General features: G+C 35.1%; 2 long non-coding RNA genes and 1 pseudogene across 2 annotated transcripts; 2 read left to right on the top strand and 1 right to left on the bottom strand.

Annotated features, from left to right (window-relative positions):
• The first annotated feature begins 10,616 nt into the window (after positions 1-10,616).
• Positions 10,617-129,672, top strand: LOC141278226 (uncharacterized). The gene is made up of 3 exons (XR_012330575.1): positions 10,617-10,662; positions 123,153-123,234; positions 129,662-129,672. It is a non-coding gene; the product is annotated as an uncharacterized lncRNA (long non-coding RNA).
• Positions 129,673-146,821: 17,149 nt separating this feature from the next.
• On the top strand, positions 146,822-148,360 carry LOC109551736 (poly(rC)-binding protein 2 pseudogene; annotated as a pseudogene).
• Positions 148,361-276,228: 127,868 nt separating this feature from the next.
• On the bottom strand, positions 276,229-284,613 carry LOC141278227 (uncharacterized). Its single transcript, XR_012330576.1, has 3 exons — positions 284,589-284,613; positions 280,351-280,473; positions 276,229-276,286 (listed from the first exon to the last, which is right to left on the bottom strand). It is a non-coding gene; the product is annotated as an uncharacterized lncRNA (long non-coding RNA).
• Between the last annotated feature and the right edge of the window lie 3,745 nt (positions 284,614-288,358).

Here is a 288,358-nt window from a genome sequence, read left to right on the forward strand (position 1 = left end):
TAAAAGAATCAAGAATTACTTGAAGGTTTGAGGCATTAAACAATTGAAAGGATAGAACTGCAGTTTTCTAGATTGTAGAGCACATTTTGTCGGGGAAGATGAGGGTCTTGGTTTCTAACACATGAAGTTTGACAGGATAACATTGCAAGTAGGCAGTTGAATTTAAAGTTTGGTGTGTAACGTAGGTATACAAACTAAGAGTCTTCAACATAGCAAAGATATAGAATGTGATGGGATTACATGAGATCTCTAAGAAGTGTTTAAATAGAGAAGAGATTCAAGAGCAAAATCTTAGTCTTAGGCTATTCCAGTATTGAAGGGTGCAAATATAAGGAGGAATCCAGAAAGCAGACTGGGAAAGAAAAGCCAATAAGAGGAAATCCATGAGATTAGTGAGTACTAAAGCCAAGTGAAGAAAGTATTTCACAGAGGAGGGTGTAATGAAACTTCTGATTATTTTAATTGTGCTTCTGAATATTGCCTTTTAATTTTCAGTAATTTTTGCTATCCTCACTATTTTTATTCATAGCATTTTACAACCATACTTTACTTAATTATTAACTAAATAATAATTTATTAAAATACATATAATTGAGGGCCTGCTATGCATGACATGTTAACATCTACCCATTATGCTAGGAATGAAACCTTTAGAGATTTCATTATCTCTCCAAAACAGGTAAATGATTTACCTTTATAATGCATTATTATAGGTGCTTTAAGTGAGATTTAGAACCTGACTGCATAGAAAGGAAGGTGAAAAAAAGTATGAGAAAAATATATCAAAAATGAAATAATGTCTCTGAGTCTTAAAATAGTATGAGTTTTTCAAGGAAATAAGGAAGATTGGCAAGATTCCAGGTAGAACAAAGAGCATATACAGAGAATATTGGAAGCATATTCCAATGCTTCCAAAAGAAGACATATCACATTTTGGGAACATCAGGTAGCTTGACATAGCCAGGGTGCAGGGACATTACAATATAGGTAAAGCAATTGAACTAAGGTGGTAAGCATGAGCCATAAAAATCGACCTCTCATGCTTGCTAAAGGGTTTGTAAAAGACCCTGTAAGTGGTGAGAATCATTAAAGAATTTCAAGCAATTTTTTAGAAGTTTGTGTTTTAGAAAAAAATTGTATTGGTAGCATTTGGGGGGGGGGTTAAACTGGTAGTAGGTAAGATGAGTTACTAAGTTATTGTAGCAGCTCAGATGAGAATTTCTGGGGGAATTAAATACAGTCAGGGGAAGTAGGCATCTGGAGAGAGGGATGAGTGTATACTATTGATACATATAATAGGAAGCAGAATGAGCATGATTTAGTGACTTAATGGAAAGGTATAAAATAGATATATCTAGAAAATTATCAGGTCTTTATTATTAGTGAAAAGAAAACAAAGGAGGAAACAAAAAAAAACAAAGCTGGTGTGTACATGTGCATTTGTTTTGTAAATAGAGCTCTAGAAAAAAAGATGAGTTCAATATTACAAAAATCTGAGCTTGGGTCTATGGAGCATACAGAAAATAACACAAAATAGAAGTCTGAGATTAAAATGAAAAATTCTAACTGGAGGTATAGAAAGTAATATGATCAGTATATAGATGATATATGAAATATGAGAACAGAGTAGTCAAAAGAGCATATAAAGTGATATAAGAAAAAAGTCACTGATAAAATTCAGGATAAAACACCGTTTGAGGAGTGATAGAAGAATAGAAAGCTACATATACACCTGAAAACGAATAGTACAGGAGGAAGGAGAAGAACAGGGAAGGGATACTTATATTTCTAAAATTAAAAAATAATCAATACTATCAAAAATTCCTAAGAAACCAGGGCCAGAGAAATGAGAATGGGAAAAAAAAACGTCAACAGAGTTTTGAAATTAGGGAGGTGGTAATCACTTGAGAAATGGGTGATATAATTGCTTTTCATTATTGGTACTATTTGTTAATAAATATTAAATAAATTATATAGTTGCTGAGAATTGCATGGCAATTGTATGTGATTTATGAGACTCTTTCAAACCTGACAAATTTTGAAAAGTCTTAGTTACCACAGTTTGCAAGAGTTTAGACTACCAAACCTCTAGAAAGTTTTGTTACATTGGGATATCACTCAAAGGCATATTGTCTGAAAATCAAGTTGTTGCCTCAAGTGAATTCTACAGGGTACATTGCTGTTGATTTAATAGTTTGAATAATTTGGTAGTTTGGATAATTCTTATTAACTAGAGTCAACCTTATGTAAAGTTAAAGTGTTTCTAATTGTTAATGCATGTATTTTTAAATTTTTTCTTACGATAATATATGCCTAAATGTAAAAAAGCACATCTAAAACAACCTGAAACAATATGAAGTTATGTAAAGTACAAATTAATCATCTTCTATAAACTGTCTATTCTTCATCTCTTACTCTCCACTCCACTCACTGGATAACAACATGAATGAATGGTCATTTGTCCCTACAAATCTTTCTTTAAGTACATATCTATTATCACTGTGCAATTCAATTTTCTGAGATGATGAAATATTCTAATCTGTATTGTCTAGTATGAGAGGAACTAGCCATATGTGGCCATTGAGCAATTGCAATGTGGCCCACATGACATTTCAAATTTTACTTCATTTTAATTAATTTGAATTTGAATGGCTGCGTGTGGTTAGTGGCCACCAGTGATTAATTTACTGATATTTTGTGGTCTTAGTATACATCAAGTACTGTTATAAGAAATTTAGGTGTATTCATTCATGTAATTCTGACAACAGATAGACAGATAATGTTATCACCATTTTAGAGATGAGGAAACAGGTATAAGAGGTTAAGTAAGTGGTTTAATAACAGCACCGGTAAAAAAAAATTCTGTGTTGTGTATTCAGCACTTACACATACTAGTCACTGGGCTGAGTGATTGGTACTAGTCACTAGTCTACTACCAGTACTACTGATTCATACTGGTTCTAGTCAGCAGTCACAAACCCCCAGTAGGGTGTGTTATGTTACTATCCTCAGTTTTCAGGTTAAAAATCAGGCTTGGAAGAGGTTAAGTAACTTGCCTAAGGTCACAGTCAGTGAGTGGCAGGGCCCAGACAGAACAGCCTGTCTGACCTCCAAAGTTGCCTTCTTCCCTTGCTAATATTAATGCTTTCTTGACAAGAAGCAAAAGGAGAGTCAGTATTCAGCCTGGGTCAGAATAATCACGAACACATTTTCTTGGCCTGCCTTTCGTCACGCCCCTATCCCCAACAACAAGGAAAAGCACCTTAGCTTTTCTTCCGTCTGCTCTCCTTTCTCCTTCCTACAAATAAAGAGAGAAAAATTCTGCCTCTTAATAAGTTCCATAAATAGCCTTAAGATTTTAAAGAGTTTCTTCATTTACGCTAGAACAGCATAGTAGAAGAGTGAAAGGAAAGCCATTTTGAATTTAAGTGACTCCAGTCCTTGTATCTATTATTGCGGCTTTGCCTCACCTGCTTCTCCTTTATCACCACACCTGCCTTCGGCTGACTGAAGAGATTCTTTTAGAGGAAATGCTTCCACTTTGCACTGAGAAGAGAACTGTTTCATAATCTTTGTGTAAGGAAATTTGGCCATATTACTCCACTGACATTCTCAATCTTCCTGACTAAATATCGCTCTCATCGTAACTTTTGGCAGAGCTGGGAGTTACAGACTTGGTATTTTAATGTGAAGTTTTCTTCAGTAACTTAATAGATGACATTTCAAAGACTAAAAAAAAAAAAAAAAATTGCCTTCCACACTAATCTTGAATTACTAAAAATCTATAATTAGACCAATTAAAATCTAAATGCATTGCCTTAAAAACACAATATACTGTGATTAGTTGTCATAATTTTAAAATTCGCTGAGTTCAAATCATGATTTATTAGAGCTGAACTCATTTCTTGCCTGAGTTATCTTTTTTTTTTTTTGACTGATTGGCCATATTGTTATTTAGGCTCTGACAGAGCATGGAGGAATATTGTGCATGAGACATTAATCAGGAAATTATGCATTGCTTTCACAACTGGACTTTACTTTGTAATATTGTATTAGCTCTTAACATGCAAATTATTTTAGGTAATTACCTCATTTTTCAGTGGTCATTTGATGGATAGAAGTTTCATGCAGATTCCTCTGTATAATTTAAAATCTTGTGGTGATTTGTTTCCTTTTTTGTTCATAAAAAAAAAATCTCAGTTTGAATTGTCATACATCAGACTCAAGAGGCCAGTTGTAGAAAGCCCTGGTTGTAGAAACTCATTCTCCCAATTTCTTCAAACTCTAATTCAAGCTGGCAATTTGAGCAAGTGGTACAAAAAAAAATTTATAATGTTGTCAGTTCAACTAGCAAATTTGCTGCTCTTAAAAAACTTAAGCTTTAAACACTAACTGAATATCCCACATTACAAATAATGTCTGTTTTTCAGTTTTATTATTAAATATTTAGCTAATATACAAAACAGTATAGCTTCAATTCATATTGTAATATGGTAAATGAAAATAGGTATACGTGTCATAATTGTAGTTGTCAAACACATGTAATGTATTAGTAGACCTCTGATCCAAAGTTTTATTAGATATATCCATATATGTGAACTGCCCAGAATATTTAGATCATTCTTTCTGCATATTTTTCAGTCTAGCATGTCACATTATCATGAATATTTGTTGTGATCTTGTCTATTCAGAAACCTGCTGCTGTAAAATAGCTTCCCCATAAATGTCAAGTAATGTAAAATTGAATGCCTATATTTAAATAGATTTTAACAGATAATAAAACTCTTGAGATTAAAGTGGTTTCATTCAGGGAGGCAGACAATTCTTTCTACAGTGTGCAATTTATGTGTCATGTTATGTAAAATACAATTTTAAAAATACTTTTTAAAAAGCACAAATGAAAAGTATCTATTGAATAATAAAAAAAAAAGGAAGCTAGTGCTCTCATTGCAGGTCTAGTTGAAAATGTGAAATATAATGACAAAGTACAAACTTCTATTTTCTAAACATTGCTTTGACTAGCTTTGCTTCCTGCTAATTCCTATGGGGGTTATTCCAGAGATTCAAGCTATCAAAACAGAAGTTTTACTCACAACCTAACCTCTCTTTATTTAAGACAAAACAAAGGAATTAGAGAATTTTGACACACTGTTATATGAAGCCGAAGAGAAAATTGCTTTTCCATTTACAGGTATGCATTTGGCACTTTACCTCCGAACACATAGATATGTGTTCAGCTTACAGTAGGTTCACCAGGACAAAGGATGCATCTTGTCTATTGAGAGAATAGCTACTGACAGTCTTTCACTCACTAATATTAAAATGGACATGTAAAATTGGATGTCTAATAAATCGTATTTTTTAGGAGGATAATTTTTTTGACTAATAAATATTCAGCAGTCTCTAGTATGGATTGGAGGTAAGAAAGGGAGTAGTAGAAATCCCAAATAGGTTGCCAAAATAGTTTATGCATGAAGGAAAACCGATCTCACATGTAGGGGGCGATAGATTCCAAAAAATGGGCCACATGAGAGATGCTAGTGCTCCAGAGTCAAAGATGACCAAGGGCACATTTGAGGTCAATGTTGGGTTTATTGACTTGTTGCAAAGAGGGAGAATGCACACACTGGGCTGTGAATTGTCTATTAACAGGGTGTTAGAAGGGTTTTACGATAAGATTTGATCATGTGCTGGGTGATTTTGGGAAGGGTTCAAGGAGATAGAATTCTGTGATTGGGTATCCTAATACTTCTTATATAGAAAGCAAGAGATATGAAGCAATCCTAAGGCAGTAATTGGTACAGAAGCAGCAGTCATTAATGTTAGAAATGAGAGAGGGATGTTAGGGTCATTTTTATTATTTAAACAGTATTGTATTTTTTGTCTGAGTTCAGACATAATGATGGGGTTTTTTGTTTTTGTTTTGCTTTTTTTTTTTTTGTCTTTTTGATTTGTCATGGTCACTAAGTACCTTGTCTGATGTTCAACAAGAGAACAGCCTAGTTGACAGTGCCATATTAGTTCCCAGCTGTCAGGGTTCTTTTCTCTTCCTCAAACACATTACAAAGACACAACTGATGTTCAAAAAAGTGTGATTGTATATAGAGTTTGCATTCAGAGACAATAGGAATCAACCTTTTGAAAACATGTACTGTGGCTAAATTTTTATATTTTTCATCTCATTTAATCCTAATAGATTGTAGTGTCTATTGCCATTTATCAGACACAGCACCTAGCACTAGTGGGAGTCAGTAAGGTAATTTGCTATGACCTCACAGATAATAAAAGGAAAGGTTGGGATATGAACCATGATCTTTCAGATTTTAAAGTATGTAGTCTTCCTGCTTCAGCAATATAAGGAGCATATATTTCAAGTTAGAATTTGAAACAAGTGATGATGTCCTGGACAGAATTTGGGAGTGCAAGATGGGAATTGATTTGGAGAAAAAAGATTCTGAGTTTCTTTTTAAACATGTTAAGTTTGAAGCAGTAATGAAGCATCACTTATCTGTCCATTTATTCATTATCCATGGTTAACTTCATTTTTAAGTTTTTTGTTTTGAAACACAGAAAGGGACAAGTATTCAACTCAATATCATGGCAAAATTGGCACTTTGTAACCACCAATTAAGTTTAAAGACACAAGCATTACCAACCTCAAAGAATTTCCCTTCATAGCCTCTCAACTGTTACCTGCCTTCTCTCAACCAACCTTAGCTGACATTTTTATGCTAATGGTAAAAATTTCCTTGTTTTTCTTTATGTTTAACCACCTGAACTAGCATCCATATATACTATACATTTGTTTTTCCTTTATTTTTCATATTCTATATAAATGAAAACATAGAGATTATAGTCTTCTTATACTTTCTTTTGCTCAAAATTATGATTGTGAGATTCAATCGTGTTTTATTTGTGTAGCTGTGGTTTGTTGAATTTCATTGCCATGTGGTAACTTTAAATAATTTAAAACTTGCAAAATATTTTTAACAATTTTAAAATTTATTTTAACATTATTTTATTGATAGACATTTGAGTTATTTCCAGGTTTGGGCTTTTACACATTTTTGTATGTATTTCTTGATATATGCATGCAAGCATATCTGTTCAGTAGGAGTGAACTTTCTAGATCTGATTATATGTCAGTAATTAAACTTAGTAGATACCAGCCTGTTTCCAAAGTGGTTGTTCCAGTTTACACTCTTTCCACCAGTGTATGAAGGATTCCTTTGCTTCAGATATTGGTATCATTGTCTTTTAAATTTTAGTCTTTCTGGGTAGAGTAATAAAAGTTTCCATGTGTTTTAGTAATAGTAATATTTTTACTTTGCTTGGCTCTGATTGTTAATAAAGTTTAATACTTTTTGCATGGTTATTATTTGGATATTGTCTTTTGTTAATTATCTTGACAAATGAAGATATTCTTCTATATTATCATCTAGAAAACTTTTATCCTTTACATTTCAGTATTTAATTAATCTAGAATTGACTGTTGTATACAGTGGAGAGTAAGAGTTGTTCTTCCTTTCCCTTTATGATATCCAGTTGTCCCTCATATGTCACTGATGGGAATGCACAATGGTATAGTCACTTTGGCAGATAATTTGGTGGGTTCTTTCAAGACTAAACATACTCTAACCATATGGTCCAGCAATCATATTTCTTGGTGATTACTCAAATGAATTAAAAGCTTAAGCCCACACAAAAACCTGCACACAGATGTTTATATCAGCTTTATTTATGGTTACCAGAAAGTAGCAGCCACCAAAGTGTCCTTCAGCAGGTGAATGGATAAATAAAATGTGATACATCCAGAAAATGGAATATTATTCAGGATTAAAGAGAGATGACCTATCAAGCTATGGATAGACATGGAGGAAACCTCAGTGCATATTACTTAGTGAAAAGCCTGAAAAGGCTACGTACTGTATGACTTCAACTATATGGCATTCTGGAAAAGACAAATCTATGGAGGCAATAAAAAATAAGTGGTTGTTAGGGTTGGAGGAAGGGATGATTTGGTGGAACTCAGAGGATTTTAGGGTAGTGAAAATACTCTGTATGATATTATATCAATGGGTGTATTTCATTATACATTTGTCCAAATCCATGGAATATACAGCACCAACAATGAACCCTGAAGTAAACTATGGACCTTGGGTCTTGGGTGATTATGATGTATTGATGTAGTTCAGGTTTGGTTAAAAAAGAAAAGAAAAGTGTCATTCTGGTTAGTGATATTGATAATGGGGGTGGCTATCCATGTGTGGAGGGAGAGGTTATGTGGGAAATCTCTGTACCTTTTTCTCAATTTTAAGGTAAACATAAAACTGCTCTAAAAAATAAAGTGTTAAAAAATTGCTTTTAGTTTCATTGACTTTCCTGTATGGCTTTTCTGGTTTTATTGATTTCTGCACTTTATTGTTTCCTCTTGACTATTTACTTTAGTATTAGTTTTCTATTTTTATTTTTCTAATTTCATAAAATGGAAGTATAGGTAATTTATTGATTTGAAACTTCTGTTATTTTGTGATATAAGTATTAAATGCTATGAATATTTTTCTAAGGTATGCTTTGGCTGCATCCCATACATTTTGATATATTGTGATTTTATTTATCCTTTAATTTAAAATATTTTCTAATATCCTTTGTAGTTACTTTTTTGAGTCATGCATTTTTTATAAGTATGTAATATTCTGAATTGTGCAATAAGGACACGTTTATTTAATGTAGTATAAACAATAGACTGCTTGAACTACATAGAATAGGACAGTAACTATAATATTGTTAATCTGTAATGCTAATCATGGAACCAACAATTAAAGTCATTTGTGCTGAGTCACCTAAACCCTGGTGTCATAAATTGGAAAGATTGTGAAAATGATGTAAATGTTAATTTTTTAATGCATGCTACCATTCTTTGCAAAATTTAGTCTTTTAAATGCTTTTTTTTTTGCCAACTCTTCCTCACTACTTTCTTTTGTAGTGCTAACACTATACCACACTTTGATGCAAGGAGAAAAGTTTCTAATATTTCCTAAAAAGTAATATATTCTTAAATAAATGCTAAAAAATAAAATTGTGCTCTTGTTTGTGGTGACCTCTTTGCTTTATTTAAACCAGGCAAACAAAATTTAAGGAAGAAAAACTACTGGCACTAGGAAATATCATTATACATTCTTTTTGGACAGTGGTGTAACTCTGAATATTTTCCTTGAAAGAATGGGTTTCTCAGTGTGCTAATATTTCATAGATCAGTTAGATATTGGTGAACTGCAGAATTGGAGTGAGAATCTTTTATTTTTTTCCTTTCTTAATTGCTAAATGAAATTACTTGTGAGCATTTTTTATCTTTTATACGTGATCAGGATATTTACAAACTTATTGGTGGCTGTCCATTTTTAACTCCCATATAAATTCCTATAAATATCCTTGAGCTTTGTCCAGGACATGGTTAAGTTAGTTGGAAACAACTTGATCTTTTCAGATCTTGCTTTTCAGCTTTGTTAGATGAGACGAGTTACATTTATTCTAGGATTAATTCTCTTTCCTACTGAGGCAAGACGCTTCTTAGTATTCTAATCAATGTTCCTTGAATTATGAGGTTTTCCATCTTGGCTGACAAGAACAGTCACTATTCTCATTCCTGTATGAACATCAGGCATTGTTCCCTCTTAATTTTCAGATGTTTCTTTTCCTGGCTGTGGGTAATGTCTTCACAGCATGTGCTAATCACTGCTCAGTTGAGTGCTCAAAGGGGACTGTCTGTAGATCTCTAAAGTTCTGTCTCTCTGCAAGTCTCTCCTCTGTGATACTCTGCCCAGCAAACTCTAGTCACCTTGACTTCCCCAAACTCCCAGCTGTGTCTCCTGAACTCAGGGAGACCACCAGGATCTGACCGGGTTTCCTCTCCCTGTGCTATAGCTTGGTAACATCCTCCAGCTGAGGCAATCCCAAGGCTTACCACATTTGTTTCCTCTCAGGGATTGCTATCCTTTTTTGCCAAGCTGTTTTCCTAAATGCCTGAATCTTTCACTGTTTTGTTTGTTTGTTTGTTTGTGAAAATCAAACCATAAAATGTATGAAAATGCTTTGTAAACTACAAAGTTCTATGTAATCAGTACATTTTGTTGCTATATGAGAATCAGTTGAAACTTAGAGACTGATTGCTCTAGAATATCATAAATATTCCAACATTAGCATTGTATATTATATATAAAAATTATATTTAAAAATAAAGAAGCACTGGTGAATACCGTTATATGATATGGATATATAGAAAGTCAAGTTAGTCTTGACGGTAAGAGAAATTACTTTGTGCTGTAGATGATCCTCTACCACATATTTGAAACTCACTTTAGAGGCTCAGATTAATTTAGTTGGCATATCTAGATGTTTTCATTTCATGACTACCCTAATTATTATCATCAGTTTATTATTCTTTTATTTTATTCTTAGTCAAATGGAACAGCTCTTCCATTTGATATCTTCTGTTTTTTTCACTAGAAATAGATCTCTGCTGAGAAGAGGGTACAATTTGTCAGTTTTAGCTTACTTGAAGAATACTCCTTTTTACATACTGTAAATAACTATTGGATGTGTTTGTTTTTATGTTGCAGGTATACAAAGTCTGGGGTAAGACCTGCAGAAATTTCCTTTAAGGTAGGGGTACGCATATTTTTAATTTTCATTTGTTCAGAGCTATTTATACAAAGCATAATGAAGGGCTTCTTCTGAAAAATTTGACCTTATCAAAATATAAATTATAAAGAAAAAAACTCACTCACCTTGAGACAAGCTTTTCAAAGACAATTAGATATAGCCCCTCTTTAAAGCTTCTTTGGTGTCATCTTAAATCATAAATTACTAAGATTTTAAATAAGTGAAAGATTATTTCTTTCCTTCATATGCTTCATCTTCAGGCACTTGATGAGCATATGCTAATACAAAAAAATCAAAGGTTGATTTTTTAATGAAAAAAATAGTACAAATCACATGAGATACTTGCTTAATATTAGATATTCCCTAAGACTATTCCTGACAAAGCCCATGCAGACAGTAATAGGAAGGCTAGCATTCACAGAAGGGTTTGAACAGCTTTATGTTACCTATTTTGGGGCACGTAGTAAGTGAGAAATGTGAGTAGGAAGTGGAGTAAATATAACCTACCATAATTCTAAATATGGATAGACAAATTGAAAGTAAGGAGGAAGATGGTCTCAGGCAGATGTGTTTTTTATGTTTTATGCCATACATGCCCTGCCCTCCTTCAGTTTTGGATAGGTAAGGGCTAATGGGAGCATAATGGCTAATGGTGAGACATGCTGATTACATGGGACAGAAAGTTGATGTTGAATGAGAATTAATTCAGCCCATCCAAATCAGGTGGATTGTTTCTATTCAAGAGCAGAACAAATGGTTATTCTGTTTACTCAAGCAATTAATCTGTATAGGGGGTGAGACAGTGTTACTTTTTTGGCCAGGTTGACTGGATTTTTTGTAGTCCTGATAAATGATATTAAATATTAAGGTTTAGTATTTTTATAATGGCAAAATGTTTTTTATATCTGTTTTTATATGTAGCTTATTAAATGCCAAGTCAACCATGTAAAATAATCTCCCTTTAGAAACTTGAAAACAAAATCTGAAGAGCTCTCAAAGCATTCAACTAAATGTCCAAGGGCTATGATGGGAGGCTCCATGAAAAAGCATATTTAAATAGGTGCAGACTGTCTGATCAATATTGCACATGTTCGATTATAAACCATACAGCTCAATATAGCAGGTATGGCACATCTGTGCAATAATAGGTAAATTGTTAGAAATGAATAATTTTAATTGTGGCACCTCTTTATTTAAATTGGAAAACTTTTTTATTTCTTTATAATTCTCTTCAATAAGTTATTTTTTTTTCTTAAGATAGATGGGTTAAAAATACGTGACTAGGAGATGAAGATTTCAGTCTAAATTATAATTATTTCCTACCTCTGTTCTGATACATTTAGAATGATTTGTGCTTGTAAATTAGGTATTAATGAAATAAAAATGTTGTAACCATGTGGAACATCAGAATTGCAGTTGAGTGAAGAAGATTCTATAAATTCTCGAAGGATGCTCTATTGCAGCGAAAACTCTTTTGAGCTACCCACTATATGCAAAATTATGTCTTTATACACTTAACTATTAAATTTAAAGTAAGACTTAAAAATTGCCAAAGGGAAGCATTACCAAGAACTGCCTTGTAAAGATAGACATTCTCCTTTTATTACTTTGTGTTTACTTTGTTTCTGAACCAGTCAGTTGCACATTGTATAAAAGGCATAGTGTTTTATAGCCTTCAAATCCACTCCATAGGGGCCCAGACTTAGAAATGTGCAAAGTGGTCCTTGGAAGAGACTTTGAAATGTGCAAAGTGGTCCTTGGAAGGTGAGCTGGTAGCAGTGGTGGTCAGCCTTGCCTTCCTGTCATTCCTTTTAATGTCCTAATCGTAATCCCTGGCTCTTGTCATGCAATAACTTCTACTTCTGCTGACTAGAGGATATTGTGGTTATATTTTTGTTCAGCCAAATGCCCTATTCAATAAAATATATATCTAAACGAGATATATTTCCATCAAAGAGATGCATAGTGACATCATTCCAAAGAAAATTTTCCAACACAGTTTGGTACTGGTTTTATTAAATTAATATGAAATATTGGAAAGCAGAATTTGAAAGAACGTGTAGTTATAATACTTTGAAAATTGCAAGTAACTATTATAAAATTATTTTATATATCCCAAATATTTAATTTCAGTTTTGCTTTCATTATAGTAAAATCATGGAATTTGGAAATATTTTTTAATACTCCAATCTTTATTGAAGATTACTGATTAAAATAAAATGAATAAATTTGAAAAACTTAGAGTTTACATTTACAAGATAATTTATGTTACCAAAGACAATTTATTTAAAAATTATTGTTATAATCAAAATTCCAAAATAACACACTAAGATTTATTTAGATGCAATACTATATAATTTTGGATAATTAGAAATTTTGAATATTCTTTCTTGAATTTTATTCCAGGTTGTGGCTATGTGCTGCTTTTGACATAAAAAATGTTCTATTTAAGTAGATTAAGTGAAAATCAAATATTTCCAGTGATATATCAGCTAAAAGAAAATTGTTATTAATTCTTAACATGATTCATGATTTTTCTCCAGTGGAGTAAAACTTCCAAGTACATCTCATTTTCCTGCTGGACTTGTCACTGTCCTCTGTGTTCATATTTATTTTTCCCATGTGCTTTGCATTATCATTTGTTTCTGTTCTTAAGAGGACAAACACATTAATATTGTCAAAAGCAAGTCTCCAAATAGCTCTCCTGACGTTTATTTAAATGTTTCATTTTTTCAAGTTATTTCTGTACTGCTATTGAAAAATGAAAGAAGTAAAAAGGAAGAATTCACAGAGTGTAGTTATTGACTAATAAATTGAATATGGATGTGTGGACAGACTACACAAATGAAAAAAAATTAAAGGGGACACTTATGGCAATGTTTGCTTACTTGATTATTTTTTTCTTCTGATATATAGAAACTCACTTTGGTGATCTTTTTCAAGCACTTAAAGCTAAACGGTAGAATTTCAAATTATATTTTCCAACCATTAAAGTATTTTTAGAAGTGTTAATTTGCCAGGGTTTTTGTTTTTTTTCAGCTGTGTAAGACAAAGACACGGTTTGCTAATGAGATACATGTAAAACTTAATGATAGTTAGAACAAAGGATATTTAATTTTAGTGTTTCTTATTTTAAAAAGTTGCTAACAAAAATTTTATGTTACAAAATAAAAATCAGCACAAGTACTTATTTTTTGGCAACTTTGGTTCCTGCCAAACAACATAAATGCATTTATTGGCTTATTTGAGGGCTCTAAATATATAGGTCAATATTCACATTTTCTTTTACTGTAAGGTTGAATACTTATGTTTCCCCTTAAATGTTTTTTTTTTCTTTTAGAATTTGAACCTAAAATTGAGGAGCTATAGTAAAAACAGTTTATTACTTATGAGAAATACTCACCCTAAATCCTAGAAATCTCAATTCATGATTGTTTGATTTGTCAAGCCATTAAAAACAAATTTACTTCACCCCAAAGTATTTATCTTCATCATATTTTCTGAAATATATCAGAGTATGAGAGATAATAGAAGCTACAAGTTTTGAAGCATGTAGATCAGTTAATTCCCATTCATTTTCTTTCTCAATGTCAGAGTTTACTTGACACAGATTTCTTTTACCTGGGCTGTTTTTGCAAATATTACTCTATGGCTAATAAATAGATTGGAGAGATTTTTACATGTAAATAAAATCAATCATATCATTTTAGCCAAAAATGACTAAAATGCTTTTGCTTTAAAATTGTTTGCTAAAATTATATTTGAATTTAGAATCAATTCATTTACTCTTAAAATGGAAAATGATCCCAAGTGGAAAAATAACTTGAACACTCTGAACAGTGTAGTCATATCATTCACATATATGATTCTCCAAAAAATAAATTGGCTATAAAAAAAATGTAAGAGACTTTGTACAAAGATTTACTGTTTTAATTTATGCTTGTTTACCATACCTGACTTTACCAACACCCATTCATTCTTCATTCAAATTCTTACTCTTTAAGATCTTTACTGCATTTTTAAAGTTAGTTTGAACAAAATGCAAATTTTATGACTTATCTAAATGTAGCATTTCCAGAGAACCATCTAAGATTTACCTATTCAAGAAAGTTTAACAATGGTAATGTAAAGAAAAGGTTACCCTGACAAAAACAAAAAGCAAACAGAAAATACTGAAAACCACTATAGAAATACCTTATCTGGTATGCTGAGTATGCCAAGCATTATTATATGAATGTCTCTTAAAAATGTGTTTATTAGATTAATATCACTCTGAAAGTTTCTCGAAAGACATTTTTAATTAGTTGTGGCACAATGACAGAACTGATCCTCAGTCTTTTCACAAGTAAACGTTATAGTAAACTGTAATTTAAGTGGCTGATTCCAAACAAATCATACAGTATATTTCATGTCATTTTTTGGTCAATGTAACAGAAGTTTTCATTGTATATAAAATAAATTTTTGAAAAAATATGCTCCACAGTATTTAGGAAGCATTGACTTCTCTATGTGTGTTTTAGTTTTACAAAGGATAAACAACAGCTAATAGGCATTAATCAAAACAAGCAAAAGTTATGACTACTGAAGCAGAAATTAGTGAATCCTCATGATTCATACATATAGCATCTAGATATGAAAGGAAAGATAAAAAAAAGAACTGAAATAAAAGGATTTGTCTGGGCACAGCATTACCTTCTAATTCAGGATGACTGTCTATAAATTTCTTAGCTTCAAAGAGATTTTTGTATGTACGCTAGTAACTTGTAGTCTTATAAGCGAGAAATTTCTCCATAAATATAACCTAATTTTCTCTCTTTTGTCAATGTAATTAAACACTTTTTGCTTGTTTTCTCTTTCATATACTTGAGAAATTGTGTGTTTTCCGTATAGTGGAGAAACTTTTGTGGCTTTCTACTGTTCTTCTAAACTATTTAAATAAGCTTACAACATTTTCCTCTTCTATTGTTATCATTTTGGACTTTTTATCAGTTATTTATCATTACGTTTCCTCTAGGCATCTACTTATTTTTAAAATAAGCTTATTAAAGCCATATTAAAATCTTAGAAGATTCTAATGATATCCAAATTACAAACAAGTTATATTCCCAATGTGTGTTTATTAGATGGATATTTGGACCTTAGAACACATGGACTATACATTCAGCATTATAAATATTTTATTTCCCCAGGTTATATTGGAAAACACTTAAGTCATAATATACTAAAGTAGATTCCACATTTGACCTTATTTCACATTGAACTTAGATTAAAATGTTTTATTTTTTTGAAAGCACTAAATAAGATGTTTAGATTCAGTTTTTAAATGAATATTATGTAAGTAATGAAATTCTAAGATTTGTCATTTAAAAAAAGAGTTAAAATTTTATAAGATTTTAGTTAGTAACCTAGGAAAGTTAATGTGTACAATTCTGATACTTTTCACTTTATGCTGTTGCTCTATCATTGATCACTCTGGAAGGTTTTCCTACTTTAGGTCCTCCTTAAGTCACTTGAAAAACAAAATTGTGATTTCAGGCCTTCAATTTGTCTTCACATTTATGATTTCTTATCCTGGGAAGTAACTTCAACAAATGTTCTGTAGCTTCTCTTTTCAATTTTAGTCCATCAGAAATTCTCAGGAACTCACAATTTTATTCTACACCAGTACAGAAGAAGGGTCTCTTTGCAAAGACAGTTATTTTTGTTTTGTTGGAAAAGTTCCAATAATTCTTTCAGTTTGTTCATTTCCTTTATGAAAAGACTGATGTCAGACATAGTGTCCTATGGTGAAATCCAACATCTTTTTTTTTTCGTCTCTAACTTAGTGAAGTACACTGGTCAACCTCCAGAGTACTCACATGACTTAACAATTATGAGATTAGCACTGAGCCCATGTGAGAGATATTTTTAAAAGTGATAGTAATTTCATTCCTGTAATAATAAATGTTTATCAAACAAAAGAAACCATGGAATCATACCAAATAATCTTGTCATATTATTATTTTAATTGTGTAATCCACATTCTGTCTTCTCTATTTCTGATATTAGATTTGTGTTGTTATGCATTGTAGGTAAAAACAGTTTTCTTCAAACCAAAGTCAAAATAATAGCTCATTCTTCAATAAAACCTCTCTGGGCAATTAGTATTCAGTGTTTTTGTGTATTTGTAGTCACCCCCAGGTTATTTTTTCCCCTTATAATATTACTAATATTTCTAAAATAGTTTAGTTGGCAATTTTAGGTGATGGGAATTTCAGCACTTGCTAGTCTTTTTCTACATGTTACATAGCTGCTATGTACACTCTGTTTCTTCCTTTTCTCTTCTAGGCGTTAGCTTCCCCCCCTGCTCTTTGAAAATGTTCATGGTCCTTCAGCAATCTAACATCTTTTCCATGGACATGCTTTGGTTTGCCAATGCCCGTCTTCACATGCAATGTTTATTACTTTTCCTTTTTTTTTAATTTTGTGTGCATTTTTATCAGATATAGAATTTCTCTTAAAGTGATTAAAAATAAACTAAAAATAATATATAATATAAATAAATTTAATATAAAATATTAATAGAAATATATATTTAATGGTTAGATAATATAGAAATAAAATTAAACTGTCTTTAAAATACTTTTCATTTATGCAGATTTTCCAGATAAATTAGTTTATTCTTATATATTTTTTTGTTTCTTAAAATCCAGAAATTCAAATTTATGATTTATAAAATAATATCTAAGCAACAGAGTATAACTATAATTTCATATGTGGCATACACAAACTGGAATGTTGATCATAGCCACGTATTTTAGAAAGAACTTTTGAAAATCTCTTAATGACAAAAGTCTATAACTTATTTTGTTTTGAAAATGGTGCTAAATGATTATGAATTCCAGTGTTCATTAAGTAAAAAGAATATATGCTATATAAACGATGAAGAAAATAAAGTTCAGGTTTCCTACTGCTTCATTATCCTTTTCTAGTTTTTTTTCTGCTTTCCCTCAAAATTTTGGAGTAACCTAGCACTTATTTCTGGGTTTTTGTGGGGTTTTTTTTGTTGTTTGTTTGTTTTTCCTATCCAAACTGTCTCAGTAGGTGTCTCAACTAATTCCATGGCTTCTAAATACAGTCTATTGGTTACATTGCCAGACCTGACCTATCTTATAATTTTAGGATTGTCTGTCCGACTCAACATTTCTACTTGGATGTCATCTTTCTTAGTGTGTCCTGTAAGTTTTATTTGAAGAATAGAGCTGTCCATTTTGATACATTTCCATGGTTTTCATCCTGGTCCAGGTGAACACCTCTTTCTTCTGGCAATAGCCCTTTGAGTGACCTGTTTAATTCTGCCCTTGCCCCTTTACACCTTTTTTCTTGCTCTTTGCAAGAAAGTTCTTTTCTGGCTCCGCCCTTGAATCTCACCCTTCATTGGGATTGTGAAAGGAAAATCAAATCGAATGGAGTTGGTATTGCTAAGAGAGTTCTCTAAAATGGAAATGGGAGGGCATTTATGTTTGTCTCAGCCCAGATGGAATCTGAAATTTGACCACTTATTATCTTAATGCAGGCATCCAGAATATCTGCCTAATGTTCCAGAAACTCAAATTCTTAGCGGACCCTTACCCTAAAATAACCTGTGACTGCCTGTCCCTTAAGGACAAATATTTTCTTTCGTGTGTCATGGTCAGTCGTAATTCTTGCCAGACAACTTTAACAACCTTGTAGCTTTTGCCTTTATCAGCCCCTGACTCTTTCTCTTCCCCAGAAGAGTTTTTTGGTTTTACCCAAATCTTTGTCTCCCAAACTGCAATTCCTAAGACCCCAAATAAATTATTTTCTCCTTTGCAGTTTTCTGCATTTCTTGGTTGACAGGATGATGGAAGGAATAGCTAAGACAATATATGAGAAGCCACTTTCTAAAAAGTAAAATCCTCTCTAAATTTTAGGTTTTATTTTTCCTAACATGACATTTTGTACACACCCTATGTGATCCATGAATAAATTCATATTTCTCCCCAGATCTGTACCTTCTGCATACTCCTTATCAGTGATGATAATATTACCCACCCAGCTGTCAGAAGAAACCTTTGGAATCATCTGTGATACCTTGTCCAGCCTCATCCTTCATTGTAAATCTATCACCAGGTCCTGAAATGAACTTCCTTAATATATTTCAAGCCTGTCATTTCAACTGACAATCTTCTAGTCCATAATAATATTATCTTTCAGTGAACTGAACATTTAATTGACTTTACCGAATCTACCCTTTCTTCCTACCCCGTGCCCAACCTGTGGTCCATATAGCTACAGTCTTTACAAAATCTAAATTAGATGAGGTTACCCCCATGCTTAAATAATTTAATAGTTTTTTTTTTAATCTTTAATGTGCACTTAAATCACTTGGGAAGATGGATAAAAAGATTTTGATTAGTAATTATGGGTATAGTCTGAGACTCTGTATTTCTAATAAGTTGCCAGTCAATGCTAGTGTTCCATGGATGATACTTTGAGTGGTGAGGATTAGATGACGCCCAGCTATACATGGACTAAAAACTAAATACTGTCATTGGTCTATAAATTCATATATGGTAGATCTTCTTTCCTTCTTTAACAGCCTCACATCATCTCTTCCTACTTTGCTCCTCAATCCCTACTCTCTGGGTCTTCTTTCAGTCCCTTGAAGGCATGAAGCTAACTTTTGCCTCAGGGTATTTGTACACTCTCCCATCTGTTTGAAATACTACACCTCCTACCCAATACTCACCCTTTTCCAGGCACTTCCTACTCATGTTAGCTGTCTCAGTGTAAATCTCACTGCTTCAAGGAAGTTTTACTGGACTCTAAACGTGCTTTAGTACTTCTTCTTTTACTTTAAAAAAAATTACATCTATATTTCCCTCTCATAGCACATACCATGGTTACGATTAATCAATTATATTTTCTGTGTTTGAATATCTGCAGTCCCCCACAGAGGTAAATTCGTTGAAGGCAGTTTCTTTTCTCTGGTTCAAGACTCTATCCCCATGTATGTAGCACAATAGGTGCTATATTTCCTGCATCGAGCTACATAGTTGATGTTCTACAAATAATTGTTCACTCTGATTATTTATGAAGATTATCCTTTTTCTTGGTAGGAGGGTAGGTTTTATTACCAGATTTAGAATTTTGGAGCCTGGTGAAGGTCCAAATACAAAGGCTAATTGTTTTATCTGCTGTAGGATGAAGAAAGCAAAGAACTCCCTGGTAGTCCCATTCATCAGTGGAGAACACAATGATAGATGGGAGAGATGTCCACTAATTCCTATGGATAAGAGCACTTGGTCTAGTAGCAAACTAGTTACTAAATAGTGTGATGAGAGTAGACAGGATGAGAAGGGCTGGGGAAGCTAGAGTTAAAAATAAAGTTGAGAACATGTGGGAAGAATTATATCCAGCTGTGCTTGGTTGACTGCAATAAGTCGTTCGGAAAAGGAAATTGTCATAATTCAGAGGATGAAGGAGCAGAGTGAAAGCCTCTATGCATGGACTGAAGGAGTGAGGAGGAGACGTTACTGGAATTTGAGTTCAGAGTCAAACCAGGAAAGAACTGTTGCTGAATGTCAAACGAAGTCACAGTGAGGCCAGAAGAATAATAGTCTTGAGGTAGGACAGTTGTGAAAATTGAAAATGCGATGGTAGGCCAGGAATTGAGGTGCACAAGACCAGGCATCTGAGATAAAGCCCAAGGACACTGCAGGACTGCTGTTGATTGTTCTGATGACCACACCACATCTCCTTGGCAACTTCACTGTGCCTCACATGTGATCTTTCTCATGGAGGGCAGTGTAATATGGACAAAACAAGCTGAAGCAGGGAAATCTGGTATAGGAACAAAGCACCCACACTCAGGTGTTCAGAAACAGAGATGTGTATTATTTTGGAGTGCTCTATTTGCCTCAATTAACCCACTTTGCTCTTATATTAATCTCAAAGGAGAATATTGCATGGTGTGCTGGGATATATTAATACCCTAATCAATCCTTGGAAAATGTTTGAAATAAGGGAAATTGGCCATGGGGACCCTTCTTTTCTGCTTTCTGTATTTACTACCTACCTCCTAATGGTTTCCTTTCGAAGTCTACTGGATCTCTCCAGCTGCTCTAAACCAGTGCTTTTCAAAAATAAGCAAGCATCAGAATCACCTGGCAGCTTTGTTAAACTCAGATCGCTGCTCCCCGACCCCCAAATCAGAATTACTGATTTAGTTGGAATGGGTGGGGCCCAGTAATGTGCATTTCTAACAAGTTCCCACTGGATGCTGATGCTGCTGGTCCAGAGCCACCACACTTTGAGAACAATTGCCTTAAACTGTCTGTCTACCCTGGTACTTTATCCAAATTTGTCGTTCCCTGAGGCAAGAAGTTTATTAACTAAAATCACATGACTCCCCAGATCTGAGGCACATAAACTAAAATCAAAGCTATTTTAGGGCATATAAACTCAGTAAAATTTAGTCATCTGATGAAATGATGTATGCACATATGTGAATGACTAATATCTACAACAATTTCTCTGTCTTCATTAGATATTTAATTGAGTTGGGTCTCTAACAAGAAGAAACTTAGGCAGTGTCACCAAATGGAGGGGAAAGCTTCTAAATTGTGAGGAAGAACTTTCCTGAGCAGAGTGTTGATATATTTGGTAGAAACAAATTTCTTCTTCTGTTGTGGGTCCTTCCTTTACTTCAAAATCTACATGTTCTACAAATCTAAACGTTTTTCTGTTTGTTTGTTTTTCTTTTTCAAATTTTACTATTTTATTTCCAGCAATTCTAGTATAGGTGGTAGCATCGGAATTATGTGTCCAAAGGAGGGGAAGGTAGGGTGATATGCATGTGAATCCATTATAAGTTGCAAACCACCTGTTACATGTATTTTGGCCATCAAGAAAAATATTTCAATGTCAGTTAAGATTTATTTTTCTTTAATTTCCCCAATTTTGAGCATATTGCCTTGTTTGAAAGTGTCTATGAAAGAACCATTTAGTTTTGTCAAGGAACATTGTTCAGCATGGCACTTGTTTAAAAAGTAAATTAGACTCTGGAATACTGCAAAATTACTTTCTCTTATATCACATGTCATTTCAATGAAAATATAAGAGAATACTCCCATCTTCAGGGGTTATATTTTTACTCGTGTCCTATTAGGTGATTTTTAACATAATAGTAGAAGTGCTAATTATTATCTTGACCTCAAAGTGTTGTAGGTTATGGGGCATGAGAGGATGGTCATGTCCCAGGTCTCAAGTGAGTCCCTGGGGATGAGGTTCCTTGGCTTAGCGCAGGGGGGAATTCAAGAGTGAGCCAAAGTAAAGTGAAAGCAGGTTTATTTAGAGAGATACACACTCCATAGACAGGGTGTGGGCCATCTCAGAAGGGGAGAGTGGCCACAGGGCATTGGGTCCTCTCTTTGGAAAGTGAGAGCGGAGATGGGAGGAACACACTCCACAGAGTGTGGGCCACCTCAGAAGGCGAGAGTGGCCTGAGGTGTAGCAGTGGTTAGTTTTTATGGAGTGGGTAATTTCATAGGCTAACAAGTGGGTGGAATATTCTAACTGTCTTGGAGAAGGGGCGGGGATTTCCAGGAAATGGGGCATCACCCATGTTTTGGCCTTTTATGGTTAGCCTAGCAACTATTATGGCACCTGTGGTGAGTCACTTGGCTAATGTGTTACCATGAGCATATAAGGAGGCTCAAGGTCTACTGGAAGTCGAGTCTGCTGCCATCTTGGGCCTAGTAGGTTCTAACCGAATCTTGTACTATTCTGTTCTTCTTAATGGTTGTGTCATTTTTTAAATGGTTGTGCCCTGCCCCTTCCTTCCTGTCTCAAAAGGTGCAATCTTACCTCAGATTCAGTGGTAAGATTTTAGATAAAGATTTTGCATCTTTATCTTATCTAAGCCTTGGGTCAAACGGCTGAAAGCTGAAAATGAGAGCAAACTTATTTCCCTAAATCAGGGAGACAAAATTATGTCCATTGAGAGAAGATCTGGAAATACTCTCAAAAGCTCTCAGTCCTATGTGCTCATTGACTTTTTAAAAGATGCCTTGTATTTTTGAGAGAGTAAATGTGGTTTAAGAATTCAAAGCTTCTAAGTTTGCTTATTCAAAAGGTGTTTTTAAACATGTGAAACACAGTAGAGCAAACATTCATTTTTTTTCACATTTGTTTTTCTCTTTTCTTTTTCTTCTTTTATTTTTTTAAATCTGCCAGATTTGTTTTGTGTTTCTCTTCCCTTTAATCAGAGATAGAAAAGAGATTCTGTGTGTCACTTTGTAATTCTTCAGCCAAGATATCTTCAACCATATCACAATGGACAAGGTAATTTCTTACATTTCACCAGTTTAATAGCCTGACCACAGTTAGTATTTGGAAAATAGAATATTCAAATTACTGCCATAAATTCAAACTATATTTCCTCTTATATATCAGCTTTGAGAATATTTTATTGAGGAGGAAAAATTTTCCTTCTCCCCTTCTAGGTTCTTTTGATGGCCTAATAATTAAATTGACAGAAGCCAGTGTTACAGGAGAAGAACCACAGGTTAAGGGCATGTACACATGGGAGAAACCTAGGAAAACTAACTCACTAAAATGGCCAAAGCCTGTACCTTAAATATTTTTTCCAGCCAAAGACAAAAAGATGTTGGGGGTGGGGAAGTCAGTTATGGGAGATTACCAGGAAAATCACAGTAAACAAGAGTAAGGTTGTTATGCAGATTTTAAGTCCTTGTCTACTCCACTGACAAGAGTTATCTAGTCTTCATAGTCCAACTAGAGAGACACACTTACAAAAGTAGATTTTCCTTACAAATGTAAATATCTTTTACAAAGGGTAAATTTTACTTGGTTTTAAGAGCTTCTCCTGTGGCTAGTTTCTTAAAAATAATCAGCCTAAAATAAACCTTATGCCAAAGAGGATTATTTTGGGGTGGCAAATTCTACTCTCCTACAATTTCCTGAAACATATTAGAACGGAGCTTTTGAAATTAAAATTCATTGTCATTTAGTATTATCTTGATTCATATGAACAAAAATAGGAAAATTGTGTCTTTTATTCTATTTCAAGTTTACAATTTGATTACTGTGGTAATGGATTTCCTTAGCAGTTTGGTTTTGTTCATCATTACTTTGGGTGCTAATGCACAAGCCTTCTTTGCATTATTAACAGTTATTCGGTCACCTTAAAAAATCAGACCTACCACAATAAATATCATTATCTTTAAAATACTGTAGTAGACTTGAAACTGTACACGTCAGGTTGGGACTTGAACCTATGGGCTGGGACTCAAACCCAGCCCAAACCCAGATTACGACTTGAACTCACTGTCTTTTAATTGCAGTCACTAATTAGAACCACCTGGTGTCAGAACTTACTGAGGCTCAGGTTCTCTGTGTCTCAGCGCAGAAGGAATCCAGTGAGAGGCAAGGTGATAGGCAAGAAGTAGATTTATTAATATAGGACGTTTGTGAGGAGTACAAGTGGGCATGCAAAGGGGCTCTGCCCCGAGAATTAAGCAGACTACATTTTATAATCAAAGGAAAGTGGGGAAAGGGGAGAAGACCACTTTCTTCCTCTTTCTTTGAGTAGACGTCAGGCTTTCATCACTAGCTCCTCCACATCAGGCAGGAGAGTGTTTGACCCTATAAGGTCAAATTAGGACCCTCATGGCGCTTATTCAAGTCAGCAGAAGGGTGGTAACACATACTAAAATATGTTAAATCATCTCCCGTTTCAGTATAATGAGAGTCTTCTGCTTTGGAATATCACCTTTCCCTTATATTCCTGTCCTTGGTTCTAAGGATCATTGTCTTGCTGGACTTGACCAACAGGATGCAGGCCTCATTTTTTTTTTTTTTTTCCACTTAATGGCCTGGGGCTTATCTTGTGCTTTTATTGATGGCTTTACCTGCTTTGTCCCATGGTGTTCTGACAGCTTTCTTGAGTGATCATCGTAAGACCACTTATAGTGGTCTCCCAAAGTTCCCTAAGGTTCCCCCTCTATCTATAATCCCCTAGTGGGATTTTTAAAACTACCTGTGTAACTATCCTACTGTATTCCTATCAGACCCTTAGGGAATAGATAATAAATAGTAATAGTAATAAATAAGTTTGATCCTGCACACAGGAGCTTACAGTCTTGGTAGGTTGAGTTGCAGTAGAGATTTTTCAGATGCCAGAATTAAGTTCATTTAAAACCAATATAGAAAGTTTTGGGTTCCCACATTTAGAAAAAGAAACTGTTTCTCTACTTTTTGCCCCCCAAATTTTACTTTTCCAAAATGACTCCTAGGCAGTAGCTACAACTATTCCAAGTACTCCCTCAGCTACTCCAGTTGACCCTGTTTCTCTTCCTACTACTTTAGCTACTTTGCCAGGCTCAGCTTCTCTAACCAGCTCTATTGTATGTCCAAGCTACTCTGATTACCCACAGTCCAGTTGGTTTAGCTATTTCAATTAGACTGTTACCCAAAAACTGGGTTTGCCTCTTGCTGGGTGTCAAGCCTGTAGACACAACCAAGCCAAAGCAGAGGAGAAGGGAGGATTTATTATTACTTGCAGGAAGTGAGGAGAACACTGGGGATTTTCCTAAAGCAGTGTCTCCCAGAACAGGAAAATTGAGGAAGTTTTAAGCTAAGGGTACATGCGCATTCATAAAGGGGCTTGAGCAGAGGAGAATTCAGCATAGAATTGGGAAAAAGATTGACAGAGTCCAAGCTTTAGTTGAATGAAGTCATGAGGATCAACATCATCATTTCATCCTACACCTGGGTGGTGGCCTCAGTTCCTGCAGAACTCAAAGACTGTATTGGATTTTTATGTATATCCCTTGAGGAGGAACTAAGACTCCATTTTATTGCTGAACTATTGTTTCTTGATTGTTTTTCCTTTGTTCCTGCATTCACTTACTTAAAATCATTGATTACTGAGTCCTGTCCAAGGTCAAGCATTGTGGCCAGACTTAGATCACAAAATGACTTAGTCCAAAATGGATTTTCGTATGTCAAGAAAGCCAGTCCTGGTTCTCTTTCTCTGGGGAGACCCCTAATTTATCCACTTACAAGATCAGATACTAGGATTAACTAAGTTTATCCTAAAGTTAGTTTCTTATTTGTGTTTTTGAGTTCACCCTATTCAAGTCCCTAACTAAGTTATTTCTCTTCTATCAGAACTGTGGTGTTCAAAAGAGAGAAAAAAAAAAAAAAAGTAAAAGAAAAATTAAAAAATTAGCACAGGAAACTATTTCCACATGTATCTATCAAAGTAAAAAAAAAAAGTGTGAGGGAGGGGAAGAAAACTTCCTTCTGTCTTTCTAGATTATTCTGACTGGTTTAAGAATTAAATTGACAAGAGAGAAATTAACAGGAGAAAATCAAACAAAAGTTTAATAAGTTTATACATGGGAAAGACCCAGGAAAACTGAGTAACTTGCGAAAATTGCTGAAACCCTCACCTTAAATACCATCTTCAGCTAAAGATAAAAGAGGATATTGGGGGTGGTGGGTGGCTTGGGACTTCAAAGGGGAGGAAGGCGGTTGCAATGGAGGTGGAAAAACAAATGTTTGGTAAACAAATGTTTGCTGGGCCACACAGAGACAATGTGATACAGGGTGAACTCTGATCTCTAGACTCTGACAAGTATTCCCCACCACACCTAGCCCATAATCTTTGTAGATATCTCTGCTGATAATGCTCTTCTCGGACTAGGCCCTTTATCTAATTCCTTAGGCAGCTAAGAGGGAAGAAACAAGAAAAATTTCTGAGTCTTCTGTTTCTTTAAAATAATCCTTGTGCCCAAAAGACACATTTTGGGGTGGCAAAGTTTGCTTCCCTACAAAAATATAAAGTGATAACTCTCTGGTACGGAGTCTTATCCTCTTATTCTTCTTATCCTTTTGTCCCAAAAGTTAGTACCTGGTGCAGGAGCATAGAGCACAATTTGGAAATCAATGGGCTAGGACAGGGACTGGCAAACTGTGGGTCATGGTTCAAGTTTAGCCCATTGCCTGTTTGTGTACAGCCCTTGAGCTAAGAATAGTTTTTAACATTTTTAAGTGGTTGGAAAAAAAATTATGTTAAAGAATATTTCTTGACATATGAAAAGTATATTAAAATTCCAGTGTCTGTAAATGAAGATATGTACCTTGAAATATGGTCAGGCTCATTTGTTTAATGTGACTTACAACACTGGAGCTGAATAGTTACAACAGCTACCCTATTATCCACAAAGCCTAAAACATTTTCTACCTATCCCTTTATGGAAAAATTTTCCCAATTACTAATGTGAAATATGGGCTCCCACAATTGTTCACTACTAGAAATAATTTTGCACTTTGAAAAACACAGGATATACAACTATATTCAATCTCAAGTAACTAAAAAAATTGATAGAGGAATTATATATTCTAGTACATGTAAACATTAGGATATCAAAAGCTTAAGAAATATCTGTGGGAGAAAATGAGCTTAAAATTAAGAAAAAAAAGTTTTATTTTTAATTCAGAGGAGACAGTACTATTATTTAATTTATCAGCAGAGTACTTTAGTCATTTCACTGAACATCTGTATTTTGAAGACGCATCATTTCAGAAATTTTGAACCTGAGGCTCCTGATATTGACCTTCAACCAGTTTCCTCACTTTGCTGCAATAAGGGACAATAAAAGATCCCCAACTCATTTCACCTGCCAAGTCCATCTCACCTAAGCCCGACAGAACAATTATGCTGTGTGTTAATCCACATCCTCTTTGAATTACTGCATGGTTAGTTCATGAGAGAAATATGACTAAAGTGAAATATATGTTAGAAATTAATTTATCTACCAAATCTAATAAAACTCCATTGAGATAATATTTGAGATGATCTTTGAAGAATGGGAAGTGTTTTGACAGGTGGAAATGGGAATTGGAGTAATATTTTAGATGGAAGGTATAGCTTGAACAGAAACCCATTGATGGGAGGGTATGCTATGCATTTAAGAAATATTAGTATTTCCAAGTGATTAGAACAAATGGTACATATATAATTAATTAGGAAATATAGATTAGAGTTATAATGTGAATTATCTTAAGTGTAAAACTAATTTGGTAAAACAATGGAGAGCCACTCAGATTTTTAAGAAGTAGAGGGTATGATCAGACCCGTGCTTTTGAATTGCAGTCTCTAAAGTGTTATGTGTATAACAAGGGCTTGGAAATCACAATCCATTGGGATATTAAAAATATATATGAGAACTTATGTTTGTTTTTAATCTACAATATTAAAATAATGAGCTTGGTAATACTTAATATATAGGTTGATCTGGCACTGGAATTTGGTCTCAGTGTCATGTGGTCCCATGTCATACTTGGTCAGTAAATCATCCTTAGGGAAGTATGACGATTCCAAACCAGCAGGGATGGCAGTGCACCCCTCATTCCTTCTAGCTTTCAATTCTGTTACTTCCTGTTACTTATTGACATTTATGTCTACCTGGTAAGTGGATTCATGAATTTTATTATCCAGTTTTAACTAAGCTTAATTTTGCAAAATGGATGAATATTTTACAAAATAGTTGAAGATCATTCTAGTAAGGCAGGCACAGCAATCAACAAGAAATGGCAGTGATGCCACAAATTTAATTATCAACTGTTGGTCACCAACATAATGAGGTCAAACAATTATGACCTAAACTTTATAGAGTTGACCAGAATCAAATTATTAGGAGGACAATTTGGTGTATACATAAATACCCACTATTATAAGTGATGTAATTAGTAACCATGCTTAGAAGCCAATTAAAAATATTATTTTATCTTTATCTCACCCTTCAAACATATGTTATGTTGTTTCATCATGTGAAAAACGTATTAGTAGAGTAGTTCAAGACACAATGTTATAAATAAATACTCATATATATATATATATATATACCCATATATATATATATATATATATATATATATATATATATATATATAGACAATTGTTCTCAAAGGTGTTTTACGGGTAGCTGTGAGTAATGAAAAATATTTTAATGTAGTAAAGTAGAGATGATACATCGTCAAAAAGTGATCTAAAATGAAGAGAGCAGTTGGTAGTTTCACCTTTCCTGGTATGAACTGGGATTGTGGCAATTATGAAAGGAAAGGAAGTGCCATTTGCTGGAGATATTAGGGGATGACATAGACGAGATGGAGATTGGAGAGTACAGTGAAGCTTAAAGCATGAGTGTCTCACGCTTTGTTATGATTACAGTGATATCAAGTAGGGAAGAGAAGCTGAATGTAGGAGCACAGTGAAGTTTCTTTTTGTCTTTATAACAGAGAATTATTCAAAAATTAGTTTCCTTGTTTTCACTAATGAATTACTTGAATAGAATCCGGCAGTCTAAGTGATCCCTGTGAAGTGAAAGCTAACAGAAGAAATTAATTGACCTATATTTTCAGTAATGATATCTACATGAAGCATAGACAGAACAGATGTTTTCTGTTTTAAGTGGTGGGTGTCTTTTTTTCCCTCACTTGTCATGTTGTAATAAGCATTGATTTAGCAAATGTTTAATTTTGAGAAACATAACACACACTTTTGGAGGTTGTCACTTCATGTTGCTTAATATTACAAGACTTCCACTCTGAACTGAATTTGAAAACTTGAAAGTTCTGAAAGTTAGAATAGCTCCAAAAGTAATTTCTCCATATACTCATATGTTTTTTAAATTAATATGTAGCTGAATCAATTGCTGTATCATATTTTACATAACTGGAATAGTTTAAAGCTTAAACACAAAGTTTAACTATGAAGTTTTATTTATTTCTGTTAGTTGTGTATACTTTGCATGTTTAGGTTGCTGCTTCACGTGCATGCACATAACATTGTTTTCATGTATGACTGTATGAGCTCCGTTACAGTATTTTGTTTTATAAGTTCTATTTCACAAATGTCTAAACAAGATGGAGAAGTGCCTTTATCAGTAAGAAAGAAGTGATAATAATTATGTGACAATGATATAGAACATAAGTATTATTTTCATATGCTACTGATTGAAATCACTGGACACTCATTGATCTTTCAGTTCTTTTCCATACCTGAGTCCTTTAGAGCCTGTGAATATAGTAATTGATGTTGATTTCTTATTTGCTTTACTTCCAAAGAAGCTTAGAATCAAATATGTGACCCCTTTCTATTAACTGAAAAGTATTGGTGGCATGTGTACTTCTGTACTCAGCCCTATGCTTTCCTGAATATATTTAATCTTTGTTTTTTTTAACCTGAATATATTTGCTATATTTATTATTGTAAGCCATCTAAAACCAATTCTTCAAGTATTTTTATATAAATATATAAATGTACTAATACATTCAAATATACCAAATTATATAAATGATTGCTAGAATACATTTTACTTATTGTATAATTTTGCCAATTATACTGTGGCAAATACTGACCTTTTATAGAAAATACACACACAATGGATATAATCTACATTTAAAGATTAAAAAACATCATGGGGGTATAAATTCAAGATGGCAGAATAAAAGACCATGGAACTTACCTCATCCCACAAATCCATCAGAAATATATCACAAATGGAACAATTCCCACAGAACACCTACTGAACACTAGCAGAAGGCCTCAAACACCTGAAAGGACAAGAAAGATTTCCACATAACCGGCTAGGACAAAAAAAAAAAAAAAAAAAGAAGGAGGATGCAGGGATGAGACCTGCACCCCTGGGAGGGAGCTGAAAAAGAGGAATGTTCCTGCACCCTGAGAAGATCCCTTCACTGGCAGGGAGATCAGCCAGGGAGCTTCAGAGGCTCAAAGGAGGGCACAACAGCAGGTTTGCGGTAGGTGGGACAGAGAGACACCTGCAAAGACAGTCCTTGCCACTGCCCTGTGTGCCCCAACTTAAGACACATGTCCTCTCGTATGGGCAGGGGCTGGGTGCTGAAAGTTGGGATTTAGAGGACAGACCTAGGGAGAGGACTGCTTTTCGCTGCATGGAGACAACTTGAATGGTCTGGAGTGTGGAGGCCCCACTCAATATCCAGTGCAGGCTCTGGTCAGCACAACATCAGTCACACCTCCTGTCAAGGGGATAACTAACAGCCAGCATACACTGAGGAAAGAGGTGGCAGGCATACACACTAAAAACAGCCCTCACGCCAAAAAATATTAAATCCACGCAGGCAACACAGGGACACTCCCACATAAAGCCCTCCAAGACCACAGTACGTAATTGTTTCTCCTAAACTCATAGAGCAAGAGGACTATAAGTAAAATGAAGAAGCAGAGGAAACACTCCTAATTAAAAGATAAAGAGAATTCCCCTGAAAGAACAAACAATGAAAAAGATCTCTTCAGTCTAATAGACACTGAGTTCAAAAAGGAGATGGAATTAAGGAATTAAGAAGGAGTATTGATAGAAATGCAGATTACTGTAAAAATAAATTAGAAACTATAATGAGGAGCAAAGAAAAATTTAAAAAATCACTCAGTGAGATGAAAGCTGAGCTTAAGGCAATGACTAGCAGAATGGACAATGCAGAAGGACAAATAAGTGATCTGGAAGATAGAATAACGGAAATCACCCAATCAGAACAGCAGACAGAAGGTCAAATGAAAGCAATATGAGACCTATGGGATAATGTAAAGTGTGCCAATCTATGCATAACAGGGATCCCAGAAGTTGAAGAACGAGAAAAGGAGATTGAAAATATATTTGAAGCAATTATGGCTGAAAACTTCCTAAACCTAAAGAAGGAAACAGATATCCAGGTATAGGAAGCACAGAGGGTCCCAAACAAGATAGACCCAAACAGACCTACACCAAGACATATTATAATAAAAATGGCAAGTTAAAGAGAAGATTCTAAAGACAGCAAGAGAAAAACAGAGTTAATTAAAAGGGAACTCCCATAAGGCTATCAGCTGATTTCTCTACAGAAATGTTGCAGGCCAGAAGGGGGTGACAAAATATATTCAAAACCCTGAAAGGGAAAAACCTGCACCCTAGGATACTCTACCTAACAAAATTAAAATTTAGAAGAGAAGGAGAGATAAAGAATTTTTCAGACAAGCAAATACTAAAAGAATACAGCAAAACTAAACCTAGACTAAATGAAATATTGAAATGTCTTCTCTAAATAGAAAAGAAGTAAGAATCTACAGGGAAGAGAAAATCACAGTTGGAAAGTAAATCACTTAAATAAGCCAGTGCACAGATTAAAAAAAAAAAAAATTTAAAAAAATGTCCGTGAAAGTGATGATAACTACAATGAACAGCAAAAGGATGAACATGAAAATGTAAAAGAGCCCATCAAAATCATGATATATGGGGGAAGAGAGTGAAAAGTTGTAGTTTTTTTTTCTAGAATGTGTTTGAGCCTATATGACTATCAGTCTAAGGTAAGTAGATTTAGGAAAAGGTTAACATACTTGAAAAATAGGGTAACCACAAATCAGAAACATACAGTAGAGTCACAAAAAACAAAAAAAAAAAGAGAGAACATAAGCATGATACCAAAAAAAATCATCAAAACACAAAAGGAAAAAGAAAAAGAAAGGGGGCAAAAAAGAAATATAAAATCAATGGGAAAACAAGGTTTAAAATGGCAATAAATCCATATCTACCAACAATTATCTTAAATGTCAATGGATTAAATGCTCCAATCAAGACACAGTGAGACAGATTGAATAAAAAAATATTAAAAAATTAAAAAACAAAAAAAACAATATTCTACAATATGCTGCCTACAAGAGAACCAATTTAGGGCAAAGGACACATATAGATTCAAAGTGAGGGAATGGAAAAAGATATTTCATGAAAATGGAAATGATAAGAAGGCAGGGGTTGCAAGACTCATATCAGACAAAATAGACTTTAAAACAAATGCTATAAAGAAAGATAAAGAGGACACTATATAATGATAAAATGATCAGTACAAGGAGAGGACATTACACTCATTAACATATATACACCAGTATAGGAGCACCCAAATACATAAAACAAGTACTAACAGACATAAAGGGAGAAATTAATGGGGATACAATAATAGTAGGAGCCTTTAACACTCCACTCACATCAATGGACAGATCTTTGAGACAGAAAATCAATAAGGCAACAGAGATCCTAAATGATATAATAGAACAGTTAGACTCAATTAACATTTTCAGGACATTACATCCAAAAAGAAGCAGAATACACATTCTTTTCAAGTGAACATGGAACGTTCTCCAGGATTGACCACATACTAGGGCAAAAAACAAGCCTCAACAAATTTAAAGAGAATAGAAATTATTTCAAGTATCTTTTCTGACTACAACAGCATGAAACTAGAAATCAACTACAGAAAAAGAAATGAGAAAAAAAAAAATCACTTGGAGACAAACAACATGCTACTAAAAAACTAATGGGTAAACAATGAAATCAAAGGAGAAATTAAAAATACCTTGAGGCAAATTACAATGAAAACACAACCATGCAGAATCTATGGGATGCAGCAAAAGCAGTTCTTAGAGGGAAGTTCATAGTGATATAGGACTTCTTTAAGGAAAAAGAAAAATCTCAAACAATCTAACCCACCACCTAAAATAATTAGGAAAAGAAGAAGAAACAAAACCTAGAGTCAGTAAAGGAAGGAGGTAATAAAGATCAGAGAGGAAATAAATAAAATAGAGATTTTTAAAAAACAATAAAAAAACATCAATAAAACCAAGAGTTGGTGATTTGAAAGGGTAAACAAAATTGACAAACCTCTGACCAGGGTCACCAAGAAGAAAAGAGAGAGGACCTAAATAAACAAAATAAGAAATGAAAGAGGAGAAATCACAACTGATACTGCAGAAATACACACACACAAAAATAAGAGAATACTATGAACATTTTTTATGCCAAAAAATTCAACAACTTAGAAGAAACGGACAACTTTCTAAAAACAGACAGCTGATCAAAACTGAATCAAGAAGAAATAGGTAACATGAACAGACCGATCACCAGAAGTGAAATAGAATCTGTAAAACAAAACAAAACAAAAACAAAGAATTCCCTACAAACAAAAGTCCAGGGCCATATGGCTTCACAGGCAAATTCTACAAAACATACAAGGAAGAACTTAGACTGATCCTTCTCAAACTCTTCCAAAAGATTGATGAGGAAGGAATACTCCCAAAGACAGTCAGTGAAGCCACCATCACCCTGATACCAAAACCAGACAAAGACACTACCAAAAAGGAAAATTACAGGCCAGTATCTTTGATGACTGTACATGCAAAAATTCTCAACAAAATATTAGCAAACTGAATCCAACAACACATAAAAAAGATCATACACCATGACCAAGTTGGATTCATCCCTGGGTCACAAGGATGGTTCAGCATATTCAGATCAGTCAGTGTGATACAGCTCATCCACAAAAGAAAAGACAAAAACCACATGATCATCTCAATAGATGCAGAAAAAGCATTCAATAAAATCCAACATTCATTCATGATAAAAACTCCTACCAAAATGGGTATAGAGGGAACATCTCTCAACATAATAAAAGCTACTTATGGCAAACCACAGCCAGTATAATATTCAACAGTGAAAAGCTGAAAGCCTTCCCACTAAAATCTGGAATAAGACAAGGATGCCCACTCTCACCACTTCTCTTCAACATAGTATTGGAAGTCCTAGCCACAGCAATCAGACAAGAAAAAGAAATAAAACGTTTTCAGATTGGTAGGGAAGAGGTAAAATTGTCATTATATGCAGATGACATGATACTGTATGTAGAAAACTCTGAAGACTCCACACAAAAGGTACTAGAACTGATAAATGAATTCAGCAAGGTAGCAGGATACAAGATTAACATACAGAAATCGGTTCCATTTATTTATACTAACAATGAAATATCAGAAAGGCAATGCAAACAAACAATCCCTTTTAAAATCACAGCAAAAATAAAATAAAATACTTAGTAATAAACCTCACCAAAGAGTTAAAAGACATATGCTGAGAACTACAAAACACTAATAAAGGAAATTGAAGATGAATCAAAGAAATGGAAAGATATCCTATGCTCTTGGATTAGAAGAATTAATATTGTTAAAATGGCCATACTATCCAAAACAATCTACAGATTTAATGAGATCTCTATCAAATTACCCATAACATTTTTCACAGAACTAGAACAAATAATTCTAAAATTTATATGGAATCATAAAAGACACAGAATTGACAAAGCAATTCTGAAGAAATTCTGAAGAAAAAGAACAAAGTAGGAGGCATAACCCTCCCAGACTTCAGACAATACTACAAACCTACAATAATCAAAACAGCATGGTATTGGCACAAAAACAGACATATGGATCAATGGAATAGAATAGAAAGTCCAGAAGTAAACCCACACACCTATGGACAGTTACTCTCTGACAAAGGAGGCAAAAATATACAATGGGGAAAAGACAGACACTCTAGCAAGTTGTGTTGGGAAAGTTGGACAGCCTCATTTAATCAGTGAAGTTAGAACACTTCCTCAAACCATATACAAAAATAAACTCAAAATGTGTTAAAAACTTAAATATAAGACCTGACACCATAAAACTCCTAGAAGAGATCATAAGCAAAACATTCTCTGACATAAATCGTACCAATGTTTTCTTTGGTCAGGCTTCCAAGGCAATAGAAATAAAAGCGAAAATAAACAAATGGGACCTAATCAAACGTACAAGCTTCTGTACAGCAAAGGAAACCATAAACAAAATGAAAAGACAGCCTACAGACTGGGAGAAAATATTTGCAAATGATGCAACCAACAAGGGTTTCATTTCCAAAATATGCAAACAGCTCATGCAACTCAATAACAACAACAGCAAAACAACCCAATAGAAAAATGGGCATAAGACCTAAACAGACATTTCTCCAAAGAAGATACGCATATGGCCAATAGGCACATGAAAAGATGCTCATCGTTGCTAATTATTAGAAAAATGCAAATCACACCAATCAGAATAGCTATCATTAAAAAAGTCTACAAATAATAAATGTTGGAGAGGGTGTAGAGAAAAGGGAATCCTCTTACACTGTTGGTGGGAAATTGGTGCAGCCATTATGGCAAACAGTATAGAGATTCCTCAAAAAACTAAAAATAGAGTTACCATATGATCTAGCAATCCCATTCCTGGGCATATACCCAGATAAAACCATAATTTGAAAAGATACATGCACTCCTATGTTGATAGCAGCACTGTTTACAATAGCTAACACATGGAAACGACCTAAATGTCCTTTGACAGACAAATGAATAAAGAATGTGTGTATATATATATATATATACACACACACACACACACATATATACACACAATGGAATATTACTCAGCCATCAAAAAGAATGAAATAATGCCATTTGCAGCAACAGAGATGGACCTAGAGATTATCATACTAAGCAAAGTAACTCAGAAAGAGAAGGACAAACACTATATGGTATCACTTATATGTGGAATCTAAAATACAACACAAATTAACATATCTACAAAACGGAAACAGACTCACATAGAGAAAACACACTTGTGTTGTCATGGGGGGTGGGAGAGGGAAGGATTGGGAGCTTGGGATTAGCAGATGCAAACTTTTATATATAGGATGGATAAGCAACAGGTCCTACTGTATAGCACAGGGAACTATATTCAATATCCTGTGGTAAACCAGAATGGAAAAGAATATGAAGAAGAATATACATTTTAAAATAAAATGCTAAGATCCACTGTGTATCAGGATTCACCTTTATTGAGATATTTGCCCTACAATTTACTTCACTTTACCTTACAAATAGAACTTGAAAAGATGTAAGATGTGAAAAATAGGAGAATGAAAACAGGTTACTGAGTTAAATTACATTTAAGGGAAAGAAGTCTACCCTCTTCTCTCAACCTCTGTATTGGAAAACATTTACTTAATAAGTTTTTTATAAGAAATTATAGAAACCACTCATTTTTAATTATGAAATATTTAAAATAAAGTGGCTTGTTTTCTTTAAGAATTTGAAAGTTAAATGAAAATCAGTATTTTAGATCTGCAATAAAATACATATTTTATTCTTTACCTAATACACACAGTTTTAAAATCCTACCTCATATGTTTTTAAATCTCTTAGTTCATTTATTTTAGCTCATTTATCTTTTAGTTGAGTGTTATTCTTAACATATTATAGTTGGGGCATTTATATACTGAATTTCTTTATGCTTGCCCTGTGTAGTTTACAATCTAAACATTGCATCAATTGATTATCTCTAATGAGGGAGATAACCACTCCATTTATGAACTTAAGGTGACATAATTTAAATTGAACAATAATTTGACAGTGGTATAGATACCAAAGCATATTATGTATTAATCACATGGATGAGCATGTTTTCAAGCGAGGGAGTTACAGATACATACCACAAATGCCAGGCAAGGTTTATTGGGAGAAACCTACAAACAGAGAAATAGAGTGCATGCATCATGTTAACTCAAATTATTTAGTCCAGGCATAGATGGCCAGTGTGCCTGTAGAGAGGGGCCTTGCCCAGGTGATGTTTAACTTATGGATTGGGGCAATGGAAGCCCTTTGGTTAGAAAAGAGACCTTATTAGGAGACAACCTCTGGAACCCAGTGGCTGGCATCAGCCTGTTCTTTTGAGATAATTCAGACCTCCTTTGCCAGTTCTTTGTTTAGACACCAAGAGTGGAAAGGAAATGAACCTGTTCTCTAATCAGTGCACATGAAGATTCTTCATGGTATTCCAGTACCACCTTTTCCTCTTCAAGTGTAGAGACTATTCATGTTCTAGACTGTCAGATATGTCATTTCTGAGTAATTTTATATCTCTCACTGAGAGGAAAAGGTGGTAAACCTGTTATTACTCCCAATGCTATGATTCTTCAGAAACCCTTTGTATTCAAACAGTATAAAAACATTATAAATCTTCTTACCTCTGAAGTTACCTAATATAATTTATATTATTAAGGTTAAATCATTCCTCATGACACTGAATCGTCCATTAGGCTGCTCATGAATATTGGCTTCTAATGGCTCTCTCAAAGGCTATAATTGTGTTTTGTTGATGATGAACGAAAATGCAGGTCTCCCCTAGATTATATAGGAAACTGCGAATGATGTTTTTTCCTCCTCATGTTAGATTTGCCATTTAGAATTTTATAACGTAAATATAAAACAACACACCTTTCAACTATGTCTTCTCTTGGGCATTTCAGGCTATAATCACTGCACTGGAGTGTTGCTGACACCCCTACCTTCCACACCACTACTGCCAGGGAGGGTTGGAAAGGGGCCTGTGGGCAGAGTGAGAAAAGCTATTCCATTCACACAAGGAATGTTTGTCCTTTGTCCAACATGTCTGAAGATCAAATTAAGAGAGTACAACTTCATATAAGACAGAGTCAAAAGAAAACATTGATTGTAAGAGTCCATTGGGCTGTGGAACGATGGTCTTAAAAGTTTTAGAAGGAGATAGGGCTACACACTCTTAGAAGACCACCTGTCATGTTGTGTAAGTTCTACAGTGGTGTTGATGTCGCTGGCAAAGTGTGAATAAAATAAAACCTACTGCCGCCCCACTGTCACTGGGGACTATAGCTCAGAGGTAGCACTCTTGGGAATATGGACAGGTAATAGACAACACATGCTCAAGCTCACAGGTCAGTGATTAAACCATTGATAGCCAAGAGAGCTGATCTCATCCAGTATGACATGGGTTAAGATCACCCCAAATCAGTATGTCAGCAGCATTCCGGTGGCCCAAATTCTCATGATTCTGTAAAATAAACATTTTGTTGATCAGTGGAAGTGATCCACTTACCAGGCTGCCCTCCTGTAGTCAGCCAAGGGGCCCTGAGATGACCCCATAGACTTGAGTTCTGGATGTTCTCAGGATATCTGGTTGAACTCACATGGGTAGGATGAAGAAAGTGCCCCAAAGTGGACTGATAGAGTACAGGTCTAAGGTCAAGTTCTCAGAACCCTGCCCACCCCCAAACCTGCCTGGATGATGCTTCTGGCCCTAGGCAATCCAAAGCATGAGAGGAGGACTTCAACCAAGGAAAGCACTCTAAGCACAGGAGTCTCTCAGAGCACTGGCACCCACATCTCCTCTAATGCTAAGGAAGGATATTGTACTGTTCTCTCTGTGGAAGTTGAGAAACCCCATATAAAACATTTTCAGATATCAAAGTTTGGAGAATTCCCCCAAAAGTGGTCATGCACCCACTGTGAAGCCATGCCAATAAACAAAGCATTTTCCTACACATGGAGCAATCAACCTTTTATATAGTTTCTCACTGTTCAATGTGAATAAACCATCAATAATCAAAGGTATTTGAGGAAACTTCCTATTTGAAAAAAAGCAGGAAAAACTAATTCAAATAATTTGAAGGAAACAAATAATATAGGGAAACTGAATACTTCAAAGTTGCTATATTGAGTTTACTCAGAAAAACACACACCAAAACTGTTGCATAAAAACAAATAGAATATAAAAAAATATAAACACACAGCAAAACTGTTGCATAAAAACAAATAGAAAAAAAATATAAACAAATATATAAAAAAGAATACTTGTATGGGAGAGCCCATACAAGTAAAAATAATAGCATACACATAATAAAATGAATAAAAAGAAGGAAAAATGGGTAAATTTCTCAAAAAATAGAACTCCAAAGACAAAAAGATAACCAAATAAAAGAGAGCAAAAGGGGGAAAATGCTATGAAATGAAAAGTTTAACAAAGAGAGCCAATGTCCAGTTGAAAGGAATTCCTATTAGGAAACAGAATGAAGTAAATTAGCAATAATAATAACATACAATTTGTCACTTCCGAAGGACATGAATTTCCAAATCGAATTGAAAAAGACGTCAAAGCATATTACTAGGAAATATCAGAAGAAAAGGAATAAAGAAAAGCTCTTTAAAACTTTCTAGCTTGTAAACAAGCCAAAAGTAAAAATTAAAAAAAAATATATTGAAAGGATTGGCTCTCAGAGTAGTAACAGTCCTACTTCCAGCAATGCTGGCTTAAGTTTTTGAAGAACAAGACTTCTATCCAGAGCAATGAGAAAAGCTGTGCATGCACACACACACACACATCTATTTGATGACATTAGGATAACATCAAAGCAACCTCAGATTTCCATTAGAACCCTAAAGAGCTAAGTGCCATGAGAAAGAGCAAACAGGAAATAAATTAGTCCTCAAAAAGAGTAAAAGCCAGCTCTGTTATAGTTTTAAGACAAGACAAATAAAGTCTGCCCCTACAATAACAAAGCAAAATTAAATCTTTCCTTGAGAAAGATATCCAGAGCCTCAAATTACCTCTATAGTTTTTTATACACAATGGCCATATTCAGTGAAAAATTATCATTCATGTCAGAAGACAATGAAAAAATAAGCAAAAATCGAGAGGAAAAAAAAAGAAATGGCAATAGTAATAGGACCACAGGTGTTGCATGTATTGAAGTTCTCAGACGTTGGGTTTAAAGTAACTATTATTCACATTTTCAAGAAAAATGGCTGACAGGAATCCACAAAAAGAAAAAAAATCAAATTGAAATTTTATACATAAAAATATAGCTGAAATTAAGAACTTAATAAAATGGGAGATTAAACTTGCAGAAGAGATAACTAGTGAATTAGAATAATGATTTTGAAGCAAAGAAAGGAAAATGTCAACAGGACGCAGTGAAAATTTCTAGCATGCATATAATTGTAGTCCTAGAAAGAGAACAGAGAGAATGGTACCAATGCAATACTTGATGCTTTACTGAATTTGATAAGAATTTTGCAGAAGGTTGAAGATGAGAGGTGTGATCATGATGCTATTTAAAGGAACTAGCAAAAGAACAACTGTGGAGAAGGCCTAGAAACAACCATTCCAGATCATTGCGGGAAGCCAACCAGTTTCATGGTCAATGATTCTGAGAAAAATGAAGAGTGACGTCAACTCTTACATTGTACCTAATGTGTACCTAATGTGTCTGTATTGACAGTACATTTTTTTCCAGAAATTCTGGAAAAAATGTAACTACATTCCATTTGCATTTTCTACCTGTTCCATTTCTTTGGCAAATAGTGATTAATGTAAAGTAATTTAAAATAAAAGTTTAAGCAAAATCACAATAACATAAAAACACTTGAAGTAATTAAATTGTTTCCTTTATTGCAAATTTTATTTTAAACCTTCCCAATTACCATCTTCATTGACAACATAATCAGGACTTAATGCTGAGTTGCTGTTAATTTTTAATGCTTCTTATGTTGTTTAATGCAGTGTATAATTTGGCAGTGAATCTTTTAGTAGAACTAAGCTTTGACATCCTCTGCCATCATTCATATAAAACTAATGTTTTTAATCAATTAACACCCCTCTACCTCCCACCTCTACCTGCATTTCATCATAGAATGTATATAGCAATGTAGATTGTTTAATTATTTAATATTTATAAATGGGATTTCACTTTTAGAAAAGATAGTAAAATTTTCTCCCAGGATTTTAAAAAAAACACATAGTTATAAAATATTATAGCTGGAGCTAATTTGACTTCTCAACAAATTTTCAGCTGTAGACATTTTCTGTTAATCAAATGGCATCTAACTGCTCTAGGTGAAGCCAAATATTTAGAATAAGAGTCTGTTCTTTTAGAAAAAAGTATATCATTGTGAAGTTATAGGTCACTTAAATCCTCAGAAGAGTTTTTACCAACGCGGTGCTTGGGCACCAGCTTTCCTGTGAATTTCTCCTTGAGTTAAGGATGCATTTCCTAAGGCTTAGTGTATTAAGACCAGCTAATGTTTTCAAATGGGTACATAGCTCCCATTCCCTTGGGAATATATGGGTGCCTGTCTAGTCAGGATTTCAAATACTGATAGAGAATCATAATTAGAGTATAACTACAGTTTCATGAATATTCAGTCACTCCATGAAAAGAATGAACTTGAGCCATAGATCAATTACATGAAAGTTGATAAGCTCCTTTAGCAAATAAGATATTTTCAGGGAACAAATTCAGGTGCGAGGGAAATGTCATTTTCTTTCATTTTTATCCTTATAATTCAAATTAATCATTCTGTGTGATACCAGAAAATTTAATGTAGTCCATTTTTTTCTCAGTTGTTTTATGTTTAAACTCCATCATAGCCTGTTCTCATTTTTTCTGTTCTCATCTTCTCTTCCATGAGATGGCATTTCAAACCCAAGATGGGTGGGGTTGTAGTGTTCCCATGACTTGCACAATGCTATGGCCTGAAGGAAGGTCCCAGCACCACTTTTTCATCCCCCATGATGTAACTCACCCACTAGGTCTTTGTCTTGTCTGATTATGAAAGGATGATATCTGCTGTCAAGGAGTCCACGTCCCCAGTTGGTCACTAGCTCTGCTGTCCACTCTAGCATTGGAGGATCAATCTCCTTGCCCCAATCTAAGATCTGTTTGGGATAACGCAACCTTCCATGCTGTTCAAAACCACACAGGAAAAAAAAAAAGCTGCTCACTGCAACAGACTGTGTTTACATGTAGGTTATGAAAGACTCTCTTGGGTTCTTTAGATGGCAGTTCTTTTTTCTTTTTTTATTGGAGTATAGTTGATTTAAGTGTTTTCAGAGTATAGTTGATTTGCAATGTTGTGTTAGTTTCAGATGTACAGCAAAGTGAATCAATTATACATATACATATATCTACTATTTTTTTGTTTGTGTTTTAGATTATTTTCCCATGTAGGACATTACAGAGTATTGAATAGAGTTCCCTGTGCTCTATGGCAAGTTCTTATTAGTTATTATTTTATACATAGTGGTGTGTATGTGTCAGTCCCAGTCTCCCAAGTTATCCTTCCCCTCTTTATCCCCTGGTAACCATAAGTTTGTTTTATACATCTGTGACTCTACTTCTGTTTTGTAAATAAGTTCATTTGTACCCTTTTTTTTTCTTAGATTCCACATACAGTATAAGCGATATATTTGTTTTTCTGCGTCTGACTTACTTCACTCAGTATGACAATCTTTGGTCCATCCATGTTGCTGCAAATGGCATTATTTTGTTCCTTTTTATGGCTGAGTAATATTCCATTGTATATATGGACCATATCTTTTTTATCCTTTCCTTTTTTGACGGACATTTAGGTTGCTTCCATGTCCTTTTTTCTCATATCCTGAATGCATGGGGGACTCTGTGGGTTGTGTGCCCCACAAGAGGTGAAGCATGACTCATCTCTACTCTTAAATTCTCAAAACTATCAGGGCATTGTATCCTACTCCCCAGCTAACTCTACGTGTCCTACAGGATACAAAACTTCTGAGCATAACCCTTTTATGCTCTACTCCAACTCAACTCCCTCTCCAGCTTATAGGAGTTTGTTTAGGTGAAAGATGACAGTGTCAAGCAGGGTAAAGGGAAAACAAAGAAACAAAGAAAACCCCACAAGTCTGCTAATGTCTCTCCATTTTACAAAGCCACAGTTTGGAAGTTATGCTCAGGATTAATATCTTAGGAATGTGTTAAAAGGTGATTGAGTGTTTCGATTAGAAATTGCCCCGTGGACCATATCATGTATTATTTAGGCCCTAGTCTCTCCAGACTCTGTTTAACCAACATTCACACAGTCCACAAAGTCTTCCTTCCCATCTAACCAATCCTGTTGTCTCGTAACTGTTTACTTTCACTGTCCCCTAAACTTGCATTACCTGTGTTCCCTTTTTAGAGTGCAAGCATAGCGCTTTGTATATAGAAATCTGTTAATATGTGTCTGTATTATTGTATAAATGAATATTGTACAAGAGTCTGTTGAATATATTGTAAGTGGAATGTTGTTTATTTAAATTTTTATTATTTAAAATTCAGGTTGCAAAGTTTAAAAACAATTAGCTTTAGGGTGTTTCAGGTGAAGAACTTGTTCAGAGTCCTTTTGGCAGAAGTACAAGGTGTAAAGGGTGGTTTGGAGTTGAGAGGCAAGAATAGAAACACAGGTAAAACTGAGATGATGATGGTTCATAGGTCAAGGTTAAGAGCGAGGGAGCAGGTTCAAGAGAGTCAAAATTTAGTTTCTAGTCAGACCTTTGGGCTTATGGAGAACACTGGCTTTATTAACTTAGTGTTATATGATGATTAAAAATATTCCAACTGCTCATTCTGAGGTCAACCAGTCATGTATACAAATCCTCATTTACCCCTTATGACTTTGTAAACTTAAGTTTTTTTAATTTTCTGGATTCCCTTTCTGTAAAATACTAATACTAAGAGGAATTACATAGTAGGATTCATAATGGAGCTCTTTAGGTACCTCCTCAGAAAGCAAATTTATCTGTATCTTTCATATTTTATTTTGTGGATTCTTTGGAGAGACCATGGAGTGAGTGAGTAATTCTCCTCCAGCTGATGATAATTTCTCCTGAGCCTACTCATCTGAAGTTCTAGCTCCAATGCAGGTTTCCTAAAGCTAATGAGAGTTAAACTCAGGGACCTATATGTGCACAAGCTCTATCCAAAGACCTGAGAAGGAACTTAGCAATATGTCTGCATGGTTGTGATTTGTTAATTTTCAGAACTAAGATATCCTTTATATTGTTTTTCATAGTGCCTCCTACCCCATGGTCCAGGACCCACATAATCTGCTTCTGCCCATGAACCAGGCTCTTTTTGTTGAGGCTACCTTAGTCTTCAAGATATCCTTCCAGGTCAGAATCTTGTGCAACCACAGGCCGACATTATTTCAAGGACCAATCCATGTACTTCAAGTGTGAAGTGACACTGCTCCACCATTTTTCTCAAAGTCTAGAGGAAGCACATAATTTTCTCTGGTCAGTACCTTCTCCTTAATCGCACTGAGTTGTATTGGGTCCATGAATCACTGGGAATGGTCTTCCTAAAGCTATTCCTCACTACTCCTCCTTTATAGTCTGAGGGTGGGGGCCAACTGAAGAGCACATAACAGATTTTTGGACACCTCCTTTGTAAGTCCTGCCTTGGACATGTAGCATATCACATCAGAAAGTGGAAGGCACTTAAGATGTTAGGGCCTCAGATGAACTGAGTGAGGACGCAAACATTTTAGCAACTGTCTTACATGTACAAAACTTGACGAAGACCTAGATGATAGTGAGAGTTCAAAAAAAAAAAAAGCAATTATCATTGTCAGAATGCCTGCCAGAACTGGCCCTGGGTGTATTAATGACTCTATACTCCTGAAATGATGTCTTAAACATTGAGACAAGTCTTTCAGGAAATTAAAGAAAAGAGGCAGGAAAAAATGAATAAACGAGCTGTCATATGCATGGTATTAATTTTTAAAAGATTAAAACAATTTATCTTTGCTTGAATAAACTGAAAATAATGTTGCAAGCAGAAACAGTCGTATTTCTAATTTTGGGGTATATAATCTACTATTTTAGATTGAGGAATTCTGTATTCCAAAGTTGATTCACAACGTAGTTTTTGAAATTTTTAAAACATTTTCTTTCTGATAAAGTTTAGATTAGCGTAATTTAACTGCACTTAACTATTGTAATTTGCATCTTCCCTCTAATAAAAATAGGGCTTCAACTGCACAGGCGCCAAATTTAATTTTCTGTTGTTTCTGTTTTAGGTAAAATGTAAAACTGTAGTATTCCTTTGTAAAAGTAATTGCATAAAGTTAAGCATATGTAAATTCACAGAAATATGACTTTTATAGAGCAAAAGAAATCGAGGCAGCCAGAAAATGAGTAGGTAAATTAGACTTAATAAGCAGTAATAATGTTTATTTCACTCCTTACCCCTTGTAGGTTAGCACAATATTCTTTAACATAAAATAAAAGATGTGGGTGGGTTGTTTACTTGCTTGGTATTTCATACTCTAAGGAGAAATATATGCAGCTAATTACTATGCTCAGAAAAGAAAGTCATTCACGTGGAAAATGAAATTTGAAAAACAATGTGCATATATTTTAGCTCTAATAGTTTAAGAAAGAACTTGCACATCATTTTTCTTAAGGTGTGAGATACAGGTTTTTGAGGGTTTATATTCTCCATAAGTTATGTTGTCTATTGTATGTGTGGATGTCTTTAAATGTTAAAAAAAAAATGCTATATTTTATTTTGCATGTTTGAGTTATAGCGCAAATTTTCTTCAGTTGTATTTTATATACATTTGCTTTTCATTTTATGATACTTAAATAGGACAGAGATAAGAGATCCAAGTAAAAGAAGTTCTGTACCAATTTTAAAAATTAAGCAAAAATAGAAATCAACCTGTAACTGAGGGTATGAATTCCTAGGGGAAATAAAGATGATGATAACCATGGTCATGATAGGAAAGACTAATAATAATAACCATGTTGCATATATTTCAAGTTTTGCCAAATTTTCTTTCCTTTAAGATACTACAACTCTTTATGAGAATCTTGCTCTGTTATTGTAATCTGGCTATGTGAGATCACAGGTAGAAGAAAGAAGAAAGAAACTTAAGTTTCTTACGGAAGAAGAAACATAAGTCAGACCTTATTAAATATACCATTCCAATTCCCTGGCTACAGATACCAGTTCAGGACACATCTACCAACAGGCCAGAATTCCCTAGTTCTTTTGAGAAGCTTCAAAAAATATTATTTATCATCTGGAAATTTGTAGCAATAAAGGCAAAATAGTCACAAGCTGCTGGAGTTCAGTGTTCCCACCATGAGAAGAAAGCTTACTTAATGAAACCAGCAAAGAGGGAATGAGAACTTGGAGATAGAGGAAGAAAGCTCGATACACCCTAATGATAGTTTGAGATCTAGATTCAGCAGAGCCTGGAGATGACTGTATTCTCTGGATTTTTAATCTATCTGAATAGATCAATTCCTTTTTGGCTTAATTGTGTTTGAGTTGAGTTTCTTACACTTGCAGTGAAAATGGTTGTCTTGATGAGGGGACACTTAATTTGGGTCTAGAATTGTGTCACGTCCTTATGGAAATTGTCACATTGAATTTCATAAGTCTTGAGTTTTTAAAGTTGGGAAAATGTAAACAAACAAAGTGATTTACTCAAAGACCCTTAACTGATCAAAGGAGGGAAAAAGTCCGATTTGTGAAAATACTCTTAACAGTCAGATGGAATGAATAAATTATCAATGAATGACAGCTTCTGTGACCTTTTATCTCTCCATTTCTATAATACTAATGTGAAACAACCATATTATATTTCTTGCATCTTGCAGCTGTCCTTTCATTTGTCTTCCTTTCTTCATTTTAGTTAATGGGAATTGTCATTATCCTTACTTTAAAATCCCTGAAGCTTTTTTTTTACTGTTCTTGTGTCTGTTCTACCTTTTTTGCCAGTTAATTAGTGGTGAAGAAGTTCTAAAAAAGTAAAATGTTTAAAAGTAGATTAGATTTGACCAAAATACTTCATACTGCTATGCAGGCTGTTTTCTAAAAATATCTGTTTCCATCAGAGTGATCATTTCATATAAATGCAAAAACTATGCCCTTTGTACTATTCTTTTTTTTTTTTTTTTTTTTTTTTTTTTTTTGCGGTACGCGGGCCTCTCACTGTTGTGGCCTCTCCTGTTGTGGAGCACAGGCTCCGGACGCACAGGCTCAGCAGCCATGGCTTACGGGCCCAGCCGCTCTGCGGCATGTGGGATCTTCCCAGTCCGGGGCACGAACCCGTGTCCCCTGCATCAGCAGGCAGACTCTCAACCACTGCGCCACCAGGGAAGCCCTGTACTATTCTTTATCTAAGTGATTGGAAGATATTTAGTTGATAAATGTTCATAAGTAATGATTAACACAATAACTTTTTAAATTTAAAGGTTTTGTTTGTATTTTTTACTCTCTATTGTGAAATACTCTCAGACTTAGAGAAAAGTTCATTTCTGGTACACACATCACTCAGCTTCTCTTAATGTCAATGTCTTACACTACTATGGGACACTTGTCAGAACTAAAAAGTTAACATTGGTACTCAGTATTAACTAATCTACAGACATTATTCAGATTCCACAATTGTTTCCCACTAATGTTCTTTTTCTCTTCCAGAATTCCACATTACATTTAGTTGTGTCATGTCTCCTTAGTTTCCTCTAATATGCAACATTTTTTCAGTCTCTCCTTGTCATTCATGATTAGAAAGAAGCTCTTTTGAAGAATATTGGCTTCTTATTTTGTATAATGTCTCACAGTTTGGGTTGGTTTCATGTTTTCTAATGATTAGATTGAGGTTATGCATTTTTGGCAAGAGAAACATATAAGCAATGTGCCTCTCTCAGGGCATCAGGTCAGGACATACATGTTGTCGACTGTCGTATCTCAGGTGAAATTAACCTGATAACTTGGTTATAGTGAAGCCTGCTGGATCTTCCCACATATTATTATCTCAACTGATGAGAAAAGTAGTTGAAAAAATTAGTCCCTTTGTCAGTGATAAATATCTCGGGAGAGATAATTTGAGAAAATACTAATTTTGTTTCTCTTCAAACTCAGTGCTACTTTCTCAAAGTCCTTTTGACTTTTCTTGTTTACTGGCCAGAATTCCCTAGTTCAGCTTGTTCATATCTATGAAAATGTCTGCTGGGATTCTGATTGAGATTTAATTGAATCTGTAGATCTATTTGTGGAAAAATGACTTCTTAACAATATTAAGTTTTCCAGTGCATGAACAGAGTATATATATCTCCATTTATTAAGAATTTCTTGAATTTATTTCATCAGTGCATTTTAGTTTTTAGCACAAAAATCCTGTACATATTTTTAAATTATACCTAAATATTTTATTGTTTTTGTGACGCCATTATAAATGGTACTTTTTTATTTCAAATTTTAATTGCTCACTGCTAGTTTATATAAACATAATTGATTTTTCTACACTGACCTTGTCCAGTACTTTTGCTAACACTCAATTATTAGTTCTAAAAGTTTTTTTTGTCAATTCCTTAGCATTTTCTCGGTAGACAATCATGGTTTATGAATGATGCAATTTAAATTCTTGTTTTCTAATCTTTATGTCTTTTTTTTGTTGCTTTATTGAACTGCCTAGGACTTCTAGGACATGTTGAATAGGAGTTGTGAGAGATGATCTCCTTGCCCTGTTTTTGAACTTAGGGGAAAATCATTCAGTAGTTCATCATTAAGTATCACATTATCTCTGGGGTTATTTATTTATTTATTTATTATTTTTATATGCCCATTAGAGGGTTAAGTAAATTCCTCTTTATTTGAAGTTTGCTGACAGTTTATATCATGAATGGATATTACAAATTTTCAAGTACTTTTCTGCATCAATTGAGATAATCATATGTGTTTTCTTCATTACTATAAAAATATGTCAGTTTACCTTAATTCATTTTCATATGTTGAGTCAGCCTTATATTCGTGGGTTAAATCCCACCTGGTATAGCTCATATTATTCTTTTTCTATATTTCTAAATTTTATTTGCTAACATTTTGATGAGGCATTTTACGTTTGTGTTCATTTCTCCTCTCAACCCCTTCTGTTAGGTTGAGCTTCCTGCCTCCCCCAACCTACTTTGATTGCCCTAGTGTTTAAAATAAACACCTTTATTAATCAGAATGTGTCTTCAGATAACATTATACTGCTTCACATGTAGTATAATGAACTTAAAACATACTTCTATTTCCCCCGCCAATTCTTTGTGCTATGGATGTAACATCTTTTAGTTTTACATATGTTGTAAACATATATTGCTACTATCTTTGTTCTATGTAGTTAACTATTTTTTAGAGAAACAAAAAATAAAAATAAATAAACTTTATCTTTATTCCATCTGCAGCATTCTTCATTTATTTATATAGATTCAAGCTTTGCTCTGGCATATTCCTTCTGTTTGGAAAGTTCCTTTAACATTTCTTATGATTTTGGTTTTTGGCCAATGACTTATCTATTTTTGTTTGAGTTGGCCAATGACTTGTCTGTTTTTGTTTGAGAAAGCCTTTATTTCTTCTTTTTTTTTGCATCTTTGTATATAATTTTTTCATAAACATAAATTTTAGAATAGTTTTATATTTACAGAAAAATTGCAAAGAGAATAGAGAATTCCCATATATTCCCATGATTCATCTACTACAATTATTAGCATATTACATTAATATCATACATTTTTTACTATTACTGAACCATATTGATACATTTTTAACTAAAGTCCATAAATTATTCAAATTTCCTTAGTTTTTACCCAATTTCCTTCTTTCTGTTTTATGATCACCACATTACATTTAATTGTCATGTTTCCTTAGCTATCTCTTGGCTGTGACAGTTTCTCAGACTTTTCTTGTTTTCATGAATTTGACAGTTTTGAAGAATACTAGCCAGATATTTTGTAGAATGTCATTAGTTGGGATCTCTCTTATGTTTTTCTCATTATTACACTGAGATTATCGGTTTTTGAGAGTAAGGCCACAGAGGTAAATTGCCATTCGCATCGCATCATGTCAACAGTACGTACTATCAGCATGAATTCTTACTGTTGATGTTAACCTTGGTCAACAGACTGAGAAAATGTTTCTCAAGTTTCTCCACTGTAAAGTTTATCTTTTTGCCCTTTCTCTGTATTCCTCAGAAGGAAGTGTGTATGTGCAGCCATCACTTCAGTGTTTGGGAGTTATGCCACACCTCCTTGGAGGGGAAATAATATACATATGTATTTGCAATTCGGCATGAGATATTTGTCTGTTTTCCCACATTTGTATATTTATTCCAACATTAATTATAGCAGTATGGATTCAGAAATATTTATTTTATGCTTAAGTTATAACCTGATATTACTTTATTTTGTTCAAATTTTCCAGCATTGCCATTGGGAGCTCTTTCATTTGGCTCCTGTGTCCCTTTAATGTCTCCTCTTTGTTGCAGATTTTAAGCACTTCTTTATTTTGGGACTAAAAGATACTTGAGGCTCTTTTTCTATATTTCTTGCCTCATGCTAGAAACAGCCATTTCTACAAAGAGCCCTGGTTCCTTTTATCAGAAAATTGTATTAGAAACCAAAATTTGAGTGTTAGGTGTGCTCTGGGGTATCATTGCTTCTGGGCCTCTCAGCTCAGAGATTAAGGAAATATGTGTGGGTATATTAACCCGTGTATATACACATATCTATAAATCTTTCTGTATCTAACCATATGCATATATATTAAACATGAGTTTATACTGATGTCCCCAACTCTAATCCATTACCCCATGTATCATTGTAACCTATTCCCATTGCTTATGTGTAAACTCCTACTCCAACAGGGACACTCTAGCTCCCATCATCTATCATCCATTTACTTAATTGTTCAATTCCTGTGTGTGTGTGTAAACTCTATTTATTTCCAAGGTTACTTACATCAGCACCATTTTCCCCACTCCCTTCAGTGAGGTGGCTTCATACATTTGTAATAGTTATATGTTTTGGTCATATTATGCATTCAATCCTGAAATTTTCTTGTATCCTAAATGATTTTTAAAGTTTTGCATGCATCAAAGTTCAATCTATGTGCTGTAAAGTTCATTAGGTTTAGACAGGTGTTTAGAGTAATGTGTCTACCATTGCAGTATCATACAGAATAGTTTTACTGCCCTAAAAAATCCCTTCTGTTTTATCTATTTAACTGTCCCCTTCCCTGAACCACCAGCAACCACTGATCTCTTTATGATTTCTATTGTTTTCCCTTTTTCAGAATGTCATATAACTGAAATCGTTAAGTATGTAGCCTTTTTAGTCTGACTTCTTTTACTTATCAATATGCATTTAAGTTTCAACTATGTCTTTACCTGGATTAATTATCATTCCTTTTTATGTCTGCATAGTATTCAACAGCATGGATGGACCATGTATGTTTATCATTTCACTTATTGAAGGAAATTTTGATTGCTTCCAATTTTGGACAGTTATGAATAAGACTGCTATAAGCATTTGTGTGCATATTTTGGGCTGTGTGTGTGTGTGTGTGTGTGTGTGTGTATACATAAGTCTCCAAATCAGTGGGATAAATATATAGAAAAACAAATGCTCGTTGTATGGTAACACTGTGTTAAGCTTTTAAGAAACTTCTAATCTGTTTTTCAAAGTGACTGTACCATTTTGCAATCATACCAGCAATGACTGTGTTCTGCCTTCTCATCAACGATTAATATTATTAATGGATTTTAGCTATTCCAATATATGTATAATGATATTTATTTGTTGTTTTAAATTTGCAATTTCCTAAGACAAATCATGTTGAGTATCTTCTCACATGCTTATTTGCCATCTGTATATCTTTGTTGCTGAGTTGTCTATATAGATTTCTTTTTCATTTTTTTATTTGGGTTGTTTGTTTTTTTACTGTTTTTAAACTTTCTTTGTATGGTTTGGATACCAGTCCTTTATCAAATAAGTGTTTTGCAAATATTTTCTTCTAGTTTGTGCCTTTATTTCATTATATTAACAGTCTTTGGCAGAGAAGTAGTTTTTAAGTTTAAAAAAGTTCAATTAGTTTTACCAAAGTCTTTTTTTTCTAAAGTGTTTTTTTGTTTGTTTGTTTGTTTTTTCAATGGCACATGCTTTTAGTGTTATATGTAGAAACTCATCACCAAACTAAGGTCATGTAGATTTTATTTTGTGTTTTCTTCTAGAAGTTTTATAGTTTTGCATTTTATATTAAGGTCTGTGATCCATTTTGAGTTAATTTTGTTAAAGATGTGTGGACTGTGTATAGCTTCATTTTTTTTTTAAACCCACTGATCTCCACTTGTTCCAGCACCTTTTATTGAAAAGTCTATCCTTTTTCTCTTGACATCGTTTGCACTTCCATCAAAGAACAATTGACTCTATACCTGTGATTGTATTTTGGGGCTTTTTATTCTTTTCCATTGATCTAGTCTTTTTTTTTTTAATTGAAGTATAGTTGATTTATAATATTTTATTAGTTTTTGATGTGCAGCATCATGATTCAGTATCTTTTCAGATTATATTCCATTATAGGTTATTATAAGATAATGGATATAGTTTCCTGTACTATACAGTATATCCTTGTTGCTTACCTATTTTATATACAGTAGTTTATATCTGTTAATCCCATACCTCTAATTTGTCTCTCTACCCTTCTCTCTCCCTTTTAGTTAACAAGTTTGTTTTCTGTATCTGTGAGTTTTTTTCCCTTTTGTGTATACATTCATTTGTATTTTTTCTTAGATTCCACATATAGGTGATATCATACAGTATTTGTCTTTCTCTGTCTGACTTATTTCAATAAGTATAATATTCTCTATGTCCATCCACATTTCTGCAAATGGCAGTATTTCATTCTTTTTTATGGCTCAGTAATATTATAATGTTTATATATAAACCACATCTTCTTAATCCAATCATCTGTTGATGGGCACTTGTTTTGCTTCCATGCCTTGGCTGTTGTAAATAGTGCTGCTATAGACTTTGGGGTGCATGTATCTTTTCAAATTAGTGCTTTTGTTTTTTTCCAGATATATACCCAGGAGTAGAATTGCTGCATCATATGGTAGTTCTGTTTTTAGTTGTTTAAGGAACCTCCATACTGTTTTCCATATTGTCTGCACCAATTCACATTCCCACCTACAGTGTATGAGGGTCCCCTTTTCATCTATGTGTCTATTCTTTTGTCAATACCATGCTGCATTGATTACGGTAACTTTATAGTAAATCTTGAACTTGAGTAGTGTGATTCCTCCAAGTTTTTTTTTCTTATTCTGTATTGTATTGTTTATTCTGGGTGTTTGCCTTTCCATGGACACTGTAGAATCAGTTTGTTGATATGTAAAAAAATAGCTTGCTAGGAGTTTAACTGAAATTATATTGAACCTATAGATTAAGTAAGAAATAACTAACATCTTAATAACATTGAATCTTCATTCCATGGACAGGGACTATTTCTCCACTATTTAGCACTTCTTAGATTTTTTTCAATAGTGTTTTTTGTGTGTGTGTGTATATATATATATATATATATATATTTTTTTTTTTTTTGCATACAAATCCTGCACATATTTTGTTATATTTATACCTAAGTATTTTCTTTATGAGGTACTATTTTGATTAGAATTTAAAAAAAATTAAATTCCAGTTGTTCATTACTGGTATATAGGAAAAGTTAATTTTTATATATCGACTTTGTTTCCTGTGACCTTTCTATACTCCTTTTTTCTAGGTGTTTTTGTAGATTTTTTAAGACGGTCTGCATAAATATATAATCATGTCCTCTCTGAGTAAAGACAGTTTCATTTATTTCTTTCAATATGTATACACTTTGTTTCTTTTTCTTGTCTCATTGCAATAGCTAGGACTTCCAGTGCAACACGGAATAGGAGTGGTGAGAAAGGACATTTTGTTTTGTTTCCATTCTCAAGAGTGAAAGCATCTAGTCTCACACCACTAGATATGATGCTAGCTGTACGCTTTATAGCTGTTTCTTATCTAGTTGAGGAAATTCCCTTCTACTCATATTTTTTTTTTGAGTGATTTTATCACAAATAAGTGTTAAATTTTTGTGTCAATTGATCTGTTCATATGATTTTTCTTCTTTAGTCTGTTGATATGGTGCATAACTTTGATTTTAAGATGTTGAACTAATCTTGTATATCTCGGGAGTTTGATACCCCTCCTACTGAGAAGAGTGGCTCACTGTGCCTAAATTGTTTGTACAAACAATATGGTTTATGCTAAACACCTACTTTCCTTCTCGGAGTGTGGAATGTTGTCATATGCTTGGCACAGGTGCCTACATGATCAGCACTCAGTGAAAACTCTGAGCACTGTGTCTCTAATGAGCTACCCTGGTTGGTAATATTTCATACAAGTTGTTACAACTTATCACTGGCTTAAAGTGAACATGTTTGGTGTGACTCTACTGGGAGAGGACCTTTGAAAGGTTGTACCTGGTTTCCACTGGACTTCACCTTATACACCTTTTGCCTTTAATGATTGTGCTTGGTATCCTTTCAGTGTAACAAATCATAGCCATGAGTACAAATAGATGTTGAGATGTGATTTTCCCCCAGTGAATCATCAAACCTGAGAGTAGTATTGGGGACTTCAAAACATAAGTGTTTCCCTGTTTCTGTATTTCTGGAAGGAATTTTAAAAAACTGGTATTATTACTCAAATGTTTGATAAAATTCACCAAATTTTATGTGGGCCTAGTGCTTTTTTTCCTGGAATGTTGCTAATTACTGATTAAAATTTTTTAGCCGATAAAGGGATATTCATATTATCAATTTCTCTATGTTAGTTTTGGTAGTTTGTATCTTTCAAAGAATTTTCTTCTTCATTTTTAAGTATTTTTTCTCGGTATGTAATTCTAGCTTGACAGGGTTTTTTTTGTTTGTTTGTTTCCCCTTTAAGTATTTTAATGATGATTCTCCATTTCCTTTACTCTTCCCTAGTTTCTGCTATAATTCTCTTTTTCTATGCATATCTTTTTCCCCTATCTGCCTAGTAGGTTTTCGTATGCTTTTCCTTTTTGGCATTTACAATATGATATGCTTAGCCTAACAAAACAAAACAAAACAAAAGAAACAAACAAAAAACAACAAAAACCCCAATGATCTGTTTGGTGTTTTCTGAGCTTGTCTGTAGTTTAATTTTTGTCATTTATTTGGAAAATTATTGGACATTATTTTTTCAACTCTTCGTTCTGCCTCATTTCCTCGCTTTTCTTCTTCTGAGATTCCTATTAAGCATATGTTAGACTGTTTACTATTTTCTCACACCTCTTAGATGTTCTATACTTTCTTCTTCTTCTTTTAATCCTTTATTCTTTGTGATTCAGTTTTCACTGGATAATTTTCATTTACATAGCATCAAGTTCATTGATTTTTTTTTCCTTGAATGTCTTGAGCCTACTAATGAGCCATATAGTATTCTTTATCTATGTCACTATGATTTTTGTTGTTAGCTTTACCATTTGACTCATAAATTCTAAATTTACTGAAATTTGCTGAAAGTACTTTGCTGAAATCATTCATTTAATTTTGCATATTGTCCATCTTTTCCATTAGAGCCCTTAATTTGTTAATCTTAATTATTCACGTGCCCTGTGAGATTGTTCCAATATTTGTAATATATCTGAGTCTGGTTCTGTTGATTACTTTATCTCTAGCCAATGGGTTGTTTTTTACTAAGGTTATTCACATTGTACCACAGGTTTCAAACTCCTTTAGTGGTACCTTATACTGTGGTGGAGGCCAGTTTATCAGAAGGCTTTTCTCAATTTCTTTTCTCAGTTTTAGGTCTTATATTTGCACTTGCCATGCTTTTGCAGCTCTCCCAGCAACACTTCATTGTTCCTTGTTATTCATTTTTCATTAGCCTGGTTGTGGGGTTAGGGCAGTTCTCTGTTCTGATTTAGCCTTGGTCTTAGGCAGATATTGTGTCCCTGGTTCTCAGAAATGTGTCCTTTTCAATGTGCCTTACTCCCAGCTGCAGATCTAGGCCTAATGCATATTCCTGTCCCTTTTCCTAGTGGTAGAAAGACTTTTTCTATTTCCTTCTCCTAGATGCAGTGGGTTTTCACCAGTGCTCTAAGATACCTAGAGATTTGCTTTTCTCACCCCCACTCCCCAAAAAAGATGTTTGTTCCATAGAGGAGATAGGCAAGACAATATGGTTGGAGTTTTGTGCCCTACTACACTGAACAATGCTTTCTCAGGACTCTTCCTAATTATTTTTGTAAGTACACAGTGGGAACTTGGAGGAAAAAATTACAATGTATTTTTGGCTACCTGGGCTTCACACTCTCTTGTCAGCCTATACTTTGCCTTCTTTAATTTCTTCAGTATTCTAGCTGAATTCTTCTGAGCAGTTTTCTGCTGTGTCTGCTTGAGGAATACATGTTCTCATGTCCCATCTCTCCCTATAGGCACCTATCTCTGTTTAGATTTTGGAGGAATCATTTGCCTTGTGATGCCAGCTCTATGTTAGTTTGAAGAAAAAATGTAATCCTTCAGTTTGTCTAGCTTAATTTTTTTTTTTTTTTTATGTGTGAATGGGCTACACTCCTTCTAGCTCTCTGCATCTCTTAGTGGTCACCAGCATATATCACTTTTAAGAGATGAAATTCTAGGTATTCTTAGATCCACTGGAGTGGCATAATTTTGTGGTAAACAATTTCACAAATAGAATAAGAGTCATAGTCTAGGCCTCTGACACCAAATTAAGCAGAATATGACCCTACTCCCCAAGAGAGTTCTAGCTTCTTACAGTCATAGAACCCTAGGGAATCCAAAAATGTGATTTCTCATTACACTGCTTATGTAAGAGGGCCATGTTCTCACCAGATCTCTGAGTTTATTTGCCTGACAGTGTTCATATGTTATCTTACTTAATTCTCATAGAAAACATATGAAGTAGGCAACACGTAAATAGGTTTAAACTCAGTAAGAAATTTTCCCAGAGTGGCACATGTAGAAAATAGCATGGATGAAATTTGAACCAAAGCAACTTAACTTCAGAGTATATCCACTTATCACTGAACTCCTCTCCCTCTTCTGAGGAAAGGAAGTAACGTTCAAATAGTCATACACTGGTGAAAACCTGTCATTTACTTTTTGAGTCACCTGGTCACAATTCTGGAAGGTGAATGGGGGATAGTTTTGTTGGTTTTTCAAACTCAGAGAAAGATGCCCATGTGAAATTTTTGAAATCACTCTTTGTTCATCTTTGTGCTGACCCACCTAAACCAGCAATTACTGTTTGGTGTACTTAAATAGAATGTGTATGTCAATCTAAAATATACACTTAGATTCAGTTCTTAGATCTGAGCTAGCTAGTCAGTTTTTTATTGGTGAAAAACTTTTATGGTGAATAACTTTTTCATAATTAATTACAAATGTGATCCTCAATTGTGTAGAAAAATACTCTGGATAAAACTTCAAAATTTTAATGAGTAAAAGTGACTGACGTTTGACCTCTTTACATAAAATCTTAATTGAACAATAAGTAGTTATCCTAAAATAATCATGGACTCCAGTGGGAACATAGTCAATATGATAATTGCTGTATTAGGCTGATTGATTAAGGTTATGAAAAGTTATTAGTGTGAGGGTAAAGGGTCACAAATTTACCTTGTCCTTAGTTTAATTTGAGTTCTGTCAATAAAAGGGGAAATAATTGTGGTACTCATATTTTATTAAAAAAATCATTTTCGGACTTCCCTGGTGGCGCAGTGGTTGGGAGTCCGCCTGCCAATGCAGGGGATACGGGTTCGTGCCCCAGTCCGGGAAGATCCCACATGCTGCGGAGCGGCTGGGCCCGTGAGCCATGGCCGCTGAGCCTGCGCGTCCAGAGCCTGTGCTCCGCAACGGGAGAGGCCGCAGCAGTGAGAGGACCGCGTACTGCCAAAAAAAAAAAAAAAATCTTTTCTATTCCAATTAATATCTTTTCATTCTGTAAGCAGTTAATCCAAAACTAAATTATTGTCCACAACCATCATAGAGAGCATTGTTGTATAATATTTTTCAGGGATTTTTTTCCCCCTGATAAATTAGTCTATTGACATACACTACCACCAACTAAATGCAAGAACATTTAAAGACCAGGATTATTTTCATATAATTACTTATTCAAACTTAATTAAAAGTTGGTAAGGAAGGCATTGACACTAATTTATCACTTATTATATACTATAGAATGTTCTAGACATTTTACATGTATTTTACTTCACCATAATAAAATTTGATAAGATAAATTATATTATTCCCATTTTATGAAATTCTATTATCCCCATTTTGGTTTTAATGAAACCAAATTTCAAGAGAGGCTATGAAACTTGGGTAAGTTCACACAGATTTTTAAATGGCAGTAAACAGGGTCTCATCTGCTCTACTTAATATTCATTCACTAGGAAAGTCACAGTCTAGTTGAAATATATTCCAAAATTACTTTTCGAAATTATTGGTCTAATACCAAAAAACCTTTAATTTCTTCAAGGTTCAAGTAGTCATCATATGGAGCAAACTATGGTACAAAATTGTTCAGAAAATAAATGGGATTAATAATTTTTCAGATGCCTCAAGTAACAGGGTGGTTACTCTGTTATCCCTTACTCTCTCGGCAAAACTATTAGCTGTGTAAACGTGTGATGTTCATGACTGGAGGTGTTAATAAGGCCTCCTTGGAAATTTCCACCATAATTAGCAGTAATTACTCAGCAAAATAAAACCAAACCGAAGTTAAAAACAAAAAAGAGAGAGCGAGAGAGAGAAATAAAGAAAAATAATAAAAATACAAATAGAGATAGAAAAGAGCACTTCAGAAACAGGCAGACCTATTTTTAAGTTCTGTCTCCAACACTTACCAGCCATATGACCTTGAGCAACCAACTTAACCTCTGAACTCGCTTTTCTAAGTTGTCATGAGGAAATAATAATGTCTGCCTTATAAGGTTATTGGAACATTTAATTACACAAATATTCCTAGCACAACTCCAGCATCAAAGACTCAGTAGCTGTTAATTTCTTATTTTCCTTATTCTTTCCCTTTTCTTGTGTTCTTGTCTAATAATGGGCATCAGTTCTAAATTGTCCTTGGAATGTGGCCCCAGGCATAGGGCAGTGTTTTAAACCATATAGCGAAAAATAAGGTGATCCCAGGGGAAAAGCTATTTGATGTGGTAATGGTTGAAGCTGCTGATGGTGTCTTAATTTATGCTGAAGTAAAAATACAGAAATTCCTTAGGATGATGACTCTTCAAAGCTTTCAGGAAGCATTATTCTCCATAGGAGAAGAGAATTGCTTTACATTCTTCCCTTTTAATATGTCTCATTACACCTTTCAAACATATACATTTCATTAGACACTTCCATTAAAGCATCTCATTATAACTTTCAAATATGTGCATCTCATTACATCTCCTTTAAGCATCTCTACATATTCTCCATTTGTGGATTTCATTAAAGCCTTTCCCTTGTATATCTAATTACTAAATTACTTTCATGTATGTTATTATAACCTATATTTCTCATTCCATTACTTAAACATGCACATCTCATTACACCTTTCTATTTATGCATCTCATTACACTCCTAAAAAAATGTATCATATTACATCTTTCTCCTTTGAATATCGTTACATTTGTCCAATTATGCATCTCATTATGCCATTTCATTTATGCATTTTATTATACCCTTCCTTTTATCCATGTCATTATACTCCTTAGACCCAAGCATCTAAGTAAACCTCTACTGTATGCCATTTTATACACATTACGGATATTATCTTCATTTTTCCATGTGTGGTTTTTCAGGCACCCCTTAAAAATATGAATATCAATCTGAGGATGGGTGGCATTACTATTCTTAAATATGCATATCTCACTGCCTATTTAACATATTTTAGTTGTCCCTTTTATACTTCAAGCTATTATTTTTCCTTTTCTGTTGAAACCTTTTAAGAAAAAGGTGACTCATGCTGTCCTTGATCTCATCACATCCTTCAAATAGCAACATCTCCTTTATAATGACTTCCTTGCATCTCTTGTCCTAAATCTACTAGTATTCCTTTCGAATATGTGTATCTCATTGCTGTGCCTTGGATATGCACTGCTATTTACCCTTCACCAATTATGTTCCTTTTCCTTCCTTAAATTATCTCTATTTTAGGTGGTTGAGGTAGCATCTGACTATTATCCTCAGCCATAAATGGAATTTCCCCTGTTGTTTGCTCTTCTCTAGGTTATTATTTTCCTCTCTACAAATATCCTCTCTCCCTGAGGCAATAGATGCCTTTGGAATACATTAAGGAGTCAAATATAACCAAATGGTGCATGTGTTACTTTACATAAATTTTCTTTTATTATCTGAGCATTTTTGTTGTGGTACTATTTAAAAACATAAAACTGTGGAAACTTCAACGTTCACCATGCTTTAATTGTGCAGTTTTGTTAGCAATAATGAAATAAGCTGCTTTGGCACATTTATTATATGGACATTATAATCAAGATTCTACCAATGTGAAATCTTTTGTAATCTAAATAATATACCCAGGGTTCTGTAAATTTGAGTATAAACTGGGATTCTATTTTAGTTACTTGAGAACATTTATAGGTATCGACCCATTCAGTCCATTTATGCCCCTGTCACTAGAAAAAACATCAAATCAGATCTAGTAGATTAGGTTTTATGTCACAGCTCTCCCTTTTACTATGTGGGAAATTTTACTGTGTGGCAAAATTACTTAATTTTTTTTAGTCAGTTAACCAAGGCGTCAAGCTAACTCTTACATGTATAACCATAAATGTGTGTGTGTGTGTGTGTGTGTGTGTGTGTATACACACACATGTACACACATATATATATAGTCTCCTATAAAGCAAAGATATACTTTTGATCAATTCAGTTTTGAAGGTGGTTTGTGACATTTTGGATTTCTTTTCCATTCAGTCATCTTTTTTCATTCAACAAGTATTCTGAGCTCCTATTACGTTCCAGGTACTGTTCCATTGCTGGAAATAGAGCAATGAACAGACAAGATCCAGGTCTAACGGAAAATATTCTTATTAGGAAAACATAATAAATGAATGCATAAAAAGGATGAACAAAGTTTCAGATAGTGAGAAATACAGCAGAGAAAGGCGAGGAAGAAACTTGGCGTATTTAGGAATCTAGAGACAAACCACAAAGGGTAGCTGTTATCACCCCAGGGTGAAGGCGTAAGGGAAGGGGATATAGTGTCACAGGAGCCAGTGAGAGCTGGAATATGGAAGACAGATAAGAGCTGTGGTTTCTGAGGGATGAAGTCATTGCCAGAACTATAAAGCTGAAGAAGGAAGAAAGCAAGGAAAATATACCCTGAGTTCTTACTGCGTATGCTCAGTTGTGCTGGTGCCTCCCATTGCCTGAGTCCAGCTGGAAGAGAGATAGAACCCTGATGATGCTTGCTGTAACTAGAATCTTGGCTATATGGTCTTTATTAGTCTCCTAGGGCTACTGTTCCAAATTACCACAAAGTTGGTGTCTTAAGCCAACAGAAATTTTTTCTCTCATAGCTCTGGAAGATAGACATCTGAAATCAAGATGTCAGCAGGGCAATGTGTCCTTTGAAGGATCTACAGGAAAATTATTCCCTTGCCTCTTCCTGGTTTCTTGTGGCTACCTTGGCATTCCATAGCTAGTAGCTGCATCACTGCAGTCTCTGCCACCATCTTTACATGGTATTCTTCCCTTCCTGTGTATGTCTCTGTGTATCCTTTGTTCTTATAAGGACACCGAACTTTGGATTTTGGGACCACCCTAATCTAGTATGACACTATCTTAACTAATTATATCTATAAAGACCATATTTTCATATAAGGTTACATTCAGAAGTTTTAGTAGGACAAGAATTTTGGAGGGGGAAGTACTAGTTGACCAACTTCAGAGTCCATGTAGTAAATGTTCCAATATAGTTACCACACTGAAAGATGTTTTATAGAAGATTGTATTTATTTTCAGAATCCCAATTAAAGAAATTATTTACTAGGACAAAGAATTACCTAAACCTATGTGGTCAAAGGAAGTCTGTGCTGACCTATTCTTTTCAGTATAGTGATACTACTCAGGCAAGAAATGTTATACCATTGGGGCAGCAAGAGATGTTATTGCTGGTGAAGCCAGGAGACCTACATGGCCCTTTTATTATCTGTCCCTAACTTATTCTCCAATATCTCCTCATACTTTTCCCCTTCCACATGTGCCTTAGCCACAGTTGTCTGTTTTTCTCCCTTTTTAAAATAAACCCAGGATGTTCCCCTCACCTGAATATTTGCACTCTACTAGTGCTTTCTACATATTTCACCATGTCTGACTCTTTCTCAGTGTTCATAATTCATCTCAGTTGTCATCATATTAAAGTGATATTCCATGAACAGCTACATACGTAGTAAATCTACCGGCCCTATAACTTTGGCACTCTCTATCATAGTCTGCCGTTACGATGATTTTTTTTTTTTTTAGCACTTACTACTTACTACTACTTATTTACTTGATACACTACATTACCTGACTCTCTCACTGTACTATAAACTCTACAAGGGCAACAATCCCGTCTCCCTGGTTAATCAGTGAGTCCCCAGCACTGTGAATACTTTATGGTACTTTAGTAGGTAAGTGTGAACTGAGTCAATTAATTAAATGGGGGAATGATTTTCTTAAATTTATTATTTACTCCACCAGCTTAAAAAAGTCTGTGATCAAAATCTACATAATGAACAAGATAATTCTCTTTTTAAATTCTAAAATGGATGAAGAATATGCGCCAAAAGAGATAGTGGCCATATTTCACATGCCTTGCTATTACCAGGAAGTATTAAACACCACAAACACCCCCTGGAGTAGATACATTAGAGATACAACTTGGTACAGTTTAATCTTACTGCAGTTATACAGGAGCAATTTAGGTGGGGATATTTTTGTTATTATTTTATGCTATGAACAATGTTCTCAAAGTTTGTAGACTAATAAGCATGTTGTAATACTTGTATTTTAGGGAGGATGGCTTTATACAAATTATACATTTACTCAGTGAAAAGAAGCAATGCATAAAATTGCTGACTTAATGTCTTTGTCTTAGGATATATGCAATCACATATTTAAATATAACATAAATGCTTCCCTTTAGTGACTAATATTTTATTAATTGCTAATTATCAAAACAGTAAATTGAAAGTAGAAATATAAAGAAATAAGGAAACTTGGAATCATCATTTTGCCCTACTATTTTTATAATACAAATCATATAATATCAAAAAAGTCAGAACTTAGCCTGGAAATAATAATGAACTCTTTCAAAAGACTTTCCTCCAGATTAAATATAAAATAATTTGGGAACAGAAGTTGAGTGTTTTTCTATTTTTAAAAATTTCTATCTGCAGGTAAAAAAAATGCTTTCTAAATTTTCTAAAACTTTGTTTCCTCTAGGAAGACCAACGATTTCCCACAGTGGTCAAATAAATGATACATCTGAATGAGTTCATATACTGAGAAGCTTATATGAACTGTGAGGTGTAGGAATATATAGTGACTCTTGGAAGATAGACGTATTGAAGAGATCTGCATGTGGTTTTATACATAGAACATAGTCTGACACCTACTCAGGAGATGCTCGCCAAAGATTTAAGAGAAGCTTGTATATTCAAAACAGAGATATACAGCAACTTTATCTCTTCAAGGCACTTCCTAGAGAAACCACTTGCGGCATATATAGTAACTATTCCACATCCTTTTTGACATCACAAGAATTTTGATTCGGGTCCTTAGGATATACTGCTACATTTACAAATGCTATCTCCAAACTAAATTAGCCATTCGTGCACATACACCAAAACAGGATGTACACTTGTTCCCAAACTGAGGTGTGCTTTACAGCTGCATACCTTTGAGTTCTTTTCCAGTCCTGAAATAAAAGAACGTGTGCACATGTAGTTGTGCACATATGCACATAAAAACAATGTCATAATTCAGGGGAAGACATTCAGAAGATTTTAATAAGTTACCAGAGGGTAAGGGTGTTGGTGGGGTGGGTGAAATGGGTGAAGGGGGTCAACTGTATGGTGATGAAAAGTAACTAGTCTTGTGGTGATCACTTTGTAGTGTATACACATGTTGAATGCTCTACATCTAAATCTTATATAATTTTAAAAAAAGAAAAAATGTAAAAGACCTAAATATTAAAATAAAATAAAATCAGCACATTTTACATATTTATATAATGTACAATAGCATTTACTGAGCAAATTACTATGTGTTTGACACTGTGAAATGTACTACACGGCATAAAGAGTTATACAGTTATTTGCTCCATTTCACAGGTGGGAAAGCAAAAGCTTAAAGGACTTTGCATATCTGAATTCACAGAGCTAATAAATAAAGGAAATAGGTTTTAAACAAAAGCAGTCTTGACTCCAGAACACGGGTTCCTAACCCGTACTATATCCTAAGTATTATTAGCATATTATTAGCATACTATTCATTTTAGGGATCCCTAAAATAACCACTTAACCTGCAAACATCTAATAGAAATACATTTCTTTGTGTTGAGACAGTTTTCTTACAACCATGTCTTTTAAAATTCAAATAATCCTTAAAAAATTTAATGCATTGAACTTCTATTTGCTTGTAAGCACACCTAGTCATGAGAGCAGGGGCTATGTCATATTCCTTTTTAATCCCCAGTATCTAACCTAGTACAGCCCAAAGTATGAGATTCAGTGAATGGATGATGTACGTAGAGATCTTAAACAGCTATATGAGGATGCTAGGCAAATGTGAGTGTGAGTCTATGTATGTAAGTACATATGGAAAACAAAGAGAATGAATTATGATATAAAGAGTGTATAAGAAAATGAAAGAAAAGATAGTTTTCTGTTTCTTATAGGCACAAAAATGTGCATATACTCATAATTTTTTTTTAATCTAAAAGTAAAGTGAAGGATATAAATAGAAAATAATCCCTGTTGTAAAATACTTTATCACTATAAATTCAGAGTTGAGTGTATGGATTTATTAGCTATAATAAATTAGTAATAATAGGTAATAAGTAAATTATATATGATGTATTAGATCATATATGATATATTGGAAGGTGATTTGTATGATTGAAAAAAGAAAACTTAGAGCAAGATAGGAGGTTTGGAAGCATAGGAGGGAGGATCACAATTTAAATAGGCTGAGCAGTGTAGGCTTTGTGAAGAAGGTAAGATTTGAACAGAGTCTTTAAGTAGTTGAGGGTGGTATTAAAGTAGAGATCTAGGTATCTTCCTTAAACTCTCACTCTAGCCAGAGCAAACTTTAGATCAAACATCTTATTGCAGTAAGGTGTCTATCCTATTCAATAAATAGCAATAGCAGAAAGACTAGTTAGGAGTTTAGGACAATCATCCAAATGAGAGATTATGGTAGATATATTAGTTTTCTAGGGCTGCCATAATAAAGTACTACAAACTGGGAGCCTTATGACAGCAGAAATTTATCATCTCACAATTCTGGAGGCCAAAAGTATGAAATCAAAGTGTTGATAGGGCAATGGTCCCTATGAAACGTGTACAGGAAAGATCATTCCTTTGCCTTTTGCGGATTCAGGTGGATTGCCCTCAATCTTCAGTGTTCCTTGGCTTGTAGATGTATTACCCCGATCCTCCATCTTTACATGATCTTCTTCTTTCCATGTGTGTCTGTCTCTGTCTCAGCCTCCCAATTTCTTTTTGTAAAGACACCAATCATATTGTTCAGGGTCCATTCTAATGACCTCACTTTAAACTTATTACCTCTTTAAAGACTGTATTTCCAAATAAGGACATATTCTGAGGCACTGGGGGTTAAGATGTTCAATATATATTTTTGGTGGGACACATTCAACACATACAATTATAGAGATCAAATTATACATATATTTTGAAGGTAAAGCAAGTAACATTTCCTGACAGATTAAATTTGGGAATGAACAAGAATGAAGTGAATTATATCTCCAAGATTTTAGCCTGAGAAACTAAGAGTTGTTGTGATCAAGTGAGATTGGAAAGGCTGTGGGTAGAATAAATTTGGAGGAAAGATCAGTTCAAGTTTGTACATGTTGAGTTTGGAATATCTGTTACCATCCAATTGAAGGTGTAAAGTAGACAGATATATAAGTCATAAAGTGAGACAAAGTGAGAATGGGGAAGGAGATGCTAGAATTTGAAGATAATATATGATACCTTTTTTGAACCTGAGAATAACTTTGAGATTGTTAGAGTAGCTATTATTAATGTCTTCACTTTATAACCCAAGAAAGTGGATCTAGGAAGAGTTTAACCACTCATGTATGTCAAAATAATTTGAATGTGATTTTTTAAAATTGATTTTTGTTGTTATTTTTGTGTGTGTGTGATCAAGCCCTGGTTATTTTATAAGTATAAATAGTGGAACTGGGAAGGAGTGATGAGAATAGCAAGACCAGATGCAGGCCATGCTTTATCTGCTTGTGTGATGAAAGCTGACTCAACATCCTTGATCAGCCTCTTCTTATGAAGAGAAGGTATGAGGACAATCTGGGTGGAGGTGAATTATCTATGAGAGTACGGGTGGGGTAAATTGGCTCTGGGATCCTTTGGACCAGGTGAAAAAGTCCAGAAGTCTCACAGTATCATTGGCCAAGAGCACCCCAGTGTAGCTCTGTGTGTGCCTGGGACAAAGCCATCTTCGGGAGGGGGAACCATAGTGTTCTCTAGTTGCCAGGAAGGCTCCAGGTAGTCCAGAGCAACATTGTTTTTTCTGAAGCAAATGGAATCGTCTTTCCTCTATACCACATAACTCTTAAGAAAAATGCTAAAGATAGATTAAGAGTAATGACAGTAATGATACTATTAATTATGTGGATAATACTCAATACAGAATTTAAATGTAAATTATTTTTAAAACATTCAGTTGTTATGTTCTCAGATATGATGATATATTAACATAGTGATTCAAAAGCATGATCTTTCATCACTTAGGTTATTTTTAATTTATTTCAAGTGGTGTCATGAAATTCCCAGAACCAAACAAATACTTATTTTATTTGAATATTATAAAATCTTTATACTACCTCTAGGAAAGGAGACACTATTACAGAATGAAAGATAGATTGACATAATCTCCAAACATTTTAAAAAAACACTAATTTTGAAGTAAAAAAAAAAATACCTATTTTAACTGGAAGATAAAAACCTTTGGGATAAAGTTCACAGTTGCCTTCAAAATTTGAGAGCATAACTATTGAAACTCACTATTTCAAAGACCGTCACAGGAGCCAACACTGTCAGCATTTCTAACCGATGGCTCCTTAGAGTTCTGGCACACTATCTTTGGTGTAGACTGGCATCATAGTGGATTAGCTTTTCAGTTTCTTTCCAACTCTTTTTCCCTTCCACACACACAATCTGTCTGTGTCTCCTTTATTTCTATCAAGCTGGAGAAAATGAACTGAGGTTGAAGAAGAAGGAAAATTGACAGGGGATACATTCCTGACCAGCATTTGTTATATATTCTCTAACAGATAGGGAAACGTCAAAGTATGACCAGAATTTGTAATCTCTCAAGACACAAATCCCATCTTGATTTGGATGAAGTTAAAAGGAATTTAACCTTCAGAAAGTAGTACTTGGATCTAAGTTTTGAATGTCTGCCAGTCCTACTTGATTATCTTTCCAACAAAGTTCTAGAATTTCCCCATTTACTCTAATTCTTTTTTGCAAATTGCAGATAGACAAAATATAATATACATTTAATTTATTCTTAAAAAGTTTGAATGTCCTAATAGAGGCTTTCTCAACCTTAGAACAATTAACATTTGGGCAGCATAAGTGTTTGTTGTGAGAGGCTGTCCTATAATACCTTCAGTTCGTCACAACAAAGTGTTTTCAAACATCCCCAAGGTCCCCTGGGAGGCAAAATCCCTCCCAGTTTAGAATCACTCATCTAATAAAAGGGCAAACTTATGCTATACTTCTTTTTCTGTTTGCTCGTTATCTTTATCTTTCTATTGCATTTAAACTAAGGCAGCAACTATCATTTTACATTCCTCTCCTCTTATATTTCTCCACACTTTGTACTGATTGACTTTTGGAAGTTTTCTTTTTCAACATTATGCATAATTAAAGATCTAGTAAGAATTAATCTTGGGGGACCGTCAAGATGGCGGAGGAGTGAGATGTGATCACCTTCCTCCCCACAAATACAACAAAAATACATCTACATGTGGAACAATTCCTACAGAACACCTACTAAATGCTGGCAGAAGACCTCAGACTTCCCAAAAGGCAAGAAAATCCCCATGTACCTGGGTAGGGCAAAAGAAAAAATAATAAACAGAGACAAAAGAATAGGGACAGGACCAGCACCTGTGAGAGGGAGCTGTGAAGGAGAAAAGGTTTCCACACTCTAGGAAGCCCCTTCGCGGGCGGAGACTGAGGGTGGCGGAGGGGGAAGCTTTGGAGACATGGGGGAGAGCGCAGCAACAGGGGTGCAGAGGGCAAAGCGGAGAGACTCCCGCACAGAGGACTGGTGCCAACCAGCACTCACCAGCCCGAGAGGTTTGTCTGCTCACCCGCCGCAGCGGGCGGGGGCTAGGAGCTGAGGCTCGGGCTTCAGAGGTCAGATCCCAGGGAGAGGACTGGGGTTGGTGGCGTGAACACAGCCTGAAGGGGCTAGTGCGCCACAGCTAGCCGGGAGGGAGTCCGGGATAAAGTCTGGAGCTGCCGCAGAGGCAAGAGACCATTGTTTTGGGGTGAGGGAGGAAAGGGGATTCCTTCCCTGCCTGCCCACAGAAGGCAGAGCACTGCCTAAACGATCTCCAGAGACAGAAGTGAGCTGTGGCTATCATCTCGGACACCAGAAACGGGCATGAAATGCTAATGCTGCTGCTGCGGCCACCAAGAATCCTATGTACAAGCACAGGTCACTATTCACACACGCCCTGGGATCCTGTGCAGTCCGCCACTGCCAGGGTCCCATGATCCAGGGACAACTTCCCCAGGAGAATGCACGGCGCGCCACAGGCTGCTGCAATGTCACACTGGCCTCTGCCGCTGCAGGCTCACCGTACATCCGTACCCCTCCCTCCCCCCGGCCTGAGTGAGTCAGAGCCCCCTCATCAGCTGCTACTTTAACCCCATCCTGTCTAGGCAGGGAACAGACGCCCTCAGGCAACCTACGTGCAGTGGCGGGGCCAAATCCAAAGCTGAACCCCAGGAGCTGTGCAAACAAAGAAGAGAAAGGGAAATTTCTCCCAGCAACCTCAGGAGCAGCATATTAAATCTCCACAGTCAACTTCATGTCCCATGCATCTGTGGAATACCTGAATAGACAACAAATCATCCCAAAATTGAGGCGGTGAACTTTGGGAGCAACTGTAGACTTGGGGTTTGCTTTCTGCATCAAATTTGTTTCTGGTTTTATGTTTATCTTAGTTTAGTATTTAGAACTTATTATCACTGGTAGATTTGTTCATTGATTTGGTTACTCTTTTCCTTTATATATATATATTTTTTCTTTTCCTCTTTTTGTGAGTGTGTATGTATATGCTTTGTGTGATGTTGTCTGTATAACTTTGCTTTTACCATTTGTCCTAGGAGTCTGTCTGCCATTTTTTTTTTGTATAGTTTTTAGCACTTGTTATCACCGGTGGATTTATTTTTTCATTTTGTTGCTCTCTTCTTATTACTTTTTAATATTTTTTAAATTTTTTATTTTAATAACTTCATTTATTATTTTTTTTCTTTCTTTTTTTTTCTCTGTCTTGTCTTCTGAGCTGTGTGGCTGATAGGATCTTGGTGCTCCAGCTGGGTGTCAGGCCTGAGCCTCTTAGGTGTGAGAGCCAAGTTCAGGACATTGGTCCACCAGAGACCTCCCACCCCCACGTAATATCAAATGGCAAAAGGTCTCCCAGAGATCTCCTTCTCAATCCTAAGACCCAGCTCCACTCAACGACCAGCAAGCTACAGAGTTGGACACCCCATGCCAAACAACTAGCAAGACAGGAACACAACCCCTCCCATTAGCAGAGAGGCTGGCTAAAATCATACTAAGTTCACAGACACACCAAAACACACCACAGGGCGTGGCACTTCCCACCAAAAACACAAGATCCAGCCCCACCCACCAGAACACAGGCAGTCCCCTCCATCAGGAGACCTGCACAAGGCATATAACTATATGCCGATAAAATGGACAACCTGGAAGAAATGGACAAATTCTTAGAAAAGTATAATCTTCCGAGACTGAACCAGGAAGAAATAGAAAATATAAACAGACCAATAACAAGCCCTGAAATTGAGACTGTGATTAAAAATCTTCCAGCAAACAAAAGCCCAGGACTAGATGGCCTCACAGGCAAATTCTATCAAACATTTAGAGAAGAGCTAACACCTATCGTTCTCAAACCTTGCAAAATATAGCAGAGGGAGGAACACTCCCAAACTCATTCTACGAGACCACCATCACCCCGATACCAAAACCAGACAAGGATGTCACAAAGAAAGAAAACTACAGGCCAATATCACTGATGAACATAGATGCAAAAATCCTCAACAAAGTACTAGCAAGTAGAATGCAACAGCACATTAAAAGGATCATACACCATTATCAAGTGGGGTTTATCCTAGGAATGCAGGGATTCTTCAATATATACAAAACAATCAATGTGATACACCATATTAACAAACTGAAGGAGAAAAACCATATGATCATCTCAATAGATGCAGAAAAAGCTTTTGACAAAATTCAACACCATTTATGATAAAAGTCTCTGGAAAGTAAGCAAGAGGGAACCTACCACAACATAACAAAGAGCATATATGACAAATCCACAGCCAATATTGTTCTCAGTGGTGAAAAACTGAAAGCATTTCCAGTAAGATCAGAAACAAGACAAGGTGGCCCACTCTCATCACTATTATTCAACATAGTTTTGGAAGTTTTAGCAATATTAATCAGAGAAGAAAAAGAAATAAAAGGAATCCAAATTGGAAAAGAAGTAAAACTGCCACTGTTTGCCAGTGACATGTTCCATGAATAGAGAATCCTAAAGATGCTAACAAAAAACTGGAGCTAATCAATGAATTTGGTAAAGTAGCAGGATACAAAATTAAGGCACTGAAATATCTTGCATTCCTATATACTAATGATGAAAAATCTGAAAGAGAAATTAAGGAAACACTGCTGTTTACCACTGCAACAAAAAGAATAATATCCCTAGGGATAAACCTACTTAGGGAGACAAAAGATATATATGCAGAAAACTATAAGACACTGATGAAAGAAATTAAAGATGATACAACAGATGGAGAGGTATACCATGTTCTTGGATTGGAAGAATCAACATTGTGAAAATGACTCTGCTACCCAAAGCAATCTACAGATTCAGTGTAATCCCTATCAAACTACCAATGGCATTTTTCACAGAACTAAAACAAAAAATTTCACAATTTGTATGGAAATACAAAAGACACCGAATAGCCAAAGCCAACTTGAGAAAGAAAAACAGAGCTGGAGGAATTAGGCTCCCTGATTTCAGACTATAGTACAAAGCTACAGTAGTCAAGACAGTATGGTACTGGCACAAAAACAGAATATAGATCAATGGAACAGGAGAGAAAGCCCAGAGATAAACCCACACACATATGGTCACCTTATTTTTGATAAAGGAAGCAAGAATATACAATGGAAAAAAGATAGCCTCTTCAATAAGTGGTGCTGGGAAAACTGAACAGCTACATATAAAAGAATGAAATCAGAATTCTCCCTAACAGTGTACACAAAAATAAACTCAAAATGGATTAAAGACCTAAATGTAAGGCCAGACACCATCAAACTCTTAGAGGAAAACATAGGCAGAACACTCTATGACATACATCACAGCAAGATCCCTTTTGACCCACCTCCTAGAGAAATAGAAATAAAAACAAAAATAAACAAATGGGACCTAATGAAACTTAAAAGCCTTTGCACAGCAAAGGAATCCATAAACAAAATGAAAGACAACCCTCAGAATAGTAGGAAAATTTGCAAATGAAGCAACTGACAAAGGATTAATCTCCAAAATATAGAAGCAGCTCATGCAGCTCAGTATCAAAAAACAAACAACCCAATCCAAAACTGGGTGGAAGACCTAAACAGACCTTTCTCTAAAGAAGATATATAGATTGCCAACAAACACATGAAAGGCTGCTCGACATTACTAATCATTAGAGAAATGCAAATCAAAAACCACATTGTGGTATCACCTCACACCAGACAGAATGGCCATCATCAAAAATCTACAAACAAGGGGCTTCCCTGGTGGCACAACGGTTGAGAATCTGCCTGCCAATGCAGGGGACGCGGGTTCGAGCACTGGTCTGGGAGGATCCCACATGCTGCGGAGCAGCTGGGCCTGTGAGCCACAATTACTGAGCCTGCGCGTCTGGAGCCTGTGCTCTGCAACAAGAGAGGCTGCAATAGTGAGAGGCCTGCACACCGCGATGAAAAGTGGCCCCCACTTGCCACAACTGGAGAGAGCCCTCGCACAGAAATGAAGACCCAACACAGCCATAAATTAATTAATTAATTAATTTAAAATCTACAAACAGTAAATGCTGGAAATGGTATGAAGAAAAGGGAATCCTCTTGCACTGTTGTTGGGGATGTAAATGGATACAGCCATTATGGAGAACAGTATGGAGGGTCCTTAAAAAGCTAGAAATAGAGCTACCACATGACCCAGCATCCCACTACTGGGCATATACCCTGAGAAAACCATAATTCAAAAAGTGACATGTCCTACAATATTCGTTGCAGCACAGGTAACATAGCCAAGACATGGAAGCAACCTAAGTTTCCATCGGTGGATGAATGGATAAAGAAGATATGGCACATATATACAATGGAATATTTCTCAGCTATGAAAAGAAATGAAACTGAGTTATTTGTAGTGAGGTGGATGGACCTAGAGTCTGTCATGTAGAGTGAAGTAAGTCAGAAAGGGAAAAAGAAATACCATATGCTAACACATATATATGGAATCTAAAAAAAAATATTGTTCTGATGAACGTAGGGGTAGGACAGGAATAAAGACGCAGGCATAGAGAATGGACTTGAGGACATGTGGAGGGGGAAGGGAAAGCTGGGGCGAATTGATAGAGTGGCATGGACATATATCCACTACCAAATATAAAATAGGTAGCTAGTGGGAAGCAGCCGCGTAGCACAGGGAGATCAGCTCAGTGCTTTGTGACCACCTAGAGGGGTGGGATAGGGATGGTGGGAGGGAGACACAAGAGGAAGGAGATATGGGATATATGCATACGTATAGCTGATTCACTTGGTTATACAGCAGAAACTAACACACCATTGTAAAGCAATTGTAGTCCAATAAAGATGTTAAAAAAAAAAAAGAATTAGTCTTTTTGGCTTCCTTTTAACCATAATTCCCTCTGAGCTGGCTCCTTTATACTTATCAGTGCAATGATAATTGATGTCTGTAATAAACCCAAAGTCCTGTGAAATTTTCAATTGCCTTTTCAACAGCCAAAAGAAAATTATTTAATTAAATATGTTTTTAAGGTTAAGTGTATTTTATTCTTTCAGTTTCTTTACACATTGGTATTGTATACAAATGAGAACTTCGCCCATTCTTTGACCAGGGATAAGGCAGAGGTACTATTAAATCCCTTTTAGTATGACCAAATTATTTAATGACGTTAAGGTTCAAGCTTAAGTTATCCTGTAATTGGTATTTGTTATTTATTTCTTAATTTCACATACCACACTATAGAAGATATTTTTAAGCCCTAGTTCACACACACTTCTGTATTATCTTGTTTAGGAATTAGTTACAAGTAAGGAAACACAGAGCCTTTGACTTTGAAAAGATTATAAAGTAGAATTGTAGCACAGAGCTATGGTGCATACCTCGAAATGGGGCTCAGGACTTCATGTAATCTACTGGAGTTTGTAGGCCATTTCAGTTCCATGATGGATCTTTCAGAAATTCCTAAGAAACTCAATCCTGTTGATGTACTTGTCAAATAATGAGTTTTCATCATTTCAAATGCCTGCTACATCCTAAATTATAACATTTGTTCATTGAGCACAGAAAGTACTGGGAAGAGAAAAACAAACACATCATAGGGATTAAAAAGTAGGGTGTCTATATTGTTCAGGAGAAATAAAAGCAAATATTGAGGTAATAAATTTTGGGTAGATACTTAAATTTTCTTAGTAATAAATGAATCAAAATAAAGTCAAATAATTACTATTAGAAAAGTAAGTTCTGTATCAGGTTTTTATGTCTTTCCTGATAGGAATTGTGACTATTTATGACTATTTCTGGCTGATTTGTTCTGTGTGTCTGAGTATTTCTAAAATATGTATCTAACAGGATAGCAGTGGTGAAAAGATTTTGATGATGTCCTAGTTAGACTGGTAACGGGGAGACCCAGCATGTGACCTTTTGGTAGAGTACTGAATGAAATTAGCCGTACATGACAAATTCTGATGATCTGAAGTTCTGACTCTAGTGCCTCAAGCAGAGAAGTATCAGAAAGTAAATGCCCTAAGGCAAGATGGAACTTGACTTGTGCCAGGAACAACTGACCAGCATGGTTAGGGCACATAAGTGAATGAATGAGGAGATCAGTTAAAAAATGGGCAAAATATTTGAATAGGCATTTTTCTTCTATATATTTGAATTATCACTTGGTATCATATTCTTGCTCAAATATAACTTCATTCCCTCCTCCTTTCTTTGTGCTGTTAATATCATATAGATGACATCTATTAAATTTAACTATATAATTTTTTAATAATAGTTTTATAGATTTTTTTTGTAATTAAAAATCAAGAGAAAATGGAGAACAAAATATGTAACTGTAATGGATTTAAAAATTTCTCTTATAATTACATTTACTGGCACTTTTTATTTCATCAGGTGGATTTGAATTATCATCTGGAATCAATTCCATTCAGACTGAGTATTTCTTGTAAGGTAGGTCTGCTAGCAACAGATTCTCTCAGTCTTTGTTTATCTGGTTATACCATTACTTTGCCTTCATTTTTGAAAGATAGTTTGCTGGATTCTTGGTTGACAGTTATTTTTTTTGTTTTGGTTTGTTTCTCTGTCATCATTTCAAACACCATCCTGACCACTGCCTTCTTGCCTCTATTGTTTCTGATGAGAAGTCATCTGTTAATCTGAATGGGATTTTCTAGTGCATAATGACTTATTTTCTCCTGATGTTTTCATGGGTTTTTTTTTGGCCTTATCTTTCCAGCTGTTTGGCTGTGATGTGTCTAGATGTAGCTCTCTTTATGCTTATCTTTTTGGTGTTTGTTAAGGTTCTTAGGTGTGTAAAGTTTTCATTTAAGTCAGAAACTTTTTAGCAATTATTTCCTTGAACAATTTTTCTGCCCCTTTCTCCCTCTCTTCTCATTTTGGTACTATTATTATACATATGTCAGTTTGCTTAATTGTGTCCCATAGATCTCTGAGGCTCTATTCATTTTATTTCTTTTTCTTTTTGTATCTCAGATTGGAATACCTCTATTGATTTACCTTCAAATTCACTGATTCTTTTTTGTGATCGTATCTACTGTTGAGTCCCTCTCATAAATTTTTTATTTCAATTATTTTGTTTTCCACTCAAGAATGTCTATTTGCTTCTTTTTTCATAATTTCTATTTCCTTATCAATATTCTTTATTTGCTAGGTTATTATCATGCTTTCCTTTTATTCTTTAAACATAGCTTCTTTTATTGCTTTGAATATATTTATAAAACCAGATTTGAAGTATTTGTCTACTAAACCCAACACCTGGGTACCTCCAAAGACATTTTTTATTGCCCACATGTTTTCACTATATGGTTCGTACATACTTTTATGTGCATATTTCATAATTTTTGAGACATTTTACAATTGTAAAATATATAGTAATTCTGAACTGTGATCCTCATCCCCCAGAATTGGTTGTCACTGCTGCTTTATATTTGCTTGTGTAGTGACTTATTTTTATAAATTCCGTGAAGTCTCTTTTCTTTATAGTATGCAGCTTCTGATATCATCGCTCACATTTTTGTTAAAAAAAGAATACTTATGGGCTTCCCTGGTGGCGCAGTGGTTGAGAGTCCGCCTGCCAATGCAGGGGACACAGGTTCGTGCCCCGGTCCGGGAAGATCCCACATGCCGTGGAGCGGCTGGGCCCATGAGCCATGGCCACTGAGCCTGCGTGTCCGGAGCCTGTGCTCCTCAACGGGAGAGGCCGCAACAGTGAGAGGCCCGCGTACAGCAAAAAAAAAAAAAAAAAAAAAAAAAAGAATACTTAAGTCTGGATTCCTAAATCACTAGAGCTTAGTAGTCAGCCAGTGGTTGGTCAGAAATTGTGCTTAAGCCCCCTGAGGCCATAAGGCTTCCACGCACTGCCAGTGGATCTGTGTGTGTCTTGGGGGTCCTTCAGAAGTTCAGAATGTTTGCAGATCTGTTGTACATTCAGCCAGGATCTAGGGGCTCACAAATCTTCTCTTCCATTGCCCTTGTGTGGGCATAATTTTGTGTTGGTACTCAGCTTTCCAGTCCACCAGCCATGAGTGTAATCTTAGCAGGGTCGTTTTGACTATCTCTGTCTCTGGGTCTCCCTGTTAAATTTCTCTCTGGTCTGCTGTTTTGTTTATTTCTACTCCTACAGTAGGGTTGTTAGTCTTCCCTAGATAATGACCACTATGATCTCTCTTTTGGGTTTTAACAGGCTTTGTGGGGTTTTGTTTGTTTGTTTGTTTTTTCATTTTATGCTGCAAGTAAAGTCAGCCCCCTCAGACAAGGACACTTAGCTGACTATTTCACATAGCCTGCCATGCCTACCCTGGGCAGAACTTCTGCAATACAGAGTTGGAGCTTTCAAGATGATGGGAGTCATTTGTCCTCACAGGCTGCCCTGGGAATGCTGGGAGTGGAACTTGTACATTCTGAAGTTGGAAAGAGAGTACAGGAGCTGCCCTACTTGTCCAGTATAAAACTTCTGTAACACAGAGCAGGGTGGTGAGGATATGGCAGCCCTTTCTATAAATACTACAGACTCCTATATTTCTTATAGAAGTTCAATAGATTCTCTTAAATAAATGCTTCCAGTTTTTATACCTTTTTAAAAATCAATTTCCAGAGATTAAAAATGGTTGTTTTTGACAGTTTTGTCCAGTTTCTCATTTTCTATGAAGAGAGGATTTGTCAAGCTCCATACAGCCATTCTGGAACATTTTGATTTAATTTAATACAGGTAATTAATGTATGTAGAAGCAAAATGGCAGAATGGATTTGGTGATCCATAAGGTCCCTTTAAATCCTTACTTGTTTATAATTCTCTGAAGCATAATACACATGGTAGAAACAGTCTTTCACCCCTTACCTCCATGGATTAAAACTTCTTTTGCTGATCTCAATATTTCTTCCATCAAAGAAATTGACCATATACATGAATTAAATTACCTCTGAGTTAGTGATTTACTTAAGTTGACCAAAAGTTGAGTTTTATCTTGAAATTTAAATAAATATGAACATGTTAAAATGCTCACCTTCCTCTCCTGTGCCTTTACCCAGATTTTACTCTACCAAAATATTCTACATTATTTGATCATGGAATCACTGTTTCCTTTCATTCTTCCAATGAAACCAACTTCAGTCATACAAACAATTCAATTCAGATAGTAAAGAGAAAACTATCAAAATTTGTGTTTCAAAGGCCAAATGGCACCTTTAAGACATGCACCTTACAGAGGTTCAATTAAAATGGCAGCCATCAAGGAGAAAGTGCTATGGTAGAGCTCAGTTAATTTATAAAAGTTTTCTTTCTTTCTTTCTTTTTTTTTAATACTCTTTGTGGAGTACTTTTATTTTTTTTAATTTATTATTATTTTTTCTTTATTTTTGGCTGCATTGGGTCTTTTTTGCTGCACGTGGGCTTTCTCTAGTTGTGAGGGCTACTCTTGGTTGCGGTGTGCGGGTTTCTCATTGTGGTGGCTTCTCCTGTTGCAGAGCACGGGCTCTAGGCATGTGGGCTTCAGTAGTTGTTTTTTGTGGGCTCTAGAGCACAGGCTCAGTAGTTGTGGTGCAAGGGCTTAGTTGCTCTGCAGCATGTGGGGTCTTCCCGGACCATGGATCAAACCCATGTCCCCTGCATTGGCAAGCAGATTCTTAACCACTGTGCCACCAGGGAAGTCCCTATAGCAGCTTTCTTTTATATTAAACATTTTTAAATTTCTTCCCTCTTCCCTCAACCTTTAACCTCTTCTTTAATCTCAGTGTTTTCCTATTTCCTATGTATGGCATATCTAATATACCTCTTCTAGGTTTCCATTACTTCTCAGCTGTTACATGTTGCTAAGTATGATGTAATACGCAAGAAATTCTGTGATAGGACTGATTAACAAGTTTTTAAAATTAAAGGACCCACCAAACACTGGTGATTTATAATGAATTTTAAAAGGTAATCTAACATAATTCATCAGGAGGAAAATTAACAGGCAAATACTTTCTGAAATTCAGTTTATGGATAAAACTAAAATGTATGAGTTGAAAGTAATAAGGAGAGCATATTCTCTCCGATATACAACTCGGTACTTAGAGTAGTCTCAGTAATGATGATATGGCTAACCTTAAAAAAAAAAAAAAAAAAAGCCTCTCATTATTTGGCAGACAGCCAAAGGAATATTGGCATATATAAGTAGTCCCTGAAAAGTATACAAGTTGTAGGAATTAATTATCCTAAACTAGTTAATTGTTTCTTTTCACTCAGGGCATGAACCTATTTTTGATAACTGTTATTAATTAATTTCAGGGGAAAAATCCATATTAAAAGTCTCAAGAAATCTTCCTTGAATGCATTATGGTGAAAAAAGAAAAAAGGAAACACTTTCTGCCAGTATTATAAAACATTCCAAAATATTCCAAGTTGTGCCTACCTGGTTGCTGCCACAGAGTCAGAATTTGAAATATTGACTATATACAGGTCTAAAAAATATATAGCTGGAGTATTTTTTTAATGTGGTACCCAAATCCATACTATGAAAGAACTCTATGTCATTAGCAGTAGAGTTAATTTAAACCTAACATACAGTTTTCTGGAAATAATATCCATTGGGATTCACCAGAGCCTCTCTCTTAGGTTCCTGGAAGACTCTTAGCTTAATTATATTGAATCTGGATTTCTCTTTTCGTTGGCCAGTTTATGGATACTCTTCTTGCTCTACACTAACTTAATGCCAGAGTATATATTTCCTTATGTCAGTATCCTTATTACTGATTGCAGATAGTTGGCCTCTGCAGTATCTCAAGTGTAAAATCTTAGATTTGGTCTTTATTCAAGTGCATTTAAAGATGGTCTTTACAGAGCACTTAGTTTTAATTCCTTACTCTCTGTGCTAGGCTGCGGTTCCACCCTGTCTTCATGGGAGTTTCACTTGGTTGCCACACTGTATTCTCTATGACCTGTACATTCAGTGTTTTGTAGGATCTGCACTTGATTGTAAAGCTGAGGCATGTTTCTTTTTGTTTTTATTTCTATCTCCATGAATTTTTGGTAGAGCTAATAAATTCTAAATATTGTTTTAATTGCATGTAAATCATCTACTGGAGGATTTATATAGAGCTCTGTGTTTTCCTAATCGGCACCTTTGCCTGCAGAGTAAAGGATTTTAATGCCCTACGATTTCATGCCTTGATGTGTGGGCAACAGTTCCTAGAATTCAAATGTGTATCTTATTTAAATTTTATTCTGAAAAGAGAGGCCAGAATCAACTAGACAACTTATTTTGGGGGAGTCAAAGAGTCAGAAATATTCCTAATGCTGGTAAAGAATCTGTGACTTACTGAAGTACTTTGAATTTCTTCTTGAAGTATGGTAGCAGTAGGACAGAAAATTAGGTTGTTCTAAATATATTTCTAATACGTTCACTTCTTTTGCTTATTAAAACAACATGTAAACATTGTGTCCAGTATCTGGCAGAGAATTTAACCTAGAATAATATCACAAAAATAATTATGTAAATGAATACATCCTAAAACTACACTTACACAGTCAAATGACCATTTCTGTGGCAAGAGAAAAACTATAAAAGGCACATAACAGATAAACTTTAAGGAGAATTAAGGAATATTAGTGACTCCAGAAGACAGGAACTTAAGTGGGTAATACTTCACTGATCATTGAAACATGGGTCTAAAAGCAAGGGTTTGCTATAAAACTAGGGAAAGAACATATAAGACAGATTGTTTCACAGGTGTAACAAGCGGATATTCAAGACCACTTTTACATTATATTAAATATTATGTTTCTTTCAATAAGATTATATTTTCTATATTACCAAATTTGCAATTTGAAATGTTGACCAATTCCTCTTATTCATTGTGCATATTTAGTAGGACAACAAATTCTGTGTTACTCTGGTGGTTTTATTCTTATTGGTACCAGACTGAACAAAACAGGATCCCTTCAGTAGCCTTTTAAAATATTCTCCTTGACTCAACTAAACCATCGTTTCTACATGTCATGCAACTGTCCTTTAAAAGTTCTTTTCTTCTAAAAAAATTCACGAATTTAATCTTTCCAAAAACATGAATTACTTTCTAATCAAGTTTAAAATTCTCTGTCTAGTTTCAAATGATTAAAAATATCTGAGCACATGCTACGTTTTTAACTATGTCTGCCTAACAGACATTTCTACCTTCATCAGATTATTTTCTTTTCTCTTCCACAAAAAACACTCTTCTATCTCCATGAACTCTATGCTCATTTTTATCCTCGCATGAATATAAAATTTTACCTATTCAGAACCTAAAAATTCAAGTTAAATGAAAAATTTTATTTTCCATGAGAGATTTATTGACTGACCCTTTATTAATAATTCTCTTCTTTGAAAGCCTGTAGTGTTTTTAGTACATCATACAATTTAGTCCTTGACTTTGTATACTGTTTTGTATTGATTCTTTATCACCATGTTATATTACTCTTACCACTCAGTTTGGAGGGCCAGCTAAAGGAAATTTTCAATTATCAGTAGCTAGTTACCTGTCTTAAAGTTTATGGCATCATTAGTGTGGATTTGATTTGTTGAATAGCCATTAATCCTTCTATTCAGAGATTGAATTTTTAAAAGTAATTTCAGTCACTTGAGTGTCATAAGAGATCTGTCTAACCGACTTAATATTATATTTTGAGGCTACTAAGTTGCATTTGGATCCATTTCTTATCAAAATTTATTTATTGATTCTAACAAATAAAAGAGAGGGTTCTTACCTTTATTCTGTCGTTTCAAAGAAACTTGTAGTCAACTAGGAAGTCCTGAATGAAGAATTATTAAACACGGTTCCTCCCATTTTTACAATACCATCTGATTGAGGACCTTGAAAGGAAAAGTGGGGCTTAATAGGCAGGGTAATATTGTGTAAATGTGCTAATGTTATCACACTCTTTGCCATAAGAACACGTTTGATTGATGTGTATCTGCTTTTCTCCAGTGATGTATGGCTTGATCATTGTGTTGGGCAGAGTTAACTGCCAGACACTGCAACTGGAGAGTCAAGATGAGGCTGTTTATATCTAATTTCCATTTCCTTTTTCAGTATATTTTATTTGTTTTTATAGAACAGTTAACACAGTTATCAGTAATAAACTGGACTATGCTAAATATGAATTTTTTTTTTTAAAGATTACCTCTTAATGTTAGGAAGTGTTTTATTTATTTATTTATTTATTTATGGCTGTGTTGGGTCTTCGTTTCTGTGCAAGGGCTTTCTCTTGTTGCGGCAAGCACGGGCCACTCTTCATCACGGTACGTGGGCCTCTCACTGTCGCAGCCTCTCTTGTTGCAGAGCACGGGCTCCAGATGTGCAGGCTCAGTAGTTGTGGCACATGGGCCTAGTTGCTCCGCGGCATGTGGGATCTTCCCAGACCAGGGCTCAAACCCGTGTCCCCTGCATTGGCAGGCAGATTCTCAACCACTGTGCCACCAGGGGAGCCCCTAAATATGAATTTTAAACCAATTAATTCCAGAGATTCTTTTCTAATCCCCTATTTCCCCCCACACAGCCAGGAAAAAAAAAAAAAAAAAAAACAACAAGAGTGAAGGAGCTTCCTCTTTCTTAATTTATCTTTTTCATTATATGTTTAACAAGAAAAAAAAGGTTTTGCAGTGTGAGCTTAATTAAAGTAAATGGAGAGTTTAAAAGATTGAAGAATCATGTTGTTTCTTAATTGCGTTGTTGATTTAACATATAATGATTCTTTCCAATTCATCCCATATAACACCATCACCATCTATTTTGATACAAGTTCATGAAGAAAAAAAGATATCCTCCTTCACTGTTTATTTCAGAACTAAACCCATAATCTATGGGTGAAAATCACCTGTGTGCTACTCTTTAGGAATTTATTGATCTCTGGTTGTAGCCATGTGAGAAGTAATTCAATAAAACCACATTTTTTTCATTTAACTTGAGATCATCTTTAGCTTACTTCAATCTGGCTCAAAAGATAATTTAAATAAGTTATTTCATAATTAGACACTTGATTTACAGTTTTTTTCTAATAGTAAACCCTGTTTAATGGTTGAAATGTTGTAAGAATATAAGAAAGAATGGACAGTGCATAGGAAAACTATGTCTCAAGATTGAGAAGCTGTGCAAAAGAAAGAATGCAATAGAAAACAAATTTCTCAACATCATTAAGAACAGAACTGAAAAATAGTTTAATCAAAGTAGAATTTAATTAAGTGAAGTGAATATTCCAAGTAAAATTAAATTCTTCCAACTACTCTGGCATCAGCATTGACTAGCATTCCTACTTCCTATCTTTACTAAAGATATTTCTTTTTTTTTTTTTTACATGAATCTATTCTTTTCCAAATTCTTTTTCCATTTTGGTTATTACAGAGTATTGAGCAGAGTTCCCTGTGCTGTACAGTAGGTCCTTGTTGGTTATCTATTTTACATATAGCAGTGTGTGGATGTCAGTCCCAAGCAATGAACAAAGCTACATCCAGGTTAAATGCTCAGGAAAACTGTCAGAGTGAAACCCATTCTTTCAGCTCTGTTTAGGGGAAGAATCACAGTGATGTTTAAATGCAGTTTGAGTGGAAAATAAAAAGTGTTCTCGTATGAGGGAAGGGCTTAGGTGTAGGAAGGACTGAGTCTACATGCTTTAGAATGTGTTGGGCAAATAAATGTCTGTCCTTTCCCCATGTGGTATAAAAATAGCAAAATGTTCCACAAATCTACCTTGGGAAAACAAAATCAACATTACTAACAAAGAAGTCAGCATTACTAACAAAGCTTTAGAAATCATGCTGACTGACAAAATCAGATATTTATTCAATAAATATTATTGTCTGTCATCTTACATCAGGCACTGTGATGATTGGTGATTGGTGAGACCAATAAGTTAAACCAGTGATTATAGTAGATAATGTTGCTTTATATGTCTATATCTATATATCTCAAGAATACTGAAAGGAGCATGGAAGAGAATTTGGGTGAAGAGGAATCTAATCAACTTAATAAGCTAGAGTAATGCCAACTCCAAATTTAACTTTCTGTCTTAAAGTCTTTGATTTTTGCATTAAGGACCACCTTTATGCTGATAGGCACATTATTGTATTTCCATATCAATTATAATCTACATGAATTTTAGTGAAAGCATAGTAGTGGGCATATTGGTCTTGTTTTAGGGGGTTATATTGAATTATTTAAATGCTTATGAAAATTAGTAAAGATGTTATAAAAGAGAAGGTAAGATACATAATCGTATTTTTCTACTCTCTAATATTTAGTAGAAATTTATTCAAAGACTCATATACTATATAGATTTAAGATCACTCTGGGTTATAACTTGCTTTCAAAAAATAACAGTTCTTTTACAACAATCTAAATTTAAATTTTTCATAATCACAATAAGCATTCCACTAAACTAATGTTATAATCAGAGTCATTTTATAATTATTTCTGGGAAAGAGTAATTTTGAGTGGTAACTGTTTTTCATGATACTGAAAATGCAGTCAATTTTTAGAATTCAAAAGGCTCATCCACTTGGAGGATGAAGTGCTTTTAGCATAGGTTCTAAAACTGTTCATTTCCCCTCCCCCTAACACAATGATGATTTAAAATAAACTAAATTCTTCATCTAAGGCAGAACATATGCACAAAAAAATTATTGCTTCAAAAAATATGAAGTCTTAAACCTATTTCCCAAGATGTGATTTGCAGCAGTAGGACTGTTGTTTTGGAATATGAAAGGGAGATATAACTGATGGTTCTGATTAAAGATCATTTTGAATTCTCTCTTTTTTAATGGAGATGAACAAAGCACATTTTATATGGAGTTTTGTTTTGACTCAGCCTGCCATGAAGCTGTTTAAATCAAGTCTTATACCCACATTATTTCAATTGCCAAAAACATCAAAACAGCAACAAAGAAAAAGCTAACCTTGAATTTTCAGCTTGTATTTCAGCCCTTGTAAACAAGTTACCATGGAGATGATACCCAAGTGAGCTACAGGCTTGACTCAAAACAGCCACTGTGTGTGGACCATCAGCACACTATAACATGGCATTGGCGTTATTCATGATAAAACCTGCATACATCCTGTGATACTTAAAAGTTCTTTTGCAGAATGCCAGGTGCAAAAGGCAGCAAAATCAGGGAGAAACTGAAAATTATATGTTTGAATATTATACAGTTGGTGACCAATTTAAATTTTTTGAAGATAATGATTTGAGGTTGTATTTTCTGAGCCTTTTAAAGATGTAGGCCTAGAAGAAATATTGACTATAGCTTTAAATTATTTCCTTGGAGCAACTCATTTCTAGGAAGGCTAAGTTAAGTCTGACAAAAATAGCAAAATATGCCCTGTCATTATAGACCAAGATTTCTGTCTTCCATTCTTTGTGTAGGCTGCAGTTGTACAGAAACCCCTAACAAAGTAAAAAACAAACACAGATTTTAAAGGTTTATGTATTATCCTCAAAAAATTTCAAAAGATGTGCAGTTGATGTCTACCTCTTCTTTCTCTTTTTTAAAATCAAGGTATATAAAAATGTGTTATAAAAAACTTAATATCTATCAGCAGGTGAATGGCATATCCTTCTATGAAATGCAGTGGAGTAATTCAAAAAGATTCAGTGGTTCAATATATCCTGTTATGTTCCAAGATGTAATAGATGTAACTAATTTATATGTACATAAAATCATATCTAATTATAGAAAAAAATTTTATATAATTATATTCCAAAATATAATTTCGAGTGAAAAAGTAAGTTGTATCATGATACAGGCACCATTCTAATATTTAGCTAAATTTTTAAAAATTAAAAAATAAAATTGTGTATAGGTACGTGTGTATGTATATAAATGCACAGAATGGAAGACTATAAACCAAACTGATAACATTAAGGAGAAAGAAAAATATTGAAATATGAAGAAGAAAGGACTGGGTTGTGGGTCATAATAAATTATCAAAGAGGGTCTTTGGCCTTATTTATATTTTTTTTACAATTAGAATTTATTCAGATATTACAGCATAAATTAAATAATTTTTAAATTAAGCAAAAGAAATTAAAATAATTCTAAATAATTAAATGAAAATGAATGTATGAGAGCTATTTGAAAGAACCCTAATCTTCCCCATGAAATTGTTGTATTATTTAAAAAAATTTATATACGTGATTTGCCTTTAGAATGGCGTTGTTTTATTCAGTATGTATTAAGAAAAGAACAGTTCCAGTGCCTTGCCATTCAAAGTATGGCCCTCAGTTGTGAACAATAAGCATCATCTGGCCACTTATTAGAAATGCTGAGTATGTGTCCCCAACTTTAGACTGGCTGATTCAGTATCTATATTTAAAAAAAAAAAAAAAAATCCCAGTTGATTCGTTGGCATATAAAGTTTCAGAAACAACATTCTGCGAAACTGTCTGGCATGAGATTGGTCTGATACTCAATTCAAAATGGTCATTTGCTCTCCACCTCATGTCATATTTAGTCCTGAAAATGAAGTTAAATATTTTATTGATCATCTTGGAACATCTACATCAGGGACCTTCTGAAACACCACTTGTCCTTCTTTTGTAGTCTTTCCATTTAAAAAGATACATACTTTATCATACTTGTTTACTCTGGGATGCAATTGATTACAGTAACTTGAATTTGAGGTTAGAGGCACACAGAACTCTTGCTATATCTCTACCAACCAGTGATCAGTGATTGCTTATTGAGTAGAAGTGACCCTCACAGTAATTCATGTATAATGTTGTTTGTATCAGTGCAAGGCCACGGATGGTTTTTCCTGACTTGAGATTCAAATGGGCATTTAGGCAAGTTAAAGTGCTTTGAAATCAAACATCAACCAGAAACCTGGTTCACTTACCATTCTGAAAGAATTTATTAATTTCATAGATCAGAGTTTCTCCATCTCAGCACCATTGACATTTGGGGTCAGATAATTCTTTGTTGTGGAGCTGTCCTATGCATGGTAGGATGGTTAGCAGAGCATCCCTGACCTCTACGCACTAAATGTTAGTAGCACCCCGCACACACACATACTTCAGTTGTAAAAACCAAAAATGTCCCCTGGTAGACAACAATATCCCTTATTGAAAACAACGGCCATAGGTAAATGTTATTTTATCTTTTGTCATCATACTGATATCACCAGGCTTTACATGTATAACTTGGAATTGACTTCCTCATTTTAAACAAATAGAACTTGAAAAAAGGTGTAATATGTATGTGTGTGTGTGTGTGTGTGTGTGTGTGTGTGTGTGTATAAACAATGCCTTTCAAATTCTACTTACTAACTGATTTCATAGGATTCTAAAATTTAGTTGCATCTAAAATACTTCTGCCATTCATATTCACTCTTTATCTGTTTCCTTACTTTCCCACATACTCTCCCCTCTATTTTAATTTTCCCATTTACCTTTGCCCTCTCACTACATTTCCTGCTCTCCTTTCCTTTCTCTTCTTCATATGTCCTAATTTCCCTTTTGTAATAGTCATAGTAAAAAGTTACATTTAATGGATTTTTATCAATATTATGTAGGTATTATGATTTAGTCTTCTAATTGGCATTTTTAGAAATAGTAATATCTGCCTCTACTGACTAACAGAACAAAGAATGACAGCCCATCAACATTGGAGATGGCAGAAGGAGAAGCTGGTACAACTAAACTCCCCTAGAATACAATAAAATAAGCATATCTGAAAAGGATTAGAAATAATACGTTTCAGAACAATTTCAAATACTGTTTCACACTTTTGAATTAAAGATAATGGGGTGAGAAATGGAATATCTACTCAAGGAGATACCAAATTCTTCTGTTAGACTTGCCACATTTTCTTTTGCAAAATAAAGTGTATAAAGCAAGCATTTTTATAGGTTATCGGTAGCATTAATGTGAAAAGTATCTTTATTGCTAACCATTTGAGATGCAAGGGAGCTCTCTCTGCCACAGAAATTGGATGACCATGTGGGCTGACAGCTCCCTTGTGTTATAAAATAATGCAAACAATATTTTTTCACCCCAAATAAAATTGGTTAGAATTACATTTTCCCAAGTCATATGGAAATGCACTAATTTGTAACTTTCTAAAGCCAACACATTTATGCTTCAGAGATACATAATTTAGTAACAAACAGCAGCCTGAATTTTGATCAGGTTTTAAAAATGGGTACAATAGCCTTCTCAGACTTCAAATGAGCTCAGAAAACTCTCTTGGTATTCTCTCCCTCATGAAATTGTAAGGGTAACATTCCCTTGAAGTTTGTCAGCAATATGCAGTAAGAAGAAGTGAAAAGGTCTTGCATATTTGTATAATATGTAAAGGCTCCAATGATTAAAACAGCCTTCAGACTTAACAGCAAGCATTTTACTTTAAAGGTAATAATTCTCTAAGAACCTGGAGGAAAACCAGATTATTATGCTTTTCTTTTTTGGAATTGATGGCTGCATTATATAAGGTAGGTAAGGTAAAGCATGATAGCAAGCAGTTCTGATAGCAAAACATCAATGGAATTTTTTCTTCCTTATGTTTTTAAGAAGAAAATACCTGGATTCTCAGCAGTAAGAAACAAGAAGACCATCACTTAATGTGCCAGTCCTCCAACTAACAGGAAATATACACATTGATTTTAATAGCAAAGACAACATTGATAGAGAATTTTTTGTCTTCTTTCTAAATTATTTTATGGGGTACAAACAGATTAACAAGTCAGGGATCAGCTATGCCACAAGATATTATTATTAACATGATTCAAATAACCGACAGGAATAAAACAACTACTTGAGAATATTCCTCTGAGTTCTGGGCACCTGTTTTCCTCTATTAATTTTCCTTATGAACTTTGTTTATCATTTATTGCACTTAATATTGAATAATTAAAGCATATTTTGACAAAATTTATTACTTTAGTTTTTTTCTGCCAGTTAATTTTTTAAAGTTTTATAATGACTCTTCTAACTATGGGGGGGCAAAACTATAGGTCAGAAAGAGTAAATTCATACTCTATGGAACCATGTATTTTATATTTAGACTTCATAAGTCTTGGAGTTTTCTTTCCTTAAGTAATATGAAAAAGGACCAAATTGAGCAAATCCTATAAAATAATTTTTATTTTCATTATTGCTTATGAGACTTCAGCTGGATCTGGACTGTTTCATTTAATTATTAATGGGTGAAGAGTGATTGCAGGGATCCCACATGAATTGTCTTTCATCCTTCCTCCCTGATTCTCATTTCAATTGTGTAAACCTATTTAATGACAGGGTTGCAATATTGGTTAACTGTGATTTTGATTCAGTAATTGTGCAGAAAATCTTATTTGCATAGCTTTTCAAAAAGCCAGTTTGAAGTTCTGAGATGCTGACTGAAGTTGACCAGACTCCACATGGGAAAAAAATGTCCTGCATAAGGGTATGATGGTCTTCAGACCATTATCTATCCATTACCCATTTGTGTAACCAGCACACCTAAAGCAGCATATTTATTGGGAATAGGCATACTTTGCAATGACTGCCAAAGGAAAAATTGAGAACTTCTTATCATTTGACTTCAGTCATCAGACGTAAACATCATAAAATAATGTATATATTTTTCTGTGTATAGTATAGACATAAAATTACATATTTGAGGTATTCAGAATGCATATTGCATTTATGGTTGGCAAATTGGAAAGCTTTTTGAATGAGATAGTTTATTTTCACAATAAGTCTATTAATCAGGTCAGTAACAGAAACTGCCTCAAATGTGGCCTAAGCAAAAAAAAATAAAAAGAGGAGTTTTTGGTTCATCTGAAAAACTCTAAGTGTTAGCTTTGGGGTTAGCTATACCCAGATCTGCACATGTCATCAGAAATCCAACCCTCCCCACCATTCAGTGTTTTTTTATTTTGTTTTGTTTATCTTTTCATTTTGGTTGCATTCTAAGACAGAGACTTAACTCCAAGTTTGTCAACAACCAACTCAAAGCTTGAATCTGGTAGACTAAAAAACACTGCTTTCTTGGAAGTCCTGATATACGTCCTGATTGGTCCCAAATAAGCCCACATGCCAAACCATGACACTGTGAGTTGGTTCTCAAATTGTGGGGTGGTGGAAAGTGTAGTTTTGGCAATCTCTAGGGACATTTAGTTGCTAAAACAGGGGAAAGATTGCCACTAGCTTCTGGTTAGTAGAGTTCAGAGATGCTGAAAAATATCCTACAATACACAAAACAGGCCCACACCTCAAAACAAAGAATTATCCAACCCAAAATATCAGTAGTGTCAGGTTGTGAAACTGGAAGTTGCATCACTTCCTGCTGATCCACAGTGGGTTGTAGAGAAAAGTAGGAGACACTGACCCTAGAAAACTGTGCTGTAATTAGAAGAATTAAATGCTGTAAATGCTGATTAGTTGCTGTAAATGCAATTCCTGTCAACAAAAGGAAGTATTTTTTTACCTCTAAGCTATGAGTAGGAAAATGCAAAAACATGTAAGAATTGTTGAAAATTTTAAGAATGAATTTTTACCTTAAATGTAATTGGTAAAGTTGATTTTTCGTTTTTTTTTTTTTTTAAAACTCATAATTTATCCTTGCTCCTGGTTGAGTTCCTTGGTGTTAGATAAATAATTTGCATTTTGCTATGTTGACTTGAGTCAGAAATTCTGTACTATTAGCACATTAACTAGTACCCTGACTTTTATATTTTGAACCAAATAGAAAGTATTTTTGAATTACTCTGTTTATAGCTATTTTATTGTCAGCTCAGATATTTTAGCTGAAAATAATTTTATAATCAGAGGGAAAATTATGACTCAAGTGATAAAGTAATTGCCTTTTTCCTCATTTTTTCATCATGTAACTTGAGGATGGCATGCCAATTTATTTTGTTCTTATATTAATTAAATTGAAAATGTTCTTATGTTCATAAAATAACTTATTGGAATTAATAAGACATGAGAAAACTTTATAGCATTTCAGATTTATTTGTTTAAAGGGCCTTAGGTGGTTTATTTTGCAGTTGTTTTTTGACTTGAAATATTTCTAACCAAATATTTAAAAACTAATATTTTTCTTTCCTCAGGTCCACTAATAATTGTTTAAAATATTTTCTTTAAAAAAAAACAAAACACTAATGCTGAAGGTTGTTTGAAGTGTTTCTTCTGTGTGTGTGTGTGTGTGTGTGTGTGTGTGTGTGTGTGTGTGTTCCAGAAAATCATTAAGCAGTTTTATATAGCAGGAAAGGTTTGATCCCAAGAATTAGGAACAAAGCAGAGAGAACACACCCTCCAAAAGTAAATGCTGAATTACTATATGTTTTATGGTCAGATATATGCTCACATACATGTGTGCACACATCTGACCATCAGTCAGACTCTCAAGCTCACCTCCAGGAAAGTTGAAAGAGTGCATCTCACGGGAGAGGAAAATGCATTTAAAATTAGTGCAGCCATAAAATAAACTGACATAACCCAAAGCAACAAATAATGGAGGGAAAAAGAATCCGTCTGGGGCTCTGTCTCTCTTTCAGCAAAGATTTTGACTTTCTGTTTTTATTTCTTGTCAGTGATCCTGAGTGTGTTTAAAATGACATAAAATGCATTCATTATGCCCCCAGATTCCAACTGCTTCAGCCTTTCTTGTACATTTCTCAAGGAAATGAGGACTTCTGGAATAGAGAGCAAATGTAGAAGCAAAATGACAGCCCTTGTGGGATCCTTGGTAGCCTAAAAAAAAGGCTCCAAGCAATTTTCTCTATTGCATCATGCCTGAAAAGCAGCTTAATTCCTCTGTTATGATTAAAGTTGATTGACTGAATTGATCTGTGATGTATCCTGTTTCCCTAGTTTACAAAGATGCTCAGGAAGAGTGAGGAAGCTGTCTGAACAGGTTCCAAGTGCTTAATATATGCTGAGGTCCCACTTAACATTTATTATCTGTTATCGAAGGTAGGAAAAAAGCATGTAAATTATATGGATGTCTCTGATTCAAGGAAAGGGAAAGATAAATACTTATGCAGACACTCAGTGATTTTCATCAACCATTTTCTAAAACATACCCCATCTTCTTTTAGATTTATCAGTAACTTTGTAAGGAGCTTTTCCATTGCTGGGAAGTTAACCTGTTTTTACCTTACTGTCGCTTACATTAGTACAGAGATCTGAAAAACTTCAAATATGACTCTTAAGGTTGCTTAATAAATATAATTTGCATTAAAATTAAAATTTAGCACACTCAGGAACCTAGGATACTTTAAAATTTTTGTCTTCATGAGTTTTTTCCCAAAGGGATGTTAAAAAGAATATGAAGAAGAGAATCATTAGCAGATATTTCATCAAATTTTGGGTCAGTGTGAAAATGAGGCAAGGCTATAATCTTCAGTGCCTACTAGACATATACGCTTAAATACACCAACATTTTGATAAGTGCACAGTTTTTAATACGCAGGGAAAAAGTGTTAGATTAAAGCTTAACTATGAATTGGCAAATTACAGCTTAACCTACTTTAAAAAGACATCTTCGCCTTAACCAACTTAGAGATCCATTGCCAATTTTTGGACTAACTTTTTGCAATTATGATATTTTATTCATATGGAGGACTAACACAAAATAGAATTAGCAATAAACTTGTAAAGGACAAGGATGTCCTTTACAAAAATTTTCAAAATTTCTTTACTGTTAGGAAGCTCTTTAAGGAGCTGACTTTGTAGAGTCATATATCTGCATACTTGCTTTTTCTTCTTTTTACAGAACCCAACACCTTTGTTAAAAAGACATCCAAACCTCCAGATTTTAGTTTCAGTCAGTCACAGCTATTACACCTACAAACCCGATATAGGTATAATATAGTAATAATACTAATTAAAATAATTATAACAACTACAAAAAGAATATCACATCAATACAACAGCTAACAACTTTGAGCTTTTTATGTGCCAGTGTTTTAAGCCCATTATAATTGTTATCTTATTCAATCTCATAACCACCTATAAGGCCAGTATCATCAACATTTCATTTTATAGATGAGGAAAGTAAGGCACAAAGAGGTTAACTAATTTTCTAATTCTCACAGAGCTGGCTACCATTTTCTCTCTCTGTGTCAGGTTTGAATTGGAACGTTGCTTGACTTCCACAGCATGTGGGATATTATAATACTCATGCCAAAGAGACATTTTGGGGTGGCAAATTTTGTTCCCTTATACCAGGAACTTTCTGCTGTATTTTGTCGTTTCTAACTCAAGTTCGAAAGTTTCAGATTCAGAATTAAAGAATTAAATTAATCTTTAAACAAAAGAGACCACAATTTTTCTGCAACCTGCTACTGTTGCACTGTGAGAGGAAATAACAGGAAAAAAAAATAGAAAAAGCATTTAGGGTTGCCAGTTATAATATAGGACATCCTGTTAAATTTAAATTTCAAAGAAACAATTAAAAAATTTTAAATATGCCCTATGCAGTATTTTGTACATAATTACACTATAATTTTTTATGTATCTGAAATTCAAATTTAATCATCCATCTCATACGTTTAATTGTTACTTAATTGTATTTTAAATACTAACTGGCAACACTAATAGCATTACAAGTTTCCATTTCAGGGACATACATTTTCATTATCATTGATATACTCTATTTGCATTTCTTTACATCACACTTCTAGAATTGTGTTATTTAAATATGATAGGTAATAGCCTAACCCCATCTAATACATGAACTCTTCTTCCTTTCTTCCTGCCTGCCTGCCTTTATTTCTTCCTCTTTCCCAATTTTAACACATTCCTCTATTCTTCACAATACAGCTTTGCATTCCATCTAAGTTTTTTTTAGGAGTTAAACGTTCCCAATTCTCCCCCCTCCAAAAAAATGTAAAATCTATTTAATATTTTACTTTTGTTACATCTGTCTTAAGTTTCCTCAGCTTTCTTAAGTATTACACAGTATTAAAAGTCTCAGTAATTTCTTCCTTATTTTTGAAAGGGAGATTAAGGAACACTTGACTTACTCTTTTTTTTTAGGGCATAATTGGGAAGGTTTGCCCATCATGAGCAAAAGTCACTGCTTTTACCCTAGACACATGTCTATGTGTCAGTATTATACAAGCATTTTATAGATAAACCAGCTTCTTTGTCAAAAAACTGGATCAGCAAATGTTGATAGATGGTCAGATTCTGCTACTGACACCTGTGGAAGTTATCAATGATCAAGTACCATCCTATTTTCCTAAAAGCAACTTTGATATCTTTCTGAGTATGTTGTCTGAAAGTTACTACCATTTAGATGTCTGTACTCAAAATGACATTCTGTTGCTTTCCTCAAATGAGAAAGAGCTTTCAGCAAGTTGAACTTATCAGAATGAAATATCTAGGGATCATTTTGTGATGTAACTACAAGTTAAGACAGTTGATAAGAACCTATCCATTGAGACAAACCACTAAGCAGATGATCATGGACTGATTATGCCCTCACAAACATGTTAAAATAGCATGTTGGAATGCTTTTATCTATAAATAAAAGAAAATCCAGACTCAGTGGGCTTAAAAATGAGAAAATGTATATATAAGAAGAAATTGAAGACTGATTAGTTTAATAGCTCAACCATATCACCAAATATCCATATATACATAGATATATATTTTTTTGTAGGAGACAAAGCACACACTGAGCAGTTTTCCCTCCACCATGCCTTTCTCTCTCTCTTCATATATATGTATTTTGTCTCTCCCATGTACAAAATTTCAACTTTAAAGTGAGAAAATATTTTTCAGAAGAGTCCCAGCAAACACCTTTTATTTGTTATAGGTCAGAAATGCTATTGTCTTGCTTCAATCAAACATTTAAGGAAATGGATTAAGTTAACTGGTTTAGATCAATCAGGATGTGGAAGGCAATTATATCTGTGGTGATTCCTTGAGAGCAGGTACCTGGAAAAACTAACATTCTCTCATCAAGAAAAAAGGGGGGATGCAATCACAAGTTTTACAGTACAGGGTGCGTGATGATAAAGAGAACATGGTTTGTTTTCTAGAAAAACTTATTGGTAATGCTGAAACAGTCCTCAAAATTGCTTGGTCTTCAGATTGTTTACCTATAGAACACAGAAGGAAAACGCCCTCTGGCTTAACTGTAAACTGGTAGGATTCCTAACAATTTTTTTTTTTTTTTTTTTTAAGAAATGCAGAGGTGGCAGTACTTCTGTGACATTTTGCTTCTAGCAGAGTAGACTATCACATGGTCAGTGAGTTTCCCATTTATTATGCAACGTAAAGTATTCTCTGTCTCCAGAAGGTGAACTTATTGCCCAGCCAGCCCAAGGGCTTTGGACTAAATTCCACCACTCTTGTTTTGCACAAACTTAAAATCCTTACTTGGCCATTAGTCTATATCAAGAATTTTTTTTCTTCTTCTTCCCAAATCAGAGACATTTTATTAACATCAAATAGGAGCTATTGTAAATATTGCAGCTCTTAAAATATTGCAGTACTGAAGCCATTAGATACTGTTGGACTGTCAAAAGTATTTCAGTTAAAACAAATGAAACAAGTGTTGTTGGTCATTTAAAATTATTTTTAATGAAAGAATTAGAAGTGTCTTAAGATTGATTTTTGCACTTTTGCTATTTCTTCCCTGCCTCGCTGTTCTAATGGTATATAGGAGTTAAACCATTTCTATGCTCTATTTTCATTCTTTTAATGTGGTTCTTCAGTGTACACTTATCGTTAGTGAAATGTGGAATCCTGGATCCCTGTATAATTATTGTTTCTATTGTCATTATTTCCTTCTGTCTCTTGGTGGGGTGGGAGGGCTTCTAATGTGACTTTCAAGGCAGTGAATTTGAAACTCTTGTGGAATCCATATTGTAATTTAATAACTCCCTTTAATTGTATAGCACCCTTTTCTTGTTATAATATTTAAGATTTTCATATCTCAGACACAAAAGGTTTGGCTTTTTTTCTTGATCAGCTTTATTGAGATATAATTCACATACCATACAATTCACCCATTTAAATTGTAAAAGTAAATCATTTTTAGTATATTCACAGAGTTGTGTAACTATAACCACAATACATTTTAGAACATTTTTATCACCATCAAAAGTAATTCCTTAGTACCCATGAGGAGCCTTGTTCCATTTGTCTCCAGCAGCCCAAGTCCTAGGCAGCTATTATTCTACTTTCTGTCTCTACAGATTATACTAGTCTGGACACTTCATATAATGAAATCATACAAACTATGGTCTTTTGTGACTGCCTTTTTTCATGCAGCATAATGTTTTCAAGATTATTTCATGGTATAACATTTTTCAATACTTCATTCTTTTTATTGCCAAATAATATTCCATTGTATAGATAGCATTTGGCTCTTTTTAACACATGCCTTTTCAAAGTGATTTAATTATACTTGAATATCACAATGCAAATTTAAAATGAAGATTGGAAATCTTGAAATAATTTGTGCAATCTAGATTGACATCTACACACTCTACATATCCCACCTCACTGAATAAAATGAGGCTGGAAAAAGTATGCCGGAAATAGGAAACATATAGATACAACATAATGGTATTATACTTCATCTCATTGAAATTATTGTCAGCCATTTTTTATTCTATTACTTGCTAATCTACTGATATATATTTATCACAGCTATTTTTAACAGAATGTATTTCACTCTCAAGTCCCTAAAGTTCCATTCTCATAGAAAATAGTTTATCAGTGCCTTAGTCTTTTGTAGCTATCCAGGCTAATATATCCATAGGGCCATGTCCTTATAATAAATATACTTATTAAAGATATATGCTTGAGCAATGGTATCTCGGTTGTTGAAAAGAATTCTGTAGATAATCAAGTAATTAATTTTTCTTTCCACTATCATATATATGTATGTAATATATGTAGCCATCTACCATCTTCTCTTTCTCTCCAAATGTATGAATATATATATATATTCTTATATGCATATCTCTCAATAATTTACATATAATTTTAATATACCTCAATAATCTAAACATACAGAAATGACATATATATACATATATATATGCATGAGTGTGTTTGTATGACTGTATCTGAAATTATGTCAGAACACATGGTTGATTTGAAAAGTTTTTCAGCTTTTATTTCATCTTTAAGTGAAACACTAGTAACTCACTCAATATACTAAAAATATAGCGAGAGCATCCTGACCCTCTCTGCATCCTGACCCTCTCTGCATCGGCCGAGACAGAAAGCAGAAGTTAAGAGACATATGTAGTCTTTGGTAAAGTTATAGATTTTATTCTTTGGAAAATGTTTATTCTTAAATTGCAGAGTAGAATAAAGGTGGAAAGGTGTAAAAAGTACAAACTGTGAACTAATAAGGTATTTCAGAGAAGCTCTAAGTAATAGGAATAGATAGGTAGATAAGATGCATACATACATAGATAAAAAGATTAGAGCAGAGCATTGCCCAGTATTGAGGGATAAGAATCCTCAGATAATATACAATTTCAGAAATCAAGAAAAATATAAGTAAATGCATACCTAGAAGCTTTCTAGTAAAAGCTGTTCAACTGTAGTCCATACTATATTAAATGATGATGCAGAGAAAAGAAACTAAAAATACATAGTAAATATGTTTAAATATAGAAAAAGATGTGAAATGACAAAGTTGCCCAATGCTACTGTAGTAGAGCATGACAATATTTATATCAAGTTTTAGAACAGAAAAATACATATGTATTCCTTGTTAAAGTATAAAAATATGGCATCAGGATTATAAACAATAAATTATTAATAGAAGTTATTCCTGGGGAGAAATAAAGGATAATTGGATTATGGAGTAGTTCATAGAGGACTTTAACTTCATCTGTAATACTCTCATTCTTTAGAAAGCATTAGCAAATTATGAAAGTATGTGAAATCTTGGTGGTTCCGTATAGGGGTCCATCATTCTCTATCATATTCTGTGTTTAAAAATTTCATTAGGAACAAAATTCTAGAAGAAATTGTATGGAGTTTGGAGTGGTCCTTCCAAATTGTGGCTTCTTAGATCAGTTACTTAATCCTTCTGTGGTCCTGGTTCCTTACGTATAAAATGATCATACTAATTGTACGTACATGACAAGAGCACTGTGAGGGTTACTGTGTTACAACACATAGTAATAAACATTTAATAAATATTAGTCAGAATCATCCTTCATAAGAATGAAACTATTTATTATGCATGTAGCACCAGAGAAGCACAACCAACCAATCAACAAGTAGGAAGCAAGGCTTTCCCTGAAAATCATATAAGGAGTCAGATGAGTGGGGCAAGACTTACATGAACATATAGTTAAATAAAAAATGAGACGATAAACAATATTTGTCAAAGCATAACATTATATTGGGTATATTATATGCTATAGGCTGAATGTGTCTGGCCAAAATTTATATGTTAAATCCGAATCCCTAATATGAGGGTATTAGGGGTGGAGCCTTTGGGAAGTGATTAGATCATGAGGGTAGAGTCCTCATGAATGTGATTAGTGCCCTTATAATAGAGACCCAGAGAACTCCCTTGCCCCTTCTACTCTGTGAAGACACAGTGAGAGATGGCCATATGAACTGGGAAGGGGAGGCTTACTAGACATTGAACTTGCTGGCTCCTTCATCTTAGATTTCCCAGGTTCCAGAAATGTGAGTGGTATGTTTCTATTGTTAATAAGCCGTCTAGTCTATGGTATTCTGTTATAATAGCCTGAATGGATTAAGGCACTATGTGAACGAGATGGATCTCTCTTTTTTCCCTGTTTATTTAAAAACAAACCAAACAAAAACTTTTGTATTTTTCTATGGATTAAATACCTACATTCTTTTTTCTGATGACTTACAAAATGTGAAGAGAAAAGATATAGGATGCCTATCACATCTATTGTATTTATTGCATATGTCATTTAATCGTAGTTTTTTTGAATCATTGTTCTCACTCCTTGGGACTAATATTTCACAAACGTAGCTTAGAACACAAAATCCTGCAGCATTTGTTCATCATGAAAAAATGCCTACTTATGAATTCTTGTCTCAGAAGCTAATTTAATTGGTGAACTCCAACTACTATTGCTTATTTCACACTTCAGTAGGTAAAGATGCATTAATAATCGAAGTTTCAAACTGTAATTAACATTAGCTTTAGGCTCCTGACAATGAAATGATTACATTTTAATATATGGGTTGATAAACAAAGTTAATCTAACATATGAATAAACAGCAAAAATAACTTACATTTACTCTTTCTCTGCAAATTGATACATGCATTTGCATGTTATAAAACATGGGAAATAAGTGAATGTCAAAGAAAAAGTGTACAGACTGCCAATACAGCACCTGAACTTAATCAGTTCAGTGCAATACAATGGATTTGAAATATTTCAACAAAAACCTTATTTTTCTAATAAAAACTTAAAAGATATTTTTCACCTGGCTTGATTTCCTTTCACGGTTTTCTGTATTATTTAGTTACAATTTTATCTTACTTTACTCTTGTTCTTAACTGAATTGATTACTTTATAAAGCTCCCTAAATGATGAATTTGTATGCTGACATCTTAGCAGACCGTATTGTCTGAATGCATTTGCCTGGTATTAGTATATTACCTTTATGTTGAGAAAAATTGTATTCATGATATAATGTCAACTGAATGAGGAAAACAGTATTCTTGACTTCATCATTTATTGAATGATATTTTGTGGAATTTTCCATAATATTTTTAAAAATTACAGTTTTTAGAATGGTGTAAAATATAAATAACTGAGGTTGCTAATTGTGGTACTTTAACATCCTCTAACACTTCACATCTTCAGGTGCATAAGAACAGGGAAACAGCATAGCTCCTTTTCCAGGTAGGATTGATTGCTCAGACTCTAGGATGCATCAGTTGTTTTGATATGTCCAAATGTGTACACGTTATAGTTATTAAAGACTGGGATGGTCTTTGAAACAAACTCACAGAAATAGAACGAGGTAGACAAAAATATGGATTAAATACCTACTCTGATCTCAGGTGTCAGATTACAGAGCTAAGAAAAGAGGCTTTTTATTTCTCATACCAAAGTTTAGTCATTATGAGAACAAGTTCAGAGTTACCTACAGTTTTTGAAATCTGTGTTCTTTGCCGTCTGGCCATGGCTAGAATTCTATACCGAATTGAGACTTAAAGAAGAAACTAATTAGGCACATAATAGTTACCAGAAACTTGATGGGGACTTGAGCAAAGGTAATTTTATTTAATCCTAATAATTCACTTGTAAAATAAATAATACCTTATATTCCAACTAAAAAAACTAAGTTTCAGAGAAGTTAAGTGATTTGCCCCCATGACAGAGGCAGGATCCGAAGGTATTTTCTGATTTTAAATCAAGTGTTGTTTGTATGCTTAAAGAAATTACATGTGGTATATAAAGATATATATAGTACTATATGCCCAGTACTCTTCTAAATGCATTATGTGGACAGTCATATCTTTAAAATGAGAACTGCAAGGTCCAGAGAAGTTAAATTACTCACCCAGCTCTGACAGCTTGAGATCTTGAGTATTTGACTCCAGGTATATGTTGTTCTAACCACATATCCTAACCTTCTACCTGTAAAGCATTTGGAACAGGTACACATCTCACTTTTATTTAAATATATGAATATTGTTATATCTAATGTCATGATTGAGATAATAATAAGGGTCTCTCTTCCTCATCCCAAGATGACAGTAAATGTGTACTACAGCTGACTAAGATGGTTTCCTTCTTTTAGTTTTTTTTTGCATTATTCTAGTTATGTTGATTGCATAATATCAGTGTTCCAGCATTACACTCTTTCACATTTATTATTTGTTAAGTGTCAGATGGATCTCTTTTGTTAACTTTTAAGATAATCTGACCAGCTGGCATTAAGAATACATTAATTAAATTAGGAGTTACAATAAAGATATACAATATTTTTTATCCCCAGGAAAGCTTAACATTTCATTCCCTTTCTTCTATTTGTGTTCAGTAATCCCAAATGTCATGAATAATTACATGCAGTTATTTAAAAAAAAAAAACCCAGTTGAGATAGAAATTCTACCAGATGCTATTATAATCACTGTTTCTTGCAGTTTAAATTTTAGGCAATTGTTTGGAGACAAATTAAAAGAAAATAGACATTTGTTTTATTGAAGCTACTTGTTATGTGTTATATTTGTGTTCACATATGTGCCAATTGTTTTTCTTCAATCTTCATACATGGTAACTAGCAATAATTTTAAACAAAATCAATCTTGGTTGTTAGTCTTAATGACTAACGAAAAACGTATGAAATTTTTGATGAGACTGTGGCTTGAAAAATGCCATGGTCCTGTCACAGTAAAACTATTCTTTAACAGCTGAAATAATATATTAATTTCACAAACAAAACAGTCAGACTAATGCATCAAGTGACATCCCTACCTTAACCTTTCTTACCTAGGTTTTAAGATTGCCATAATGACAATGGCCAAGTGCTATTTCTCCAACCTTGCTCCAGAGATCCTTACACTTCAAACATGTAGCAGCTGGCCAAGGAGAAAAAGCATCAGGCCAGGGAGCAGCTCATCACAGAGTGCATGGCCAAGGTGCCACAGATGATTGAGAATCATCAGGCTCACCTGCAGATGGTGTTAAAAAATAAAACCTCACAGACCTCACTCCCAGAGACTCTAAATTAATAGGACCCATAATTTTCAACAAGCACCCCCTTTTCCTGATCCCAGTGTTTTTGCTAATGCAGGTAATGCATAACTCTTGCTTTGAGAAATACCACGTAGGATCGTGAGGCAAGCAGTGCCTCAGAATTACACGGGGAATAATTTGAGCATCTGCAGGCCCAAGCACATGAGTACCTTCATAGAATTCCACGTCAGATTTCTGCAGTTTATCTCTGAATGAGAACCACTGATCCACACAGCTGAAGTCACTCATGACCATCATCAGAGAGACAAACCCTTTATCCATTCCTTCCCCCTTCTCCTCTCTTTCTACTCTCTGTTTCTCTCTCTCTCTGCCTCCCTGTCTCTCTCCATCTCTTTCTCTTGTTGTTGTTTTTTCCTTTTTTTAGGATCGTCTTGTGTAACAGTGCCTCAGTGCTGCTGGTTTTTTGTTTTGTTTTATTTCTGCATGAGGTCCTGGAGAACACACTAACATTCCCATGTTTATATAAACAGTGACTGATGGTAGAATTGACAGGATTTTGATTTTGCCACTTTTGTTGTTGTTGTTCTTTTCGGATTTAGCCCAATTCTTGTAGAAGACAAGTGGCCTTTATCATCATTCATTCAGAGTATACTCAGTACAGTATTAATATTCTGGATAGTTGATACATGGAATGGATTTTTCAGGCATCAAAGATTATAACAAAATTATGAATCCAATCTCCAACTCCTACACTCCCCACTACAATACAAATGGAAATCATATTCTCATTATGATCTTTAGACTGTCATCATCAGGGCTAATTTTAATGTTAGACTATAGATGATGAATAGTTGAAATCCAATTTGAATGCATAATACTGCATTTAATTTACAGTACTACCTGTCAATAAAAAATAGACTGAGGCATATCTTCCAAAATATACATAGGGAATATTCAATTATAATTAACCTTCTTATTCTTGTTAAATCTTTGTCCTGAAATGGATTGTTTGTGCCATTTCTTATTCTTATAACAATCTGTCACTGAAAAGAATTTGAATTTTAATATAATATTCTCTGAGAAATACAATAGAGGATGTTTCTTTTAATCTCCTCAGTACTACTATTGCTTTTCTATTTCATTTCTTTTTCATAGGTTAATTATAACTAAGGTTGTAATCTTCGTGCAGGTGTAGGATACTTTGGCAGACTGTGGAAAATGATTTTCCACAAACCATATTGCGTACAATATGTGGCAAATGGGACGTTTCATTTTTTCAAACTTAATGAAAAGAAAAAGAATAATTTTAGTTCAAATGATGCAGCTGAGAGCATATGAATTCATGCTTTCCTGTGGATAACTTTATAAAACTACTTTCAAGCAGTAATTGTTATAGATAACCTAAAAAAATTAAAATAATTTATATGTTACCTCTAAACAATATAAAATTAAGAAGATAGCTTTTGCAGAAAATTAGGCACTAGATTTAGGAATGTATCTTTTATTAAGTCAATTTATTGACAGTTGAAAATGTTACTTATTTTTCTTCTCTCTCTTTTCTATCACAGTTGGTAAAATTAATGAGACTACAGCACTTTCCTAGCCTGAATATTTTAGAGATACCCACGAGTTTATCATGGCTCTTTACTCATGACGGAACAAGGGCTGAAAGAGCAGAGGCTTTGCTTACATCTTAACAGGCACTCTCTTCATAAGTACAGTGCTGGAGTTGGGTGTCAGTCAGTTCTTTGGCAGGCGGTAGGCTGGGTTTTGCAAGCAGTCAGGTTTTGCAGACACGGCATGATCGTATCCTTGCTCTGGAACTGTGTACACTTGAGCAAGCTACTAGATATTTCTGAGGCTTAGTTGTGCTGATTTCTTTCCTACTTTCAAAGTAAAGTAGGAATAGTAATACCAAGCAGAGAGAATGGTGTGAGGTTTAAATGGGATTATGGATCTAGCACCAAGGAAACACTCAAAATAGGCAGCTAATATTTTACTTCTATCGTACAAATATTTTAATTCTAATTTTGTAAAATGATTGGATTAGATCTTTTAATTGTTCTTGAAGGGAAAGAAGAAGAGAAAGAGACATTTGAAATTTTCTCCTCTTCTGATTTTTAGTGAGCTATGCATATTCTTCTTTATTTTTTAAAATCTCATTAAATCCACACAATCTAAAGAGAGAAAGTATAGCTTAAACCTGATTAAGAAGAAATATAGAATTTATTCTATATCAGGAAGTATAGAATTGACCACCAAAAATAATTGGTGCTATTTATGTATTTAAAAATAAAACGAGTTATTTAAAAAAAATCACTAAAACAGCACCTAGAACATAGTATACAACCAATCAGTGTTAGCTTGATGTGATTATTTTTAAATATAGTTTTGATAAGGTGAGTCTTTAAAATGCAAGTTTAATTCTGTTTAGGGAAAAAATATGCCTAACTATAAACAATGAGATAACTGATGATATCTGTTTTCTTCTCAAAAGGAAAGGGAGTATTATCATACTTTTTTTTTTTTTTTTGCGGTACGCGGGCCTCTCACTGTTGTGGCGTCTCCCATTGCGGAGCACAGGCTCCAGACGCGCAGGCCCAGCGGCCATGGCTCACGGGCCCAGCCGCTCCGCGGCATGTGGGGTCTTCCCGGACCGGGGCACGAACCTGTGTCCCCTGCATCGGCAGGTGGACTCTCAACCACTGCGCCACCAGGGAAGACCTATCATACTTTTATAGTTAATTGCTTTGAATGTGTACTTATTCAAAGAAGAATTTGAATGATGCAGTACTTTTATAGAAATGCATACATACATACATATATACATGACTTATGATACTCAAATGACAAAGTCTGTTAAGTAAAAATCAAAGTTTTGTAACACTTAAAAAGAGACAGAGTAGCAGAATGTGTGGTTTCAGTGTGTGATGGCCGCCAGCTGGCTTGGGTTTGCCTGCTGGCTCTGCTTCTTACAGAGGTTAACTCCCTGTGCCTTAGTTTTGTGATCTATAAAATGTGAAAAAACTACTTCTTTATGCATAGGTTTGTTATGAGTTCTTACTTGTAAAACATTTAAAGTAGCAGCTGGTACATAATGAATGCTATGTTAGTAACTATTAAATAAAAGAAATATACTCACCTTTATATTGTATTTTCCTTCAACTGAAACAAAATAATCTTTCCCCCCATGATACAAACCTGTCTCTTGTTACTCAAAGTACAAAAATCATCATTTGACTTGTTATTTCAAGAAATAACAAATCACCACTTGGGACCCTATATGTAATTTATCTTTTAATCTTCATGAAAATTCTATAAGGTATATACTCTTATCCCCATTTTACAGATGAAGAATGACTGATGGTTAGATGTTCTGTTTTAAACATTTCCTTGTAATCATGGTCAAACATGGTATCATCTTTTGCCCTGAGGCCAAGTTATTATAAGTATAGATAAATTTCTACCCCCAGATTCACAATCTTGAGGATTAAGTTCATAAAAGGGAGCTTCAATTCCATAGAAGTTAATTCACCTGATATGTCTCTATAATGGCGTGTGACTTCACCCCGCTACCTGCAACAGCTGTAATGGCCACACAGAATCTTTTTCAATGTCCTTATTCCCCTGGAACCTCAAACTACAGTTTCCACATTATACTCATATAAGAAGTGTGAAATATAAGACAGTTCAGATGTTAGATATGTATATTAAATCAATAAAAGACACACATCAATTTTCTGCCAATAACAGTCAAAGGAGATAGAAATGAAAGATGCCTTCTGTTTACTGGGATCTTTTTCAGTTACTTGTTAGGACTTGAATTTGATTCTTTTTTTTTAATCTTGGGAAGAGGTTTGAAGTTTTCCCTTTTTTATAGTGAATTTTTGTCACATATCTTAACCTTCCTTCTTCAATCAGAGTGCTTCTTTAAGGAAGCATGTGCTTTTTCGTTTTGAGTGGCTAATTTATTTATCAGTATTACCTGTAGATGACTTGTGGCAGAGACAAACTTCACATGGAAGGAAGCAGACCCTTCTGTTCCCAAGGTGATTCATATTTACTGAAGCTAACCTGTTTCTATCTATAGTCACTTTCTTAAATCTCCACCCAGCAAAAGAAGACATCCTATTTTCTTTTCACCACTTCTTCTTCCTCCTCCTCTTCTTCTTTTTTTCTTCTTCTTCTCCTTCTCCTTCTTCTCCTTCTCCTTCTTCTTTTTCTTCTTCCTCCTCCTCCTCCGCCTCCTCCTCCCCTCCCCTCCCCCTCCCCTCCCCCTCCTCCTCCTCCTCCTCCTCCCCCTCCCCTCCACTCCCCTCCCTCTCCCCTCCCCCTGCCCCTCCCCTCCTCCTCCTCCTCCTCCTCTTCTTCTTCTTCTTTTCTTTATGATTAGTAAGAATATTTCAACTTCTTCATCAGAAACAAAAACAAATATACTGACAAAATATGTTTCTTGATAAAGTAAGTTAGCAATATAGGAAAATCAAATATACATTCTACACATAGAATGCAGATTTTAGAACAATTTAAATCAGTTATTCTAAAGCTAATAAGTCAAAATATATTTTAATATTTACTACATAACATGCAATATGCATTTAAAGAATTAAAGATTGATAATAATGAAGGATGTAATAACAAATGTGAATTAAGTTTCATAACCATTGCATATTATTAACTTCATTTTCAGGAACTTAATTTTATGTGTTACTGTTGGATGAATGCAATGTTTATAAAGATTAAAATTTGGAAATAAATATTGTATATCTATTTAAACTCATTTACACATTTTATATGAAAAGCTCACTTTTTTGAGATTTATAGAATTTATCTGTAATCTGCTCTTAAAGAAGTTCCATCTTTATATTACTTTTCATGCAGTTCATCTTTGCCTGTGAACATAGGTAAAACTTTAACTTTTAAATATTCAATAATTTTAAACAAATATATCTATATCAGATAAGTTTTTAAAGGAAATTCTTTAAGTACCTTAATTATTAGAAAAATTGATTTTGTCATCTTTTCCTACAATTCAGTGGAGGTTCCAAGTGAATATTTGTTATAGAATATCCAGCATAATTTATATAGTTCTAAAACTGGGAAATCAAAAGGAAAGAATACTGAATTATTGTGTGATAATGGTGATAGGAAATTACTTCCAACACTACATAATTCAATAACTTCCTAGTCACCTCTTCAGTACTGCTTCAGGGTAAAAGTTGATCACATGCAGACCTACTAGAGAATGGACTTGAGGATACGGGGAGGGGGAAGGGTAAGCTGGGACAAAGCGAGAGAGTGGCATGTACCTATACACACTACCAAACATAAAATAGATAGCTAGTGGGAAGTAGCCGCATAGCACAGGGAGATCAGCTCAGTGCTTTGTGACCACCTAGGGAGGGTGGGAGGGAGGGAGACGCAAGAGGGAAGAGATATGGGGACATATGTACATGTATAACTGATCCACTTTGTTATAAAGCAGAAACTAACACACCATTGTAAAGCAATTATACTCCAATAAAGATGTTAAAAAAAAAAAGTTTATCACAAACAGAACCAGATTCTATATTGACAGGAATCTTTCCTATAAATCTGATCCATTAATCAGATCACTTCAATTGTAAACAATAGGACAGTTCTATTAGAGGGTTATACATGGGCTCATAATATTTTAAACCTAATATGACATTTTGTATACAAAATAGAATTTTAATTTTTAGCCCTCAACTTAACAAATCTGTCTGTCTCCCAGCCTTTTCATTGTGGAAAATTGCATCAGTATTTGCCCTTTTGCTTAGGGCAAAAATATAGATTATCCTTGATTTCTCTCACCCTCATACTATCATTATGCTCTACAGATTCTACTTTCAAAATATATGCTAGATCTGACTATCAATACTTCCCACCATATCCACAATAATGCTAAGTTCAACCCATCATCTCTTGCAGGCAATATTGCAGTAACACCCAAACTTATCTTCCTACTTTTAATCTTAACTCTTAACGTCTTTTTTTCCCCCATAGAACAGCTAGAATGAGCCTTAAAATAATGAAAACAAATCATGTTCTTCCCTACTCAAAACCTACCCTATAGATGTTTATTATAGTTACAAGGTAGACTCCTTATCATGGCTTACATTATATAACCTCTCCTAGATCTCTGGATATGTTTTACCTTACTCTTTACACTATATCCACATTTTAAGCTATTGATTTCTTTCTCATTCTTTCTCAGGCCTTCTGCATTCACAGTTCCAGCCTGCCTGTAATGTCCTTCCGCATCATCTTTGCATAGCTTACTTCAGTACCTTCAAGTCTCTGTTCAAAAAATCATCTCTAGGAAGGGACTTTCCTTGCCTATCATTTCCAAAGATATGCTGGTAAATTGGCTCTCAGACAAGAGGTGGGAGCTATGATTTATAGCCCTTGCCAATTTCCATGAGATGACTTAAAAACCTACTTGTAAAAGTTCTGAATATTTCACAGTAAACTCTCTTGAGCTAATATGAGCTACATCAGAAATAGCCAGCTCCCCTACCTCGAGTAAGTTCAGGTGAAAGCTCTTTGTTATACAGATAAAATCACCCTAACTTAAAATATATATATTTACATATGGTTGAAACACTGCTAAAAAATCTTGGTGTTCAGACTTGTGTGATATAACCCAGTTTTCATTACTTAAAGTCTATCAAGAGTTCACACTTGCTCACTTAAATCTGATGATGATTAGCTTATTATGTCCAAAAGCATCATCTCTGTAATAGTTACATAGAATCTGCTTAACAAAATAAAGGACATTTTGAAATCATTTTCTGCAAAGCCAACCCTAGTTTGACAATAAGTTTTATTGCCTTTGAATACCTTCTCCCGTAATAAAGCCAAATGGATTTTCCATTATTGCAGACTATGCACGTAATATCAGCAGGGTAAAATGGTGATTCTAAAGAGAGAGTAAATAGTCAGTGACTCAATGTCCCCATTTAAGTTAAGAAGTAAAACAATTATGTTTCCCTGTCTCCCTCCTGAGGCCAGGGAATGATCTATTTGGAATTGCTTGTAGGTAATGAAAAAAATCCTCTGAGTATCTGAGATTTCCAGCCTCGTTTCATTAAGCACCTCCTGTTTGAAAGAGTTTTTGGCAATTTACCTTCATGAATTGCCAACTTTGAGACGTGAAGAATTCTGTTCTGAAACGTGCTCTTTAGTGACATTAAAACATTCAGCTATATGTGTTCACCCTGCCTCAAAACTGTGACCTTTCCAGGGGTATTTGAAATTTGGCTAGTTTTTAATTATGCTAGGCATTTTGAAGTTGGCAAGGACATTAAACTGTTACCCAGATTCTTTTTTCCTCACTGTCCATAAACAATAAAGTTGGCACAGCATTTTATTCTCAAGACAATTATCTAACAGTGTTTCCTTAGTCCCAAATTTGCTGTTGCCTTAATAACATTATCATTAAAAGAATTTTCTGGTTGTTCTATAAATACAGAAGAGTAAATCCTCTTTTCAACTACTAATTTTGGATTGTTTAGAAAAGTGTGCTGTTGAGTGCTTTTTTTTTCATGAAAAATAACTGATTTGAGCCTCAATTTATACATTTTAGAAATGAGCATGTCCACCCTCTACCACAAATATTCTTTGACATGTTAATAGTCACATTTTGGAGCCTATAATGATTCACAGAGAAGGTCACAAGATAAATCTCTTCACATTTCTATCTGCCAAGAAGAGAGTTCTGTTTATAAGGTCTCATCATGGAAACTCAGGGTAAATCCAGCTTCAAACAGAGGATAATGTTTGCTTCACGACAGGGATTCAGAAGCTGCTACTTCCACATTTACACAAAACAAACTACAGACAAGTCAGAACTGCAGTCCAAGCAGTGACCTCTATCTGAGCCCCCATAAAACAGATAATTCACCTCTGCCCCAAGCAGACGACTGACTTTGGAGATATGTGATGCTGACTGCATGCAGATCTTCTCAGCAAATCTACTCGTAGCTATGACTTTCCTCTCTGGAAAGAGAAATGCTCAGTGGAAATTTAAACATACCCATTTTGGATTTCCTGAAAGATCAGTTTGCTTTATAGAACTATCTGCTCACATGACAGTTTTTAAATGTTGGTGCTCAAATCAAGGTTTCCTGGCTAGAGATTGAAAGCTGATATTCATACCTAGGTCTAAAGGTGTTACGGTAATTTTTTGTTTTTCCCCCTAATGAGTTGAAAACATATTTACGTGTCAAAATATTTCTAATCAATAAATACTGTTTTAATTGTATGATGTACTAGCAAAGATAACTACTTCCAAGCAGCATTTGGATAAGTCAATAGTGGAATTATGAACGAGATAATGGTTTCTGTATAAAAACTTGGCATATGACTTCTCCACATATGCATACTCCAGCCACAAAGAAATAGTTATATTTCAGCATTGTACCAATACTTCTCTTTCATAAAAAAGTTTTCATATTTACTAAGCAGTCTAAATTACTGCAATCTTTGTGCTTCTTTTGTTTATAAATTTAGAGATGCTTGGCTTTTTTAAGTAAGAAGGCTATAAAATAATTTTGAGTTATAATTTATAGATAGAAGTGAATGCCACCCAAGTTGAATGTAAAGGGAGGATTCACTAGACTGTAAATCCTTTGAGGGGAGTAACCATGTCTTTATGACACTTACGAACTGTTTTCCTCTCTGTTCTTCTGCCTACTGGGCACAGTACAAGCAAAAGGCTGTATACTCAATGAATTTTTGAGGAATGAATCGAAGGTTATGGTTTATTGTGACCTACATCTGAAATTTGATCAGCCTTGTAAGTTTGGATTCCATGTAATGGTGCTAGAAATATCCTGCCAACTTGGAAGTCAAATAAAATGAATAAGTATCAGTTGATAAAGTGGATAAATCCTTCACAGATTAAAGTGGGACTGTTACTAAAACCAGATGAGTGAACACTGAATACACATATGTATAGCAGAAGCCAACTGGAACTTGAAGTTAAATGTCTTACAACCAGCTTGGCCAATGTGGTTAAAGCAGACCATCAATCCAAAATGATCAGTGCCAGATCCAGTTAGCTTTAAGTGAATCATGCCACTCAGTAATGTGAAAAATATCTCACTGGTAAATTTAATTCTACCTAAATTTTATCTACTGCTTCATCAAATTTAAATATTATTTTAAGTAATATAAATATAATTGTGTAAATATAGTGATTATTGATATTTTCCCAGTGACGACATTCACATGGATCTTGTTAAGCTGTAGTGCATAGCTGAAATACTACAGGTCTGAATAATTTTTAGTTCACTATATGAAAGTTTGCAGCACAATCTCTGGGCCCAATATAGACATGTCTTAAGGGAAATGTCTGCCCAGAAGTGAAATATTTGATGTACTCCCTTGATAGGGCTTATGTGCTTTATGGGAAATGACTGCTTATATTTTTGAAGGGGAAAAATATGTTTAGTAGATATTTGAGGTTCAAGAAACATTGAGATTTCTTAAAAATAAGTGCACCGATATTTCTGTAAATGTGGATATATATCTAAAATATATATACATATATATAGCTACTTATTTAAAATTGAGTAGTTTAGATGACTACCTAAAATTGGAAATAAGAGCAAGGCTTACTTTGAAAAATCCAAGCTAAGGGATAATTGCAAAGTTTGTGATTATGTCTGTCAGATTTGGTCTTGAGAGATTAATATGCTCTTTTACAAAACAAAGTGAAGTGAAATATTGGAGCAATTATCAATATATAGATCAATAGTGAGGGAAAAGACAAAACTGGTGGAGGAAGTGCTATGTCAGCATTCAAGTCATCTGTAGAGCTTTTCCAAAGGATTTATATCCCTGGGCTTTTCTCCTTCAGATATGACTCAGAAAATTTTGGTTGGGCCTGAAGAGAGATATTGTTAAAAAGTGATTCTGAAAATTTCCTTCCACCTTCAACTTAAGTAACAAACTCTGATCTAAAGGATGATAATAGTAGTTAATATAATAATTAAAAAATGACAACTGATTGATGTAAACTGCTTCTGATTTTGTTTATTCAGATAATTTTTCTATAATAACATTTTCCAAACTAACTTAACATAAAATAATGTTCCAAAGGATATAAATATAACTATCTCAAAAATAAGGAGAGACATAAAGAGATAAAGTACCATATTCAAATCAGTTTTGGTAATATATAATAAACAAAATTAACTAGCTTTTTTTGGGTACTTCTCAGAACCTTTAATATGTAAATGTGTATTGTGAAATTCTCAAGCAGAAAAATAGTAAACAACATATGCTAAAACTATGTGACCAGAACATATTTTTTATCTACCCTCATCTTCATCATTATTATCTTTCAGAATAATGTAAATTGGGATAGTTTGAACATATGTTCAGCATATTTATTTAACATATATTGTCTCAGCATGTATAGTTATATCCTGGCATTCAATCTTTTGCTATCCAGAGTGTGAAAATAAGATTAATGTTTCATTCCTGTGTACTGCATAGTATTGTAAGCCTTCAAAGGTGGTTGCCTGGTGTTTGAAAAAAAGGTTCTAATGTTTGAGTGTAAAAGATAGGTGTACTTTTAGAAATCATTTCTTGATTTCAAAGAATGACCAGTCTGGAAAAAAAATAGGACAGCTAGAGGCAAGAAGCAAAGTATTTGATAACTGGAGCAGAAACAAGCAAGTAGTAAAATTATTACAAATTACGGCTCATTCTTGGAGTAGTAAAATTATTGCAAATTACGGGTCATTCTTGGAGTTAGCTTCTCCGAAGCTTGTAGCCAAATTGTGTAACCCATCTCTGGCCACAAGGTAAGACTTTTTACTAGACATTTGTTTTACCAATATACCTCAGCTTTATCTGAATAATTTCATATGTATAATTTAGATAGAGGTGCAGAATCAGAAGAGACTGAGATGGAGGTGCTTGTGAGCTAGGTGGAAAACTAGCATGAGGGGATCTGAGAAGGTGAGAGAGTAAAAAGTAGAGGAAAGTAACCATTTTCTATAAGAACATGGAGACAGAGGTCACCTGTGACTTGACTAAAATATCTCAATGCACTGGGAGAGACTGAAACCAGATTGGAACAAGAGGAAGTGGAAACTGCAAAACTGCTTTTTATTTTTTTAAGAATTCTCTTTAAATACTGCTGTGCTTAAACAGTTCAGTGATATTAATTATGTGGGGATTTTAGAGGCAGATAGGAAGGAGCCACCAAAACGCTGGGGACAACTCTTTCAGTATTCTGGTTTACTCAGAGAAATATTTTAGAAGTATAAAATGGACTTTGGGCAATATTCCATAACTCTTATTCATTAGAAATACATATATTATATATATAATATATATATAAATACTATATATATATTATATATATGTGTGTGTGTGTGCACACTAAAATATTATGCTCCCAAAATATATTTTTGACACCTTTGTTGTAACACCACTTTTATGAGAACGGTGATTCTTGTAGAAATGCAGTGAACCATGATTAAGGCAGAAGACAGTGAAGAAGAAAGATAAAGAATATTGTATGAATTGAATCAAGGTGGGCCAGGAACCCTCTGTCACTCAATTTCTTCATCTATCAAATGAGGATAATACTAGTTCCCAATTCATAGGGTTCTTATGACAAGTCTATGTGCTAATACCCATAAAGTCCTTGGATAGCTTCTGGCTTATAATAAGTGCTCAATAAATCTTAGTTACTATTAAATGCTATTAAATATTATTATTATTGGTGCTTTTCTTATAACTGTCTGATATCAGTGACAAACATGTAAACAAATATGTAAATAAATAGTTTCAGAAAAGGATAAGAATCATTAAAATATACAACTGTAAAGAGATAGAATGGTGACAGGCTACTTTAGTGAAGGTGATGTGGTCAGGAAATGATCTCAAATGATTTGTAACAGAATTATTATTTTTTTGTTGAAGTATAGTTGATTTACAATATTTTGTTAGTTTCAGGTGTACAGCAAAATGATTTGGTTATATGTATATATATGTATACATCTGTATTTTCTTTTCCACTATAGTTTATTACAAGAACTGGCTACACAGTAGGTCCTTGTTTTTATCTATTTTATATATTGTAGTTTGCATCTGTTAATCCCATACTCCCAGTTTGTCCCCTCCCCTCCCCCTTTGGTAACCATAAGTTTGTTTTCTATGTCTGTAAGTTTGTTTCTGTTTTGTAAATAAGTTTGTTTGTACTACTTTTTAGATTCCACATATAAGTGATATCATATAATATTTGTCTTTTTCTATCTGACTTACTCCACTGAGTATGATAATTTCTAGGTCCATCCATGTTGCTGCAAATGGCATTATTTTATTCTTTTTTATGCCTGAGTAATAGTCCATTGTATATAAGTACCACATCTCCTTTATCCATTCATCTGTCGATGGACACTTAGGTTGCTTCTGTGTCTTGGCTATTGTAAATAGTGCTGCTATGAACATAGGTATGCATATATCTTTTCCAATTAGAGCTTTTGTTTTTTCCGGATGTATGCCCAGGAGTAGAATTGCTGGATCATATAGTAACACTATTTTCAGTTTTTTTAAGGAACCTCCATACTGTTCTCCACAGTGGCTGAACCAGTTTACATTCCCACCAATGGTGTAAGAGGATTCCCTTTTCTCCACACACTCTCTAGCCTTTACTATTTGTAGACTTTTTGATAATGGCCGTTCTGACCAGTGTGAGGTGATACCTCATTGCAGTTTTGACTTGCATTTCTCTAATAATTCGTGATGTTGAGCATCTTTTCATGTTCCTGTTGCCTATCTCTATGTGTTCTTTAGAGGAATGTTTGTTTAGGTCTTCTGCCGATTTTTCGATTGTGTTGTTTGTTTTTTTGTTATTGAGTTGTATGTGCTGTTTGTATTTTTTAGAAATTAAACCCTTGTCGGTTGCATTATTTGCAAATATCTTCTCCAATTCTGTATGTTGTCTTTTCATTTTGTTTAAGGTTTCCTTTGCTGTGCAAAAGGTTATAAGCTTGATTAAGTCCCATTTGTTTATTTTTGCTTTTTCTATGTAGCAGACTTATTTTAATACACATGATATCAAGAATTGCCTACTGGACTAAAGTTTAAACAGACTTTAAAGTCTGGTCTAAAATTTAAACAGAATTAGAAAATAGGTGTTATTCTCAATGTGTTTACTATTTGTATATTTAAATGGTATTCTAATATGTCCTTGGATATAGTTGGTACAGATATTGAATAGTAATCTCAAGAGCAATTATAATGTTGAAGAGTTTAAAATGAATATGTTAGCTGTCCATAGAAGTGTGGAGACATCAATTTTGTTTCAATTTTATTATAATGTGGATGAAAAGGGAACAGTTAAGCCAGCTATGGGATTAAAGAGTTTAGTGCACTAGTTGTAAAGCCATGGAAGGAGCTCACCATTTTATCATACCATTAGGTACAAATGAACAAGATATTTACTATTTCATAGTCTAGCATGTTTCAGATAGACTCAGCCTAAATTTGTGTTTACTCAGTAAAAAGTTCAGTTAAATTCCTCACTTTCAGATATTTTGGGGCCAAATACACAGCAAATAATATTCATGCTTTTTAAATATTTTGAGGTTTGAATTCACTGGTTTTGTTTTCCATATTCATCACATTAATTATTTTTTAAAAATGAATATAGTTAACTTAGAGTTAGGGAGATTCATTCTGAATAGTCAATAAGTAACATATAAACCACAACCTCTTTTTAATATTTGGGAAATGTGAGCATGATAATAATGAACATACTTATCTGTAGAATAGTCTAAGAAATCTATTCTACAAAGAGCAGGATTCATAATTACTTAGAAATACAAATGTTAAGTTGGAATAAAAATGTCTCAGCAGTTTAATTTGGAAATGCGTATGTATAAGTTCTTTCTTGTTTTTATAAATAACTGACTATTTTGATGGTTTCAAGACATGGTTGCATAATAATTGCATGTCTATCATGATTGAAAGCATGAGTAAAACAAAATCTGTGCAAGAAGGGGCACACCCCAACCCCTCAGAATAATTGCACATTCTGTCATGTCTGATTGCTTAAGTAGTACAAAAAGACAAGAGCAAAAATAGACTCCACAAGTCAGTCATACTCAGAAAAATTTGAAATTAAATAACAGTAATTGAATACTATTAGAATACTCTCATATTTTTTATGGGTTAAAAAGAATTAACAATGCATATATGCTTGCTTTACTTATTAACTAGTATTATAACTGATACGTTACTAAAATTCAAAAGAGTTTCCAATCAATAAATCTTAACACTGCACTGTAAATTTTTGCTATGAAGAAATTTAAGAGATAGTCTCTAACTTCAAGGAGTTTATAGTTAATTTAAAATACAATTTTAGTCTTCAGTATTATGTGAATCCTTTTTAAATTAACAGAGTGTCACATTAGGCTAATTAAAAAGTAATTATTATGACTGAATTCTTAGAAACTATAGCAACAGGTGTTTCAGAAATGGAAGGGAAAATGTCCATACACATATGTATACGAGCATAAACTTATGTTATTGGAACACTACTGATATTTAGAGTTGAAGCCCAAAGATAAAATAGGGTATTTGGACTATGTTTAAAACATCTCTCTTCTATTTTGATGATTAGAGAAATGCAGTCATAAAGTATAATCTTGTTTTGTTTTTAAAAGCACATAGAGGAAGAAAATACTGCTAATACTGTCACCCGAATAAGTTCAGTTTTGTGAAACGACATTGATGTTTTCTAGTAAAGAAATTGCCACCCATTGTGTTCTCAGAAGCAGAAACAATATTTATTTGGCTTTAACTTTTCTTATATAAACTTGCCACATGTGAACATATTCTAACTTTATATCCCAGTAGTGGAACCTGCATGACAGAGTATTGCAAAGAGAAATGTGCAATATTAAGTGAATAAGAGCAAAATGAAAATCTCCTTCTGTGCTTTCCTTGATCCTTTGCTAAAAGAGAGTCTAGCATCTATCTCAACTATCAGTAGACTTCTGTCACTTCTGTTTTGGGATGGAGCCAATTCATAGTGTTTACCTTGACAAGATAGAGTGATGGGTCTAAAGTGTAGTAGAAGACCCAAATCATGATCTAAAAGAGTCTATAAAATATAACTAGGAAGAAAGAGAGCATTCACTTAAAACTGGAACACCCAAATATCAAGTAAGAAGTGTACCCTAAGCGCACTTGGGCCAAGAGAGAACAGGAAGCTGAGTAGAGGTCTTCACAGAAGAGCTTCTAGATATGGCTAGATTTTAGCTGCCTTTTAAAACAGGAAGCCACCTGAGTTCACATGGGATTAAGGTTCCCTAGAATCCAGGCCAAGGAAAAATTGTATTCAAACATATGGATATAGAAGTGAGGCAAGCAGTTTGCATAAAGGATAGCAAGCTAATTAGAGTTGCTGCTAAGGGGCATTGTAGAGAAGAGAAATATGAATCCAGAAACGAGAAATGTAAAGCAATTTGAAGAACTCTGAGAATATAAATAATAGTAACAATAGCAAGGGTTTAGCTCTTTGACATGTGGGAACATGTTCACATGCATTGTCTGATTTCATACACATACAAACTTCTGAGACAGAAACGTGACTACCATTTCACTTTTCAAAGAGCTCTAATGCTCCTTCCTCTTCCATGAAATGGAAATAACATGGTACCTGTCTCTCTGGACTGCTGTAAAAATTAAATGAGATTATTCATGTAAACAGCATATCAGGGTGCTTGGTATATTTCAGGTGTTCAATAAATAATTCTGATATTAAAAGGAATAAAGTAGAAGGAGTTTAAAGGTATTTTCCCAGTGGTGCATAGGTAAAAAGTAATAAGACTAAGACTGTATTAAAGCCTTTGACTCCACATTGATTTTTTTTCTTATATACTGCACTTCTATTTTTATATGAAAGATCCCAGGCTTACAAAATGAGGTTTAGTTTGGATAATATGAATTTCTCAATTTGTAAATTTTATTAAAAGAAAAGAGAACCTTCTTGCTCTTGTTTTCAAAAAACATCTCAAGTTAATCTCTATTATAAGCAAGATGCAAATCAACCCAAAGGAAAATAGCATCATCTTTGTGAATTTTGGATTATCCAGTCAATTAAGAGTCTTCTCAACCATGATGGGACCCCTCCCTCTCCATTTCTACCTGGTTGAGTCTCAGGTCTACGAGGCATATCTATTGCCATGGCAACATTGGAAAGAGGTATGAGGTACTTGGTGGTCATTGTTCAGCTGTTTCCTCTGAACTCCTTGTACCCCTATCTGATGAGCAGTCCACAGTGGTGACTGTAATCTCCAGTTAGTGATCCTGGGGATTGTGCTGGATTACAGGTTTTTTTCTCAGCTGCTGCCAAGCACCTCCTAGAGAAGCATGGGAACATCTTAATGCTCTGTTGGAGGCACAGAAAGTCTTTAAAGTATCTTCGCATAGGCGTGCTTCTACACCATCCATCACACCACTAAGTCACACCACTGTCTCTGTTCACCACTGTAAATCTTTATGCTAATTTTTTAACTGCTGAGTGAAACACGATTTCTCTCTGCGGTTATGTTCCTGAAACTGCCTGTGGTTTCTGTTTTTGCCCCATCTCACTGGCTAAGTAAGACGAGGAGTAGGTAAAGGCACACAGGGCCCCTTCTAGAGAAGCACAATGGGGTGTCTCATGCTTCTGAAATGAAGCAGAATACAGAGTCCAGAAACAAACCTATAATAAAATGCTCAATTGCTTTTTGAGAAAGATACCAAAACAATTTAATGGTGGAAAATGCAGCCTTTTCAATAAATCATGCTAAAACTAGGTATATGTATAAAACATAAATAACTTCAACCCCTATTTTACTCCATAAACAAAAATTAATTTGAGATGTATTATAGACCCAAACATAAAAGAAAATATCTTTTCTTTTGAAAACTATTTTTGAGACTGGAAAAAATTTCTTAGATGAACACAAAAAGTACTAACCATTAAAAGATGCCTAAAAATGATTTTTTTTACCAAAATTTAAAGAATTTGCTTATAAAACAATAAGACAATGAAAAGGCAATTTATATACTGATAAAAAAGCATTGGCAATGAATGTATCTGACAAAAAAGGTATTTAGAATATACAGTGAAGTTCATAACTGAATAATAAAAGGCAACAACCCAATTAAACTGAACAAAAGATTTGAAGAGACAATTAGTACAAAAAAAATGCACAAGACAAGATTCTTAACAGCCTTACTCATTGGTGAAATGCAAATTAAAATTACAGTGAGACACTGCTACATATACAACAGAATGGATAAAACTGAGGAGACTAATGCCAAATGTATCTGTGGATGTGGAGCAACTGGAATTCTCATACAGTATTGGTGTATGTGTAACAGAGAAAAAAACACTTTGGAAAACAGTTTAGAGTCAGTCCTTGGGATACTTCTGGCCTGCTGGAAACACTAACAATGAAGACTCCCACCAGGATACTGAAGTTTACTGGGAAGCATACCTCTGGGCTGCCATTGAAACGTATTGGGAGACTTCCCAACAGTATGCTGGAGAAACTCACTGGAGACTGCACACCACTGGATGTCCTGCTCAACTCCATTTGTTGGAAAGAAAGCAGCACATTAGGTGCAAGAAAGGAAGAGAAGCCCCTTCATTTTGCAGTGCCTCTTCAGTATTATCTATTAGTCTAACATTGTGCCAGATACTAAAGGAGAGATGTTTACAGGATCCAACTTCAGTTGCACAGAGTTGTGCAAAGAAGAGTAGATGTGGAGCTAAGCTAAGCAGCAATAAGTTAACTGATACATGTCGTTTTTGCCTTACCAATCTCTTCCCCTCCTGTGGTCAAACAGCATGGAAAGTTGAATCATACCTTAAAAACAATTTACTAAAAAAAAAAAAAAAAATTTACTGATTTGATTTAAGACCTCACTGTCATAGGCCAAAAAATACTCAAATCCCATGAAATACCAGCACCATTACTACTTCTAGTAATAGTAACAACAGCTACTATTTTTAATATATGCCGATCTTTGGACTAAATGCTTTATTTAATATGTAAAACAACTTTATGACCAGCTAAATTTATTAACCCCATATTAATGATTAGTAAACTTAGATGTAAAGGGCTTGAGGTCAGGGAATAAAAGAGCTGAGATTCAAATCTAGGGCTGTCCATGTACTGCGCATACACGCCCTGTAGACAACTCCCCATGAGAATCCCTCGATTGCTTTGTGAGCTTGGAGTCAAAAACATGGAACATGATGAACTAAATGTTAAATAGCATTTAATGCAGAAAGCCTAGACAGTTATTTCATCCCATGTGTAATGAATGGTCTTGTAGGAAGAGTATGGAACACAACACATCAGGTGTTACAAAGCTAAATGCCTACAGGAGCCAGGAAGTGATACTATCATAAATTGTTAGCCGTTCCTGGAGATTGGAGAGTGCATGTCCATATCTGAAAGATCAGTGGCTCCTTAGTCTTATTGAATGACCACACCAGAAAATAAAACCAAGTCATCCTGATTTTTCAGGAGAGGTGTTTTTAAAAAAGTATGTTTATATGGAATAATCTATTTTTTAAACGTTGGTGACTAACTAAAACATTTTTTTTTAAAAGACCCTATCAGATCAAATAAGTAATGGCCTGTGGTCAACCTGTTTGATGCCTCAGTCCTTTAGGCATCTCAGCATAGAAACCATCTTGTCACTGGGGCAAGAAATATTCAGAGTTCAATGTTGAAGACTTCCTGCCATCTTAATAATGCTTGGATGGTCATGACCAGTGTTTGCCTCTGTGAATCCTTTTAACTCTCTGACCTTACATAAGAGTGCCATGTTCTTTATATCTGATAATCCAACCCATCAGCATATAGAGAACTCTGGCTGGCCTGGAAACTATTCAGCCTTCTTCTAGTGAATTTGTAAAACTTCACACTGATTCATTGTATATTGCTCTTTCAGCTTAGCTAGCACCTTTTCTTATTAAAGTGTTAAAAGAAAAAAAAAAAAAAAACTAGATCAACTTCTCTATACTCATTACCTAGACTCAGAATTATCAAGAATTTATCACATTAGCTTCATGTATTATCTTTCACTTTTACTGAAACATTTTAAAATAAATTCCAAATATCATGATATTTAAACCTTATATATTTTAATATACATTTCTAAAAAGGAGTATATTTTTATAAAATTCATTGTCCCAGTGCCATTAGCCCATCTATCAAAGTTAACAATATTTCATTCATCCCATGTTCTCCTTTTTTCTCTTTGCTTCCGTGTGGTGTTATTTACTGTGTTCTCTTTCCCTTGTATTTCTTGTTAATGGATGTTAGCTCTAGAAACATGGTTGGGTTCAGTGTTTAGTAAGAATACTTCAAGGAGGTTCTGTGTGCAGTTTCGCTTTCTGACAGCAATCTTGTTGCTCTCATCTTTGTGGCACAGCAGTTCAGGGTATCCCCCAATTACCAACAACCATTTTATATTCTTACAACCCTGAGAGTGTCTTATTTGAAACTACAAGCAAACAAAGCAAATTCACAGTGGGCAGTTTGCGTTTGATGTATCCTTCCTCCTTCACTGTGCCCTTTTTTCAGTTTTCTTCTAGGACTTATTCTCATCCTCCCTTCTAAAGGTTTTTGAAAATTTTCTTTCTCCTTTCCCACATAACAGGTGCCTTAGAAGTAGATGTAACACAGAAATGCATCTAGAAAGGAATATAATTCTAAAAGACTAAGCTCCTCAAAGTAAATCAGTACCTGTCCATCTGCTTTATCTATAATTACTTATACTTTTTAAATTGCTAGTATCCAGGACAGAAATGTTGTAGAGTCCTTCCTTTTACTTTCGTCTAAATGTCGTCTATTGGAGAGAAAATGACAGGAGAAGGATCTGAGTGTTTTAACAGCTGGGTTAATATTCATATGTAGATACTAGCTGATTCTCAGTAGTCTATAGTGAGATTGAATATTGGTACCCATCAATTACTATGGAGGAGTGTTATCCTAGCTATATTAGGTTCAAGCTAAGAATTATAGTACAACTGCTTTGGAGAATTATTTTAGGCCATTATCTCAAATAGATAATTATTATAATTTTTCCTAATTGTTCTCCATTCTCCATCTTTTGATTCCTAAATTACTAATTTGAACACTATTATAAACTGTGTTTAATAAAAGACTTCCTCTCTCTCTCTGTCATGCCCCTGAGGATATCTGTTCTTTCTGCTAATCTATGTGTAAAGTCTGAGAAAGGTAAAGAAGGTGCCCAAGGGATATGAGAAAAGAGATGACACCCTGTATTAGTTTTCTAGGTCTGCCATAACAAAATACTACAGACTAGGTGGCTTAAGCAACGTAAATTTATTTTCACATTGTTCTGGATGCTGGAAGTCCAAGATCAAGGTGTTAGCATGTCAGGTTTTCCCTGAGGCCCCTCTCCTTGGTTTACAGATGGCCACCTTTCTCACTGTGCCCTCACGTGGTCATTTCACTGAGGTTTCTTTCTCTTCTTTTAAGGACACCAGTCATATTGGATTAGGACCCTATGCTTGCAACCTCATTTCATAAGTACCTTTTGTAGGCCCTATCTCCAAAATACAGTCACATTAGGGGTTAAGGCTTCAACGTATGAGTTTGGAAGAACCCAGTTCAGTTCATAGCATGCCCTGAGAGGACTTATTCTGTTCTATAACTGTTTATATAAAATAAACCATCTAAACTACGTTGGCTCTACATTTCAAGTATGCATGCCAAAGTCTGAATGTATATTTATTAGCAGACTTGGCTCTCTGCCTAATAGTTTGCAACTGAATCATATTTACATTTGATCATAGTTGACTAGGGAAATAATTCAGGTGTTTGTTCTGTTTTTTGTGTGTGTATGTGTGTGTGTGTGTGTAGTCATTTAATTATTTCTGTTTTTGATAATTCAATAAAGTGATGCTCTCTACGCTGTTACAGTCACCCTTCACAAAGAATGAGCACAACAGATATATGGATCTGTCTTTATGTCTGAAAATCCACTCTTTTATTTTTTTTAAATGACACTACTCCTGTGAAGGATAGCACTTTTTTAGCTACTTGTCTCCATGTATAAATTGTAAATCCTTTTCTTAGTGCATGTATGATGAGTTAGAAAAAGTTTTTAGTAGTTTTAGTAGTTCCTTGAGATTCAATCCAAGGGGAGTCTCAAATATAAGCAAGGTATTAAATTGGAGAAAGAAAGAAAGATTGGCAATAACAAATAAAATAGGACTGTGACTTGCATATAAAAGTCTGAATGAAAAATGAGTGAATTGGTGATTGAGTTTTACCAAAGTTAAGTCCATTCAATATGGAAGTAATATTCTTAATTGAAAAAGTGGGCTAGAAGACTCTTTTAAAATAATAGTTCTGGAGAATTTTTTTTTAATATTGTAATACAGGCTATGTATAACAAAATTTTCAGTACTGGCTGTGTAAAAATCGCTATGTTTAGGGTCAAAACTGTGTTTTTGAAAAAGTTTTTATTCTTAAAAAAAAAACAACTCTTGCTAAAGAAAGCTCATATTCATAAGTTCTGGTGATTTGTTCCTAGTCTTGCAACTTAAGACAAACTAAATCCTAAACTGTCTCCTGTCTACCACAGGCTAAGACAATTAACAACAATTTAGAGTAATGAAATTAGACACTACTCAGGATAAATGCATGTCTTTGGTTTGCATGATAAACTGTGGCTCTGTGATGAGTGTGAAAGTTTATGTGCCAGACAGAAGGAATTGTCACCTTGATTTTTTTCTTTTCTTTTTTGAAGTCTGTCCCAGACCAGTTCAACTGTTAAATTTCAATTAAACTAAATGTGGCCAGAAAAACAACACACAAAAAAGGTTGGAAATGTAAGTATATTTCTTTTATCTAGCCTGAGCTGTTGGCAAATAAACTGGCTTTTCCATACTTGGCATTTATTAATAATATTTTGAATACCATTGTGCTTTTTAAGCTGAGTGTGGTGGAATTCTCTTGTGGGATTATTAAATGAGTCGATTTGCATTCTAATGAGAACAAATGTTTGGGATTGCATTGTTAAAATGCTAAAACGGTGTGTGTATAATTATTTTGCAGCTTAGATTCGCAGAACTCATTTCCCCAAACTCCTCTTTTTAAATAACTAAAGAGTCAGAGCCTACTGACGGCTGGAGGGGAGGTGATTAGGGTAATTTAAACTGTTCACAAATGACTTTGCCACGGAATGAAAGCATTTCTTTGGCTTTGGCTGGCTCCTTTCATTATCTTTAAGCGGCCGCAGTGTTGAGTCCCATAAGAAGTCTCACCAAGCTCTCTTTCCTTGTACAGTTTCTCATTTGTATTGATTAATCATTTTGTAATTCCATTCTAGGTTGACTTGCTCATCTTTAAGGCATTTGCTGGTTTTTCTTTGCTTGTCTATCCTGTAACGGTTATGTTGTCTGTTCTAATACCTTAGCTTTATCACTGCAAGTCAAGCTTTAAAACATTAATCCCTTCACGCTTTAATTTCATATTCTATTACCAGAATGAATGCAAATACTGTTTCCTTTTTCTCCTTTTTAATCATCTTTACTACAGCTTTTGCCTATGGGCCAATAGTAAAGTAAGCTTTTATTATTTAGAGTATAACTCTTTTTAAAATAGTTTTTCAACTCTCTTTCATTAGTTTTAAATTCTGTTGACAAAATACACGTTTACCGAAAATATCTTTACCCTTAAAACTTAATTTGTTGTTGCCAATTTTTAATAAACTATACATATTGCAAATTAGCAGTCTTAAGGTTCTAATGGTAACAGTAGAAATGTTTTATTATCACATTTTTAAGTATTTTGATTATTAACCTTGACCTGAGGAGTTCATTCCGGTGACAAAATTTTTGGAACGACAATGATTTCCAAAATTTTGGAACAACACCTTACATCATGCAGTTTGAAGTTGGGAGATAAACTAAAGAGACTATAGTCTACCCTACTCTTTTTGTAGATAATGATTGAGAATCCAGAAAAGTTAAGTGATTTTCTTACAAACAAGAAATATTTTCATGCATATTTATTTTTTACAAGTAATAAAACTAAGTCCTGTTTGTAACTTTATATTGTGATGACCAATGCTTTATTAACTAAATGATACTTTATTGCATAAAGTACTTGTTTACATATATATACATATATATACACACAAGTACATTATACACACAAATTGTACATTATATACAAATATAGCTGTGTTGAAAATATTGACAGGGATAATACTTTGAAAAACACAAAAGTGTGAAAATCATTCAGTAAAACATTTTTTTATGACAGATGCTAATTAATACAATGGAAGTCGGTGGCTTCAATTAAAACAAATGTTAAAAATTGATACCATACTAATATTTTTTAAATGTCAGTTAATTAATATGCTGATGGTTATTCTTTGAGACATTAATTAAAAGCTTATGATAATTGATGTCAAGACGTTTTGTAATCTAAAAATTGGTACTTTAGTTCAAAGTCAATTTTTGATTATTTCAAGAACTTAAAAATTTTTAGAATGTGGCATGTTTTAACATAGTATAGTTACAAAGATGGGAAGGTCTACAGTCATCGATGACCCTAATTTAGCTATTGTTGGAGGCTTCCACTGAGAGTTCATTTAAGATTCATTTGTTTGCAGCATGTAACCAGAAACACAACCAGACTAATTTATACAGAACAGTGAAATATTTTTAGAGCAAATAGATGAAAAGAATAGATGTGGAACTGGCCTCAGCTATGCTAGTAGTCTATGGTCTATGTTAGTGGTCTCATTCCAAGACAACTTCTTTGGATCATACTGTTTTCTAAAGATAATCAGTAGCTTCTGGGAGGGACAGGGAATGAATGCTAGCAAGGAAGCCCCCAAATATCCACTATATGGAATTATCAGTAAATGTTTCTAGATTATAGTATACTATCCAAATTACCAGACTCTGCAGCCTCCACTTTCTCATTTTCTCTGTCTTTGTCTCTGTCTCACTATTTTTTCCACATGTGCTTTCATCATGTGATTCATAGGATGCGTGAAGGAAATGGTACCTGATAGAATGAATTTAAGTGAATGCAAATTATTCCATATTCGCTTCATCTTATTTTCATACTTAAGATACATTACAGATATATGCATCACAACAACACCTTCTCTTGTATACAGAAAAATTACAAACTTTGTTCTCTAAAACTTTGAATCCTTTAATCTTCTTGTGGATGAATTGCTCCCTCCTCCTGCCCTCCAAAGCATTAGTCTGTCATGACCTTTCATACCTGTTTTGTCTTTAGAAACAGCTTTGTAAATGTCACAAGCTTAGGATTCTTTTTAGAGGCTTTCGGTTTCAGCTCTATAACCACTGAGTAATCAAATTCAGGTTGGTTGTGGTTCATGATATTTATTGACTGCTAGTTTGGCTTTAGGACCCTAATGCCATAGGTTGAAGTGCCATATTGTCCTGTTATCAAGGAAAAGTCTATGGGTCTTGTTAGTTCTCTTTTTATCTATATATTTTAAACATTTCTACAACCTTAATAATTTTAACTTGATAATTTTTCTTCTGTTGATATGCAAGAAAACCAAAAGAAACACAAGCTATGACCAAGTTGCTCCTAGATAATATCATCCAAAGATCGGACTAAGGAATGATGAACAAAACTAGGTCTTCAGATGAAATTGTCAGGAGGAAAATATAACTAGACATTTATGAAGGCATATGAAAAACTCTTAAATTACAGAGTTCATGAGCAAAGACAAAACTGGAAATTGAAGGACTATTGATTGCAAAAATGCAGTATTATGGATGATGTTGATATTTCAGAATGGCTTAGAAAAATTATCATTCTCAAGAGCGTTAACCTAATTTTTGAAATACAATAAATTAAGATCAAACCTTTAATAGTACTGATAATCCAGGTAATTGCATAAAGTTTACAAAAAGCCTCATGGTGAGAAATTTTACTCAAGAGACAGAGCCTGTTCATACCTGGTACTAACCACAATTAGACTGGAGCAAACACTATTGGAGTTGATTAAGCAGCTCACCCATTGTATGAATGCAGTGAAATGTGTTACCCCCTCCTGTTTTGCTGGTGCTTTCTAATTGAGCAGGTGTGCTGTTTAAAGGGTGTTCATAAGTGGATTTTAGTGTGTATGTGTGTGTGTGTCTGTCTGTCTGTATGAATCCTATTTCAGATTTACCAAATGGCTCTCAATATTTTTGTTTAAAAATAAGCATAAAACAGATAAACCTTGTAGTATTTAGATGAAAATCTGTTTTTGTTACTTATACACCTGAAAAAATAGAGAAGTTTCTTTGTCTTAAAAAAAAAATTGTACCCTTATTTTTCCTTTGCTTTGGCACTTTAAAAAAAAATTGTAATTTTTCCAATGCAGTGCTAATCAATTTACCAAAATATTAAAATGAATTTAGAACTCTGACAATATTGATTTGCAATGAGTGTTAATCTTGGCAAAGCTTATTCCTTTAGCTGTAATAAGTCCAATTACTCAAAAGTATTTTATTGTGCTTTTCTCTTTTTTAAAAAAAATATCTTTGCTTCTTTCTACCCAGCATTAAAATGCTTAGGAAAACTATAAAGGTATTTAGCTAGCTTTAGGAATCTCCTACTAGTCTGTAAGACATGGAAAAATAAAGCTTCAGTGTAGACAATTAAATTAGTATACTTAAGAAAAATTAATTCCAAGTGGTTTTATAAGTTACTGGACTCAAAACTATAAATTATGAGCTGTGAGGGGATTTTAAAAGCCATTGTGAACCACTGGCATGATGTTCTACTTTAGTCAAAGGCCAAAAAAAAATTAGCTTATTGAAAGCAAAACAAAAATAGCATAACCACATATTCGTTGCATTGTTTTTGTGCTTTACAACTTAGAAAATGCTTTGACATACATTTTTAAACTGTGCTCACAAAATCCTAATCTGGCAGAAAATTTATGAATAGTTATCTTCATTTTACAGATTAAGAAATGCAGGTATAATGAGATTAAGTTACTACCTGAAATCAGATTACCATCAGTGGATCTAAGACTTGGATATATGTATATTTGTGTTACTTCTGTTATGCTGAGCTGTTTCCCAGGTCATAATGATCATGAGAGACCAGGTAATATGCATAGTAGATCTACAGAAAGTTTAGACAATACAATGAAAAGATCGGGAATTAACAAGGGATATAGTAAAAGTCTAGCATCAGATACTAGGCAAGTGATAAATGTGTATTACACACTGAATTATGCATGGTATAGGGAAATAAACAAATAAGTAAATAAGGACATAGGCTTGCCTTAAGATAATACATATATAATCGGAAAAAAAATATGCATGCACAAGAGAAAAATCATTCAAGACGATTGGGTATAACATTTTAGAGGTAGGACCTTGAAGAAGAGAAACTGATTTGTATAACATCGAGTCAGGGTATCCAACACAGTAGTCGCTAGTCACACATGGTCACTGAACACTTGAAATGTGGCTAATGCAAATTGAGATGTACTGTTAAGTGTTAAATGTAGAGAGGATTTTGAAGATTTAGTATGAAAAATTGTAAAATATTTTATTAAATCTTTATATTGATTAAAGAATAATATTTTGATGCATTGGGTTAAATAAAATATATTATTAGGGCTTCCCTGGTGGCGCAGTGGTTGAGAGTCCGCCTGCCGATGCAGGGGACACGGATTCGTGCCCCGGTCTGGGAGGATCCCACATGCCGCGGAACGGCTGGGTCCGTGAGCCATGGCCGCTGAGCCTGCGCGTCCAGAGCCTGTGCTCCGCAACGGGAGAGGCCACAACAGTGAGAGGCCCGCGTACCGCAAAAAAAAAAAAAAAAAAAAAAAAAAAAAAAAAGTATATATATATATATATATATATATATATAATTAAAATCATTTTCACCCCCTTTTCAGAGTTTTTTAACAGAGCTACTAGAAAATTTTAAATTGCATATATGGCTCATGTTTTAATATTATTGGAGTGGGACTGATATAGAGAGAAGATGAGATGAGGAGCAGATATGCAAAGAGGAGAAAGACAGTAAGAGACTTTTGGTGACACCCTCCATTGCTCTAAATCTTCAATCCAGACTACAAATTCTAAACCTTTCTTGTAAACTTTTCTTATGAAGAGGCCCAGTTTTGCATGCAAGAGAAAGGAAGGTAACTTTTCACTGTTACCTAAAGACATAGGGACGTATGATTGAGGGGTATAGGAGAGTGTAACTTTATCCCTACTCACATCTTGAATTAATTGAACTAGTAGAAAAGCTGTGGACTTCATCAGACTGTAAAATCAAAGTTTACTTAGCTTTCCCAAAGATGAGAGAACCATTCTGTAGCGTCTGGGTTAAAAATACATTCTTAAGAAATATAAAAAAACATTCTAAATACTAGATTAATCAATCCATGCAATAATATTTAGTGTATTCTTACCAATTATTTTGTGCAATGGTGAAAACAGAAATGAACCTTACATCAGTGTCATGGCAGCTGAATGAATATCTACACTAAGTAAATGAGCAGAAATTGATAATGAAATAGAGAAAGTCAGACTCACATCTATTACTGTAACATAAGGAGAAAGTAGTCAGTGTTATGAGGGCTTAATGGAGAAAGAAAGAATTTCCATCTGGGGATATGATACAACTTCATAGAGAAGATGGCATTAAAACTGATTCTTAAGGAAGGATTTAGACATAGGTATGTATAAATTTTTGAAGAGTGCATTCTGTCTATAATTAACAAAGTTAATGTTGAAGAGAAAGCTTAATAGGAATGGATAGTTGAAGTTGATTAGAGTGAAGAGATTTTACGTTAGTGTACAACATGGAAAAATAAATTGGGACATACCTTGAAAAGCCTACAATAGTGAGGCCATGAGTTTCAATGAGGAGATAATATCATATAGCAGCAAAGTTAAAATAATAATAATAGTAATATAATAATATTAGTAACAGTAATGATAATAATGGTTTATTACATGTAAAAATGAGTCAACAATGTGAACTTGTTCTGTGATTGCTAGACTAACTTAATAAAAGTGACAATAATAGCAAAATAACAACAACAAATATAAGTTAACCTGCTAATGCTTCATCTAGTTTTAGGTAATTCCAAAAGAATTACATTTATGAATGTGGCCTTTGCCAGTGGTTTCTCAGATTTCCTTCTCCATATTAATTGGTCTAATCCATGCAGAATCATTCCTACACTTTTGTACTCAGTTGAAATATTATATAACAAGTCCTGAGATCTGACTTCTTATGCAGCCACTGGGGAGCTAGATGAAACAACCTGGAAATGGAAAGGCCAGTGAGAGACAGGAGACTGAAGGAATCCAAACAGGTACATTTTCCTTTTCTTCCCTCTGTCTGCAATTTCTAGGTTCTCCCTGCAGTGAACCTTCCACTGAATTCCCACATGACAAGCAAACTCATTTGCTCTGTGACTTTTGGTTTCTCTTTGCAGGTCATGGGGAAGCAGTAGACATAACAGTAACACAATTCATGCTTCTTGCCTCACTCACCTCACTTGAGGCTTATATCTTTCAAATAAATTATCACATTTTAATTTTTGCCTGTCAGTTTTTGTTTTTGTTTTTTTAAGAAGACTCTGGCTAAGAAAGGGATATTGACAAATGTAATTAAGTCAAAAGGAGGGCAGAAACACTAACATTTTTAAAGTGTTTTTATGTTTCAGAAATTCTTTTTTGGTACTTTCACAAATTATCTCTGATAGTACTTCACGGCAACTCCATTATTTCCATGTACAGATGAGGAAATAGGGGTTCAGAAATGGAAAATGTATTACTCAAGGTTAAACAGATCGTAAGGGATACAACAAAGGCTCAGAGAGTTTGGATAAATCGCTTGCGGTCTTAGATGTGGCAGAAGAAATAAAAGCTCAGAGAGGTGAAATAACCAGTTTGATCCACACATAAGTCAATGGGGGTAGAGAAGAATTTCACAGTCTGACATGACTAACTCTATGAATTGAGATACCAACTTCTTTGTCTCACTCGTTCTCCCAGAGCAAAGAAGGAAGATGAGGAAATCTTACAAAAGATTAAAATGATTAAGATGCCTACGCAGAAGGAAAGATAACTTCAAGGGACAAAGGAATTTTAGAATATGTGAAGTGTTTTCTTCTGAAAAAGACATTTTAGACTTTGTCTATATAACTCCAATAGCAAAAGAGAGAAATAGCAGAAGAGCCCATTTTGACTCATAACAGGGACAAAACTTTCTGCAAATTGAAACTACTTAAAAATGCCAAAGGCTTGTGATTTTTCCCATCATTGATAGGGAGTGGGAGGGGTCAAACTGGGTCTGAAAAATTTTAGAAAGACCATGCTGTGGAGAAAGTGTTAGACTAAATTATCTTTATAGTAATTCTTTCTAATGCAGAGATTACATGATTTTGAAATCTTTTAGTTTGACTGATGTTTGAATGCACTGAAATTTTAAAAGCAAGACATTATAAATAGTTACTATGAATAGATACTACGACCATTTGACCCCAAATTTCAGCTAGGCAAAGATTTCCTTTTAATCATGCAAATGAATACTGGAAAATAGGCATCTCATTCACAGTGTCATGAGTTTTTAACCTTAAACTAATACAGTGCCCATATCATTGTATGACTATTTTGGAAAGCATTAATTCTTCATTTCATAAGAATAATTGTATAAAGGTCAAGGTAAGGTTTTCATGCTTGATAAAGAACGTGTTGGTGTCAACTTTAACCCAATAATTGCCCTCTGTTATCAAGAGTTATTATACATAAAACTTCAGTGACAAGTGGAACATATATCAACTTTGAGTAAGTGTTAAACATACCCAGAGAGCAAAAGTAGCTTTTGAGATATAGGTTGTACGAAAATATCTAATTATTTCAAACATGATCTTTAAAACTAGATTTTCAATCTGTTTTATTATGAAACTTAATTTATAATAATAAAGAATTCATGATTATCATTAATATCAACAAATCTTTTATATACCCCCTGAATAAATTAAAGTCTGTTCAATGATAATTATTTCACATGTCATGTAAAAACATGAAATTTTGTAAAGTTAGCTATTCTTAGAGAAGCAGAATTCTTACAAAGAGATGTCCCAAGAAGTTTACCCACTAGGAGAAAAGGAGTCTGAATTGGAAATAGCTTCTCACTACAAATAAAGAAACTGATTTGGTTGAACATTTATCATAAGCTTTGAGCAAAGAACAAATGCATTTATTTAAGTTGTGGATTTTCCTTAGCATATCTTAGGAAGCATGGCCTTCCATACTCAGAAAGAAGAATGTCTTACAGACTGCCTGATGCATATAATTTAAACTTTCAATGTAACCATCTTTCTTTGATAACTCTGGAGAAGCAATAAAGACAAGTGTAGCCTCACCTAAAGTTTGCACAGGTCTCCCCTGCTTTTTAAACCGAGTCTCATGTATATAATGAAAGGGTCAGAGTTTTTATTTTTCTCCCTCCAAAGGGGTTACACTAAATGAATTTTTTAGTGTTTCTTTTCAACCTCTCCCCTCCAAACATCTATTATTGATTAATACTTGCTCAAGCTGGAATGCTTTTCCTCAAACCTTCACTTTCAGTTAACAGTGCATCATATTCTACCACCTTCTCTCCCTTTCCCATGGATGTGATTCCCAGAATGATATCCTGGTCTTAAGGTTTCCTCCTTGAGTTTCTCAAAGTATATTGTTGCAGTAGCTGCTTTACTATCTACCTATCTATCTATCTATTATTTTGTCATAGAAAAATAATTTCAGTGGGTGGATCTTATTTTGGAATGTGTCAGACTTGCTGTGTAAGCCAGGTTATGATTGTGAGTTACTGAAGGAAGTTTCTGAGTAGTTTTTGCTCTCTCTTGGAGATTTCTCTATTTAGAGATGGTATCCCCATGAAATGTAATAGAGAAAGCTATAGGCTGATGAACTCGATTCTACAGTGAGTTATCTTGTTGTACAGTCAAATTTTATAAAATGTATATAGGCCTTCAGGTAATAAATGTTTCTATAGTGCAAGGCTTGGAATTCAGTAGGATACAGATCACAGAGAAATTCTTTCATCCTGATTTTGTCCCTAGAAATCAGTAAGTAAGACATGACCCTTCTCACGGTGACATCACAGTCTATTTGAAATAGATTTAAGATTTTATTATTCAAAGATTGTAAGAATGGATATTCTTATGTGGTTCCAGAGCACATGTTTAATATTGTAGGGGAGAATAGAAGTGAACAGAAATGGGTTTGTTGGACTAGGTGAGCTGAGCGTAATATAATACTGATAAAACTAAACTTTTGGAAACTCAGAAAATAAAATTTATTCTACTTAACTTAGGAAAGTTAGAACTTTTCCTTTTGAGTAATTGACAATATTATGAAAAAAAAAAGATGATAACTTAAAGATAAGAGTATAATACTCCCTATGGTAGATAGAATTGTGGTTTCTATGGTCTTCTCCCTTGCCCCCATCCCTACCCCTCACATTACTTCTGTGTTACCCTCTATGGCAAAAGGACTTTGCAGACCATATAAATGTTATGCATCTTAATATAGGGAGGCTGTCTTAGATTATCCAGGACAAGTCATTGTTAGCGCAAGTTCGTGTTCCCAACGCACAGTGAGGCCAAACAAACCGAAACGTTGGAGTTTGGAGCAGAGAAAGGTTTACTGCAGGGCCATGCAAGGAGATGGGTGGCTCCTGCTCTAAAAAATCCTCGAGCTCCCCAAACGGTTTCTTGAGGCAAAGCACTTTTAAAAGCCAGCTGGGGGTGGGGAGGTTGCAGGGTATGTGAACAGCTCCTGCACAATTCTTTGGCTGATGGTGAGGTAACAGGGCGGTGTCACAGGGTTCAACACTATCTCCTTAGGCTCCAGGAGGCCTGGGGTTATGTGCTCATGGTCATCAATAGTTAACATCTTCCATTTGATGGGGAGTTTTCACATCTGTAAAACAACTCAAGAAATGTGCATCAAATACTGTTATCTAGGTAGTTCAGAGAGGAGCTGAAGCAGAGAATGCAGGGGAAGGGCCTGTCCCTGGAAGGCCCCATAAGGGCCTGCTCGGTTACAGAATCACATGGACCTGTAAGAGAGTAAGAGGGAGGCAGAAGTGTCAGAATGAGAAATGAGTGTGTTGGAGAAATTTGCCATGAGGAAGAGTCAACCTGCTGTTACTGGCTTTGGAGATGGAGAAAGGAAGCCATGAGCCAGGGAATGTGGGAGGCCTCTAAAACTGGGAATGGCCCTTGGCTGACAGCCAGCAAGGAACTGGGACCTACAGCTGCATGAAACAGAATTCCACCAACAACCTAAATGAAGACGGACACGGATTCTCTCCTGGAGCCTCCAGAAAGGATCACAGCCCTGCAGACACCTTGATTTCTGCTTTTAGACTCTAAAGAGACACGCTGCTGAGCCAAACTCCTGACCTACAACAACTATGAGATAATAATGGGTGTTGTTTTAAGCTGCTAAATTTGTGATTATTTGTTAAGATAACAGTAAAAAACAAACACACTTCCCTACAGTTTTAGGCAGCCCCATCACTACTTCTATATTTAAACTCGTGTGTGTGTGTGTGTGTGTGTTAGAATTTCAGTGCACTCAGATGTTGTGGTCCCATTTCTTCAGTGTGCACCTGGGACTGGAGAAATAATTTCTCTGACTTCCTTTACAATTTATAATACAACTGGCAACTTATTCTCCTACTTAAAATTTTTTGTGAGACTATTTTAGAGATGGAAAAGAACAATAATATTATCTACTTCATGGTGGCCTGATGTCACAGTTCATGATTTTTCAAAAATTAAGCAGATGCATCTAAATTGTCAGTATTTTATTTCATAGTAGCAGAACAATAGCAAGGCACGGGACAAAAAAATGTTCCTATTTCCTTTTATCCAGACTTGCTGCTCACACATTTACTCAGTCATTATTTTGGAGGTTTGGATGTAGTGTCATGAAATTATTAGCCATGCATAAAAAGTTATAGATCTTGTTAGAATTTGCTGAGATTTTCACTATTAGCCAACCACTGTGGAAGAAAATTGTCTTAAGAATATTAGTATTGGGCTTCCCTGGTGGTGCAGTGGTTGAGAATCCGCCTGCCGATGCAGAGGCATGGGTTTGTGCCCCGGTCCGGGAAGATCCCACATGCCTCGGAGTGGCTGGGCCCGTGAGCCATGGCCGCTGAGCCTGCACGTCCTGAGCCTGTGCTCCGCAACGGAAGAGGCCACAACAGTGAGAGGCCCGCATACCGCAAAAAAAAAAAAAAAAAAAAAGAATATTAGTATTGTTAATGCAAAGTGCTGTGTCTATCTTTGCCAAAAATTTGTGTGTGTCTTTTACATAAATTTCCCACTGGAGGTCTGTAAATTTAAAAACAGCAGGAAAATCATATATGTTATGAAGCTGCACTTTGTTTAGCTCTAGTACTATGAGCCAGGAATCTCGTGATATCTTTTTTACATATTCTCAGCCTGTTTCCTGAGAATTTCTTACTACCCTAAGGAGAGAAAGGTATTTCTTTCTCATCTTTTGGGAGATTCTGGGAGTCTTTCTTAAGGTCTCGTTTTGCACGGCTTGATGCCCTTCCCACATTGATAACTCACCAAGGGCTCCAGATTTTATAATTCAGTCTGATTAGGCTGTAGTCTACCACATCATTACGTAAAATAGTGTTATAACAGTACACATTCAAGTAAAACACTAACACAATTAAGATTAAAGAACGGGTTAAGTAGAAATGGGGGAAAAACACATTTTTCCCCCGCTCTGTAAATAGCAGGTTGACTCAGACATCTTCCTCATTTAGTAAGCTACCTAAAAACAATAGGCTATAATGAGGTAAGTTGTCAGCTTCACATTACAGCATAGCTTGGGGGGGGTGTGTTCTTTCGGTAAAGGAGTGTATTTTTGTAGAAAAAAAAAAGTAAGTGTATCAGTGTATCAAGTTAAAATCTCAGTGACAAACCAGTGCTAACTAGCACATGTCTGCATGTCACCAGAGGTGGCTGTGCGTGACATTTCCTGGAGGACAGCCTATAGTTAAGTGGTATTGAAAGGCACCACAGGCATTATAGCAAATGTATAGGGGACAATGAACAACAATGGGGTAAAATCAAGCTATTTGAGCTAATGGCTGAAGCTGTGTTCAGTGTATTATACTGGTGCCATTCACTGTGGCTAAGGTTATGTCAGGGTTTTCATAATAGAGCTACTATTTTAGAGTTTTATAACCTGGCAATAAAAATTGGCTTCTGGCAAAAACTTGACATACAAGACAAGACCTCAGCAAGAAAGTGATTTTTGAGAAATCATATTTTGTTGCGGGGAGAGGGTATGGAATATGTTTTGTTGTTTTAGATGTCCATTTGAGTTTCTGAAACTCAAAATAGAGGTCAGATTGGAAAATGGCATTTTGTAAGTTATTCAGCTACAAGGAGGAATCAAATTTGCGAAAGCCTGGTCAGACAATACTTATTGTTACAGGCTTGGCTGAAAACATTTTTATCTTTCAAAATGTTCTTTCCAGACTTTTCAAAGTGGGAGTATGTGTGATGACTCACAGTCTTTTATTTTGATATATAGAAAGGCATGGTTGTGTGAAGATCAAGCAGTTAAAAGGGGTTTTATTTTCAGAAGGTAATATATTATGATACGTTGCTTGTTTTTTGAAGTTAAACTCCTTAATAACACGTAATTCATTAATCCTATTATTAGGTGTCATAGATTCATTGCATCTAAATATTGGGGAAAAATCCAACTTCCAAAAGAGCTGGAAGATATATCTCTGTTATCATTACCATTATCATCCACTATTCATTGTATCTTGAGTCTGTGCCTAGTAGTGTACTGGTGTCTTGGGTACACTGATGTAACATGCAGTATTTGACCTCATGGATCTTTGATTCACATGTTGTCATAGAGAGAGATATACACAAAGAAGGAATAAGGTAAAAGGGAATAAAGTGTACACATATATATGCTGTTGTACACTAAAAATATTAATGATAGTTTTCAGAATAGAAATTTTAAAACCTTTATTTTAAACATTTGCAGTAGGCATGGGGCTTATCGGGTTATAGAACTGAGTTGCAGAGAAGGAGAGAAGAGAAAGTTGAGAGATTTGGAAAAGGAATGATGCCAAAAGGGTAGAGGGGAGGACATTAGCAGAGCAGTGATTCCTGACTACAGAAGATGTAAATGGTGATTTTGATATTATTAATAGCTATTAATATATTGTTAACAATAAATAGTATTAATTTTATTAGTGGGCTTCCCTGGTGGTGCGCTGGTTGAGAGTCCGCCTGCCGATGCAGGGGACACGGGTTCGTGCCCCAGTCCGGGAAGATCCCACATGCCGCGGAGCGGCTGGGCCCATGAGCCATGGCCGCTGAGCCTGCGCGTCTGGAGCCTGTGCTCCGCAACGGGGGCGGGGGGGGGGGCACAACAGTGAGGGGCCCGCATACCGCAAAAAATATATATATATTATTAGTAACTATTTTTGCTGATGACCAATTTGTATTAGGCATTAAGCTGTTTCAGAAGCATGACAGGACAGCAGTTTTCTTACAAACAATATTATTTATATTTCTCCTTAGACAATGTCTGTCATGCTTCAGAGTACAGAATAGCAATAAATCTATTAAGTTAAAGGTGCATATCCATGCTTTTGAACTACCTATGAATTTTCCAAAGGAAATGAAGAAACTGGAGTGGCTTTCAGAAAGCCAGACCCCCTGACTTTTTAGTTGACTAATGGATGTTGTCATATAGTCCTCATAAAGCACATATTCTCTGTTGTATGGCAGGGTGTCATTGTCGACACCTTGGCTCAATTGGTTTAAATAATGGACATTTATTATTCCAGCTTATGTTAACATAAAATGGAAAAAATAATAAAATCTTTCAAATGCAGGATTGAAGAATTGAGATAGAACTGAAAAAAAATTAATTTGACCCCCTTTCATATTTATCCTGAGTTGTAACAGACCTGACTAAATTAGAGAAAGCCCATTTGTAAATTATTTTCATGAAAGAGACAGAATCATATCTGAGGTTATAGAATTTTTTCTCTTAGTTAATGAGAGGCATGTCTTGCCTTACTTTCAACTTTTCTACTTGTGTAAGTCTTTCAATGTGACTCTTTGTTTAACGCTGAATCTCACATCAGAGACTTGACAAGTTGAGAGGTGAGTTATCTGGAGCAAAAATATTAAGCTTGTCAGAAGCAGTCCTCCCACACAGAATTAAGATAAGATCTCAAATTCTTAAGTTCTCAAGATAATAGTTCTAAGGAGATATTTTTATCCATACCACCAATACTAAGTAGATTGTAGGAAAAATAGTTTTTCTTTCCCATGTTTGAAAGTCACTGTTTCTACAGAGATTTTGTTTTTTTTGTTGTTGTTGTTGAATTTGTCCCAAAGAGAGATATATACTGCTGAGATTCACAGTTACTGGAAAGTAGGAGGCTATGGAAAACACATATTTTTTAAAATTTTTTAACCATCACTTAGTAGTACCCAAGAAGTAAAATGATGTATATATTATAACAGGAATTGAGAGGAGCATAGGAGATTTATTTAAAATGTATTCAGTTGCACGTGGAAAGGTGCAATTCAAGAGGTAAGAAAAAACAGTGAAAGGTAATCTCCAAATGCCAGAAATGAGAAGGAAACACAAACCCATGGTGGTAAACTAGAATTAAAGCTGAAAGAGCAAGAATCAGTCACTGATTTAAAAACTGGGCTCTCAGTACCCACTTGGAAACCTGAGCAGAGAAAATAGTCAGTGTGCATAGCAAAAGCTGGAACGAGGCTTCCTGCATAAAGGCTGACGCCCTATAGGAGTTATCCTTTCTGTGAAACAAGAAGTAAAAAAATTCCAGCACTAGCAGTGGGACTGGCCACAAAAGCAAGTCACCCATCCTGGGTCTTTGGTAGTGCTGAAATGGCCTATGAGGTTTTAGTAAACCTCAAGCCTTCCAGTGTGAGCATTACAAATGAAAACTGACCATGTACTAGTAAAACCCTAGATAGCCCAACCATGGCAAAAATGAAACCACTCCAACAAAGAAGCCTCTACAATCCATGGCAAAGAAGGGAAAATGTTAGGGTGCATGGAAACCCAGTAACCATAGTGTATATTAAAAAGTATATAAAAGACTCTTAGGTGAGCAATTAATCTGTATCATAGATCCTTCTTTTCTATTCCCAGAATTCAATTTTAAAGACCAAGAGTATAAATAGGAATAATGCCAACATCAACTCTGGTTATGAGGAAAAGCTGTCATGTATGTGCTGGAGATTTTGATGAAGAACTGCCATATAAAGACAGTATAAGATTAAGTGAAATACCAACTTCTTTAAAAGTCATAAACTACCAAATATCACTAAACAAGAAATAGATAACCTGAGTAGTTCTACAACCATAAGTGTATTGAAGCTTTAGTTAAAAACATTAAGCCTGTATACACACAAATAAACAAATTAAAAAAATATATATTACAGGCCCAGATGGATTCACTGGTGCTTTCTCCCAAACATTTAAAGGAGAAATAAACACACTCTAGCAAAACTCTTCCAAAAAAATTAAAGAATAGGGTATCTTCCCTAAATCATTCTGTAAGGCTAAATTACACTGACACCAAACACAAACAAGAATATCACAGGAAAACTACAGAGAATTTATCTGTACAAGCATAGATGCAAAAATCTAAACAAAAATTTACAAAATAAATTCTAACAAAAAATGCAAAGGGTAATACATCATGACTAAATCAAATATAGCAAATGAATGCAAAGCTGGTTTAACACTGGAAAAACAATCAATGTAATTCTGAATAAAAATTAAAAAAAAAATCTATGTGATCTCTATGTGATCTTCTGAGTATATGCAGAGAAAGCATTTGAAAAAAGTCAAATATTCTTAATTAAGAAAAAACTAATAAAGATTCTCAGCATATGAGAAAGAAAAGGGAAATTATTCAACCTGAAAAAAAGATCATCTAAGAAAAACCTACAGCTAAAATCATAATAATTGAAAAACAGACAGTTTCCCTCTAAAATCAGTAGCAAGGGAAAGATGTCTGTTCTCATCACTTCTTTTCAACTTTACACATTCTATCCAGTGAAATAAAGCAACAAAGATCATTAAAGATAATAAGGCAATAGAGATCTACAAAAAATACCCATATTAGAAAAGAAGAATAAACTTTTATTGAAGATGACTTGATCATCTATGCCAGTAGATCCTACAGAATGTAGTAAAAAACTATTATCACTATTAAGTGAGTTTAATAAAGTTGTAGGATACAAGATCATTATTTAAAAAAATTAGTTGAATTTCTGTATACTAGACAAAAACAATTGGAAATTAAAATTTTAAGTAGAATTAAATATATGAAATACAGAGAGTAATAAAAATGAAGTGTAAAATCTGTACTCTTAAAACTATAAAACTGATGAAGAAATTAAAGAAAAAACTAAATAAAAAGAAAGATGCATTATAATTATGGATCAGAAGACTCACTATTATTGAGATGTCAACTCTTTCTAAATACATCTGTAGATTTACTCCAGGTCAAAATTTCCAAAGTTTTCTTTTTTTGGCAGAAATTGACAAACTGATTCTGAAATGTTTATGGAAACACAAAAGACTTTCCCAGAACATTGAAAAAGAAAAATAGTGGAGAACTTAACCTCATTTTAAGTCTCATTATAGACCTACAGTAATCAATATGGTGTACTATTGATATAAAGGTGGACAAATAGATGTTGAGAACAGAATAGATCCACACATATATGGTTAATGAATTTCAGCAGAAATACAAAGTAATTCAAGGGGAAAGAATAAGCTTTGTAATAAATGATGCTGAAAATTTATTATCCATATATAAAAAGAACAAAGAGAAACAAAAAAACTCAACTCATGCATATGCAGACTTAACTCCCAGTGGATCATATACCTGTGCATTAAGCCAAACCTAATATACACCTAAATGTGGTATACACACAAAAAATATACATACATATGTAACTCCTATCTAATAAGAAATAATGGAAATAATTGGAAAAAATTATAAACTGAAATATAAATTTTACATATATTTCAAACAAATGTTTGATAATATAAAGTTTCTATTTTTTACTTTAAGATAAAACACAATACTACCAGTAGACTAATGGACAAAGTAAATTATAAATGGCTAAGATGTCAATGAAAACAAGTTCAGTCTCTTTTCAGCAATAGTTCACTCCTAGATATTTTTAAAAAATAGGCATGTGCATAGATTTGTGAGAATGGAAGTAATCATAACGTAATGGTGGAAAGTTAGATACAAATTAAACATCTAATCTTACAAGATTGGTTAAACAAATTATAGAGCTTCTATTCTCCAATGGTCTTGGGTTACTTTTTTAATAAAAAGTAAAAGAAAAGTAGATATGGGGAATAGAAACAAAAGACTTTAGAAGTTAACAAGTGCCAGCTTATGATATTTCTTTGATTCTGTAAGCAACGGAGAATAATAGAAAGGAACAAAGAAGAAAATTGTTTTTTCATAACTCATTGTCTAATTCTATATGCGACCTTATATGCTGCATATATGTGACTCTTTTCAGGACAATAATGAGGTCTTTAAGCATTGAGGATTTCTCATATACCCACAGAAAGTTATATAGAGTCAATGGCCAGTATATACAACAATTTCCATATTAAAAAATCAAGAATTTTGAGGAAAATGACCATATATCTGCATTTTTCAGGTATTGTCCAGTCTAATATTTGAAACAATTTAAAATTGACTTACCAGAAGGGTAACTTTGAAAGAATATTATGAAACTAATGAGGCTATAATTTTTGGTTATCTTACATTGCGATGATTATAATATTTTTCTAATTAGTAAGGATTTTTTATCTATATTGGCAATTCAAAATGGATATATGATCATGAAGCATGTGGCAAGAGATGTGTAATACTGGGGTTAATTGGGTGGAAAGTTCAATGACAAAACAAAATGAAATAAAACCTGAAAGGGCATGAGACCAAACTGAAAAAGGTACAGTAGATGACATCTAGGAAAACTGTGAAATTTTTCACAACAGTAAGTTAAAAGCATTTGGATGAATGCAGAGGGTAGGAGGAGAAGGAGAGGGATATACAATATACCAGAAAAGAATCCGTCTCTCTGAGTAGAATATTCTGAGAACTTTCTAGAGAGTAATTTTCCCAAGGAAGTCAAATATTATAATCATGGACTTCCAACCAAGCATAGAATATTCTTGTGGTTTATCTCACCACATCATACGCATTAGGTTTAAAATGCACAATCTCAACAAATCAAGTCTTTCTCAGCACTCCTGTGTAGTCAGGTGACTGAAGTTAAATGTGTGGGAGATAGCAAGATGCTACAGTGTAGCATATTCATTAGTAACTTATAAGGATCTTCAGAGGAAGCAGAAAGTACTGAAGTTAATTTGCAAAAGTTATTTGTTTTATAGACAAAAATGTGGCAAATATGTGTAATTATCTTAAACATAGGAAAGGTGACTTATAAAAATTTTGAGTTATTTACACATAAAGTACAAATAAAATGATTATTCATATGTAATCTGTTCTCAAATTTTGGTTTTACTCAAAATTAGAAGTACTATGAATACTAAGGTATCACATGGTATTTAATAATATTAATAGATAGCATTCTCTACTCTTTTATAATACCTGATGTCTGTTCTTTAATTCAGCAGACATTTATTATGCAGTGATGGCATAGTCAGCATTTTATTAGGTGCTGTGGAATATGTAAATAGCAGACAATACAAGATTTGTCGTAAGTCAGGTTTCTGAGAAGCAAAGCCTAAAAGTGATTTGAGTGAGGGAGTGTTTCTTAGGAAAACCCTAGAAGCAGGGGAGTGAAACCAGATTGGGTAGGAAAGGGGAACTGAGCAAGGATGTGGTCTCAGGTAAAGTGTAGCTCTGGTCTGATCCACAGATGAAAACCATAGAACGTGCACTGTACTTTAGAATCGTTCCCTCCTGGAGGCAAAAGGGCTGGTTCTCTGTTTCCTGTATGAGAGTCAATTACTGGCTATGAGGAGGCCTTGGGAGGGCTCACCTTCCGAGTGAGGTGATTCTATCCAACCTAGGGATATTCTTCAAGGAGGAGGCAGCTGCAAGCCATGAGGAGCTGGGAGAGAGAGCACCCAGCCTGCCAGAGGGAAAAGGCATGAAGTAACTAGTGCAAGACTTTTCCTTGGCTGTTTAGTCTCTTATCACCCCGATAATCCCAACAGACATGTTTTTAAAAACCATGATATCATTTCCATGTTTCTCACCTACATTTTAATATTGCTCCGTGAACTCTAGTGGTACCTTCGACTTTCTTCACTGCATTTGTGACACTTAGGCTAATGTGATTGTTGAATGGAGTCAGGGTCGCTCAGAGTAGTTAACTTCACTAACCAAAACCTTCCAATGACCTCCCGGATCCTTGAGCATGGCCTATCGTACCCTAAAACTCTGGATCTCTAGTACTTTACTGATATTCTTTCCTGTCGCTCACTACTATGCCCAATACACCCATTCAACTCCAGTCACCTTAGCCTCTTGCTGATTTTCAAACATGTTAAACACGCTCCTGCTCAAGGTCATTGCAATTGCTGGGCACTCTACCTGGAACATTGTCCTTGTCCAGTAAGTTTACTCACTTCCTGCCTGTAGGTCCCTAATCAAATGTCATTTTGCCAGTTGGACTTTTCTGATCACACAATCTAAAATAGCTCTCCACTTAAACACATTTATCACTACCTGAAATATTATATACTTTTTGATTGGCCGATTGGTTGTCTGTCTAATCAAACTAGAATATTAAGCATATGCATGAGAGTAAGAACACTGTTCCATTCAGCACTGGTTCCCTTACACCTAGAACAACGTCAAGACCATAGCAGATACTCAGTGAATATCTGGTTAATGAATAAATAGGTGTTGAAGGAGCAAAAGAGAGAAAATACTCTGCAATTGTCACAGAAAGCCATGCTGAAATGACTTTTGTGCTGAGACTTTACAGGTAAGTACAAGATTTACAGGTAGGAAAGTAGATGAGAACTTTCCAAGCAGAGAAAGGAGCCAATGCCTCTGAAGCAACAAAGCACAAATGTCTCTGCAATTCTTTGCTCATGCTCACTACTTTGGAGAGTCCGTCAGTAATCTCAGTAGTGTTCTCCATGAGGATACCTCTCAGATCTATATTCTACTTTCTATTACAAGGCAGCTTGCTGGATATTTGCAGTTACATGGTCTTTTGTCATCTTAAAATAACACTTTCTAGATTTATTCCTGTCTTTGTGGCTAAGGTATTAAAATGATCAGAGACACCTCATTGTCGCTCGTCCTCTTGTCCTATCAGCTAATAACTTTTATTGATTTTTTTCCTTATAATATTCTTTATTCTTTTCATACCTACTGCCATATCCATATCCTAATATGTCATGCTATCGACTGGTTTGTCTGACTCTAGACTCTTCTTTTAATTCATCCTGCCCAATAGTGCAACATGAACAACTCTAAATTATACTTTCACAGCCTGTCACACAATAAACTCCTGGGATTATCTACAGTGTTTACTTCCAAAGTCATAGCCTAATAGTCAAGGCCATCCAGGACTTGGCACCGACCAACTTCCTACTTTGTCCTCTTTCTTCTTCTTTCCTTGAAATCTCAATTTTTTTCACATACACTTATCTACTCTTGTGCTTTTGCCCAGTTTCCCGTCATCCTGGAATGCTATCCCATTCCTACAGTATAAATTTAACCTATTCTTTCTTTGAAACCTGGCTCAATCTTCCCCCTACACACAAGTGCCCTGACCAGTCCATTGAAAAGGATCTTCTGTGTATTTTGAACATCTGAAAATTTCATCTCTATGATTCATTTGGAAAGTAATCATGTATTTCCATGGAATATATTTCCTTTCTTTTATAGTAAAGCATTATTTAAGTTTATTATTTTCATTTGTCATTTTGCCTTTTAATTTCCTGTTTTGCAAGAAGATTTTAAGTTCTCTTTGGGTCAGGGATTAAATCAAGGTGCAGGATGGAACCTACTGCCTAGTCTCAGCAGGCCCAGGTCATCTTGTACAATATTGTGAAATTAACCTCCCTAAATAGTTTCTACCCACCCACAGGATCATAAGATTTAACTTCAGTAAATATTTATACATGTTACCCTTTCTGACTAAAAGTTTATTTACTACTGTTTTACATATAAAATTCCCACTTAGCCTTTAAAGATTCACTCAAGGAACAGAATCATTTCAAGTAAGATGTAACTAACCTTTCTGTGTTAACCTTGTGTTAACCTCTGCTTCTACTTCTGTTGGCTCAGCACCAGGAGGTTACTTTTGTTACAGCTATGACTTTATGTATGAACAAAGATTTTGAATTGCAGGAATTAAGAACATAGGCTTCAGATTTCAACCTGGATTTAAACTTGACTCTGCCTCTTTATTGCCTTTATGACCCAAAACAATTAGATGTGATCATGTGTTGTGCTCACTTCAGTTCCTAAAAATAACTTTGTGGGTGAATGAAACCAACATGTCTTGTTTTTGTCATCCTGTAGCTTCACAAAAGCAAAGTGGATAGATCCTTTGGTGTTCTCTTTAAGTTTAAAGGGTGTATGTAACCATATAGAAACTCAGAAGGAAATGGATGGAGAGGGTGTTGCAGATTGGGATAGCTACTCTAATTCTTCAGGGAAAACACTCTCACTTTTGTTTTACATAATTTTGGTCTGCTTAATTTGCATAGCTGTTCTCTTGTCTTTCACTTGCTTATCTGATAGCAGTGTGTGGTTGTTTTCTTTGCCTTTTGAGAGCTCTGGATGATATCTTCTTTCATTACAAAACTTCCTTGACAAAAATAGTATCAAAATAGGTATTCATATTTAATGTTAGAAGAACAAAAACTGGAATAGTGTTACTCACTGGCAGTTACCTTGCACTTATACATTTATTCTCCTAGAATATGTCAACATAGATAATGTTATTACGTTTTATTTTTTTGTCATATGATTTCTTTATCTTTTGAGGAATGAACAGCCAGCTTCTGTTATCCTAGGTAATACCCGTTTCTTCTAACGGTGTACAGCTCTAAAAATATTTAACAATGCAGTAAATATTGTTAACTGAAAAAAGGAATACTTCATTCAGCAAACTTAGTTTGAAAGACTTTATTTATATTTGTTGTTTAGAACGCTTCTGCCTTTCAATAACAAAATCCCTGACTCAAAATGACAAATGACAAGGAAACAGTATTGTCACTGTAATAGGAAGGCTTCATTCATGGTGAGTGTCAGGCTTGGTTGATTTTTTTTGGCACAACAGTATGATCAACTCTACCAGTTCTTTTTATTTCTGGTCTCTGCCATCATAAACATTTGCTTCCTTCAGGACGGATGCAACATTTCCAGCCATCAAATCCAGAAGGAATAACAAAAGGAAACAAAGAGATCATTTATTCCTTCATTCTCTCCTAAGAAATAGCAAAATTGCCAGAAACCACTGACCAAACTATTTCTCCCCCCACCCCCACCCCGTGCCTCATTGGTGAGATTTTGGCCTCATAACCATTGCTGGGCCAATCAAGTTCACTCCTTGGAATGCAACGGGACAGATTTCCAAGGCCAATCTCATAGTCATGCAGTCTATGCAGTAGCACAAGAACCTGGGCTTGGAAGAGTTCCATTCTTAGTTTAGTATGCTGCTAGTATCATCTTGAAAGTCTTAATCATTTTTAAACAAGGGACCTGCGTTTTCATTTTACACTGGACCTCACAACATTATATGGCTGATTGTCCATATTCCCCTGAGGTCATTAGCTGTATGAGGCAGGGATGGCTAGTACTTGTACGTCTCCAAGAAAAGAGAATGGAGGGGCGGGGGTGCTGGGTAAACAGCCAGCAGGTTTTAACTCCACTCATTATTTGACTTTAGAATGGTTTTAGTCCAATCTAAATCACCGAGAGAAACAACAGTGAAATGACCAGTGCTACACATATTAGAAAATTAATTCTTCAGGTTAAAGAAGCCACTGAGTACAAACTAGAAATTGGTGTTGTAGTGGAGGATTTAAAGGGAAGTGATTAAGAGTTAAGGCATGACTTCTTACATTGTTGCTCCTGATATCACCCCAAAATCATAATTGACCCGATGAAACTGATTCTCCTCCATCGATGCCTACTTCCCAAACTTAACACATTACCTTCTTTGTCCTCATGCACACACAAACACACACATTAAAAATTTTCAATGCGCCCAGACCAGCAGAGGCAGCAGCCGGAGCAGCTGCAGCCTGCGCCCTCTGTTGCCCGCCCGCCCACGGCGGGAGGGGGGGGGGGCGCTCTCCTTTTCCCCTCAGTTACCTCGCGCCTGCAGTTTTTGGCTTTCACCCCCACCAGTGACCAAAGACCTGACCACTCAGAGTCCAGCTCCTCAGAACACTGCTCAACATGGACACCGGTGTGATTGAAGGTGGATTAAATGTCACTCTCACCATCCGGCTACTTATGCATGGAAAGGAAGTTGGCAGTATCATCGGGAAGAAAGGAGAATCAGTTAAGAAGATGCATGAGGAGAGTGGTGCATGTATCAACATCTCAGAAGGGAATTATCCTGAGAGGATTATCACTTTGGTTGGACCCACTAATGCCATCTTCAAAGGCTTTGCTATGGAAGAGGACATCAGCAGCTCTATGACCAATAGCACAGCTGCCAGTAGACCCCCAGTCACCCTGAGGCTGGTGGTCCCTGCTAGTCAGTGTGGCTCTCTCATTGGGAAAGGTGGTTGCAAGATCAAGGAAATACGTGAGAGTACAGGGGCTCAGGTCCAGGTGGCAGGAGATATGCTCCCCAACTCAACTGAGGGGCCATCACTATTGCTGGCATTCCGCAGTCCATCATTGAGTGTGTGAAACAGATCTGCGTGGTCATGTTGGAGACTCTCTCCCAGTCCCCCCCGAAGGGTGTGACCATCCCGTACCAGCGCAAGCCGTCCAGTTCTCCAGTCATCTTTGATGACTGCAGGTGGTCAGGACAGGTACAGCACAGGTAGCGACAGTGCGAGCTTTCCCCACACCACCCCATCCATGTGCCTCAACTCTGACCTGGAGGGACCACCTCTAGAAGCCTATACCATTCAAGGACAGTATGCCATTCCACAGCCAGATTTGACCAAGCTGCACCAGTTGGCAATGCAACAGTCTCATTTTCCCATGACGCATGGCAAGACCGCATTCAGTGCAGGTTTGGATGCATCTGCTCAGACTACTTCTCATGAACTCACCATTCCAAACAATTTGATTGGCTGCATACTCGGGTGTCAAGGCGCCAAAATCAATGAGATCCGTCAGATGTCTGGGGCACAGATCAAAATTGCGAACCCAGTGGAAGGATCTACTGATAGGCAGATTACCATCACTGGATCTGCTGCCAGCATTAGCCTGGCTCAATATCTAATCAATGTCAGGCTTTCCTCGGAGACGGGTGGCATGGGAGCAGCTAGAACAATGCAGACTCATCCATAATCCCTTTCTGCTGTTCACCACCACCCATGATCCATCTGTGTAGTTTCTGAACAGTCAGTGATTCCAGGTTTTAAATAGTTTGTAAATTTTCAGTTTCTACACACTTTATCATCCACTCGTGATTTTTTAATTAAAGCGTTTTAATTCCTTTCTTGTTCAGCTGTTAATGCTGAGATCCATATTTAGTTTTATAAGCTTCTCCCTGTTTTGTTTTTGTTTTGTTTTGTTTTTGGGGGGGGGGATTTTTGGCTCATGAAATTTTTTTGTTTGTCATGGAAATGTAAGAGTGGAATATTAATACATTTCAGTTTAGTTCTGTAATGTCAGGAATTTTTCAAAAAAATTAAAAGATGGACTGGAGCTTTTTCTTTGTGAATAGAAAAAAAAATTTTTTCAATGCCTCTTATTACAAAAGAAAAGCGGAAAATCCTTAACCAATATTACAAGGGCCAACATGATTTTGCCCTCTACATCTACATTATGTAGCACTTCTTGCTACTTCAGACTCTCAGCTCTGGCCAGCTGGGCTTTTCAATTTCTTTTGAGCTCCATGTTGTCTGCAGCTTAGGAATCTTTGTCATGCTATTTTGCCTGCTTCCACTTCCCTCCTGTCCCGTTTATCACAACAAACTTTTATTCATACTTAAGATCAAATTTGGAGTCATTTCCTCAGAAAACTTTCGCTGCACCCAATTCCAGATCCAGTTATTTTGTAATGGAGCCTATAGAATTATATTGCTTCCTTTCAAAAGTGGTATCTCAGTTCATATGCACACTTTTATCAGTATCTGCAATTTGTAGATTAATAGCAAGAACACTTAAGCCCAGGAGATCAAGGATAGCAATAAAAAGCAGTTTCATGAAGCTTTTTCAAAACTTGACTCAAATCCTCTTAGAACCACTAATGGGTAATATGCAAAGATAGAATTGTGTCACATGCCTAACTAGAGATTTTGTTTGGTGAGGATGTGAGTTAGTTAACTAAGCTTCATAATTACATTTAATTGGTATGTCTGTTATTCACTCAAACATACAGCTTTTAAGTCACTTATTTTTTTATTTGAACATATATAATTGCCTGTATTGATTTAAACAGGAAAGCAACAAGACTATTTGAATACCCTGATTCGGTGACAGATCTATATTCTTTTGTTTAAATGATTTCTAAGGTACCTTGAGGATTCTTTTAAACTCTAACCTTTAACCTGACTATTTAATTAAATGCTTTCCAGTCATTTCATTGTTTTTTGAATCTTCTTGCATTGCTTCCCAAACTTAAACACTGAAGTACTTATGAATCTGATGGGCTTGAGATGCTTCCTAATGAAGTCTGGAGGGCAGATTTTTATTCCTCTCTTGACTTTTTGTCCTTCATTAAAGACAACTTTGAATTTATATTTTCATTAGGCCTCTTTCCAAGTGTTATCAATTGGTTGGTGATCTGATTACTAATTAAAGATCTGGAGTTCAAAATAGAGCTGCAGATCTTAAAATGTAGTGTGTGTGTGAGTGTGTGTGCATATGTATCTGTATCTGTGTCTATCCATATAATATATACATAAGCACACACATTGGTGACTACATTGTTTTTTAGAACTCAATGTATCAAATGCATCCATCCATCCATTCATTCATTCATTCACTAAATAATTATTGAGTATCTGCTATGAGCCCAGGTACTCATTTAAACCAGCAGTCCCCAACCGTTTTTGGCACCAGGGACCGATTTCATGGAAGACAAGTTTTCCACGGACTGGGATGGGGATGGTTCTGGCAGTAATGCGAGCGATGGGGAGCGGCAGATGAACCTTTGCTCGCTTGCTCACTCGCCACTCATCTCCTACACAGTTTCAATCCCCTCTTTTCTTTGATGTTCTTCAGTCTTGAGGAGGAATGGGTGTGGAACAAGGAAATAAAGTTTTAGATTGAGAGGTTAATCATAAACTTGACAGAGGAACTCAGTTTTAGTTCTGTTTCTGTTTCAGTAACACTGTCATTTAATTTACATTCTAGTAATGGAGACAGATAATGACAAGAAAATAAATAAAATATGTGCTCATAACAGTATATGTATAAGTGTATAACAGATAATGTATAAGTGTGATAGTTATACAACAGAGAACGATTGAGATAAGGAAGAGAGTTGCTACTTTATGTAGGGGGTCAGGGAAAATCTATCAGAAAATGTGATATTTGAATCAGACAAAGACATTAAAGCTGTTATTATAACTATTTCCCATATGTTCAAAAGGTTGAATAAAGGCAAACACGATATAAAAAGATTCAAATTGAACTCTAGTATTAAACTACAATTTTTGAGGTGAAAAAATAATCAGATTAGGCAGCTTAGACTTTGCAGAAGGAAAGATTAGTTAACTTGAAGACATCACAGTACAAACTATCTGAAATAAAACACATCGATAAAAAAGAAATTTAAAAAATAAAAAGCAAAGTGCATCAGTAAGCTGTGGGACAACTTCGAACAGCCTAATAGATGTGTAGTTGAAGGCCCTGAATGGAGAAAGGGGAAAACTAAAAAAAAAAAAAGAAAATATGATATTTGAGCTGTGACCAAAATAATTAGAAGGAGTGAGCAAGATGACAATTTCAGGAAAAAAATTAGCTCAAAGTAAACTTAATTTAGCTTTGAGGTAGGAATTGAGTCCACCTTTATATTGGTAGAAACTTTAATTGGTTGGGAAATATTTTCTAAATCCAAAAATCTTGGGCTTGTTCTATTTTTATTTCCTGCTTTGTGACTGCATGAAAGGGCAACACCTGGCTATTACTCATGAAGTCAAGGACTCTTCATACTTCTCAGATGAAATTTTTGTCCTGCTTGCCTCTGATTGACTATGCCATCTTGTTCAAATTACTTAACTTCTTGGATGCTGTTTTAAAAATTACTTAAAAGGTTTTTTGTTTTTTTGTTTTTTAAGAGAACAATCATTCTTGTCTTGTTATCTTGCCAGAGGGTAAATTTGTAAGAAAAACTGTGTAGAGTCATATTTAAGGAGAAGATTTGGGAACTGTATTTGTAAAACTGGATTTGCTTGTGAAAGCTTAAGCAAATTCCTTAGCATTTCTGAATCTCAGTTTCTAATCTGTAAACTATGGGATAATGGAATCCACATCAGAGCTATTGTGAGAATTAAAGGAGATAATTTATGGAAAGTATCTGGCACATAGGAAGTACTCTCAGTAAATCTTAGGTATTATTACTATTAGTCAGAAAAAGTAGTGACCGTGAAAGTTCTTTGCAACTGAAAGAAACTCTATAAACAGAGGCTATAATTACGTGTTTGGTAAGTAGTCACACAGTAATTATTGGGTAGTGGCTTTAAGCATTTTGCTAAAGAATAGTCTTTATTTTTTTCTTAATTTGTGACATATTTTGAGTAGAGAATTGGGCTGTTTTAGAACAATTATAATCTACCATAATTCACCATGTTTTTCAAAATTTTCTGTCCAGAAATAGCTTTTTCACTTGAGATATTAAACATGTAATAAGTCACCATATTTGTTATCTCCAGGGAGGTAAGTATTCCTTATCCTCTTATGGAGGGATGAATGTTTTCATCTGGCACTCTAATCTTAAAGAGACAAAGAAGTATTCCCTTCCTTAAGCACTGTGTACAAGGTGAACAAAGATAAATAGCAAGGCCACAGTGAATAATTATATACTAAACGAAATGTGCAATTATTAGTGGTACTGTTTTACTTTTAGCAATTTAATTGTCTACCAGAAGACCATCCAAATATACTACATTATATTCTCTGGTTTTCTACTTCTTTGCCTACTGAAGCTTTTATAATGATTTACATTAGTAATGGCCTTTCTCCAGTTCACTTAATTTAATCATCCTCAGTTTATTCTTCCTTTGATGGAAAGCAATTAAAGAGAGTGTAGAGTTCCCCCAAATGACAGCCCTCACCTCAGTAGACCCAGGTGTATGACAGTATATACTTCTCAGCTGTGCAGTTGCTCTAGAAGTTCTGTCTATAAGGTAGGAGCCATAGATTATAGTCCTACCTTAAGGCAGGAAAACAATCTTGTCTTGCAACAATAAGAAAACTAATGCAATAACAGTAATAACAGACATTTGTCGGACACTCACTATGTGCCACATACTCTGCTAATCTATGTGGACTTCCTCACTTAATCCTGATTTCCAAACTATGAGAAAGGAATGTGTATGGTCCTTTTTATATAAATGGGGAAACAGGCCCAGAGAGCTAAGGTAACTTGCCATGACCATGTAGCCAGGGTCTCTTGGCACATATCCAAACTCAGGAGTCTAGTCTGACCTTAGAAGCTGTGTTCTTAACCACCACTGATCAGTATAAGCCAAATGATGTTATTCTCCCATGCACAACTCTCCGGAACTTTCTCTTCAGACTTCACAACTAATGGCCTCAATGTCCAAAACCCTCTTTTTCCCAGGTATTCATATATTTTACTTCCTCATTTCATTCAGGTCTGTGCTCAACATGCCATCTAAAAAAAGCAGGGCTTCCCTGGTGGCGCAGTAGTTGAGAGTCCGCCTGCTGATGCGGGGGACACGGGTTCGTGCCCCAGTCCGGGAAGATCCCATGTGCCGTGGAGCGGCTGGGTCCGTGAGCCATGGCCGCTGAGCCTGCGCGTCCGGAATCTGTGCTCCGCAATGGAAGAGGCCACGGCAGTGAGAGGCCCGCATACCGCAAAAAAAAAAAAAAAAAAAAAAAAAGCAGCCCCTGCCACTCTATCTTTTAGCCTGGCTTTTTTTTCCTTCATAGGTCTTTTCATTACTGGACACCATATATTATCTGTTTAGTTAATATTCTTTCGCTGCACCATAAGGATCTTGAAGACAGAGAACTTTTTTGTGCTAAAACACTGTAGGAGCTCAGTAAATGTTGAATGGAGAAATGTATGAATAGATATTAAATAATAAGCCGATGAGTAACAATATTAAGTACAGTGTCTGGTACAAAGAAAGCATTCAGTAGAGGTTGGTTCATTTCTTATAATAAAAAATATAGTAATAATTATCATTATAAAAAGTGATGAGATGAAATAGAGTATAAAGAAAAACACACTATTTTGAAATCCTCTGAAGAGACCTAAACAGCTGAGGTAGAGCCAATGATAGAGATAATTTTGCTAAAGAAAAGAAACAACCCCTTATTTTCCTGGAAAAGGAAGAAAAAATATTCCAAATTGAATCTATTTTTTTTTAATTATCAATAATTAACAGTCACTTCCAAATTCACATCATAAACTCTAGACACAGAAGGAAACTTAACACATATAACATGTTTTTCCCAGGAGTGGAATTTTAAAAGTTGAAGTATATCAGCCCTAGTTAAAAAATATATTACACACTTTATTTTGAAGCAAGTATACATCCATGTCATATGGTTTAGATAAGATAAAATAATATAAACTAGAATTTGGCATTATTTATATGTATTTGTTATATATTTTCTTGAACAGAGAGCAGAATTATTCTCAATATTCCTATATTCTTGAAGAACGGATTATTAAACTTACAGTAAACACAGAGAAAGGCAGCTAACTTATTGAATTACTAAAAATGATGTTCACATTCTATAGTTTATGATAACCACACTAAGTTTACTTTATGCATTACTTTTTAAGGATCTTTTGCTAAACACAATGCCAATTGGTTGTGCAGCATTCTTTTCCATAGCTCTCCTAAAGTGAACCGTGGATATTAGGTTATCACAATTCTCTAAACGATTCATATAAAACTAGTAGATTTTCTTAATCACAGAAATGTCACTTTCTATTTCCTCAGCTTAGAAATAAAGATGCATTATCTAGAGAAGTTGACTGGAATGTCTCTGACAATACTGTAAATTGTGAGAAACAATTATATAACTAACTTCTAGACTCTGGAGATGTAGTGGTAAACAATGCCAACATAGTCCTTCCAGTTGTGTAGTATTCGTTATTTATAGTAGACATGAATGGATGTGGCTGCCTGGCTGATAATTCAATGGGAACAGAGAAAGTTTCCAGTTGCCAAATTTCTGCTGTATTATTCTTAATTCTTTCATAACTGATACTTCTAGAAATGGATTCTGAGAGTCAATCCCTGTAATTTTTTATTATGTTTTTTAAAATCTGAGACTAAGAGTCCTCCCTCTGTCCTCGTTGATGGTAATAGCTAAGGCATGCGAAGCTTGTTAGCTGTTGACAGCTACATTTCCTTCTATACAGATAAAGCAAAGCCATAGTGTGAGAGAATAAAGTCAAGGTACATACAAAATGAGCAGTGAAGGCAACCCAGACTTATGGATGCCCTGTGTCCAGTTAAACTTGAAGCCCAGATGAACTCTGTATTTCTAGTGGTTTAATTATATGAGATAATCTAGTATATTTTAAATCAATATCCTTCTTTCTGCCTAAACTAATTTGAGTTATGTTTTTATCACCTACAACCAAATTAGTTGTAACTAATATTATTAGACCTACTATTTACCTGCTCACATCCAAATGCACAGTTATAAGCATCATCAATAAAGGAATTTGAAGTGAAAAGAAAGAAAACCAATTTTCCTCTGAATTTATCAAGAGAAAGCTTCTCATTTTATTCATGTTTTAAATCTTTATTGTCTAGTACATAGTAGGTATTTAAAATATTATTGCATGTGTGAATTAAATATATAAGTGGGCAAAAATTAGTGAATATTAAATACAGTGAAATTAAATGAAAACGATTATTGACATTTTGGGCATGAGAACTGAGAGAATGGTTGGAGGTAGTAGATAATATAAATATCATGTTGGAAAATATTTAGTTTGAGATGCAATAGGAAATCTAGCCCAGAAAATCTAGCCCAGAATCATTTTTCCTCTATCCCCTGTGGTTCAGTTGCATCATGAAATAATTCGTCTCTGTAATTTTATTTGTGTGATTCATTCACCTGGAATAACCCTACTTTTTCATCTCTTTTTTTTCTTTTTTCCTCAAAGTCCTATTTGTCCTTCAAGACCCTATTCAGATTCCATATCCTTCCAAACCCAATCCCAGTTCTACCCAATGGCCTGCATTTCTCCCTCATCTGGACCACTTTATATTTCAGATAGGTCTTTATGGAAGCACTTAACACAGTCTACCCTGTATTATGTTTACATATACATGTTCTATTTTCTTCAGTACGTTTTGAGTCCTTGAAAAGCAGGGATAAGTTTTTAGTTCTATTTAAAATTTCTAGACTGTTTCATACAAGGGATGTATGCCATATATGTATATGTATAGCATACAATATACTATCCTAATGGTGGCTAGAAATTTAAGACTAGAGAGTACATAAAAGCTCAGCAATGTAGGCACATTAAACACTATATTTATGTACCAGATATATTAGAATAATAGATACAATAGATAAATATGTGTGGGGATACTCAGTTTTGGAAAGTGGCCTAAGTGTCCAAACAAAATTAGTAACTATGTTGGAAGGATCAAAATTGGTAACACAGGTAATATAACTTTTAAACTATATCCATTTTTTTTAATACATTTATTTATTTTGGGCTGCATTGGGTCTTCGTTGCTGCACGCGGGCTTTCTCTAGTTGTGGTGAACGGGGGCTGCTCTTCATTGCGGTGTGCGGGCTTCTCATTGCGGTGGCTTCTCTTGTTGCGGAACATGGGCTCAGTAGTTGTGGAAGTGTGGGCTTCAGTAGTTGTGGCACGTGGGCTTCAGTAGTTGTGGCGCGCGGGCTCAGTAGCTCCGCGGCATGTGGGATCTTCCCGGACCAGGGCTCGAACCCGTGTCCACTGTATTGGCAGGTGGATTCTTAACCACTGCACCACCAGGGAAGTCCTAAACTATATCCATTTTTAAGGTATACAGAGTCAAACTTATTTTCTTCTCTGTAGCTCAGGACTTAATTCTGTACGTATATGTGCTGCTGACCAGGATCTCTGAGAAATATAAGGTTTGAAAATATCGTACATTCATGTGGTTTGCATAAATTACTTTCTAGTTTTTTGTTTTTGGCTTTTTGTTTTGTTTTTTTCCCCCAAATGGTTTATCAAGCTTGGGAGAAAATATTATGCATAATTGCTACACCTTAGATTGCAATATACTATACCAAACTAATCATAGATATTTATAGCCTGCATAAACTCTGTTTGCCCATCCATGACAAGCATTTAATAAAGCTAGTTCATCTGGAAAGGAAGTTAAATTAAATAATCCAAAATGAATGTGATGCATATTCACAAAAATGTGGTGTTTAGATTGAGCTAACAAAAAGGAAGTCAGGCCCCAGCAAAAACAAACAAGCTAGAATTCAGTCTTTCTCTCCATATGATACATAAAGCCTTCACCCTGCCTTTTGTGACCAGTCATTTTAGACATTGTACCTTGGTCCGTTTTTATTGAATCCTCTAAAATCCAATACATCTCTATTATATACTGCATAAATATAATAAAAAAATTATCCTCCAGCTGCTGTATACAAATCTAAAAGCTATATAAGACTATTCAAATGAAATTTTCAAGGTAGATTTTACTTTCCTAACATGAGGGGAAAATTAATTTAAGTGTAAATGTAAAGCTAAAGGAAAGATGGTGAAGTAAATTCTGGTATTTTCAATCTTGATGAATGATCACACTGTTGAAATCATCTATTAAAAAGAAAAGCCCTGGGACATTTAACTGAAGATCATTTTCCACCACCATGCAAACTGAAGAAGCACCTAATAGCAGCAAATAGCAATGGTAGGCAAAGCTATTTTGTCTCATGAACAGGCTATCAGACCATGATGTAGTCTACAATCTCTTATGTGCAATTCTAAAATCCAAATAGCCCTAAATATTAAAAAAAAATCATTTGGTATCAAAACCTCTCTTGATCTGATAGAAGTGATGCGTAGTCTTTTTGTGTGTGTGTGAATAGTCATACATTAAAGACATATTAACGGTGGTGTTATAGATGGTGCTTTTTTTCTAAATCAAAAACTTTTTGAATTCTGAAACACTTATGCCCCACTGACTCCAGATAAGGGATTTTAATTTATTTATTTATTTTTGGCTGCGTTGGGTCTTCGTTGCTGTGCGTGGGCTTTCTCTAGTTGCGGTGAGCCGGGGCTTCTCTTCATTGCGATGCGCGGGCTTCTCATTGCAGTGGCTTCTCCTGTTGCAGAGCACTGGCTCTAGGTGTGCAGACTCCAGTAGTTGTGGCACACAGGCTCAGTAGTTGTGGTGCATGGGCTTAGTTGCTCCATGGCATGTGGGATCTTCCCGGACCAGGGCTCAAACCTGTGTCCCCTGCATTGGCAGGTGGATTCTTAACCACTGCACCACCAGGGAAGTCCCGGAAAAGGGATTTTAGATGAAGTGAAATCAGTTTCCCCTCTCAAACCTGAAGCATCATCTCCCTCTTCACTCCAGACCACAAACAGACTTAAGTTTCTATTTGCATGTAATGATTTGAGACGAGTTTTGTTTAGGGACAGGATTTTGAGAAGGAAAAGGAATTAGACATTAAAAACATATTTTTGCCTCTTTTTCTACTCTGCTCAAATGAGATTTGACCACGTATGTTTAGAAGAGTATGAACCAGAAGTTGAAAAAATTTTTTTTCTGAGTTATTGAGAATTTGGGCCAAAGCAGATCCCTTTCATGATCCCTGTGATATAGTGAGGTATAGATCTGAGGAGAAGGCAGATATCCTCATCACTTCCGACTGGCACCATGAAAGCTGCAGTATTGGAAGCATAAGGAAACAAGACTCCTGACACGACCACTGGTGTTTATTTCATAAGATCCATGAGCAGTTTTAGCCACTGATTTGGAAGTGATTTGCCTTCAAATGACTTAAAGGCATTAGAAGTTAATAAATGAATTCTAGAGCAGACAAAGAATATCATGGGCATAAATTGGTGACTCTGACACTGAATTATGTGTCAAAGATATGTCTTTGGGGAATCCAAGAAATAAGTGAGGAACATTTTTAGGGAGCTAAGTTCTTGAAAATGCATGGAATTCAGAGCCATTCTAGTAGGGTCATAAATGTAAAAGCGGCATTGATAAGGTTAGGTAACATTTGGGTTTGGTAGTTTGGGGTTTCGTTTGTTTATTTTTACCATCAATAAGCAGCTGATAAAACTATGATATGGGCAACATGCTAAGATCACCAATGCTCCTCAAAATACCACAAAACTCTCATTATCCTTATTAGCATTATTTTCTGCATTCTTCAATTAAAATTTCCAAACCTCAACATTAATTATTTGATTGTAAAAATTGGTATCTTTGCCTCTAAAGGAACACTGGTACTTGCTTCCAAATGCATTGGACGTAACCCAGTAATGTCTTCTTGATTTGCCTATCATGCCTATATTAATTTCCATTGCCATATTTCAGGCGTTTATTAGTGCATACCTAATCTATGACAATAACGTCCTAACCGATGTCTGTATTTCCACTCTTTGATCCCTCCAACTCCTTCTTCTAATGTCCAAGTTTTGTTATTAAAGTCAGATTTAATTAGTTAACTCCATTTTTAAAACTCTCTCACTGTTTTTCTTTGGGAGGAGAAATATCTCAAATTCTCATCCTAGAGGCTGTGGTCCTCATAATCTGAATCCAATACATATCCCAACTTTATTCTTCTTAAATCTTATCTTTCACCCTATGACACTAAACAGATTACTCCCACTCACCATTACTTAGATTTGCTATTTATTCCCCAGTGCCCATTGCTGTTTCCCCTGGAGTGCATGTCCCAGTTTCTAGCCTCCCAGTAGAACAAGCCCAGACCAACCAGTTCATCCAGTTTACATGGATTTATTTTCTCTTTTAGGATTTTTATAAAATCAAAAGGAACTATCCCAACATAAATTCCCTTAAACAAAATGGTCCTTTTTTCTTCTTAGTAGGAAGGAGGTCATTTTCATTTTGTACTTATATTACAGATATCAGCAGAGATGGGTCTCAGTTTGACTATTAATCACCACTTGTTCCACTATTTTTCTTGACAAGTGCTGAATAAACTTTGATGGGTTCGGCATATGGAATGCAGTTAAATTTTGGAATGCAGTCAGGAATGGGTGTTCAGAGGCTGGGGCTCTGATGGTGAGATGTTATATGGATATGACTCTGGTGACTCCAACACTTTCTTTTTGGTCAAATTTATAACTTCTGCAGAACTGGAAGAGCATTACTCACAATGATACTGGGCCATTTATAAGTTGTGCAGTTTAAACAAGTGAATCAATTGCCTCTTCATTTGCTAGCAAGCAAGGAGGGAGTGAAGAAGTCATTTATTAAATGTATTTCAGGTAACAGTGAAGATCTGGAATTGGATGTTCTCCTGAAAACATTGCTTGTTGACAGATGGAGGTATGAGGAGCATTGGGCTAAGGGTATCAAAAACATTGTTCGTTTGTTTCTGTAAGAGGAGACATATATCCCAGATGTTTAACTTCTGGAAGATATGTCCAACACTATGTCTTGGATGTGAGGATGAGAGCCCATTTGCAGATTACAGAGGCAGTGTGTCCATGCCATTGTAGGCATTCAGAGGCACTTAGAATGACAGATGCCAAGCTCCTCTTTTGTGGGGGGGGTGTGTGTGTGTGTAGCATTTCTTTGTAAATATTAAATATTTGAAATAGGTTTTATGAATAATTTTCAATAACCTTCCCATTTATCTACTTTCTATTAAGTCTGTAAGTCACACCATGTTCTGTAGCCTTTTTCCACCAGTCATATGCCTCCTTCCTTTTTCCTTGGCAGCTTTATGTAGCTCATTATGGTATGTGTGTGGTGAGCAGGATCATGTTATTCTTCTCCCGGTTTGCCTTTCTCTTTACAAAGTTAAACTTTTACTCTTTCAGAAGTGTTGGGAAACTAGCTTCTGTTCTTATTTTTATGCTTTGCTATTCATTTCTTCCCCAGAGAAAAGAGGTAGACTTTAACTGGTGGCTTTGGGGAAGGGACAAATATGCGTAACTTATCCATTCCTGAGCTCTTGCTTACTTGACAGTTTCACTCTTCTCTTTTGTTTTCTGTGTGATAAGCAAATGTTGGTTAGAGCTAAGGGCCTGTCTTCTAGCTTAAAACCTGGGGGATCATATCTCTATCCCTGCTGTTGAGACTCCTGCAACTGGTTAATTACCTACTTTGAAAACCTATCTCAGCAAATGTGGATCCCAAGATCAAGAGGTAGGGGAAGAATTTGAATTAACTGCTCTTGCAGTCCCAAACTGTTCTCCAAATCATCTGTGCCAACAATAAAGTTAATTTTTATACTTAGATATATTATCATAGAGATCTAAAAAAGAGTGAACATTGTATGTATTTTCTAAGTTCTTTTATGTAGTTTCTAACTCCATTCAGTGTTTCTTTTTTCACATCTAAGACTGTGAATATTTTCAAAAATGAAAAAAGTAAATTATTAAAATACTTTTTACCTAAGTTTATTGGTTCAATGCCTGATTCTTTGACAGAATGTTTGGTTTATTGCTAGAAAGTACTAAACTGGTACCATTTTGAATGATTTATTATCTCCTTAAACCTTCCCCTTTTAAAATAACTTGTGATATCATATTCATTAATACATTTGTAAATGTTTAATTATATATAGTATATTATTTACATTTACTAAATCAGAGGGACACTTATTTTGAATCCACACATAGCCGTTTCAACTTCAGTAATTACCAAGACAGACATGGACATGTTTTTTGTTTTTTTTTTTTCATCTACATCTGCTTCCTCTCTTCTCCTATTATTTTGAAGTAAATCCCAGAGAGCATATTTTTTTCATCCATAAATTAGTGTGTATCTTTAAAGCGTAATTATTTTTAAAAATTAACCATAGTACCCTTCTTGTACCTCAAAGGGATAATTTTTCAAATGTTGTGAAATATTTAGTAGTATTGAAATTACCGATCCTCTCATAAATGTTATTTATCTTTTTTTATATGTTATTTACTTGGTCAGTATCCCAAAAAGGTTCACATGTCGTTTCATTGATATGTCACTTATGTTCCATTAGTCTTTAGGAATATTTCTCCCCCATCTCTCCCCAGCCCTTTTATATCTGAGGAGATTCCCATAGTTTAAATTTCGCTGATTACATTCCTATGGTAACTTTTCATATTTTCTTCTATCCTATTTTCCCTTAAATCACTCTCCAGTATGGTAACCACTAGATACATGTGGCTATTTAAAATTAATTTAAATATTCCCATAACGGTAAAAAGTTCTACTGAAGAGTGCTGATCTAGAGGATTTATCAGATTCAGCTTCGATTTTTTGACAGTATTTCTTCAGAGTGGAGCTGTGTTCTTTCACTAGGAGCAATTTAATACTTCCTCTCTGTGGTGTTAGCAGCCATCACAGATCAATGTCCAGTTCCGTCATTCATTAGGGGTTGCACAATGATTATATTCTAATTCTATCATTTCTCCAATTATGGACTGAAACTGTTATATAGAAAGAAACTCATGCATATCTACTCTATAACCAGTGATAACAGTTCATATAGAAACCGTGGAATCAATGCTTGATTTTTTTCTCTTCATTGGCTAGTTTCCAAAATCATGGATTGGTAACTAGCTTACTCCAGTTGCATATTTTTGAGGGGAGAGGGGAATATTAATATCAATTTGTGAATTTTAAAATGTTTGATGTGATTCAATTCATTGAATTTTTTATTCATATTAATGTTCCAAATGTCCACCCTGGCAACTCTTCAAGTTGGCACCTGAGCCTTTTTTTTTTTTTTTTTTTTTGGCATGATCTTACAGTTCTTCATAGCTTCTTATTTTCTGGTGTGACAAAATGTTGCAGTTTATCAAGCACATTCCAGATCTAAACGTGGGCCCAACTAATTTCTTCAAGGAACTCTGGCTATTTTTACCCAGAAGTAGTTTTGTTAGACTGTAATCTCAGTAGTAGGTGCTCATTGCTACCAGGTTTGACATGGTTTCTAGGCCTTTTCGGTGGACAGACTCAGGAATTTTTTTTTTTTTTTAAGAGAAAGTACATTATGTACTCTTTAAAGATAAAATACATAAGCCCATTCTTCCATTTCCAATTGAATTCAGGACTACAAGGATTTTATCTAACCTGTACTACCTTATATCTGTATTTCCTTTTCTCCAGGCTCAGAAACCTGGTTGGCAAAGTTGTCAATAACAGAAATTATAGAATACAGTTAGTTACTCATTTGCTTTATCCTGTGATACAACACAACAGCTTCAAAAATCCATCTTCAAAATTATGGCCAACATTATTACTACGTAAAAGGTTTTAAGTTTTTTTTTTTGTCCTTAGAGTATATAATTTAAAGGCTGCTACCGTCTACAGTCAAATTATTGTGTTTTAAAGTCACTTGGAATAATGAGCAATAGAAAAGTAGAAGATAGTGGCCATTGTTCATTGAATGCTTACTACTAGCTACATACTTCTCTGAGTGCTTTATAACACGGGTCCCCAACCCCCGGGCCGTGGACTGGTACCTGTCCGCGGCCTGTTAGGAACCGGGACACATAGCAGGAGGTGAATGGCGGGTGAGCGAGCAAAGCTTCATCTGTCACTCCCCATCACTCCCCTTACTGCCTGGACCATCCCTCACATTACCGTCTGAACTATCCCCCCACGCCTGTCCTTGGAAAAATTGTCTTCCACGAAACTGGTCCCTGGTGCCGAAACGTTGGGGCCCTCTGATTTATAAGGAATAATTCATAGTTTGGAAAATAAATCTGTGAGGTCAGTGCTATTTTAGATACGATGGAACTGAGGCAAAAATTGGTTTAATAACTTATTGAAGATTATAGGGACAGAAAATGGCTGAATAGGAGTTTGCATTCCAGGAGTCTAGCTCTAGAGCTCATGCACTTAACCACTTGATACCATCTAGGATTTATTAGAGGTGGTAGAACATGAAGCCCTGTAGAGAAGGAGAAACTATTGAATTCCTAGCAACAGTTATTTTAGATCCTGTAAGGTCCATATAAAATTTTGTTTCTGAGACTATGAGAGTTTTTTTGTTGTTTTTTTTGGTTTGCTTGTTTGTTTGTTTTTGTAATGTAAGCTATCTCCTTACAACCAGATGATCTTAGACTGAGACAAGTTAATGGAATAATTTATATTGTGATTGAGAGAGGCCTAGATTGTATCCTAATCTTGATATAGCTAGAGTACAGCTAAGCACATTTTTTTCCCAAAAGAACTCCTGTTTAAAAATGAGACTCCTGTCCTGTCTGAAGTGAGCATTACAATATTTATATCTGTTTTTGATTTTCAAAAAAACTACAAATTTTGTAAATAGGATCCAGTCCATTTTTACATATAAAGCATGATACACTAATAACTATGTAGTGGTGAATATAAGTTTTGGGGCTACATGAAAACACAATCTCTCCTCTTTTGAAAGTCAAGAAAGGTTGTGTTTATTTGCTCTTTTGGGTAAACATCTAGAATGGGATGTCTTTGCCTAATATAATACATAGCATTATAGTTTACTTTCAAAATATATAAAAGCATCTATACCAGTGATCAAGATAAATTTATTGAACTTCAGGTTGTACATTGATAATTTTAAAATCAAGGCATTTTCAAAATTAGAATATATTCTCATAGCAAGTGAAGGCAAAGGAAAGGAGAAAAGAACTAAGATATAAAAAACAGAAAACAAAACAAAAAAATCCTTAATGTTTGAAAAAAGTAGCTTCCTGAAAAAAAATCAAATACTGCATGCTTATAGTATAACAGCTATGTTCACTTGTTTTGTAGGTTACTTTATATTAAGGTAGAGGCAAGAGAAACTTTGAAGAAGAATTCAAAGAGAATACACATGTAGCAGAATGGTCTAATGGAAAGACTAGGCTCTATTATACCTCTATTTTATCTAGCATGGGAATGAAGCAAATGCTGTGTAGCTCCTCTTTCATTCCCCAGAGGCCTGTCAGAGTTGGGTTTTACTTGGTGTGATTTCTCAGCGACTGTGAGCAGTGAATTCTCCAAGGGGACATACTTATACTCATTGCAATATAGTAATCAGAGCAGGGGCTCTCTTGCTTAAAGGAAACTGGGAGATGGGGGAGGAGGGTGTCTAAAGTCAAAATCTTATAAATCAAAGGCTTAAAAACAAACAAACCAATCTTGTCAACCTACATTTCTCCTTACAGGAAGCTTTAAAAAGGTAACCCACTGTGTATTACTTTACCCAAAGGCCAAAGGAAAAGTTTACTTGTTCAAAATCCCTACAAACCGTATTTTCTTCATATAAAATTTATGAAAAAACACCTATAAAATTGCATAACTCCAAGTGGGGATAAGTCTTCTTTTGTGAAAAGGGCAAATATTCCTTTAACAAATACTTCCATTGGCATATTGTTAATGGGGTTATCACGAAGGGCTTATGTGATGATCCAAGAGACAACTAAGAAATTTGGGATGCTTGTTCTTCTCTGTCAATCTGGTTTATGTTATTTCTGAGCCAAACTGTTGACCTTTTCTTACTTCTTTTGTTAAGCTGTGGCACCAAAAGGATTGCTTATCCAAACAATTTTAGAGAACCTTTTCACTGTGAGAATAGTAAGGGGGTTAAATTTATTGAATACTGCTGCGTTTAACCTATTTAATTGGAACACATTAATTAGATCTAATTGCAAAGTTGTTTTAATTGGAAAATCAAGCATTGCACTGATATTGGTGTGCATGATTAAACAAAGTAACTGAGGTCACCAGTAGATCGTGTAAGATTCATGCCTGTGATTGATTAAGTATGAAAGTTAATCAATTTAATTTATGTGATTGATGTTGACTCTTTCCTTTTGAAATTGCCTGTTCGTATCTTATTTTATCAAGATACTCTGCATGGAATGTCAACTAAACTACAGTAGCTCTTCAATTTGTTTATTTTGGTATAGTGATGTGTTTATTTCTGATCTAAGTAATTTTAACATGGCTTTTGTGTCACTAATTAAGATTTTCAAGTTACTTGAGATAAAATTAGATTTTGTATTAAGAAAATTTAATTTTCCTGGGGAAATAATTCAAGCAACATGGGAAACTTAACCTATTAGTTCCATTAGTAGTGGAGTTGATAGTTTATTGCCTTAAAACATATGCCACATAGCTCAGGAACAAAGATGTTCCTTTTTTAATCATCTCAGTGTCAATGTGCTTTGTGTTTCCCGATGACTATGATGATAATTGTAATAATAATGAGAAGATGAAGAACATTTATATAGTACTTATTATGTGCCAGGCATTGTTTTAATTTCATTAAATATAATAACCCATTTAATAACACATTATGTAAATGCATTTCCTTCTGTGAATTTTTTTTTATCAAAGTCACAGTGGTAATATCTTCTTATATACTGGATGCTGTCTCCTGCACAGTGGCAAACATACATTGTTAAGTCATAACAAGGTAACATTATTTGCCTAGGTAACATAATTAGTAGTCACTTGATAAATTTTCATATATAACATTGCAAAAAATGAACCTATTCATGTGATTGAATCTATACCTCGAATTACTCAGGGTTCTCTAGGGAAACAGAACCAAAAGGAGATATCTATATATATCTTATCTTTCTATATCTCTATCGATCTGCCTATGTATCTATCTATCTATCTATAGAGAGAATTCTTTTAAGAATTTCTTTTAAGAATTAGCTCCTGAGATTTGGGTGGAGAGCCAGCAAGTCTGAAATTTGTAGGGCAGGCTGGCAGGCTGAACACTCGGGCAGGACATGATGCTGTAATTCTGAGTCTGAAATCGTGGGTTAGGCCACCAGGCTGGAAACTCAGGCAAGAGTTGATGCTGCAGTCTTGGAAAATTTCTTCTTCTCCAGGAAAACTTAAGTTTTGTTCTTAAGGACTTCAACTGATTAGATGAGGCCCACCCACAATATTGAGAGTAATCTACTTTACTTAAAGGCAACTGTTTCTAGATGTCGACCACATCTACAAAACACCTTTACAGAAAAACCTAGATAAGTGTTTGATTAAATAACTTGGTACTATAGCCTAGCTGAGTTGATACATAGAATTCACCATCACATACTTTGAATTTATATGAATGGTGTATAAAGATGAGCAGGAGTCTTGGGAATAAATATATAATTAAATATAGTGAAACATCAGTGTAGTATTGTTCCACAGCTAGATAACAGTACTAATAACTTGTGACAAACATTGAAGTTTGCTTCACTGAACAACTTATCTAAACTATTTTCTTCCTTTCCTTTTAATTTCCCAAACTCCCTCATAGCCTGGGGGCCATGGAAATCAGTTCTGTTGCAGAAGACATAAGTACAGGTCTGCTAAGGGAGGGATATTGTCATGTGGAAATTTTATTTTATTTTTTCTAAATAAAACAAATACTGCTGCATAGATTTTCCTCTTCCCTTTCTTCTTACCCAAGCTACAGAAATAAAGCCTACTAGAGCAGCAATGACTAGCAGCCATGAGGACAAAAGCCAACACGCTAAAGATGACCAACCTTTGAGATAGGAAGAACCAGCTTCCTGGAGGATAGTGCTGAGTTCTTACTCTAGGCTAATAGTCTCTGTCACTGGATTTCTTGTTACATAGGAAAAAAAGAAAAAAAAAAGAGAAAAAAACACTCCTCTTTAAGCTATTGCAAGATGTTTTCCTTGTAATTGTTTGTTGGTTTGCTTGGTTTTTTTTGTTTTTTGTTGGTCTCTGGACACGATCCTAACTGAAAGTTTTTCCTATTTTTATTAGTAAAGGGAGAATTAGTTTTTATCTATTGGTTATACAGAACAAACCATGACATAAAATTGAGCAGTCATCTTTCACAACCACTGTCTCTTTATCAGGAGAGACAACTCTAAAAGAATCTTGAAGCATTACAAACTTTATAAAACAAAATTAAGGGTTCCTACAAGAATATGCAACGTTGACTACAAGAGTTTATGAAATCATCTACATACTGTTCTTTTCTGAGCTGTGTTACTCTCCTTATTCCTTAGTCACTGATATTACTTAATGTCTAATGTAAAGGATAATAGGGCCTATTTTTCTATGGATTCTTGGAGGGGAACACTCTAAGAAAGGAAAAGAAGGGAGATATAGGCAAATGTAAGTGTGAGAGTTGTGTAAGAATCTTTAGAATTAATGCTATACTTTTTTACAACTGTGTATGAGATTAGCTTCTCCCCTCCCCAGGGATGAGAGGAAATGGTAGTGATACCAAAAATATAGTTTTACCTTTGTTTTGTTCTCATATAACATTTAGTATCTGGTACACATTCATGAAGAAATATATATTATTGAATATATATTAATATTATTACATATTAATACATATTATACATATTAATATGTATAATATGTATTATGCATAATAATATTAATTATATATTAATTAATATATGTATAGTATGTATTATATTAATTATATTATATATATAATTATATTATATAATTATATATTATATAATATATATTATATATTTATTATATATAATTATATGTATATAATTATATATTATATATAATATTAATTATATATTAATTAATATATGTATAATATGTATTATACATAATAATATTAATATATATATTATACATATTAATATTATACATATTAATATATGCTTGAATAAAGGACAAGCAAACTAATTAAATGTCCAACCACCAGAGATATTCATGTCAGAAGTACTTAAAGAAGAACAGACAAAAATAACAAGAGCTTAGGCTGAGAAGGAAGTTTCAAGAGGATGACTTCTGTGAAATCTTGAAGTATGTAAACAAGAGGAATATCAGTTTACTTAGTAAAACCAAGACTATAACAATAAGGGACACTTCTTGTAATTTTAAGTTAAAAATATTTTATAGGGATATCTTTTGCAGTTTAAAAATTTTAATACATGTATGTATGTGTGTTTGTATATATATATATATGTGTGTGTGTGTGTATATAGATGACGTAAAATAAGGAGTCTATTCCAAGGGTTTTAACAATCTTGAGGCATAAATACAGGCAGATCTTGGCGTTTCCATGTATTACTTTGTTTGTTTACAGTAGCTTCCTCCCTTGTTCAGAAGACCATGACTTCAGTGTCAGGCAAGTGGCATGTAAACATCCACTTCTATGTGTAGTGGAAAAGCTGCTTACAAACAGTAGTCAACACCTATAAATTTGGTAATTTTACATAAGATTTCCTATTTCTCAGTTCTCTTGAGTATTAGGGAAAACGTGACAGCACTCAATCTGCTTTCCAAGATGGCATCCAAGATGGCTGGTGACAACAAATGCATATCCTAATAGGTTAAGGCATACAATCAGAATTCATTCCAGGTCCCAGTATGCCCTATTTTCTCCCCAACAATGAGACATTTATTCAGGTATTATTAATCAAGAAACCTGAATTACTGTTTGGGTATAGAAAAATACAGAAATATATATTTATAACAATATCTTTATCTAAAAGGGAAGACAAAATACAGGCCAGAAGGGCTTCTTGGTTCAAGGAAAATGTGATAATGCATATTTCAATTAGAGATTAAAGAATATTACACGTTTAATAGTAAATTGAGGGCTTCCCTGGTGGCGCAGTGGTTGAGAGTCCGCCTGCCGATGCAGGGGACACGGGTTTGTGCCTCGGTCCGGGAAGATCCCACATGCCGTGGAGCGGAAGTAAATTGACAGTGTATCTATAACTATACTGCCCTATGTGGTAGCAACTAGCCTTTTGCAGCTATTGAACTCTTCAAATGTAGCTAGTCCAAATCAGATATGAGCTATAAGTTGAAATATACACTGAGTTTTGAATATTTAGTGAAAAAGAATTTATAACATTTCTTTAGCAACTTTTTAATTGATTATATGTTGAAATAAAATATTTTGATATAATGAATTATATAAATTGTACTATTAAAATTAATTTCATTCATTTTGTTTTTATTTTATTAATATGATTACTATAAAATTAAAAATTCTATGAATGGTTTGCAAATGCCACTTGACTTATAAAATATTATACTTTTATTGGACTGTGCTATCCAGAGGATACATCTAGCCTATCTTTCCAGCTTCACTCATTTTTGTTACCTGTCTGGCACCTATAAACATATAAGATTTTAGCCCCCTGTATAGGATTAAAATTTGCAGCATTTCTATTTCATATAAAATATTTCATATCCATATGGAAAGCAAATATTTCAGTTCTACATAAATGAGAATTTTTGAGATATTTAAAAGCACTGTAAATAAGTAAATCCAACAAACTGTTCCATTGTACTTCGTTGTCATGATTTAGAAAACTGGTTTTACTCTTATAGAGTAAGGATGTCTTTGAGATAGTATTAAACAGTTATATACTATTTATAATATAAATCAGGATATCAATTTATGTACAAGTATTTTAAGCTGTGTAGACACAGTGTTAAGATGATACATTACAGATTCACAAATCATTAAGTGCATTAGATTTCAGAAATTATGTATTTTTATAAAGGTTATTGCATTTCTGTACATTATTATATGTTATATCCAAAACAAAATCTAGAGTAGCACTCTGTAATAAAAAAACATTACTATATCTCCTGTGAAATGTATGAACAATCACAGTGAATGTGTTTAATGAAATTGATAAGTCATATCTCATTGGTTCAAGTTTAGAATTTGTGAAAAGTTAAGTTCATGTCAGGACAGGTTTTGCCACCAAATGAGATATGAAAAAAACTTTTGTTGAGTACCACAAAAGTGCCCACTGGGATTATTTGGATTCATGATGCTATAAGACTAAGAATCAAAGAATACTTATATAACTAGCAGGATTAGTACTTTAGGTACTTGAAGACTTACCTGTTAATTTTATTATTTCATTTTTTCTGTCACTCAAATAGACTTAGTTCTTCAAGGTCTTTAAATGCCATTGTCTCTGGAACTTAGAAAAGGTGGAGAGAAATAAAAGTGATAGAAGTCTGCAACTTAAACTTAAGCAACAGAAAAGCTTTTCAGTAGGAATTATCCATTTTCATATTACGGTTTTAAAATGTCAGAAATTATATCTTTTGTTTCCTAAATTTAAGAACCAAACTTTTTTTTTAATCTCCTGAAAATCATTGAGTTGTTTTATTACTTGCAGAAGTGATGCAGAAAAATAATGTTGAATTATGTGGTATCTCTTCTTTAGCGTTTAAATACTTGCTTTGCATTTCCATCCCTCTTTCCATGGTCCTAATTCAATCTTCTGGCAAAATTATTGCTTTAGCCTCTTTTAAAATACCATATCTCCATATTTTTCCCATTTGGAATCTACTAGACTCTATACTGCCTTCAGGCTATGCTTCTCAACAGACCCCTGGTTAGGCAGTTTAGATCTATGTTTTCTCATTGAATTCTTAAAACAAAATTTGGATTATAAAATGGCATTAGGTAGCTCAGATTTTAAGAAACTTGTCCAAATTCAGGAATTTGGTAAGAGTTACAGTTAGGATTATAATTGTAGCTTGAAGAAATAATTTTTGAATTTGTTTCCTCAGTGTCATTCTCTTTCAGGGGAAATCATCACAGGTTAACTAAATCATTTTCTATACCTTCTAGAGAATGCTCTAGAGAACTCTCCATGAATTCAAACATATTTCAATATAATAATTTATATAATCATGCTACAGGCTTTAAAACTACAAAGGCTATACAGGTGTTTTTTTTTGTTGTTGGTTGTGTGTTTGTTTTTAATTATCAGTACTAATAAATTAGTATCCAATTTGCATGCCTTTTTTTTTTTTCCTTGCTTAATTTATCTGGCTAGAACCCCCAGTTCAGGTTGAATGTTAAATAGAAGCCATGAAGTGGATATCTTTACCTTATTTCTTATCTGACAGGATAAACTTACAGTGTTTCAGCATTAAGTATGATGTTAGCTGTAGGTTTTCTATAGATGACCTTTATCAGGTTGAAAACATTCCTTTCTGTTCCTGGTTTGTTGAGAATTTTTATCAGGAATGAACAGTGGATTTTCTCAAAGGCTTTTTCTATATTTATTGAAATGATCATATGTTTTCCTTTTTTCAGTTTGTTAATATGGTGATTTATATTACTTTTTGAATGTTTAAACCAGCCTTGCATTCCTAGGATAAACCCCATTTGGTCATGATTTATATTCCTGTTTATATATTGCTAGACTTGCTAAAATTATGTTAAATTTTCTTTTTTGCACTTATGTTTAAGAGGAATATTGGTGCATAGTTTACTTTCTTTATATAGTTTTTATCAGATTTTGTATTGAGATAATGCTAGCCTTAAAGAATGAGTTAGGATGTATTCCCTTCCTTACAGTATTCAAGAAAAGTTTGTGTAGAAGTGGATTTTTTCCCTTTTAAATGCTTCATGGAAATCACCTGTGAAGACATTGAGACTTAGTGTTGTCTTTGTGGAAAGGTTATTAACTACAACTTGAATTTATTTAATAGATGTAGGATTATTAAGATTCTGTATTTCTACTTGAGTGAACTTTGGTAGTTTGTGTCTTTTAAAGATTTTTTTCCTTTCCATCTAAGCATGGACTTTATTGGCATAACATTTTTCATAGTACTCCTTGTTATGTTTTTAATTTCTTGTAAAATCTGTAGTAATGCCACTTCTGTCATTCCTGAGATTGCTAATTTGTGTCAGCTCACCCTTTTTTCCTGGTTGGTCTAGGGAAAGGGTGGGTAATTTTATTAATCTTCTCAAATAATCAGCTTTTGGTTTCTTTGGTTTTTTAGGTTTTCAGTATTTTACATAATCAATGTTTATTCTAAGTTGGGTTTCATTTCCTATTATTTTTCTAGTGTCTTATGGTGGATGCTGAGGTCATTGATTTGGCTTTCTTTTCTAACATAGGTGTTTAACGCTATAAAATTCCCCTAAGTTTTGCTTTGTCAACATCCAACAAAGCAAAGTTTAATAAGTTATATTTATTTTAATAAATAATAAGTTTAATTTAATAAACTTGTTTAATAAGTTATATTTTTAATAAGTTATATTTTCATTTTTATTCATTACAAAATACTACTTTTCCTTTTGAATTATTTTTTGGTTCATGGATTATTTAAGGGTGTGTTACCTACTTTCCAAATGTTTGAACTTCTTTCCAGAGATCTTTCTGTTTTTAGTTTCTAATTTCACGTCATTATGGTCAGAGAACAAACTCTGTATACCTAAAATCATTTTAAATTTAATGAGACTTGTTTTATGGCTCCATTTATGGTTATATTGGTAAATGTTTGGTGTGTACTTCAGAAGAATGTGTATTCTGCTGTTGTTGGGCAGAGTGTTCTATAATGTCAATTATAAAATGTTGGTTGATTTTGTTGTTTAAATCTTCTACAACCTTACTGATTTTTCTGTCTACCTTTTGTATCAATTGTTGGAATATGGAAATCTTTCATTCTTATTATAAATGTATCCCTGAAGTTTTTATTAGTTTATGCTCCATGTATTTTGAAACTCTGGTATTAGGGGCATAAGAACTAAGTATTGTTACATCCTCCTGATTAATCAATCATTTATCATTCTTATAAAGAACTTCTTTATATCCCTGGTAACATTACGTGATCTGAAATTGTCTTGTCGGATACTGCTATAGCAATTCCAGCTTATTTTTGATTAGTATTGGCATGGTATGTTGTTTTCTTTTCTTTTACTTTTAACGTACTTGTGTCTTTATATTTAAGGCATGTTACTTGTAGGTGCATATAGGTGGATTTTGTTTTCTTTTCCAATTTGATAGTGCTTTTTAATTGGTGATATCTAGACTATTTTTAATGTAATTATTGACATTTTTAGGTTAAAATGTATCATCATACTATTTATTTTGTTAGTACCGCTGGTTCTTTGTTCCTTTTTTCTCCTTTCAGCCTTTTATGGATTAACTCAATATTTTTTATGATTCTATTTTGTCCCCCCTTTTTAAAAGAATTCCTTAGCTATAACTCTGTTTTATTATTTTAGTACAGTAAGAATATCTTTAAACATAAGGAAAAGTTGAGTGCCTGCTCCCAGCACTTGCATTCAACATTTTACTGAAGGTCCTAGCCAGACAGTAATTCATGAAATAAAATAAATTATAAAAGAGTTATAAAGGAAGAAAGAAAACTGAAATTGTCTTCAGATGACTGCTTATCTCAAGTGCCCAAAAGAATCAATAAATAACGCAGTCCTGCAAGTGATGGCAGTTGCAGTTGTGGGTCTTACTGTTCCTCCCTTACCCTAGAGTATCTTCTCTTTTTCACCCTTTCTGCCATTCCAGCAAGCTGCAAAACCTGTGAAAAAAATGCCTCTGCACCTCTACCTCTCGCGGAGGTTAGCATCTTCAGAGGAGTCTCCTATTGCAGGAGGACCTTCAAGATGGCAGAGGCATAAGACATAGAGATCACATTCCTCTCCACAAATACATCAAAAATACATCTACATGTGGAGCAACTCCTACAAAACACCTACTGAACGCTGGCAGAAGACCTCAGACTTACCAAAAGGCAAGAAAATACACATATACCTGGCCGTGTGGCTGTCAGGGTCTTGGTGCTTTGGCCTGGTGTCAGGCCTGAGCCTCCGAGGAGGGAGAGCAGAGTTCAGGACATTGGGCCACAAGAGACCTCCCAGTCCCACATAATATCAGTCGGCGAGAGCTCTCCCAGAGATCTCCGTCTCACTGCTAAGACCCAGCTCCACCCAACGGCCAGGAAGCTCTGGTCCTGGATGCCCCATGCCAAACAAATAGCAAGACAGTAACACAACACCATCAATTAGCAGAGGCTGCCTAAAATCATAATAAGTTAACAGACATCCCACAACACACCACCAGATGTGGCCCCGCCCACCAGAAAGACAAGATCCAGCCCTACCCACCAGAACACAGGCACCAGTCCCCTGCACCAGGAACCCTACACAACCCAGTGAACCAACCTAACCCACAGGGGGCAGATACCAAAAACAATGGGAACTACAAACTTGCAGGCTGCAAAAAGGAGACCCAAAATACAGTATGTTAAACAAAATGAGAAGGCAAAGAAATATACAGCAGATGAAGGAGCAAGGCAAAAACTCACCAGACAAACAAATGAAGAGGAAATAGGCAGTCTACCTGAAAAAGAATTCAGAGTAATGATAGTAAAGATGATCCAAAATCTTGGAAATAGAATGAAGAAAATACAAGAAACTTTAACAAGGACCTAGAAGAACTAAAGAACAAACAAACAATGATGAACAACACAATAAATGAAATTGAAAATTCTCCAATAGCAGAAAAATTGAGACAGAAGAACGAATAAGTGACCTGGAAGATAAAAGTGTGGGAATAACTACTGCAGAGCAGAATAAAGAAAGAAGAATGAAAAGAATTGAGGAACGTTTCAGAGACCTCGGGGACAAAATTAAATGCACCAACATTTGAATTATAGGCATCCCAGAAGATGAAGAGAAAAAGAAAGGGACTGAAAAAATATTTGAAGAGATTATAGTTGAAAACTTCCCTAACATGGGAAAGGAAATAGTCAATCAAGTCAAGGAAGTGCAGAGAGTCCCATACAGGATAAATCCAAGAGGAAACATGCTAAGACACATATTAATCAAACTATCAAAAATTAAATACAAACAAAAAATATTAAAAGCTGCAAGGGAAAATAACAAATAACATATAAGGGAATCCTCATAAGGTTAACAGCTGATCTTTCAACACAAACTCTGCAAGCCAGAAGGGAGTGGCAGGACATATTTAAAATGATGAAAGGGAGAAACATACAACCAAGATTACTCTACCCAGGAGGATCGCATTCAGATTCGATGGAGAAATTAAAACCTTTACAGACAAGCAAAAGCTGAGAGAGTTCAGCACCACCAAACCAACAAATGCTAAAGGAGCTTCTCTAGGCAGGAAACACAAGAGAAGGAAAAGACCTCCAATAACAAACCCCAAACAATTAAGAAACTGATAATAGGAACATACATATCGATAATTACCTTAAATGCAAATGGATTAAATGCCCCATCCTAAAGACATAGACTGGCTGAATGGATACAAAAACACCACCTGTATATATGTTGTCTACAAGAGACCCACTTCAGACCTAGGGACACATACAGACTGAAAGTGAGGGGATGGAAAAAGATATTCCATGCAAAAGGAAATCAAAAGAAAACTGGAGTAGCAATTCTCATATCAAACAAAATAGGGTTTAAAATAACAGCTATTACAAGAGACACTACATAATGATCAAGGGATCAATCGAAGAAGATATAACAATTGTAAATATTTATGCACCCAACATAGGAGCACCTCAATACATAAGGCAAATGCTAATAGCCATAAAAGGGGAAATAGACAGTAAGACAATCATAGTAGGGGACTTTAACACCCCACTTTCACCAATGGACAGAGCATCCAAAATGAAAATAAATAAGGAAACACAAGCTTTAAATGACACATTAGACAAGATGGACTTAATTGATATTTATGGGACATTTCATCCAAAAACAACAGAATACACTTTCTTCTCAAGTGCTCATGGAACACTCTCCAGGATAGATCATATCTTGGGTCACAAATCAAGCCTTGGTAAATTTAAGAAAATTGAAATTGTATCGAGTATCTTTCCTGACCACAACACTATGAGACTAGATATCAATTACAGGAAAAAATAAAAATGTAAAAATTAGAAACACATGGAGGCTAAACAATACTCTACTAAATAACCAAGAGATCACTGAAGAAATCAAAGAGGAAATGAAAAAGTACCTAGAAACAAATGACAATGAAAATACAACGACCCAAAACCTATGGGATGCAGCAAAAGCAGTTCTAAGAGGGAAGTTTATAGCAATAAAATCCTACCTCAAGAAACAAGAAAAATCTCAAACAACCTAACCTTACAACTAAAGCAGTCAGAAAAAGAAGAACAGGAACAACCCCAAAGTTAGCAGAAGGGAAGAAATCATAAAGATCAGATCAGAAATCAATGAAAAAGAAATGAAGGAAACAATAATAAAGATCAGTAAAACTAAAAGCTGGTTCTTGGAGAAGACAGACAAAATTGATAAACCATTAGCCAGACTCATCAAGAAAAAAAGGGAGAAGACTCAAATCAACAGAATGAGAAATGAAAAAGGAAAACTAACAACTGACACTGAAGAAATACAAAGGATCATGAGAGATTACTGCAAGCAACTATATGCCAATAAAATGGACAACCTGGAAGAAATGGCCAAATTCTTAGAAAAGCACAGCCTTCCAAGACTGAACCAGGAAGAAATAGAAAATATAAACAGACCAATCACAAGCACTGAAATTGAGACTGTGATTAAAAATCTTCCAACAAACAAAAGCCCAGGACCAGATGGCTTCACAGGGGAATTCTATCAAACATTTAGAGAAGAGCTAAGACCTATCCTTCTCAAACTCTTCCAAAATATAGCAGAGGGAGGAACACTCCCAAACTCATTCTATGAGGCCACCATCACCCTGATACCAAAACCAGACAAAGATGTCACAAAAAAAAGAAAACTACAGTCTAATATCACTGATGAACATAGATGCAAAAATCCTCAACAAAGTACTAGCAATCAGAATCCAACAGCACATTAAAAGGATCATACACCATGATGAAATGGGGTGCTTTGTGACCACCTAGAGGGGTGGGATAGGGAGGGTGGGAGGGGGACGTAAGAGGGAGGGGATATGGGAATATATGTATACATATAGCTGATTCACTTTGCTATACAGCAGAAACTAACACAACATTGTAAAGCAATTATACTCCAATAAAAATGTAAAAAAATAAAAGTGCACTTCTGATGATTTGCATGTCTTTATTTTTCCTTTTTGAAAATTTGATAATAGATTTAGAGCTCAAAAAAGAGTGACCCAAATAATTTTTTCTCAAAATAAGAACACTTTTGGCAGGCATTGGGACAATATCAACTTAACTCCTTCACACAATACTGTTTTCACAATTCACCTCCTTGAATGTGATTACTTTTCTAGCTGCAGGTGCTGCTCTTAAATATATGATGCCTACGGTGTTGTTAGATGAGTAGCAGATCTGAAGTATGCAAAATTTGAATGAGAGGTACAGCCAGGTGCATAGAGTTTGTGAAGGCCAGATTCAATCCTGATGCAATGCAGTGTTAACTTGAAAGGATTGTTAGCCATAAAAAAGTAGCCCACTATGTACTCAGCTACATGTGAATTCAGCTGGTTAATGCAGGCTCCATTTCTTTGCTTGAGGTGAAATTCACATGAACTATAAATGCTTGATCAAGAGTATTTCTCTGACTTTGCCTGGCCAGGAAGGCCCATGGAGAGAAAAGCCCTAGGCCAGGAGCATCCTGCTGGCCAATTGTTTCCAGTCTACCACTCAGAAATGAGGAAAGAAATAGGGTATCATTAGGCTGCATGGAGAATTTAGGCTTTTTGACATTTCAGTTCCCAACCTCTCAATAATGTTGGTTATTGCTCATTCACTTCCTGCTCTAAAACAAAACAAAAAAACTTCCAACCTGGAGATAGAGATCTTCTTTTTCTGTTTTCCATTTGAAACCACTAATGTCAAGTCTCAGGAAATGCTGAAATTGGTCTGATTATTTGCAGTGCCAGGACCAAAGGCATCAGCCTCTTCTTATAAGAAGGGTTACAGTCTGGGTTGGAACTGGAACTGTAGAAGAATAATTAAGGATAGACTTAAGAAAGAGCTAGAGGGCTTCCCTGGTGGCGCAGTGGTTGACAGTCCGCCTGCCGATGCAGGGGACACGGGTTTGTGCCCCGGTCCGGGAAGATCCCACATGCCGCGGAGCGGCTGGGCCCGTGAGCCATGGCCGCTGAGCCTGCGCGTCCGGAGCCTGTGCTCCGCAACGGGAGAGGCCACAACAGTAAGAGGCCCGCGTACCGCAAAAGAAAGAAAGAGCTAGAGACCTGGATCTGGATAAGTGGAAGTAGAAGAGGATGGTGTAGTTGTACCAAGACAGAACCACCCAGTGAAACTAAAAATGGCATTTTGGAAAGACTTTAAAATTAGAGAAGTGGAGAATTTCCCTCAAGATCACATACAAAGGAGACATCACTAACTACAAAGGCTGATGGCTTTTTCTGCCTTCCTTCATAAAATGGGAGATAAAGCATAAAAGATTGCAGGTCAAGCAAAAGAGAAGGATGGTTCAGAACAAGACAAATATGGTGACAATGGTGTATTGGATGGGTAGCTTAGAATGTTTTATTCCTTCAACAAGTATTTATCAAACCACTATTTTTTGATCCAGGCACCATGAAAAGAGCTGGGGGTAGTACAATGTATAAAACCAGGCACAGTCTCAGGAATCTTCACTTCAGTAGAAAAAGAATGACACACGTAAATTTAAAATTATGTCAAAGCTGCGTTATTGCTGGAAAGGAGAGTGACGTGATGGAGATTATGATAAGGAAACCACACTAATACACAGATTGTTCTTCCTTGAGAAAGTGAGTTTTGAACTGAGATAGGAGGAGAACAATAGCAGTTTGTCAAACGAAGAAGGGTGGGTGGGGAGGAAGTAAGGTCTGGGCAGAGAAAACTGCATGCTAAAGACCCGATGTCTGGAGTGTATTTGTTGTGAGTGATTAAGAATACGGAGCCAGAGAATGAAAACGAGCGTAGAAAAATGAGGACCCCAGATCTGATTATTCAGGGTCCTGTAAGCCATGTAAAGAAAACTTGTCTCTATCTTAAGAGAAATGGAAGCCAAACTTCAGTGTGAACAAGGGACTTGCAATCAGTAAGAGCAGATGTAGGCTGAGTGGTAAGGAGGCTACTTTTAGGAATGGAGAGGAGTGATGATGATAGATTGGTCCAGGGTGCTCATGGAAAGGATTAAGAGAAGGGAAAAATATGAGATATATTTGGGGGAAGAATTCAGTATGCAGTAAGAACCAGCAAATGCAGGTAATACCCGCCATCCCCAAACAGCAACATTTGTCAGAGCCTGTTCACCGTGCTAGGGCCAGTACGTCTGCATGATGAATGCCACCCTCTGGGCCAGGTTCACAACTTTTAAGTGGTTCTTATCATGATAAGAATAAATCTTAGCATAGAAAGTGTTGGTGCAAACAGGTAATTGAAAGTACTTGAGTAAAGAAAAACGTGTGCCTGTGGGCAGGGGAGAGCAAAAGCTTTAGAAGACAATTATGATACTTCTTTCCTTAATATTTTTTTCCTTAAGTACGTATAAGTAACATTCCCTGCCCAAGCTTTATGTGATATGGAGATAGAGAATGAAGGACCATGTAGAATGGAGGGAAAAAAATGTAGAAAACTAACACATCCTAGAATCCTGCCACTCATGTTGTTTCCTCTTCTAAGAAATGCAGAATCTCAGATTGAAACTCAATTCTACTAGATCAGAATCTGCATTTTAACAGATCTCTGGGTGATTTGGATGCACTCTCAAGTTGGAGAATCGCTATTTAAAAAATATATACAATAAGCATCTCAGAGACGGGGTGGGGCACTGTGCTAGTACACATTAGTTGCAAATTGTGGCCCTTTTGCTACTCAGCCTCCTTCAGCATACAGTCACACAACATGACGTGAAGTTTATTTTTGTATGTTGTACGTATGCTCAAACATTGCATTAGCCATAGGTCTATCTAATGCTATTCAGAATTGAAATAAAAGAAAAGCACACCAACTTTTGTAAATGACAATGAATGAAAGTAAAGTCGATAGCAATGACAGATGAGAAAGAAAAGCCTAAGTCAGAGCTCACATTTAATAAAAAGCAAGTTCCACCTGAGAGTTTGAGAAAGATTGTATTGCTAACAACAAAATTAAGTCAGAAGATCAAAGTTCTTCTTGCAAGCTGTCTGCCTATGGATTTCTTACCATTTTCCCTCTTTTCTTTCAAAAACAAACTGCCTACCATTCTAGTTATCTACTGTTGCATAACAAATCACCCCAATATTTACTGGCTTAAGACAACAATGTATTATTACCTCTCATGGATCTGCAAATTGAGCAGGCTCATCTGAGTGGTTCTAGTTTCAGGTCTTTTTAGTCAAATGGAGTCTGAGTTTGGGGACATTTGAAGGCTTGATTGTGTCCTGTGTCTAAGGTTGTTCATTATGTGACCGACAGCTAGGGCCAGCTGTCCCCTGGTAGCTGAGCTGGTATGTTTATTTGAATGGCTATACATGGTTTCTCCACGTACTTGTCTTCTCATTGCAGAGAGAGACAGAGAGAGGAGAAAAGAAGAGAGGAGAGGAAGAGGAGAGGGGAAGAGAGAGGAGGGAGAGAGAGAGGAAAAGAAATATTTTTAAAGAACACTAGACAAACGAGCAGAATTTGCACAGGTAGGACAGAATATATAATCACTACAAATTAGATGCTGTTTTCACCCCTCCCTAAATATAGATTTCATTTGCATCATCATCTCATCTACTAAATGTCATTTTAAAATGTGAATTTTTAAATGTCAGCTAACAAGGAAGTTTGACTACTCAATCTCTCTTGTTATTCTGACTCCGCCAGTCTATTATTAGGGACATTTTAGCAGTTGATTGCTGATATTCCTAATTAAGTATTGCTTGGTGTAAATTGATTGAAGGGGACATAATTTTTAAAAAATCATGTGGTATAGGATCTGCTGGATAGTTATAGTTCAGTTGCATGTCCCTTTCTTGGCCAAAATGCATCAAGTAGATTTGTACAAAGATATATAAAATTGTAATATAATTGTTAAAACTCCCACTGAGCCACAAATTACATGCTCTTAAAGTCCACTACTCAGGGGTTTCATTGAAGAAATTTCTGTTTCAGACGGAAGAAGGGACAAGAAGCCTACACAAACTAGAAAACCTTTAAAATCTTTTTCACTTGATAACCCTGTAATTCTTGTGTCCCTTCTACATTTAACTTGGGTACATCATGGTGGGTTTTCTCCTCAACTCAAGCCCCTTAGATGCTTTCTGAAAGAGACTCAATTAATTGCTGCTGCCATTGTCATAATGAAATTACCTATCTTGTGAAAAACCTGACTCTAATTAATGTTGTAGCATATGCGCATTAATCTGTCTGCTCCTCCAGTTATCTAATGAGACACAAACTCACTACAAGATCTTTCTTAAAAAATAATAAACTGATTGACTTGGCATGACACCATCACCTAATTAATAAAATGGTGACAATTTTGAAATCCCTGTACTGTGATTTTCTTTAAAGAAAACTGTTTTGCAGATTTGTAAAGGGACCCAAGAAAGGATGTAAATTTAGCAGTTAACAACCTTTGACTAAAGAAACAAGGGCTTAGAATGAATCAATATTGCCAGAAAGAATTTCCCCCAAATAGTCCAAGAAACCTGGAAATGCAAGAAAATAAATCTGCATCAGAGAAAATGGTCTGTTTATAGTGACATCTAGTGGTATTCGTTTTCATGCTCGCCCATTCCTAAATGAATTCCTAAGGAAGATGACAAATACAGAAAACTTACTATTTATTTTTTTTATCAGTACAAATATGTAATGGATGCAACATGTAATTGGAGTAACAAAAATTAGTGTTTCACAAAACTTCATGAATTAGTGTCATCAGGTGATTTGAAGAAACTGGTGTGGGTAAATGGATTATGATGGGGATGATAAGCACAAGAAGGAGAGTAATGTCTGCCTTTATGTATAAATAGGTATATTTCTTGATTTTGAAACATGTGACCCGTATTTTTTTTCATATCTTTATTTCGGGTGAATGAAAGCAACCAATCAGGAGATTCATAGTGTAAATACCTTTGTGAAAAATGAATCATCTTGTGGCAAATCTATCTTAAACTAAGATTACTAAAAGGACTACATTTCCAAAGGGTTTCTGATAATTTACACAAGTACAGTTTGACTCACTGTACTAAAAATACCTGTGTGCAGGGGTTGGGCAGAGGGCAGAGTGAGATGTGGAAGCAGAATATAATCCTAAATTTTCCTGACAATTATGTTAGACCTTTTGTTTAGAACACATTTTTTAAATGTTGGAGATTAAAAGAAGAGTAAAATGTTGAAATAAAACAAACGACAGTACTTCAAAATAGTAAGCAACAGCTAATAAAAGTTGTAGGCTTGTTACAGTTTAAGGGGTTTATGAAGTTGCTAAAATTTGGTTCAGCTACTTCAGAAGAGAAGAAATTTTGACAAGCAACACTTTTTCAGAGGAAGTTTTTGCTTTGCACCAGTTCTGACACTTGTCCTTCTGGGAGAGCCCACAGAGAAATCCATCTTATGCATTACTGTTATCATACCTTCTGGATCATTTTAGGGCAGACCTTATCCATTATAGACAGATGCCTTAACTCAACACTTCATTCAACTAATATTAATGGCCACCCATGTGTCAAACTGTGAATGAGTCTGAACCAGTACAAGCTCTTAATCCTTGAAAGTCCATGTCTTCACTTCTTTACTGAAAAGCTTCCCTGGTGTGACACAATTTTTATCTCTAGCACTGTCCCATTTTCAGCAGTTTTCATCAATATTCTATGATATTAAAGTTTCAGAGTGTCCTTGAAGTTTATGTCTGTCCACTTGTACCCTCTGTACTTCAAGGCACATAGAAACTGCTTTGACCTTTGAGACCATCTTTTCTCTTCGCAAGATGAATCCCACACAGCTTGACACAGTAAGCATTACTTCAAAAGCGTACCATTCTACTTTATTCTCCCATGTGATAACCATTTTGCCTGCAAGTGTCATGGGTGAGTATTTTGAAAGACCAAATGTGACAATAATACCTCCAAGTTCTACTCAGAGCATTTTGTAAAACACCTTCTCCTTAGAATATATAATAAAGTTGACTTGACTTTTTCATGAATTAAAATTTATCATTGAGGCATAAGTTAGTTATACAGTGGCATGATTTAAATAACATTTCTTACCCACAGAAGGGAATTACGGTAAACAGATTCATAGAATTTCTAGCCTAAAAATTTGTCTGGGAGTTCTAGGGCATAGCCACAGGCAGATTTAAGAAGCTTTTTAAACATGGGAATTGAAAATGCTTCATACATGTACCTAAGGATAAGGAGAAAAAATTTTACTTTTAACATCTATCCACAGGCTTGAATTTGACTGACCAAATCTTCCTAAAGGAACATATTAAGATTCAGCAGAAATATTTAGTGATGCAACATGTCAAGGACTCAGTGTACGTTTGCAACTTTAAGAATATACAATACCTTTCCATCACCTTTTGTTTTACTATGTGCTGAAAAATGTAGCCACTGCCTGGCAAAGTGTCATCTGTCCTGGTGTAAGACAAAATATCGATGAAGTTTTGTTATTTTGACAGTGGCCAGAATCTCTGCAATATTTTGCAAAAGGCATTTTGATGGTAGCATACAGTCAATAGCCCCTAGAGGTGTATACATGTACATATTGAAATTTATCAGTGATAATTTAAAATAAGTAATGGGATATTAATCTTAACTATCATGCCACCAAATGTGTCACATATTCTTCCATTAGTGATTGTAATAAATATCACAAGTGTTTTATTGCTTTACTCAGAGAATAATCAGCCATATGTAACTCTCCTATCTCTCCTTTTTCTGTCTTACTCTGCTTTTATTTCATCTGGCTGGGTGCCTCACAACTCATAAGTTCAATCTAAACTTCAGTCAGTTGATATTCATCTTTGTAGGGCTGACCCAGCTTTCAAGTTCAGAGTGAATTCCATCTTCTGCAAGAATGAGTCTTTGGTTACTCTGGCCTGGCAACTCTCAGATCAGCTTACTTATTAGAATCACCAGGGAATGAAAAAAAAAATGTACACACACACACACACACACACACACACACACACACGTAAATGTCAGACCCCCAACTCAGATATTCTGTACTATGGCTTAATGTCCTTGTGATTTTAATTGTATAGCCATGATTGATAATTCTGGCATTTGGTTTCTGCTCCACCAGTGATTCTCATTTTTCTTTTTTTGGTGAGATGGGGAGAGAGGATGGGTGATATAAGCCAATGATACAAAATTCAAAAGATAGGAAACATATATATAAAAAAAAAAAAACCCTCCATTTACCCTAATTCTCAGCCACTCAGCTGTCTTCCCCAGAGGCAACTACTATTATATCTCATATCTCATTACATCTCACTACTATTATATCTCATATGTAGAAATAATATATTCACAAATAGACATGATTTTTCCTTCAACAACTTCTCTCTGCTTCCCCCTTTCTATACAAAAGATAAGATACTATACTGACTTATATGAATATTGCTTTTTAAAATACTTGATAGTGCATATTAAAACCTTTCTGTATCAGAACATGTAATTTTGCTTCCTTCTCTTTAACAACAGCACAATATTTCATTCTGTGAAGAGGGCATACTTCATGTAACTGGTCCCCTTTGTAATGTTTCAGTCTGTGTATTTGCCTGTTCACCACTATGTCCACATGTGTGAGAATATCTGTAGAGTAAATATTTGAAGTGGATGTGCTAAATCCAAGATATAGTACATCTCTCATTTTGATAATTAATACCAGGTCACCCTCCAGAGCGAGGATGACTTGACACTCTCACGGACAATATGCAAGTCCTTTTTTTCTCTCTTGCCAACACAGCATATTAGCAACATTTTAATAACTATCAATGTTGACAGGTGAAAAAAAAAGTATTACATTGTGGTACTAAATGTCCATCTTTCCTGTGGGTTGAGGTTGAATACCTTTTCTTATGCTTAAGAGCCATTTGTATTTCATCTTTTGTGTACTGTTTGCTCCTGTCCTTTACGCACTTCCCTATTGGGTTGTTAGTTTTAACCTATTGGTTTCAAAGTTTATTTTATATATTAACAAAATCATTCTTTCATCTTGAGTTCCATATGGTGTTTTTTCCATATGTAGAAATTTTTTTATTCTTCTATGAGATAATTTCTTAATTTGCTTTTTTTAAAAAAAAATTCTTTTCCATTATGGTTTATTACAGGATATTGAATATAGTTACCTGTGCTATACAGTAGGACCTTATTGTTTATCCATTCTATTTATAATAGTTTGCATCTGCTAATCCCAAACTCCCAGTCCAACCCTCCTGCATTCTGCTCCCCCTTGACAACCATAAGTCTGTTCTCTATGTCTGTGAGTCTGTTTCTGTTTCATAGATAAGTTCATTTGTGACATATTTTAGATTCCACATATAAATGATATCATATGGTAATTGTCTTCCTCTTTCTGACTTACTTTGCTTACTATGATAATCTCTTGGTCCATGCATGCTGCTGCAAATGGCATCATTTCATTATTTTTTAAGGCTGAGAGTATTCCATCGTATATATATACTGCATCTTCTTTATCCATTCATCTGTCGATGGACATTTAGGTTGTTTCTGTGTCTTGGCTATTGTGAATAGTGTGCTATGAACATAAGGGTGCATGTATCTTTTCAAATTATAGTTTTGTCTGGATATATGCCCAAGAGTGGGATTGCTGGAATATATGGCAACTCTATTTTTAGTTTTTTGAGGGACCTCCATACTGTTCTCCATAGTGGCTGTACCAATTTATATTCCCACCAACAGTGTACTAGGGTTCCCTTTTCTCCACACCCTCTCCAGCATTTGTTATTTATAGACTTTTTAATGATGGCCCTTATTTTGCTTTTAATTTTTGTGGCACAATAGAAAGGATCTCTGTACTCTGAAACTTATTAAATACCATAAAAGCCTGTATTTTTATAGTTTCACTTTTATATCTAAATATTTGGTCAATCTAAATTTTATTATAAATTTATAGTGTTCGTTAGTATTTATTTTTTTATATTTTAATATTTATTAGATTTAAGTTGACATACAAATATTAATATGATATAATACATGAAATAAGTTTAAAAATAATGAAAACAATGAAGAAAAAAATTGGTCCAAGTAAAGCAGGGATGTATGTGAGTTTAATATATAAATTACATGTAGCGAAGAAAAATATTCCATTTAATAATGGACCACAAATTTGGCCATAAACTGTCTGATAGACAGTGTGAGAAGGAAATATGTGATAATATAATCAGTTGTTAACTTTATATGATCATTAAAGTTAACATACCCATGCACACACACACAAATACACACATACCCCTTATTTATCAAGACAATCAAAATATCTCCTAACACTAAAAATAAAAATAAATTTCTTCCCTGCATTTTCAGGAAAATATCCGTAAACAATGAGCAGACTCCATTAATCTGTTTATAGTACAAGGCTAGCAGCATCAAATCAACCACAGTTTAGTAAACTAGTGCTACATATATGGGTCCCCAGAATGATTTGATTGAGGCATAAGATATGTTTGATATGTGTCAAGGAAGTTTTTTTTTTAATTTAGAGAAATTATGGACTACATATCTTTCAGATATTCTCTAAAAAGTTAGTTTCTTCAACTGAGCTTTAAAAAGTACATTGTAGACACAGATTTCTAAAATATACTTTTTGAAAGTATACCTATTCTAATTTTCCAATTAAAAGCAGTACACGATCATTAATGTTTACTCTCTGACTTACCTTATAAGTGATTCTTTACATTATGAGATCTCAAAGGCAGAGGATATATTAATGATTATATTTATACTTATACATTTATACTTAACTCTGCATAATATATGACTTTAGGAAGTTGGTTGGTTCTCAGTAAAATCTGATTGAGTCACATGAAAATGGTTCTGTTTTCATGAAAGTGTTTAGAGATAGGAAGGGATACGATTTTTTAAAAACCAAAATAGCACAGGGAATTCTACTCAAAACTCTGTAATGACCCATATGGGAAAAGAAGCTAAAAAAGAGTGGATATATATATATGTATAACTCATTTGCTTTGCTGTATACCTGAAACTAACACAACATTGTAAATCAACTATATTCCAATAAAAAATTTTTTAAAATTAAAAAAAATAAAAACCCAAATTGTAATATTTTGCTAATACACAATTATCTTAACCTTATGCTTAACCAAAAAGTAAGTTTTGGTTTATTTTAGTTTGATTTGTACAAGTGTGTTTTCTGATAAGCAGACTAAGAGCAAATAATAACTTTTGTTATTATAGATAATAATTGACATCAGATTTCATTTGTATCGCCTTTGTAGGTTCTGTCAGTTGAAGGAGCTTGTCTGTCTTGTTCACCCTTGTACTTCCAGCATTGAGAACAGTGCCTACAATATTAAGCATTTCTCGAATTAATGAATGAATAAGAACTTATGTTAGTTTTTGACATGAAGTAGCTTAATAGGCTAGAGACACATGATTATACATCTCTCAAAAAGAATAAAGTATACATAAAGTATATACATTAAAGTATAATGTTCTAGTATGAATAACCGTGTGGTAGCTAAGTAGAGTTTCCTAGAAAGTGGCAGAATACTATTACTGTAAGCTAATTGCTAATCGTATTTTATAAAATTGCTTAGTCTCGCTGATTCTTTGGTAAATAGAAGTAAAAAATACTTGGTTGTGTTAGCATTATATTTCTGTGTGACAGAAAATACCATTCCTCTTAAATTTTTCATGTGGTCTTGTCCCAATATCTTATACTGATTGAATTCAGAACCCTTACTTGACTCTCCGTTATTTAAACTTTAGCTGTTTATAAATGTATTGCCTCTTCTCCCAGATAAATGATAATACTAATATAATTACTATTTATAACTATAGTTTATTTTTCTATCTTATTGCATATTTCAGTACATTACACTTTCTGATTTTTTTCTTTTCTGCTTTTACTGGGTTTGTCATGTGTTGATTTAGAAGTTACAAACACGGTGATTGTTCTCCCGATGGTTGTCCTGTACACCTATTTCCACATATATTTTCTTCTGTCGATTTGTTAAATGTATCAAATCTATAAAGTGCTTTTCTCCAATACTTAAAAAATGTTTATTCCTTTTTATTCTGTATCCAGTGCTAATATTGAAAATTCTAATGCCAATTAGATGGTCTTTCTGTATGAGGGTTTTTAGAGTTATTCTGTCTTTGATATTCTTTATTGTCACTTAAATGTGTCTATATATGGGTTTTATATTCTCTCTCCTAATTAGTTATCTGTCAGTGGTTTATGTCTGAGATCTGTAATCATTCTATTATACTAGTGTATTAATCAGCTCGGGCTGCTCAAGCCAAATACCACAGACTGGGTGACTTAAAGAACAGACAATTTTTTTTTTTTTTTTAAGACAATTTTTTTACTGTTCTGGAGGCTAGAAGTCTAAGATGAAGATCTGGCTGACTCAGCTCCTGATGAGCGCTGTCTCCCAGGTCTGTTGAAGGTCACTTTTCACTCTGCCCTCACATTGCCTTTTTTTGCATTGTGTGATTCTGATACTGCAAGTCTAGAGATTACATATTGTGAATCATGGCCTTAAATATGTCATTTCACCCGGGCTCCAATCTTGCCCATCTTCATCCAAAACACACACATTCTCTTTCACAATGGCTTTCTTTCCACCTAGTGATATCTTATATTTATTTACTTTTGTTCATTTTAATTTTTAATTACTTTTATATTGTTTTGGTTATTAATTCCTATGATCCATGCTTTTCTCTTACTTTTGTAGATTTCTTAGGGTTGACTTTTGAGGAGGGGACCTGGTGCCCATCTTATTTGCACTCTTAATAAAAACAAGAAGCCCCTTCATGGTTCTGTATTATAATTTTAAATGTTGTTATGCTTTTCTGAATATATATATTATAGAAAATATATATAATACAAAAATTTGAAAAACAAATTTATCTTTAATTCCTCAAAACTAAGATAACAATCCTTAACTTTTTGGTCTAAATTCTTCTAGTCTCTTTCTTTTTTAAAAAAATTTACATAGATAAATTGTTGATGATTTATATTGTGGATTAGTTTTGGCCTGGATGTACATAGGTGACTTTTTATTTCTTGTATCAAGTGTTAAAATTAAATGCTGAATGGAGATATTCTTTTTAGAGCTAAATGTTCCCTTGATATCTTTGACTGTTGTAATGTAAATTTTCACAGTCTCCACATCTTTTACTTGAACTTACCCTTGTCAATTATAGGAGCACTCACATCTGCATTCCTTAGGTGGGAAAAAAATTATAAGATGTATGCTTGAAGAGTACTTGTTACTATCATGATTATTGGTAATAATAATGCCATACTCCTGAAATACTTATCAGAATCCACTCTGCTTATATTGCTAATAAGTGATCACTGAAAGCTTAGAGATAGCATAACTACATAGCTACATAGAGCAGAACTACATAGCTTGAAGCAGTAGAAAGAATATTATTTAATGATTTTGTTTACCTTTCCCCTTTGCCATCTGTCTTCTTTCATAGTGTAGCAACCTTTGGCATAAACACCACGTGGAAGTTATAGCTAAGGCCAGGAACCCACCAATAGATTAACTCATGGCTTATGTCAAAAGACAGAGACTTACTTTAAAAAAAACACAAGGTACACGGTTCTGGATGCTAAATAATAATGACGATGTCAACTGGTAACACTTATGAAACAGTGTTCTATTAGGATCACTGCAATGTGTGCTTTCTTTGGTTTATCTCGTTTAATTCTCACAACATAATAAGGTAGGCCTGTTACTAAGGTAAAGGTCATGTGTTTGAGTCAGCCTATTATTTGTTTATTCAGCAATTATTTATTTAGAGCCTATAGTTTGCTAGGCAATGTGTGTGGAGCTGAGGATCTAGGAGCCTATATACCACAAAAAAATACAGAAACAAACAAAAAACAAAAACAAAACCCCTGCTAATGCAAAGTGCTTTGAAGAAAATAAATAGGGTGATATGAATATGATCGGATGACTAGGGAGGGGCAGTTAGGGAAGACTTCTTCTAAGAGGTGAAACTTGGTGAGACAGTCACATGCTCACCAGTGTTCCAGATAAGCCACCAAGTTTAAAGGCCTTGAAATTAGAATGATCATTCTATACTGTCCATTTTTTCCCTGGTAGTCTTCCTTGCTTTGAAGGCTACATTGTCTAATATTAGTATATAGTTACTCCAACTGTCTTTTGATTAGTGGTCGCATAGCATTATTTTTGCAATCCCTTTACCTTTACCACAATTATATAATTACATATGAAATAGGATTGTTGTGGATACATATATATTTTTTAATCCATTCTGACAAATTCTGTCTTTTAATTGGTGAGTTTAAATCACTACATTTAATAAAATTATTGATATGTTTGGATTTAGGTCTGCCATTTTACTATTTGTTTTCTGAATTTTCCCTCTAATTTTCATTCTTCTGTTTCCCCTTTCTTGCTTCCTTTTGAATTATTGAGTTTTTGATTGTATCACTTTGTATAGTTTTTTAGTGGTTTTTTGGGGGGGTGATTATGGCACATATACTTTTTTTTTTTTTCATTTTACAGAGACTTAATATTTTACCACTTCAAATGGTAAGCAGAAACCTTACCACAGTGTAGGTCCTTTTACTCTCCTCCTTGCAGTTCTCAGATATTATAACTACATATATTGAATAACCCATTAGAAAATGTCATAATTTATTTTCAATCATCATGCATATTTTAAAGAACTAAAAAGGAAAATAGTCTGTTTTGTGTATCCAGATGTTTACCATTTCTGTTACTCTTCCTTTATTCCTTATGTTATAGGTTTCTTACTAATGATGCATCCTCTTAGTTTTGTTTCATCTGAGAATATCCTTATTTCACCTTCATTTCTAAAGAATATTTTCACTGGTTATAGAATTCTAATATAGAATTTTTCCGCAGCACTTTAAAAATATTGTTTCATTTCCTTCTGACTGTCATGGTTTCTGATATCAAATATAGTCATTTGAGTTAGTATCTCCATATGTAATGAGCCCTGGGCTGCAGTCAAGATTTTTGTATGTGTCTTTAATTTCAGAAGTTTGATTATGATGTCTCTGCAATGTGAGTTTCTTGAGTTTATTGTGCTTGGAATTTCCTGAGCCTCCCTCTTGCATCTGTAAGTCTGTCACTTTCACCAAATTAGAGAAGTTTTCAGTTATTTTTCTTCGAACACGTTTTTCTCTATCACATACTCTTTTTCTCTTTCTGTGACTCAGATGACACCAGTGTTAGACCTTTTGATATTGTCCCACAGGATATGGAGGCTGTTTTTATTATTATTATTATTTAATCTCTTTCCCTCTCTCTTTTTCAGAATGCTTAATTTCTCATGATCCACCTTGAAGTTATCTGCTTCTTTACCATTATCCTATTTAGGCCATCTAGTGAATTTTCTATTTTGATTATTCGTCAGTCAAACAATTCCATTTCATTTATCTTTGTATATTCTAACTCTTTGCTGAGACTTTGGATCTTTCTGTTCATGACATGAGTGTTTGCATTTGCCTATTAAAGCATGGTTATAATAGCTCTTCTAATGTCTTTATCTGATAAGTATAACAACTCTGTTATCTTGGTTTTGCTATCTGTTGATTGTTTTAAGTGTTAAGATTTCCTTGATTCTTCACATGCCAAGCAATTTTGGATTGTATCCTGAACATTTTGAGTATTGTGTTACGAGACTCTCTTATTTAAATCATAAGAAGATGGCTCTTCTTTCAGGTTTAAGCTAAAAGCTCTGATCTACTTTTTTAGATTGTGGTTTCAATGTCTGTGCAGTTTTTAAAGTGTTTGCAGTGCTATTTGGATCACTTGGTGTGTTCACTTTCTAGCAGCCATTCTGTGCCTGGTCTATATTGTAGTCAGTTTTAAAGCCTTTGATATCCTATTTTGGGTCAGATCCCCACATGTTCAGTTCAGAGGTGAGCACAGGAGTTCATACACAATTTTATGGGATTGATCTCTCTCTCTTGAGCTCCCTCCTCTCTGAAAACTCCCTGATACTTCCCAGTCCCCTGCAGCTTCCTTTCCAGATCCTCTGGTCAGAGAGCTTGGGCTTTAGTTAACCTGCTTTTCCATGCACTTCCCACAACTGGGACTGAATTTGGAAGAAAGTGGTAAAAATAGAACAAGAAAAAGAGGCAACAAGCAACAGATTCATCCCCCTGCTCTTGAGATCATGGCTCCTCTGTTAAGAAAGTTTCCCTCCCTCAGAGTTTTAGGTGTCTGCTCAACCACCAGGGCTGCAGCTTCAGCTCTAGAGTTTCCCAGAGGCTAGAGAGTGCAAGGGAGAATGGAAAAGAGAAAGAAAAAGAACCACAGGGAATTCTCACACTTTCTCTGCATTTCAAGAGTCCTCTTTACAGTACTTTGGAACTCCTGAAGCTCTTTCTGTCTTTAGTATGCAGTTTTGTGCTCCTTTGAGTCGGGGCCAGGCCAAGCAATACAGGAAGGGGGGAGAAATAGTAAATTCACTACCAGTTTAGTGGTATGTTGAATTCTGCTCTCATTTCCCAGTCCACCTGCTACTATTTGTTTTTCTGAGTCCTCAGATATTTATATTCCTTCCAAGATGTAAACTTGCATTCAGTGGGAGAGACCTCTATAACTGGAACCTCCCTGTCTTGGCTGTTTAAAAGCAGAATTTAAAAAGGTATCTGGAGAAGAATAAGTGATGGAAATTGGAGGAGGGGTACAGTTAGGGCAATATTGTAAGTGGTAAGATGCTTGGATTTTATTCTAATAATAATGAGAAATCCCTGAGGATTTTAATCAAGATATATATATATAATCTGATTTACACTTCAAACAGAATACTTAGGGAGCTATATGGAAAATGAATTGTGGGAATTTAAGATATTTGTTGATACGTTAAACAATATCTGTTGCATACAGAAAAAAAAACATTTTAAAGTTAGGATCAAAATGATTTACCAATGGATAGAAGATAGGGAAACGTGAAAACAAAGGGATAAGGATGTTGGTATTTTTGGCTTGAACAGTTGGGTAAGTGACACTGACATTTACTGAGATTTGAAAGACTGTGGAAAACAAGGCTTGAGGCTAAATATTGATATAAGATATAAGAGGGTTTTTTGTTTGTTTTTTCTCTCCTTTGGTCATGCCACATTTGGCATGTCTGTTAAATATCCAAGCAGAGCTGCCAGCTACTGGATACACTCTAGTTCATTGTCACAGATCCTACTGATGGTGAACCATCCTGGATATATATGACATAGGTCCTTAAAAACAACTCCTTTAAGAGTACTCGTAAAATACTCAAGAATATTTCTCATAAATACAATGTCCCAGTAATGCTATGTTACTTTATGCAAAACTCATTTTCTGTTTACCTTAAAACTTTTCAGGAATGCATTTGGTGGCTTGATTGGAGGTCATTGCATAATAAGCCCAAAGTGCTTATATTTCATTATATTTTTATCATATTACAAATGTACTTGTTTCTTTGATCTCTTTTATAATCAGAGTGCAATATATTGCACTACATTTCCCAATGTCTGAGTTATTCAATCTGGAATAACATCTTGCAAGGTCTTTATTTTATAGCTTACAGTGTTCTTTTCTCATTCCAAGTCACTTTGATGTCTCTCTGACTATGTGTAATGTCATCTGCTCTTCTGGTCTCTAGTGAACACCTAATGTTCAGAACACCCACTTAATGAAAACGGTTCAGTGCCTTCTGGATCTTTTTATCATCTGAAATTTAAAACTTAAAGACAACCTGGGTTTCTACTTTCTCACAAATCATGATAGTCTTTCAACAACTCACTTCATGAGAATTTTTATCCTGAAAACAGACAGCACACATCAGGAATGATGAACACATACATACACACATATGCTGTTCACATACATACACTGTACATACATAAACATTGTTCACATACATACACTGTAAACATACATATTTTTACATATACACAGACTGTATTCACACACACACATACACAGCAATGTTGGAGTGACCTATGTTTTCTACATCCTATCTGTAGCGTTCTCTCCAGAGGTGGGAAGTAACAGGAGCTGTGTTTCTGCAGAAAATAAGAGACAGAAGCAAAGTGGTATCTAATTAAAATGTTTACAACATTTCCCATGAGATATAAGCTACTGACATTTTCTGGACTGTAAGCCAAGAAACGCTTAGGATTATACAGATGTACTTTGCAAACTACAATTGCCATGCAGTGAAAACATAGCTTAGACACAGTTCAGGAAATATGGATTGGATAACCTTTCTTTGTAACTCAGAAATTAAAAGTTAGGTCCTATGAGAACTTATAGTAAGTTGAGCCGTTCATCTCTTCTCAAAGTAAATCAAAAATCCATTTCCTCTGCTTCATAGGCCTTCCTCCTCTAGAATGGTTTCCAACATCTGTATCTGAGTCTGCCAAAATCAGTGTTGCTTTGTTGTACCTCCTTCTCCTCCCAACTGCTTTTATCTGTACCAGAACACTGTTCTTTCCCCTAGCTGTCACACTCTTGTCCTCCAGCATTATAATATTTCTAAGATGTGAATGATGATACTGACCTCAGCTCCTTTTAATTGCCCTGTTCCTTAATTCCTCATAGTATAACTTATTCGTACATTCACATGACATATGTTTATTGAGCAACTACTTTGTTCAAGTACCCTTAGAGGGAAGAGGATGTATCAACAATCAGTGTAGACAGAACTCCTGTTCTCATAAAGCTCATATTTTAGTTCAGGGAGAGGACAAAGAATGAACGAGAAATAAGCAATCAATAGTTCTTTTTTTTTTTTTTTTTTGTATAGTGATGAATACCTTGAAGAAAATAAAACAAACAAAAGGAAAAGATAATGGTAACGGAGAGGGTCATTTGGGCTTTTGCATTCAATCCCTCAGAATGCAAATCTTCACTTCTTTCCTTCAAGAATTTGTATTGCCTGCCGTAGAGTTGTTTTTTTCACCCACACAGGCATTTATCAGGCCACCGAATCTTCATTTTATTTCCCATAGTTCATTTTTATTAGTCTAAAATAACTATTTTTAGGAGAATAATGCAAAGTGTACTTTTTCACTTCAAGCTTAATTTCCTATTAGTGATAGATATAGGTCTTTGCATTATTATGTAGAACATCATCAGTTCCTCTTTTCTCACTCTCCTACCTCCAGACCATGCCCAGAGGTTCTTTTCTAATAGAAATATCTATCTAATTTTTTCTACTAATAATTTTTTCCAAAAAAAAAAAAATACACAGAATCTTTGTGAGGAAAGGAAATATTCCTATACTATTGAGCCAGAATAGATTCTTATGCAAACTTCTTTCTTTAAATAATCACTATGTGTGAAAAAGTGACAGCACACAAATATTCTTCCCTTGAACAAAGCAATGGATTACAGTGGAATGGGGGAGGGAAGAAATTTAATTATTTCAATAACATCACTTAGGAGAGTATCTTAATGCTTTGGAACTAAGGAAAGCATTCCAAATTAAGATTTCTACTAAACCAAATTTTACCTAGAAAATCTGCAGACACATGGAGGAGCTAAGCATGAAGTTGGGTAAAGAATGAGTATAACAAACCATTTTTACCTATTAATGAACCTGTATGAATTAACCACTATACCAAAAGCTATATGCTAACAATGACTCCTGAGTGACTACTACTTTTTTTTTTCTACTACTTTTATAAGGAATATTTTCTAGCACTCTTAAACTTTGTATTCTTACATCCTCTTCAAAAGGATTCTTTGAGCAAAGGTTCCGTTTTCTTTACTTACTGATAATCACCACTTATCTAATGTACAATATCCACTTTGGTGGACTTTCCACATGTCCTTTGCATAGCAATAAATATGCATAAAAAGCAGAATGTAACTGAAATCATCTTGACATGCATGCTTTTAATAGATCTAAGCAGAAAGTTATATACAACATACTGCTTCGTAAGTATCAGTTATAGGGTGAATATATGGAGTTGCTTTTTTTTTTTTTTTCTTTTGTCGGTGTGAGGAGGGCAGCATGATTGGTCTTATGTCTGTTACTGGAGAGTAGGTTCTTGTTCCATTGCAGAAAGAATTCAGAGACACAGAGACCAAGAGAGCAAAACCATGATTTATTAAGCAACAGTACACTCTCGGGAGGGGGAGCAGGCAGGCTCAGGTGAGCAGCTGCCCTGAGTTTCTTTGGCAAGCTGGTTATATGGAGTGTGAAAATGATTGGGTGGGATATTCATTGCAGAGGGAGGGGTCTTGGGTTGTATTTCCTGATTTTTATCCCATCTGCACCTTCCCAAGAGGAGGAGGGATTTTTGTCCTTATTTAGTTAGTCTTGATCAGAAGTATCATGGTGTTGGTGCATGATGAGCACTTCTTATCAGCAAGACTAATTTTATTGTAATGAGGCCATAATGAGCAAAAGGTTACATTCAGAAGCCGGAGATTCCCACCTTTTCCTACCTTGCTTTGTCTGCCTCTAGGACCCCTGTCGGCCCGAGATGTATGGTTTCCTGCCATGTGACCCATGCCTTCCTTCTCTGCTTGTATCTGGCTAACTGCCTGCTCTAACGTGTCCAATGGAATATATTAGCCAAATGGCAAAAAGTGGTCACATATACAATCTGAATTCAAGGATACCAAAAGATAATAAGTTTGCAAACTATTTCAGAACAATGGAATTCCATTAATTTTATTTTTCTCTAAAAATTAACATGTTTATTGATATGAATTAGAAATTATAAATAAATAATTTAAAAATACCTAGCACTGTTGAAACCTTAGGAAATTTTCTTTCAAAATTTTTTAAACAGAAAATGTGATATTTTATATTATCTTTGATAATCTGATCCCTTTTCCTTTATACCAGGTACTGCGCTAGGTTTAATAGTGAGCACATCAGATAAGGTTTCTGCTCTCGCAGTCTACTGCGTAAAGTATCTTGCCATGTTGATAAATATTCACTATCATATAAATGCCTAAATCTGTATTCTGTATAATATTTAACCTTGCTCTATAACGAGACATTTAGTTTGTTCTCTACCTTTTTCTGTTATTCACAGTAACTCACCACCTGTGGAAGCCCTGAGATCAAATATCCCCTCCATCCCAGTCAGTTGAACTTGACCTCCTATCCTGTCTCGTCTAGTTCAGAGCAAGCTGTTGATCTGATTGGATTAAAGTCATTCACACTACTGTAAGGAATACTTTCCATGCAGAAAAGTTTAATCCAGAGTATTTAGTGGCCTTTGACACTATTAAATGCCACCAACATCAATTTGCTAAAAGCCCATTCAGTGAAAATCAACTTGCCAAATATTGAATTTATGGAATGACTAATTTTAGATACCTAGCATTTCCTCATTTCTGAACATTTTCCAAGAAAGAGTGAACTTTTCCGTAAACATAAATTTTCCTCTTTAGTTTTGAGAGTACCCAGGCCACTTCACCTTTCTCTGCCCCTAACTCTGTCCTCCTATCCCTTTGCCCTTACATTTACACTCGCATGTCCTCCTGCCTCCTACCTGTCTTTGCCCCTGCTCGTGCCCCTGGCAATAAACAGCTATAACACATTAACCTGGATTGGATTTAACATATTTTTTGATAGCTTTATGAGATTTGGTCATTTCACAGATTGGCTTCAGTCAAATTGTTTACCTTCCTCCACCTCAATGAACCATTGCTGAAAACATGGCTTTTACTTGGGGCTTTCAGAAGGTAATAATACTTGCTTATGGACAGTCAAACCACCTTCATTATCTATCCTAACAAGGATTTCTGTACATGGATCAGAACAATAACTTCACAACATTCACCTTCCTTTCTCATCAGGTCAGGGGTGTTATGATAGTTTGAAGAAAGTAAATGATACATATAAATATTTCTCATTTTATATACATGAATAAAGAGGATTTGCTAGGTTTGATTTATAAGTGATTATACCTGACATCTTTAGCCTATGTTATTTTTCAAAAAGATGAATTTTGCCTGCAAAGCATGGGTACAACAAGCTGAGTCATCATCTCTAATTTTTCATAAAACCTTCATAGGCTGAATTCAAGCACAGGTACTGGAAATGGGTTTTAGAAAGTTTTCCCTCATCCTAATACACTTGAAAATCCACAGTCACAGCTGGACTTCAGGTGGTTACAGACCCACACAGCTGCTTGGTGAGCCTCATGACTCTGCCTTGGTAAATAGGAGTTCCTTGAAATTGTGAAAATCCAGAAATGAAATCCTCATTTCACATAATAGGAATATAAATCAGAATCTCTTGTGTGCATTGCATTTGCGTCAAGGTTGATGCTAAATTTTGGTCTTCTTCTATCATTTCATCCTTTTATCTATTCACTCTCCAGCACGTGAAAGCTACAGGCAGCCTACATGTGCAGATATTTACTATGGTTGGGAATAAGAGGAACAAAACAGAGTTCAATGAAGTAAATGCATTGCACTTTATAGAATTTAAAGTAAACGTTATATAAAGAGGACACGATTCATCCTTTGTTTTCGTACTTGATTAGATAAATCATATAGCAAACCATAATGTAAGATATAGTACTTACCATACATTTAGCGTAATGGCTTAAGCACATTTTCTCTGTAGGAAGTATTCCTGTGATAATAGGACAATATGAAAAATTGCCTGTGATAAAAATAAAACATGACCACAAAAGATAGCTCAGCATCTGATACCCCAAATACAATATCATAACAAATGTACATCTATTTATATATTTATACACACTGTGAAATCTTATTAAGTAAATATCAGTATGTAATTCCATATAGTTCCTAGGATAATTTTCTAAAATATTAAACGCAACATTCAGTAAATTCAAAAAGTTTTGCCCCACTCTAGTAGTGTCTCAGGTTTTATATTGAAAAGCCTTTACATTTTATAATGCCAACGTACAAATAAGCACTAGCCTAGCCATTAAAACACATTAATCAAGTGTTTATTTTATCTGAACTCATCTAGGCCATGCAGATGTTAACTCTTTTCTGACTATGTGTGAAATTATGCCAAAGGAAGTTTATATTAACCAAAATGTTCAGGTAAGAAACTACTCACCTGTAAGAATTATGTTTCTTGCTTTGACATTCTACCTTGCAAGTAAAGGTGGTCTTGAGGGTCACTTAAAGTTAATGAGCCTAAAGGGGAAATCTTTTGGGGGAAGTGGAATGTTTTGGGGGTTTTTTTGGTAAATCAGTACAGACATAGGTGCCCCTCTATCCCATTGCCCACTTCCTGCTGTGAACATGGCCATGGTATTTGGATTTGCAGGAGGAAGCAATTATGAGAAAGAATGCAATCATGCAACAAACACAAATAAATAAAAAGTAAAATCCATTCCTAACCTACAGTTAGCTTGGTTTACTTGAAAGGGTAAGGGCTTTCTGACTGACAAGGACATTTCCTAGTACCTGTTCCCGAACTAAATTCGATGTCTTTAAACTACACAAGAGACTACCTTAGCAAAACAAAATTTTTAGGGAAAAACTACTATGACTCAGACCTCCATAGCTATATTTCAGGAATAAAAATTTTAAACTCTTAATCTATCCCAGGTTTTCATTATGTTAGAGTTGTTCACTTAGTTTTGTCACTCTTTTTATTTTTCTGTCCCAATTTTTTCTCTCTTATTCTCCCCCGAATAGAAGCTAAAAATACCAAAGTCTGTGGCCCAGAGACATTGAAAATATTAGAAGACTAAAGGGAAATCCACTTTTCAGGATATTTTAGGAATTCCTGCATAACTGATTCAATATCTGTAATAATTACTTTGCAGTTGTGTCAAAGTAGACATCCACACGATGTACTGTAACACCAGACAATAAACACAATAGTCCTTGCACTAATTAGGAATTACGTTCAAACATCTGATCACTAATGCCATTCTTGTTAGCCAGCTGCCCTACTGGATTGAAGTCCTTAGACAGTCCCCAGACTATGATATTGTACAGATATTGTAAGATGCTTTTGACTAAAGATACTAGAATACACAACAGAAAGTGGCTAATGTAATGGGTTACTTTTAAGCTCACATAAGTCCAGAGACTACTGATTCCAGGGTTTGTGCGGTGGCTTATGCAAGTACCCAAGTTCATTCTGCTTCTAATAAATACTCATTGTGTTGGTGATGTCTTACCACATGGTTACAAGACATCTGCAATACTCCACAGACAATTTCTGTAGCAGAAGGTAAGCAGGTGGAGAAAAACACATCTTTTCTTATTGTACCTGCCAGTCTCTTTTCTTAGGAGGAAAACCCATTTCCAGAAGACTCTTAGCAGATTCCCCCTGTGAGTCATTGGCCAGAGTTGGATCACACTGGCTTTTTTAGATCAGTGAGGGGCAACTTAGAATAGGATTACCATGACTAGACTGAAAGAGAGACCCAACCTCCTTGTATATAAGCCATCCAAATTATATCTAAACAAAATTAAGTTGCAGCAAGTAATGACTGTCAGGTTCTCTAATTTTTAAGCTCTTTTCTTTCTTTCTTGAAGATTTTGGAGTAACTGGCTATTTTAATTTCCTAGGACTGAGATAACAAAGTATCACAAACTGGGTGGCTTTAAAACAACAGAAATTTATTCTTTCTTATTTCTGGAGGCTAGATATCTGAAATCTAGGTGTCTAAGTCTCTAGAGGAGAATCTATTCCAAGCCCCTTTCTTAGCTTCCGATGTTGCAGGCAATTGTTGGCTTGTAGGCCCATCACTTCAATTTCTGCTTCTGTCATCATAAGGCTTATTGACTCTGTGTTTGTCTCTGTGTCTCTTCTCCTATTCTTATAATGACAGTAGTCCTTTTGGATTAGGGCCCACCTTAATGAGCTCCATCTTAATTTGATTACATCTGCAAAGATCCTTTTTCCAAATAAGGTCACATTCACAGGTACTGTGAATTAGGACTTCAACATATATTTTTGGAGCTCACAAGTCAACTGATAACACTGACACAATTGATGGAGTACCTGGGGGTGTGGAGTAAGGGAAATGACCCTCAGGAAGTATGAAAACAGCTACACTTAAGAATGCAGATGATAAAAACTAATACATAATATTGTCAGAGTGTTGCCAGTGAGCCAAACTGTTTAGTTACTTAATTATTAATTTATTTTTAGCTTTTCTGTTTCTTTGCTCAAGATTCAAATTCCTAAGAGTGGCAACTAGATGGGTTATGTTTGAACAACATGCCTACGCGTTGGCAGGGCACTAGGAAAGTCAACAGAGTACTTTGATTGTAGTCCTACCTATCACCCAGTGTCAAAGGGGGAGTTCCCTAGATGAAAACTAGGTGTGTTTACCAGAAGAAAAGAAAGTGCTATGCAAGTAAAAGTAAAAAACATGTACCACATGATTTAGTCAATCCTGTCCTGTCTGCCCTGGTGGTTGGCAACTGTCCCCTTGACTGCCACACTGACCATGAGAACTAGAATAGTCTTGTTTTCCCTTGGACACCCTGATCATGGGGCTCTGTATGAGACACGGGGGTGCTATAGAAAATGATATGGCACACACATTGGACAATAAGAATTGAAAGCATATATAAACAGTCTGTTCATATCAGCATGCACTGGATGAACATCAGCTCTGAATATAGGTACAAATAAAATGTAATATTGACTGCTATATTTGTGAATATTTTATAAACAGATTATGTGACACCCTTAGCATTGGAAAGGAGTTATAGCAGGGAGAATTTGAAGCAGAAGAAAAGGAGAAGTAAGAAAAATATGAATATAAATTGCATCTGTCACTAACAAGATGTATAACAAACTAATTTGACTCATTGTATAGTTTAACATTCTGGATTCAGCCCAGAGTTTTGGAAGACAAAAAAGAATAGAAGTTAAAGAGACCAAGCTTCAGATAGATCTGGATTGAAATCTCTGTTCTGATCACTGTTGTGTTTATAAGCCAAGTGCAAGTAAGGCATATGGTGATGGTTTTATTTATGCATGCTTAGCAATAGGTGTTTGTTAAGTGAATGAATAAATCAACTGTGAATCATTTAACCTGATAGTAGCTCATGATGACTCCCAATATGTTTCTAAACAAAATACTGGGACAAGAAATACACATACACAACTAAAACTCCTTTTCAACTGTAAAGTAAACAACACTATACATAAAATATGAAACAAGAGTCATCCTCGACTAACTATGGTGATACACTGTGCGTAATCTCATATACTCATTCAGCACCTCTCTGGGTAAGGCACTGGGCTTGGTATTTGGAACTAAAGTCACAAAGCCTTTGCCCTTGAAAAATAAGACAGATAGAAATTAGTCAATAGAGGTTTGAATAGTCCAGTGAGAGAAAACAGAGAAACACTTGATTTATCTGACTGGTAAGGCCAGGAAAGTCTTTGCCATTAAGATAAAATTTGAAATTGTGTACTGAAACTATTAGCAAGATATGGTTGTTGTTGTTGTTGTTGTTGTTTTTCCTGGTAAAACGAGATGTTAGGAGAATAAAATGCTATATGTTACTAGTTAATAGGAATTGGAAGTCAAACAGCTTTGGGTCCTTGCCTAAGTGATTTTTTTTTCTTACGCATTGGATTTACCTCACCATTGACTCACACACTCCCTAAAGCTAAGATTCTTTTCACTTTTTAAAGAGTTGCCGCTTAATTATCTAAGAAGATATTATGAGGAATAAAAAAAAAAGTGAAGTCTAAAGCTGTTGTAAAGCATCATGTAAATAAACAGCCTCAACTCAAATGTTGGAGAGGAAAGCATGGATATTGTTTGTGGTAGCTCCTGAGATAGGTTAGCTTTGCAAGGACAAGTAGGGGCAGTTTTGCTGTGGCTATCTATTGCATTGGATTCATTTGTACCTTTGCACCATGTCCCCTTACTTAGCTCTGATCCTCCGTCTTTCATTTAGATAAGGATGAGCAATCTGTATGTGGGGTTGGAGGGGATTAGTTTAGCGTACTTGACCACTTACTTCCCTGAACCATTTTTCAACACGTATTCCAGAAAAATGGTAAGGTAAAAACTGAAGGGCAAGGAAAAAGTAACACTTTTAAAAAGCGTAACTGAGTTTGTGTTGAAGGGTACTTAGGCTGATATATGGCAGTTTTCTGAAAAATAAATAGATATCTCACTTCAGTACAATACCCACAGCCTTCTACTTACCAATTCCCTTGTGTTTAGTTAGGAGTTCAAATATTTTTGAAGGCATTCCAGTATAAATTAGAATAGTCTCCAGATGTTTTGGCACTGTAAATGGCCAGGCTAAAATTCACTTTTAATGAACCGTATTTTAATGTCAGTCTCTCCTGTCTTCGTAAATGACAAAGAACTCATCTGACTTTGTAATGAATGCTCAACTGTTCCATTACCAATTCTGCCATTTATTGCAGGTATCTTCCTGTGAATTCATGGTGATTTTAAGTGTGTCGAGTAAGAGAAAGGTTAAGATTAAGGAAGAGAGTAAACCTAGAATCAGTAGGATATGGACTCTCTGGGTAGAATACATAAACCTAGCTGTGACAATTTCCTTACTGAAAACTGAAGGTTTGGAGGCCAGAGAAAACATAAATAAATATAGAGGATGTTGAACAGAATAAATAACCTGAGACTGCAAGCTCAGAATCTATGACTCTGAGTCAACTGTAATCCCTGTGTCACTTTCTTGATGTTTAAAACCTAAGGTTTGAGGAGAATTGTATCCAGAGATTTCATAGAACTCAGCTTCAGGATTATTTGGATCAGAGTATTTGGAATTGCTTTTGCTTTGTAAACTTACATACGTATGATGTTTTTCTCTATTGTTCTACAAATTACAACTCTTGACATTATGACTAGATGGAGTGGAAGGTTATATAACTTTCTATATGTTTCTCCTTTCACGCTTACGTGGAATTTGAGTGCTAAAACTGGGAAAGTCTTAGGCAAATCAAGGAGTTGGTCACTTTAAATGCCTGGAAGACCCCCTATCAAAGAAAGAAAGAAAACGTTCCAAGATTGTTATCAATAAAATGGATGCATAAAAAAGTGTAATTTATTGCATGTTTTCTTCCAGGTAATAAAAAGTGATGTGATTTTAGAAAAATCAATGTATAGAACTATATGTTGACATCATCAAATTTACAAATAAGCAAAATCATACATAGAGTGATGTGACTCACAGAGTTTATCTGTTACTTATGGACTCTAGGCCCTGTGGTGAATATTATAGGACTAATTTGTCAAACTAATTTGACAAGTATAATCACCAAGTAAGTAAATTCAAAAAAGAATGATTTTATTGAATCACATTATTTTTCCAATTCCACAGTAGGAAAGGAGATATTTTAGATTAAAAATGCATGTTAGAATTTAGGGGAGACAGATGTACGCTTTCATTAGAAAAATAAGTCTTTACTTATGATATGTTAAGCATTTAACGAACTTGACGTATTTCCTCATGAACATACTTTTCAGCCCTATTCCCTGAAGCTCACTGTTAAAGTGGATAAAGCTGCCACTCTGTAGTCATAAACTACCCAAGAATATTATGCTGAAAGATGATACCTTTAAGACATCTCTTATTTCTTTCATTAATTCTATTATTTAATTTGAATTTATGAATATCAAAAGAAGATTTGAAAACAGACTGGAAAAGCTTCAAATCAGTGGGCTCTTTGAAATGCATTTGGTTTTACTGTATTGCTACTTCATTTGCTTCCTACATTATACCACTATTTTGTTAAATTTTGCATTTGAAATGTAATTGCCTATTCAGTAATTCCTAGCATTAGTCAGATTTCCTGGATGACATAAATATTGATTTACTTTGACTGATAAAAAGAATCACTATCACTGAAGCATGTAAAAAAAAAACCTCAGTTGAGAAGTCTATTCAAAATGCTTTCATTTGAGCAATCTGTGTTTATAATTTTTAAATATGTCAACTTTATTACAAAAGAAAAATCAACTTGAGTCACTTGAGTAAAATTTGGAAAGATTGTTTTTGTGGATCTTTGGCTGTCAGTCCTAGAGGCACTATAAGGAGGACGGCTCTCAGTATCACCACCATGAAGATAATAATAAGAGTCAATTGGGGGACTTCCCTGGTGGCACAGTGGTTAAGAATCCGGCTGCCAGTGCAGGTGACGTAGATTCGAGCCCTGGTCCAGGAAGATCCCACATGCCGAGGAGCAGCTAAGCCCGTGTGCCACAGCTACGGAGCCTGCGCTCTAGAGCCCACGAGCCACACAACTACTGAGCCTGCGTGGCACAACTACTGAAGCCCACACGCCTAGAGCCTGTGCTCCACAACAAGAGAAGCCACCGCAATGAGAAATGCACGCACCGCAATGAAGAGTAACCCCCGCTCGCCACAACTAGAGAAAGCCCGGGTGCAACAGCGGAGACCCAAAGCAGCCAAAAATAAAATAAATTAATTAAAAAAAAAAATAGAACTTCATTAAAAAAAAAAGTCAACTGGAGTCTTTTTATATTTGATTATAATGAGTACCTATTAAATTATACTGTATGTTAGTTAGGAATTTGATTTAATATTCTAGTATATTCATTTTATGCATAAGGTTGCAAGATGCCAGGTCTCTAAAACCATAAGGGTGGATGGAGCAGGATGTGACCAAATAATCTGCAGAGATTCTGTAATTCTATACTGTAGTCTAATTAGATCTCTTTCACATTCAAGGCAATGAATGTGAAGAGATGGATTCTCTTCAGTCCATTTATTTCCTGGGTATAAACCAGGGTTTCTCAACCTTGGCACTATTGACATTTTGGGCTGGATAATTCTTTGTTGGCGGGAGTGGGGATAGGGCTTGTCTTGTACAGTGTAGAGTATTTAGCAGCATCCTTGGCCTCTACCCACTAGAAGCCAGTAGCACCTCCCTGGTTGTGACAATAAAAAATGTTTTCAGACATTGCCAACTGTCCTCTAGGGGTCAACATTTCCCCAGTTTTGAACTACTGGTGTCAACTGTAGTGTCTTCTTCCAACACTTAAGCATATCATTTTTCAAATTCGGGTTACCTATGAAAATAAACTGTACTTATACAACTGGTTTAGCTTCTGCAAGAGGAAGAAAGATATATAGGAAAGAATCGAAAAGAAACTTGAGGAAAGGCTAGGTCAGACACTCTGTCCTTTACCTCCGAGAATGGTAGGAGGTATGTCACCGTTTTACATGACATCTGCCCGTTACTATCACCTACTGTACTTTATTTGCACGTATTCAGCCAACAGCTGAGGACTTCATGAGCTCGGCTCACTGAAGGGTCAGACTATCATGCCTGTGAATTGTTCTTAAACAAATTCTCCATTGCATTAGTCACGAATAAGCTTTTCTTTAATGTCAGGTATGCCTATCATCTTATTCCTCTTCATTTTCTTCTCAAATATGTGTGGACACTAAAAAGGCAATTCTGCCTTATGGATTTGGTTCCTGTAATGCACCTTCTGTATACTAGATTCAATACCTCTTTCACATAGTTGGGTTTTGTTTTTTTTTAAGGTTAGAGTACCTGTGCAGTGTTTATATTAACTGATAAACAAAATGATCTTAAAACTAAATTTTACAACAATGTTTAAAGCAGTGGTTCCTAAACTGTAGTCTGATTAGTAGCATCATCTTCACCTGGGAACTTGTTTAAAATGCAAATTGTCGCATGCCAGCCTAGACTTCCTGAGTCAGAAGCTTTGGGGGTGCTTTAACACACCCTCCAATGATTCTAACATACACTAAAGTTTGGGATCCACTGGTTTATAGGTCTCATTTTGGGGGAAGTTACAGTTTATCCACAAACTGGTTTGTGAACACCAAATGGCCTTTAATATTTCTCCTTCAGCTGTCAGTGTGATAGCAGATTTTTATAAGGCAGAGCTTTAGAAAATTAACTAATGGCAAAGCAAAATATGCATATTGATAGCATCTCCTAAACTCACATTCACTCCACTTTTTTTCTTTCTTTTCTTTCTCTCTTCTAAAGAGGCCATAAAGTTTATTCCCTTAGCCCTGTAAATTGTCAGTAATTGACAGCCTGACTGAGAGTTGGGCTATAATTCCAAGTTTGAAAGAGCCAGGGACACGAACTCTTGCTTCACCTCTTAAGATGGATGTTAGGTCAGGAGCAAGGAGCAATGGGGCAAAGGGTTCCCTAGGAGCCTGGACTCAAGGCTATTGCCTGCAGCCTTTGCTTTTAGTACCTTGAGTTCAGCACGAGGGTTGCCAAATGTATATACCTCTCACCAGCACTGCAGTCATTTTTCTTTTTAACCTACACCTACATCTGAATGGCCTAGAAAGGGTTATACCCAATGACAAATTTATCCATGCTGGCTGAAAAGCTCCAAGGCTTCCATCACCCTAAAGAAAACAGTGTAAGAGACACTAAGCCGTGCTGGTGTTCCATTTAGCAAATGGCAAATAATAACATCATCCTGACAATTACAAGCTGTTTCATGCTACTGACATGTCAACAGCATCTATACATTGAATGTATAAAACTTCCAATACTATCAGGTCTCAATCTACACTTCAGTCTGTCAACAAATGCCTCTTGAGCATCTATTTTGTCCAGGAACAGTCTCTGGAAAATTAACTACCATAATCCTTGGCATCCAGGTGATCACAGTCTCATCAAGAAAATCATAAACTTATAGATATTTAAGAGCTAAATGCTATGATCAAGCATGTGCTAAGTGCTAAATAAATTTATAACTGAGTTTTTAAAGACAGTATGATATTTCATGTTTAATCCTCATGACCTCTTGCTTAATGTTTTACTTCTCAAGTCATGTATATTTCCCAATTTTTGGCCCAGAGGATATGTAAAATAAAGTGTCTATGGATTTCATTTTAAGTCTGAATTTCCACCAATTCTTGTATAGTCTCTTCATAGCAAACTATTTGCTGAAATACATGAAGGAACTTGGACATTTTTTGGTAAGCAGAAGAGAGTCATTTTGTTTACAAGTACAGGAGTAATCCAAGCACTTGCATGTTTTAGGACATCCAGCAAATTTTGTAGGAATGGCTGGAGTGGTGAGAAATTACCCAGGAAAGAAGAAAAAGTTACCCTTAATGGTATTTGGGCAGCAGTCTAACTGGAGGCTGAAGAATAGTGAAATTTAAAGCAAAGGGTATGAATCATTCCTTCATAGAGAAAAGTGTCATAGCTGTCTTTCATAGGGGTTATATTAAAAAAATAGAACAATGGGTTGTTGCAGAAACATGCTATTTAGATCGCTAAAGATAGTAATAATAAGAGAGCAATGTCTATAAAATCATTTAAAGATACTTATCCAATAAAAAGAGTTCTTTTCTTTTTTAACATCTTTATTGGAGTATAATTGCTTTACAGTGTTGTGTTAGTTTCTGCTGTATAACAAAGTAAAGCAGTTATATGTATACATATATCCCCATATCCCCTCCTTCTTGCGTCTCCCTTCCACCCTCCCTATCCCACCCCTCTAGGTGGTCACAAAGCACCGAGCTGATCTCCCTGTGCTATGTGGCTGCTTCCCACTAGCTATCTATTTTACATTTGGTAGTGTATATATGTCAATGTTACTCTCTTACTTCATCCCAGCTTACCCTTCCCCCTCCCCGTGTCCTCAAGTCCATTCTCTACATCTATGTCTTTATTCCTGTCCTTCCCCTAGGTTCATCAGAACCTTTTTTTTTTTTTTTTAGATTCCATATATATGTATTAGCATATTGTATTTGTTTTTCTCTTTCTGACTTACTTCACTCTGTATGACAGACTCTAGGTTCATCCACCTCACTACAAATAACTCAATTTCATTTCTTTTTATGGCTGAGTAATATTCCATTGTACATATGTGCCACATCTTCTTTATCCATTCATTTGTCAATGGACACTTAGGTTGCTTCCATGTCCTGGCTATTGTAAATAGTGTTGCAGTGAACATTGTGGTACATGACTCTTTTTGAATTATGGTCTTCTCAGGGTATGTGTCCAGTAGTGGGATTGCTGGGTCATATGGAAGTTCTATTTTCAGTTTTTTTTTGCTCTACGCGGGCCTCTCACTGCCGTGGCCCCTCCCGCTGCGGAGCACAGGCTCCGGACGCGCAGGCTCAGTGGCCATGGCTCACGGGCCTAGCCACTCCGCGGCATGTGGGATCTTCCCGGACCGGGGCACAAACCCGTGTCCCCTGCATCAGCAGGCGGACTGTCAACCTCTGCGCCACCAGGGAAGTCCCTATTTTCAGTTTTTTAAGGAACCTCCATACTGTTCTCCATAGTGGCTGTATCAATTTACATTCCCACCAACAGTGCAAGAGGGTTCCCTTTTCTCCACACCCTCTCCAGCATTTATTGTTTGTAGATTTTTTGATGATGGCCATTCTGACCAGTGTGAGGTGATACCTCATTGTAGTTTTGATTTGCATTTCTCTAATGATACATGAAGTTGAGCATCCTTTCATGTGTTTGTTGGCAATTTGTGTATCTTTTTTGAAGAAATGGCTATTAAGATCTTCTGCCCATTTTTGGATTGGGTTGTTTGTTTTTTTGATATTGAGCTGCATGAGCTGCTTGTATGTTTTGGAGATTAATCCTTTGTCAGTTGCTTCATTTGCAAATATTTTCTCCCATTCTGATGGTTGTATTTTCATCTTGTTTATGGTTTCCTTTGTTGTGCAAAAGCTTTTCAGTTTCATTAGGTCCCATTTGTTTATTTTTATTTCCATTTCTCTAGAAGAGTTCTTTTTTTAAAAATATCTGAGCATTTATCAAAATGGCCCTCCCATAATATTCTAGGGTATTCCAGAATATTGGGGTATTCTGCTAGACTCTCAGACTTGAAAAGTATAGATATTCATAAAAACAAAGCAAATAAATGAAATTCATGCTCCAGGGAGCAATAGAAAGAAAGTAAAAAAGTTTGCTTTTGATTAAGTCTCTTACCAACACTATCACCACTGCCAAAATATGTTCCTTTTCTGTATAGTCTTTTTTTTCTGTTTGCAGAAACTTAATCTCCTCTATTGCTTAATCCAGAAACCTGAGGATCTTCCTTAACCTCTTTCTCATACTTTTCATTTACAACCAGGTTCTGTGAATTCTACCACTAAAATCATAACTCTACTGATACACCATCCTAGTCAGAGACACCACTGCTCAGCCCCTGAACGTGCTACAAACTGCAAATTTCTTTTCTCATCTCCACTTTTGCCTCAGAAGTCAGACAATCTTTTAAAAGGGTAAGTAGAAATTCTCCTTCTTAAAACACTTTAGTGGTTTCCCACTAAAGAATGAAACTCAAACAACAGCACTCTAAGGTAGCTATTACTATTATGCCTAGGTTGAGGGAACCAGTGCTTTTAAAACTTAATTTTATTGAGAACACATGATTGGCAAGTGGCTCTGCCCAGCCAGTCTAAATCCAAAGAACTGATCTGCTGCAAATTTGCTGCCCTCTCATGTGCTAGGTTTATAGTATTACTGAATAGACATGACAAGATGCATAAAGCAAACTGTGAGACAATCATGCCAAGAACTCTCAGATTAAAGTACTAATAATGATAATCATAAAATCAACAACTAAGATTTGCCAAGCACACACTCTGAAGACCCATAAACTTGAGGCTCCGTGCAATGTTATATTTGTACCTAACAACAAAGCTCATTAATTTATAAATTTAATAATAGTAAAATTCTATTAATTTACTCTGAACAGCAATGCAGCCTTTTGAACATAAATGAGCAGGATATGGAATTAAATATCTTGTATTCGAAGTGTCCTGTCATTTACTTGTTATGTGATTTGGAAGAAAATAAACGATGTAAGCCTCAGTTTCCTTAATCTGTAAAATAATCTTACTAATAATAATTTCACATAATTGTGTTAAACACAGGAAAGGAGATATTACTATGAAATACGTGCTTTTAAAACAGTGACAGCATTATTTGAAATATATTTGCATATGATTATATGTTTAGATATTTTTGCTAAAATGGCTTAAGTTAGTTCAAGTCACTGATAAATTCAATCATGCTTTTCAAATAAGTAGATCTGTATTGACAAAATGAGACATTGTAGAGGTAGTGAAATGTAATCATGTTGGCCAAGTAATACATACTTTTGTTTTCTTTAATATTACCAGTTTCATAGGAATATTTCATGAGGGTACTTTAATTACAATTTATTTATAGTCTATTTGTATCAGTCAGAGTTCAATCAGAGAAACAGAACCACTGGAGATAGATGGATGGATTGATAGATGATAGATAGATAGATAGATAGGAACAGATAGATATATATAGGTATATGTATATATCTATTACAAGGATTTGACCATATGCAATTGTGGGAGTTGGTAAAGCAGTTTCTGCATAGCTGTGATCTTTGCTTCTAATGCTGGAACTAGAAGTCCGCAGGGAAGACAGTTGGGACGAAAGATGGATACAGAGTAGGGGAGATTAAAAACAACCTAGACAACAAGCTAGAGCCCTAGGAGGAAGAACTGAAATGTATACCATTTCTTGTTTCCTCTGACCTTGGTGATGTGAAAGCCCTGCAGAGGGTGGGGTCCTTTACCACAGAGCTAAATTAAAGCACTTGGCCCAAGAGTGCATCCAACCAAAATTTGCAGATGCATATAAAATAGTGTAGTATTTGCATTGTGAGTAGGTTCCCTCAAACACTCTCGTATACTTTAAATCATCTCTAGATTACTTATAATACTTAATACAATGTAAATGCTAGATAAATAGCCACCAGTACATGGAAAATTCAAGCTTTGCTTTTTTGAACTTTCTGGTAAAACTTTTTTCTTTATGAATATTTTTGGCTTGCGGTTGGTTGAATTTGTGGGTGTGATGTGGAACCGGAGGGTATAGAGGGCTGACTGTATACAGGAAAAGGGATTCTGGGAAATGTAGTTCAGCATAGTCAAGTCAACGTGTTGTAGAGCCCATAATACATTCCTTATCAACTTGGCACCTGTAAACATCTTAAATCATACTTTGCCTCCAAGTAAAGATAATGACAAAGTTAAACTTCCATCCAACATGCTATATCTATCTTAAATATAACTGAAAATAAGCTCACTTCTTCCTCCTAAGAGGATAGAAGTCCTTCTTTTGTCTTTGGATGATTTTCATTCTTCTCCTAATTCACACTTCAAGTTGAATATCTTGTACTTTAAATACTGACTTATAAATTTAACTACTATTAACATATCTTATATTTGATAAGGAGATGAGTGAGAGGAAGAAAAGAAAAATTGGGGGTTGATAAACAAACATGGTCATATCAAAATAATGAATAAATATTCCTAACTATCACAGTCCTTCTTTTTACAACTGGCCGTATGGTCATAGCTGGTATTTATAGCTATTTCTTCTACTCATTTCCTACACCCTTTTCCTCAGTTAGCATCTCAGCTGGTATTAGTTTCTTACCTGTGACACAGTCTTTCTTCCTGAAGGTTCTGGGTCCTTAGCAGGCCTGCCTGACTTGAGTCGTTTTAGTTTTCCATCAACTTTAATCACAGAACATAGGAGTACTAAGGAACACCTGGAGGATCTTCTGCATTACAGATGTGTTCCTCTTACCTCATTGTGCAGTAGCAACCCAGCTTCTCCTTGATGGTCAAGATCAGTAATCCCAGTTAGTCCAGTAACTGTCTTCTTCGGCTGTTGATTTAGATTACTTCAGTAATCCCAAAATGGCCAGGTAGCAGGCTCCATTTATAGTTTAATGGAATCATTTTGTGTTTCCTGAAGTTAGTCTGCAGTTCAGCAACATTTGTGAGATACAAAAAGGTTGATGTTTCACTTCCTTTCTCTAAATCTCATAGAAGAATTTCCTTGTGGTCCACTCTAACCAGAAACATAGACGAAAGGGATTTCTGGAGAATGTAGTTCAAACTAGCCAATAAATAAGTAATCAAGCTACTTTAAAATTGTGAGAATTTTTAATTCCCTTGAGATTGAAATCTCCATATATATTTGGTTTGGGGAACTTTGTTTATGTGGACGCATTCTTCCTTTGGAACTAAGAGCTCTAGACCAGCAGAACCTAAAGTTATATGGACAGAAAGTAAACATTTTGGTCGTGGAATACTAGGAGTAATATTGTGAGGAGCTACTCTTATTTGTATCCTTTGATTCCTGGTTAGCAGACAAACAGCATCATATACCAGATCATGTATATACTTTATGCTGGAGGATTGTTCAGCAGCCCTGCAAGCCCTTCAGCATATAGAGAACATGATATGACTAGTATGGATAAGATATCCAGTAAATCTATGGACAATACTTTGGGAGATGCACTGCAAGCAGAGAGGGCGAATCTATATCCAGGATATTGTCTGTTCCAATAAGAACACAGTACTGTGCCTACCATGTTGGAAGAGGTCCAATATAATCAACCTGGCACCAGGCAGCTGACTGATTTTTCAGGAAATGGTGCCATAATGGGGGTACAGTGTTGGTTTCTGCTGTTGGCAAAAGGGGCATCTAGAGGTGGCTACAGCATGATTGTCCTGGGTTAGTGTGGAAACCCAGGTTGCTGACCCTGTGAAAAACTTCCATCCATATTGCAATGGCCACTTTATTCATGAACCTATGGTGTAATGACAGGAGTGGCTGGGAAGACAATTGGGAATGGAAGATAAAGTAAAAAGATTAAGGATAAGCTAGAACCTCATGAGAACAAGATAGAAAACTGTGACAGTTCTTAATGCTTCTGAAATTTTTGGCATGGGAACTCTACAGAAACCAGAGTATTTTTGGCATAACTAAACACACACACCTGGACTAGGAGTCAGAGAAGCTGAAGGAGGATCCAAGGAAGTGTAGTGCAATTGCAGACCCAGTTATAGATTCACAGTAATGAGGTTAGCAAACCAATCAGCGGCAACGTATGTGAACTACAAAACACTTGCTTTCTTACTTCCCTTCTCAAAGTCTCATAGAAGAATCTCCTTGTAGCCCACCCTAACCAGAAACATACAAGAAAGGAATTTTGAAAAATGTAGTTCAGTCTCACCAAGATGAATATTACAAAGCCACTTTAAAATTGTAAGAAATTTTAGATCCCTAGATGATTCAAATCACCACATATTTTGGTTTGGGAAACCTTATCATAGACATAGTAGGAAGAGTTCAGAATTGGGATTCTGGGGACTGGGAGTTTCTGTCATGGTTCCATCATTACCTGGACACAAAAACTTGGTTAGTCATTTATTCCCACCTGGCCTTCATTTCTTCAACTGTGAAAGAAAGGGAATACACTACATGATTTTTGGAGGCTTTTTTGCATAATGGATAAAATGATTTATTTTCAGGCTGCTGTGAATCAAATTCTAGTCAATTGTGTGATATTGTGCAGGATCCTGGAATCCTGTAATTCAGTCTCTTTATCTGTAAATAAAGATAATACTGAATCAGGGGTGTTGTGAGAATTGAATGAGTTAAAATATCTAAAGCTCTTAAACCATGAGGGGCATGTAGTGAGCACACATTAAATGTTAGTAGTAGTAGCAATTTGCCTGTGAATTTTATGATTGCTTGTTTATTGTAGAGGTTTAAAAACCATATTGATTGCTTCAAAAATGTGTGCTGTGGCTTAGAGAATTAAAAGGAAATTACTACAGGTCTCTGTAAGTCTGTTTTACCATTTGTAAATCATGATTTTTTTCCTCTTTGTTAATACCAAAGCTATTAATAAGGATGCATTAAATATACATAATGAGGTGGACATTGTATAAATATGCAAATGAAGCAGTTATTTAGTAGCCTTAATAAAGGGTGAATATAATGGTTGGAGGGTTATTACTTGTATGAAAATGCTGACAAAGGAGCTTTTGCTCTTTAATGTTAACAGTGACCAAAGAAGTGGGCTTACGGTTTAAATTCTGATGTGCATTTTCCAGATTTGGAGAACTACAAACAATTTTATTTTATAGACACAAAGTCTGATTCCAGTAGAATTCTTGCTTTTATTTCTCACCAATATCCTAATTTACTTCAGTAATTCCAAACATTATGTAAGTATGTGTTGAGAAACCCACTCACCCCATCTTTCCTAAATATCTACTGCTTTTGTACTTGTGAGCTAATTCAACTCATTTTCTGCCCTCACTCCCTGTTCTTATTGAGAGTATATGAGGGAGACCAGGCTGAAACAGAATCGCTATATACAAGTCACTCTTTTGATTGTAAGAGACAGGAATTCAACTAAAATCAGCTTAATGAAATAAAACAAAACAAGAAAAGAAGGATGGAAAGGAAAGGAAAGGAAAGGAAAAAGGAAAGGGGATTTATTATTTCACATCACTAAGAAATCTGTGGTATCACTGGCTTCTGACATTATTGGATCCAGAATTTCAAACAGTGAATCAACTCTTTGTCTCTGTCCCTGTCTCTCTGTCTCTACTCCCTCTCTCCTCCCCAGTCTCTGTGTTGCCATCACTCAGTTTTGAGGTATGTATTAGCAGGCTTTTTATAACACTGTATCAGGTATAGAGACTTCTAGAAGCTCCAAGATTTTGTCCTTAGAGCTAGTGATCCCAGAAAAAAGAGAACTGCTGTGTCTCCCTCAATGTCCATGCACTCTAATACAGTCTACCTGGAGTGCAATAGACATGCCCGTGTGTATCTGTCTGTTTGGCTGTGATAACAGAATACCTAGAGGTGGCTTAAACAATAGAATTTATTTTTCTTACAGCTCTGGAGGCTTGAACCCGCAAATCAAGGCATCAGTAGTGTTAGTTTTTGATGAGCCCTTTCTTCCTGGTTTACATTTGGCTACCTTCTCACTGTGTGCTTGTATTGGTTTGGCCCTTTGTGTGAGCAGAGAGAGAGCTAGAGAGCTCTGCTGTCTCCTCCTCTTCTTATAAGGACACCAGTGCTATCAGATTAGGGCCCTACCCTTATGACCTCATTTAACTTGAATTACCTTCTTAAAGGCCCTATTCCAAATACAGTCACATTGGGAGTTAAGCCTTCAATAGATGAATTTGGGGGGAATATAATTTAGTCCTCAGTAACACATATGAACAAGTCACTGTGCCCAGGTTGATACCTAATTGGCTGATTGAAAGACATTTGATTGGTAGCAAGGTCCATACAATTGTCATCCCTACCATAATCACATAGGCAAGGGCAGTGGCCAATAGGAAAAAATACGGGACAAACAAACATGATATAAAATGGATACTACAATAATATACATATTAAGATGCTCTTGCTTAGGTGATGTCATCAAAATGATGACATAGGTCATTCCTGACTTCAGTCTCCCTCATAAGAAGACAAACTAGCAACCATTTATGGAGAAGACACCACTGTGAAAATTCCAAATTCCAGAGCTGAGGCTTAACACCCCTCTGGACCACAGAGACTGAGAAGAATCAACATCAGAAAGGTAAGAGGAGCAGCTACATTCTGACTGCATTGCCCCTCGCCCAGGGCAGGGGCAGCACTGCACCAAGAGTGCCCCTTTGGACCTATGATTTCTCCAGTGTGAAAAGGAAAGCACAAGGTGGATATCCAGCTCCCTCAGAAGGCCCTTCCTGGGAGGTCCACCTGTGTCTTGTCCCACACAGTTCACTAGGGGAATCTGCAGGACTTGACCACTGGAGATCAGGTAGAAACAGAGACGTTGAGCAGGGGAGCTTACAGCAACCAACACTCATATCTTGGCTAACCATATTTCTCCTTGCAGCTGCAAGTGAGCAGAGATCTCAGCCACGGGCTCTGCCCATCTGCAGAACTAAATCCTTAAGCCCTATCTGGCTAAGGAGCTCTGTTGAGTACAAGCTGTGCTGGCCATGGAGCCTGTTCTATGATCCCACCCTGGCAGGGGAAAGAAAAAAATTGATGCCCTGCCCAACTATGGATTATAGCTTCTAGACCCTCCAGGCCAGAGAAGCCAGGCAACTGCTGATCCCATCCTATAGACAATCTTAGGCAGAAAGCCAAGCCAATAATCCTGCCCAATTACTGAGTATAGCCTCTAGCCCGACATAACCAGGGAGCCTGAACAGTGACCTTGAACAGCCTCAGAACTCAGCCTGCAGTCCCACCCAGCTAGGGAGCTAGGACATCAACCCTGCCCTACCCTGGAGCACAGTCCTAGCCTCATGGAACTCTGAGATACAGATCCTCCCAACCAAAAAGCCCCACTACAGACTTTGTTGAACAGCCAAGCACAGTTAGTGACCTACCTGATCTAAAATCCCAGCCGTCAACTTCGGAACACAGTTTGCTTCCCCACCTGATCGAAGAGCACAGGCTGAGTTCTTGTCCAACAAATTGGATAACTTAGAAGAAATTAATAAATTCCTAGAAACATACAAACTTCCAAGACTGAATTATGAAGAAATCAAAAATAACAACAGACCAATAACAAGTAAAGAGATTGAGTCAGTCATTAAAAACCTCCCAACAAAATCCAGAACCAGATGGTTTCACTGGTGAACTGTTTCTTGTTTTGTTTTTGTTTTTTTCAGTTTAAATAAATTGAATAAAATTTTTAAAAATAAATCAATAGAAGTAAAAATAAACAGAACCTTGGTTATCATTTAAGGTCTACTTAAAAAATTTTCAGCATGTTTTTCCTAACTATGTTAGAACCACAAAAGTTATATAAGAGATTGCTCCAACTGATTACTATTATATAGAACACCAGTGTCGTTCATTTATCATTTGTACATGTTCTCTTCTCCTGAGTTCTACATTAGTTTTCTTTCCCCAGTATGGAAGCATCAAAAAGACATGGTCTAGCAATTTGTTCATTATTAATAGCATTGATTACCAAACATATTCTGCTATAGGTAAAACACAAAATCCCTGACTAAAAAGCTAAACTATAAAGACATCAAACGTTTGCTTGCATTTTCTCTTATTCTGAGTTTTGCTTTCTCATTTGATTTTTTAAAGAAGATTTCTACTGTCAACTATGGAGAGAAAGTCCACATGAAAAATTTTATATCTCGCACAAAAAAGAAAGCAGTTTTCCAAGTGATTGGCATTCTATGGATAATAAAGTTATTACGTTATTCTATACTTGGGATATGGGGAGGTTTAAAAAAATGAGGAATTACTCTAAAATTACAGTGTTTACAAAACAGATTTCTCATTAACATACTTTTTGTGAACAAATCCTGCAGTAATATACAAGCAGCAATATAGGAACAAAAATAAATTAAAAATTTAAAGCCATTGCATAACAATTTAACCATTGTGAGAAATCTGTGAAATTTGAATCAGATTGTTGGCATTATATAAAATTAGCACAAGCCTAGGTTAAAAAAAAAGGAAGAAAATATATCAGGCTGTAAATGCTTTTAGTGCTAGATCATAATTCATAATTTAATCACTTTTATATCATTAGGGATAAACAGAGTATTTGGTGCAAAACAGAATGTTAATATAGGAATACTGTAAAATCTCCTATTCTTTTTTCTACATATTTTTAAAAATGATCACCATTTCTATGTAGTGTTTATTTTATCTACACTAAATAGAACTGTACTAGTGATAATATTTTATAAAGTAACATTTCAGCAGATTTTCAAATTCGTATTGGTGAAATTGAAAGGCATTGGGGTAGTCAAAAGAAAAGTCTAGACACTAACAGGCAGATATTTATAAACAACAGCAATATCTACAAATGTTACTTATTGTTAATGATAGCCTTTAACAGAGATAGATAAATTGGTCAAGATAGATTTCTTCTGACAGTGGCTGACCATGATTCACACTGTTGCTAATAAGAGTATATATCTTTTTAAAAACAAAGAAGAATAAACACCAATCCTTCTCAGCCTCTTTCAAAAAACTGAACAAGAAGGAACGCTTCCAGACTTATTTTATGAGGCCAGCATTACCTTGATACCAAAGCTAGGAAAGAACACTACAAGATAAGAAAACTATAGGCCAATATCCCTGATGGATATAGATGCAAATTTCTCAACACACAAAAAGTTAGCAAGCCGAATTTAACATCATACTAAAGAAGAAAACTTAGGGGAAAAATTATTTGACATTGGTCTTGACAATGATTGTATGGATTTGACACCAAAGCACAAGCAACAAAAGAAAAAATAAAGTACAGCTACATTAAACCAAAAAGTTTCTGCTCAGCAAAATAAATAGTCAACAAAATGAGAAGGCAACCTATGAAATGAGAGAAAATATTTGGAAACCACAAATCTGCTAAGGACTTAATGTCTAAAAATACATGAGGAACTTATACAACTCAATCCAATTAAGAAATGGGCAAAGGACCTGAATAAACATTCTTCCAAAGAAAATCTTCAAATGGCCGACAGGTACATTAAAAGGTACTCATCATAGGGGAAATGCAAATCAAAACCACAGTGAGATATTGCCTCACACCTGTTAGAATGGCTGTCATCAAAAACACAAGAAAGGGCTTCCCTGGTGGTGCAGTGGTTGAGAGTCCGCCTGCCGATGCAGGGGACATGGGTTCGTGCCCCGGTCCGGGAAGATCCCACATGCCGCGGAGCGCCTGGGCCCATGAGCCATGGCCGCTGAGCCTGTGGATCCGGAGCCTGTGGTCCGCAACGGGAGAGGCCACAACAGTGAGAGGCCACAACAGTGAGAGGCCAGCGTACCACAAAACAACAACAACAACAACAACAACAACAAAACAAACACAAGAAAACAAGTGCTGGCAAGGATTTGGAGAAAACGGAACCCTTGTGCACTGTTGGTGGAAATGTAAATTAACATAGCCAGTAAGGAAAATAGTGTGGAAGTTCCTCAAAAAGTAAGCAATAGAACTGCCATACAATCCAGCATCCCACGTCTGAGAATATATCTGAAGGCAATGAAATCACTGTCTCAAAGATACATCTGCACTCTCATGTTCATTCCAGCAGTATTTACAATAGTCAAGACATGGAAACAACCTAAGTGTCCATCAACAGGTGAATGCATAAAGAAAATGTGGTGTGTATATACCACATTATGGAGGAAGGGTACCTGGAAAAAACAAAATCGCTGTTCCCCATTTTGAAACAAAACTGAAATTTGAAATTTAAAATGTTCAGTAAAAATGGAAGAGAATTCCAATGTCCCTAGCCACAAGGGAGCAGTTCTACTGAGACGTGAACAGTGGGGACTAAAAATTTTGAAAACATTTGGGGAGAAGGAAAATTGGTTTTCTGTTAATTGACAAATGTTCCAGTAGGGCTCTATTTTTGTTGGAATGTGTAATATTGTTATATTACACACATATATTGACCAGAGTCTCTGCTGAGTTTATAAAATTCAGAAAAGATGGCTGGTAAAATTTTGGTTTTTATTAATTTATCTCAGTAAAAGCCCACTGCAACTGTAAAAACAAATAAACAACTTCAGACAGTCATAATGATTGAAGAAACATTAACCTAAAGACTGATAGAGAGCATTAAATATATAACTTTAAGATTAAATTTCATCATTTAAGATTAAATGAAGATTAAAAGGGTAAGATTATAATATATAATGGCTTTATAATCTGACAATGTGAAAATACTACAATCACAAAAAATAGGCTATAATAGGAATAGCACATGCAAAAATATGTTTTCAGTTCTTTTTAAATAGAATATTTCATGGTGGTAGTATTGCAATTCTGAGATTGTTGTATGTGATATGTATAATAAAGCAAATAAGTAATTATGATCTGTTCTAGTTCTATCAGATCCTATATTCTTGAGAACCTGAATTCTCAGTGTAGAAGAAAGGAAATACTGATATAGAAGTGGTAAATTAACACTGTATTTCTGAATTTAAACTGGAAATATAAGCATGAACTCTCAAGATATGTTGGCTTTGTCCACTGAGAAGGTCTAAAAACAATGATTCGTCTAGTAACAGTAAGCATTCCTAGTACCAAGATTCTTATCTTAAAATACTATTTTCCATTAGAAGGAACCAGGTATTTTTAGAGAAATGGCTTATTCCAGGTCTTGGACAGGAAATGTAAAAGATGGGCCTGAAATATCTTTCATGCCAGATAGCAACAAATCTACCAAAAATTGCTAAGTTCATGTCAAAAAATTCAGGAGCCAATTTTAAGAGGTTCCCACTGGCCAAAGATAGGGCAAACTAAGCTCCAATATGGATAAAAATTGCAACTGATATAAATCCATTGAATAAGTTTGAATCTGTGGGCTTATAATATATAAAAAGAGCTCTTGAATTGGTCATCTTCAGAGGATGGCAGAGAACCAGTTGATTATTTTGAAAACTGAATAAATAAAAGGCACAAATTAAAAATTTACTTATCTTATTTTTCTTATATGAATGACACAAATATGAATCACATAGTATAAAAAGAGAAGTATCTCCTGGTAAAATTATTTCAGCTAATATATAAAAACAAAATGAGAGGGCTTCCCTGGTGGCACAGTGGTTTAGAGTCCGCCTGCCAATGCAGGGGACACGGGTTCGTGTCCCTGTCTGGGAAGATCCCACTTGCCGCGGAGCGGCAAGGCCCATTAGCCATGGCCGCTGATCCTGTGCGTCCGGAGCCTGTGCTCTGCAATGGGAGAGGCCACAACAGTGAGAGGCCCGCGTACCACAAAAAAAAAAAAAGAGAATTAAAACATCCCTTTTTTTCACCTCAATGAGGCATTGAGAATCAAAGGCTGCTAACTTTGCTAAGAGAGACAGAAAGGAGACAGAGAGAGAGAATATGAATGGGAGAGATGCCTCTTGATGGAAGAGCATATCATCCACAGTTGTACCAGAGTGAACCAGCCTGAGTCTGATCAAGCCCCTGGCTCCAGTTACCAATTTGAAGGACAAAGAAACATGTCAAATATATAATAAACAAGATTTATAGCCAGAAACTCTACAGGCCAGTTGGTGTAGGTCCTTCAACAACAACAAAAAAAAAGAATTGTGAGGAAAATAAATGGATTGAGTGGGAACCTGTAGATTAAAAGATAATTAAAGCACATAGCAAGTTAAAAAGTCATGAAAAATTAAGTTAGACTGTCTTGAGATGGAAATTTGGATGACAAAGCCATAAAGAAACATAAAGAATTGTTTACTTAAAATACAAAATATAAAATTCAGTGTGGTGGTTACTTTTGGAGGAAGGGAGAAGGGGGGCTATGATTGCGATGGGATTTTTGAGGTGTCTGATTTAGTTCTATTTGTTGGTCTGGGTGTGGCTGCTAGGGGTTTTGCCTTATTCACATATTTTTGCTTTATGTGTTTTCAGTATCTGTATTTACCTTATAATAAAAAGGTGAAACAATGGCTGAGTCACCTGATGGCTGGTTTCTAATTTGAAACGACAGGTATGCATTCTCACTTCATTAACTAAAGCTAGCCAAATGGCCAAGGCTGAGGTTAATAGCGTGGGAACTATAATTATCTTACAAGAAAGGCGAATAATAAATGGGAATAAAAATCAGAAAAATTTATTGGGCTTCTCTGGTGGCGCAGTGGTTAAGAATCCACCTGCCAATGCACGGGACACAGATTCGAGCCCTGGTCTGGGAAGATCCCACATGCCGCGGAGCAACTAAGCCCTTGTGCCACAACTACTGAGCCTGCACTGTAAAGCCCGCAAAACACAACTACTGAGCCCACGTGCCACAACTACTGAAGCCCACACACCTAGAGCCCATGCTCCGCAGCAAGAGAAGCCACTGCAGTGAGAAGCCCACGCACCACAACGAAGAGTAGCCCCCACTCGCTGCAAGTAGAGAAAACCCATGCACAGCAATGAAGACCCAATGCAGCCAAAAAAAAAAAAAAATTTAAATGAATAAAATCTATCTTAAAAAAAAATCAATTTACCATAAATAGAATGATGTAATACTATCAAAAAGTGTTGGTCACTCAAACTATGAGAATTGTAATGGGTTTGGTGAGTAGCTGGCCTCTAGGTATATTGAACAGGTGAGATCTAGGGTGAAATGACAATTAATTCTATGTAGGTGGTAGAGTAAAAGGAAGAGTGAGGATTATTATCTAGTGTTCTGAATTGAAACACAATGTCAGTAGTGACACTACTCAATGATAGGGAACAATTGAATATGTAAAACAAACTCTGATAAAGTTTGAGTAGGAAGGAAGATTATAAGCTTGGACAAATTTCACTTGAGACACAAGTGATATGTTAAGAAAAACACTCAAGCAGCCTAATCAAACACAGCTCCACAATTCAAGGAGAAATCTCAACTAGAAATAGGTATTTGGGAATCATTAGCATGTGGATCATTACGTACTTAAGCCATTCCCTGGAGAGTGTGTAGGGTAAGAAAGAAAAAAAAAAAAAAAGTAGATTTCTGAAGATTAGCAACATTTAAAGGCTAGGTTGAGAAATAAGAGATCAAAAGGGCCAAAAAAAGATTCTGAGAAGGAGAAAACAGAATGGTAAAGAATAATTCAAAACAATTTTTTTTGACAGAAAAGGAAAATGAAATATAGTTAAATATCCAGAGAGTTCAATAAGATAAATTCTGAGAGATATGTTTTTGTCTGAAACAGGAAGTTTCTCATTGGTATGTCCATGTGTTTTGATAGAGGAAGTAGGCAGAAGTCATTAGTGTTGAGGGGACAGTGAAATTGAAGTTTGGGGGGGAAATTGAAGTTTGGGGGTTTCTTGGCCTTGGCATCAATTCAACCAGGATGATGGTTGAACATCAGGTAGAGAAAAGATCTCTCAGCTGAGACCAGAATACTCAGTGCATAGAGGGAAGGTAGTAGATGGTAGAAGAAAAATATCCCTGGTTTCTTGGCTTCCTCCTACTTCTACAGCTCTCACCTTAAGTACCACTTCTTTAGGGAATTCTCACTTGAACCTCACAAACCCTAACGACTTAGGTGTCACCTAACAGTCCCTGTAGAGTAATTTAATTAGCTCATTATAGCCCTTAACAACTCTGTAAGAAAATTGAACAGTTGGTTTTCTCTTTATGCGACTATTTGCCCCAACAACTGATTTAAAGGCTCTGCCTGTTACTTCTCATCTGTTTAGCACTCTACTTGGCACCTAAAAGGTTCTTCAAAAGTATTTGTTGATAGAAGGAGTAAATGAAAAGATAAATAAGCAAGAGGAGTAGGAGGAGATTTCAAGAAAGCAGTAGGGTCTACCCAAGACTAGAAGAGTACTGAGGAAAGACTGCAAATTCTGCCCTCACCCCCATAAAAAGTTTAGTAGTACTAGGATTACTGTTGCTTCTAGAAATACTCTAGCCTAGAATTCTGAACTTCAGTGATTTCTGTGCACAGTAAATCCAGTAAAACTTCAAGTCTACAGAAAAAGTTGGTATCACTGGGAAATTCAGGATTACACCTTTTTTTTTTCAGGAAATATAAAATTTTCAACTCATTGACTTTTTTTTTTTAGCGGTACGCGGGCTTCTCACTGTTGTGGGCTCTCCTGTTGCGGAGCACAGGCTCCGGACGCGCAGGCTCAGTGGCCATGGCTCACGGGCCCAGCCGCTCCGCGGCATGTGGGGTCTTCCTGGACTGGGGCACGAACCCGTGTCCCCTGCATTGGCAGGCAGACTCTCAACCACTGTGCCACCAGGGAAGCCCCTCATTGACTTTCAGTATTCCAAATTTTATATGTAAAACAAGCTATCATAAATAAAACAAATAAGGAAAAAATATTATTTGACACGTTAGGGAAAGGGCTTAGATTGAGGAAAGGTGGAAGAAAGTGGAAAATAATGAGGAAAATAGAAACCAGGAAAGAAAGGATATTGTTTAGTTAGTGCAATGAAATCAGATATAGCAATATTTAATGATGTTCTATACTATACTATGTATTATAATCTGTACTTTTCCTGGGGGAAAAAATGGTTTCTTTATTTCTCATGGCAATCCTGTAAAGTAGGCATTGTTATGGAGGAAGAAAAGATCCAGAGTATGTAATTTGTTCAAGGTCAAACAGCTAATAAATATGTGAAGCTGGGATTCATATACAGAGGACCCTACCTTGGTTTTCAGTACCTGGGTGTTACAGTGAATCTTTACCCTCAAGAATTTGAAATGAAGGGCACTGTCTGAAAATTAAACTTTATGATGACAGACTGTATATATATAAACTCACTGTAACCACAAAGATGGATTTTCTGGTCAGCAAAAATCTCACTAGATGTTGTATGTTGATACCTGTACTGAGCAGGTTTAGGATTACTATAAACAAAAGAGTTGCCCCGGCCAAGTTGGAAGCACCATTTTCAGAATTCTGTTAGGATGAAATAAATTATCACAGTAGTGGGATTGTATTTTCAGGGGCTACTCTGGAATTTTTAAAAAGGTCATAATATAATTTTAGGATATAATCTCATTATGGGCAATATTTAATCCTCTTATTTATGGAAGAAGTATGTAAGATTTCTTTCCTCTTTCCATGCTGCATATGTTAAGTGGTAATATTTTGAGGCCAATGAATTACACTAATTCTTTTTGTTTTTTGAATAGTAGCTTTTAGGATAAGTAGAAATTTCAAACTTAAATTTGAATGTACTTTGAATGAAAGTATCCTTTTTGGGATGTATAACTTTTTAGAGTAAAGATGTGTTGTTTTTGCAACTACTTGTGTAAGGAATAAAGGAGATAGGTTTAACCAATATAAAATTAAATATATAACCAAGCAGAATCTTAATTTTATTATGTAGGATATTCACTTACATCTTATTTTTAAATTTGGAATAACATTTTCATTATTTAAAGTGATAATTTTGAATGCAAATTAAATTAACCTCTAGGTAGAAACTGCTTAACAGTTTTGGAGGTTCTTGGTATCCTGGCATCATTTACTGTGTGGAGATTTCCCCTTTGATATTTAAAGAGAAGCGAGTTGACTCACTAAGAGGATTGCTGGTTCTGATTTTCCATCGTGGTTTTGGAGGTCGTGAGGTTCCAGAATTTGATTTCCTTGATGTCATTCTCAGTCAATCAGTCCGCACATGGGCTAACTACTAGTTATGTTCTTCTTCTTTTTTTCTACCTTTTACTTTCTGGGAAAGAAGGAGAGATAAGCTACTCTTTTTTTTTTTTTTTTCCTGTACGTGGGCCTCTCACTGTTGTGGCCTCTCCCGTTGCGGGACACAGGCTCCGGGCATGCAGGCTCAGTGGCCATGGCTCATGGGCCCAGCCGCTCCGCGGCATGTGGGATCCTCCCGGACCGGGGCACAAACCCGTGTCCCCTGCATCGGCAGGCGGACTCCCAACCACTGCGCCACCAGGGAAGCCCCGCTACTCTTAAGTATGTTGGCTTAGTGAATATTTTATATGTGTTGGGAATCACGTAGCAATAACTATAATGTTTATAAAAGAATAGAAGTAAATACTAAAGCATTACAGATTTTATAAGTATTATCCTATGTCATAATATTTAAACATTTATTTCAGTTTTGAATAATTTTCTTTCCATAATTAATTACATTAAGTCATAAGATTACATTAATATTTGTTTGCAGATTTACTCCTTAACTTCAACTGACTTTTGCCTACAGTGTTAAAAATATTTTATAATCGTCTCTTATATGTAATATACTGTGGCTAAGTGCAGTTTGGAAATCAAGCAATATGAGCCAGGTGCATAGGATCAATTAATTCCAGTTTAGGAATCATGGAGTGAAGGAGAAAACAGATCCCCTCTTAAAGATTTAGAGGGTTTTGAAATGCAAAGAATAGGCATAGGGAACAGCAGGAGGCTATACACAGATTAGTGAACAATGTCTTGGAGATTTTTCCAGAGTCTGATGTGATTGGAATATTAAGGCAATGGGCTGGAGACAAGGATGGAAATACAGTGGAGATCATAGAAGGAAAGGGCTAAAGGCTGAAACTAAAATTGGACACATTTGTTACTAGTGAACATGTCATCTCTGCCTTGGCCCTGAATGCAACTAAATAGCAGATAACAGTCATTGATATATTCATTTAACAAACATTTACAGAGTCTGTATGTATAAGGTATTGAGCTGATTGATTAAAGAGTAAATGTAGCAAAGCAGCACATATGCATCTCAGGAGGATTGTATTTTAAACACCTTTTAAAAGATCTCTGTTGACAACTATCTTCTTTGGATCTCTACATGGAATTTTTTTCTTTGGGCGGGGGGATTGGTTTTAATTTTTAGTTTTTAATTCTATAACAAATATGAAGGTCAACTTTTTTTTTTTCCTTACCATGTATTGAGAAATATTGAGTTGGTGATTTCAGATATTATTGGTTTGGGAAGGCCCATTCTAAACTGTAAAAATATATATAATGTTTTGCTGACACAGTTAAGTAGTTACAGTCATTGCCTCAAATTCTTTTTATTCTTCATCTGTCCTCCCATCTCTGAAGTCAGGTAGCTGATTGTGTGATTGAAATCAGAGAAACCTCAGGTAATATATATTTGAAGGCAGGTGTTTTATTTAACCCTGGATGATTCAATCTTATATGAGTTGGTTAGATGACAGTCACTGAACCATGAAATTTCATGTAACTCTGTAGTTATTGTTTTATAAATAAAATCATTGAAGAGAGTTTCATTATAGTAAGAGACAATATGTGAGATGTATCAAAAAAATAAGTTGGTGAACCATAGGCAAATTTTATATTTAAAAAACCCTAATTTATTCTAATTTTGTTGAAGTTTCTGTTATCATGTTATAATTTAATTTTATAGAAACAAAAATTAGAACCAAATAGTCCTTTATACCACAAGCATAAATTTAAAGATATATGGAATATTTATCTCATTAGTACTTTGTGCCATGCAGCTAAACTAATAAGCTCACCTTTACTACAGGACACTTTGTTTTTAAATCTTTTGACAACAGAGGTGAAACAATAATAATTCAAAGTGATGGGCATTGGGAAAGACTGAGGTAATGTTTTAGATGGCTGTGGCTTAAAAGGGAACTAAAGGTGGAAAGACAAATTAATCTGTCATGATGTGCTGGCTAAGAAATTAAATGGAATATTGATTTTGGAAAATGTGACAATGCTCTTTTAATGAGAGATGAAAGAAAGCCTGAAAAAAAGAAAGGAAGGAAGGAAGGAGGGGAGGGAGGGAGGGAGGGAAGGGAAGGAAGGAAGGAAAGAAGGAAGGAAGGAAGGGGAAAGGAAGGAAGGAATGAAGCAAGGAAGAGAGAAAGAAAGGAAGGAAGGAAGGAAGAAAGAAAGAAAAAGAGGAAAGGAAGAAAAGAAGGAAGAAAATAGTAAAAGAACTGATTACCTAGCAGACAGTAAGATGTAGACATCTTTACTTTTTTTTTTTTTAGTGCATAATAATGGAAAAAAATAAAGCAAAAATGTGTCAGAATTGATTGGCATTATATACAGCAATACCAGAAGACTGTATAATGAGGCTGAGAACATGAACTAATGAAGAAGTATTACAACAAGAAACAAAAAGAAAGATTGATGTGGGAAACCAGAGATGAAGAATAGCCAGTGAGGAGATCAGACAATTTCTCTAACCCTCCAGGAACTAAATACACAAAGGAGCCCAATTAGAAAAAATACTAGCTAGAAGAAATATTTCTTAATAAATTGAGGATTATCAGTTTGCCTAAAGAGAATGAAATCAGAGCATTTGAGTGTCCTCGTTTCAGAACCACATGCTTTATTTTTTCAATTTAGATACAAATATTCTTGCTTTTCAAATCATAAATTTTAAAAAAAAAATCATGTGTGAAACAAATTAACAACTAACCACACTTTCTGATTTTTGAGAGAAGAATCATTTTCAACTGAATTATGGATACAAGGAAATTTCAGAAGCGTTTGTCCAGGTCTTTTTTTGTCAACGCCAGGTTACTGTGATGTATTCTCTGGGTTTTCACAAGTTTCCTGGGGACTTTTCATCTGTTAATTTAACCTCACAGCTTCTCCAGATATGGGTACCATATATCTAGCATATAGAAAGCCTGATACTTGGCTTTAATTTGACAGAATATAGATGAACATTTCAAGGTCATTTCTGGCTGCTTATATATGTTAATTGGAAACAACACAACAAAAAATGTTTTAAACAGAAAAATGGGCAATACTTAGGGCCACAATGCTTCTTTTCCAGGATCTTTTACCATATCAGTTCTGGCTGCTGGTCAGTCACTAAGTAAACCTAGGGGAAAACAAAGAATACCATCAGTGTGCAGTAACTTAGAAATTTTTATTATCCCTGTGAAATAAGTGACTCCATGAATAAGGGCAGTGTGGTTTCTTATTCTCCTCTTAAAGATATATATATTTGTTTATATATATGTTATGATATGTTTATGTTTATATATATATTGCAATAGAGGAAGTTTTTGATGACCCTCTATTCTGAAGTCAGTGGTTCTCCGCAGTACCCATGGCACACAAAATGTTTAGTCCTTTCATGGCTACTTCAGATTTCCTTGAGGTAAGACTGGCATCTTACTTTTAAAGATCCCAGGTTGTCTACTCTTTACACACCAGGGGGCGACCTAGACGGGATTTGAAGAATTAGCTGCCATGTCTTAAAACCACTAACTGGACATATTTATTCATTCATTCCACAAATATTTATTGAGCATCTGGTATTTGGCTGGGTGCTTAGGGACAAAACCTCAAATGTAATACATTCTCCAGCGTCAAGGAAATCACAAGTTAGCAAATATTTACAGTAGAGTGTGATAAAGGCAAGATGAATGAACCATGAGGGAGAGACTAGTGAGTAGTTTGAAGGGAAAGGAGGAAATCAGAGTAGGATTCCTAGAAAAGTAAGAGACTTTGGAACTGAGTCTTAGAAAGCAAATAGAAAATTGAAATTAACTACTTGAAGGTGAGTTTTTGGGGGAGTGGGGTAAGAATTAGTGTTTAAAGTTGAATTCCTGGAGGAGTATGTTTCATTCACTGTTTCATTTAGCAAATATGTATTAAGCAGTTATTATGTTGCTTGGCTGAACCCTGGGGAATAACAATAAACAGGATGAAAAATGTTTGATCTTGCATGAAGCTTTCATTCTTGAGGGTAGACAGGCAAAATGCAAATTATTACAATAATAGCTAACACTGGTAAAGCGCAAACTATGTGCCAGATACTGTACGCTGACCACTGATTTCAAGCTTTCAACAACCTGTTGAGAAAGTTTCTATTATTATGGAGTAAATTGGGGAATAATCATACATAATTAGTAGAGGGATGGGCTGGGTCTTAAAGCTAGGCAGCTTGGATTTGGGGTTTATTCTTTCAAGTTCTGTAATAGAATCCCTATCAAAATAAATAAAGAATATATAACATCACTTGGTAAGTGGTAAGAAATATGATGACAAAGAAAACTGTGTAAGCAGAGAGATTGGTGGAGGGGAAGATGCAGTTTTAGATAGCAGAGCAGACGTTGTCAGTATCTTGCACACACCTATTGGTGTTTCAGTAGGATCAGGCCAACCGCCAGTTACTATCCAACTACTATCCAACTACTAGTAGTACCTGCATGTCTTTGTCTGTGGGCTTTTTGTGAGGCCAAAGGAAGGCTACTCTGGTCTGAAGCAGGGCAGAACTGAAGTGGAGGAGAATTAACACTCCCAGAAGAGCTATGAAGGAATAATTTTCAGGAATTGATCTACAACCATCCTCAGCCCTCATGAAGGATAACTTGGACGTGCTTTGGGCATTCTAGGATATTTTCCAGAGTTTCTTCCAGAGGACTGAGCACCATTGGCCCACAATGGTGGCTGGCCTAATCACACACTCTTTATTGGTTCTGTCCTTTGCCTGTCTCACTTACTCACTCTCATAGCCGTGTTTCCCTTTACCTCCCAAATGAACATTTGTACTTGAATCCCTGTCTTGGAGTCTGCCTTTGGGAAAGCCTAAACTAAGATAGATTGGCTGGTCAGGAAATGCATCTCTGAGGGAAATTTGGGTGAAGAACATTCTAGATAGAGGGAACTATACATGCCAGGAACATGAGAAAGGCAGTAGCAAGGCCACTGTGATTGTCTGGAGTGGTGTGAGGACAGGGAGTAAGTGAAGAATGCGCTTGAGGAGCAGGTAGGGACCAGATAGCAAAGGTCTCTTTAGGCTATGGAGAGTCATTTGGAAAGTGAAGTAATAGCATACTGTTCTATATGAGACAGGAAAAATAAATAAATAACTAGTAGAGTATTGTCTCTAAAAGCAGACTTCAGAGAAGATATAACTCTTTCGGGCTTCCCTGGTGGCACAGTGGTTGAGAGTTCGCCTGCTGATGCAGGGGACACCGGTTCGTGTCCTGGTCCGGGAAGACCCCACATGCCGTGGAGCAGCTGGGCCCGTGAGCCATGGCCACTGAGCCTGCACGTCCAGAGCCTGTGCTTCGCAACGGGAGAGGCCACAGCGGTGAGAGGCCCGCGTATCGCAGAAAAAAAAAAAAAAAAGATATAACTCTTTCTTTTTATAAATGAGCAAAGTGAGGTCCAGGTCACCTTGCTAGAAACAAGAAGACACAGGTCTTCTACCCAAATATGAATCCCAAATTTGTCTGATTCCTAATCTACATTTAAGAGAGTTGTGTTCATCTTAGAAGCTTACCGTGAGAGTAAGCCCAACAAATCAAAAGAGAAATGAATAAAAGACGGTAATATCGAGCGCCTTCTCAGAATGAAGAAGCAATAGCTGTTTTTTGTTTTTGCTTTTGTTCTTGTCTTTCACTACTGCTTCTCCAAGTTCAGTGCTTCTAACTCCCACAGTGTAAGACAGAACAGCTCTTTCCACTCTCTCAAGTGAGGGGTGAGTGGCCTGAGAGGCAGGTGCTATCTATCCTGCGGAATTCCACGTGGGTGTAGTGAAGGCAGGTCTGGAAGACAGGCCAAGTTTCACATGGGCATCTGAGTACAAGAATTTCTGCTCTGTGGGCTCCCCATCTCGAACCCTGTCATTAATGTGAATTCTAACACCTGCCGGTAAATGGGTACTTGATGTCCCTGGTAACTCAATCATCAGCTAAAGTACTCCATCCAAATAATGAGATTGGTGGATTGAATCTCTGTTTAACTTTGTTTTCCAGAACTAAGCAAATGCATGGTGAATTTATTTGGTATGTTTGCTGTTTACTGCATGAGATGAGATGAATTCTAGTAATGTCAAAGGGACGGATTGAATCATTTATTAAGTACAGTCTTGGACAGGTGTCTCAGATGTCAATTCTAGGATTTAATGTAAACTAATCTTCAGAAAAGTTAGATTTCATGGAAATAAGAACCCAGAGGAATTCAAAATACAGGTAGCTGGATGCTTAAATCTCAAACACCTTTATTTATGACAATCTTTTAAATAAACTCTCTTATTTCTCTATTATCCTTCTGTGTTCTAAGGTAGAAAGTGTTTGAAAAACTGATATTGGCTCATGGGTAGGAAGGATTTATACAAATCGAGTTGTTTATTCTTTATTCCTAACACTGGCATATAGTCAGTTATTTGCAAATAAAGCCACAAAGTCAAATCTGATATCAGCCCACAGAGCTTTTGGCCTCTATAGGTGTCCCTGCAGAGTTATTACATATAGGGTGTACTTACAATCTGCTATGCTAGGTCATGTTTCCTGATCACAAAATATGATACCAGAAGACGGAGTTTGAAACAGATAAGGAAAACCTGCCTAAATGGCCACCAAATATCGTATCTAAATATTGACAGGTCAAAAGGAACATGGGTTAACTATCACTGAATGCAATTTGTAAAATGTATTGGCAAGCCCAAATCTGGAAACTAAGCCCTTGTATCTGTCTCCTCTTCAAGGCATTGTATGTATCTGTCTCCTCTTCAAGGCACTGTATCTCCTACCAAACAACAAAAAGATCTCAATTGCAGAGATATATATATATATATGCTAATTTTAAAACCTTGGCTTTGAAAGCACAGAATTAAATTAAAAATTGTGCAAAACAATGTGGAAAAGTAGAAAGGATTCATGATATATTTTGTGAATGTATTAATCTAAATTAATTTCCCAGAGACGGTATTTGGGAGCGCTTGTTGGTAGCTTTTATAACACTGGAAATGTCTTAATGGCATATTTACTTATCAATATTAAAGAGAAAAGGCCTGGCACAAAAACAATCGCTAATGACCTGTTCAGTGATATAAAATCTAAAGATTACTTAAAGAACTAATAATTGCCAATAAATTTAAGTAGAAACAGCATTGCTGAAGTAAATAAAGAAAGAACACAGCTCAGAACAAGGGAAGTGGGTTGAGGAGAACAAACATGAAATAAATCAGTGAAGTCTATGATGTTACCAGATAAAGTTTCCTAGGCTCTGCAGAAGTTAACAGAGACTTTTTCTTTCTTTCCTTTTTCTCTTCTTTTTTTTTCCCTGCCTCTCTCCCTCCTTCCTCTTCCTTCCTTCCTTCTTTCCCTCCTTTCCTTCTTCCTTCCCTTCTCCTTCCCTTACCTCCCCTTCCCTTCCCCTTCCCTTACCTCCCCTGCCCTTCCCCTGCCTTTCCCCTGCCCTTCCCCTGCCCTTCCCCTCCCCTTCCCTCCATTCCCTTCCCTTCCTTTTCTTTTTCTTTCTTTCTTTCTTCTTTCTCTTTCTTTCACTTTTTTCTTATATATACATTCTGATAAAATATTTTACCTTCTAGAATTGAGGTTAATGAACTTTTTCTATAAATAACGAAATAGTAAATGTTTTCAACTTGTCAAATATGATAATCTTAGTTGCAGCTCTTCATCTCTGCCATTGTATTCTGAAAGCAGCCATAGACAATAGTAAATGAATCGGTGTGTCTGTGTTTCAGTACAGCTTTATATACAAAACCAGGCAGCAGGTGAGATTGACCTGAGGGCTGCTGTTGGCCAGTCCTTGTTCTAAAAAGTGATCTTTTATAGATATTTATCCCCAATACTACTCTTTCCATGAAAAAGAGAAGTATCACTAATATTTTCTGGTGTAATACTTGAAGAATGGACCTATTTATTATGCTCATTATGGGTGTTTAAATATGAAATGGAATTCATTATTAATGAATATTTAGTATCTTCTAGGTGCTTTTTGCAGTGTTTCAGGTATATGATCCCATCCAATACTGAGAACTGTAAAATTATCCCCATTTTAGAGAAATGCAGCAATGTTAAGAAATTTGGATGAATCTGTTTAAATTTTAAGTGTCAGTTTTGGAATTTAAAGCCTTTTCCTTTTCCAAATACTTGTACATGCTTATCTGTATAAAATCTGTACACATTTTTTGTGATGAAAATATGAATATACCTCAAAGACCTCATAACAGTTAGAATATAAATAAGCATGCCATGAAATATACCGTGAGAATTGTTAAACCTTGATCTCAAACATTCTATGATATCCCACCTCAAGAAGAATTTATTAGTTTCTAAGTTTGTGCTTCTTCCTTCAGAATGTACCAGAATTCAAGTCTGAAAATATCCAGTGCCAGTGGTTCTTAACTGTGGACCATGTAACTACCCAGGGAATATTTGGAAAAGTGTGGGTTTGGGGTTGTAGCAATGATTGCAAAGAGGTAATGACAGTAGCACATGGTGGGTGAGCGTCAAGAATGCTAAAGATTCTGCATTAAGAATGACAGTCCCATGCAATGAATTGTCACACCCATCATGCCAAAAGTTCGCCACCCCTCTACACTCATAAAAAAACAAAAAACAGGGCTTCCCTGGTGGCGCAGTGGTTGAGAATCCGCCTGCCGATGCAGGGGACACGGGTTCGTGCCCCGGTCTGGGAAGATCCCACATGCCGTGGAGCGGCTGGGCCCGTGAGCCATGGCCGCTGAGCCTGCGCGTCCGGAGCCTGTGCTCTGCAACGGGAGAGGCCACAACAGTGAGAGGCCCGCGTACCGCAAAAAAACCCCACAAAACACACACACACACACACACACACACACACACACACACACACACAAAAACAGAGGTGTTGGCTTGTGGCAGATCTTGTTGATTACCTAACCAATAGCCACTTCTTGCTTCTTCCTTGCTAACGTAACTTTTATTCAGGTAACACTTAGATGCCAGTGAGCCTCTGGGAATGCCGACCCCTCCCCAGTTGCAGAGGATGAGCCATGTTTTAAATCCAATCACAGTAACCCTCATTCCACTCTGCCAGTGATTGGGTTTAGACAGGGGCACCTGACTCTTTCCTCGCCTAATAGATACAAGAGAAAGCCTACTTAACAGCTCCTTGGAAAGGTTTCCCTCCATGGTAAAAAGACAAAGTTGAACAGGGAAGCATCTTTCCTCACCCCTTTCTTCTTGATTCGGATGTTACCATGTGAGAATATCATGCTTGGAACAGTTGCAGATATTTCTCAACTGTGAGAGAAAAACCAAGAGAATCCCAGAGAAATTGAACCAGTGCCTGACATTACTGAGGCCCTCAATTAATCTGAGGACTGCCTATCTTAGAGATTCTGTTATATGAGGTTATCCTTAGAATGCAGACCACTTTTTAGTTAAGCATGCTTTTAGTTTCACAAAAAAGCATCCAAATTGCTACATGGGAACTGTGATTTACCTTTGCCCAGGACCAAATAAACTATATATATGGAGCAGAGCCCAGATATAGATTTCTCACACTTGGCTAAAAAAAAATTTAAACAGGGCTTGAGAGACTCTCTAATCCCCCACATCCAAGTTCAAATACAAAACAAAATATATATCCGTCACCCCAATTTTGGGAATAAATTTATTTTCTTGTTGAAGTGATTCAATAACCTTATGACTAGGAAAACATAACGTACAAAATATATTACATTACTTGCTTTAGAAAGCAAGGTCTCACTTTAGAAGGTAATGCTCTAATGTTAAGAAAACTGCGTCCGTTCAAAGCAAGTTAGTAAAAAGTTATTTCTGTAATCTTAATGAAAAGCAACTCTGAAGGAATATAGTATAAAATGATAAAGTTTCTTTCTAAAAATTGTTAAACTTTTACTTGTTATACTAAAATAATTGAAATTACTAAAATATAATTTTTATAGCTAATAATTATCTGGAAATAAAATAATAAGTAATTGGAAGGCTTATAAATTTAGGTGCATGGAACCTTGTGGGGGGAAAGCAGATAGAGGGTAGAGACGGAGGATGCCATTTGCTATAAAAAGATTGAAAAGGAAATTTGATTAGGACTAAAAATCATTCTGTTCCATGCGTTTCCACCAAAATGAATAGTCTCCTTCTTTACAGAGGGTGACATATTAACTTTGGACCTTTTTAATCCAATGATCTCTTCTATAGATTATATCTATAGAAGAAACCTAAAAACATCTATAATAAATCCATCAATCCAATAAAGGAAAGTTAATAAAATACAGGAGAGTTTGGGGGGAAAATGAATACAGCTAGGTTGATTTTGGAGATTATCAATACCTCATCTTATTACCAAACCAAGTTTTGTATCTTCTTTAGTCCTTTTTGAATGTCAGTCCTTTCGATGGTATATGGCATCACATATTTTCTTAATGCCATTAGAGCTTTTGGGGGCATGTGGGTGTGGGAGGGACGATAAGCATTTGCAGCAGAATCTTCATCTCAGTGACTTTTCCGATACCATCTGGATTCCTACATATTCTCTACATGTCTATTCAGAAGAAGAATTAGATAAAAAATAGATCAAAGGATGTAAGCATGCAAAGTAAAAGGAAGTGCTCTCTCATTCAACCCTCCCAGTTGAGCTGCTTCCTGGTTAAAATACTAATACATGGCAGTTGGCCTGTGAAGTGCATGCCCCGAGGCATGAGGAGTTTGGCATGATCAAATGAGTGTATCATTTCCGCCTCCTTCTGTCAGCAGTAATAAGCAATCCAGCCTGGTGATTGGAAGAGCACATCTTCTTTGTCCTGAACATGCTGTATTTATCCTTCACGCATATCCACAAAACTCAGCAGGGATTTGGTTGAGAGAGTAGTATCGCTCCTCTCAGACAAACTGGTAATAAATCTGGGAGGCTCTGTACAAGATCTGAAAGCTGCCTTCAGAATTTGCCTGAGGCAGTGTGTATAGACAGGAGTTAGGGAGATTATGTAAACTACAGAGAAGAATGAGGGGAGTGGGTGAGGCAAAGCCCAAGTCAGAATACCCTCTGAATATTCTCTCAGCAAGAGGGAGTTAGAGGTTTAGACTATGGTCTGGGTATATAACCTTTTCCTTCTACTACTGGGAGTTAACTAGTAACTCTGGTTTGCATGCTCTGTTTTCCTTGAAATATGTAGACATTTGAAGGAAATTTTCTACCTCTGTCTTGGATAGCATGCTTTAAAGATCTGTTTCAACTTTGTACTTCTACCTTAAGAATTGCTCCATTCTTCAGTGTTCTCTAAATCTTTTTTTTTTTTTTTTCTCCCAATAATTTGGAAAATATGCTTTGGAAATGGGTTCTGGGAATGAGATTTCAGGGTGCTCAGAGAAATACGTTTGTTTGCATTCACCTGGAATGCTTATTTTAAAATGTTAGAATCTGGTTACCACCCCTTCCCCTCATGAACAGAGAATTTGGTATGGGGCACTGAAATCTGCTCTTTCAACAGATTCTCCAGTGATTCTGATACACACTAATGCTGGGACCCTGCTGTTTTAGAAAGTTGGAGGAGGATAGACTGAGAAAGAGAAAACAAGGTGACAAGCTGTGAAAATAAACCAGGGGAATTTTTTTTCACCCATTGTTTTGGCATGGCATGAACCTCACTAAATACATACCGTGTTTGCTTTAGAATGCCACTTTACCCATAATATATATTCATGAGGATTTTTCTTAACAAACATCAATTTCATAAATAGGAATGAAAAGTTTCTAAATCTAATTTCACTGAGTCTGGAAAACAGAACATGAAATCACATAGGGAACATCTTTCTGTATAACCTTACAAAGAGAATCATTGTTTTCTATTTACTTTCGTCTTTATGAAATGCCTCTTCTAATATTGCATTCTTGTAAAGCATAGATCAAGAAACTGAACCATGCCCTCGGGGAGAGAGGGAAGCTAGGCCTAGACGTTCTCAAATAAAATATATTAATATAATGATTATAAAAGTGTTTTGATGAGGAGAAATACATCAGGGAGTATTTGGCTGGTAGGCCTCAATAACTTTTATTAAGTTATTTGAGAGAATATTTACCAGTAACTATAATGTTTACTCGTAAGCACACATTTCTCTCCATGGATTTCCCACGAAACATACCAACTTCATCAGACTTTTTAATCTCTTCTCATGAAACACACATTTTCAGCTATAATAAACATGGAAGTGAATACAATAGTACCTACAAGATTGGGATCTTGGCAAATTTGGAAACATTTCTCCACTTCAATTTTACATAAAAAATAAGATTCCCACTATGGATGTGGACCTCAGTCTACCAGAAATGAGGCTTCTGATAAATTTCCATTATTCATTAGCTGATTGAATTGAAAACCAAGATTTCTCTCTTGGAGAGTCTCAAGTGTAGCAATGTTTCAGTTGGAAAATGATAGGGGAAATATATTATTAGATTAATTAGATAATTAGAAAAAGTCACAGTTGTACCCTTTGACAGCGCATTTAGTGTCTCTGTGTTAATGAGGCAGCCCATACATAAACTCTCCAAAAATTAAATTTATAGAAGTGTTTATTTATCTGATATTTATTGTGAAAGCTGATTAAAAAAAGGCCTTGTATTCTAAGAAACTAGGCTCTTATAGATAGTAATCAGGGCCTGTTTCTATAGTCTTGATTTCATATTTTTTTGTTCATAATCATACACAAAAATATATTGTATATTTGTACTTTTACATGCATATCTTTAGTTCAGTTGCAAGATATTTGTTACTGGTTTTCATAATTGAACCACTAATGAGGTGGTAGAATTGTAGCCTTGTGTCTCCACCAGGCAAAATACAATTCAAAAATCTTGTTACTCTCAAAGGGAGTTGTTATTTCCTCTTTTTTTTCTTTTTTTTTTTCTTTATTAGGCCATGTGAGATTATTTTCCAAGAGACTAGATATTATTTTCAGCCATTTAAATATTCTTTCCAATATCTTCCTAATAAAGAAGGGAATATTTTCTCCTGTTGTCAAGAAAGCACAGCTGAGTTTTTCTAATTGCTCAATTAATCTAATGATACACTTTTCCTCTCATTATCAAACTAATATGTTTCAGCACCCAAGGTGTATTCTTTACTGGAGCTGTCTTGTTTGTTTTTTATAATACTTCTGAAATTGGGTACATGCTTATTATAATTAGGTAATATAAGCTCCGTATTTTACATTATAAATGAATTGGCTTTTGAACTTGGAAAAATGTTGCTTTATGCAAAACATCTCAACTCATAGTAACTTCAGCATTTTCACCTTTGTTTGAATTTCAGCTACTACTTTCTTGGAATAAACTATAGTCTAAATTTTTTTTAAAATAAGTCTAAAAGAAATGTTATCATCATAATAGTGAGCAAAAGACCAAATGGGTATAGAATACCTTTCTTGTAATTTAATAAATTATTCCCAACATTCATACAAAGTATACTTATTTTCTAATGTAAAATAATTTGCATCAGAAAACAAATGTTTTCGTAATTGATTTTCATACATTTCTTTTTCTTTTTATGAGATTTTAGAGGAAATGGCACATAGACCTCCCTATCAGATTAACAAAACTACTTCAGAAATGGAATTGTTTCATGAATTGCCTTTTAATATTATTATATATTTTTCCTGTTTCAAATGCTAATTTTAGTGAAACAATTGCTTCTTTGCTCTGGCTCAGAGATTGTCCACATGGCCCTTACAGTCACTGTTCTCTTCATTGACATCAGTTCTTACCTTAATTACCTTAATTAAGCTCTTACAACAGGAAAGGGACACTGTTGGGCCTTTTGCATGCATCATCTACTGGAACTCTCCTCTTGACCCTTTAGCACTGTTGTTGTTTGCCTTTCACAGGGAAGAGGACTGTACTCGGGGTAAGGAACTTGAAAGCACACAGAATTAGTAAATAACGAGACCAAGGTGCCAACCTAATCTTGTTCCAGAGCCAGTGTAGTTCATCTCTATGCTATATTGCCAAGGATCATATTTGGATTTATTACCTGCAATGTTGAATTTCTGACTGATTCAATCTGTGCTCTAAAATGAACCACAGCTCTCTGCCTCTTAGTCCTAGGGAACTCTAAGCCTTATTAAGGTGAAATATCTGATCAGCTTGTTGATTTTCCTTTGAAGTTCGTTCAGAGTTGCTCTCTTGGTTCCCATGATGTCATTACAATTTGGTAAGTTTGGACCTTTTTCTCCTTATAAAGATGTGTCTTTGAGCAATTCTTCTCGGAAGATCCCATGTCTTTCTTCTATCCCCTGCATTAATAAGTAGTAAATAAGTAAATAAGCTTCTATATACCATGCTTGATTTCTACAATTGGACGTTTGAGTATAGAAGAAAAATACTTAGACTTGTCATGCCATTTTAGTGGCATGTTGGTCAATATTAAATACCCAAAACAACTAATTAAAAAATAAATATACATTTTCTCCATTATTTAAAAAATATTAAAGAAAAAAAAACTTTAAAATGCCTTTCTGAAAAAAACAATTTTTAAAAATGCCTTTCTGCCAATTTCCTCTATTATTAGAATTAGTGATTAACCTATCTTGAGTTTTTGCTGTTGTTTTCTGCTTTGTTTTAACATTGAAACTAATATTTTTAGGATGAAAAGTTTACTGGAAATATTCATTTAGTCTTTAAACCATTTTATAATTTATCCATTCATATACCTCTCATTATTTTTATTATTTCTATTTTGATCTTTAGAGTATATCTAGAAGAGTAAACAGTATTCCATTATTCATGTATTCATGAATTATATATATATGTATACACACACACATACATTACATACACACAGTTAAATACTTGAAAGAGATAGAAGAGATGAACATTAAAACAAAAAAATTCATAACTTGATCCCCTGCTTCATGTCAGTGTTTGTGCAAAATGTCTGGAGAGCAAAAGGAGTATCCTGTTGAACAATATATCAGTTGTAGTTTTAGAAATCATAATCAGACTGCAGTGTATTTTATGGCCATTTTTAAAATTGCAGTCAATAGGGCAGTATACCTTCAGTCTCTGATTTCAGTTGTCAAAAAAAACCCCTATTTTGCTGTATTATAGAATCATTGTTTGAAAAGAGAAATCAAAGCTAACTCAGCCAAGAAATATTAAAACTAAATGTTTTTGTATGACACATAGGCACTTATAAAAAAAAAATATTCCTTCAACTGCTTTGGGTGACATGATAGTTAAAAGCCCATCAACCTGAACTTGAAGTTATGTCTTGACCACTGTCAGTAGTTTGAGGAGGATATTATTCACATGCCATTCAAGACCTAAACATATTTTTATCATCACTGCCAACAGTCATAAATAACAAATGTCATCTGTCAAACTCTTGGTTTATATCGGAAGAATACCAGTACACAAAAAAAGCATAAAAATACAACCTACTTTAGTTGATTTCAGAGTCTTAGACTTGGCCTGACTATTAGTAGGCTGGGTCTCTCTCGAGAAAGAAAATTTTGCTTGTGTCTCAGTTTCCCAACTGAAAAATGAAGGCTTTTGGCCAAATAATATTTTGAGATTCTCAAGCTTTAAAATCCTATCATTTCCTACTTGAAGCTTTAGCTGTTGTGTGTGAAAACTATTTTAAAAATTACCTCTGTCCTCCAAAATGATGATTTTTTTTTCTAAGCACAGATAGTAGACATGGCTCATACCAAGCTTGCTTTCTTCACATTATGTTTTGATGCGAGAAATGTTATCTTGAAAAGGCACTGCTCTGCATTCTGCATATTTGTTTTGTAGCTCATGCTTTTGCTCTTATTCAGCAAAGTAAACAAACATTCCAATGGGGTTAAGGATTAATGGCAAGGAATTGCATGACTGTACAGCATGTAACCTTGAGGGAAGAGATCAAGGGAAATGTCAGTCAAACACCTGCCCTTAGCGCAGTTGCTAATTAATTCGTGAACATTGACTCGGGTTGCAGATTTGCTAGTGTACAAGGGAATCAAGTCCCATCCTATAAATACTGCCTTGATTTAATGAGGCTTTAATAGGATTAAATGGTTTTAACTTTATGACTTCATGTTTTTGATTATGGTTGTGTAGCGCTTTTTGATATGGAGAGATATGGATTTCACTGGGTTTTAACAGTAGACTCTAAATGAAAGATAAGGGGAATAAAAAGGGGAGAATGTGTCATTAACTCAGTAACTTATTTTCTAGAATCTTAAAATAATATTAAAGGTTAAATTAGTCTCAGGCTACCTAGAAGTAAACATGATATATTACTCAGCTTCTCCATCTAAAGTAATTACCATTTAGTTAAATAGACTGTTTTTTATTACTCTGAATCAGAGCTATTTTGCTATATCAAAGCCTCAAATGTAAGCAGAGCTTGATTCTAAATCATTTTTTAAATTATATTTCACTGTCTTTCGTATTTGAAGATAAACTGATGGTAACTGTTGTCATTCTATAAACCTTTTGGTATAAAATAAGAATATCATTGTGGATTTGTAATTGGTTGCTGCAGTTTTCTCTCATTAAAATTTCACTTTGACCTCTCAGAAAAACTGAAAAGTGATTTTGTTATGCTGCCATTTTAAGTGTTGGGATGATACTGTAAAATAATCAAACCAATAAGTTTCAAGGCTCAGCTCAGACTGTTATTATTGTTAGTATTATTATCATCATTGTCATCATCGTTATTTTTTTAGTCATGATTACTTGAAATCTACTACATAAAATATATTTATAGGCTTAGACTGAGATGTTTTTAAGTTAATATCTACTGGAACATGTGGTAATTGAGCAACTCAAATTATATCATTCCCCAGTTATAAAGCAATTCAAACATTTCATATTTATCTTAGAATAAAGACCAAAAGTATTAATTATGGTCTATGTTCTTGATCTAGCCCATCTTTCCAGGCACTGTAGTTACCTCAATAAAGAAAACAGACCACATCCTTGCTCTTAAAGATAAAGCTTATAGTATAATAGGGAAGACAGACAATAAATGAGTAAACCAAGGTAGATATATTGATAGATAGTCATAGGTATCATGAAGGAAATATTAACACAGCTACTTCAGAGAGAGTGACTAAAGCAGGAACGATCAGTTTAGATCCGGTGACCAGAAAATGCCTCTCCAGGTAACTACTATTTGACCTGATAACTGACAAAAAGAAGACAGCCTTGCAGGTTCTGGAAGCAGAATATCCCAGACAGGGAGAACAGCTAATGCATTAGGCTCCAAGGAAGGAACAGGCTTGACAGTTTTAAGGAATGGATTGGAGCAGAGTCAGGTAAGGGGAGGGAAGCACCATAAGGCGATCAAGAGCAGATCCTGTCATGTTTCCAATGTACTGAGATGGAATTGCCCCCTATTATCCAGTTTCCTTGCCCTGTTTTCAGTTTCTAAAGGGGACCATGTAGCCCTCAGGCCAAAAGCATAAAGTTTCTTTCTTTTTACTATGACCATCGTATCCCCAGCTTCTAGCAGAATGCGTAACCCATAGTAAGGGCTTAATAAATACTTATTACATAAACGAAAGAAATGTTTTCACTAATTCGTATCTCTATTGCTTAATGAGAATAGAGCAGTATTCTCCTGCTCCCACCCTCTTACTCCTTGAGATAGATGCTTTTAATTAGTTCCCAAATATTAGGTCCAATCTTTTTTTTTTCTCTTGCCCACTTTTCACTAAAGGGCTTGAAAAAGCAATATATTTACTTTGCCTGCTTTTCCTGCAGTTGAAGGTGTCAGGAGAGCCAGTTCTGATCAACAAGAGCAAAAACCAAGGAAGAGATATTTTCCTTGTCTATGAAAGGGGAGATATATAATTTTATTTCCCTGGCTACCCTTGCTTCCTGTCTTTGGACATGACTGTGAGGATAGTGTGCCTGAATGTTCAAACCACTGATATTTGAGGTTTCTATAACTTACTGCCCAGTAATATTTCCCCACCTCATTGTTCTATACATATTTTTCCAAGGACATTTCTTATTCTCACAAAGAAATCAGTTCTGACATCAGACTGGAACAATAAAAGAAGTTCCTCTTATAAAAATTGTTGTTTGTTTAGTTCTGTATCAAACTCTATAACTACAGATGGCAAGCTTATTACACAGTATCTTTCCTGATGTTGGCCATTTATCCTTTTAATTATATTTTACTTCCTGGCTTCTTTTGCCCAACTGTCTTACTCCTTATTGCTTTTGCACACACAGCAAAAAGGTATGATTTCTGTTGTGGACCCTTTCTTGCTGCATATTGGATAATTAATTAGGTAACTAATTTATTTGTATGTTCAGTGCAAGACAGTTTACCTCTTAGATAAGGAAAGGACTCCATGTTTCTAGCTTTTCCCAAATAAAGAGAAGATATATGTCATTTTTATACTTTTCTCTAATATTTTTACAATTTAGCTTCTTTAACCGAATTTGACTATTTGTATTTGAGTATATACTGTAATTCCCTAGAATGTCAGTGTTATGTGAAAAAAATAAAAATCTGCTTGAGTTTCTTGTTTATAGAGTTTTGAAAAACTTTTCAATGCCCCCCAGAATCACTGATTCTTTGTTCTATCTCAAACATATCTCAGAGGATTAATATTTTTTCCAGTTAGGGATTTCACTTTACAATATCTTCTCCAATCCCCTGCCAATTCAAAGCTTTGTCCCATTGTCATTACCAGGTTATAATAGTTAAGTTTATTAGTTACAATAGTAAAATAACAACTTTATAATTTTTTACTGAAGTATAGTTGACTTACAATATTAGCTTCAGGACATTTGAAGTTTTTATAGAATATACTCCATACAGAGTTATTATAAAATTTGACTATATTCCTTGTGCTGTACACTATATCCTTGTAACTTATTTATTTTATACCTAGTAGTTTGTACCTCGTAATTCACTTTACCTATTTTGCTTCTCCCCTCACCCCTCTCCCCTCTGGTAACAACTAGATTGTTTTCTGTATCTGTCAATCTGTTTCTGTTTTGTTAAATTTGTTCATTTATTTCTTAGAGTCTACATATGAGTGAAATCATACACTATTTGTCTTTCTCTGTCTGACTTATTTCTCTAAGCATAATACCCTCCAAGTCCATTCATGTTGTCTCAAATGACAAAATTTCATTCTTTTCTATGGCTGATTAATATTCCATTGTAGATATATACCACATCTTCTTTTAACCTTATGGTGTTTGTCTTTTGAGTTATGCCCCTCAAAGTTTATCCTCTTATAGGATGATGTTGGTCATGTCTATGATTCTTCTGTGAACCATACACATTGTGTGTGTGTGTGTGTGTGTGTGTGTGTGTGTGTGTGTGTGTTGTGTGTTCTTATTAAAGTGCTTGCCACATTGTCCTGCTCTTAATTATTTCCATTTGTCTCCTTCACAAGAGCATGGACTCCTCGAGGGCAGGGATCTCATTCCATTCTTCATAGTGTCTTCAATTCATAGAATAGAGCCTGGTACTGAGCAAGAAAATAATAAATATTTTGTACGTCATTGATTTAATAAAGGAGTGGGTGAATGAATGAATGTGTAAGTATTACTTCCTACATCTCATACATAGGGTGACTTTATATTTCTGTGTAGCTAGGAGTCTATTTGACAAGTCTCTGAAAATCACTGACAAACTATAGCCTCTGGCATAGTTTATGACAATTTTTAATGTGATTTAGCAGTTTTGTAACTCAGTTTCCACATGAAAAGTAACAGATATCTTCTCTTATTAAAATCAAATTGAATTTATTTGATACAGTATTCTTATGCAAACCAGAATGTAACCAATGTAGCTCTAGCCTTCTGTGGCCACAAATGCTGTTGATGGATGTTGGATGAGCTCCAGGGGATTTTTTTAGAAGAATCTGTATTATACCAGATTTTCTTTGGCAAATTCACAGAATAAAGATTTTGACTAAGCTTTACGAATCATGATTACAATATATTATTTCCTTTTCTATCCATTTCTCCCTTCTCAGTTGTGCTGGGTAGAAAATGAAAAGGATTTATCCAAATTAAAAACTAGAGAGACTATGTCCTATCAAAACATTTCTTCCTAAGGGTTTTAAAAGAAAAATCTAATGGGAGAAGTTACCAGGTAGAGAGGCAGCAAATAGAAGTGATCAGGAGGAGTTTTGAGACACCATAGGGTCCTCCTTTCTGGGGCACATCTCCTCTCCTCCCTTTAAATTCAACAAGAGGGATACAGACTAGAGCCTATCTTGTGGCTCTTTTCAGTTACATATTACCAGATAGAGTAGCCTGAATTCACAGGGGAACATGAATTTACAGGCTAAAATAACCAGATACCTAAGAAGTACAAAGAGTATTTTTTAAAAAAAAGGTATCAAAGTGAACATCAGAAGCATAATTATTAAAACAGATGACTGAGAATATAATATTATATAAGTACATAAAGATGATAAGGTTAGATAATAGCAATATGAATCAAGAACAATAAATCATAAAAGGAGCCAGTAGTAAATGAACACAATTGATGAGCTATATAGCTAGAAGGATAAAGCTGAAAAGTGAATTAGTGTGTTGAAAGATCAAATTGAGGAACTTTTCCGGAAGGCAACAGTTAAGAAAAAAGAGGTTAGTTTTAAATCAGCAGAAACACTGTCCATATAAATAAGTTAAACTCTTCAATTAAAGGACTTAGAGTACATGAAAATAAATAAATAAAAACAAGATCTAACAACATATTGTCTACAAAACCTTATTTAAAACAAAAAAGCACAGGAAGGTAGACAAAGATATACTAAGTAAGTATATGCCTATGGAAAACAGTAGTAAACAACTAACATGACAAAATATGATTCCAGAAAATTAACTCAAAATGTCAGAGAAGGATATGATATTCTGGTAAAAAGACTAAAAGAAAAAAAAAAAAGCTATAATCAGCATAAACTTGTATGTAACCAGCAATATCACCTCAAAATATATAAAGCTTTAGCTGTCAGAACTGAAGAGAGGTATAGATAAATTTATAAGTCTAGTTCAAGATTTTAGCACCTTATTCACAGAAAGTAATAGCTCAAACAGACAAAAGTAAATAGAAATATTGAAGGCCTGAACAATAGGATTCAAATGTTTATTTTATAGGTATTTTTTAGTGTAAAAGAAGATAAATAGATAAATGTTTGAGATTTGAACTATGTTTATGTGTGTGTATGTTTGTGTATGAGACAGAGACAGACACCTATACCCAAATTCAAATAATATATTATTATTATTTTATTTTTTTTTTTTAAGAAGATGTTGGGGGTAGGAGTTTATTAATTTATTTATTTTTGCTGTGTTGGGTCTTTGTTTCTGTGTGAGGGCTTTCTCTAGTTATGGCAAGCGGGGTCCACTCTTCATCGTGGTGCATGGGCCTCTCACTATCGCGGCCTCTCTTGTTGAGGAGCACAGGCTCCAGACGCTCAGGCTCAGTAGTTGTTACTCACGGGCCTAGTTGCTCCACGGCATGTGGGATCCTCCCAGACCAGGGCTCGAACCCGTGTCCCCTGCAGTAGCAGGCAGATTCTCAACCACTGCGCCACCAGGGAAGCCCTAATATATTATTTTTGAATATATATATATACAACATTTACAAAGTAGGCCGTATGTTTGACTGAAAAGATAGCCTAATAAAGAGGATTTATGCAATCCTAGCAATTTATGCAGTCCCATTTTGGAATCTTCATCACCTTAAGACTGGCATATTCTTTTTTACACAACAAAATTATGTTAGTATACAGTGATACTGGGGAAATTAAGTCGCCTAAAAAGGGAGTGAAGCTAAAGAAGAGAAGGCATTCACCATCCTACAACCCTACACACAAACAGATAGCTACTTTCTGTAGTTCTTCAGTGTTGTCTGATAATCATATTTTATGGCACTTCTAAAAATATACCATATTGCTTTAATAATAGTAATTTATGAAGCATGACTTACATGGCACATATAGTATTAACAGTTATGTTTCAATACCTCAATAAAAGCTTCATGAAATAGGTAATAGTATGCAAATGTAATGAATGAAGAAACTAGAGCCTAAATAAATTAACTTTTCAGCAACTGAACAGAGCTAGAATGTACCAGAACAGCTTGGTTCCAGATTCTGAGACTTCCCCAGAGACAAGAGTGTTACTTGAGAACAGGGCTAACTAGGCTCGTAAGAAGCATCCAGTAAATGCATGTTAAATTAAATTAAATTCTCTTCACTGTAATGAAATTCTGACCACAAAAACAGAGGTGGATATTGATACCACTTTGGGTACATAGTTGATACAAAATAATTTTAAATAGAGCAAAATAAATCTCAGTGCCAGAATGCATGCAACTGTGTAGAGAACGACTGTCTCAGGAATGAGACCCATGTATCCTTGCAATGCACTGTTTCATGAGTGCATGTGGTAATTACAGCCATAAGATTTGAGTAAATCAATTCCTTAATGTAGTAATGGCATTGCAAGAGTAGTAATGGTAATATTAATAACAATAACCATAATCCTGTGAAAGTTTGGAAACATTAAGTCTCCTGGAGACTATGCAGCTATTTGCTAAATGACTTTTTAGGAGAAATAATTTATTTTTATTGGCTTTGACCCAACAACATATTAATATCTTTATATCATTTTTATCTTGCTAATAAAGGAGTTCAGAATTTTTAACATATTCTTGCTAGGCAGTGATCCAAATCATGCCCTCTAGTTGGTATTACAGTATCAGTAATTGGTGTCTCATGTTAACATTTATTTAAATCTGCTGATTTAACATTTAAAAATTCTGGGGTTAATGGATCTGTATTCACAGATCCATTAACCTCAATAAAAACAAACGGAACCTCTTGTGAACTAAAATCAGTTCAGATCACTGATTTGCTTTCTCTAATACTCACATTTAGATGGTCCTGATAAAATGTCAGGTCATGAAAAGGTCTACTAATGTAGTAATATTCAAGGTGATTTTCAGTGCTTTACCATTGTTATTGTCCTATGCAACAGAAGCAAAGCTTCCCTATAAAATATGGTCCATATATAAACTATCCTCCACACATACACACATACTGAAGCTTATGGATTCTTACAACACTCTAGAATTGTCTTCTCTCAGATTTCTGCGACTTAATAAAGCCCATTGGGTTTCCTCAGTACTTATCATAGATCCCTAAATCCCAGGGACTTCAAAATCTGGTTCTCTCGTCTGAGAAAATATAGTAAAGTAATATGACAAAAACGTTCATGTTATAGAAACTACTGGACTCTAAACAAATGTTAAGAACTGGAGGGAAGGCACTAGAATAGTTTTTACTACTTTCTACCAATGTGAGTGTGGGCAAGTCACTGAAACTCTCTAAGTTCAAATTACTTTATAGTAATATTCAAGTACAGGAATGCTTTTATGTGTTTTTTTGTTTGTTTTTTTGTTTTGTTTTGTTGTTTGTTTTAGTATTTTGAGGCTTGAAAACAGTTTTTTTTTCCTTTCTAAATTAATCAGGTGTAATATACAGAATAATTCACACACAGTAAATGTACAACTCAAATGAAAGAATTAGAACATTCTCAACATCCTGAAAGTTCCCTAACGTTTCTTCCCAGTGAATATTCCACACTATAAAGGAAAACATTATTCTGACTTCTAACATGACTGAATGCAATCATTCAGAATGTAGTGTTTTGTATATAACTTCCTTTAATCATTGTTATGTCTGTGAGATTCATTCATGTTCCTAAGTGTAGCAACAGTGGTTCTTTTCATTGCTGTGCAATGTTATATTGTATCAGTATGCTGCATTTTACTTATCCATTCTCCTGTTTTGAATATTTGGGCTATTTCCAATTTTTGACCTTTAAGAAAGATGCCTTTTTCAACTAAAAGCTTCCCGTGATTGCGGTTTGAAAGAGAAACACAAGGCTTTGCTGAATAATCTTCATACTTTAAAAGATGTTTTAGTTATCTATGGCTATATAGCAATCACCTCAGAACATTGCAGCTTAAAACATCAAAAAAAAATTTTTATAAGAGCTTTTTGGATAAGAACTTGGTCATGGATTGGATAGCAGTTCTTGTGCTCCACAGGGTGTTGACTGGGGTCACTCATGCAACTGATTTTAGCTAGTATCAATAGTTGAGCTGGATTGGAAGATCCAAGGTTGCATGTGCACGTCTAATAGCTCATTTCTCCTCTCAGTGGCTTTTTCACGTGGCTAGCTTAGAATTTCTCACAGAATTGTGAACTCAGGATTATTGCTTCTACAGAATAAAAATGGAAGCTGCTGGGTTTCTCAAAGTCTAAGCTCGGAACTGAGATAGAGTCATTTCCACTGCATTTTCTCGGTCATAAGACCAGTCTGTTTCAAGGGATATAGTCTCTACCTCTTGATGGTCAGAGGCAGGATCATACACACGGACATGAAAAATACTGATTGTATGCAACTTTGAATATTATTGCTCACAACAATTCATATCACTCCTACATGCAAAACAGTCTCACCCCACCTCTAAAATTCTCACCCCATTGTCACATAACCTCAAAGTTGTCTAAATAAGGTTCACGCATGGATGAGGCTTCTTGGCACAATTCTTGAGGTGCAGCTCCTCTGGTGCAGTTCTTTGAGTACAGAGACTTATGAAGTAAAAGACAAGTTACTTGCCATGCCATATACCCAACATAAAATGTTGAGAGAGAGAAAGCATAACCACAATAAAAACTACTGTTCAAATAGGTAGTGGGGAGCCATGGTCATGTAGCAGTAACTGATCCATAGAAATCCCTAAATCCAACTGCTCTCAGTTTACTTGCTCTGGGGAGACGGAATGTTCCTTGTAGAGGGCCCAGTTCTTCTCCCTGGGCCCAGTTCTTCTTTTTATTACAAAATAGTGTTTATAGCTGAATATCTTTGCCTGATTCTTATCTGTACAAGGTTGGGGGTCCAGTGTTCTTATTCATTGTGAATTGTCTTTTTCTCTTTTAGTCCATGCCACTGGTGCTTTCATCAGTACATTGCTTTTCAAAAGGTGGATTCCCTGTGAATATTATAGCAGTTCACACCATTAGGCAAAAAACACATTGACATGTATCTTTGTGACAAGTCCTTCTCTACTTTGGGCTGAGAGTGAGGGTGCTGTGGCCCAATTCCCTTGAGATTCTGAGATATCTGTTTGTCTAGCTGACTCATGGTATGAAACTTTCAGAGTTTTTAGTAAAGCATCTTACAACCACAATCTTTATTTTTTGCTCTTTATCATGAGGCTTGACCTTTCTTTTAGAATCCTTTGCTTTCTGAGGAGCCTCAAATAAAATTTTACTTGAAAATTGAGCTTTTACTTATTTAGTTCATGAAAGAAGTCAGTTCGCATTCCAATAACCTACATCTTCAATATTAGGAACATTTTTTATCTTATAGGTTACGTCAAGTGACAATCTCACCAAATTCCCCACCGTATATAACGCAGGTTCCCTCTTCTGCAGTCTGCAACATCACACTACACTTCCAGCCTCCACTTGCTGTCCCCTCACATTCTTTAGCCTTCCACCCACTGCTCAGTCCCAAAGTCAGTTCCACATGTTTTGTTGTATCAGTGCCTCACTTATAGGTACTAGTTTATGATTCAGTTACACCTAAACCATCCCAACACTTTTTTATATTACTGATTTATTCTTTTACACAATTCTAGGGGTCAGGCATTTGGGCAGGTTCATTGGTGTAGTTTTTCTGCTCCATGGGGCATTATCAGTTGTCATTCACGTGTCAGCATCCCAACTGGGCTGGAAGCTATGGGAAGGCTCCTCTCTGTGTAAGGTTCCATATAGAATTTTTTACAGGCTTTTATCACAGCATTATGGTCTCAGGGTAGTTGGGCTTAAGTTAGTCAATTTCCCCATCAAGCTGCCATATGTATTTAAGCTTAACTGGCACAAGCCACTCTTGCCACATTCTATTGATAAAGGGAAGTCCTGGAACTAGCATGGATTCAAGAAGGGGGAGATAGGTTCTACTTTTATATGGTAGTGGGCACACACATTCAGGGATGGAAGAAATTGATGGTGGCCATCTTTGGAGACTACATATCACAAAAAAAAAAAAGATTTGTATTTTTATAATCACAGCTCTGCAATTTATATAATGTTTGCTGGCTCTACTAGATTATATTCAACTTCTAAGTATATAATGTGTTATCATTAGTCCTTTATCAATGCGGTTTCCCTGACTTGAATCTTTTCTTCTTTTCCTTCCTCTCATCTTTAACAAGAATACCTCCTAGTTATGCTGTAGGACTTTTTGCAGGAAATGTATCTTTTCTCATAAGGCTTAGTTAGGTGCCCTTATTTATGTTCTTATACCAAACCATGCTTATTTTTATCATAGCATTTATCATGATCTCATTAAACTATAAGCTCCCTGGGACCAAAACTGTCTTATTCCCTGTTGTACCTGCAAGCTTTTACACTGTGCCAGGCACACAGTGCATTCACATTAAATATTTGTTGAATAAATACTCTGTCGCCAAATATATTTGAATAATTGGACATATATGTGAGAAGAATGTATCCATTCTATATATAGTAATGACAGCACCTAATATTGAGTGCACATTTACTATACACTAGATCATACATGTGCTAACTTTATATACCTGGTGTGAATTCATCCACACAAAGCCATCATTATCTTCCTTTCAGATATAAGAAAACTAAACTTTACAGAGGTGAGACCCTTGCCCAGCATGCCTCAACTTTTAAGTGACGAAGTCTGGATGTAAATCTGACTCTACTTGACTGAGCCTATGCTCCGCATTACTAGATTACTCTGCCTACATACAGAGAAACAGTTGTTCTTGTATTTATAGGATTTGTATTTCTAGGATTTTAAAAAGTAATTCTGAAGGTGCCCAGGAGGCTCCATTACACAGATTTGGACTATGGGCATAAATAATATTCATATTATAGTCACCATACTCACTTTACATAGTGGATTCAAGACATAGCTACCATATGTCTGCAGCCTGAGCACCGATTATTAATTCATTTAGGCTGTTTAATAATACATTTTGTCATGGTACATTTGTGTAGATTGCTACAAAGTCATAGGAGGCCATATTTTTCCTAAATGACATCATGTCAATTTCTTGTTCAAAATCCTTTGAAGGGTTACTTATGGTTATACCTAAACTCCAAATCCTGGCACAGTAATGTCGTAGCAGTCTCCAAAACATGCCAAGTTCTTTTCTACCACAGAGGTTTTGTACTTGTTGCTACTGCTGCCTGGATTCTCTTCTCCCATACCCTAGCATCACTCATCCCATCCTTGTGATATATGCTCAAATGTCAGTTTCTCAGAGTAGACTTCCCTGGCCTCTCCATTTAAAATAGTCTGCTTGTCAGACTTCATTCCCTTTGCCAAGATCAAAGAATATTTGATCTTGATTCCTTATTCAAAATTATAATATATATTTATTTGCTTAATATGTCATATCTGTCTTCTTCAACATAGCATCATCTTCATGAGGGAAGGTAAATGGTTTCTTTTTTTCACTAGAGTGTATCTAAAAATCAATTCCTAATACTTGGGAGGTGGTTATCCCATTGTAGCTGAATGCATGAATGACGAGCTGGTCATATTTTCTGAGAAAATCCCCACCATGTGACCCACTGCTCAAGCCCCTTATTTTGTTTAGTTAGTGCACCACATTATGCTCCCCCAGTACCTTGAGCATTCTTTATTGTTACCCTTGCCTCATGTCTTATCAGTGTTGCTTTACTAGTCTATGTCTTCTAGAAGACTGAGATCAGAGTTCTTGTCTTACTCATGCGTCTATCCCAGTATCTTACACATTACATGATATATTGTAGGTAATCAATAAATGTTTGCTGGATGATCATAGAATAACCTATTCTTCCACTAAAGAAGAAGTTATACCACTTAGTTTAATCTACTGTTGACACAACACAATAGTTCAACATCAGATTGGCATTTTAATTATAAAACACGCTATAATTACCAAGAAGATTGTATGTTGGGAAGTCTGGCTGAAAATGACATTGTATCTTGAATCCGCGTAATTTAATGAGCAAGATATGTTACTCTAATTAAATTCTAAAGAGTTTCTACTATTTTAGTGCCTTGTTTATAATTCGGAGAAAATATAGCCTTCAATTTGGAAAACCATTTGCGAGGCACAGTCCCCACACAAGAACTTGTGATAAGTAATCCACAGCTCAGCTGAAATTTCTTGGGTGACGTAAGAAGGTGAGTTATACATTTTCAGTTTAAATGACCCAATCTGTAAAATAGAGGTGATGTGCGTGATGGGTCAGTGGCTAAATAATGGTGGGTTTTTGAGAGTAAAATGTCCTGAGTAGTAGTATAGTGTCTACACACCTAAGGGACTTTGGCTGTCCTTTCCATCATGACTTTGCATGTGACAAATGGATGAATGGATTCAGAGGTTCACATGCCCCCTCCAGGCTTCAGGAAAATAAATCAGTTCTCGAGGAAAAAAGCAGAAATATTTAAATGTTGAAATCTTTATCTACCTTTCCTTTGACCCAATTTTGTCTCCTTCAATGAAAAGATGAACTTAAACACCGATACAAGGCCCCATCCTGCCCTTTTAGCAGATTTTACAAAGCAGCTTTTTGTGTAGGTTTTTAAAATTTCCTTTCTAATTTCTCCCCCTCAAAGGAATACATGAACTAATTTGCCAGTGCCAGAATCCTATGAATTCAGTGTTTTTTCTACCTCCCAGGAAATCACTGGTCAGTTTATTAGTGTCTTTTTCTGTATTTAATTTTTTTAAACTGGAAAATAAGAATTTCATATGGAAACAAAAATTTCCAAGAATAGCCTGCCACAGTGCAAAATTAATATATATCAGCAAAAGAGATTAAAAAAATAGTAAACCTGAAAATTTAATACTTAACACTAAATCAAACTGCTAAAGATTTATGATAACATTTAATGATTGAAATTATACGTGATAGTATATTCCCAGAAAAGGTTTCTATTACCAGTAAGGCAGTTGCTCATGGTAAACACTAAATTGGTTTCCAGAAGCTTGAAACATGTGACCATAATTAGGCTTTCAAACATGTTCCAGAAAATCAGATGAGCAACAGACGCTGACTCTTATTAAACAGCTTTAACTACTATGAAAATAGTTGAAGACTTCAAAATCAAAGACTATTATATTATATTGTAAGTAGTATAGGCCTATTATCGTAATGTACAGTTTGGTAAATAAGGCATAGCCAAGCTTAGAAAATAGTGAAAAACTATTTGAAGTATTTCTCTATTTAGCAAAACAGACATTGTCAGTTTTCTGGTGCTGTGAGTTTGTTTCAACTCTACTTAGCATCAGCTAGATTGGATTCTCATGTTGGACACTAGAATGCATCACTGTGTGAATTGAAATGCATTACTCTGTGAATTGGAATGAATTAGGCACACTCTATTGCACTTCTCTCCTGTCATATTTCTGCTGTTCTAAAAATGATTTCTATAGGAGTTTACAATCAAATCCAGGACAACACTTTATAAACAAAATCTAATGGAAGCTTTCATCTGTTAAATTTCATTACAACTCACATTAGCTCTTTTTACATCCTAAACATGCTTATTCTGTAAGTTACACCTGTATCGCCCACAACTGTCTAGGCAATGCAATGGTTTAAGTACCTCAGGATGGAAGGAAGAGAAAGATTTTTATTTTGCATTAAATACTTATCACCCTCAATGCCTTTAAAATTAAACTCAAGTCAAAGCATAATTTTTTTCTTTTTTAAACGTGATAGTTCATTCCATTTTGGAGAAAAAATTTAGTTTTATCAGGATAATAATAATCCCAAAGCACCATTGGACTAATATTGAAGCTTATTATTTTTAATTAGAGTTTAAATATTTGGGCTTGGGGACTGAGGGATAGTCAAATGAAGTGATTGAAACAATTTTTTTAAACTAATATACTTCCAAAATTAGGCATACATTCTTGTACCAAAATGGTTTTCTTTAGATCTGTATATGCCCTTAATAATTCACCCTCAACTTTGACAAGTTGACAATGCTACCTCACTTGGTAGCATTTACAATTTTGTATGGGAATGCATTGAGGGAATTCAGAGTGTCAAAATCATGATTCCCTTTGTTCTCATTCTGTGAAAATTGAACTCACATGCAGAAACAACATGGGTCTGATTTCAGTCCTTTACGTTTCATGTGTTTGCATGCATTTTTACTTTAAAATTCATGATCTAAGAGAGTGGCACCCTGTGTGTGAATGTGTGTGAATGTGTGGATATAGGTGTGCATTAAAGACGAAGGTATTTAATTTGGCAGCAACATTTCTAATATTGGCTTTGGTTTTCTTGGTGATTTTGCCTAGAGCTCCATACTGTTCTTATTCTCATGGATTTTCCATTTTGCTCAAATAAGTCATTGATCACTAAGTTCAACTCTTTTCCCAATTACTACATCATGCCAGGTGTCACGTCTTAACAGGGGGAGGCCTCTGTGCTGTTGCTTAAAATCATTGCTTGCAAACAACTTATTTAACATGTAATTCAATAAATACACAAAGTGAACAGGAAAATTGACAAAGTACTTGTTTGAAGATAAGAATAAAACAGCATTAATATGCTAGTTTTTTGTTTGAACACGTGTAATACTGTTTGTTACATTGATATCTAAGTAGGGTTAAACAACACCATTAATCCCATTTTAAAGATGAGGAAACTATAGCTAATTTGAATATTTTTGTTCTATATATGAAAACCATATTACCAATAAAGAACAATCTTATCTGTAGAAGTGAATGGATATAGCAATGTTTATATTAATGAAGCACTAGTAAAACTGAATTGGGAAATATATTGTTTCTTATCTTGCTTCTTAATATGTATCTACTTATTACCAAAATTCATGCCTATACTCTATTTTTGATGTTAAGTTGGTGAAGTCACATATACCTATAATTCAAGTTATATTTAGGAGACCATATATTTATGTATATGGGTTTCTGGATAAAGTATTATTCTTGCATACTAATCTAAGTTTTTCTATCGTAAAAGCTCTTGAAATTAATGAGATCTGCCTTCTGATGTTTTTCTGAAAATGGCTGGCCCTGGTGAAAATAATGAAATCATTTACCTCTACATTTCTAAGTTTTAATCTAGCTCTGACCCTTACTTGCTCTATTACCTCCAATAAATTCTTTAAATTTTCTGGACTCTTATTTTCTTGCTTTATATATTGGAATGATAGTTATCATACAGATTTTTTATGGATACCAAATAAGTTAATATAATAAAAAATAGCCATCATAATGTCAGGAACACAGCAGGTACTTATCAAATGTCTACTCATTTCCTCCTTTCAATCCTTTCTATGCTATTCCTGGGATTCATTTTTCTCATTCTCCTCCCTAACTATTGATACTTAGGCTAATTGGTAGTTGTATCTTTGGGCTGTACCACAGACAGTGATGTGGTCACAGTGATTATTGTTTGACCCTGCCCACTATATTATTCCATTTGCTCTTTATGACTACCCAGAGAAAATGTCTTTCAGGTACAAGAAAACCTTTAGTTGTCTAAGCAACTACTTTATTCTCATTGAATAGACTCTGTTCACTTTTATAACAGGAGATCCTAAATTCATTCTTGCTCTGCCCGCTCTTAAACTCACACTACTTTTGTGACATATTTGATATATTCAGTATATGTTCACTTAACCTCAGCTCATCAGATAGACATCCTTCTTTAACCTTCTTAATCCTCATATATGTTCTTTTTTTGTATGCATCTATACATAACCCCTTGAAAAATTTACATGATGAGTAATAAAGCTGCATATAAACTCACATGTATGCACACAATTGTATTTTAAATCATGACATAACATCTCCAGTTTTTTGTTTTTTTTTGTTGAAAACATGTACAAGATACTATGGGAACGGGGATTGGAAAAAAAAGAGATATGTTTGGAGGAGCTGGAAAACCACAGAGAGGGGATTATTTGTTTTATCTTTACGTATAAATAATAGATAGAGTAGAAAGATAAGAAAAAAAATATCCACCCGTAAAAAATGTAAAACAAAAAAAGCAGAGGAGGAGTAGAAAAGAACACATGTTATTGGAGAAAGGTGCCAAATGTGTATGGCTGTCACAGTGGTGGTTATATCACTGCTGGTTATTTATTTCAGTATGAGTTTTAATAACTTCTGCATATTTGCAAGACAACAATTTGAAAATCACCATGTCTTTAATATATCAAATACATTAAAATCTTAATCTTAGCAGATAAATATGAATACTTAGAGCACAAATGGTAATCCATTAAATTTCTTTTACTTGATTTACTGTAACACAGCCTACTTACTGATTTGAAGATTATGTACAAATTACTACAGTTATGTCCAAACTATGTTCAAGTAAGAAACTAAAGGATAATGGATGTTTATTTCTCACCACCAATATCAGTCTGTTTCAGAGTGTGCTATCATAATGTGAAAGTAAAGGCTTATCTTACTCTGCATTTGCAAAAGAGTTCTTTACATTTGCCAATTAAATTGTAGTAATAATAATAGCAATGAATACCGAGATGTCAGTATTATAACATGTTGTTCAATAGGCCTGGCACATATTGCAGAGGAAATCTGATCCTCCCTTTTTATTTTTTAATTAATTAATTAATTTTTGGCTGCGTTGGTCTTTGTTGCTGCCCATGGGCTTTCTCTAGTTGCAGGGGAGCTACTCATTTTCATGGCTTCTCTTGTTGCGGAGCATCGTCTCTAGGCGTGCAGGCTTCAGTAGTTAATGGCTCGTGGGCTCTAAAGCACAGGCTCAGTAGTTGTGGTGCACAGGCTTAGTTGCTCCGTGGCATGTGGGATCTTCCCCGACCAGGGCTTGAACCCGTGTCCCCTACATTGGCAGGCAGATTCTTAACCACTGCGCCACCAAGGATACCCTCCTTTTTTAAACCATAACAAATAAAGTGGAACTTTATAATCTAGAAGAAAAAGCATATTTTAGGTATCCCAAAAAAGAAGATCCTCTCTTGTACTCTAGTAGGAAAGAAAGGGGGAATGGTCACAAATTCTGAATGCTTCAGTATAAACAGTTTGGGACAACTTTACAGTATTTTCCATGCCAAGCATGCAAGATTCTCTCTCTCCTTCCTTTTGTCTCTCTCTCTCTCTCTCTCATTAATTTTAGAAAGAAGTAGTCATAATAACTTTTGATGAGATTTCATGTAGTTGGACAGATTAGTCAATGCTTTATTATGGAAGTATAAGACTCCCCAAATGACAGGAGTGTTTGATAACACAGGGGGTTCATGAAAGAGTCTTTCATTGAATCAGTTTTAATAGCCAACAACCATATCTCAGAAAGCCAGTGGAGGATTTCTGGTGACCGCAGTTCTGGGTATCCTGTAAGGTACAGTGTCCTTTTCACACAGGTGTAGATATAGGAGAGAATATCAGGTTCCTATTCTACCTGAGAGATCTCCAGCATATTAATCATAACACTCTGAAGGCAGTGGGCATAATATGGCAGCTTTTACCTTAGTAAAAATATGCCTATTAAGGCAGCTGTACCTTAATATGAATCTTGTTGTAAGTAAACAAACAATTTTGAAAATTTTTTAATTAATAAAAGAACGGAAAACAAATTTGAAAATACAGAGAAAAGCAAACATTCATGATTATATACTTGAGATCATGCTGCATATACAACTTTGTATCCTGCTCTAGTGAAATCACTAAATCAAACATTGTTGTTGAAGTTATGTTCTGCTTATTAGGAGGTTTCAAAAGAGTTTCCCATGCAGCTGGTGCGCTTCATGAATGCCAGGTCCAACTTTATTTTTAACAATTAGTAAGAAGACAAGTATCAGGTCATGTTTTGCTTGGTAGTATGTGACAGTAAAACTGCTCTCATCACTTTAGGATACCCGTTTGCCTTAAGTCTGATATTTCTGCTGCTTTTGCAGGAGGCTCAAGCAATCTACAAAACTGGAGCACTAGAGCTTGATGGCTGCAGGATTTTTCATTAGAGTAGGATGACCTAGGATGATCAAAAACTGAGCCTGCTCCTAGGGCAAGGATTTACAAGGTTTTCTGAAAAGGTACAGGTAGTACATATTTTTGGATCTGTGGGCCAAGAGACAAAATCAAGGCAAACATGTAGTCAAATTTCCACAAATTTTTTACTGATGACATTCCAAAATATGACAATTGAGTATAACCTTTTTGTAATCCAAGTCTACTATTGAGAAGAGCAACACTGGGCTTAACTGTAGTTCAAAGTTAGTGTTACTTATCATCATAGTAGTAATGTGACCTCATTCTCCCACAGAGCTTCCCCTCGCTTCTCTGAAACACAGTGATCTTCCGGATCTCAGCAAAATGTCTTATGTACATCACTCTTTCGGTACTTTTATATTATCCTCATAGTGCTGGAAAACTTTATATGCGGAACCAGGTTAAAAGGACAGGCTCTGGAGTGAAACTCCCTGGACTGGGATTCCAGCTGAACTACTCACTAGCTGTGTCGTCTTTGATTTCTTACTCAACCTATCTAGAAGCTTTTGTGTCCTTGTCTATAAAATGTAAAACAATACCTGTCAGAGTTGTATTAAAATGAAATAAGTGTACTCAGGCAAAGAATTAGAGTAGTGCATGAGGTATTGCAAAGTATTGGATCCAAGTGTTATGCTTTTGATTTCCTTCAACCGTTTAAAAACTTTAAACTATTTTTAGATTGTGGGGCGTACAAAAAAAAAAAAAAAGGGCTTCAGGTCATCATTTGCTAATCCCTGACCTAAAGTGCACACAGTGTGCTGGTCCACCTCATCCCTCACCTCAGGGATGCATACTCTTCCTCTGCCTGCTGGGATTGTTGGCTGCTGCTAGACCACTGTCCATGAATTGAGAATTGTCCTCTTCTGAAGTGAGCTATCTTACCAAGGTCATACTCTGTCCCTGAGAGCAGGCTGCATCCAATGACTAATCAAGGGAGGGTTACAATGGCTCTGCTCTCACACGTAGGACAACTCTGACAGGCCCTCGCAGCCTCTGAGCTCCTCATGGGATCCTATGAGATCTGTGTTGCAACTTTAATGCCATATAGCTTTCCCTCTGCCCAGTCCCGCTTCCCTGCCATTAATAGGTATTCGGTTTTTTTGTGTTTTTTTTTTGTTTTTTTTTTTTTGCGGTATGCGGGCCTCTCACTGTTGTGGCCTCTCCCGTTGCGGAGCACAGGCTCCGGACGCGCAGGCTCAGCGGCCATGGCTCACGGGCCCAGCTGCTCCGCGGCATGTGGGATCTTCCTGGACCGGGGCAGGAACCCGTGTCCCCTGCATCGGCAGGCGGACTCTCAACCACTGTGCCACCAGGGAAGCCCTAATAGGTATTCTTGAGACAACTCAAAAGACTTCAGTTCCCCAACTTCAAACTCTATTTTAGATCATTTGTATTGCCTATCCCAGTGTACATGATTTTATACAGCTGACTTAATGTCCATCACCCTTAAGCTGCTCACATTATTTTATACCAGTCATACCTGAGTTTTAGGAGCTTCATAAAGTGGTGCTTTATGAAGATGGAACTAAGTAACGCTGCGGTACTGAGTTATTCCCATATGATTCTCATGTTCCAGTAGGATTCTGTGATTCCCCCAGAAATGAAGTTGAGTGAAATAAGAAATGTGAAATATTTAAGGACCGAGTTTTACTGATATTCTCTGTAACAGGATCTTCCGAATTACAACAAAATGCTTTCTCTTTATAGGGGTTGTTTTATTCTAATCCCCACCCGCTACCTTCCAATCTTGCTTCCGATTTCAAAATCTGAGAAAAGGCTCAATTTAGGAAAATATTTGTAGTCTGGTTATATAAATACAAATATAAGCTGCAAAGTTGTACCTTCTTCCATTTAATGCAATAATACTGCTACTGAGCTGTTGAATAAAGTGGAATGTAGAGGGTGTTGTGATAGATTACGATTATAAAAGATTTAAACTAGTCAGGTTTATGACCTTATATGATTATAATGAAATGTTAGCACATAACAGTACTTCCAGACTGCTATGAGTCCCCTTAGCTAATGGAAGACATAAATAGAAAATGATTTCTCTGAAAATGTAATTTTTAGGGTTAAATGAGACTTCCTCTTTCAACGTGGATCGGGTAGCTTTAGAACAAATAAAAAGAAACACTACTTAATGAAATGTGAATGGATAATTTTTTTTTTATTATTTCCAGAAGTAGGTAGAGGCTTATACAATAACTAGATTCAAACAGCGTTACAGAAATGCATGGTTAATAGATCCACATCAGTCTACATATTAAGCTGGACATCTTTATTTTTTTGCCCCATATCATGAAGTTAACTTCAAAGGAGTACTATCTCCTTTAGAGATGACAGTTAAGGAGAACTACCTGAGCCATTTCTTGGATATAGTATGAAGATTCATTCTTCTGGAAGGATGAACGTTAATTTTAGTTTTATATCACAAAGAGAGTCATTTCTTCCTACAGAGGGTAACTGCCCAAATTTCCAGGATTTTCTTGGATAACCTGGATGTTGAGGTTAGCATCCTAATACAGAGCAAGACTTCAGTAATGATTGCATCGGCTGCAACCTTGTTTAAGGCACATGATTTTGTTCACTCAACAGCAATCACCATCACCTGGAAAGTTGTTAGAAAGGAAGATTCTTGGGACCTACCCCACATTTACTGAATCAGAAACTCTGGGGGTGGGACCTAGTTCTCTGGATTTTAGCAAGTCCTCCAGGTAATGCTTACTGCCAACTAAAGTGAGAACCACTAATGAGAGGAAAAGTGAAATAAATGAAAGGTAACAAAATAAAATCAAACAAGATTGCTGTGATAGGAAATATGTTACTGAATATGGCAGTAAGTGAATGATCACAGAATTTAAAAGTTGGGCCATCAGGAAATTTTTTTAGATTAGGCTCTATCAGGAAGTTATTCTCTCCATCAAAAAGATAGGCTTATATCAAAACTCTCCCCATCTTGTCAACAAGAGGCATATTTTAGAGACACAACATAGCAAAAACAGCCACCTCTCAGCAGAAGTGAGAGTTTAAAAAAATGCAGCACTTGAATTGATAAAGAGGAAACACTTTCAATTCCAGCAATTTAGTTCTTGAGATTTTTAGAGCCCAAACAGACTAGATTATTAAAGATTGAACAATGAGTTGTTGAAGTCACAGTCACTGGAAAAAAAAAAAAAATAACAGTAAACGTTGTGAACTTAAAAATAAAAAGAAACCACTTCTTTTATAAATTTCAGGGCATAAAGGGCCAAATATTGGGGCAGTGTCACACTAATATATGTACACTTAATACTTGCATTTTAAAAATGTCTGAAGGTGATACAAATACATGTATAGCAAAGCATATTAAAATCTCATTTCTCCTATTACCCACTTCTCTCTTTACTCTATAAGCATCATATCCTAAACTTTATTCTTGAAAACTTTCCCCCAATGCCCAGCTCTCAGAGTTTTCTTCTCGTTCCTCCATTCTTTTGGTCTGTAGATTGACTTTATTCCCATTCAGTAATAAAGAATTCTTCCTCTTTAATAAAGAAGAGGAGAAGCATGGGCTAGCAATTGCAGTATTCTCTTTGGGAAGTCAGAGTACGAAGAAAAAATGAAAGCATTTCTGTGTTAAATTTTTCTATTCCCTTCTCACTGGGATTGCCTGGTTTGGGGCTGATGGAAGACATTCACAGAACTAAGGAAATGATAATAGAAGAGATTCTAAACTCTTCTGCTTTAGGGACAGTAGTTTCCTGACCCACATACAGTCAAAGATTTCACCAACTCTTAGTTGAATACTGACTGCAATTTCATTCTAGAAAAAAAAAAAAAAAAACAAAGCCTTCTTTGTCTCTTGTTCTAAGTGTAATTAAGTTTGTTAACTGAGTAAACACAACGTTGATGGTATTCCAGAGTGACAATCAGGCATTACCAAATATTACTTTTGTGACATTTTTAACAGGTCTGATTTGAGTAACCTATATTCTGATATTGTTACTGAGAGCTATCTGTACCTGATAAACCTCAGGTAACAATTGAAGTAAATAGCCATGGGTTCAAAATTGGAATTTAGTGGTATCCTTAATGTAAAATTGAAAAGTGAAAAGTAAACCAATTAATCACAATTTTTCTCAACATGGCATCCAATAATGTTGGATTTTTCTCACCAAATCAACATTTATTTTGGAAATTGGTAGCTGCGTACTAAGTGTGGAAATATTAACAACTCTTCATTCAGACGGAAAAGTCAGGACACTTATGAATACCTGATATTTATTAGTGCTCACTCAGTATTGGATTCTTCTCATGAATATATTGCATATAATTATCCTGCTTTATTTCCTCAACATTTATATAAACCAGTATTTTTTTCTTTCACTTATTCATTCAATAGATACTGATTGAGTATCACCTATACACCAGGTACTCATTTAGGTGAGGGGGAATATAAAATAAAACAAGCCCAACTCCTTGCCCTTATGGGTTTATTTGGGTTACCTTTCAGTGGGAACTGTGACTCACAGAACTTAAATAATATTCCTATGATCACATATGTTGTAAGTGTTCTAAACAAATGCTTCAAGTCTGTATGACATCAAAACTTACATTTTTAACCATAATAGTATATCCAGGACTCTGAAAGTCAATACATCTGTGATTTATTCTATCTCCCTGGTCACAGAATATATATTTCTATTGCTAATCAAAATTAGAGTTTTGTACCCATCTCTTTACTCTCTCACAAATATATATATATTTGACTTGGGGCGAACTGAATAAAACTGGGTATAATGTAGTAGCACTGAGAAACAGAATATATAAATACCAGTTCATAAATACATGAGGAGTAAGTAGCTTTAAAGGTTATATGCTAGGATGCCCTAAGATTTTAAAAAAAGGAAAGTAATATACTAAACTAATCAAGTTGTATGCTTTATAGCAATATAATATGATATTAGTTCTTTGGAAAATTTTTGACATTATATAAATAGTTTATCATATCTAGTTGTTTTCAGACATTCATGAATATATTAACATTAAGGAAAGAGCTTATGAAGCTACATAAAATACATTTTTCCCTTCTTATGAACCACCTATATCTTAAATGTCTTTTAAGATGAAGAATCAGTTAAATATGATATTGTGCTTATTCTTATTGTGTCTTATTCCAAAGCAAACATTACATATAACAAGCATTCTGGTGATAAATTCTTAGTTGAAAGAGCATTCTTTTGGCATTATGCAAGTTGTTTATAATCTTCAATTCAGTGAACATGCTGGGTTGCACTCTTTCATGTAAAGAGAATAATAGATTATAAGATTAACTCTTATCATTTCATATGTTATGGTCTCCCCAGCATACTCAGAGGCTCATTTTTCAGCATGACCTCCGGTGAGCACACATAAGTAGACAGAATCCTAAATTTGCTTAGAAACTAAGAGCAAAAATGTTTTGAATTAAATCTTATTCAGCCAAAGTGATTAGAAATGGAAATGTGACAAGCTCTCAAGTGAACATGAAGAAGCACCATGGAATTACTCTTACCCCTAACCCATGTCAATGAGCTCATAGCATATAACTGTGTTTGAATATGTTAGGTTGCTTACAGGTGACAGTAACTCAACATTGATCAGAGATTGAGAAAAAGAAAAAAAAATCATATTCACTCATATTTAACTCAACTTACAAAAGGAATAGTGCGCACTCAAAATGTTAGCAAAGGTGGGCTTCCCTGGTGGCGCAGTGCTTGAGAGTCCGCCTGCCGATGCCGGGGACATGGGTTCGTGCCCCGGTCTGGGAGGATCCCACATGCCGCAGAGCGGCTGGGCCTGTGAGCCATGGCCACTGAGCCTGCGCGTCCGGAACCTGTGCTCCACAACGGGAGAGGCCACAACAGTGAGAGGCCCACGTACCAAAAAAAAAAAAAAAAAAAAAAAAAAAATATTAGCAAGGGGACTAGTATGTTTTCTTTGTTTTTAGTAGAAGTTTATAAATATTCTAAATATCAAGTGTGCATTCTCTATGCCTACACAGTGTCATACACTCAAGTGAAAAATTGTGAATAAAAATTTGATTAGCTATGCAATTGTTATATAGACAGAGCAGAAAAATACTAGGTTGGAGTTTGTCACTGCCTTGCAGATATTTTGGTACAGTGTATAATATAATTTTGGAGAATCAAATGATGGTTATTTTTATTTAAAAGCAACTATAGGGATCAACTTCCACTTCTACCTATGGCAAAATAATTGATACTAAAACAGCCCTCTTGCTTAAAAAAATAAAAGTATAAAACTGGACAAAAATGCCTTTTTAGACATTAGACATCAATGTGAATGTGATATCTGAGAGAAGTTAAAGAATAGAGGTGAACCCCATGATTGCCTTGGCTTTCTGTCAGGCATCACTTGCCTAACTATGGAAAGGAACAGGAGAGGGTAGTTAAAATTAAGCCCAGTGGTCTTCCTAAGCTAAAGATATAGGATCAACTAGAATTTGCAGGACAGGCTGTCAGAAAAAAATGATCTGTTCAGGGAAGAACCTTCTAAAGTCTACATAAGGATCCCTTTGAGTTTTTGGCTGAATACAAAGATGCACATATTCAGCAGGACCCTCTGTGTGGCTGGGAAAAGAGCAAGAGGAAAAGGACAATTATGCAGAAAGGGGACAATTACCAGGGAGCTGGGAGCTGAACAACTGCCAGAGCTTGCACAAGGCTGGGAGACATTTATATTCTAAACAGCTAAATGGAGAAAGCTCACTGAGCACCCTAGACATTCAGTAGAGACCCAGAAGAGATATGCCTTGGAGTAGCACTAATTTAGCATTAGAGTAAAAGATACTCTAGACCCATTCTAATGAATCTGAAAATAAGTCTTGAAAGTATCAAGCTTATAGTCAAGTAAATTAACAGCTTGTTAGAACAAAGTTCCCCCATTAAGGAATGCAATAAAAGATAACAAGATAACTTTTAGTCAAAAATAGCAAGAAAAAAAAAGTCCATAACCAGAATAAAAATCAGTCAATAGAAACAGACCCAGAAATGATAGAAATAATGGAATTAGATGAGGAATTTGAAACAGCTATTACTAATATGTTCAAGATTTAAAAGAAATTATAAATGTAGTGGGGTTACAAATAAGACATACCAGTAGAGAAATGGAAACCAAAAGGAAGAAATAGAACTGGTAATTATATATCTTCTCACTAAGAACATTCCAGATTTAGATGACTTCACTGATTAATTTCATTAAATATTTAAGGGAAAAAATAATAACAGTCCTATACAAACTCTGTCATAAAGTAGAAGAATATGGAATACATCTCAATTAATTTTATAAGAGTAGTATATAAGTTAGCAAAACCAGCAAAGAAAGCACCAAATAGAGATCAGTATTCCTCATGAACAGAGATGCAAAAGTTTTTAACAAAATTTTAGCAAATAGACTCCAGAAATATGGGGACATATGTATAATAAAAATATATCATTAACTGGGGGTTATTCAAGGAATGAAATGTTGGTTAACATACAAAGAACACAGGAACGGAATAATAAGAAAATATTATAGCAATCTTGATATATGCAGAAAAACACTTAATATATTTTAATGCCAATTTATTATAAATGTTTTGCCTGTTTAGAAGGAGACTTCCTCAAGCTGAAAAAAAAAATCTATAAAAAACTTACAACTAACGTCACACTTAATGGTGTAACATTAAATCCTTTCCACATAAGATAATGAACAAGTCAAAGATATCTTATATCACTTTGTATACAATTTGCTAGTGTCCTCAGCCAGTGCAATAATGAAAGAAAAATAAAGTATAAATAATGGAGAAAAAACCAAAAACTTTTTATTCAAAGACAAAGTGACCATGTATGTAAATAATCTTACGGTAAAAACACAACAACTGAAAGAACTAATATGTTCATTTAGCAAGGTTACAGGACCCAAGATCAGTAGACTCAAATTGACCACCATATAAGGGCAATGAAAAACTGGAACATGAAAAAAGTACCATTTACAAAAACATGAAGAATAAAATACATAGAAATGGATCTAATGAAAGTTGTGCAAGATCACTATTTTGTAAACAGTAAACATCACTGAGAGAAATTAATGAGTACCCTAATTAATCAGAAGATTCAATATGTTTATGTATAGGAATACTAAATATTGGATAGATGTCATTTTTCCCCAACTGATGTATAAATTCAACAAAATCTCAATCACATTTCCAGAGGAGCATATTTTTGGTAGAAATTTACAAACTGATTCTAAAATTTATATAGAAATGAAAAGATTAAAGCAGGACAAAGCAATCTTGAAAAAGAACAAATTTGAAGAACTTATACTTCTTTATTTCAAGATGTATTATAAGACTATGTTAATCAAGACTGTAGTAATGGCATAAAGATAAATCACGTAATAGAATTAAAAGTCCCAAAATAGATCCACACTTCTATTATCAACTGATTTTAAACCAAGATACCAAAGTAATCCAATGAAGAAAGGCAGGATTTTTCAACAAATGAAACTCAAACAACTGGCTGTATATTTAGAGGCAAGGAGATAGGAGTAAACTTTGACCCTTGCTTCATTCATAAAATTAATTCAAGATGTTTCATATTCCTAAGTGTAAAAGTTAAAAATATATATATTTTATATAGCTTTCTCTAAAATAATGTATAGGAGTAGGCCAATAAATTTCTTACACAAGACCCAGAAAGTAATAATCATAAAAGTTTGCTAAAATATCAATCATCAAAATATAAAACTTTTGCTCATGAAAAGTAAACCTAAGAAAATGGATAGGCAAGCCACATTCTAAGAGAAAATATTTGTAATACATATAACCAACAAGAGGATTATATACAAACAATTTTAAAAATCAAAGTTAAAAAAAATTGGCAAAAACTTTGAACAGATTTTTTCAAAGTCCAATTTGGAATTTGCCAATAAACACAAGAAAAATCTGTCAATATGCATATGAAAAAAATTTCATGACATCTTTAGTCATCAGGGAAATGCAAAATTAAACCCACAGTATGATTCCACTATATGCACATTACAATTGCTAAAATTAAAAGACTAACCGTATTAAATGCTGGTGATAATCTGATGCAACTGAAAATCTCATGCATTGCTGGGTGTGTGTAAAATGATACAACTCCTTTAGAAAATGGTCTAGAATTTTTTTAAAATAAAGTTACTCTATTAGTTTTCTTTTGCTAGTGTCATAAATCACCATGAACTTGTGGCTCAAAACAACACAAATTTATTATCTTGTAGTTCTGTAGGTCAGAGATCCAATGTGGGTCTCACCAGGCTCAAAAGAATGTGTCAGCACAGTCGTGTGCTTTTTTGGAGGCTAGATCATGGCCCCTTTCCTCCATCTTCAAAGCAGCAATGTTACCTTTCTCTGACCCTACTTCTGTTTTCACATTTCTCTCTCTGACCCCAGCCAGGAATGGCTCTCTACTTTTAAGTATCACGTGTCAGATTGGGCTCACCCAGAGCATTCAGGATAATGTTCATCTTTCCTTGTACATGTGCATCTTTATATCAACCAGACTCTAGGTAACTGCTATTCAGCTTTCAGGCGCTCCTTGCCTGAAAAGCTCTCTTCTCTCTCAGACTCTGTTTTAATCACATCTGTAAAGTCCCTTTTGCCATGTAAAGTAACATATTCACAGGTTCCCACTAGACTAGGGCATGGGCATCTGTAAAGAGCCATTTTTCTGGTTATCTTCAAGTTCACTTCTAAGTATTTACTCCATAGAAAACATGTATAAAATTATATGCATAAAAATATGTATAAAATATTCCTAGAGGGACTTCCCTGGTGGCGCAGTGGTTAAGAGTCCGCCTGCCAATGCAGGAGACACAGGTTCGAGCCCTCTCCGGGAAGATCCCCCATGCCGTGGAGCAGCTAAGCCCGTGCGCCACAACTACTGAGCGTGCGCTCTAGAGCCCGTGAGCCACAACCACTGAGCTCGCGTGCCACAACTACTGAGTCCTGCGTGCCTAGAGCCCGTGTTCCACAACAAGAGAAGCCACCACAATGAGAAGCCTGCGCACCACAACGAAGAGTAGCCCCTGCTCGCCACAACTAGAGAAAGTCTGCACACAGCAGTGGAGACCCAATGCAGCCAAAAAATTAAAAAATAAATAAAATTAAAAAAAATATTCCTAGAAATCTATTCATACTATCCAAACACTAGAAGCCACCCAAATGTCACTCTAACAAATTGTGTTATATTTCTATACAATGTAATGCACCTAGCATTAAAAAGGAACAAACTACTAATGCATACAATATTGATGAATCTCAAAAACATGCTGAGTACAAAAAACAGAAAACAAAATAATGCATACTGTATCATTCCATTTATATGAATTTCAAGTACAGGTGATAAAAATCACAACAGTAGTTTTATATATATAATGAGACTGGATAAATGAATGAAGTAGTCAATTAAATAATGTAATATAAATTAATATATAAATGAATGAGTGAATGCCATTTGATGGTGATATTTACTGTTTACAATTGTAAAGGCATGATGTCAAATGCATTGGTATTGTAGGTAGTGACATTAGGTGTGCCTGGTTAAGAGTTTGGGAAGTCTTTTAAAGTGATTTCTTAAACTGGGTCTGTGGAACATTTGGGAATGATGGAAAGGTCAGCATTCTGTAATTTTTTAATATTAATTTTACGAGTTATGAAGGAAAACTTTTCAGTAAAAGCCCAAAGTTATAAAACACTTTCACCACGTGTACTTTAGTTTTCAAAATCAGTGGACTCTGTTATGGATCTGAGATTTATTTTCTTTGAAAGCAGTGTGTGTTCGTGTATTTGTTTGTATGTATGTGTGTGACTCAGGTTTGAGAAAAAAACTTATTTAGATCTATCTGTAAATTATAAAGCCAGTATACTTAAAATGGAATTTCTTATTGTATTTTTATATCCTTTTAAAAACACTTACTATTAATTGTTACTTGGTCAGTATTCATGATCCCCACTGGAATGTAAGATCCTTGGGGTCAGAATCATTTCTGACTTACTCACTTCTCTCTACCCTGTACATAGAATAGTGCCTGGTACATAATCAGAGTTCAAAAATACTTGATGAATGAAAGAGTGGACAATAATAAAAAATATCAAATTATTTCCACCTCAAGTTAAGCAAAACAAACATTCCTCTGTTTAAGATGGAAGTACTTTTTATTGTCTTTCTTTGCCTTTCCAGGCATCTCAGAAAATTTTCAAGCCCTTTATTTTCTAGCTGGTACTTTTTAATAGGTTCCTTGTTTTTCTGAGTCTACCAGGCCACGTCAAAATTAATTTCACATTTGAATTTTAATGGGTCTAAATGTTTTTTCTGATGTGAGGTAGGATTAGTCTAGCACCTTGGCAAGTTTTTGTATTTTAGCCATTGGAAATCTATTTAAAGGATATGTCTTTAGAATAGAGACACTGGATTACAGAAATATGAGATTTAATAATTCATCTGAAGATAGAAAATGATTTGGTCAAGAATTCAGGTCTCTTGTTATTCATTACTTTTTCTGTCACTGGAAAACTGTTGCAGTGGCAGTTCTCCTCAAACCTTTTATGACTAAAGATTTAACTTATTTATTTACTTTTGCTTCAATAAAAAAGACGGTTTACATTTTCATGAATCAATATTAGTTTGGTCTTCCTTTTATAAAGAATAATCTCTGGTTAGTTTGTAAAGAACTTCTGTTTTAATTATATATGTAATAGGGTATATGAGATACTCCAAATAATGAATTGAATAAAAATATTTATATTAGATAATACATAAGTTCTCAGCTGAAATATTTAATTAGTTGGCTGGTTGGTTAGTTATTACTGCAAACTTGATTAATCCTTTAATTTTGGGGGAAATGGATAATATTTCTATTTCTAAAATAAATAATTTTATTTTCACTTTTGTGTTACATGTGCACACACAGAATCCACTGTGGCAGACAGACATGTACGCTTATGTATAGGTACTGAAGAATTTTGCTATTTAAGTATAAAGAGTACCAGGAGAAGCTCAGTTAAAATGAATCTACTTAAAACTAAAATTTCATAATGGAGAATGAAAATGAGATTGATTGGAACTTCACATGAAAAAAAATTAAGAACTGTAAAAATACTTTTTATATTAAAATATTAGAGTATAAATAACTTTTACAAAATAAGTAATGAAGTGCTGATTTTTAATATGAAATATCTATCAAATTAAATGATACAAATATATATCTATTTTCATTTAACTTTTGAAGTAAGATCATAATGAGACTCATGACAAGAAAAATACTTAAGAGCTTCATCAATCTTTCTAGCAGCTCCAATTAATATTTTGATACCCAAATCTTTCTCTTTTAAAACACACACCAATTTTTCTTCTTCAAGCACAACTTTGTTTTTTTGATCATTGTTTGTATATCTGTCAACTTCTGTAGTTGCAGAGTTTTCTTTTTCTTTTAGTAATATCTAATGTTTATTGAATTCCCATTATGTGTCAAGCCCTGTTCTAAATACCTTACTTGCATTGATTGTCTCATTTCATCCTCACAACATCACTATGTAATAGGAACTATTGTTATCTTATTTCACAGACCAAAAACTAGAGGAAAGAGAGGTTTCAACCCACCCAATGCCTCGGAGTTAGTACGTGGTAGAGCAAAAATTTGAACCCAAGCAGTGTCCAAAATTCATACTCTTTAACCAAAGGCATCCACTTCCAAAATAAGCTTTTCTTACAAACATTAAAATTGTATGTGGGGCATGTACACTGTCAATACCTCTGTGGAATCTCTTAGGATTCTTTCACTTGCTTTTGTATCTTATAGTAGCATTTTTCTTTTTGATTTGAATTTTATTTTATTTTATTTTTTTATACAGCAGGTTCTTATTAGTTATCTATTTTATATAAATTATTGTATATATGTCAATCCCAATTTCCCAATTCATCCCACCACCACAACCCCTCCCCACCTCCCCTGTCAGTGTCCATATGTTTGTTCTCTACATCTGTGTCTCTATTTCTGCCTTGCAAACCAGTTCATCTGTACCATTTTTCTAGATTCCACATATATGTTAATATACTATATTTGTTTTTCTCTTTCTGACTTACTTCACTCTGTATGACAGTCTCTAGGTCCATCCACGTCTCTACAAATGACCCAATTTTGTTCCTTTTTATGGCTGAGTAATATTCCATTGCATATATTTTTAGTTTTTTAAGGAACCGCCATACTGTTCTCCATAGTGGCTGTATCGATGTACATTCCCACCAGCAGTGCAAGAGGGTTCCCTTTTCTCCACACCCTCTCCAGCATTTATTGTTTGTAGATTTTTTGATGATGGCCATTCTGACTGGTGTGAGGTGATACCTCATTGTAGTTTTGATTTGCATTTCCCTAATTGTATCTTATAGTGACATTTTTATTGACTAATGTGAGAAGGGATGTTTGAGTGGATAGTAATTTTATAAGTAGTTTACTAGTGAATATTTTTATTTAAGACAACTTTTGCTTCTCTTCCAACCTTATAAATATGGGAACTCTGATAATCAATACTTAGTAACAACGTCCTGCTGTACCTACATAAGAGTATGTGTTATCTATAAGGGATATTCCTATTTTGACCCACAGAGGCATACAATGAGGGCACAGTTGAGCTAGGAAAGCCTAGAATCAGGACTAGTATCCAAATATTCTGACCTCCAGCAGTGTCTCTGAACTGGTTAAAAATCCTGGAAAAAGAAGGAAACTTATCTTCTCTTTCCTTGCTCTACTCTTCACATTATATAAGTTCACATTAAAGATTCCTGAATGAGAGATTAAAGTTAGATTTGGTTTGCTGATGATTTTCAATTTCAACAGAACTTTTTTTCCAGAGAAAATTCTCTGTAGGATATAACCTTTGAAGTCTCCGATTTAAAGCAACTTGAATAAAAATTGACCCTTTAAAGCTTATGCCATATGTTTGTTGATCCTTAAGAATCTTAACATTGATTTTTCTAGTATCATTCCTCATTCAGTTATTAAACCTCTAGATTGTCTGGGTTTTTCTACAAGTCTATATAGACTACTTTTCCTGAGCTATTGACAAACATTTTGTGTAAAATGGGAGATACATGTTTTAACCAACAGTGTTCAGATTTCTTCAATTTAAATTCTGGACACTCACAGTACGTTGAATGTCAGGAAATAATCATACTTTATAACTTTTAGTTTTCCCCCTCTAATTGTCAGTTATCACTTTACCATGTATTGTGATCTGTAGAAACATCAAGATCAAAAGGAACACTAATCCTGGAGAGTGTGGTAGCTTTGTATTTTCTATCCTGGGCCAGGTGCATCTATGTTTTGATCTTTGCTGATTTATAAAACTGCTCTAATCCTATGTGTGATTCACTTTCTCTATTTCTTTTCCAAAGGCAAGGAGATTTTATGTTGCTTTCTTTAAAGTACAGCTGCTGACTTTCAGTTGTCTAGTACAAATCTAATTTCAAAAAAATATGTTAGGAAATACTAATACCTTTTTCAAATTGTAAGATTGCCTCTATGAGGGTATCTACCTACAGTGTCCTTAATTTATTTTTTCTATCCAAACTGAACAAGAATCTTAAAGTCATAACTTTTTTTTCTTACTGTGTGGATAACACTTCTTAGTGAATTCTCAACACTTTTGGCCCTGTGGCTCTTTGCTACAGGTGAACAGTCACTGGTAAAAGTCTTCACTAATTTTGCAGTTTGGAAGTTGTAGACAGTGTTACAATCCAATGCAGCAATTCGTCTTGCACCTCTCATAAGGCAGGGCCATGTATAAGACCAAAAGAGGGTGATCTCTGTCATATATGCACTTCTGCATCTAATGATTTAGTACTTTACTACTTTGTCTTCTCGTTGTTTATTTTTTCTAATTCCTCATTTCCTAGCAATGTCATAAATTATTTTAGGGTAGGAATTTCATGCCCCATTCTTCTAACCTTCCCATTTGCTCCTCTGCCTGGTGTTCCATAATATTTATTGTTTAATAATTCTTTAATGATTCATATCTAAATCAAATTATTTTAAAAAATGACTTCCTACATAAAAATGGAATGGGTGAATTTCATAAACCTGCTAAAGTCATCTTTAGCAAAAATTGTAAAAATACTTTTAATGTAATGGTCCACATTCTTCCTGTGTCTCCCATTTTTTGTGTGCTTAAAGTACTTATTTCCCCTGTGACAATAATGTTCCCTTTTATTTTGAGACTCTTCAATAGATAATAATAAATAATGCTACAATGAAGTTTGTTATATAAAAGACTGGCAACTGAACTTGGAGGGTTTTAGTAAGATAAATTTAAGTCTCTTATGAAAGCATAATCTTTTAGAAGTATGAATAAGGACTATCATTTGTATGTGCATCAGTTTATGACTTGGAAGTGCAGAGAACCTGGGCTCTAGGACCAGGAACATAGCATAGCATAGACTCTTAAGGACACATTCATCCCTACATGCCTCTGCATTTTTAGGAGGAAATATGTTTACTACTGGTCCTTTGATCCTTCTCTGAATTGAAGTTTTCTTATCACACAGAGGCAGCATTCAAATCCATGAATGTCTGAGTACCACCTATAGTAAATGATATTTTGAGAATCTTCCTATGGAGTAGTTCTCTTTCGAATGCTCTCTGCATTATGCTTACTAAGTTGTATCACACCCAACAAGATTTCCTTGTGAATCTCTTCAGAAAACCCATTGAGATTCTAAATAGAGTGAACCACTGATTAACTGAAAAACTCAGTTAATCAGCCTTATTTTCTGTTTCTTCCTGAGCTCCAGTTGAAGGATAAAGTATTTAATATCAATAACAATAGTGACAACAAAATAATTACATTGTAAGTGAATACAGTTTTTTCTACAATGAGACTAGGATCAGTCAAGATTAATTCTGATCTCTGGTGAACCAATTTTTAGCTCTGAGGCCACTCATGAATCATGAGAATACAAATTATGTTTTCTACAATGTAATATCCAAGGTATATATGGACTAAAACATCTGAGAAATATTTCACCCCTCTAGTAGGAGGAAAGAAAAAATATTTCATGACACACTAAATAAGAAACATTATTGTTTAAGACTGTACTATTGTTTCACACTGTTGCTTCACCAAACATTGTGATCATTATGTACCTTATCTTCAGTATCTTTTGGGAAATCTGACAGCTCTCAATGTTTCCTTGGCTCTAATAACTTGTGTTTACCAATAAGAGTGGGCCCTAGGTGCCTGAAGCCCTTGGCATGGCTGGATGGGTCAGGAGTCATCTCATAGTCCAAGCTAGACAGTCAGCTTCTCTCTCAGGCTTGTTGATAGTACATGGCTGGAACCAAGGACACATTCTCAGGAGCTGTGAGGATACTCTGTGTGGAGAAAATCAGAGGAAGGTAGTCTGCAGATTGAAGCACACCAGTCAAGAAGAGCGTACGTGACCCCTGTGAGTGAGAACAAGAGACCAGCAACCTTGGTGTCTCATGGCTTTTCATTTCCTGATTCTAGGCTTTCCTAGCTCTACATTCTGCCCTTGAATTGTATCATGTGCACCTTGATCCTTGAACATGGTAAGCCAGGACCGGTAAACTTCAGATATTTGCAGCCAGAAAAATCTTAACTCATACACACTAAGTAGCAGTTAAGTCTCTATTACATGCTGTCCTAGAAACATTTTTTTATGAGAGGTATTATTTACAACTATCATTATGATGAACTTCATATATAAAGCAAACTGCATGCATTATCAAATTCTCATGACTTTGAAGTGGGTCCTGTTATTATTCCCCCCTTGACGATTGAAGAAACTGAGGTGCAAACAGGTTAAGAATATTGCAAGAGTGGTCGTGATGAAACGGGGGTTTGAATCCAAGCAGTTTGGTCCAGGGCTCATAGTTTTAAACCCCAATTCAGTTTTGAAAATAAAATAATAACGATGGAGTTTATGTCTAGTATATGGTATTGGGGATAAAAAAATATGTAAGTGTTTGTGAGAATAAAAATATTTGTGTGTATGTGTGCTCTTGTGCATGTGTATGTGTGTGTGTTTATATCCTTATGTATATGGAGACTCATTCATCCGAACTGTGTCAGGCTGTTGGTTGCAAGTGAAAATTTTTATGTGAAATTATTATGAAGAGATTCACATAACTTTTGTTTCTTGCTATGTTTTTTTTTTTTTTTTTTTTGGCATACCTTCATTTGTTACAGCTCTGAGTAAAAAATGTGACATTGTACAATGGGCATAATTGGGCCATTGGTGCCTACAGTTGATTTGCATGCTCACACAGACCTCTGAACCAAGTCCCCAATTTGGACTGCTGGCTTCTGTAAGCAGTCATCACCTTTGCATAATCTCTCCACTCTGAGCTGTATCCAGGCAAACCTAGTGAGACAGGGTGAATTTAAAAGGCCACCATAAACTGAGCCATGAATTACCAACAGATCCAGTGGTTCAAGAATAATTTCCTCTTCAGCTTGAAATGTAAGTATGGCTCACTGAGAAGCCGTATTACCTCCTGATTCCAAGGAAGTCCTGTCAAAGCAGAGCTCACGGAGTGTAAAGTTTTTAAAGTGCATTTGTTTTAGCTTGCTGGTCTGACTATTAAAGTGAAACAGTACAAACCGTTAAACCTTCAAACTAGCACTGCAAAAATACTTATCAGAAGTACAGCCTCTGGGAGATTTGTTTACTCTAGAAATATGCTGTCTTTGCAGTTACTTTTTCCTTAATGAGAAGGCAATGCAGGATTTGTCTTTTTCATTGGAGGGCAAAAAGCCAAATACAGGGAATTGTCCTTAAAGTGACATGGCCATATCCAATTCCTAGGCAGGGTTCAGAAATTTTTCTGAAGACGCTTAAGTTCTGAAATGAAGTTCCACATTTGAAAACCATTTGTTTTGCCTCAAAATTTTGTATTCGACAAGTTACTGATACATAATATGACAATTGAAAATGTGAGACTGAAAATAAGCCCCTCCACATAAGAGGTATTGGTTTCCTGAAAGCACAAAGCTATATATTCATTTGCACTTGGGATAATCTAAAATTATCAGGCACTTAGGGAATGATAATGGGTTGAGTCAGCACTGTTTTAAAGCATGGTAAAAGTTTTCTTTAGAACTTCAGAAGTAGAGCTGTCACCAATTACTAGAAGTTTCTGTCTCCTTTTGTAAACCCCTACATTAGTTCCGTTCTTTGGCTTGCACCTTGAGTATGGCATTTACTTGGAGAATGTGTGACCTGTCTCGTCAAACAATACAGGGTAGGGTTAAAGGTGGGAAAAAAATTAATAAATAAACCTTCAGAGGCATTTTCTTGCTTTTCCCATTTAATTTTTAATTTGGGTTATAAATGGCATCTCAGATAGAAGGAAGTCTCCTGGGTTCCTCAGGATCCTTTGCTGGCTTAATCGCAAGCATTACACGTGTAGAAGCGAGCTCTGAGAGAATTAGTGATTGCGTCAAGAAGGGAAGGACAATCAATTATTCCCCACATGCCTCCACACACATGACACATGACCATGGCTAGTCTCTCTCCTTCTCTCCTCTAGACATACAAACAGAGCTCTTTCCACAGCCTGCATGCTATTCAGAGAAATATTCCTTTGAAGCAATTCTCATTTTCATCAATCCATTTATATCTGACTTTTTAACTGGACAACTATAATTAAGGAAGTAAGTTAAGAAAACCCTTTCAGTTTGCTTCCTTGCATTCCTTTCTCTCCATTTATTAAAAAGAAAAAAAATACCCATGTGAGTGGCCTTGAGAATAAATGTATTATATAATATTCATTTAGGAAAAGTCTATAACATAAGCTTGAGTTATTAAAGTTTCTAGGTAATCTCTTGAAGATAATGTGAAGGGTTTGGTAAATTTCTTCCAATTTCCTCTGTGTTTAAAAAGGCACTTTCCATCATGAAAAATCAACTGAAATTATCCTGACACTAAAAAACATTCCAGTCATTCCATCTATAGATAGATGTTCTTGAGTAAAGGAATATGGGCAAGGAGACAAATATTCCATGGTAATCATTGCTTCGTGACCCATCTCTGTTCATTTATGAAGTATGTGATCTGGGCAGGTCACCTGAATTTATTACATTCAAGCTTTCCTCATCTGTATAACACCTCACCTTACAGTAATACATATTTCACAGGGTAATGAATACATACTTCACATTTATTCTAACAAAGAATAAATGAGATGATCTTTATAAAAATGTTCACTTGATGTTACTTCCCATCTCCCTCTTTATGGCAGTTGCAAAATCATTCTGCATTCTACTGGTTATTAAAACTAACAATTGGTACCATCAGAGGCCAAAAACCAAGGTATTACTTTCTCTCAGATTTTCAGAGTCTCTACATTGCTTCTGCTTCTGAAAGAAACAATTATGGCTTCTTTCAAAATGTCTTTGTTCTACTGAGCTCTATATTTATTATGTAGATTTATCATTACTGAGACTCAATTTGCCAGGAACTATGCTATGCTATCCTTGGCTTACATCATCTCTTTGTATCCTCACAATAATACCAAGGAAAAAATGTATCGGATTTCCATTTTACAGATGAATAAATTGAGACTCAGAGGGATTAAGTGTCCTCAATCCCAGGCCTGTAGAAGTCTACAATCAGTGCTCTCAAATAGCATTTCTCAAATCTTTACTGTACAGGTAAATCACCTAGAGATCATGTTAAGATGCAAACTCTGATTCAGCAGGTTTAAGATGAAGCCTGAGAGTCTGCATTTTAAACAGGCTCTCGGGTGCTGCCAATGCTACTTGTCCTTAGACCTCACATAGCATAGCAGACTCTAAAACACCATGCCACACAACTTTAAATCTAGGCAATGAACTCTAAGTAAACATCAATTAAATAAAAAGCAAAATACTAGTCAAAGGATGGAGAAAAAATTTATAATGAAAAGTGATATCTGCTGATTTGGTGGAATCTTCTGGAATTAGTGTCTAATTTTTTTGTCGGGTCCAGTCATAATAAGAGAAGTTATTTGACTCTGTACAAACAGCCTTTGTCGTATCATGTGTTTCCCTTCATTGGGTCAATTCCACTGACCTTACTAAGCTCCAAGCCATAATTGACCAACTAGAGATTCTTGACCATCCTGTAGACTAGGGGATATTGCCTTTTCCAACTGGTTGCTTTCCGGATTCTTTCCTTACATGTCATGTCACAGTCTGTCTGACTGAGTACCAATACTAAAAGTCATCTTGGGCTTGGATGAGAAACCAGTAGAATGAATATTTTATTAAAATAATAGCAGCCTAACATTAAGAAAGGAGAAAGAGGTAATAGTTGAAAAGAAGGAGGGGGAGAGGAAAAATAGCAGAGGAGAGGAAGAAAGATAAATTCAAAGACCACAGGGGTTAGTCTTGTTGAGACTAGACTAACAAAACCCAAGAGCTAGGCTGTCACCTGCTTTCGTCCTGAGAACAGTATGGGTCATCCACTACTGGCTGACTCAGTCCATGGACACCTTCCCTTTGGCACATGGCTGCCATGTGACTTAATTTTCGAAAGAGCTTGCTCTTGGTTCCCCTGTTTGGAAAAAAAATAGTGAAGGGATCAGACAGCAACAGACATTAATGAGGATCTAATACGTGCCAGGCACTGTGGTGAACAAGAGAATGTGGACCCTGGACTCATGAAGCTTAGAGACCAGTGGAGAAGTTAGGAAGCACAGACAAATACAACCATTCCCATCCAGACTCTGTCCTAACAAGCCCTAAACTTCTGGTTTCTAGCCTATAATTCCCAAATCTTTTTTTTTATGATTTTTATTTATAAGCTTTTAGTTCTGGACCACTAGTTTTCTTTATAAGTATGAAGTAAAAATAGAAAAAATAAAATGGCTTTTCATAACTGTGTTGAAGCAAATGTATACAGGCATGCATGTGCCTTTGTGTCTCTTTCATCACTGCATAGTTTTATATTGCATATTTTGTATGAGTGTGGTTAACACAGATTCTGATTGCCCACATAAATATCACTGTGCTTACTAGCAGACACATCCAGACCAGATAGAGCCAGCAGGATTGTGTGTGATAATAGAAGCCACCTAAGTAAAGCAAATTTATATATGTATATTTTTTTCCTTATATTCTAAATGGTGGAGGTTACTTGGGCCAGAGGTGATATAAAAACATGTTCTTATAAATGTAAGTTCATGGTTTATTCAGTCAACCCTGAAGTATGGTTCCAGCATAAGGGAGCAAAAATAAGTGCAGACTTGTAACCTCTACTTATGGAGTTTACAGTCTAGTAGAAGAGACAGAATAATAATGTGAACAAGTTTACACAAACCAAGAGCATGTTATGAAATACTCTGGAGCATAAAACAAAGGAATCTGAACTAAGATGGATTTTGGGGGAGGAGGCTTCCGCTACGAGATGACTTGAGCTGTTATCTAAAAGATGACTCAGAAGCTGAGGGTTGAAGTAACCCTGTTGTGAAAGAGGGCATGACATTTTCTAGGAACTCAACAGCCAGTGTGTCTGGAGAGAAGAAAATGTAGCAGGAAGATCAGGCAGAGGCTGTGTGTAACCTGAGGTCCCTAGGATTCATGAGATGGCAGTGACCATCCATCAAAGCAAAGCAAACAGTATTTCTTTGGTTCAGCCCTAACCACAACAATTTAGGTATATAGGGAAGGAGTGTGGTACAAATACCAGGGAAAACAGTTCCCAAGTTTCTTTCAGTCACTTTGTCCTGAGGTTCTTTATTGAGTTGGCACATGTTGTTCTTAGGTGCCCAGGTCAAAGTGGGCTTTTCTTGATTGTGACTTCACACAGATGTCCTTTGCTACTTCCTATATCCTCTTATGCTGCAACAGAAACTGAGATGAAGATAGAAAAAACATCCTCTATTGCTTTTGCATTATAATCCCTTATATAACAAAAATGGTGTTTTATGTAGACTTCTAAGAGTTGTTCATGGGGACTGGCATGGACTAATATATTTTACTAGGGCCATTGCAAACAGTTGTGCAAATTGTGCAGGGGCCATCTTGTGTGACGGATCTGTTAAACAACCATTGGTCACCATTTTCCTTACCCCAGACTTGCCTACTTTTACTATCTTAACTGGATTTAGGTATTTCAATTCCATGAGGGTCCTCAGTGCCACAGTCTTATATAAATAGACTTCTGGTGAAACCATTAACCTAAGTACACCCCCATCTCCAGTACATCTCCTGTGATGTGCATTCACTGCTCAGCTTCCATTCTAAAACACGTGTTGTGATGTAAGTCCCAAATATGTTAAAATGAACCAAGATTTTACTGAGCATGTACTAAGTATAGATACTACCTTATTCATTCATTAATTCATCATCCATTCATTCATTTTGTATCTCTGAAGTGCCTACTATAAGTTAATAGAAGCCCCAGGAATACAGTGGTGAATAACAAACGTGGGTCCCACATTTGTGGAAATTATAGTCTGTAACAGCATTGTTCTGAGAATCAGTTGAGGTAGTAGACGTGAAAGAACTTTGAAAATGACAGATACACATGCCTTAATCATTTTATTCACCACCCTCGTGCTTAAGAAATTCAGAAGATTTTCAGAGCAACAATGCTAACATCAATAAAACATGAAAAATAAATTTTACAGAAAAAGATAGAGCCAGGCGGTGTATTTCATACTCTAGTCCACCAATGTAGCACAATTCCAAAGCAGGCATTTCAAATTGCTGTGGTACAGAGAGATTTCTTGGAGGAGATAAAACCTGAGCCAGCAGACAGAGGAATTGACAGAGGAATTTCCATAAAGGATTACCAATACCTCTCTGCCCTCTTGGCCCTTGGAATGTTTCATGAATGAGAATGTCCGTGGTAACTGAGTGCATCTTTTTGATATATTTAACATAGAGAACCCATCGTATCACTGCCATTGTAACTAAAAGGACTGGATCTAATTACTTTTCCTCTAAAAGCAGGGCTTTGAAGCAGATTTAGAGATTTCACTGCTCCTTAATACTAAATGGAAAAGAAACTGATGGTTTTACAAAAGAGAAAGAATGGCGATTTATTTTCTACTGAAAATGCAGCAAATACCCTGTTGTTTCCTCTGCCTCTGTTGAATTATAGTGTGGTCAGTTGGAATTGATATTCAGGTCAAAATGATTCTTTGGAACTGGTAATTCTTTGCGGATTTAATCTGTTTCTTATATGTTACTTTAAGACATTTTAAAAGGAACTTCACAGGTTTCCAGGAAACTTTTGGTCATTTCATGAAACAATAACATAAAACAAAATGGTTAGTGAAATTGGTGACAAAATGCTTCACATTTGTTGAAATAAAAAACAGTGGTATGCTCCATTAAAAAATGCATAAGAAACAAAAAACACCTCCAACTGGGATTCTGACTCAATATTTTCTTCTCATCTCCATGCGGGCTCTTAAATACAACATATGAGTAAATATGGATGTCCCTTGGAAACCAAAAAACTTTGAAGAAAAATGTGAAAATATATGTTAAGAGTATGTATGTTAGAGCAGTTTTGATTTAGAACCTTTTTTGTGTAACCATAGTAGTTACAAAAATCTAACTACCTATTAAGTTTATTTTGTTTCCATATTTAACCCCAATTACCCTATGCAGGGGAGTTCTTTCAAAATGTAATTCCCTATCTCACTTTTTTTTTCCTGCTTCTGCAAGCCTTTTTCTCCTCATGTAAATTGCAGCAGGTGCACAAAATTGAAGACATCACAATTAAATGTAATCAAATATTTTAGGCACTAATGAACAGCTCCAGGAAAACAAGTCAAAAGAAAAAAAAAAAAAAGCCTTTAAGTGAGTGGATTTTCAAACATCCAAGGCACCATAGGACCAATTAAGAGAGTCATACCAGGACACATACTGACATTAATTATCTTTGAGTTCAGGGAAATAAAAAATAAAAGCAACAATTATCATAATAAATCTCCACACAGTGCTTGTAAGTTGTGCTAATCTACAACACACCTGGGTTTCAGTTATTTAAGGCGAATACTCAATCAGTTGATAACGACCTCACAGAGGGGCTCATGGGACATTTTTTCCTTCCTGTGATCTGCCATTCAGACAGAGGGGCTAAAATGATGTCCAACAGCTATGTCTGCTTTATTTCGCATCACTCACATGAGTTGCAGACAGAAGCACTGCATAACTTATTCAATAAAGTAAGTCACAAAGCCAGCATTCTCTTTAGGGGATGTTTATTTTAAAAGAAGGAAAAGTCAAGAACAGATATTCAAGGTAAAAATTTGAATTGTAGGAGTCTCAAAGTCCCAGGACGTATCTGTAAATTTATTCTCCCTGAAGCCAGAAAGAATCTTACTAAAGAGAACAAATATTTCAGTCTGGGAATATGGGTTTTCATTTTTAAAATGCACAGGAAGGGGCAGAGAAAGAAAGGTAAGTGCTATAAGCCAAGAGGAATAGAAAGAAAAAAAAAAGTTATTAAAATTGATCTAAATTCAACTGATAATTTGAAACAAGATCATAATATTTTAACAAAAAAAGAACATATTTAAACATTAGAAGGTTGCTAGTTTTCTATAGTCAAGGGAGAGATTAACATAAATATATTAGAAAGAACTATACAAATGTTTTTAGGTTGAATGACCTCAATATGGCCCTGGTATAAATGTAAAATAACCAACTCACCTTTCTAAATTTGGGGGTAATAATTTAATACACTAATACGTGTTGGTATACTCCTGGAAGATAAAACAGATGCTTTATTTGTCTTCTTGTCCTTTTACTTCCTGTACCCATGGAGATTACTTCCTTCCTGAGGAAAGACATATTTAATTTATATATCATTTAAAATTTTTCTACATCAGTTTCAATATATGTGACCATGATGCTTATGCTGAAAATATAACTTTGATTTATTTTCTTTCCTTAATCAGTTGAGGACTGTGATAATGTGTGTGGTAATTTCTCAAGTGTGAAAAAAAAAATGAGGTTAGGTGGCATGTGATGTTTGTATGCATATTGTTTGTGCATTTTTTGAATAAGTTTCTAATGTATAGTGCAAAACAGAGAACACATATGTAAGTGTACTTAGGATTTTTAAAATCATTTTGTTTCTTAGATCCACAATTTCAGTAGAGCTTCTAATCTGGAATTGGACAAAACAAAGTATGCAATTCTTTACGAAGTACTGCTTATTAATTCACTAGTCCCAGTACACAATGGAAATTCATTTTTAAATTATGCACTAAGATTTTGATTTCTTGAAAATTATATGCCTTCAGATTAAGCAGCAAACATTTAGTGGAAAAATATTAATTATTTTTATTAGACATTTGCACTTAGCTGTATAAACTATGACATGCTCAAATGTTTAGTCCACCATTTTTTTTTATATGAATTCATATTTTTAAATTGTAGTTGAGGGCTTCCCAGGTGGCGCAGTGGTTGAGAGTCCGCCTGCCGATGCAGGGGACACGGGTTCATGCCCCGGTCCGGGAAGATCCCACATGCCGTGGAGTGGCTGGGCCCGTGAGCCATGGCCGCTGAGCCTGCGTGTCCGGAGCCTGTGCTCTGCAACAGGAGAGGCCACAACAGTGAGAGGCCCGTGTACCGCAAAAAAAAAAAAAAAAAAAAAAAAAATTGTAGTTTAGTTCTGAAAAAATTTCTTAGTTTTTTATCAAATTTAGAAAACATAAAAAACTGACAGATTTTATTACATCAAAATTTAAAATGTATTTATAATAAAATACATGATAGAAAAGATTTAACAGATAATAAATTGGAAAAAAATATTTGCAACACACATAGTGAAGAGTTTATAACCTAGTAAAAAAATTACTTACAAACCACTTAAAGAATATTTTAAATGTCCAAATTTCCTATATAAGAGAGTATTAAATTAGAATAAATATGTAAAATTGTGCTAAAATTTACTAGTAGTTTAGGAAACGCACACTTAACAATGACATTTTTCAAAGATCAACTTATAAAAATTAAATCAACTGATAATACTTAATATATTAGTCACCATCATAATAAATAATAAATGGGTAAATATAAATTATGTTTATTAAAGGTTTTCATTTACAGTATTTTTATTAATAGGAAATTAGAATCAATGCATAGGTCCATCATTTAAAGATTGAGTAAATAAATTGTAGTGCATTTATAAACAGATTATATTAACCATTAAAAATTAGAATTTTAAGCTTACTAACATGAAAGAATTCTATAGCATATATTTGAAAGTTGGAGATATTTAAATATTTCATAGTATTATCTTATTATACAATATATTTAAAGCAAAGAGTGAATATTTTTATATATATATATACACACACACATAAGAATAAATTCATTATGTATAATAAGCTGTTATGGTAAGAGCGGCTATATCTAGGAGCTAGGCTTAGAGGCACTATTCCCTGTGTATATGTCTGTATTTTTCAAATGATTTTAAAACTCAGAAAACTATCCACATAATTTTACATTTCTATATTTGCTCAGATTGTTTTTCACCATATTCGTCTCATTAAAGATTTAAGTCTTTCTCTTTTTCTGTTATGTTAAAATTTTTTTCTGTTATAACTAGTATTGTGATTAGTAGTTACATGCACAATTATTTTTTCAATTTGGTATTATTCTTTTAGAAGAGAGATTCTGAACTGGAATAACTGGGCCAAAGAAAAGAAATATTTGGGAGTTATTTATATTAGTTGAGAAATTACCTTTCCAAAATGTACTGGTAGTATATATTTACATTAAACTACTACAAATAGGGTAGCAAAGCTCTTATTTGTTATTACCCTTCTAACTTCAGGGAGAGAAAGACCAGCATTTGTATATCTTCAATGAATTTTATATACCAAAGAACATAGAGTAAGAAACCAGAATACTTTTATGCAGCTCTACAACTGATCTGCCATATGATCTGTACACAACTTGGTTTCTCATAAATGTTTGGACTGGAATAAAAAATACCACAGGTCATTTACAAATGAAAATTCTATGGTTGAAAATAAAATGTATTCTTTTTTTCTCCCCTCATTCTCTCAAGCTGGCAGTAGACATGTTTTGCTGACAGGAAGATTGTTTTTATAGATGAGCAAATACTGAGATGGCAATCAGAAATTTTCACATAAATCCAATTCATGACTTCTAGGGAACTCGGAAGGTTTGGCCCCACCGTCCCCGCATTTCAGGTGGTGAGCATCAACTGGGCCTGTGTAACAGACAGGACCAGGCTGATGCTCTCCAGTCAGCCATGGTCTCTACCACTCCCTGTTGCTTTGCCTGACACTGACTAAAGGAGTTAATTGCCATTTCAATTGCATTTGAATTCCTTTGGTAGGAAAATAGTACTTACACGGTTTGGCCTCACTCATTTGCATGTTTTGCAAGTATTCGTTTACATCCCAGATCTGCTCTTCTCAACTGCTTTAGTTTCAATAACTGAAGGAAAAAAAGGATACATAAGTTAAACTGTTATTTGCCCTGACATACTATGATCTAATGTCCAAGTTTTCTGACTAGACTTACTGTTTACCCTTTAACTTTAATGTTCTCCTTTGTAAACTCATACTTAGTCCTGGAAATTCCTGACATATGTATGGCCTTGCCATTTTCGACCTGTGATTTTCCCTCTGAATTTATTTTTTCTTTGTTAGACAGTATGACAGTTTTCATTTCTCTAATGCTAGAATGTTTTGAGTGCTTACTTTATATTTTATATGTCCCATGATTGGTACCATTTTCATTATCCAGTTTAAGAAATTCATCTAAATTGCAATTTTATTAGTAAGGTTTTTCTCCTTATTAAGGATAGAGACTTGTGTGTAATTGAACAAAGTTGAAAGACTGAACAAAATGAAGAAGCATATGGTAAGCTTTAAAAAATGATCATTCAATATATTTAACAGGATGCGGCTGCATTTTTCTTAACAAATGTAAAAAAATATCGGGACATCTCACATCATTAAAGTCATGTGTGTCTATTAAACCTTTGCATTTAATTGAGGTTTAAAACCATGGAGCAATTGTAAATTTTAAGAGCCTGAAAAGGATTTTTTTTTTTTTTTTACAATTAACCATGCATTTTCTTTGAAGCAAAATTCCATTAAATACTTTTTTATGACTTTCTACTTTGCTTTTTTTGTTTTAATTTTACTCTCCAGTGGGCCACATCCTACAATCAGTGCTAGGAGGGGAAGCGGAATGAGGATTAAAAATAAAGGATTAGAGGGAGGTGTGTGGAGAAAGAGAGGATGAATGATGTGTTTCCCTTGAATATTTTATTTTCTTAATTGAAAACAAAATGCTTAGGACCTGGGGAGACCAGCCACTAAATTATTTTTTTTTGTATGTACAAAGCAGATCAATGAACCTGTTTATTCCTAAAACGACCCTGTTATGTGGAGGGATAACCAAAAAGAGAATATACAAAAATGTCTATTTAT

This window comes from Tursiops truncatus, chromosome 3, assembly GCF_011762595.2.
Source record: "Tursiops truncatus isolate mTurTru1 chromosome 3, mTurTru1.mat.Y, whole genome shotgun sequence".
NCBI classification, from domain to species: Eukaryota; Metazoa; Chordata; class Mammalia; order Artiodactyla; family Delphinidae; genus Tursiops; species Tursiops truncatus.